We start from the raw sequence: 287025 nt of genomic DNA on the forward strand, positions 1-287025 counted from the left end.
CTGCTGGGATCAGGGAAGAGGTTACTGGGAAGTGGCATGCCGGACTGAGAAGAGTCTTTGGGTGAGATAGGGAGATAGGGGAGAGAATATTCAGCGTAGGCAGGATTAGAGCTGTGCAGAGTCTTAATCTAGGCAGCCCTTTCTCCACACGTTTATCTGTCCTGGTGCAGCCCCCGCGTGCTGCAGTGCTGGTATAACCTGGCCATAAAACTGGATTAACTGGCCCGCGAGGATCATGGCTGAACTGAAGAGGAGCACGACAATATGCCTTTGTTTACATGTTCGCTCCTGTGAGTGCAACACAGATCTTCAGGAGACAAAGTGCTTAATTGCTGGTTTAGGGTGTCAGCAAATGAATGTGCATGAGTAGGACTGGTGTTAGGGGAAGGCTTTTGCTCTTTCACAGTGCAGTCCATTTCTGCTAGTGTTTTCTGCAATAACAAGAGGTTATTTTATAGGATGGCAAGAAAAAAAAATCCCATTACCAGAGGACCTTATTTTTAAATAAAAATGACAAAATTACCTTTCTGATTCCCCCCTTGGAGATACACCCTGCTGTCTCCCTCATTCAGCCTTCCCTTTTTGGCTCTCTCCTACCAATGGAAAAAAAAAAAATCTAGTGGCTGTTTCTGATACGACTCCTAATTTCTTCAGCAACAGCATGCAAGAACAGATCCCCGACAGTTCCTCTTACTCCACGATGTTTTGCACCCCAGAAGAAAATCCGGCTTGGACTCTGACCCATCTGAGTTAATGACTCTTGGAAAACGTTAAGACCGAGTCCTTAATGAATGCCATTCTACACCAGCCTCCCTTTCTTCTTTTTCTGGAAGTACATTACAAAGCTCAGGGATAACGTGTATTTACGTAATATTAAAATGTGAGTAAGTTTTATTTTTACTCTGCCAAATCTGTCAGGAATTAACAAAGTTTTGCCGCCCTGGCTAATTGTTTGTCCTAATTTGGAAGCTTTGAATCTAAAGTTAATTTTATTTGTTGGTCCCTCTGGTCTCATATTTACTCCCCTTTAACGAGGGAGGCATGAAACCTGACTCCCCTTCCAGGACAATTTGATGCGGGAAGTGTAAGAGGATAAAGTATTTGAGAAAAGCACCCCAGGAGCATTGGGCTGCCCAGAACGAGGGAATGTTGGGGTGGGGTTTTTTGAACAGAGGAGAATCGCTACTGTGCGATCGCCCTTTTCTGGAGGAAAACCAGACCCTCGCTCAGGCGCCCTCCTCCACGGGAACCACAGGTTCTGCGATTCCATTTTCCCTGGATGCAATTCCTCTTTATTCCTCAGTCCTGCCCTGGCTCGGGCGGTACCTGGGTGCAGGTGCAGCCCAGACGGGTATTTATTTCCACACCACCACTCTCAGACACAGCGGCCGTTCACCGGGAGGCTCCTGACAGGCACCTGTCCCCCATGGATTATCCCAAGCTTTACCCCCCAAAAATCCCCTACCTGTCCACTACTGATTACCTCAGTTTACCTCAAAATCTTCCTTCTCTCCTCTATAGATTACCTCAGATTTTACCTCCAAAATATGAATTTTGTCCCTGATAATTACCTAGATGACCCAGCAGGAAAACCCAATGGCTACATTTACCTTACCCCCAAACTGTTCATTCTGGCCCTAAAGATTCAATCAGATTTTTCCTGCAAAATACTTCTTCTTCCTTACAGATGACCTCAAGTTTTCCCCTCAGATTTTTCCCTGTCACTAGTGATTACCTCATTTTCACCTCAATATGTCCATTTACTCCACTAGAGATCATCTCAAGTTTTAGCCCCACAATTTTCCCTTCCCATCCACTACTGACAAACAGCTTTGGTTTTACCTCAATATTTCACTTCCTTCCCCTACAGATTAACTCACATTTTACCCACCAAATTTCCTCTTCCTGTCCACTCCTGGCTACCTCAATTTTACCTCAAAATGTTCATTCTCTCCCCTCGAGTTTTATCCCCAAAACCTTTCCTTCCTGCCCACTACAGATAAGCTTGTTTTTATCCCAACATGTCCATTCTCTCCCTCCCACCGCATTTTTCCCCCAAAACGTTCAATTGGCCCCCTGTAAATTACCTAGATTTTACAACCATAAAAAAAAACTAATGACCACCGGGAGGACCTTTTTTTTTGGGGGGGTCGGACCGCCCCGTGCCCTGAGGGGGCGCGCGGGGGGCGCCTCAGTGCGCACGCGCCTCCCCCCATCGCCCGCCGGCGGCCTGAGGGGGGGGAGCGCGACGGTCCGGCCGCGCTGCGCATGCGCGGCGCCGCTCCGCGCCCTCGCCGGGAAAGCGGCCGAGGAGAAGGGAGGGGAGGGGGGAGCGCAGAGCCCGAGGCGCATGCGCGGAGCGGCGGCGGCGACGCGGGTAGGGAGGGAGGAGAGAGGGAGGGGAAGGGGAGGGGGGAGGGTTTATCGCGCGGCCGATTTTTGGTTAAAATATTCAAAATGGCGGACGGAGGAGCAGCGAGTCAAGATGAGAGTTCGGCGGCGGCGGTGGCGGCGGCGGCAGGTAATCATTACTGCGTTTTACATATTCATATTCATACTCGCGCGCGCGGGGCGCCCCCCCCCCCCCGCCCGCCCGGGGGGACACACACGCCGGGAGGGAGGGGGGAGGCAGCCCCACACCCAAAAGCGTTCGGGGGTGGCTTGGCCGCCACCCGGCCCGCACGCCCACAATAAACCCGCTTTACATATTCATGGAGTGGGGGGGGGGGGGGCTGGGGCCTGGGGAGGCAGATAGACTCGGTTTCCTTAACACTCCCCTCGTTGCCCCCCTTCCCCGCAGCACACCCTCCCCCCACCCCCCCAAGCCGGGGTTTATTTCCCCAGAGCCTGGGCCTTGCAGCGTGGGGTGGGTGGGTGCGGGGAGGGGGGCAGGAGCAGAGCGTGGTTCGGCTTTTTCATTTAAAGCTCCCCCCCTCCCCTCGCAAGGGGCGGGTTCGGCGGGGGGTGACTGCGGGGTGCACGGGCAGAACCCCCCCGAGCCTTTCTCCGGCACCCCCCGAGGGCTGGGCTTGCCCCCCACCCCCGAGGGCCGGGTCCGCTCGCCCCGAGGGCCGGATCTGCCCCGGCGGTGTTTGCCCCGCTCCCCCTTTGCCCCAGGGCACGGCCGTGCCGGTCCTGTCCCTCTCCCCCGCGCTCTCCCTCTCTTCCCTCTCTCTCCTTCTCATTTGAATAATGTCTAATTCGGGGAGGTTTATATTATTGAAATGGCCGCCCGGCTTTCCCCGCCTCTCATGTTTAGTAATTCAGACCTTTAATAACAGCCACTCAGAGCCCAACGCCGTGTTTATATTTTACATTCGCCCCATGTGCTTTTGTGGTTCAATATGATTCTTCTTTCTCGCTCTCTGGCTTTTTTTTTTTAAATTTTCTTGGCAAACCCACAGGGCCCCGAGATCAAACCCAGGCTGTGTGAGGAGAGGAGGGGGAGAGCCAGGCCCCGGCTCCTCTGGCAAGCGCCTAGGCCTCACTCTGCTGCTTGATTTATTTACTAATAACCAAAATGACCCCCCCATCTCCACTCCACCCCTGCCAGCAAAAACAAAACCCTCCTGGGGCTTGAGCAGCATCAGATCTGCTCATAGATTCTCAAACACTCATGTCTTTTAAATAAGGAGCTTATTTTTAATTTATAGCAACTCAAGACTGTAAAGCTGTTCCTTTCATATATGCTTTTCAGAGGCTTGGGCATTTTTGGTCCCTTTGTCCTTGATTCTTTTCCTTAAAGGAGAGTTGCTTCTAATTTACGTTTCCTGGCACTGAGAGGGCTATAGAAGACACACTCAAAATCTAAACAGCTTTCCTTCTCCCTCTGAACACAAACAGAATTGAATACATTGAAGATAATCTTATTCACCTTCTTTTTGCTTAATGTGGATGAGGTCTAACAGTGCACTGTGTCAGATGCTTTTGTCACTGCTTGTATCTTTGACTGTTCTGGGTTGAGGTTTTTTTTTTTTTTCCCTCTCTTTCATTTAGATTTTGCTTTCAAGACAGAAGATACCACTAGGCAGTACAGGGTCTAGAAAGGAAGATAAGTTCTCTGTGATTGTGTCATAAGAACGCCAAGTGAAAATTGAAATTAATCCTCTTAAATTGTCTAGAATAATTCAGTTTTAAACCAGATATTAGTCTACTTAGAAATAAAACAAATGGGCTACTTGATTAGAGGGTGGCAGTAATTTAAAATAGAAAATATTTATGCAGGGATGGGTTTCGAATAAAACTGTGTAGGTTTTCATTAGTGACCATTGTTTTCACCCTGTGGAGAAAAAGGACCAAACAGCAGGGTACTTCAGAGTAGCAGTGCCAGATTAGCATGTAAACATCTTTGAAACACTACTAGGAAGAGTGTTCACGTGCAAGTGCAGATGGCGTATTTCGTACTTTGGTTCTAAATTTAATTTGTCACAAAATACTGCACTGCAGCTAATGAAAAGCATTTTGATTTAAAAAATAACGACTCAGATTATTTATCCTTTTTTCTTCACCCTCGGCAAAGACAGGCCTTGAATACAAGAGGAAAAAAAAAAGCTGTAGAAGCTGTAATGAGACTGTTCAGGTGACTGACTGTTTCACAGACCAACAGCACAAGGCTGGCTGGACAAAAAGCAGTAATATGATTTCATGCCTTAAATAGCATATGTTTTTGCACTCGCTTCACAAGATGTGGTCAAGCCGATGATGTCATTGGCCAGAGGACAAGGTGCAGTTAATTTGATTTATTGACCTGGGGTGAGGTGTAGCACTGAAACCTTCTCATAGGGAAACCATTTATCTGAGGACAATTTCCTTTATAGCAGCAATTTAACCACTGCTGAGACTGTAGATATTTTATCCAGCATGATAAAAATGTACATTGCATCTTGCAAGCAAAATTTCTTTGTCACTGGCGTTTTAGTAATTTTTATAGAATGGCGTACTGGACAGTGGCCTTGTGCAGTCTTATGGGTGAGCTGCGGTTTGTAATGCTGAATTCAGATATTTACATGCCAAAGTATAGATGTGTTTCTCTCAAACACAAGAGCTGCCTGTGTTGCAGCTTAAAATTTTACTGGAATGTGCTGGGGATAGAAATGTGTCTTCACCAGTGAAGCCCGTAGGTAACATGTTAGCATAATGCACCTTTTCCCAAACCTTGGCATCACCTTCACTTGTCAGAAGGTGCCCTGACTGCTGTGTGGGCATTACTGCTCAGTCCTGAGCATTTGTCTGAGTCTCAGACTTCTGTGTTAGTTTGTCACAGGCAGGTGTCAGATTTTAAGCTGCTCCTTGGACCATCTTTGCGTGTGTTTGGTCAGAGAATAAAAGAAACTTTTTTTTCTCTAATGTCTACCTGGCTGTTAAGAGAATGTAGGGTTGTGCTACTGTTACAGTGCTTCCTATTTTTTATCCGGAGAATATACTCTCTTTTGGCTGTCTTTTCTGCTTTTAATGTATTAGAGACAGAAGGAAGTGTCCTGCGAAATAGTTCCACTGCCTGATTACATCTACTCAGTTATTAAGGTGATGCTGCATTTTTTATCTTACCTTTTTTTTTTTCTTCTCTTTTTCAAAACTGACCAAGACTTAACTGTCTGACAGCTGGTTGGAAAACAGGCCAAGCTGTGCCAGTAGCCATGCTGCTGCATGTGAAGCAGACTTGGGAAGGTGTGTGTCAGGATGGTTTTAAAACGGGAGAAACTAGATCTTTCCTCTTGCTTCCCAGAAGGAAGGGGGGAAAATCTAAGCTTCCCACCTTGTTATTTAAATAGGAAAAAAAAAATCTCAGATTTGCTGTCACTATCAATTTCTCCAAGACTAGCCTGCAGCCGTAATTCAAGCAGTAGATGTTAATAGTGGCTCCCTGATGCTGGATGTGGATGTGAATACCTTGTGCATGCTTGTCTTGGAGGTGCCTCGTTTGACGGGATCGGTGAGGTTGCTTTCACCTTGGTCTGTCTGTTAAGCCCAAGGAAGTACCAGCATACTCTGTGTTGGGAGTCCCTTGTGTGTGAAGAACTGCTCTTCCTACTTTGGCTTGATCATAATAATTTATTGCCCAGAAAAATGAGGTTTGGAATACCATTGTCACTGAAATAGTAGTTGTCAGATTTCAAGTGGTAAATTCCACATTTAGAGTAGCACACTTCTGCTGTTTTCTTTATACCTAGATGTGTGAGTTCTGGAGTAAATGTTTTTCCCATGCCCTCCATGATGTTTTTGTTGGGTTGATCTGTCATCCTGTTTCTTGCTGTTAAATAGGGTGCAAGTCTCTCTTAGGCAGGTTTCTTTGCTCTACTGGTTTGGTGCCAAATTAGCAGTAGTTTTTTGTAGCACGCACTGAGTTTTCATTTGCTTTCCTTAAATTTTGACTCCTGTGGAGTTCAAGATTTCAAAACGGGTTGTAGCATCATCTTCTATTCCTGTTAAACTCTTGTTGCCCTCAGGACAATAATCTTGATATTTCTACTTTATACAGCTGACAATTAGGCAGCCCCTGCTCCTTGCACTTACAGCTTTATTATTTTTATCTTGAGAGAATCAGTGACAGTCCTGGCAAATGACTGTCTTTTTTGACATACGTATTTTGAGTCTTGGTGACAAAGCTGTTGTCAAAAGAAGGTGTTGAACAAAATTAAGTATGACTTGAGCGTCCCAAATGTGATGTGCTTGGCTGTGCTTAAGCTGGAATGTGAATGAAAGACTATCTTGTGTTGCTGGATAGACTTACAGTGCTGGCTGTTCACTGCTGCAGAGATTTGCTTCTGTGTTAACAAATCCCCCCCTTTTCCAAATGTGCTTCATTGTTATACAGAGCAAGTTAAGTGTGGGAATTGTTGGGCTAAGTGTAGGAGATAAATTTAAGGGAAGATACTGGTCTCAGGGTGTATTAAATAATTGCTGGCATTTCGCATGAAATGGGTTTACAATAGAAATCTGAAGGAAAAAGAATCTGTAGATGTATTTTCATTTCTGTAGCTCTTTGCATTAAATTTCTTGAATTGTGTGAATAGGCCCTCATGCTGCTTCATGTGCACTTATTTTTCTCTATAGAAAAGGAAATAATTACTTAAGATCTCAGTATTATTCCTTTCCCTAGTTTCTTACTTCACGACTATCTAGGAGATACCTACGTTTGTTAACTGTATTATATATGTGATCTTCATAGTGCATTAGAAAGTCTTTGCAAAAGGAGTTTTTTATGGACTGCTCCTGACTAATTGAATTCGTTTAGGGTTAATAACACAGTTGAGTGATGAAGTGTTGGCTTGGTGTAGAGGATTTACTGGGTTCCAATCCTGAGTTTGTCACCAATTTTGCTTGCTTTGCTGTTCTGGGCTAAATCTGTGCAATGGGAATTGTAGGGCACATTTTCACAGGGGTGTTGCTGGGAGAGAAATTAGCTAATGTTTCCTAGTGTCTCTGAGAGTAAGAGAGCTCTGTTTCTTCTGCTTTTACATGCAATCATCCAGGCTGGTGCCCAGGTCGAACTTTGCCGAGGATGTTTCAGTGCTGGCACTGTTGGCACACTCCTGTCAGCGATGGAGGCCTCCCGTTGTACAGGCACAGATTACTGTCAGTTCTAACTATGGTGTGATGCAGATCTGCTCCAGGGTATGCGGTTCAGTGACAGCTTAAATCAGCCCCAGCCTGTCCTCATCTCCCTGTGTGTTCCTGCCTCCTTCCCTGCACTGGTGCAGATGCTTGCTGGATTCCTTTGCTGAGCTAGTTCAGGGAATTAAATTGGCAGAAAACAAGCCTCGCCAAAAATAATGAATAGGTTTTTTGATGGTTTAGCTCTTTGAACTGGCTTACAGTGAGATTAGACAAATAGCAGTACCAATCAAGGAAGGGAACAAGAAGCACACGTGTTGACCCAAGTCTTCTCATAATTTCATTCTCTCTGATGGCTTTCCTGTTGGCACAAATGGGCACTCATGCTCTCAGCCATGTGATCCTACCATTTACTTGGCACCTGTCCTAGGACCTAACTGCATTCCAGGATGCTCCAAGTTAACTTGCTAACCTGGTGGAAAACTAGCTCCAGATCATTTTACCTCTTTGGTTTGTGAAATTGCCTCCAGAAAGACCTTCAAGTGCAAGGGGGTAGGAAGAGCCATTGAGTGGAAGTGGAGGAAAGGAAAAGAAAGAAGGGAAAGGAAGCTTCCTCCTTTCAAAAGCAGCAGTATTCTGGTTAGCTTCGTTATATAGCTTTACTTTTAGATGGCTACAAACCACTGTGAAACCACAGTTGATTGAGTTGATGAGCTGCACTTGATTTAAAATGGTACTGGCCAAAGGGAAGCAGTGGGAATGTACAGCTGTGGGCACCGTACTAGACCTTCTCTTTTAGCAGTAGGCTGTATATAGATCATGGAAGACAGAGATGGAACTGCACCTAAGTAGAATAGGAGCTTGGAAACCAATAGATGCTGAAAATTTGGTGTGGTTTGTGCTGTCATAGGTATGATTGCATTAATGGTAGCAAGGGCAGAAACTCCAGTAAAAATAGTGGATGAGACTGTTAAGTAGTTCCCATTATTTTAGTGCTGCTTATAGTGAGACACATCTCTGGAAAGGACTGTGGCTTTAAAGGACATATTGACAAAAGTACTTGGGAAATTACAGACACCATTACTTCTGCTAAATTTTGGTCTGACATCCTTGTAAAGCAACCTTAAAAAAGCTCCCACCAAACCCAAGCATAAGTGCTTCAGCCATTTAATATGATCACTCCGAGGCAGATTTATCTTTTCTATAAATTGTAATATTGTGACAAGAAACCTTTTGCTCATCATTGCTTTTATTTTTTTCTTCCCAGAAATCTGATTTGGCTGTATAGAGATGAAGTAGCATATATAGCATGTTTGACACTGTATGACAGGGCATGAAGCTTTGGAAAAGGAAGATATGAACATCTGAGTTCTAAAATAGTAAATACAGTTGAAGACTTAAAAATAAGTGTAGAAAAACCTGTTGAATCAGGCTGGAGGTGTAGCTTGCTTCTTTTTCCTCCTTTTCGTTGAGGGCTGCTAGGAAGTCACCATCTTTTTTGCAGTGAGCTCCTTCGCTGTTTGTTCTCTTTGTCCTTTCGATGATTCAGTTTTATTTGAAAAATACCACGTGACTTAGTAATTTGTGCCTGACCATACCAGTGTGAAGTTGTGGCTTTATACTACTTGGCTGCAGCAGAGGGAGAGGAGTGTACAGTGAATACAGGTAGAAATGATTCACATTTGAATCACTCGTTTCTACATTATTAGTTAATACAGTCTTCTGAATGGGAAATGAGATTCAAGTTTCTTTCAGGAATTCTGTTGGCAAAGATTTGTTTCTAAGTATTCATAATTTTGTTTTTTACCTGCTGATCTTTAGTAGGTTATTGCTTTTATTTGAATTTTCAAATGTAAGTTTAAATAGACACTTGAATTTTTCTAAGGCTGCAGAGAGATGGATGTGCCAGTAAATGCTGCCTCCCCTTCCTACCAGCTCCTCTGGGAGCATTTCCCACCCCATCTTCCGATGCATGTACACACACCTGCATGCACATATGCTTTGGAAAAAGCAACAGAAAGCTTGGGCTGGGGACAGCTTCTTCTAGCCCTGATCGGAGTAGTAGAAGACCTTACTGTTTCTGATTGTTGGTGTTGCTTGTTCCTCTGCACCTGTTAGTAGGTATTTCCATTTGGGTGCTTTTCATTCCATTTCAGTTAAAATCAGCTGAGTTATTAAAGGCTGTGATTTGAATTGCCTAAAGTAGCCCAGATCATTCAGATTGAAACCTATGAGGGATGCTTGGAGTTGCTTTGTCATCACACCTGAGGGTACAGATCATGTTGCCCTTAATCCAATTGAAGAGTGGGCTGCTGCCCAAAAGAAGAGGGAACATAAGCATGGTAAGTATTTGGCCATGACTGTGGACAGCTGTCCCTTTTGATAGAGACTCTGTAAAACTCTGTCCTGGCTTCTTGCAGAAGTGTGTTGGGATTGTACGCAGAGATGGGAGGTAGGAGTGCAGAGGGAACAGTATCTTTCCACTTGTAACATTTGTTTCTGAATGAAGGTATCTGTTGGCAGTGTTGGAAATGTGTGGCCCTTTTAAGGTATTACTGACTTTGCAATGATACTTTCCTGTTTTTAATGAATTTATGTTGATCTGAACTACACAATTTAAATTGTTTTATTTCCAGTATCCCAAGTGAAGCATGCAACTTAAAAGTAATTTCCCTTAAATGGATTTTATAATAAGAACATCTTTACCTGATGTTCCATTTCAGTCCCGTTACAGATATTTTAGCCAGCTTATGGCAGCAAAGGTAGCTAAACTTGGGAGTTCAGAAGTATCTTTTGGAACAATGGAGAACTTCTTCCTATTTAGTCTGAGGTTTAGTAGTTTCTGACTTCAAATCAGTCACACATCCCAACTTGAATCTCTTCATCACTAACCTTAATTCAGTTCCTGGTTTCCTGCCGGGATGGCTTTGCTTTGGTTGGATGGGTGTGCCAAGGTAAGGAAGAGAAGACATCAGCTGCCAGGCTCCACTGCTACCTGTGAACCCTGGGCTACTGCTGCCCTAGGCAAGCATGGCCCAGTAGCCGTGGTTGTAAGACAGGCTTCTAGTAAAAGTTCTCATGTGAGAACACATCAGGTGGAAGAATGTAAACTAGAAACCTGATTGTTTTCTTGATTAGTTTTACTCAGTTTTGCAGAAGGTGATTCTCCTAAAGTTGCATAAATTTTTCATGTATCTGTTCACCCTTTTTCTTTTTTCAGCTTGTGCAGGGAGTTACAAAGAAGGGCTAAGCATGTTGTTCTTCACCTCTGTCTCAGTCATGTGCTGGCCTGCAACTTGGCATTTGGGAGTGTAATCAAAGGAGCTATCCCTGTGTTTGTCCTGTTTTTATAGTCTTTCATAGTTGCCTGTTGTCAGAGGAGAGTCAGGTAGATAGATCTCTGGTCAGAGCCAGGATGGTGATTTTAGTTCTCTTCCAAGCAAAAAGAAAATACCTTCCCATTTATTTCCCAGTGCATCCTAAGTTTTGTACCTGACTTCTTTCCTAAAATTTTCAGGAGCACCGGAAAAGAGTTTAAGCAAGATGATGTTCCCTGTCTGCTCTGCACATTTTCAGCTCTGGGGAACAAGTGTGAGGTTGCTCCAAGGGCTTTCCTAATAATTTTTGATTCCCTACCAGGGAGTTGGAGAACTGGCAGCTCCTTTTGCTCTCAAAGTTTGTGCATATAAGAGGGCGTGTGTTAAAAATTCAGTGCCTCTGTTACTACTTCATGTAAGAAAGAGATCCACGACTGAGCAGATCCTTAAGACAAGTTGAGGGTCTTGAGTATGAGAATTATCCTACAGACAGGGACTGCAGAAATCTGTAGATCTTGATTTTTTTTTATTTCCAGACTATTCCTTTACTCATTACACTGGGAGATAGTGACATTGTAAAGAATATCTCCTGTCAGTTCTAAGAAATTAAAATGCTGTGTTTTATCATTTTGTTATTCAATTTGTTTTGGAACCCAGTTGCATCTTACATGGTTCAGTTCAGTGGTGCATAAGGGACTGGTTCTAAATATACTAAGGTGTGAATAAAGGCCCGTGCCTCAAAACTTGCTGAGATCATGCTTCAGCCATGCCTGGTTAGAAAAAAAATACTTCATTAATATCATTCTCAGCACAGTTAAAATTGAAAATGAATCTAGGCACATGTTGTAACCCATTTTAATGGTATCTATATGAAACATAACTGTTTCTAAACTACCAGCTAAATTAAGTGTATATAGCATTGTATTTAAGTGCTTTTACGCTCAAGTTTCCTGTAATTGTGGATGATGGAGTCCCAACAGTGGAAAGAATTTGCTATATGGAAGTTTGAATAAAGGAGTTATAATAGTTGTTTGGCATCTTAAATCCCCTAGCCTTTCTCAACTTGATTTGCCAGGGGAGAGAGGAGGGTCAGGTGGTGTTTCTTTGTGTTATGCTGTCTCTAGTTAGGTTTGCAAGTGGTTTGGGCTTCTTTACAGATCATAGGAGAACTTTTAATTGTTTAGTTATTCTGTAATAATAGTGATACATGATAATAGTGACACAAGAAAAAATACCATGTGCAGAGGTGGGCCAGCACCTACATCTTTGCATTCCCCTATCTAATATTAACATAAATAGAGTTAGACTTAACAGAAGGACTGTTGGGGAAGACCTAATTTTACAAGTTCATTTCAAAGTCATACAAAAAGCTTTGTGAAGTCTTGATAATCCATAATTTTCTGTGTGCACTCAGAGAAGACACGTTAGTTGCTTAAGGGATCAATTAATCTGTCAATCTTTCAATCAGCAAAATCAGCTGCAGACACGGTGGGGTTTTATATTACTTATTAAGTAGTGATTTCATATTGTGTAAGATCTGGAAATGCAGTGTGTACTAATGAGGAAGGGAATGTCATTGCCATTTGTCATGTGTTTATATCACAGATAGGTTTGTGAGTTGTATAATACGGACACTTAAGTTTATATTCAGTTGCAGAGAAGAGGGTTCTGCATTTGTGATGTACCTTGCTTGAGGTTTTATCAACTTCCTTAGTTTTCTGCATTTGTGGCCGTTGTTTTAACTGAATTTGTTGTATTAAGATGTATGGTTGGAATCACAGTTGTATTCACCGAAGGCAGCATCTGTTCCGAAGACTTTTAAAAATCTATGAAAGACTGTTCATTTCTGTGGGAGGGAGTACATTGGCACATTCCATGATTTCCTTAGAATGTGTTGTCAACTCTAATTTTCCCAAGTACACTTCATATTGTGGAACATGAGTTAAACTTGGGATTTGTTGTGGTGTCATCATTCAAGCAGTAGTCATCATTCTTGGTGGTGTGAGGTAATATTAAGAGAACACTGAGGACAGAGGCATATGGGATACAGCTGTCTACTAATCCTCAGTATCTGAAACTCCTGATTTTATTTGTATTCTCATTGTCCAGTGCTCATTTGTTGAGACAGTCCTTATAAAGAGGCTGGAGAGAGCAGGTTGCTGCAGTAATTCTGGCCTTTCTTTTTGGGGTAATCAGTGTGCTTGGTACCAGTAAAGAAACTGTCCTACAAAGGCTCCAAGCCGGTGTGGAAATGCGCTGTTCATTGGTAACTAGGGCAGTTTTGTTTTCTTAGAAGCTGAGAAAACCCCCATCAGTGTGTACTGAAACTGTTTAGACACACTAATTGCATGTACTTATGTGTAAGTGTTCTTTGGCCTGGTGATAATTTATAGATTGCTCTTTAAGAACCATTGAGGTAGCAAATGAGTACACTTTACTATATAGTGTGGTCTATTTGTTAAAATTTGTTTTGAAACAGTTTCTTTTGGGCTAATCAACCGTAAGGTTGAACTGTGAAACACTATCTGCAGTTACTGACCTGCAGCTCTTGACTTTTGTATTCAGCATTAATTTGAAGAAGTTAATTTTCAGATGTGCTTTCCTTCTTGTGCCTTTTTAATACTGATTTATTCCTACAGATATTTCAGCTTGCAACATCAAATGGAGCACTTGCACATTTTATATGTAAGTGCTACTCAAAAACATAATTGTGACCCGATAAATTGGCAACCGCTTCTTTTTAGTTTTTGGAGCTTTTATATTTGCGAATGAGGAGGAGCTGGAAATAGCAGATCTGCCTCATGTGAAACAGGACTGCTCAGAAGAAAAGGGTTGAGGTTTTTTATTTACAAGGAAGCTGTTGTGGGAGCCCTGCAGATTTGAAGCTCTGTGTTTAGTCAGTGCGTGAAAAACTGCGACTGGGGTTTGAAGGCGCTGCTGGTGCACTCCTTAAACAAAGGGAACCATGGGCTCCAAAGGTGGAATATGTTCTTTATCAGTTAGTTCTGCTGCTGTGTGACAGTTCCAGTTTGACTATCTCTGGCTTTTTGAAATAATAAATGGAAAATGTTTACTGGAGGATTTTTGATTCTTTTTTTCCCTCTGTTTTTATGTCTAAAAAGAGTTGTGCTGTATACGACTACAGTCATATGCATAGGAGAGGAAAACACAAGAAGAACCAGTGCTCTAGAAAAATTGAGGAACACTGGAAGAAAACCATGGTTTTTTCAATTAGACTCTTTTTATCATGTATATCAGACCTCTTTATATGTGCCACTGTATTAAAAAAGTCTCACACCAGGTGAACAAAACAAGAGGTATAGAAAAAGCAGTCGGCTTGCAGTAATATCTTATTTCCTGTGTTGTTGACTGGATTTTTGTTCAAATAAGAACATTTATTTTTGTGGCAGCACGGGTACTCCTTGATTCTGCAGTGAAGGCAGTATTCTGTGCTTGATACTAGCTAGTTGCCATGGCAACAATTATGATGTCATGAATTCAGTACAGTGACTTCACTGCAGTGTTTTTTATCTCTATTCTCAGTTTTCTTCAGATCTTTCTAGCAAACCAAAAAGCACCTACATGTCATAGTGGGACTTGTTTATAATGTGATTCAGCCCAAAAAGTTTGCTGATAGGCAGGAAGAGGAAGAGGAGAATTTTTTAATCATTCCAATGTGGTTTTCGTGTCAGAGAAATGTATTTTTAAAACTGAAAACGTGAGAGTAGCAGTGTTCTGTTATGTCTCTTCTACCAGAATTACTTGTTCAATCCTGGCCTGCCTTTTTTATTCCTGTATTCTATAGAAACAGGTGAAATGTTTTCTTAGTCTCTTTTCATGGGTTTGTTGACCAGCAAATTGTAGCTGGAAACTTCCTGCCCATCAGCTTTTGGAAATGGTCAGCTGCTTTCAGCCTTCTGAGCACTTCCATTTATCACCAGGTTGTGTACCTCCATTTCACAGGTAGCAGAACTAGCTGTTGAGCAGGTATTCTGTCCTCTATTGCTTTCTGATAGTCAAAGAGAAGTATTTAGCATTTTTTCCTATTTCTGAAAATGATACAATTTCCAAATTTAGCTCCACTAAAAATGCCAGTAAAAACACTGAGTTTGACTGGCCTGCATTTCTTTTGTTGACATAACTGTGTGTCTGTTTAGAGCTGGCTTATTGGCTTAACTCAAAGGTTGCCTGAGACTTTTGGGCCATCTGACTTTACATTATCAGTGAATAATGCATAGTGTGTTAAAGTGGTATGCCAGGTATTTTTTGTATGGGTTGTTTTCCCCCCTTGGTATGTAAAAAGTTCTTCACCTTTGGCTTAGTTTGACAAAGATAGTTTCTTCCTATAGATGAGGCCTCACTATGTTGTAAGTGTCCTGGAAAGCCTTTCTTGTAACTGGAGAAAATGTGGGATGTGCTGATTTCTTCCCATGGCTTCTTGCTGTAGCGCTAATTTGCATTAAATTATATTGAGCATAAACGTGTTAAGCCAAGGTTAGAATCAAATGGCCTTTTCACATTTTTCTTCCTCTGAAGAAAGATGAGGATTTGAAAAGCACCCAATAGGAAGGATTCTTCCACTGGGAGGGTGACATGGACAATGTATAAGGGAGATGAAAAGCATAATGAGAAAAACAAAGTTACAGCTGTTTTTCTGTAGAAGAAGAGAAATAGTACCTTGTGTAGCCTGTCATTTGTGATAAACATATCATGGGAGTTGAGTTGTGACATGCTGCAGCTGCAGTTAAGAATATGTGATTGAGATGTTTTTGTTAACGAGCTACTGACAGAGCAAACTGCAAAGTAGTGTCACAGGTACTGTTGTTCTCACGCCTCGATGCAGAGGTCTTGTACTTGAAGATTTGCTGGTTTTTGTTGCTAACAGCTGTGCTTAGTAGCTTTTCTTTAATCAGCATAAATGTGCTGGTGATGGGGTATCTTGTGTTAAAGTCTCTAAATGCTTTTTAAAAAGTATTATCTTGTTATAATATCTGTGAGCATGGAGGGGTTTGTTTACATAGAGAATGTGCCATGATTTGATTTGTTGAAGTTTTTTGTCTTTTGACTCCTTAGTCTAACCCTTTCTCATTTAGGTATTGGAGTTTTTTTCGGTTGTTTCTTTCTGTTAATTTCTTTTCTTAACATGTATGTTTTCAAGATGTGATTGGACATGAAACTAGAGAATCTTTTCTAGGCTTTCCTTCCCACAAAAGGTTGGACCAGGTGATTTCTTGACGTTCCTTCCAAGCTGGGCTAGTCTAGGATTGTAGGATTGAACTGCTGGAAGGAAGAACATCTTTCTTTATGGCAAACTGACATAACTATGTGCGAAAACATCTCTAACTCAAAACTAACTTTTTAGTCATGAGATGGAGATGAGATCATTCAGTTGTCAGCAGCATTTGCATGAATGAATGTTGCATTTAGAAATAGTATTATGGCAGTTAATACCAGACTGAGTATATATGGAATTTAAAGCTCTGGACTGTTGGCAATAGCAGTTTCTCTGAAGGGAAGTGTGAGGGCAAGGGAAGTGTGAAACTTTTTGGAGTACTTGGGAAAAGTGATCACATCTACAGTGCTTCACTATGTGAAAATGAAAGGAAACTTGGAATGGAAAAAGCAAAACCAAGGTTTACTGCATGAATTCCCTGTTCTGTTTTGTGAATGGATGGGCACATGGCCTGTCCATTCTAGGTGGAGCAGAAGGGAGCCCACTGCATTTTCTCAAACTCAGCATTTGAGAGACTGGGATGATGATGTGATGGGGAATGACAACAAGAAAACATCCACCCCACCATTATCTTTTAGAATTATTAAATGTAACAATGTAAACTTACAGTGCTCTCTTTTATTCCACTCCAAATGCTTCTATGAGAACCAGTTATATTCTTGCCCACTGGGACTCAGAAAATAAATAAGCAAATTGGAACTGCCTCAGTTAGTGCTCTGCTTCTACTTAAACATACAACATAAACCCGGTGTAAAGCATTGGCTCCAATTTCACATCACAGGCTTTTACATGTTCTGTTTATACAGGGATGCTGAAACCGACCTTTTCAGTTATTACCAGTACTGCTAGTGCATGGAAAAATGGCAATGTTTCTGAAAGTATGGGAAAGTATTTGTCTTGCATTTCAGGATACAGTGACAGATAGTGACTTGCGTTTGTGTTTAATCAGTCTCTAACATTTTTAGTTCGGCACTTTTTTGGTTGCAGCTTTGACGACCTTTCCTCCAGGTCAGTGAGGAGGAAAGCTTTCCTCGGTTTCAAGAGGGTTTCAGTGAAAAGCGTTAAAATGCTTGGATGGATCATCTTCTTCATAGCCAATAGCCAAATTCAGTTCAGAGTTGGAGTGTGAAAGATTAATCAGCTGAAGAAGGTGCAGACTTGAAGGGCTGCTTGCTGCTGTAAATAAGTTAGGGGGCTGGAAGTGCCAGAAAGGTCTTGCAGGGGCAGTACCTGGTGAAAAGCTGAGCTTCTAAACTTTCTCCTGCTCAGGGGTCCCTTGTGACCTATTCAGCTGTCCATGGATTCATCTGTCATCTTTCTGGATATCAGGTGACCTAACCCACCAATTCTTTGCTGCTTGCAGTCTCCTGGGGAAGGCTGTGAACAGCATCACAGGTAGATGTGTCCTGTCTTCTAACGAAAACTCTGTCCTCTTTAGAGTATGGGTTTTTATTGAGTTCATAAATTGCTGCATCTCTTTCAAAGACTTATGTAGAACATTCTACATATCACCTTCAAAGCTGGTTTGAAATTTATTGTTTTGAAAGCATTTGGGATAATCTTCATCAGTACAGGGGGCTGGTCTTTGCAAGCATTTGTTAAAATCATTATAGGTGAGCTTTGAATTAAAAATTCATGTTAATTGGGAGTGACGTGGAAACCTCCATGACAAATTTGTAAATGGAGATGGGTGCTTCCCCCCACAGCCAGGTCTGTGACTGGGAGTGCAGTGGGATGGGGTTGAGACATGGTTATCTTGGCCTCAGCAGGCTGCCTGGTTCCCTTTTGCTGCAGCTCTGATTCAGATTACCCAGCAGTCCCCGTGCTTTGCTATGATCAAACGATACAGCCCTCATGGAAAAATGTGCTACTCAAAGCTCTGTGTGGCTCCTGTAGCCAACTTGATCTATACAATGGGAAATAGGAAAGCCTTCTTTATCTGATTAAACAGCCGACTTTGGCATGAAATCTCCTTTTTAAAATCAACTTGCTGGAAGTGCTATGACAATAAAAATGCCCTTTTTTTTCCCTCTTGTTGTGAAAGCAAAAAAATTGACTGACGCTTCCTCATTTTATGTATTATTGCCAGAGCGTTCCCTGACATTCTTTGAGTTTAATCATCAGATGTGATACCCTGGTTGTACTTAAGCACAAAACTTTTCAGTGCTCTATTAACTGCCAGTATCTGTGCTACATGAGGGTTTCTTCACAGTGACCTCAACTATTGTTTCTTCTTGCTTGCTATATTGGTGTTAGATGGATCAATAATAAAATTAATTATGTCTCAACAGTAATCATTAAATTAGAGACATCAATTCAAATGTAAATGGTGTCAGGATGAACACGTTTTGAGTCCTGAATGTCTCTTTAAAACAAATGTAAATGTTGGGAGATAACTTTTAACACACGAATTACATTTTAGATGTAAAATATATACATAGTTAACAAGAAAAAGTTTCATAAAGTGGACTGTTTATGTAAGAAAAAAAGGGACAAGTTAGTTGTGTATCTTGTTTTTTTAGAGAGCTCCATCAATGTGTGTATCTAATTTGAACCTACTGAGTCTTGCCTGCTGAAGCTCCCTCTTGCTATCAATGTAGCTGATGATTCAGATGCTCAAGTTGATCTTTAGTTCCAAATAGGCATGAAACAGTGCTCCTTGTGTATCCAGATCACCTGCATAATAAGTATTCATGAACTTTCAAAGATTAGCCTGGTTCTGGTCTGGTTTCTAGTTTTGGTTCCTCCAGATAATTTTCATTACTGGGGACTCAGGAAAGGTGATATTGTTTAGACACTTTTCTTTTTAATGTCTCGCTTAAGATTCTCTCCTTGCTTACCAAATACACACCTTCTTACTTTTCTGCAGTGGTAAAGATGTGGGGGAAAGGGAGAGGAAATACAAAGGCAGAGAAATAAGCCTTTGGAAATGGTTTGGAGGAAGATATAAGAGGAAGAGAACAGCTCTGTAGGAAAAGAATACTCTGCATATTCTTTATAAATAATGCATCATGTGGGTGAGCTTCATGTCTGCATCTGTGGTGTAGCAAATAGAGATGCTTGCCTGGTTGTAAATGCCAAGTGTTGTTGGAGTAAATGAGAGAAAAGTCGCAAACTGTGAAGGAGAAGTCTTAGGATCAGTGAACTTTTTCTTTTGTTATTCAGTTATCTATTAGTACCTGCAATTAAAAAAGAGCGATTGGAGTAAGAGCAGTGCTCAAGTCATGCAACCTCAAGATTTTAAGCAGAGATTGGCATTTTATCTGGCTCCCGAGATTTGTGGAGTTTGCATTGGCTTCTGCTTCTCAGATAGCATTAATTCGGTAGGGGAAAAAAAAGATGTTTACAATAAACACAGCCTTTCATATAGTGTTTGTGAGCACTAGCATTAATTCTAGGCACAATTAATTATAGGATAAGGATAATAAACAAAGTTAATGATAAATAAGGTTGGTATCTAGTCAGGCTGGAGAAGAATTTCATTGAGATGTTATCTTGATAGAAGCAGTTGTCCACAGCTCTTACCACATAGAGGGCAGCATTCTTTGGGCTCTGAGGGGATCACAAGGCTCCATGTGGGATTTCTAGGGATGATTTCAGTTTTGAGAACATGTAAAGCATATGTGGGACATACCTCTTCCAAGCTGAAGGAATTTACCATCATGTTTTACTAAACACACATACATTATAATAGTTTTGTTCTTTGACCCAGAATTAAATTAAAATCTAGAGACTATACAACTCAACTGGTTGTGCTCTGTTGGTGGGTTTGTATTTTAATTTGGGCAGTGTCTACAATGGGAAGAAGACATACAGACTTCTTAGGAAGAACATGGATGTTTGATATTTCCTGTTCCAGAACCTTTGCTTGAGAAGCTGCATTGGATTTATTTCCCTTTTAGATTTATAAAAGCTATCCTGAACACTCAGCTGTTTAAATACTGGTGTGATGTGCCACTGCAGAGGCGTTTTACTTTCATATTGCTTTCATTCAATAAGATGCGCATTTTTTCTGTATAAATGAACTCATATTCAGTAGTGCAATTGATGAATTCTCCTCCTCTTTTTTTCCTGCTGTAACACTGGCAAACAGTTCAGTTCATCCAGGTGGCAGTGCTTTTAGTTGTGTGATCAGAATTTTCTAATGAGGGGAGGAAACAGTAAGAGCTGGTTTGAAATCACTTTTCAAGGTCCAAAAAGAAAAAAGAAAGCAAAGCCATCTTAAAATTAACAGCTGGAGTATTATTCTTTATGGCCTTTCAGAAGGGAAAGAATAGAGGTTGGGTTTTTTTTTGGCTCATATAAGTGCAACCTTACACAGTTTTCCTCTCATTTTTCTCTCATGTTCACCCCTCATCTTTATCCTAGAAATGTAATTCCTCTTCTGATGTCTTTCCTCTGAGGTTTGTCCTCTGTGACGCAGACTTAGTTCAGTTGACACAATCTCTGATTCTGTTCAGTTCTCCTCTTTTTTTCCCCATCATGTCTCACGTTATTTTTGGTCAATTAATTTTAATGACCTTTTTAGAGAAATTCTTTCTTTTATTTCAGGGTGTTTTTTTTTCTGAAGCCCAAGTAAATTGAAAGCAAAAATAAAGCCATTCCAAGCGGTTTCAGGGTGCTTAGGACAGAGTAGTGTCTGCACAAGGGCGCTCCACCCCATCTTGTAAATAAGAAACTTGAGCGAGACACATATTTCTAGGCTCCAGTTTCTGTTTTCTCTTGACAATGGAGATGGGATTAACCACATTTAAATAATATTTTGAATATTTGGGGGTGGACTCCTTTTTTTTTTTTCTTTTTTTTTTTTTCTGTGAAGATGTTTTTACAAGGAGAGTCAATAAATGGTTTTTTCCTATCCCCAAACCCTCAAGACAGAAATGGGGGAAGTCCTTCACCATTCAGGCTTGCCAGATCATAGGTGAAATACTGTGCTACCTGTTTCTGGCTTCTGACCTTGCTCAGTGGTCATTAGAGCTTTTTGCCCCTTGATGCAGGATATTTGTATCCTGTTTGGAATGACATCCTAGGCTTTACTGGGGTCCACTTGGCCAACACTGGAATATAACGTTTCTGCTAGGCAGCTCTTGATTTTTGTGCAGTTGAGTGGTTGAGGCAGATGATGTCTTTCATTTAACTAGTTTCTTCTTCCTACAGCCAGTGGTTTTGATGACTTTGAGCAGCAGCACTGATGAGTATTTTACCTATAACTGAGTAAGAATTGAGTGGGAATTGGGACAGGAAGGTGCATAACAATCGGGTGTGATTTCTAGACACATGCAGGAGTTCTGCAGACACAGGTTGGTCAGATGAGGATATTTGGTACTGTTATGGACTCAAGGGTAGGAGGAAAAGTGTTATTCAGGCTGCTTTGTAGCATTGATGCTTCCAGTGAGTAGAAACAAATGTTTGGCATACAAACTCCTATGACTCTTTGATTTCAAAAGATAGTCCAAGTTTACAGTAATAAAAGCCTATTTTGTATTTATAGTGTTCTAGGAAGGAAGTTTTTTTTGCCCTTAGAAAGTCTCTGTAGGACTAGAGAGTCTGTAAACGCATTACAAGTTGTGTCTGTAAACTGTGCATAGTGCAAAGCTGCAGTTGAGTGCCAGAACTTGCATTTGTAGTAGAAACAGATTTTCATAGGCCTTTGCTGCAAAATGGCATGTTCTGATATTTAAAACTGTTGCTTTGAAGTGCCTTCCCTGGGTTTTCAGAGGATGGCAGTTGGATCACTTTTCAATTGAGCAGCAATTTGAAGGCACCCTCTTCTTGAAGTCTTGAATGAGAAGCTAATGCTGCAAGAATGTGCTCTGCTTGTTAGGGTAGTCTTATCAGTAGGCTGGGCTTTAATTCAAGGTAAAAGTGAATGGACAAATACTCAGGAATCATATGACACTTCCAGGCTTTCTTCCTGAGAAGCCAGCTCTTGGTGCCTGCTATTCTGTCTCAAGGCTACCATAATCCATGTTCTTCACATTCAGAGAAGAAATGAGGACTCTTCCTGAACTTCTCTCTCATTTGGTGGAGTTTTAGCTGTTTCATGGAAAGACTGCTTGCTCTTAAACAACAGATATCTTACTAATTGTGCTGTTTAAAAACTGAGGGGAAATGATATGGCAGGGTGAAGACTGGTCCTTTTATAAAGAAGCAAGAGTTTCAATTACTTTGTTTCATTTTAGAATAAGGATCTTGTCATCATAAAATCTAGCATTAGCTTTGGCTTCCTTCAGCACCATGCTATGAATATGTCTAATCCTGCAGAAATGTGGAGTACACACTTGATCTTCATGTAAGAGGAGAAAGTATTTCTAGCTATAGTAGCTCTAATTAATTTAATGACATCGTGCCAGTAACAGAGGGTCTAGGAATGCTATTATAATTCAGTCATATAATTCATGCTATTATAATTCAGTCATAGTTAAGAACTCATTTTTGCATGTAGATCTTGGGGCACAGCATGTCCATTCATCAGGATTCTGGTAAAACTTGAAGATCTGTAAGGATGAAAGAGTAAGAGCTGGTAGAGGGATGAAGAGGGATATTTAGAAATTCCTTTGTTGCGTGTACAGCAGTTCTAGCCAGGAAAATTGGCTGGATGTTACCTTCTTCAAACAAGATATTTGGTGTGCTTGTGGAAATATGTTGTAAAGTTTAGCTTTTAAAAGGGACATAATAAACCAAAGGTCTCAGCATTGTCTTTCTGCATTTCAAGTCAGAGACTTCCAGGTCTCAGCTTTGATCTTGGAGCCAGCAGTGAGAGGCACTGCCTATTGCAGGATCATTGCAACTCTTGGCACCATCACCAAATTTTAATTTTATTGTTGGTTAGGGATTCTTTTGTCTCAACTGCAATTCCTTGAGGGGTGTTGTTTCATAAGTATTAACAGATCTTCCCAGTTTCCCTTGAACGTAATTCTGCCCTGAGGTGTTGCTGTTTCTTCCCTACATTAAGGTCGTGTGCATTTACTTTTAACATATTCAGCTCAAGATATTTCATATCCATAATGTACTTCCTATTTAAGGTTTTGGATGTTGTGAGATTGAAAACGGGGCTACCTAGGAAATAATGCTGTTAACTGAGGAGCAAAGAAATCAGATACAGAATATGTAGTAAAATAAAGGGTTTGCAGTATTGTTTTGGCAATGAACTTGTGTCTTGATGGAGAAACTTGGAGGTACTAGGTTCCATAACACAGCAAAACAAAATGAAATACAATCCTTAAAGTAGGGGTTGATTGCCAAGTCAAATATTAGGATGCTGCTTTTCAATATGCTACTGTGGGTGAATTCAGACAACTGAGACTGGGACTTCAGAGATTTTTACTGGTTTATACTGCCTCCAAATGGTGTCTTAAGCAAGTTTCCTTGCTTACATGTTCCTCAGTTTCTCAAGTTACAGTGTTTTTGATTTGCTTCTGTTTCTTTCAAGTTAAAAAGACCCAAACAAACAACAAAAAAAGCCAAACAAGTAGAAACCAAGTAAAAAGCACCCCCAAACCAAAATCCTAAATAACTTTCCTTGTTGGGTGCCTGAGATTTTAACATTTGGGATGTATTTTGTGACACTTGGGTAAAAGATGCATTCCCTTCTTCCCACTTTCATTTAAGTATTGCTGGAGTAAATAATCCCTAATGTTATTCCACTGATAAAAGATACTTCAGACTAGATAGGGTGCCACAGACAAGATGTTTTTTACTTTTCCTGCCCAAGAAATGGGAAGTGGCATGATTGCAATTTTCAGATTCAGGTTCTTTTTCTTTGAAATCCTGTCTGCTTTATGTTATTCGATATTCAGTTTGTTGTTTTCACAGAGTGTTATTCAAGCTACAACCCTTTGCAGCAGTTGGATTATTTTGCACTGTCTGTTCAGCTTTTAGTCTTCTGATTGCTGTCAAATATCTGCATTGTGTTATTTGGTTAGTTTTGGGATAAGTCTCTTGGATGTTTTGGAGCTCGCTTACTTAAAAAAATCATAGATGTAGTAATCTAGCACTGATCAAAAATTTTTATTTGCATTTTCAAAAATAAGAATTTGTAAGAATAGAAAAGTATGGTTTCCAAGGAAGCTTTGGCTCTGTTACATCAGATTCTGAAAAGGAAAAGCCATACAGATAGAAAAGCAATTGTAGCAGCCTTTCTGATTGAATTAGTAGTGAATGCTCTTCTAAAAGCAGCCTTCATTATTAACCCAAGTCAGTTACTAATACATGGGGACAGCTGAGTGAGGAGTCACCAACAGTGCACTGAAGAAGGTAATTGTAAGAAGGACTTAAGGAATGCTCTTCCTCACTGGCATGGCATGAGCTACTGCTGTGGTGAAGCAGTACCTGTGATATCTTAACCAGCTGCTGTTAAAATGAAGGCGATGTCAAGTATTTGCTGTTGGCATTTCAGTATGGTAAACGAAGGTTGAATAAATTGAGAGGAAATGAGCCAATCTTTGCTCAAGACTCCTGAGTGTGTGGTGCACAAAGCCTTGTCTTGAGGGAAGTTTTTTCCTCTACTCTGGTTTCCTTTATGAGTCTCCCAGCTTCTCCAAAAGAAGCATGATGGGTGGTTTTAGTTACCATGGAAGTTGTGTTGTGCCAAGGCAAGAGGAAGAACTCTTCTGGCAGAGTAATTTTAGTCAAGATACAAGGGAGATAATGTTCTTTTGGTGCAAAACATAGACTGTGGTGTTGTCAAGACGTAGTAAATCAGCACAGAGTTGTTAGAGCACCATTTAACTTAGCTGAAGCCTTTGAATTACACTGAAGCCATAGGTCTCAGAGCTACTGCTTTTATAAGCTTCATTTGACTGTGATAACGATGTGGTTACTTGGTTTTACCAGGTAAACCAGATTTGGGAAGCTTGCGATACCAAAATCGGCCAGGAAATAAACTAACACAATCTGAAATATTAGAAAGCAGGCATTCTTTATTATGGTCACATCCAGAGGATATCTCCTCTAATCAGATGTGTATGATGAGGATTTCCAACAGGGTATTTATTCCATCCTGATCAAACACTCATCACAACGTATTTCCTCACTAATACATAAACATTGTTTTCTCCTAGCACTAATTTCCATGCATCTGCCTCCATGGGAAGTCCTTTTATGGTCCTGGAGGATTGTCTAAAAGGGTCTGTGGTGATTGTACTCACTGAGTTCTTCAATATTAAAGGTGACCTTTCCTTGAACTTCTTTGGGCGTGTGCTGTTGCTTCTTGTTACAAAACTTGCCGAAACCGCCACTATATTCCTCATTATCTGTTTACCCACTGGTTCCAGCTATGTTTATCATCCTGTGTGCATACTTTTGCCTTCTTTTATGTTTTTTTTTTTCTACTTGGTCTTTAAGATCTATCTAGCAACCTCAGGGGGACTGAAAATGTCTGTTCTCTGTGTTATTTATCACTTGCACAAACTCGTTCTCAGAGCATGAGACGACTTCACAAGTTGTACTCTGTATGGACCAAACCTTACTTATTTGGGAGACAAGCTCTATCCATTGCTGTGTATGTGTAGGCAGGAGTGTGTCCATCTCCATCATTCAAACAATAGCTTCTCTTTTCCCAGCAGCCACAGCTGCTGTTGAGAGAAGGATGCTGAGGCCAAATAAAAGGACATGCTTACAGCTCTCACAAATCTGAGGATGTGTGGCAGTCTTGGCTTAGGGAAAAATCATGCAGCAATTCCACAGTGTTTTCCTACTTCCTTGGTGTCAGGAACAAGTCTGTCTCAGGGTAAGAGACAGACAAGAAAAGCTAAGCTGCCTGGACAGTGTTTCCTTCTTTAAGAAACATTCTTGCAACAGTGGGAATAGCTTTTGAGCACTTGCTCCACCATACTGGCTTTATGTTGACTTTTGAACTAAAATAACTAAACTGGTTTAATATTGCTGCAGAACCTTATGATCATTCAGGACTTGCTAACTCACAGTGTCAGGGACAGAATTTGTTATGTTAAAGGGTCTTGCACCAACCAAATGGAGGGGTTTCTATTTTGGAATTTGATGACAATGTTGCCTTTTTTTCCTCTTGATACTCTTTTTTACTTGCTATGCTCCTGTGATCACGTTGGATTTAAATTCTGAATAAAACTCTAGTGCAGTTTCATGTTAGTTTATCTGATATCTGGCCCTCAATGAAGCTGATCCCCTTTCCTCTTTGACTCTTAGTTTTTATACCTTCCCACCCTGAATGCTTCATTTTGTAATTGAAAATAGAGCTATAGCTGTTTAATTTGTTAATTAAGTGAAAATCTGTCCCTCATTTCAGCGTTGATTTTTCACTGTATCAGGTGGGGGAACCAATTCTCATGGTGCCACATAGTAACTGCCGGACGAGGGAAGCAGTGGGAGCATTTGCTCTTTGGGATAATCTTGGCCCTTCACTTTAGTGCAGCCAACTCACACCCTGGCTTACCTGTTTTGGGGAACTGGGCAAGCACCAGTGTGATGCCCAGCTCTGTGCAGTGTGTTCTTTTGTAATACTGACAGGAGAGTGGATTGCTGCTGCACAGAAAGGATCTCATGTTTCCATACCCTTCCAGCATTCCTGTTATTTGTATTGCCACACACCCATCGCCAGGCTTCTGCTAGGCAAATTCCTGCTGCCACTGGGAGGCAAGTGCAGTGCTGAGGTCAAGTGTGCAGAGACCAAGGGAGGATGGAAAGTCAGGAACTCTGTGTAATAACCCATTTGTGCTTCAGTTTAGAATGGTGCTGTTTCTGGCCTGCATGAGGTTCTCTTTAAAGAAGCAATCTGATACAAGTAAAGTCTCTTTGCAACAAAGAAATGCTTTTGCCTGATTGCTTTGAGTTCTGGTTTGATTTTGTAGTCATGCTTTTTCTACAGACACCTATAGGAAATGAGGATGTGGTTTGACTGGGGAGGAATGCCAGAAAATAAAAAGAGGATGAGAATGTGGAGGGATGATGATTGTTATTGTTATTAATCAGTTTATTTTTGCTTCTTGCTGTGGGTCTAGTATAGCCCTGAAATCTGATGTGTCTTAAAGTAAAATAAAAAAGTGAGAGCAATTACCTGGTTTTGGTAGCATGGCAACATTTTTGGAGAGATTCTCTGAAGTATTCCCAGTGGATATGCACAATTAAGGGAAGTAAGTAGTCTGGGATAGAATATATAATCTACATAGTGACTTCTAGAATAGAAAGCCTCTAAGTAGACAGGTGATTACTGTGTGCATCACAGGAGAAGGAGGACTGTATGAAAGCTGTTTATGCAATATACATATTCCCTGTCTGAAAGCTAAGTGAGCTTATGCCTGGGAGCTACAATAACAAAACAAACAGATGAGATTTCTTTTTAACTTTAAAATAATACAACTGCTGCCTCCAGTCAGTGTGAGGATGAATGACTTCTCTTTTGTGATCTGTATGCTGGATTAATGCAGTATATTTTATTTGGGTTGCTTTCTGAACTGTTTCTTGATGACTGGCTCAAGTGTGGTATATGCCTATAATCTGCTTGTTACACCAAATATTAAGGGATAGCTGCACTCTGGAAGCCTTTTCTTAAGAAGCTGTGCTTAACATGTTGTTCTCCTGTGTACACGTGAAAAAATTATTCAAGACTTGTCTACTGAAGGAGTGGTGACTCTTATGTCACTCAGTACCATCATGATAAGTGTTGCTTGCCAAGTATTTGGTATTTTCTTTCCATGTACTTGAAATCTTCTGCAGCCTAAATCTTGTTTTTCAGTCTTTTGGTTGAGAATTATCAGAAGACAGTTCTTGGAACTATTAGATTTCAGCCGGAGGAAAAGTTTTGTACAAATCAAATTTCTTTTTACAGGAAACAATTAATTTTCTAGTTTAGAAAATTAGCAGTGTTGTGTGTTTCCAGTTCCCTGATTAACTTTCTAATTTTAGTTGTTTTGGAGCAATTTGTCAAAAAGGCAGACGTACTTTTTCTGTAAGTTCCATGAAACTGAGCTGGGGCAGGAGGGGGATCTTAGGAATGCTAAGAGAAGACAGTGAAATGGACTCGTGTTACAGGCATGGAAGAGTTAACACCAATAAATCTGTCTTTAAAAATGTCCCAAAGATAAGCTGTGGTCAAATGTAATATATGAAAATCTAGCATTCGAGCCAGCGTTCTCAGAATGAGATGTTGAGGTGGTCAAAGCTCTGGATTTTGGCAAAATAAAAGTAATTTTAACATGTTTCTGTGGGGTTTAAAAAAAAATATATGAGAATTCTCCTTAGCTGCAGTAAGCCTCTGTAGTTATTCATGTGTTTGCTTCACCAGCTGTAGGAGCTTAGGTGCTGTCCAGTATCATCAGGGACTTGTGTCTTCATTTCTTTTCAGGTAGGTATTCCAAGAGACGACAGTAGAATCTTCAAATGCAACTATTTTATGCAAAGTTATGTTAGTGGTTGTCTCAAGTATTTTATGTTTCTACAATTAGTACCTCAGAAATACTCCAGTGCTGTCTGCTTCATACGGCTGTAACACTGTCAGTATTCAAAGTGCTTTATAAGTTTAATTAATCTCAAAGACACTTCTGTACACAAAACAGATGGAGGGTTTTTTTTAGTCATTTTAATTGCTCTGTAAGTTTTCTACTTCCATCTTTTTTTGCTTCTGTTCAGTATCTATAACGTGAAATACATTCAGTCTGTTTTGTAAAACTGACATAATAGGTGCAGGTTCTGTAGTCCTTTCTAGTGGAATTCCCCCAATTTATTATTACTAAAAACCCAAACAAAACCCGCATAATTACTTCAGAAACACAGTTCTTAATCATGCTAAACAAGCCCTTGAAAGAGGAAGGGTTTTGCCAATTGTATTTCACAGTGTTTCCCAGGCTACCTTACAGGTGGTGTAACAGAATATAAATATGCTGCCAACGTGAGACAGAAACCTTCCTTAAAAACACAACAACTGAAATCTGCTGTGTCAGTGGCAATCTGCTGGAGATGTATTTGTCTGTCAATTTCTGACCTTGCATTTTTTGGTAGAATTTTCACAGTCTAACTGTGCATTGGACTTTTAAAGGAAATTAACCTCGTGCAGGCTAATGAAGATTCATACCCTTAAACTGTGTGTACTTTATATCCCTGTTTGGAAAAGAAAGAGAAATTAAGTTACAGAATTAATTTAAAACTTTTGATTTTAGGTACTGTTTTTGTTAAATGAAGAAAAGATCTGTCATCAGAATAGTCAAGAGAGCATTATCAAGTAGCAAAGTTAGATTATTTAATGTTCCTTTCTGCACTCTGGAAATAGTGTGCTCTAGGTAGATGCTTATGGTTGTCAGAAGATGTAAATCAGGATGGAGATGGGTTAATTGTTGATAAGGGACAACTTAAGATCATTATGCATTAAAAATCTATTATTGAATTAAGTTAAAACTATTAATTATTAATAATTTATCATGGTATCGACACAAATCTGTACATTTTCCAATCTCCTGCTTTATTACAAATACTATTGGCAAACATTTTCAGCATATACATCATGGCTAAAAACCCACAAAGGAATATATAAATTATGTGTAAGTAGTTGGTGCACAGTATGAAGGGGAGGAAGTGGTCTGGAGGACAAAAAAATGCTTGAGAGAAGCGCAGTCTGCAGTTATGAATTATTTCATATAAATATTGCCTATGGCATGGATATTTAAAGGGGGCGAAAAGCCGAATATATTACACGGAGCTCATATCAGCCGCTGTGGGCGAGCTCTGGGAGCGATTCCGAGAGGAGGGACGCAACTTGGGAGCCTCAGATAGAGCCGAATGTTTTGTCTTCAGCTTCCCAGCTGCTCAGGGCTCGCTCCCGGTGAAGAAGGAGAAGCGTGTGCTGCCGGCGTGCGGAGCCGCCCCGGGGCCGCGGGCTCGGCTCGGGCGCAGCCCCGCAGATGGCGCTGGCCCCGGCGCCGCTCTCCCGGCCCGGCCGGGCAGCGATCGCTGTGCCGGGAATTCTGATGGGCTCCGTGCACAACGCGTGCCTTTCAGGTGACTGCTGGCAACCAGATGTTTTTGATAAGATTTTGATAAATGTATTGGGATCCATTGAGAATAAGATTTAACATGAAAATAAATAAAAAGCACCCGTGGGAGTAATTCTATTTTATTTATATTCCTTAGCTCGGATAGATTTATTTTTTAAAATTTTTGTTCTCATTCCTTTCTTCTAGCCTTCTTATTAAGAGCGTTGGACAATTTATCCCCACGATGAAATTATATGAAATGTTTTTTGCCCTTTTTTTTTTTTGAATCTAAAACCTTCAGCAATGCATACAGCACAACTGAATTTTCAAAAGAAAACTCTTTGAAGTCCTTTTTTCTTTTTTCTTTCTTTGTGTCTCTGTCTCCCCCTTTCTCCATCTCTCCCCCCTCCTCCTCTCTGTCTGTCAAGTTCAAGAGCAGCTCAGATGCCATGAATTAAGTGAAGCACAAAAGGGGAAAAGGAGACCCTTTTGAAGAACAAAGGCCTCCCATTAGGCTGCCGTGTTCTTTCTCTGACCAAAATTGCTCCCTACATGGTTTTTATTGCTGTCCACATGCTTGGCACATAAGGTAAATACAGTAGGACCCTCGTTACCTCACACTCTCTCTTCCTCTTCCCCCTTCAATAAATGTTTTGTCTCTTTGATGTCCCTAGTAATTCTTATACTGATTGTTCCCACCCTCATAAAAGCCCCAGGGGTAGTCATGGTGGTGGATAGCATTAGATACTGTGTAAATGCTTCCAGAAAAGAAGACAAACTGCAGCCAAAGAATTTATTTCAGGTGGAAGAGAATGGGAAGGAAATACAGATGTTTTCTTTTCAACATGTTGCCTCTTTGCCCCAGCTACGCTTGTGTTTCCCAGGGAAGTTCATAATTTCTTCCTGTGTGTTTCACACAAGGAAACAAACAAGGAAATAAGGGCCAAGTCAGAATTATGAGAAAATTCATGTCACAAGAATTTAAAGTGACAGGAAACTTCTCTTAAGCCTTCTTGATTATTTATTCTTCTTTGGTTTGGACAGCTCTCTGTTTCAGAGCTCTAGTGAAAAGTACCTGCTAAGGTTCAGACTGTGTGAGATTTCAAAATGTGAACTGTGCAGTGTATGCCTTTTAAAAATAAATCAGTCAGGCCCTTCCTACTGAAGAGAAATTTTAAAATAGCACTGAAATGTATGCATGCATATAAAAAACTGGAACCAGTTTAAAATGCTATCTTAAACCTAAAATTGCAATGGAACTTTTTAGTACTTGAATGACAAAATTTGCTAATGGTTTCAAAGACATCTTTAGGTGAGTTAATTTTTATGGCAGAATCCTGAAAGGTGAGAATAATTGATGTGAGAGCATAATTCATGCTGAAGTTGTCTGGAAATCGTAAAATATACAAGTATTTATTGGAATTTGAAATGATGTTCTTCCCAAATAAATTGCATTTAGAGATATTTATTTTGTTATTTGTACTTGTTTTCATCTTCTGGTTCTGCATTTTTGGTGACATGAAGTAGTTTCATTAGGTTGTGTAACACAGTTTAATATGTAATGATTAACAGAACATGTAACTGCTTTTATTTTTGGCACTGCTTCTTACTGCTACCACCTCATCTCCTGGAGTGTATGCTTTTATGAGCATCTGCTGTTATGAACATAGTAATTCCAGAGAAAATGTCAACAAGGCTACTTAAAGAAATAACAATGACTCTTATCAGTCTATTTTGTAGATTACAAGGCAAGGAAAATCCACCTTGAAATCTGACTTTTCATGGCAAGTTTATTTTTAAGCTTCTTTTTTTTTCCCCCCATGTTGCATAATAAATTTTAAATAAATTATTGGTTGTAATCAGTTGAATATTTCCTCACTCTGTGAGGTTTTACATACACATCTCTGCAAAGGAATTAAATTTGCTTCCCCATCCTCTTGTAATTGGCCTACTTAGCTTCCTGCTGTGTGTGTGGGGCGGGGGAGGTGATGCTGGCACTTACTGAACTTTCAGTATGTAATTGGCATATTCTTACCCATATTTTATGCAAGGATGGGTCGTCTAAAGTGGCATCTGCACCTTCAGGTGTTCTGGTAGAACACCCCATAGGTAGCAGTGGTGCATCTGCTCGTGGTGGATGTGGGTGCTGTGATTAATGGCAGTGGCTACAGCTGCCTGAGTATGGAAGATGAACCTTTGTTCTACCTTCCCCCTCCCTCTTGCCATGCCCCATTTGTCATGTAGCCTCTCCTGTTGTCGTTTAACCTATGTCCCCTTGCTCCGTGGAGCTGTACCTGCACTCATCTTCCCCAGCCTCACAAATCTGTGCCAGACCCTGCCTTCCCCTCTGTCTGCGGGCATGGTTCTGTTCACAGGTCAAGCAGATGCAGAACCAGGCTGTGCCAGGGTGCTCGTGGCTGGAAGTTGAGCCAAGGGAGAGGAGGCACAGCTGCTGCAGCCACAGTTTAGCCACAGCAGTGACTGGTTTGTGTTACCTACCCTCCAAGAGCACTGGGATGCTTTTGTGGGGAGCTGGGACAAGTCTGGGAGCCACTGGATTCAAAGGCTTCATGTTGGGCAGAGTAAGAGGAGGACTTTGTGAGGGAGGTGGGGCTGTGTTGCACAGAATCACAGAATTAATGAGGTTGGAAAAACCTTTGAGATCCTTGAGTCCCACCTATGGCCTAACCACCCCCATGGCACTGAATGCCACATCCAGTCTTTTCTTAAGTACCTCCAGGGATGGTGACTCCAACAGCCCACTCCAATGCCCTGTCCCTCTTTCTGTCAGGAACACCTTCATTGTGTCCAGCCTAAAACTCCCCCTGGTGCAGCTCAAGGCTGTGTCTGTCCCTTAGTCTGGTTGCTGGTTTTCTGGGAGAAGAGAGCAATGTCATGCAATTAAGTAACATGATTTTAATACTACTTGGAATTTCTATGAGGATGAATAAGAGCTGAAATATAAATCAACTTTACCCACACAATAAAAAGTGAGTGTCAGCTTTGTGTATTCCTTTCAGCAGTAGTAAAATGATTTTCCCAGGCATGTCTTGTAGGTACCTTTTATTGAATTCCATCAGATTATTGTTCCTCATACTTTTTCTTTAAGAATATGTAATATTCACCTGAAAGAGAACATTGGGAATTTTCAATTGTATGTCTGCAGAAAACAGACTCACAGTCTGAATTTTGAGCTTCACTTGACAATTTCTGTATAAAGACCAGTGACATAGTAGACCTAAAATTTTGGTGGCTTCCATTGAAGACTTGTTGAAATAAGTAATGAAAGAATGTTTTAGCAAGAGGCTTAGTTTTAATTATTCAAAACTGTTCCTTCCTTACATAGGAACTGCAAATTTGTGAGAATAGTACCTAGTGCCTTGGAAACACTGCACAATGAAAAACACTTAGATTGCTACTCTTGAAATAAGCTGAACATTTTAAAGAAATGAGGATGTCTTCAGAATGATTTTATTTCTTTGGCACTGATGCTGCTGGAATTTTCTCAGGTTTGTCTTAATTTTGAACTCCTAGACGTTGAGGAAAGGCTTAGCAGAGCTCTGAAATGTAAGGTTGGTTATTGTAATCATTGAATAGTCATATTCACAGTGTAAATCCAGGATAAGAGGTTCAGTACATCATCTGTTTATTCCCCAAGGACTAATATTTCTTACTAGATTCTTAGTAGAGCCTTGAAGCTGTGTAACTACTCTCATCTTCATCACACAAAATGTAAAATCTCTTGAGGTAAATAAAATTTTCTGCTCTTATATTCTTTCATTTGCAGACAACAGTAAGCAAGACTCCTTGTACTTCAGGTTGTAGTATGCCTTCTGAGTTCTCTGCCACTGGCACATGCTCTTTTTTTACTAGCTTGCTTTAGGTTATAATACAGAGATTATTCTTTTTATGTTTTTGTTGCTTGCTTCTTGTATTTAGCATTTTTTTCAGGCAGCAACATAAAATGGAAACTTGTGCAAAAAAGATTGTGTTGTATGTTGAATTTTGAACAGTGAGTAAAACTTTGAAAATGTATTACCCTTCCTCTGCAGTAGGAGATTTTGCATACTGACACTTGATGTTTTCTTTTCTAGGGGCTAAACAAAATGTTGAATGAATCAGAAATTGGTTGAATGGCAAAATCCATTCAACCACATTCAGTAAAGAGTTTTCTCTGTTGGGTGAATTTCTCAGGCTGTAGTGGTTTAGGAAATGATGACCTGTTTTACCATGATGGTATGGCCTACGCTGACTGGCCATTAGAGGAGAGGAGACAGGAATTTACATGAGAGTGACCTTATGGTAACCACTTGCTCTGAAGGACATCTAAATTATTCTGAAGGCTAATCTAAATTATTCTGAATGATTTTGTACAGCTGCAAGCACACAGCACACGCCACTGACACACAGTAACTCATGCTGCTGGAGACCTGGCCTTTGTTCTTTTTGTATATAATTTTTGGATAAGGAGTGTGTTGCGTTGATTTTTGGATGTGTGTGTAGCATTCAAGTTGGGGAAGATCCATTCTCAGGTGAAGATTTTAGATCTGGAGGACTTCATAAAATGTAGCCCTGCAATGTCACCTAGAGAGATGTGAGGGATCTACGCTTACCTGTTCTCCATGGTTTAGATTTAGGGACCACTCCCCTGATTTTTTTCTGAGATACCTACAAACTTATATGAGCATATATTGTAATATAGTGTAGAAACAACTGTGAGTATTCTTGGTGAGGTCTAGAGAGTTGTGTAAATGGCTTTTTCACTTCAGAGCTATTGTATGAAATTTGCCTTCTAGGATTAAGCACTCTGATCCCAGATTCAGTTTCTGGGCAGAGTACCCACATTGGAGGAGAGCAGCCCTGCAGTACTCAATTTTACGTTAAAGTCTCATGGATATCTTCCATATCCATACTTGGAGAGCTTAATTAACAGAACTAATTACTGTTCCAGATAGATCTACATGTCCCAGTGCAAATTAACATGGATTTTAAGGAAGTAGAAGGGAAATGAAGCTGTCATGTGTGTGGCTGCTTATCAGCTCTTGAGTCTGTTTTAGGAGTGCACGCTGAAGGCTCGTGTGATCCTTGGCAGCTGAAAAGTGGTGTCCATGGTTGTGCTTGGCGTTAGAAGAAGCACAGAAGCCCTTTCTGAGGCCAGTCTGCTTTTCCTTTTGCTTGCCTCGTAGCCAGAGTGCGGCTTTGCTTTGTCTTCCTCAGGAAAATTGCTGCTGCTGTTGGCTGTGCGGGTTTGTTCTGCGGACACAGGCTGGGAGTCTCCGGAGGAGAGAGACTCGCAGTTGTAATCTCTCCTTGCCTTGCCTCTGGTCAGGCAGCCGATTGTTTTTCTGGTTTGGTTCCTCCGGGTGGCATCTGTCTTCAGGAAAAATTTCCTTACAGCCAAGTGTGGGCTGCTGAACTGTGGCTGTCTCAGCGCCACTGTTTCTGACTGCTACGCTGAATTAATTACGTGAGCAGTTATGGTGTAGGTGCTGGAAATATTTGTGGCTGTTCAGAATGGAAGAGCTGCTCTTAAATTGATTTCTTTGTCATCCTCTGGAGTCTTTTTTGGGTTTGTTTTTTTTTTTTACTTTACTCCTTTAAAAAAAATCCTTAAAGATAATATTTCATATGTATAAAAGTTGGGTTTGTGCCACTTACAGTGCCTTTCCTATCCTGTGATTTTATTTTCAATATTTTAAGTGGTTCATATGCCTACACAGCATTTCATTCCCATCTCTTAAGCTTTATCTTATTGTAACTTTCTAGATGTAAATGCTTGTTTAATACTAATCAACTGTTTCTTTGTTGTTCACTGTATTATAATTTAACTGTGTGTTATTGACACAGTATTACTTGAAGGTTTCTCTTAAATGCCTGTTTTAAAGATCTGGAAAACAGTGTTCTTTTAAAGATTGGGTTAAAATTACTTGTACAGAATTAAAAATATGTGAACAGTGTGGCTGTACACAGCCAGATGTTGCAAGATCAGCATGAACCTGACAAAGCCTAGAAGGGATTCTGCTCCTGCTAGGTAAAGACTTGAACAAATACGTGGGACCTGCAGTGTTCCCCCAAAGGCCAAAAGAAATGAATTCTCTCGAATCAGAATGTGATTTGTCTGGAAAAGTTTGCTCCACTGAGAACACCTTCTCAGCATCTCCTGGGACTTGAGCCATAAAGGTCTTGGGTTCAAAGCAAGCTGGAGTTTGCACAAGGCAAGTGTAGAGAAATAATTAATCTAGTGAAGGCTGGGGTACTCAGTTCTCCTTTGTTTCATGGAGAGAATGTGGCTGTGCTTTTGCTGTATGAGTTATTCAGTTGTTTTCTGTTGCATTTCTGTTCATTAAGAAGGGGAGAGCTTTAAATGTTCACTTTTTTTTTCATGTTTAATTTTTAAGAAATCAAGGGCTTTTTGGCTGGCATAGTGATTTATGCCATTCATAGCTGTAAAACTGAAGTTCTTTGTAATACAAGAATCAAGCTCGTGTAATGGCAAACGATTTTCCAAGTACAAACCAAATGTGTATTATACAGTGTTTGTGTTGCTTTGGTACCAGTCAGCTGTGAGGTGCCTCTGCTGCTGAACAGCTTTACTGGTCTGAGTAAAGTTAATAGGACTTGCAGGTAGCAGAACCTCTTTAGGTGTTACACGAGAAAGCAGCACCACGTTCATGTTCTTGTTTTTCTTCCTAGGGAAGCCACGACTAAAGACACAAGTTGAAAGTATGGAAATGGCAAAATGCTATTAAAATAACAAAAATGTTTTTTAACATTTATCAGTGCGTAAAATATGCAGCACAATGTCTGCTCTCGGAGATAACAACTGTATTTTTGTGGTGAAAATGGAACACAATTGAACACAATTGTTCAGCAGATACTTAAAGCATTATGGGACAGCTTTGCCTACTCTACACCTGCTATAAATTTATGTAAACTGTACCAAAATCTGGATTTTAAGAAAATATGTGTGCTGAAGTTTCCAGTATTGTTTTTTCAGATGTTTTGAGCTTATGTGCGTAGAAGTTCCAAATGCCAGTGCTGCTTTAAAGTTAAAATAAATCTATTGCATTTCAGCATGTGCTATTTTAAAAGAGTGTAGTTCCAAATAAAGGGAGGGAACTCCCTTATTCTATTTCAGTGTTCCTTGAGGAGGAACCTGTAAAAAATGCTGCTTGTGTGAATTTTCTCCTCTTCATGGGCGAGCTGGGGAAGTAGAGACGAGCAGCAGTTGGAACTTGAAAATGGATATTTCCGTATAACTAATAAAATTACTCTTCAGGTCACCAGGGCTGCAGAGTCAGCTGTTGTGTCCAGTGGATTTTGATTAAATTGGAGCGCAACATTTTCTTTTCCCCTTTGTGTGAATCTGGCTCTTTGAGGCATGCCCTCCTAGAGCATGTACTGTTTCAGTCCTTATTTCAAGCATTTCCACTCTTTGTACCTGCTTTGAGCCCTAGGATTTTTTGCCTTATACCTTGACCTTGGTGTACCGTGCATTTGTGAAGCTAATAAGGTGGATTTAAGAGAATAGCCTGTCCCTCAAGTTAAGGGTGAGAGGCTAGGAAATAAACACAGCGTGCTACAGAATGGAAGAGAACAGAAAGAGATATTTAAGAGGAGATTAAACACACCTTTACATACTTTCTGGGTGGCAGGGAAAAAGATGAGGTACTGACAAAAGGCCATATTTTCTTTGTTTGGTAATATACTTTTGTTGTTTGTTAACCTATTTACAAGCTCTAAATTAGATTTTTATACAAAAAGTCTCTAAGCTTTATTAAACCTCGAAAGGTGGCAGGAGTTTTTGGGTAGGGGGATGTTTAACCCTGTTTTCCAAAAAACATGGAGATTATTAGGTTGAGCTGAATGTTAATTCCATTTCTTGTCATTTTTTTACATCCACTGTCCAGTTGGTTACATTTTTCAGTGGCGTGGAAGTCTCAGGGAGACTGCTTTCTTAGAGATTCCCCAGTAAATGGGCAGGTACAGGAAACTGCTACCATTCACATGAAAGGAAAGAATTCATTAAGAATATGTGTCCATCAATTCTTGGAAAATTAATGCAGAGAAGTGCTCTTTATAAACATGCTTATTGCAGAAGTTCAGTAAATCAGAGAAATCTATCTTTAATCTATCATATATATATATATATATAAATAAAATAACCTTAAGGTAGAACAAGTCTTTTGTATGGTGAACTGTACAGTTACTTTTAATCTCTGTCAATTTTTGACTCTGTTTGTGGGACACTGTACAAATGATTGTACTGGTGAAACTGAGGGTGTAGGGTAGGGCTGGAACAGGGCAGACACAGGATTGGGTTCAGAGGACATGATTGCCAAAAGAAGTGCTTGCCAAAAAGGTAGATTCGCTGCCACGTCAATTCTTGTTCTGAGGTAACACAGATTTTTAGCTTTTCTGGAAATGAGTGTGCAGAACAGCTTTTTGTAGCTTGATTCTGTGGTGTGCCTACCAAGAGGGCCAAACTCTTGCTTTAATAATCTGGTTAAAAAATTTCCAAAATACCACAATTGCAAGATGCAAACAATTCAGGAAAGAACCTTTAGTAGTTTTGATGCCCAGTGAATTACATTGCCACTATCTGTATTCTAATAACATTTATATCTTGTGTTGCTTGGAAAGGAAAGAAAGCTTTGGCTAACTTCTAACTGAGATATGAAAACAGTATCAATTCACTATGTTTTCTTGGAAGTTTCTGTTCTGAGAAAGCAGGTAGTGTCTAAATGGATTGAGATACTAAAGAAAACTAAAATTGAGCAGTGCTCTGCCAGCTTTTTTTTCTGTGAATTTTCTCCATTAGACTATTACACATATCACATACTAGTTCAGTCCAAAATAAATTTGTTTATGGTATGGTCGGCTCTGTCTTGTTCTTCATTAGCAGGGCAAGTATTAGAAGCACCTGGAAAAAATGGAGGGTTTATGGGTATCTTTTCACTCTCTGTTGCTGGTAAGACAGTTGATAGAATTCAGCCTTGGTATTTTTCAGTCACAGCAGTCTATCAACTAATTTTTAACATGCTTAACTGTGAACTGTTGAACAAAATCTAATTCTCAGCGATGAGTACTGCATTGGATGTCTTGAGTCACTGTTGACTCAAAGCATGTCCTGATTCTGAGGCTACAGTTTCAGTAGGTTTCTCTTGACCTTGCCTGATGCATTGCATTTTGTACATTGCTTTGTATTTGAAGGAAGCTGAGAACATAAAGGTGCAAATGTAGGCAGTGTAAGACTTTAGGGTGGTCACAGTTGAATGCTTTATTTAAGGGGAAAGCTAATATGTTACACTCACTAATGTACTGGAGAAGAGCAGTAATGATGACGACTTGAGTGAGTCCTCTATGTGTATATCTGATTACAACTCTTTTTAGGTGCTTTACAGTATAAAAATACATCTCTCTCTGAAACAGAAATGTCTATATTAAGTTGTGGTTCCAAGCTTGGCTAAGCCAATTTAACAGCTCTCTGAAGCTGAAATGGGACTGCCCTTGCTCCTTACCTTCAGCTTCGTTATCATGTATTTACTCTTCTTCCTTTGGAAAGTCTTCTACTGTTCTAACCAGTTACATACCCTTCTGGAGGGGTGTAGTGACAAAGCCAGCACAGTGTAGCCAAAAATGGTGGGAAATCCAAGTGTGGAGTGTGGCCTTCTTCCAGCAGTGCTAAGCCATCACATCGCTGTACCCTGGCTCTTCATGCTGAAGCTGTGGCAAACCTTTTTAAGTTTCCTGCCACTGGAAGGACAGGGCAGTTCTCTTTGCTTTCCCACTCCTTCATGATTCAGCCTCTGTCCTTGTATCTGTTTTCAGTCTTTGGTTACCACGCATAGCTAATTTAACTTGAAAGGAAACAAATTTTCCGTTAGTTTTTTATGAAGTTAGTTTTCTTCTGGACTGCCAACTAAAATTGTCTCCCCCTCTGGTTAGGTGAGCACCTAAGGGAGGGCAGTGTGGGGGAAGAGGGAGAGCCAACTTGTGACTGGGGGATAAAAAGAAAATGAAGCTTTTCTTTTTCAGTGCTGGACAGTCATAAGATTGACTTTGTTATAAAATCTAAAAGTATTGTGAGGCTGTGGTTTAAACAGTTCAAACCAAACTAGATTGATTCTGCTTGGTCCTACCCTCAATGGCATTTGCTCTCTGCTGGGCTTGTCTGATTTTGCAGGCATCCAGGCTGGGAGCTGAGCTGCCAGAACTGTTTTTCAGGAGGGTTAATTTTCTGATGCCCAGTTCTGTGGGCTAATCATGCCAGCCATGGGGTGAGTTGAATGCTGGTGTGACCCCATGGGAGGGGTGGCCAGGGGAAAAGGGGATTGCCCTACAACTTTGTCAACTTTGGTTGTTTTCACTGTCACATTAATAAAATGTTTCAACTACTTCTATATCTACCTGTGTAGACGTTTTGTAGATGGGATAATTGACATACATGATGCAAACAAGAGGGAGATGTTATGTGAGTAAGACAATGTTTCTGCAGTCCTGAGGAAGACTGAGTTACAGTGAGAATAATCAGGGGTTTGTGAAAAATATGAATCAACAAAGGAGATAAAGGAGGCTCTGATGGATAGAAGGTACTTGACTGGGGCTTCTGAGAGTCAATATGAGACGTTCTTGGTATGTTCCTGGCAATCATGTTCCCATGGTGATAGGAAAGCACTCAGTTATCTGTGTCTTGTTCTGGACTTGTATTGGACAGATGGAAATCAAAATACAGATCTTATACTTTTGCATAATTAACATTTGCATCTCACTGCTGTGAGATGTAACGGAGGCCAAAAGATTAACAGGATCAGGAAAGAAAAGGGATTATTCATTTACAGTACATTATGCTAGGTTAAATGAAGGCTTTGTAAAGCCTTTGTAAAGAATTGAAAAACCATTATACAACAGGGAACAAATAAAGTGCTAACCAAAGGGGATTAGGAAGAAACTTCTCTGGTAAGTGGGCTATTCCATGGGTGTCCACTGTGAGGTTTCTTGTACCTCATATTAATCATATATCAGGCAAGTTTTAGGTTCAGCAGTTCATCTCTTTGCAACAATTCTTATGACCACTTAAACAGATGCTGTCTGTTGATTTGAATAGAAATGTGTAGTTGGAAGCAAATGCGTAGGGAAGCAAAGTTTAAATTTAGTTGTGCACGAGATGTCTTTCCAGGAGAGAGAGCCTCTGGAGAAAGGCCAGGGTCTGCCACCAACAAAGTGTAATCAGAAACCTGACAAAGAAATGGCAAGGGTGATTATTTGCAGTGGGGGTGTGTGGTGAAATTTCTAAGTGAGGAGCATGTTGGACATCAAATTGGTGCTGGGGAGGTTTAAAAATTCGGCTAAAATATTGGGCACATGATTGAGAACTGAAGGTATGTCTGATTTCAAGTATGATAATTAAAAAAAAAAGTTAAAAATAAGGTGATCTCAAACCAAATAAGATGATCTCAGCAGCAATAAAAAGGGTCTTTATAGTGTGATACATATGTTTCTGTAATTAGCAGGACAAAACCCCTAATAAATTAATCATTAATTTGATTGTTAATTTAATAGGCAAACTAATGATTCATTGCACACATAGGGTAGATTAGTTGTCAGCTGAAGTAATACTGTAGGATTTGGAACTTCCATAGTGAAGTAAAATATGAAAGAGGAATTATGAGGAATACTGTTTGAAGAGACTTCCTGATGTTGTAGTTTGCCTGTTGACTCTTGCAGCCAAACAATCTCTGAGAGAACAGCTTATGGTGAATGGACAAGTACTGATGGCTGGTATTTAAACACAAAAATGAGGGAAATGAAAGAATAAACTCAAATGACTTATTTAAAATTGTACCTCTGCTACTGGGTATCTACTATCCATCAGCAAAAGCTGCTTGACAGATGGGTAGCTGTCCATACTCTGCTATTGAAGAATAATCATAATAAATACCTTAAACAGCTTCCCTGCTCCTGATGGAGCCGAAATGGAGGTCTGGTCTTCAATGTTTTTCTGCTGGTTTAGGAGGATTCCAGCTCCAGCTTTGTCACTTTGCTCTCTGTACTCTCCTTCTGAAATAGCAGTCTGTTTTTTTCTCTCCACAGTGGTCATGTCCTGGTTAGCAAATAAGGAGGAGAGGCAGTGGCATGGCTTGGGAAGCACTGTCTGATGTAGTCATGTGCAATTACCTTTCTCAAGCTAATGAAATACAAGTACCCAAGGAATTGCTTGGAATACCCTGGTCTATTTTTCCTGATGGTGTTTAGCAAGCTGATAAAGCTCAAGTAATACCAGTGAATGCCTTTATTTCAAAATTTGCATACAACACTTGCTGTGATTGCACGATGGTGGATGAATGTCTCTGCAGGTAGAGAGAGCCAAAGTGAGCCACCACAGCAGCACCTCTCCCTCCCCCTTCTCCCCATTTATCAACTTCTGCACTACTTAGACACCTCTATGGCCTGATAAAGTAGTGCCAAAAAGCCACACCAAGCCCCCAAAATAGAGGAAATAATGGAATTTCCACTTCCCTCTTCGGTGAGAGACAGTTGTTAGGCTGACTGACCAGCCTATGGAGTTGTAGTCCTTGGACACTTTCTGAAATGTGCAGAAGGGTGAGGACCTCTGTTCTTACACAGATCACCACCTGCTCACCTGCTTTTGAGTGGCTTTGAGTGTTTCGTAAAAATGGGGAGAAAATGCCATTCTCAAAGTTAAGTGGGAGTGGGGAGGAAGAGGAATGCTGGAGAGACTGTAAGAGTTGGTTTTCTAAAATCTGTGAGACAAGGCAGCTTGCATTTAGTAGTTTAGACTGACTGGGAAAAAACCTCTCTAATTTGTTGATTTTGTGTGTTTGTTGATGTTGGTAAATCTTAAGTCACTAAGGAAGCTGCAGAGAGGGTGGAAAAATGAGTGAGTCAATAATGTCAAAAAATGGGGCAGTTTTATTTTAAAAGCTGGAGGTCAGTTGCACTCGCTTGAGTAACTAGATAATTTTATTTGCTGATAGACAATTTTTGGTCAATAAAAATAATCTAATGTCAATTCATACAATTTTCTGGGGTAGGAGAGAAAGTCTTTTCAGATGAATTTGCTGTAAGCCTTTTCAGTTCTTGTTAAGATTAAAGCTCTGTTTTGTAATTGTATTGATAAAATGCACTCTTTTATAATGTATCTGATTTAGAATGGCTTACTTCATTGATTACCAAATTAAAGTGATACAAAATCAATAGTAACACATACTAAAAGGATTAAGGACAGGACAACTGAAAAATTTCAATACAGTTGTTAATGGAAAGTCAAAATCTACTGGCTGTGTCTTTTTTTTCAACAAGCGCTTTCCGTATCTGCCAGTGATCAGGAAGAAGTATGGAAGCTTTAGTTGTGAAGTTTTCATTGGATGCAAATATTGGTGGAGTTGCTGCTATCAGATCCATTACCCCAAAGAGGTCTAAGTCACCAGTTTTTTTTCTGGGAACTTACCCATGTATTTTAATTCAGCTGAATAGAGTGTCTGCTAAACACCTAGCAAAAAAAGATGTAGGTTTCACTTTTGGTAGAGGAGCTTGTGCTCTGAAACACATGCGCTCTAAAAATGAGTTGAATCGTGATGAATTAGAGTCAGGAAATGGCTTTTGGAGTGAGGCAATACCTATGATAACACAACACTTGAGTTACAAATATGGTTGAGTCTGACCTTATGGTGCTGCTAGGAAATTTGTAACATCAGGAGAGTTGCTAACAAAGCCAGAGATGTGATGGATTCAGAATGTGAAAAGCCTGTCAAACTGAATTTAAAATTCAGAATTTTTGGTTACACCAAGTTTGACCTAGTGAACAGTGACTTGCTCACTGAGTGTAAGGGGTCTTATGGTTAAGGGAGCCTCTTTAACCAGCCCAAGGTGCACAGTAAGATCCAGTTACTGGAAACTGATGCTGGTGATTTCAGTACTAGGGCATACCTTATAAAAAATGAAGTGCCAGTTAACAGCTGAAGCTAAGAAAATGGTTTATAGCTCTGTCTATTAGAGTGTGTTAATGAGACTGTTCTTAATCCCATCCATCACCTGCAAGTTGAGGCTGAAGTTACACAGGAGGTGCTCGATGGCCTCCTTTATTACAGAAATGTTGTGTTTGTCTCCAGATCTCATCAGAAGGCAAAACGTTCACTCTTCCCTATTACCTTCTCCCTTCCTCTCCATCCCGTATTTAAGCTGTTCATAAGCAAGTACCATGGAGAGTTGGTCAAATGACATTTGAATTGCATATGGGCAATTTCAGTGCAAGTTTTTCCTCAGAATGCAGCAAATATCATGAAAGAAACCACAACAGAGATAAGAGCTGTAGAGGACAGAATCAATATGTACTTAAATCTTCTATATTTTTGAGATGTATAAAACTTGCCTCTTTGTTGGTGTAAGGGCTACATATGAGTGAGAGCAGAGAGCACGTGTGTGTGTGTGCTTGGGTAAATTTGCATTTAGAGTGTCTCCTCCTTAACACCTGACATTAAATATTTATTTGTTATACCAGTATTAGATGGTATTACTACTAATTCTTTCAAAATTGCATGTTCACTTTCAGTGTAAAATCTCTCAATTTTTTAGCCTCTCAGGTTCCAGACTCTGCCAGTTGTATGCCCCTTTTATTTCTTCCTGTAGAATGTGCAAATTTACTGGTTTGAAATACAGACTGAGTGCCTTCAGTTTTTAAGTCTTTGGCTTTTATTAATATGCAGTGGACTGTCAATGTTAATATGGTGTGGTTCTTAAAGTGCAAATTATGCCAGGTGTATAGGGGAATACTATTTTTTTCTTCCTTCTAATGAATTGTGATTTTTTCTTTTTCCCCCAACTGAGTGGGCTTACAGCCATCATTTTTAACACTAAATGGCATGTTTCTCTTGCTCAGTGGTTGTGCTCTGCTAAAGCTTTGTGTGTTTCTCTGGTCATTTTAATGCCACCAGCTCAGCTGTTTCTTTGAAGTGCTGCTGATTAGAAAAAGAAAAGAAGTCTGGAAGGCAGAAAAGGTAGAGAAGAAAACTGAAAGTACTTAAGCAAATGAGCAGCTTTCAAGTTAGTGATGGATTCAAGTTAGTTCCCACAGGTGGAATAATGGGAAGAGCTCACATTTGTATGGTGTCTTGTATATGTTATGGGGGAATGAAATTTATAGCTAATGTCCAGTATGCACATTGAACTGCTCCTGTTTGTTTTTATCTCCCCTTTCCTAAAATGTACATTCTCATGTGGGACAAGTGGCATAATGGTGGTGGCCTCTTGTGAAGTTACAGGCTGAATGCTCCTGGGTAGGCTTGCCATGCCCTCCTTGAAGAATAGGGATCACTGAGAGATGGTTATGCCAGGTACAAGGACAGACATTTTGTAAGGTCAGCACAAACAGGAGTGACTGATACTGAGGCTGTTTCTTACCAACCTCCTGCTCTTTTGAGGGCTGATAAGCATCATGTTATTTTTACTTAACCAGATTTCCAAAGGAAAGAGAGGTTTGTGTTATGTCTTTCTGACTTTTCCTTTCCACTCTCCCTCAAAAGCAGTTGTCCAATTTTAACCAAATTGAACAGATGTTTCAATGATACTAAGTTCCTGTTGAACAAGAGATAAGGTCTGAGTTTATGTGCCTGAGTTAATATAGGGACTCCTAATGCTAATATAATACTCCTAATGTATGAGATCTTTTATGTTACAATTTTTCATGGAAATAGCTGCTGTATTGTCATGCTCAACAAGTAGTCAAAAAGCCAATCAAATGCTAGGACTTAACAAGATAAGATCAGAGTGCAAAGCAATATAAGAAAAAATAGCATTGTGCCACAATCCATTAGTGCTTCTTTCTCTTAGATGCTAGACTGTGCAGCTCTCCTCCTTAGACATTAAAAAAATATGTAGAAAAACAGCATTAAGAATTCTTTTATGTAATCCATTCACATTTAATGGACAACTGTGTAGACTGTTACCATCCTGGAAGACAGAGCTAAGGGGGGATATGGCAGAAGTCAGTGAAGTGTCATGGAGGGGGAATAGAAGCTTACAGTTCATGGACTCTTACTGTGCAAGAAGTAGGGGACATTAGAATGGTGCTACAGAAGAAGACAGATTCAAAGCAAAATAGAAAAGGGTGTTGTTTATTGTATGCCTAGACTGTAGGACTCCTTGCTGCAGGCTGATTCCTCAAAGTTCGCAGGGCTTCAATGGGATGTTAGTGCAGATTCATGGCAGAGAAAAATCTGTTGAGGTTACTTCATGTTTAGCAACATCCTCTGCCCCAAAAAGTCTTTGATTTGTAATTGGGAGTGGGAAAGGATGAGCAGTGTCTTAGGTACCAGCTGTGTTCCTGCTTCCCAAGAGCCATAGGATATTAGCAGGGATACTTGGGCCCATCCTTTCCCCTAAGCCTTGTTCTTACCTGAAACCTCAGTCTGAGGAAAGGAGAGATTTCTTCTTTGTGGCTGTGCCAAAGGAAAAGCAGGGAAAGCCTGGTCCTTATCTGTATGGCTTTTCTGGTGGGTTGACCATCCAGTACATACGTGTGTGGCCAGTCAGTCCTCCCCTGGTTCCAAACCAGCCCCAGTGCCTTCTCCCTGGTTGTTTAGCCAGCTGGTATGGATTTGGTGAGAAATGGTATGGAAATGGTTTGGAAACAGTGAGAAGGCTGGGGTGAAGAGCTGCAGGCTAAAGTAGAGAGCTGTGTGTGCAGGATGCAGAAAGGCATGGAATTAATAGAAGGAGGGATCTGTGTTTGTAGGTAAGGAACAAAGGGCAGGTTTTGTATGGAATCAACAGCTGTTTGTCAGTCACAGTAACTCTGGACTCTTTCTGTATCAGCTTTCGAAGTCTCAGTGTAAGAGTACAGTAAAATTTGAAATATTACAAAGCACTTGTCAGAGAGGTACTGTCTTGTGGAAGTGTTATAAGTTATAACTTGTCCAGAAGGATTTGAGTTTCTGACTTTTCTCTTCCAGCTATGTTTTTTCTTGATGGCAAGGTACAGAATGACAGGCATTTTCCAAGTGCTGTAGTGTTTCTTAAACTTCAGTTCCTTGCAGCAGAAAAGAGAAACCATTTCCTTCACAGGCATCACCTCTTCTAAATAACAAATACTCACTTTACATGCTGAGCAATTGCTGGACTAGGAACATATCCAGAGGTTTATTTTCCTGTGTTAATCAAGGAAAAATGGATGTGCTTTTTAGTAGATGTTTCCTTTACAAGATGCAGTAATTGGTGTTTCACTTGCTGAGTGTTTAAACTCTGTAGCCAATATGAAGCAGATACAACCTCTTTCCTGTGGCCAGCTGTGCAAGTTGCTATGGGAACTCGGTGGGGACTATCTGCAGATTACTGCTCTGGGGACCACACCTGGCTTATTTGCATTCAATTTAACTTGGGGAAAATTCAAAAGAAGAAAAGAGGAGTGTAGACTCGCTGGTAGGCAGGAAAAAAAGGGCTTGTCATTTTGAGACTGTGACATTGGATGGAAAAGATGCTCGTATTCACGCTTCTTGCAGGCTCATGCAGGGCTCTGAATTTTGTAGCCTTTTTACATGCATTTCACCAGTGTTGTGAGGCTTGTTGGAAATGGAATGTAACAGAGGATTTTTTTTTTTTTTAATTGCCTCTGACTTCGTTAAATCCCATAGAATTTGCTAACTTTCTCTGCATTTTTAATGAGTAATCTCTCTGTGATGGTGAGGGATTGTGAAAGCAATGTGGAATACAGGTCCTTCTTTTAAAATGGCATGTTAGATCAACTCAGTGCAGTATTAAAATGTCAGTGCAATATTGAGTGTTGCTGGAGAGCTTAGCTTGAGGGGTTTTTTCTGAATACTGAATTGCTCTTCTTTCAGTGGTGACTGACTTCCTAAGAAGGCTGAGGAGTGATTTTCATTCAAGTCAGCAGCAGTGGTCAGTTGGCAGCTCTTGGGCTGTTCGTGGCTGGATTTTTGGGGATGATGGTATCCTGGCACTTAGGGGCTTTACTTTTTTTCTTGCTTGTTCATTCTCACTGCAGCAACTTGCCTTTTGATCAAGACTGGACAAAAGTGATGAAAACAGCACTGTATGCTAACTTGCTCTTTATGTTATTTCTTCCACTGGGTTGGCACTGTTGTGGTACCTTTCTGCAGGAAAACAACATGTAAACTGTTTTCAGAGGAGTAGGATTAGAAGCTTTGAAAAATCTGAGAACACTACCCTATTTTAAAAAACCCTAATATAAACCTGTTACATATATGTTTATAATATAATATACATGTTCTATATAAAATGTAAAATATGCGTAAGTAAAAAAGTATGTATGTGTTTATATATAATATATATATGTGTGTGTGTATATATATATATATTTAAAAATTCTGAGGGTTATTGTGTGGTTGCTTGTAAACAGCTTCAGTTCTGATCTGTTGTTAATGTCACCAGAGCTGTGGTGTCCCTTGAGAATTCCAGTTTTCAGCCTGGCTTGATGCTCTAGATCAGCCTACAGGGGTTTTATACAGAGGTCTCAGACATTTATGAGGTGTACTTGTTTAATTTCTGTAGATTGGTCTACTATCTTAGGGTTATTAGTAGTTATTTTTAAATTCTTATGTGAGCAGTTCCTTGAATTTGGGGTTTAGTGCTCTAAGCTGGGTCTGTGCTAAACTACTTATTTGTATAATTGTATTTGTTACTCTGCTGCTGCTTCTGTCAGTCAACAACTCATTTTCTTTACTTTCAAAACCTTGCAATTCTAATGCCTTCTTCAATGCATCTGATGAAAATAAGTAATTCTGTAGTTAAATTTTGTGGTGTAGGAATCACATTTCCATTTTTGAGCATGGAAATGGCCTGTGTGAGACCAGAAATCAGAATATTCTCCAGAGTGGCACTGGTGGGGTATGTGCATATGTGAATGTACTTGATGAAAGTTGTCAGCATTAGTGCTGAGAGTCAGTGTCCCAAAGAGGAAATAAACAGTTGTTGTGGGATTTTGATTTCTAATTTCTTCTGTTTGTCACACATTTTGCGTGACAGAATTCGTAGGATGGGTGTATAACACAGGAGTGGACTGGAGCTGTAGACAGTGAAAGTTTTAAGGCAATATTCCTGCTGGAACTATCTCTCCCATTTGTTTGTTTCTGTGTCCTTGCTGCCTTTGTGTTTCACCAGGGTAAACATTTCTCCCTCTTGGATTAAAAACCAGATTTGGGTTGGTATTTCTCTTTGCAGTTGGAGCGGTTTTAAGGCAGACCAGCTCTCTTGTGTAGCAGTGTAGGAGGCAGCAGGGCAGCAATGCTGCTTTTTGCTGCCTCAACATTGATGGCCCATGGTTGTGGTACTGACAGGGCCCTAAATTAAGTGTCCTGGTTTTAATTTTTGATTTCTCTGTGGAAAAAAAAAGAAATATGCATATGTGAGACTTGTGTTTTTTTGAGGAATTGGAAACTAAGAATTTGAGTATTCTAAGCATCACATTTGAAAATTTTTGGCTAGGCCTTTTGACCTAATTTTTTCAACTGTCTTCTTTTATTCTGTAATTTTTAAGTAGATCGTGATTTTTCTTTTCTTTTGAGAGGATTCTGCACCTGTCAAGCTAATAGTTCCAATCAAAATAAGTTACAAAAAGCGAGGCAGTGTACAAAAGTTTACCTCTTCTCTGATTTGCTGAAGAAATAAAAAAGGCATTCCTGTCTTCAGTGGTGCGTCCATGGGCCTGCAAATCCAATGTGCATGTCTTCCCAGAAAATCCTCTGCAAACACAGCCACAGGTGTCAGTCATGCTGCCCTTCATTGTTTCTAGTAAAACCCTTCTTGTGGTTATTTCTTGGAAAAGCTGATCTATACCTTTGCTGCTTTAGCATAGCACAGGTGCTAAAATGGGCAAAACCAGGCTTGTGAACATCTCGTGGAAAAGCTCACGTATGTCGTACTTTATCCCGTGGTTGTCACTTTCTGCTGTTCCTAAATTATTGTAAATTAAAGACCCAGATGCCCAAGCACTCTGTATTTTTTTTTTCCTGGCTGATAGCAAATACAGTCTTATGTTAGCTCTGAACAGGCAAAATGATAGATTCTTGGATATGTGTGCTGATGGATGGAATCAGTGTCTGCAGTGTGAATAACTGCTTCTTTCTTCAGATCTTGCATCTGGCAATTTTTTGTTCAATTTGTAACATACAAAGCAGCTTGTCTGGAATTTGGCCTTTTCCTCTTTTGAGATCAAATAATTTAAGCTTCAGAAAGAAGCATTCTCATGACATGTCTTGTGGTTCCTACAGGTGTTAATAGTGTCTGGATCAGTGTGCTGAGGGCATTAAAGCAATATCCTTCCTTGGATTTGAGATAGTTATTAAGGAAGAGAGAGCAAAAGCAGTTCCTGCAAAGCGTGGGCACAACAGCCGTGCAACTTCAATTCACAGGATGAACTGCAGAGATTTTGCATGTGCTTTTTGCTATTAATTTGTTTGTCAAACACTCTAATTAGCTAACTAGAGCTAAATACTATCAGGACTGTTGATATTGATGAATCCAGTTGGCTCCAGCAGGACTCATTGTAAGCTTAAACCATGGCTTTGATTTATGTATTTTGAGAGTGACCTGTAGTGTAGTTAATGACAAGTGGTGTGGAGGCTCTGGGATTTGAGCAGTGCTGTGTGGTTAAGTCATACACTGAATTAGTCTCTTCTTTGTAGAGCCCCTGTTCATCAAGCTAGACTAGTTATTGCTACTTTGGCAAAGTGGAGAACAGGGAAACAGCGTGTTGGCATGAGGCATTATGTTTTGATTTACAGGTGAGTTTGAAAATAATGTTTTTAAGCTTTGAGGCCCTGTCCCTGTTATGTGAGTGGACACAGGGAGGCAAAATTAATGCTTTTTGGAATGCACATATCGTGATGCTTCCAGGCTGTAATAATTCATACAGCTGCTAAATAAATATTTCTGTTCAATATTTGAGCTTGGCATAAATACTCTTCTGTGTCAAGGCAAGTCAGTTGTGTTGTGATTTGCGTATTAGATAATATTTATTTTTCTGAAATATTTGATATTTTTAGTGTATATTGCAATAACAATTTGAAACTACCTTCATTGCTTGGTGTTTTGGCAGTATGAACTGCATTTACCTTTCCCATTCAAACGTGTGCATGATTTCAGTAGAATAGTGAGGAAGACACGTTCCCATAAATGTCATTTGTGGGAACAAATGACCCCACCTTAGGTCCAGGAGGTACATGGGGATTGGCTGGTGTTCCCTGCCAGGGCAAATTTGGGGTCACCCCATTCCTCATGGGGCTGGTGCCTGATGGTGCTCCAGGTTCTCCAGCTGCCCCAAGATGCAGCATCCAAAAAAGCTTACAAGCTTTTAATGAGGTTGGTTTTGGGTTTTGTCTGAGGGAGGGGGGAAGCTGGGGAGGGGGGGGAAGTAATATGGCCTCTTTTTTTTTCAGTACTGCTATAACATAGACATGCACCCTTAAGTCCCTTTTTTCCTAATTCTGATAAATGTTGAAGTTTGGCTGATCTTGTTCTCCAGCCCTCCCTTGTGTTTTGTTCATGTAACTTCACATCAGTCTTCTTTTCAGACTTTATTTTGTCCTGCAGTCCTTTTTTGAAAAGCAGTGTAAGGCATGCAAATCCTGTAATAAAATACAAGAGGTGTTAACTAATAGATAAAATACATCTACCCAAGCTGCTTAATACTTGTCAGTGTGAAGTGGTTTGGACTTTACAAATCAATAATTTTAAAGGAGAATGAGACCCACATAAGTGGACAAAAAAATTCAAACCAGGTGTTTCCCATACAATAGTCACATTTTAAGAAATTTTTGTGTGTGCTTTTAAAAAAATCCTGCTTAAGTTTGCATATTGCTTTTCATATATAAGTTTACTAGAACAATGGATAGGTAGTGGTATTGCACCATACCTGAAGTGTGGTGGAATCAGCATGATTTGTTAATTTTCTATACTAACTTCAAGTTAAATTGGAAGGAGGTGAATGCCCTGAAGACAACAAAATGTGCTAATGTGCAACAGCTCTATGGCAGGCGGAACATGGTAGTTAAACACAAATTGGTTTTCAAAGGTGTGACACTTCAGGTTGGTTTTTGAATTAAGTTCCTGGAATCAGTGCTTGTGATTTATGTAAATAAACAAAAAACCACTAAAAACAACACAAAAGAAAAAGTCTCAAGCCATTATGAAATGGTCCATAAAAACATAATGAGTGGAACAGGAGAGCTTAATTCAGGACATGTACAGACCTGATGTTTACTGCTCTTCAAAATATTCCATAATTTCTAAGTAAATGCTATGACAATAACATTTACTTAGATAACAGGCGTTGACTGCACTGAATTTGTATCCTTTGCTGTTGAAGGATGGAAGAAAAACTTTAATGTAAATATAATATGGATGCTTTCTTATGTTCCATGGCTTGTAGGCAGTGAGGGTAGGGCAGAGTGTTCAGATGATACACCTGAGTGGCAGAACTAGCTGTGAGTTTCAAATAAGGTTGTTTGCTTGTGGACATTTTAATTCTGTATTTTTTGAATGAGGGTATTTATTTTATTTCTCTCATTGTATCACTGTCCCCCTTTTTTCTTCCCTCCTTGTGTGGTGGTATTGTAAATTTGTCATCAACACAGTTTTCTTCCTATAAAAAAAAGACTTAATCCATGGTAGTTGCTACCTTCTGTGGACAAAAATAAGTTGCATAAAAAACCAAAGCCACAAACAAACCCTTTTATATTAATGTATCAGGTGCTTACAAGTATCCGCTGTCCTGCACTGATAAGATAAATTAGCATTCTTGCTTAGCTCTCCACATGCTTAATTTCCTTCAAAAATGTACACAAAGGAATTTTGAAAGGCGTTTTATGTGGTTGAAAGTTTTAAAGGATAGTTATGATTTGAGTTTGTGAGAAGTAAAATTAGATGTAGACTAAAATTCCAATTCATAGCAATTGCCTAATGGCTGGTAAGTCTAAACTAGGCCAATTTTATTTGACTTTTCCACACAACTGCTCTTTTTGGCTTACAGAGCAAACTTACCAATTTTCAGATAAAATCAATTTTCTTAGCCACAGTCAAAGGTGGTGGCTAAAATTAGAGTTAGCTTGCAGCCCTAGCTATGAACAGACTGCTGTCTGTCCATAATTACTCTAAGAGGATTGTGCCAACTTTAATAACAGTTTATTTTGTTGAAGTATGTGATTTTTACAATTTTTTAAATAACACATAGAAGTTCTGTTTGTTGAAATTTTTGTTGGGTTTCGTTGGGTTGTGGGATGGAGACTTGGAAATGTCTTGAGTTACAATGTAGTACCTTCAAGGTAAAATGTCCTAAGCATTGATACACTAATGAAATCAGCATGCTGATGTTGCAGTTAATACTGTATTTCCTTTCCCTGCATTTTGTACTCCATTTGTATGTATTCCTTTGCACTCCACTCCAAGTACACTGTTTAAAAGGGAAGTAATGAGTTGGCTTATTGGGTAATCTCATCAGAAAGTGAGCCCTGAAGTTTGCAAAGGTCATGCTTGTCACTGAGCTGGATAGGAGTAGAAATTTCTTAGCTGTCATGGAGGGCATGTAGTAAATGACATTTTAGTAATATATGGAAACACATCCATATAAAAAAACCCAAGAGTTTCATAGTCTACTGGTAAAAATGATATTCCCTTTCCAAAAACAGAGTTATTAAGGAATCAGGTATTGTCATTATAACTGAATAAAGTAAGTGGCATACTTGTGGGGCAGACTGCAAAAGAAAGACATTAATTTAAAGTGGTATGGTGTGGAAAATACATAGAAAGTGACAAAAAGAAGTGAATGAGATAGAGTCTCCTGAAATGTTATCTGCAGGTTCCAAAGTGTCTGGCTGAAGAAAATCCGCCTATGTCATAGCTGGCTCTGTGTTAGTTCCTTTGGTTTTAAGGAAGAGTTTGAATAGGATTATGGGGGGAAAATCATTAATGTAAAAACTGTAGACTTGGCTGAAGAGGAGAGAGATACAGATATTTTTGAGATATCCGTAGTTTCATGGGATGTGGCGAGCTTTTTACTTGTCACAAGGTGCAGCATTTTCTCTTCTGAGAGGTGCCTTTGGATAAAAAATGAAACTGTGAGCAAAGCTCAGAGTGCTGTTTTGCTTAAACATGAGTACCAGAGGTATATCCTTAGTTCAGGGTGCTAAGTAACTTTTAATAAGTAGCCATAAAGCAAAGAATGGGCAGTGTTGTGGCAGAACCTAAAGAGAACATTAAACTCATGTATTCCACCTCTTGTTTTGGAGCAGAGTGATAGGCACCATTCCTCCCCAGACATTTTCTTTCTCTACTAGAGCAGAGATTAAAAGACCATCAATGGTATATTTAAACAAACAAACACGAAGAAACCAGAGCAAAACAAAAAGTGGATGCCCCATCCCTGGAAGTGTTCATGACAGGCTGGATGGGTCTTTGAGCAACCTGGTCTAGTGAAAGGCGTCCCTGCCCAGGGCGAGGGGCTGGAGCTGCCTGATCATTAAGGTCCCTTCCAACCCAAACCATTCTATGATTCTATGAACTTAGATAAATGTAAGATAATGAAATTGTCAAAGAATGAAGTGGTCACTGAAAGAACCATCTGGTTTGGGTTTTTTGTGGTGTTTGGTTTTGGTTGGCTGGTTGGTTTGGGGTAGGGCTTTTGTTTATTTGTCTTCTTTTTTTTTTGGCCAGTTGTTAATTTGACAGGTCAACACAACAATAATTTTTTACTTCAGTTAGGCTGTTAGTGGATGTTACAGCTCCAGCGAAGGTTTGTGTGGGGGTTGGTGTTTGTGAGGCAGATCAGCCATGGCCACACGCATGCCCGATTCCAACGGTCACTTCCTGCGCCCTCGGGGCTGCACCTGTGTTCCACCAGCCCAGCACCCCTGCTTTGAGGAGAGCACTGCTGTCCTGCTCTGCTGCTGCCTCCGCTCAGCCACTTGCTTTGTCAAGTGCCTGGTTTGTTACACCATTGGTGTCCAGGCTCTTCTGATAAAGCAAACGGATTATCTCCCAGCGCACTCCAAAAGTATGAATGCAGGAGTGAAGTTTGCTGAAGGTCTGTGAACCGTGAATGTGTGCCTCAGAGGTCTCAGTGGGACATGTGAGTGAGTAGAAAACCAGGTTGGAAACAAGGTATTAGGAAAACCTATTCAGCACATGCAGTTGTCTCCCTGTAGTAGGGAGCACCTTCTCCCTCTCTTCTTGCAATCTTTTTCAAGTGTAGATCACTCATGTTAAATATATAGCTGGGAACATCTTGTGTTAAGTAGAGATATGAACCTGAACAGAAGAAGAGGTCAAGCGTGGAAATAAATTCCAGTCAGTACTGGATGATTGAGAAGTCCCTTTTCTCTCACTCCCTCTTGTTTGTAGAGGTGGTGCTTGAATTCTCTTGAGAAATGAGGAGAAGAAAAGTACAGCTACAATATTTTTAAAGGAAAAAAGAGAAAAACTACTTACTCTTTAAATTCACATTAGCACCTGGAAGTGAGTGGCTCAACCCTGTAATCTTCTGCATATTCATACCACCTTTTCCTTATCAGAAGATGGAGTAATAAATTTTGTGATGGCCGCATCATGCTTGAACTTTTATATAAATGTTCTTGCTGTTTAGGACATGAGTTTTTGAGTGGCAAACAAGCTATTTGCAATGGTTTAATAGAGCCTCATAGATAGTCCACTTACTTCTGTGGACCACTTTTGGAAAAGAAGATTGATTTCTCCATAGACCAAAGCCTCTCCTCAGTTCTGCAGTGCTCCAGTGTACTTTGTGGTCACAGCAGCAAGCGCGTTCTGGTTATCACTGAGTGGTTCAAAGATGCAACGTGGGTGTGACGTGCCCCTTTCAAAAACCATAGCTCTGCAAATAAGCTTTCTTTAGCCATATTGTGTACATGCTTGAAGGGATTAGTAATAGATTTTTGGTTTTTTTCTTGGAAGACACTGGAAAGCAAAAGACTAAATCTATTTTGATTTCACTCGGGATAGATTAATGGGTGTCAAATGTTACACAATACTTGACATATCCACTGCTGTTAAGTTGGCCGTGGCAAAGGGATTACCCGATAATGAATCACCAAGCTCTTTAGCCTTTTAAAGGGAATCGTGCCACTTCCTTGCCCTGGCAGGACTCTCTTCCCTGCCTGGGACCTTGCTGAGACAGTGCGTGTTCGTGTGTGGAAAACTCCACGCAGATGTGCAAGCACCAGCTTGACAGCTTTGTGTTCAGCTTCTACCTTGCTAATTGTTTTCGTGGGATTATTTGGATTGTGTGGAAAGCTTTTTCCAAATCCCCTTTATTACTGATGTTATTGTTGCCAGCAGGAATAAGATTAAAGGTGCTTAAGTCTGTAGAGTTGTTTCTAATTTGTACGTGTCATTTCAGTGGCATTTGAACAGAACTCTGTCTCTTCCCCTCCCTGATCCCCTGTGGTACTGTGCTTGAGTCAGGGCTGAGAAGCCAAGCTATTGGAAGAAAATTCATTTTGTTCCCTAATTATTATGCTGGCACTCGGGAGATAATTTTTCCCTTCATGCACTGCCAATTAATATGCAAATGAGCTGATAAATATTTATACCGTGATTTAAATTATGCAGGGAGCGCTTTCAGTGTACTCTGCAAATGAATTGTTCATGGACTTCAAAGTGCTGGCTGCTGTGCTAACGAGAGGAGATTTGCATAAGGCCCTAATCAGGCGCATACTGATTAAGCTTCATTATGGAAACTGCCAGCTGCAATCTTTGTTTCTATTTTATTACAAAAAGGGGAACTTTTCACGCTTCAGTCGCCTTGACAATGTCAGACACAGCTAGTAGGAGAGACTAAAACTCCACACAGCAACTGAAGTTTCCCTGTTCAGTTGAAGATTGCTATGGTGTAACTGAAGTTGTATTTCTCCCCCCACCTCCCTACTCCCTTTCATGTTCAGTCAGAGCAGTAGTGTAGATTTGATAGAAATTGCCATTCTCCCGTTCCTTGGACTATCTGAACCTGTAGAGGATACCACAGCAATGCTGGACTGCAGCGACTACGTTCTAGGTGGGTACCAGCTCAGCTCTTTCTTATGGACACCGAGGCTGGGAGATTGACTATGCATAGTGGCTTAATCACATATGCAGAAGGTATTTGTGGGGCTGAAGCTCACCAGTGAATCGGCAGCAAATAGCTGCCTGCTAGATGGATAGCTCGATCTGTACCAGGGAAATACATGCTTTGGTTTGTTTGTTTGTTTGTTTGTTTGTTTGTTTTCCCTCTTTTCCCTCGCTCCTCTGCACAGACTTGGGTGATTTTAATACAGACCTTTTGCTTTTAGGATTTCAGTCTGAGAAGCATTTGCCTTCTAACACTGGGCTTGACTTGCATATCTCTGTGTTATGCATTTTAAAGCATTAAAATGAATGACAGGGAGCCTGGGTGTTGAAGGAATTTAGGAACTGTATTGAGCCATTCCACAACAGCATGTATGTTATGTCTGTGTATTTTTAATATAGCAAGGTTCTTCGTGTGTAATAGAAAATAAGGGGGAGTGCACAGTGGTTGCCATTGATACCGTTGCAAGCTGTGCTTAAGGTTACTGGGATAATATATTTCCTGCGCTGAGATTCCATCAGGACTGCAGAACAGACATGCCGTAATTCCTTCTTCGTGTCTCTTTAAGTTATTTATAGTAATGGATCGTCTCAATTTTACAATAGGCTTTATTTATTTTCAAGGCTTTTCCCTGCAAAGCTCAATGTATATATATATTAATTTTTTTATTATTATTTTCATTCTATCATATAAGTTCATGTAAGAACTTATATCTCTAAGTAAAAGAATATTTTTTTGAATGGTGAATTTTAAAGCAGATGTTTGAATGTGTTTGTTTCTGAATGTGATGTGGTTTTTAAAAATTAATTTCTAAATAATTCTTGACATGCTTTCACTCACATTAAACTTCTTTTTTCCCATGCACATAAATGAATAATTTTTGCTGGTGCAAATGGAGTATCAGGCAATTCCACTTTAATGGGTGAAAGGAAACAGTTAATGGTATATACCATGTTAAGATTTTCCTTGCTTTGCCAGCTGTATGCAGTCTTTGTAACGCTTCAGGTTGGTCCGGTGTCCACTGCTTCTTTCTGCTGAATGCCTTTGGAAATGTTCCTGGGGGTGTGTGAAAGGCTGGCACAGCACTGCCTGGCGACACCTCAGCCCTGCTAGCAGAGTAGCAGCATGGAATGTATTCACTCCTGAGAGTTTGATTTCAATCATGCACCTGCTGCTTTCGATCCTTCCTTCTGGGGAGTTTGTTTTTAGATAATGTTGGCAGAACTTGTAGCCCAGGGCCTTTATTTAAAACCCAAGGAAGATCTAAAGGAAGAAAAAAAGGTGAAGGCATTAAGGCTTGGGGTTTTTTTAGCCCACTTCATTTGTTTATTCTTTTAAGTTTGAAGCAGAAATTGCACGAGCACGTATAAACCAAGCAGCCTTTTTATTCAACATAGAATGAATCGGTAGGTTGAGTATCCCGCGGATACGAGCCTGTTTTGCTGGTAGCAGTTTTGTGCTTCAGATGGATGTCATACCATTTGCAATGGAAATAGCTGCATTGTTCTTGATGCTTTACATGCAGAAGGCCCACAGATTGAACAAGAAATAGTCAGCTGGTGAAATAATGGATGCTATCCTTCGCTTGAACCTGAGCACTACCAGAAAGATGTTTCTTCTTCTAACTTGCTGCTTTTTTCAATGGCAATGTTAGAGGTCTTTGTTAAGGATGGATCTTGACAATAAATATTCTTCATTTAGACAGGCTTTTGGTAGTTAAGTAAACTTTGTATATGTCTAGTACTAAAAAAACTATTCTAGAAGAATGTATTTTGCAGCGTAGCCTGACAGAAAAACGTGTCCTGGCTTGCTTTTTGGAAAGAGGTCTGTACAGTTATAACTTTGTGTGACTGAGCCAACTTGCTCATTGTGAGGAAGGCTTCTTGTGTGAGCTTCCTCATAGGATGGAACAGTGACTGCCCTGCTTGAGTTCTGTGCACAGGACAGCTGTGTCCCCCTTCTGGGTTTAGTTTGCTTTGCTTTATTCTATCATGAGTAGCCTGCACCTTGGTTCTAATACTTCAATTCCTGTAACAAACTAGCAACAGGAGGCCCTCTGTTGTTTTTCTAGGATGAATTTTCTGAAGTGGTTCAGCAAATGAATTCCATGTTTCTGAGAGACAACTTTCTCAGCCTGTGCTCTTCCCATTCGTGGTCAGTTGTATCTTGAGTTCAAGCTATTCTTCTGCCTTGGGCTTAAAAATTACATCCTATGTCCAGTAGCCTCATGAGTTAGCCCGGTTTCCACAGCCAAATGTATTTGACTTTTAAGACTCTTTGCTCTTTTTCCTGTTGGATAAAGACTCTTCGTATTTGTGTCCAAAGCAAAGGACTGCCATTCAGTGTTCTCTAAAGTGAAATTTCAGTAGCCATTTGTGTGTAAAGGAATGAAGTAATGCTGCTTATCAAATGCATGTTGCCTATAATCACTCTAAACAAATGTGCTGTTGTCACAACAATAAACTCGATTTAAGACAGATGCAATGTCTAGATAGAAACATGGATCTCTCAGCAGAGAGGGCCAAATCAAGAGCAGACATATCTGTATAGTCAGTGGAACCCATGTTCTGTTTCTAGAGTGTGAATCATGCTATCCAAATGTGGAAAATGACAAAATAAGGAGCCTGGAAGCAATAGGTTCTATACCTGCAACCTTAGCACAACTCTTGTTTTTCAAGACTCTGAATTTGTAGCTTGAATGTGCTAAGCAGAGGTTGTGAAAAACGGGGCAAACTTGCTGAAGTGTGGGCCAACAGCACTCTGCTGCAAAGTTTCTCCTCATCCCTTCCCCCTTTCAAAAAGCAGTTTAACACATCTGCCTTTATACTAAGGGTAACACTGGTAGTCCAGATCTCTTTTACACGTGACTGAACATTTGAAAGACTTAAGAATAGGCATAGGAACTTTGTGAGGAGAGTTGAGGCTCTGGAGAGGTTATATTAGCTTGTCAGGGGAAGTTTTGTGGTTGTTACAGTCCTCTGGATTTTCAAGGCTCTATTGGGTTCGACTGCCACAGTTGTTCATGTGGAAAATTATATTAGTTTAAAAAATATTGATCACAGAATCATAGAATGATGTGGTTTGGGAGGGACCTTAAAGATTATCCAGTTTCAACCCTCCAACCCCCCTGCCATGGACAGGGATGCCTTGCTCTAGATCAGGTTGCTCAGAACCCCATCCAAACTGGCCTTAAAAACTTTCAGGATGGGGCATCCACCACATCTCTGGGCAACCTGTTCCAGTGTCTCACCACCTTCACAGTAAGAATTTATTCCTAATATCCAGTCCAATCTTGCTCTCTTGCAGTTTAAAGCCATTCTCCCCTGTCACTACATGCCCTTCTAAAAATTTCCTCTCCAGCTCTCTTGCAGGCTTCTTAAGGTACTGGGAGGCTGCTGTAAAGCCTTCATGGAGTCTTCTCCAGGCTCTACAACCCCAACTCTCTCAGCCTTTCCCCATGGCTGAGGTGCTGCAGCCTTCTGATCATCTTGGCCTCTGAACTCACTCCAACAGGTCCCTGTCTTTCCTGTGCACTGGTAGTAGCAGGTGATGGCACATGGCAATAGTCCATCTTCTCATTTCCAGCTTTCATGGACTGCCAGGCAGTCTGGAGATTCTTGGAACTGTCTGGGGGAAAGATGCAGCACAGTTAATGCTGCTCCTGTATTCTTCTTCAGCCTGTTGGTATTTTGGAAATCACTGCTTTGATGAAAGTACATGACATGAGGTAACCTTTTAAGCACCTAGCGAGAGAATATCCTGGAGTAAAGGGTTCATTTTAAGCTCATTGAACTTGCTTTTAGCTCATTATGGGAATGGAAGAGTGTGCTCAAGGATTTGCTTACACTTCATTTTATGAGCTGTTCTGTCTTGAGATTCTTTTTGTAATTTTGGTTTGTGATAATGTGGCACACTGGGGTCGGTGGCAAGGAATGAGGAGGTAATAAGCTGGAAAGCTGATGCTGTACACAGAACATCTGTATAGATTCCTATATAAGGAAGCTATATTCTCTGTCTGCCATCTGGAGAGGCCCTCTGCATTGCACTGTATTCAGCTGACAGGCTTTGAAACCAGGAACAGACTTTTCAATACATTCATCCAGAGGGAGAAAGAAGAGGAATTATTTTATATTTGTATGGTTTGCCTGAATATATAGGAAATATAAAATAACTTAATGTCACTGACATTCCAGTGAAATAGAAATGCAGTATTAGGAAAATGACATCCATTTAATTATAATGACGGAATTTCCTTTCTTTTGTTGGGGTGGGGCAGGGGGAACAAGCACAAGAATGATGTAGGCCATGATGGTCAGACTTAATGTTTTTGAATCTTGGTGTAATCATTGTTCCTTCTTCCCCCCCTCCTTTTTTTTTCCTTCTATGACTTTCATTGTATTGAAAATTAAGTCCCTACCTATCACTGCCCTCCAGCATGCTGTCTTTTATTCCCTTAATACCATGTTTTCACATATGGGAATAATGTCATAGAAAATTTTGAAATAATATTTATCTGGAAGAGTCAGTATTGTGTTTTGGTTTTGGTTGTTCTTTTTTTTTTGTGTTATAAATCTAAATTAGGGTAAAGTACATAGCAAATTTCTGCTCTTGTGTACTTCCCTTGAACAAAAAGGTATGAACAGATTTGGGGATTTTTTGCTGTATTGTTTTATCTTTCTTTCTGTTTTAACGCAGACTCAAGAATGAACAATCCGTCAGAAACCAGTAAACCATCGATGGAGAGTGGGGACGGGAACACAGGTAGGAAATGATCAATTAGTGCAGATATATTCTGGTGTAATTGAATATAATTATAATAATTGGATATTAAATGCAAAATTCTTTACCTATTTAGTAGGATTTTAAAAACCCTAAACAAAACCAAACAAATAAAAAGCTACACCCTTTGATTTTAGAGACCTGGGAATACTTTTGTCATTAACCCTAGTCCATACAGGACATTATTCATACCTACTTTATTGGAGCACCATCCACACTTTTTATATAAGATTTCCCTTCCCCTCCTTTTCTATCTGTAATGTTCCTGATCCTACTGAAGCTCTGGTGGCACTAGCTCTCCATAAATAGTCTCATTTTTTCCTGGCAGAGCATACCTTTGGCACTTCTAACTTCATAATTTATTTTTGGGTTGAAGTATTCCCTGGCAGATGTGGGCCACTGCCTGATCCTGTTTCTGTTTTAGATTTCATTCACGCTGTCACAACAGTTCTCAAGAACAAGTCAAATGGAGAAAATTTTTAAAAATTTTAGCCAGCTTTTCTGTAATTTCTTAGTGTGTTAGAACAGAACTTTGAAATTTGGTGGGGAAGAACAGATTTTGTGTCAGGGCCAATCTGCCTTTTGGCGCACTCTTAAGATGTGGCCGAATTCTAAGCCATTGAAGAAGCTTATTGAGCCACTATAACTTAATCGTGCTATCTTCATGCTTTAATTCCTTTCTGGAGGTAATATAATGCTCATTCTGAAAGCAAGAGAAATGACAGTTCTGAATGGGAAGTAAGTAGTTTAACCTAGCTTAGAATCTTTTCTCAGCTCAGAATAGCATTTGGGAAGAGAAAATTCTGATGTGAGGGAACTTTTTGCTTTGAGAGAAGTCTGGTTACCTTGTATGAGGAAAACAAATTTTCTTCTTCATGGTTTGATAATAAGAGTTTTATTTTAAACTCTGGAGTTGTGATGAAGTTAACACTATTTAATTTTCTTTTCCTGAGAGGTTGGATTTTTTCTGCCAATATATGTGTTCAGTGAAAAGGAATTCTGCCTGCTTATTAATGTGTGTTTTGTTGCTGGCATCTCAGGTTTTATAATTGCCATTGTATTTTAATGGGAGAGGTATCAATTCTTTTTATGCATGGAAGTGTTTTATTATGTATTTAAGAGTTTAAGATTATATAAAACATTATTTCAAAAACATATGGGCCGTAAATATTTCATGATCATAAACAGCATCAAGGGAACAATGGTTTTAGATATCCCTGTGGACTCCTTGTGGCTGGAGGATGTGTGTAAACTTCTGAGAAAATTCAGATTTCCTCCCCTGTGTGACCACAGTTCCCTGCATGTGCATTCCCAACACACTTCTCCCAGTGCAACTTTAGCAGTTGCACCTCAATTGAGCTGGTAAGGAGGAGGATTTGTTTTATTCAAAGGTAATCAGTCAATTATTACAGGATCATTGCATCCGCTTCAGCAGAACTCGGCTCTCTTAGGCAAATATTTCATCATTGTATAGGTGGGGGTCATGACATAAAATGGATGGATTGTAAAGCTGCATGTAGGTACTTTCATGTTAAAAAGGGATACAATGACTGTATTTTTTATAATATACAACTTTAACATTGTATATTTTTATATTTTTATATATTATATTTTATAGTGTATAACTCTAACATGATATATAACTCTGACATTAAAGTTACTTATTATATAAGTTTGACTCTGACTGGTGTTTAAAACTTCTGTAATTTTGCTTCTTTAGTTTAAATGCTTCCAGTCTTTCCTTCCAGTTTTGTATCCTGATTTTTAAATTATATGAACTAAAGTAATCTAGAATTTTTGAGGACTCTCTGTTCTGCAGTCATTGCTTTGTTTTAAAACGTAGTGCTCCTAAACCCCTGGAGATAGTGATTGATGGCATTTGTGATGTTCTTTGGGAACTCAAGCATCAGTTGTATTAGTCAACTTGGCAGATGTTAGGCTCTGAAAGGAATACTCAAAGAATGTAATTTTAGGCTTCTGATCGGGGTACTTAGATTATGGTTCTGGGCTCAGTGCATACTTGAGTGAAAAGAAGCCAGCTTTCAGCTCAGATGCAGAGGAACTGGAAGTGCCATTGATTTTCTGTCAGTGCCTGTGCTCCCCAGATAATGCCTGATGATGATTTTTATAAACACACAGAGTTCTTATTTTTGTAACTTTCTCTAACTGTCTGCTTTCCAGTGACATTTGTAAATCACTTGAGTCTGCTGTGTAAACACTAATAGTCTGTCTTTTAAGCTTCAGTGGATGCTTGTTTGGGTCATTCCTGTTTTAAACTGTAGTGAGATAATGCAACTTGAAAATATTAAGAGAAATTACTGGGGAGCATGAATTTACATGTTCATGGTGTTCTCAGGAAAAAAAACAACAGTTGCCACTGGTTAAAGATGACAACACCAGTAGTTCTCTGAGCTATGAACTAAGTTTCATGGAAGTTAAGAAACTTGGGTTTTTATTTTGAGCTCTGACTATTTAAGAAACATTGTAAAGTCTCCTAATTATATTGGTCACAATATAGTGCCTGAAATATGTTATGACTTTAAATTTTTTGTGCTAACTGGACTTCCCTTTTAAGCATCTGAAAAACCAACCCATATTTCACACCAATTAGAAACAACAACCAAAACATATGAGTACAGGAGCTGTTGGATGGATGTTTTCTTAAGAACATGTATTGACCAACTGGCCATCAGTATTGCACAGTTAGAGAAATCTTTTCCAGGCTTCAGTTGTGGACAGACAGTCTACATAGTATCTGCTGGAGAAAGGAGAAGTAAGAAAAACATCTTACCTTACAATAAATGGACAGCCCTTTTGATCTCCTTTTTATAGGCAGCGTAAAATTTTCCAAAACATCTCAACCTTTTTGTTTGTTGAATGCATCTTCTCTTGTAAGAGCTGTGTGAATGCAGAACTGTAAAAGCCAAGGTTATAATGACTATGGAAACTGTACTATTATGACATTTGTTGACACAACAGCAAAATAATAATTATTGTAAGTGTAGTATTTGGAGGGATTCTAAGGATACTTGTTTGCATTGCTTCATTTCCAAAGATTGATTTTCCGGTTTCCATAAGAAGGAAGTCTATAGGAGAGAGACCATGAACTATTCGTCAACTGCTAAAATCAGGCGATTATCAATGCTGAACATGGTATTAGGAAATGTGGATAGGGAAACAATTTCTGAGTGTTGAGGGTATCTCTCTGTCTTTCAGCAGAGGTGGGGAGAGAGAGGTGACCTGGGAAAATATGGTGGTGGTGCTGGGAGATGTCTCCCAGAGCACAGTGTAGATACCCACTCCAGCTGGTTTTGAAGTCATCCTTCTCCTTGCCTGCCTTCCCTTCCTGAGTTCTTTCTTGCATCTTACTCCACATCTCCACTGATCTGGAGCTCCTCACTCCTCTTCCTTTCTAATGCAGTTTACAAACTCAGGTTGAAGTCTGATGATTATAATCTGGAATTTTGAGAGTAAGTTGTTCTCCTGACTGCAGGTGCAATGTTACCTTGCTTGCTCTGCTATGTCATGCCTTTACCCTCTGCAGGTACAATTCCAAAATGCCATAAAATAATCCATGTTCAGTATCTACTGTTCTGTTCCATTCCCTGGAGTATCACTGTTATTAGTCTTCATCCAAACCAACTCTGTGAAGTAGCTGAGCACATGGCTGAATTTAAACATGCTGTTGGACCTTGAATGTAAGGGTGAAATTCCATCCCTTAGCGGGCTGGGGGTGGAGCATCCAGACCAAAACAAACTCTACTGGTGAACTACCAGAAGGGGCAGGACAGGGAGCTGTCCAAGATGGAGCTGGAACCAAGAAGAAAGGAGAGACGGGACATGGAGAGTTCCCACTCTTTTTGGGCTGTTTTTGGTGTTGGTGAGTTCTAGCAGTTATGGAAGTTGGGATGAAGATGGAAAATGCATTAATACCCGGGACTGTTAAAATCATGATACATGTGATTGTATCTGCCATGTCTCTTAATCATCACAGGGTTTGTATTTAACTCTTACTTTGAGCAAAAGTGGCATTCTAGTCCTTTTGTGTTCTTACAGTGTGCTGACCTGCTTCTGACAGCACCATTTTCCAGATCCTGATCAGATTTCTTAGATTCCATGGGAGTGGTGCCACATCCTACTGAGCACCTTAAAAGCAAGGTCTCTCATATGCTGGACTCAATTCATTTTCCTTGCTCTTTTGCAAAAGACATGGGCATCCTGCTATAAATGCAAGCAGCCAGGGTAGCATTCCTTCCAAAATTAAGGCTGTATCCAGAGGGGAAGAGACATTGTGCCTCCAAATGCCAAAGAGAGTTTAAGATGCAAGTAGTAGAACAGAGAGTGAACAGGAGTGATGTGGATTTTTTCGCCCTGAGTTTGGTTTTGGGAGGCCTGGGGAGAGGGAGCTGATGTCTTTCAAGACTGAATTTAAAGAAAATGTTGTTTACTCTCAGTGCCTAAGTTGTTTGTTGGGAGCCATGAGGATTTTTAGCAAAGTTTTGGAGCTTGCTTTGTTCTAAACTATCACCTAGGAGGCTTTTTTCAGATTTCCATTTTAAGAGTCAGCAGAACTGCTAACTGGAACATTTCTTCTGCACACTTACACAGCAGTACTCTTTTAACATGGTATCATGATTTTTGAGGCACTTTTTGGAAGATAGTTAAGTGAAACAGCTTCACCTATTTACCTAAGGTGAGGCCTGCAGCTGGTTCTCTCAGAAACAGATAATTTTTTAACCCCCACAAGTTTCCTATTGGAATGAGGAGTATTTGCCCTCCAGTAGGTTTTCTTATCTGTATTTTTTTCACTCCCTGACCATTGAAAAGTAATTCAAAACCTTTGATTAAATGAGGAGGTGGTAGGTTGTTTCCTGTGACTTATGGTAGCAATTTGTCAGGAATTACTTTTATATATTTAGCCAACTACTTTTTCATTCCCTTTGTACTTCTGCATGGAGAGAATTCTGAAGTCTACTGGAAGGAATGAAGATAGATGGGATTCTTCTGGTTCTTTCCAGCAGACCTTCTTATATACCATTCTTTGGAGAAAGGCAACCAAGTTGCATTCCTTCAGGAGCAATTCAGACCAGTGAGAGTCCCTATATTCACTTTGAATTGGGATTTTAGACTAATTAAGCTAAATAATTTGATGCATTTTGAAATTGGAATATTTTTAACACATCTCTGGATCTTTGGCTGCGTGTATGTCTCTTAAGTTTGTAAACCTTGGCCCAAAGCATTGAATTGAAAACTTGGGAGTCAACCAAATCTTCCCACCACAGAACCCCCACCAAAGATGCATCAAAGGGCCACCTTAAGTATACTTTACATGAATGGTAGAAAGTTTGATACAGGGTCAGTGTTTAATTGAACAATGGCCCAGTCTTTGGAATTATGACCTGTGTAAGCTGTTTGCAGGTCAAAGTAGCAGTGTGAGGTATTGGACAGTCTATTTTACTAATCACAGTTTATGCCTGCTTGCTTTTGCAGGTGTTTCCAAGGAATAGGAAGCACCTGTTGTTGTCCAACAACTGTGACTCTTGCTCAGTAGATAATGTAGGTTTTTATGGCAAAGAATGTAGATGATGGAAGGAATTTTGAAGTAGGAGCACACCTGCCTGTGGGCACTGAACAAAATCTGATTGTCATGATGAATAAACATGCAAGTCTAAAGCTGGTTTAGCTTCATTTCAGTCACGCAATTTCAAAGATTGCATCATCTGTTCTAGAAATTCCCTTCGGCCTAACACACTTGGAGTTGCCCTTCCTGTGAGTAGTAACCAAAAAAAAACCAAAAACCAACACAAAACCAAAAAAAAAAAAAAAAAAAAAACAACAAAACCCAAAAAAACACCACTTGTTTTCATTTTTTTCTTCTCATACCCAAATTATTTTGTGATGACTGGGAGATTTTCACATCTTCCGAGCAGTTTAGGAAAAGATTGCAAAAATTTAGGAGAATAACCAGGTTTTACTTACGTGAGAGTAAGTGAAGAAGTAGAAGCAAGCCAAGGCAGTTATCTAATGAGAGCTCTGAACAAACTTTAACAGAAATGTAGAGTCATTTATGGAAAGAGTAAAGCTGTGGCCCATAACTGCTGTATACAGATGGGACTTCTGTTTTCATCAAGTGTTATTTTACCTGTCTTTTAGGAAAGGTGGCTTTTATATGAACCTTGCTGTTGGGACTTTCTGAACTTGAAGTTAGTCTTCAGCTATTGGATTGAGGGTGCATGGAGAGTGGAAACACAGTTTAATCATAGCAGCAAGCACCCATTTGATTCTCAAACTGTGTAGAGAGTGATGGGATAGTAGTGTACATAGAAACACAGGTCACAGAATTGTTTAGGTTGGAGAAGACTTTTAAGATCATCAAGCCCAACTGTTAATGCTGCCAAGTCCCCCTTTAAACCATGTCCCTAAGTGACACATCTGCACATCTTTTAAATATCTTCAGGGTACACAAATAGATGATGGAAGTTAAAGAAAATATGAAGTTGGTTTTGTTCAGCTGACAAATGCTGTATTACTGAAGCCTCGGCTCTGCTTCCCACCCCACTTTCACTAAAAAAAGCAATTCTTGTTACTCTCAGTGTGTTTTTTTACAATATAATGTTGAGAGAATAGCAGGAAAGTTGGAGTGTTAATTCTTATTCCACTTACTAAAAGTAGTAATTAAGAGTTTTCAATGTCTCTCTTTCTCCAGGCACGCAAACAAACGGCCTGGACTTTCAAAAGCAGCCTGTGCCTGTCGGAGGAGCAATCTCTACAGCCCAGGCCCAGGCCTTCCTTGGGCACCTTCATCAGGTAAGAGAAGAGACATTTGAACAGAGGAGACTCAGCTGCCCTGGTGTGTTCCATGTTCTCTCTTTCTGTGAACGATGGCGAGTCATTTATTGGAACATAAATCTGGGTACACTACCTGGTTAATGAGTGTGGATGGCAAAAAGTCCTGATTGTGGCATTCCCTTCATTGCATTAGGCTGCAGAACATGTCAAGATAGGGTGAGACCTCTTTGGGAGAACTACAAATCACATTTTTGGGGACTTGAGAATGCCTAAATGTTGTGGTATGGTTTTGAGTAGGTTTTTTGTTTGTTTGCTTTGTTGTTGTTGTTTTAACCTTAATAGAGATACCATGTTGAAAGGCAAGAAAAAATTTAAATTTTTTAGGAAAAGATTGTATTGGCCCAATGGCTCCCAAGGTTCCAAAACTGTCACTTGTCTAGTTAAAAACACTCTTACACATTAACTAGAAAGAAAATTGATTGTACTTACTAAGCATATATGGCTTGTGAGGTTTTATTTTTTTATAAAAAAGTTATTTCAGTGACCTGTTTGTCAGGTGATATTCAGACTTCTAATACTATCCCTCTGTTCTGCTGCTGCTGTGTTTAGGGAATCAAAGCTGAACTTCAGATGCAGGCTGAAGCAAAATGGGGCATCCCTAGGTGAAGAGAAGTATAAGGGGCATTTTTTTGTAGTTTTTTTATCTGTTCGCACTTGATGTATGAAAACAAATGTCCTAATTTCTTTCCCTTCCTCTGCACCAAGTTAAACTTTAAAATACTGTACCTAATTGGATGACCTTGAATGTTTGAGGTCTGAGGTTGCACAGTTATTGTGGTATAATTGAAGTACTGAAGCTTTTATGCCCTCTTTTAAGAGCTCTGAACTGCCGTTTTATTGTATGGAACATTCCACACGTCTTGTCACATAATTGCAATTTTCCTAGCAGATTGGTTTATATAGGACTAAGGGAGTGCCACTGTTTGAATTTGCTGAACCAATAGGCTGTTGTAGACTGCCTTTATGTGGAGAGAAGCTGACTAGGTTTTATGGCTTGCCAGTGTGTGTTTAACATGAGACAGATACAGCTGTTCTGCAGAATTCTGTGTGTTTGTTTTAGTCCTCATTTTGTTCCATAGATTGACCCAGGACAGTAATTGGGTTTTGCACAGTGCTTTATCCTTCTTTGGAAATTTATTTATTTAAACAGTTGTCAAGATCTTTATAACTTCATGTTTGATAAAGTGTGATTCATTTCTTGAAACTGGTTCAAAGGAAAATCTCAGGTATTCTTTTATTCACCTGCAGGTGTGTGGGAATCTATTGTCAAACTGTCCTCTGCTAGTGAGGCTGCTGTTAGTGGGGTGTTATTCAACCTTAACACGCAGTGCTTTGCTCTAGACTAATGCAAAATACTGGGCTGTAGGCAGCATTCAGCATTTCTAATTTGGAAATGTTGGCTGTGTGGTGAAAGGCATGCCTAAATGGCATTCACAGAGATTTTCAGGAATGTGCTGGCTTTACCTGAGCATCATTATGTATTTGTAGTCTTTTATGTGTGTTTGTGCAATTTTAAAGTATTATTTTGAGTATATCGTTTGGATGTCGGGGTGGTGTTATTTAGGCTATTCTCTGCTGTTAATCCGTGGTAAAAGCACAGATTCCATCGACTGTGTCAAACTGTATTTTGCTCTGATGAGGAGGGGCTTTTCTGGGAGTGTTTGCTTTGATGTAGATCATGCTTAGTATGTCTAGTACCTTCATCTAAAGCAGTAGGAAATATTTCCAAGGTGACTCTTCCAAGGTTGCCTGTTCAAAATATTCAGTTATTAATTTCATGTACTGCAGTTTTTCCTGTGCCTGAAAATATGTGGACTTTTCTATGTGGGGACCATATAGAGGGTCCTCCATGTAGAGGCAAGAGTGCTACGTTTTGCTTTGCTTTATTGTATCCTTACGTGTCATCTGATTTTCAAATGAGCAGTGGTTTTCAAACATGTCCAGAGATGAAATTCTCTACAGGCTGTTACTCTGACCTTTGAAATAGTTGGTAATTAATTACAGAGCATTCCTTCTTTATAACTAGGGGTGCTGGTAGAAACAAGGAGAGACTGATTCAAATAGGTTTCAGGAAATGTAAAGAGAGCATTTTTTCTACAGAGGGAACTCCCCATTAGAGATACAAAAGCACCCCAAAAATCTCACTTTCTGAATCATCCATTGTTCCTTGCTGCTCACCCACAAGACCACCTTTGGGCCTGTTAATTACAAACATCGAATTCAGGTTTTAAGTATAGCTGAATCAATACAGCCTTTGTAAAGTGTCTTCGGTGCTCTGTGTTGAAATCTTCTTTTCAGTGGCTGAGGGCTGCAAATACTTGAATGGGTTAATTTAAGAGAGTGGTTGTGCTCTGGGTTCTGTACTGTGTATGTGCTTGCTCATATCAGAAAGCTGGTGAGTGCAGTGTTGGGGTAAGACCCATTCTGAAATGGGAGTAGGATGACTATGAGTAGAGCTTAATTCCCTCCCCTGGAACCTGGATTTTTCCAGCAGGAATTGGACTAGTTGGCCTGTCCACCCCAATATGCTCTGTTTCAACTCCATCCATGGTGATATCCACATCCTTAGGCAGAGGTGTCTTCAGTAGGAGGTAGATAAACAACATCGTGAAAGGTCTTGCACATCTGTTTCAGCCTGGGGTACAACCCCTGTTCCACCGATTCAGGTGTTAGAGGAGCATGCTCTGTTCTTGGGGGAGTTTTTTTGGAATGTGGGTCGGGAGATTGTTCTTTTTACATTTTTAGTTTTCTGTGGATTCTACATTATTTCATTTCCATTTTTGCACTGTTGTAGGTCCAGCTCGCTGGAACAAGTTTACAGGCTGCTGCTCAGTCCTTAAATGTACAGGTAAAGACAGTTACCTTCTGCTGCTCATCCTTCTCTCATCCCAAACAGCATCAGTAGAGATAGTTCTTAACCTATGATACCTTACTTAGTTGTTTCAGTCTGACTGGTTTTGCAAGTGATAGGTTTGAAGGAATAACACTTTTACAACTGTAAAGAAGGTTCAGGATTTGTAAGCATTAAGGCTCTGGAGTTGTTTAAAACATGGAGTGACCATAACTTAATGCTGAATTTTAGTCAGGTGTGGTATCATGCAAACCTTAAAACTCCAGGAATATTTAATGTTCTTCTGTTTATTAACTTGCTTTAAACACGTAGTGAGTATTACTTTGCAATTTGTCCTTACTTCTGGTAACTGAATATAGGCATATAATGTAGCATTAACTATATAATGTGGCTAGTTCAGACTGCTTGTGTAAATAACACACAGTGATTTCAAAGTCAGAGTAATTGTTGTTTAATAATGTACGTGAGACAGCAAAGCTTTCAAACTTTCCTATGATGCTGAACACTTCAGTTTATCTGTTAGCATTCTGCTTCCTCTCTGTACTATATTAAGGGGCAAGGGATGCAGTTTTATTGAAAACTGGTTTCAGTATTGCATGTTATTAAAGAATGTAGGTAGTGCATTACATGAAATGCAATAGAATGTGGACCCACTTATACATAATAACAATTTGGAAAGAAGAGGAGGTATAGTGACCTTCCTTTCTGAGAGGAAGGAGGCAGAAAATTGCCTTGGTTGCCATGGTAAACTTCCATCCCTGAGAGAGATGTTGGCAAACAGGCTGTATCTCCAGTGCAGAATGTTTACAGTCCTGTGCTGTAATTATCGCTCAATGACTGGCAGAATTAATCAGAGCCTTTATGTTAATTAGCCTGCTCTGCAGTCCCCAAAACAGGTGGTGGAAAATATGCAAATCTATGCAGAATTGTAATGTTCTGCATAACCAGTTTTAATTATCATAAAACTCTCTCCCCCTCTTCATGCACTTGCATTTCCTCCCTCATGTCTTCACAATTTCTTCTTTTTAAAAAAATAAACAACCAAACCACAAGAATAAATCAAAATAAACTTGAATCTTCTAGAATAAAGCAGTATTCAATTAAATAAATGCATTGAGTATTTAAAAGCACTGTATATATTATATATCTTGCTGTAGGTATGGAAACCTGTGAGGATTTTTCAAAAAGGTTCTGTATAAGCCAACAGTTTGATGACTTAGAGGTACAGGATGGAGATAGAGAAAATGGAAACACAATCTCCTTTCCCTCGTTCCATTGTTCAGGATTTTACACAATGAATAATTTTAACAACCTTCTCTTTCTTCATGGTGAAAGGTAGCGTCAGCTTCAGTTGCATGGTGTAAAATGAAGTGAGACCTGAAAATAATGTCAGAGAGTTACAGGAGACCAGAGAGTCTCTTTGTTTTGTTTAAGCTGCATTACCTACAGACGTGTTTCAGCAATCATAGCTGAGATGGTGGGCACACAGAGCCATTGCTTAAACACACTCTTAAAATAAACCCAAGGGCTTTTCGTATGCAGATGAAAGATTTTTATTGTGCAGTGTTGAGATAGCAGCGTCATACATTAACATCTGTTTTACACTATAAAGAGTTGTATTTTTTTTTGACTAGTCTAAATCTAATGAAGAATCTGGGGACTCTCAGCAGCCAAGCCAGCCTTCCCAGCAGCCTTCAGTGCAGGCGGCCATACCCCAGACCCAGCTCATGCTGGCCGGAGGACAGATCACCGGGGTAAGAGTTACCCAGGGATGCTGCAGTCCCACACAGGTATCATTGAAAGACACAACAACTTCCTTAATGTAGGAGAAATGTCAATGGGAGGGGCAACAGAAAATATTTTGCTAGAAAAATAAGCAGGCTGTAATATTTGGGGTTTGTCGCTAAGTATTTGCTTCTGAACATCAGCAACAAAGAATTCTTTCTCTCTGTTCTTAGTGTCCCTTTTGACCCTGCAATGAAATTAAAACCTGTTGTTTTACAACAGTTTGTCATAAAGAGAAATTTTTTTTCAAGATTAAAATGAGGCATGGGAGAACAAGACTGAATCTTATAGCTGTGTGAAGAACAAAAATTATGGGAATTGTTAATTTTTCCTCTTCTCAAACACATTTCTTTTTAAGTAACTCTATTAGTACTTTCCTTAAGCCTGTTGAACTCTTTTGTTTTAACCTACTGATTTTGAGGGGTTTTTAATTGCAATGCTTTGGGAGTATATATGGGATCATTGTTGTTTTAGACTTTCTGGTGTTTCTGAATTGTTGTAAAGGCTTTCAGTCATTTCAAAAAAGAGCAAGTTTTGTGAATGGGCTGGTTAAAGAATTTGCTTCCACTAATCAGCTTTGCAGTATGAGAGTTTGTGTGTTAATAAGCTTAGGGTATTTGCTCCAACAATATATTTATGATTTGAAGTGTTAGGTTAGATCATCCCTACACTTGCATGAAATGACTTCTTAATCTCAGGCTCAATTGCTAGATCTTCTCCTGTGTTACTATGTAAATAAACATCCTATTTAGTTTTCAGTTAAGCACTGAAAGTTTTAAAAGTGAGACTGTTTCAATGTGTTCTTAAAACCTGGCAAATTTTATTTTTTGCATTCTCAGAAAATACTGGTTTGTTTTAATTCATTATTGTCTGCTGTAGTGAAACATTCAAAACTCCAGGCCTATGCAGATATGGGTTGCAGTAAATGTGGGCATCAAGATTCATTTACATGTAAAGGAGAGACTGCTGCCACCTGTTCCACAGAGATAATGCGTGCTTGGGAAAGGGAAGGGATGTAAAGTTGCCAACTCTATTCTATTTAAAAAAAAAAAAAAAGGCAGATGGGGAGACTTGGAGAGAAACAAATGGAGCTCATGTTCTTTACTTATATCTTAGGGCATAATGGAAATGATGGAATATGGCAGGGATTCATGCTAATGTGAAGCAGCTGGGGCGTTATCAGTTTGTTCAGTAGCCATAGCCAGCATTCCTGCTTCACATTCATCTGGCTAATCACTTGCTGTTCTGCTGGGTGTAAATTTCCTTTCAAATCCTGGCAATACTGATTCTTTTCTTTTGCTTGCTACTTAATTGCTTTTTCCCTGAAACTCCTGGTAGAGTTGTGAGGAAGACTTAGGAGCAGAGTTAGGTTCTGTAGGTTCCAATAGGTGCAAATGTTGGTGGTGGTGCAGTTTGGTTTGTGTCAGGCCTGTGGTAGGTTGGTTCCCATGCTGCATCGAGTAGCCAGCTGTCCTTCCTTAAGGCCAGAGCCCTTGGCCAGTTAATGGAATAGCCCTAGGACTGCCTGGTTAACATAACTAGTACTGAGCTATATAATGACTTTGTAGCTGAAGTGGCTCTTCCCATTATTAATGGCTGTGTTTTCTAATTGTTTATAGCTCACGTTGACGCCAGCCCAGCAACAGTTATTGCTCCAACAGGCGCAGGCCCAGTTGCTGGCGGCTGCAGTGCAGCACTCAGCCAGTCAGCAGCACAGCGCTGCTGGTGCCACCATCTCGGCCTCTGCTGCGACGCCGATGACGCAGATCCCTCTATCTCAGCCAATACAGATTGCACAGGTGAGCCTTGAGGCTTGAGAGGGTGGAAAACAAAAGAGGTTTTGACTGATTGCGCCATTCGAATAAAATTTGTTGTTCCTCGCTCAGTGAGTTGCTAGAGTCCTCGAGTATTGTTAGTCTGTCCTCGCGCATCGTTGGATGATGAGGTTGAAGTTTGATAGTCTTAGCGAGGAATGTGTACCAGCTGCTCCTCAGTTCCACTGGGCTTCTGAGTTTGTACCAGAATCTGAGTAGACGCTGTGTTTTCTGAATTTTCCTCCTTGTAGTTAGTGTGAGAAAGGAGAAAAAAGGGTATAGAAAGATGCCCACAGAAGTTGCACTTGTTGAGACCTGCATGGATGGGAAGTGATGCCTGTGTATCAAAAAGGATGCTTGTCAGACCCAGATGGTGCTGGTTAGAAGCAAAATGATAGAGCTGAAGAATGGCAGTTTGACTTGACGTGTTTGTGTGCTATTTTGGCTTGGTTTTTAATGCTGAAGGTTCCATGACAAAGAATGGGCACTCCTGTGTGCCTGGAGAGAAACTTGGAGAATGAGTCGGTGTTGGAATCTGTCCAGTCTCATGGTCTGGTACTAAAGACTTGTCAGTTCTGAAGAACTGCTCGCTGTGGGTGTTCTGCTTACTAGAAGCAGTAAGGAACCTCCTGGGTCTTCCAGGACTGACTTGATTCAGTGTGGAGATTGCAGTGGCACTAACTCCATGCTTAGTGTATGTAGTGTGGAAAATCCTTAGACCTGTGGACAAATAATCATATGTGCAGCTTAGACATCTTGAGTACTATGAGTAGGTGATTGTCTTGCTCATGCTGAGGTCCATCTTCCCATAGATTAAAGCTCTTTGTACATAATAACAGTTTTCTTAGTCTAGCTGTGCAAAGCGTGTGTGGTATATAATCTTGAAAGTTGCTGCTTCATAGACTGACCACATTCTTTAAAACTGATGCTTTCTGTTCAGGCTAGTTTCTCTTGCATTCAACCGGGATGAAGTGTCCAAGAAGTGAACATAAGGTCTGATTAAGGACAAGAATGGAAATGTTGCAATTGTCTGTGAAGTCCAGTGGTGAAATGTTCAGTGCTTTACTGTGCTGGTCCACTAGCTGAGTAACAACAGCCTGGCCATGCTATTAGGTTTTCATTAGCTGAAGTGACAAACTTTTGTGGTGCTGGTCTAGAAGTTCTGACCTCTCTGGCTGTCCTTAGAGAGGCCAGAGTGGTGCCATCCTGTTTTTTAAAGGCGAGTGCTGATGTTGTGTTAATGACATTCCTCCCACTGAAGCTCTTGTTACACTGTGAGAAGTCACATCACCAAATAACACCTTTTTTAGCAAAGGATTCCACTTCAGTGGCATGATGTAGAGATGACTGAAGGATGTAGCATTCAAAGAAACTTGTAGTTCTCAAGATCATATCTCAATTTTGTTTAAACTGTCTGTAGGCAATAATACAGACAGATTTCAAGAAGAGAATGGGCAATGTCCTAGTCGAGGAAGTTGTTGGTTATAGCTTCTGACATCTTTCCATGCACCTGTCACGGAGTTCCCATTTGATGGGATGTGAGTCTTTTAACATATATGTAAGCAATCCACAGGTGTGCCTCTCCTTTTCCAGGTGTGCAGCTTGAGATAGCAAAGTCTGCTTCACTGAACTGTGGTGGCCTAAAATTTCCTATTAACAAAATCTGTACCTTGAACTGTCTGGCCTTAGGTTTGTCAAACAGGCCACCAAAGCAGTGGATAGCAGTGGTGATGCATTTGAGATGTTTCTAATCCTGCTCTCCCACCTCAGTGCAAAGCTCTGATAATGTGTGAAGCATTTACAATTATTAGTTTTGTACTGGCTTAGAAAATTTAGAAAATCTTCAGAGAAGTGTTTGAGAGGAGTTGAAAATATCAGGCATGTGCTGTCAAATAAGAGTTTCTGAAGGCAGCATTGTCTGACTTGTGCATAGAGGCTCTGTGAAAAATTGCATGTAATCTCGTAGTTGCCACATGAAGAACAAATTAAAGTTGTACTTGTTTTCTGACGTTTCTAATTACTTAAATGTTTGACTTTACAATTAATGTCTTTTAGGATAGGTTATTTTGATACATAAATGAGCTTGGTTGAATCTTGTTAACTGCTCCTTATGATGAAAGTGCAGGGCATAAATTGTGCAGGTGTTGGATATAATTTGAGGTACTTATGGAAAGCATCTACCATCTAGGTTCATAGGTAGATAGCACCATGCTTTTTGATCCATCTTGGCAAGGATTTGTAAGCAGTGCTCAGCTTTGTTTGTGTTGCTATTGTAAATATATAGCTGATTATACAAATAGCTGAGTGTTTGTTTTAATTGATGGTTTTTGAATAATTGATTAACTGGCAGGTCTCTGCAGCAGGGGGATTACCATATTTATTTTAATTAACTAATTGCAAAAGCATGACTTCTTTAATGTGCACTGCAGTTCATGTAAGGTATCTGCTGCAGCAGCCTGGTGAGGAGCTCGTGCTGCTCTGGAATGACACTAAACAGTTGTGTGTCAACTTTTGGGGTTTTTTATAAACTTCCTGGTTTTCAGGATCTATGCTCTGTATTTATATGATGTAAATCTCAAAATGAGTCAGATGCTTAAGTTTGTGCTGAAGCTGTAATTGGAAATAATGGCATTGAATTTAGAAATTTAGATGATTTTTTTTTAAACGAAAAATCTTCCTCACAGCAAGACATTGCACTTGACAGATTATTCGGCTGAGGTAGGATTTGGATTGTTTTGATCTTTCTAAATTGCTAGGCAGCACCAGAAGACATGCATGTCTCCCTGAAAGTCTTTCCATCTCTTTCCATGTGCTTGTGCTAGCATACAGATTTTAACACTGAGGAAAAAAGATCAGTATAGGAAAGCAGTGTCAGGTTTGTTTGTGTGTTCGCTATTGGGAGATTTATTGTAATGGCATAATTAACTAAATAAAAAAACTTTCCCAAGGTGGAAATAAAGTTGGATTTCAAATGCATTTGAGGGGCTGGTAGGGCTATTTAGAAGTGATTAGCCTTGGAGGTATAATTTTCATTTTGCGTTGCAGAATTATATTTCTGTATTTAAACAAGACTTAGCCAACATACCATTTACCAAGGCAGATGCACAGAATAAGATTGCTTATATCAGTTCTCCCTGAGGCCTCAATTTAAAAACAGTTTTCTCATATTAAAGTGTAAGAGCCTGATGATAAGAGCTGTCATGTCTTGGCTGGGTAGCCAGTGTTATGAATACTGTAGTCTTAAACAAAAAGCTCTCCTCCTTTGATCTTACAGATACACTGCCACTGTTTCTTTGTATTCTTTCTTGCGTGTAACTCCATCTCCTGTGGGGTGCTTCAAATCATCTGAGATCTCCTTGGTCATCTGGGGTGATTTAATTTGTTTGCTTTTGATTGGGAGAGGTCCTTAACCTATCTGTTTTTCCATTGATACTTTTTTCTTCCACAGAGTCTTCCCAACTCTTCCTTTTGTGTTTATGGGGTTTTTTTTCCTCTTATCTACCTGTATTTTCACCCTGCAGCCTCTCTTTATTTCCTTTTCTTCTGCCCAGTGTTCACAACCTGAGTCAGCTTGCCCAGCTCTTTCCATTTCTGTTTTCAACTCTGCATCCAGTCCTCACATCCATTCCAGTATGAGCCCCCTCTGAGCTGGAGGGTCAGCACAATCTGCGGAGGCAAGCAGCTGAGCAATGAAAATCAGTGAATAAAAGAGTGGAGGTCCGTGTTGTGTTGAGCTCAAGACAAAAGAGGTTTTGGTAGCAGTTCTGACCAATGTGATGTTGGGATATGAAGTCATAAGAAACACGGAGTTGCAGGATAGAGCTGGAGTAGTTATTGCTCTCTTTCAAGAAGGAAATTTGCCTTGATTTCATAGGAATAGTTGCATTATTTCTGCAATTTTCTAAAAGCAAACAGTACTATTGACTTTAAAACCACTTTTTTGCTCATGGGCACTTTTTCAAATTTTACCATTGTCTTATAAAATGGAAGTTTCCATTTCTTGAAGAGCATTGCTTGATCAATCCATCTGGTGTCTGTCTACCATATTATTACACTGCATGCTTTTGACTTAACAGGGCTAAGTAGCCCAAGTGATTGATGACCAGTGTCTGTGTAATGCAGGTTAAGTAGTCGTTGTCTTATAAAGCCTGTCTATAGTCTCATAAATCAGTGGACTCCCTGTTTTTTCCCCTCCCTAATCTTCCTTTCTGACATTCCCTACCCCTCATCTCCAGGAGGGGATCGTTTCAAGTTACAGTTTTAACAGCTTTAAAAAAAATATATTGTCACAGATAACAGCATTGTGTAAGAAAGAAGTTCTTGTCAGTCTGTCTTGACTTCCCATCTCCAAATCCACTGCTGGCAGTGAATGGCCTTTCCCATCCTCTGGCTGAGCAGGTTCTGGGAGTGCTCAGTAACCTGCATCAGCCCAAGGAGCAGCTTAGGGAGCAGCTCTTTGTTCCTCTGGTTCGCCTGAACTCAGGTGTGTTTGGGGCTATGGAAAGATGAGCAGCTCCGAGCAGCCGCACGGGCACTGCTGCAGCTGAACACGGTTTCTCTGCAAACAAGGACCCGAAGGACTTCCCTGAAACAGAGCTTTCGGGGAGTCTTCTTGTCTTCTTGCTTTGGTTTGTGTAATGGGAGGTTGCAAGTGTGGGAAGTATTTCATTCAGGCTTTTTTTCCACCTCTTTGGTGAGTATTTTGAAATAGATTCTTCCTGGAAGGATGGAAAAATCCAATAAGTGTGTTTAGATAGTTTTCATGGATTACCACTGTTATGTTCGTTGACTTCACAGTGTGTTTTTTAAATTTCAGTTGCTCTTGTTATTGTGTTGTTTGGAGATGAAAAGAAAAGGTTATTTAGGGGGAACGATTTTTAAGCAGTTCTCTATGTTTTCTCCAGCTAAATGCCAAGTTGAAGCATTTTTCTTGAAAACTCAGTTTCTCGGAGATTAACATTTTACATTGAGACCTGTCATTTAATTATAGAAAATTAATAGTCCTGAATGGTTGAAATACATAAAAGTAGGGTTCTTTAATAATGCAGTGTTTTGGATTATTCCTTTTAACCTTTCATTATAGTCATATCTATTAAGCTTATTGTAATTTGTTTCAGAACAAATGAAATATATTTACTAATTGAGTTAGCTACTTTCTGAAATTTGAACCGAGCAACCAGAGTGCAAACAAGGAATCTAATATTTTGCTCTCCTGTTGTTGATTCAAATGATAATTGCAGACTGTTGTTACAAAAAAAAAAAAAAAAAAAAAAAAAAAAAAAAAAAAAAATTTTTTTTTAAAAATTTTTTTTTAAGAACAGCTAATATGCTTGATTTGTAGCAGAGTTCCATCCTCAAAAAATAACTTTGAGAGATCTTTGTGCTGATAAGTTTAATGTATTTGAAAACTCCTGAATTTGTGAGGGAAGGGAGATTGATTTGTTTGGTTGGTTTTTTTGTTTTTAAAGCAGAGCAGTTCTGGATATACTTTGCGGGTTATTTAGTAAATAATTTTGGTTTTATGAATGAAACTGAAATTCAAATTGCCATTTCGAAGGATATTCAGTAGCAGGAGTTCCGCTGTGTTTGACATCTACTTATTCTCTAAATGTTAGAGTGTAGCTGGCTGATAGGAAATCTTATATTGGGAATTATTGCTGAATTACATGTCTAACACACAGCTCTTTCTTTTCTTTTTTCTTTTTCCTTTTTCTTTTTACTTTTTTTTCTTTTTTTTTTTTTTTTTTTTTTTTTTTTTTTGGGTTTTTTTGTCTTCTTTTTTTTTTTTTCCCCCTTCCCATTTCCTTAAGGATTTGCAGCACTTGCAGCAGCTTCAGCAGCAGAATCTCAACCTGCAACAGTTTGTGTTGGTGCATCCAACAACCAACTTGCAGCCAGCACAGTTCATCATCTCACAAACGCCGCAGGGGCAGCAGGGTAAGTGCTCCTTGCCACAAAACCAAACCATACATGACAATTTTAGGGGAGAAAGTGAAACTCAGGTTGTTCATACCAATGCCCAGATTTCTCCCAGGCAGTGGCTCCCAGCTAGCTTTTTCCCCCCTAGGTTTATATCCTGAGTATGAGACAGGGTGGTGTGGAATATCCCTTTGGCCAGTTTGGGTCAGCTGTCATGGCTTTTTCCCCCCCAGCTTCTTGTCTTTCCCAGCCTGCTTGCTGGTGGGATGTGTGAGAAGCTGAAAATTCCTCCTTGACTCTAAATACTGCTTGACAATAACTAGAACATCAGTGTGTTATCAACATTGTTCTCATCCAAAATCCTCATCGCAGCACTGTACCAGTGATTAAGAAGAAAATTAACTCCATCTCAGTCAAAGGCAGGACAGACTGGAAAAAGATTACAAAATCAAAAGCCCTTGTGGGAGTCTGGAAAAGTACTTAAGCCTAAAGAGGGTACAACGAATTTTGTCATAAACTGAACTAATAATTAACACCTTGGGAAAAGAGCTAGAATGGTGGATTTGTGTAACAGCTCTTATAATAATATTTTGGCGATGCACTGGGTGTGACTTACATGCCAAAGATAGGCAAGGCAGTGATAGGTGGTGCTGTGTCAGAGCAGTTAAGTTGTGCACAGTAGCTTTGTTCTGAGGACTGATGTGTTCAGGCTGCAATGCATCACCGTGCTGATTGCACCCCATTTGTTGATGCCCACGGAAAACTGCATTTAGCCATGGCTTCTTATGCTGATATACTCCAATGGCCTTTTTTCCCCCCTTTCTCTTCTACATGAACTCTACTCAGTTGTTCAGGTCTGGTAATCCAAAGATTCTTGCTCAGAAGGCAAATCCTGTTATGCTTGAATAGTCCTGCAGAGCCTGGCTGTCCTGTAAAGCAGCTCTTTGCACCTCATTTTTTCTGTTCCTTTCAATTTTTTCATGCATCATTCCTTCTTACATACTATGACTTGGATAGAACTGGCTTTCCATTACGCTGAAGGGCTCTTACTGTCTGAATGCTCTCACATTTGAATACAGGGTTCTCCAAAATTACCTTCCTTTTAATAGGACTTGATTTAGGAGAGATTTTATACCAGCACTGGAAGAAAATGGCTGAAAGGCTATTCATGAAAGTATTTAGTGATGTACTGCTTTCTTAAAATGAAGCAGAACTTGTAAACTTAACATACTGTACTAGAAGAAATCAAACCACTAAAATTTAGTTCAAGAATTCTTCAAAATAGGTGCTTGGGTTTTTGGTTTCTTTTTTTTTTTATAAGTTTTTTTAAGAAAACAGCAAGCACAAAAGCATTATTTTGAAAAACTCCTTGGTATTGATGTCTGCCTACATTTTTCAGCTAAATTCTGCTGGTTTTATAAAATACCTTTGAAGATGCTTTACAAAAAGGAAAACTAAGAGAAGCACATTGTATTCATCCCCCAAAATGAGTTGTTTACATTATAGAAGGGAAGGCTTTCTTGTTTGCTTAAAATCTTCTGAAGTAGAATAAGTACTAGATGAGATTTTCATAGTATCTTTTCCAGAGGCTATCCCTGAAAAATCATTTCTTCACTACAGTTTAAGACCTGCATATTGCTGTCATCAGTGACGCAGTGTAGGTAGAGACATCATGTTTTACTGGTAATGTGCAGCCTGGACAACTGAATAGCTCAAAAATGTAGGAAGATTTATATGCTGAATTCTGACCATAGGCCATTAGTGTGTGACAACCTTCCAAACTGAAATGCTTGAATAGATCTCATTTTCTTTATGAGCACTCAATGATAAAGCAACATGTATGTCATAATACCCCTTATATCGCTTTTTGATATGGTTTTTTTGCAGTGTTTCATGGTTATTGTTAGAAGATCTCAAACAGTACATTATTATTTATGAGAAAGATTGAAAAAGTGTGTATTTTTATTTTGTTATTTGCTGTTGCACCTGACTTTTCCATGTTGTTCATGTCCTATTGCTCCATTAGTCAACTTCATAAAATAAATATTCTAAAGAAACTAGCATAGAGTTTTCTTCAAAACCAATGGCTTTTTTTTTATGCTTCATTGGTACTGCATGGAGCTTTATATATGTACACATTTAATAATGAACATAAAAATTTGGATTTGTGTATAGATTATGTATTCTGGAAGAAATTTCTTGCTTTACAGACTACGCTACATTTTTGTGTATGCCATGTAGTCATGTAAATGAGAAACACTGTTTTTAAAGGAGAAGAGCTTTTGAGAGAAATAAGTGAAGAATAGTGTATCTAAACAAAGGTGTAGAAGATGTAAACATTTGGTGAAGAAAAATGTTTTACTTGAAGAGGCAAAGGGATACAGAGAAATAGAGTCATCAGCAATTGTATTTAGATTCTTGAAGGGGTTGAACATTATGAGCCAAGATCTAACTCTAACTCCTAAATTTTTTTTTGAAAAAATTTAGGAAATTGAATACCTAAAATATTAATCAGTAATCAGGATGTTATTCTACTATCTTTCTTCAACACACACATTATAGCTCCCAGCAGCAGATAGGAAATTTTCCCTATAAATCCACTGCCGTATGTCTAATGTAGTCACCTTCCTTTTCCACATGATTTCTGGCTATTTAGGGGCTTATATGAAAAAAATTTTTAAGTTCCCATTTTTCATGGCTGATAATTGATAACATCATAACTGAAAGAATTGTTTCAAGCCTCAGCAGATATAAAGAAGATTGAATGGAAATAGAAATTTGGAACATTTTCTTATTCAGCGCAACTGCTGTTCATATTATTGTTAAAGTCACCAGGAGGAATGTAGCACCTTGTAATCCCTTTATATCTCTTGTATCTGTCCTTGTATCTAATAGAGCTGTCTCTAAAATAATCAATTTAACATCCCTTATTACAATTAGAGCTGCTTCTTAAAAATATTACCCTCATCAGGTGACTGTTCACCTTTTTACTCATGAGATGTTGCTAATACAGATAAGTATCAGTAAAAATCTGAACGGAGGGGGAAATGGTGCTGTGTTTAATATAAATTAGTGTTGCAAACAGGAGTTGTTGAGATCTAGGCAAAGACTGTATCACAGTGAGTGATACAAAGAAAATATCCAGAAAGGAAAATGTGGAAGACAAGCTACTAATTAACTATAAACATTGAAACTGGATCTACCTAGTCTCAAGTTATTGCTATTTATTATTAAAGACTGCCTTTATGATTTTTTTTTTAATTATAAAGTTGCCTGGGCCAAATCCTATCCTGTTTTCTTCTTTCATACCTGTTATACAGACTTTGAGGCCTCACTCATGTGGAAGTCCTTGTAATGGCTTTGTCTTGCAAGCTAACTTCCAGTGAGAGAATGAACAGCTTTGGCAGAGATAAAGCAGTCAAGTTCTTACATAAAAAACTTCACTCTTTTGGGAGATCAGTTTGGGATGAATTATGCATTATGCTTCTGGGCCAACTTTTTAAAAATTATGCTGAAAAAGTCTGTGCTTGAATGTTTGTTTTATCTTTTGTTTAATTTTAGATAGAACTGAACACCAGATCAGTCCTAAGGGACTCTTGGCTGGCAGGAAGAGTTTTTGGCTTGGACCATTATTCATGCTACTCTTAGACATTACAGGAAAAATCCTGAATGACAATAGATCTATTTACTATAACTATTAAAAAAATACTCTAAACTATCATACTTCAGCATAGATCCTTATCTGCCTCCATGCAGTCATTCTTTTAGAGTGCCACATAGGTGATTTGTGGGCCATATTTAATGCAGTAATACCACTAGACTCTTAAAACCCAGGGCAGAGGGTTAGGAATATGACCTCTGTATAGTATACAAGTACAATGGCAGCTTTTTATAGGTTCAAAAAAATCATGTGGGTTGGAAGAGACCTCTAGAGACCAGGTAGAATTGTTCAAAGCAGGTCCAATTACAGCAGCTATTCAGCACCTCAGCCAGTTAAATTGAACATATCCAAGAATGGAGTTTCTGCAACATTCTCAAGTACCTGCCCCATTAGTTGACTGCTATCATGTTAAAAAATAAAAATTGTTTTCCTATATCTAGTTGGAGTTTTCCATGTTCTGATAGCCATTGAATCTCATTACAGTGTACCCTCGAGCAGAGTCCATTTCTGTCGTTGAAGAAAGTGGTAGGATCTCACCTTCTCATCAGGCTAAAGCAAACAGCTCACTTGCCTGTTCCATCCTGTTAGCCACCCTGGTGGGCATTGGGTGTACAAAATCCAGGATGGCCTTGTGCCTTGTACTGGGAAGCCCAAGGCTGACAGCAGGACTCCAGCTGTGGTGTCACAGATGCCACGTGAAGGGGAAGAAGCACAAGCCTTGACCTGCTGGCTGCACTCCTGTGGGTACAGCCCAGGATGTGGCTGGCTGTCTCGAAAGGGCACACTGCCAGTTCATGTTCATCAGATTGTCCTCCAGGAAGCCCAGGACTTTTCCTGTGGGACTGCATTCCAGCCAGCCAAGGCCCACCCTGTATTGCTGCACAGGGTTATTCCAGCCCCCATGCAGAACATTGTATTTTCCTGCATTGATGTTCCTGAGGTTTAGTTTATCCAGCTAGTCTAGACGCTGGCTTCTGGCCTGTTGACCACTTTCCCATCTTTGGTATTATCCACAGACCTGCTGAGAATATATTTTATCCCATCAGCCTACTTGGTAATAAAGATATTAAGCAGTATGGGTTGCAGTATGAGTCTTTAAGGAAACAGCAGTGTTTGAAATTCCAGGATCTCAGTGGGTACCTAAAGGATGTGTTTACTTAGAAAAGGCAGTGCTATGCACTCTGTAAGTTCAGTCACTGAAGTTACTTTGGACCTCAGTGATTTCTTCTCAGAAAAGTAATGAAGGAGAAGCTTAAACTGGTTCAAGTCATGTCTTAAAAGAGCACAACTGCAACTGCCCACCCATGAGAGCCAAGGAGTGCCCACAGTGTGTGCATGGCAACTGCCTGGAAAGGCTGTGATCGGGAGGAGAGACACATTTCCAGAATGGTCCAACTGCTTTCCCCATCCCCTTCAGTCAGCTGCAGGTTGAATTGACTTGTTCTGTCTCCAGTTTCTGCCTGTGACACCTTGTGTCAGCACCTCTTACGTAGGATAAAAACAGAGTAGATTAAATTTGTTCAGATTATTTTATACTGATAATTCCATTATAATTGCTTCAGACCGTGTGAGTGAGAATAAAATGAGGAAGAGTGTAGTCATCTTGTGCTCTTTAGCAAAATTGTTAATGCCAGAAAAACATCCTCTGGGATTTCTCTGGGGACAGAAAGTCACAAAAGGCCAGTCCTAATTACTCTGATTGCAGTCATAAGACAAGTCAGTAACTTGTAATCGATGGTGTTACCAGTGGACTAGAACTCAAATGTCATCACTGTTGGCTGCCTGGTTTTCATTTGTTTGTTTACAGCCACTGTGTAGTGACAGTATGATGGGTTTGCCCCTTTCTCTTTCAAACTGTCACTTTAAAATTCACTATCACTGAATTAAGGTAAAAAACTCTGCACTTAGAGGTGACTGTTTACTAATTAATATTTAGATTTGGGCAGCTAAAATCATCTTTCAAGTGAACAAATATTTGCATTGTAAAAAGCAGTGTGTAGCTGTAGTAGGTGGCTGTCTTGGAAGTTCCTTGAGCAGCTCTGTTCTCTCACTGTGGCTTTTCACAAACACAGCTGGAACATGTTGATTATGTGGTGCAAAACAAACTTACATCGTTGTCTGTGGTGTGCTATTATGTTAGATAAACAGCTGTCTGTATTCTGTAGGTCCTGAGCATCTTGATAGCAGCAGGATTGTTTAAGATACATATTCAGCTCTTCGTTAAACGAAAATCAAGTATTGCTGTCAGATGATAATTCTTCTATGCTCGTGTATCCCTTACTGAGGATACATTTTCTCCTTCTTAACCATAGTAATCCCTCTTTCCATGTCTTTTATGGCCTTAACCTTGCATAAAACATCCAGTTCCTCAGTCAGTATTTATCAAGTCCTAAATTCTGTTTCCCCTGCCTTTATTCTGCTAAGAGGCAGATCAGGCAGCTGATGATGTTGAATTTAAGTGGTACATAGTTGATGGTGGCATAGCAGACCATCCATCTGTTGTTCCCCCCGGGTTTTAGGGGCTAGGTATATTGAAGTGTAAGTTTAATTAGTTGGGTTCTTAATTATTATAGTGGAAATTGATAGTTGTAGCCAGGAGGTACCTCAAAAATAACAGTTAACATTTTTCACAGTAAAATTGAGGGATTTGACTAACTGTAGGTATATTTTTGTCAAGATTCTGTCCCTTAAAAATAGATAAGTTTTTGCATTAGAAATGAAAAAAATATTGGTAGTTTCTGGTTAAAATATTTAGATGCAGACATGTATCTCAGTTTCCTCAGAGATTTAATAAACTGTACAAATAGTGGACTGTAAGGGAATTTATTTGTAGATTGACAGCATACATACTGGTTCTATCAGTTGCAACTGTTCTTTGATGTTGTCACCTTTTCTTAGGGTTATCCAGTGTAATGTTTATTCTATTTGTTAAAATGGAGTAGTGTTCAGTATCTTACCTAAACTTTAATTCCAATTACTCTTCCAAAAGATTCCTACTTTATTTGACCCAGGAGGGAGGTATCTAGGCTTGTTGTGTCTTCTGATGTGGTCTGCTTAAGTCTGCCAGAAAGCTTCCTTCTTGTTAGGCAGCTGGCATAGGGTGGTTTGGAGAGGAAGGAGAGTGATCAAGAAGCCAAATTTGTAGTTTTGATTAGCATTCAGTTGTTGAATTTGATCTCATTAATGCTCAGTATTTGATTTGGCTGCACAACTCTTGGTCAGCTCTTGGTTACCAGAAGAGGTTTATCCAAACTCTGAATGCTGAAAGGGGCACTAAATGATTCCTGCACATGGAAGTGGGATGACCTAGATCATTACCAACTCTTTCTGCAGAGGACACTTACACACATTCTCCCTCTTTCCCTTCCGTCACCACTTACACTTCAGGGAGATGCAAGGGGATTTTGGGCTGAAAACTCTGAACTCTGAACATATCTATGCAAGGATGAAACAGAAGCTCACATCTCAATTTTTTTTAACTTTCCGTCATTTGGCAAGAGGCATTTTACCTCGTTTCATGTTTTAGTGTTTTTGAATGACGAACCAAACACACTTTTCTCTCTCCAGGTCTCCTGCAAGCGCAGAATCTCTTAACGCAACTACCTCAGCAAAGCCAAGCCAACCTCCTGCAGTCTCAGCCAAGCATCACCCTTGCCTCGCAGGTCAGGCTTTTCCCTACACTTCATGACTTGCTTTGAGGGGATTTACACTATGGCAAGTGAATGGACCCTTTGCATTAGTTACTTGAATAGATGTTGTAGTTATAATAATGAATTTGTCTTTCTAGATAGTTCAGGTTTGTAGCTCCCACCCCAGTGTGCCTCTTTTCAGGCTTTAATGTTCTAAAGTGGATTTTTAGCTGTAAATTTTCATGATTGGTACCTTGAGTTAATAGCACTAGAGCAATGTTTGATTTTCTGTAAGGTTTTCTTGAAAATTCAGAGGAGCAAGGTGTGAGCTCCCTCAAAAGCTCCAAAAGGGGTTCACTGACAAGCCTCTTTCTGAAGATTGCAGTGGTAATCTATCTTTATTTTAGTGTAGTTATTTTGCAATCACTGCCAAGTCATTGCCAGTCTTACCAGTCAGCATCTGTGAAACGGAAGATATTGTTAGAAATGAAATATTCTGGTAGATATATATTAAAATATTCGAGCTCTGTGATTAAGTTTTCAGACTATAAGAAAAGCAATTTTTTAAGGTTGCATGTGCCTGCAAATTTAGTTGTGCTTGGCTCTGGGTTTTACTGTGCAGTTTAGTTTCATAGCTCCATGCTGTTTCTCAAATACCATGTAATATCACACAGTATCTTCCTGCCACCTCGGTTACACACAGGAATTTTCTAGTCTGCAATAAGGTGGCTGAGTCTATCAGAGTCTTAGAAAACTACATTTTCTATTATACCACTTCTAGTATTTTTCATGCACCATGTGGAAAATGGAATTTGTCTCACCTCTAGTTCATACCTCAGCTAGCAGCATGATTCCACACTAAAGATTATTCTTGGATTTAAAAAAAAAATTAAAAGCACTAAGATAATAAATTATGTAAAGTGGGTGAAATAATTGAAGATATATTGCATTAATTACCCGCTATGATTAATGTAAATGAAAAAATATTAAAAACCTTTAAGTGTGACACATGTATCTGCAATCCTAGATAGATCATATATGATTACATTATTTCTCAAGTAATGGAATTATAGATCTTGACCTCCCTCTACCATCTGCTGTGCACTGCAAAACACTGCACTAACCCAGGAGGAAAACAATGTAAGGAGTTATGTAAAGACTGAGCTATATGTAGGCCAGTTCTTTTAGAAGAGCCTTTTCTGAACCTTTGCATAGACTTTGCATAATACACTAGTGTTGCCTGGACTTGAGGCTGTTCTTGTTTGCCCTGAAGGAATCCAGAGTTTCAGAACTGGGTGTAGGACACAGGGGCATGAAATCACCTTTACTGAAGAGCCCCAGCTAAAGTGACTAGAATTTAACAGGATAGATGATTTGTCTCTGCATCTCAGCTGATCATGGCATGTGAGGAGGTAGAGCTATGCAATCACAACATTTCCAGTGTTCTTGTTGCACATAAAGCCTGACCTGGGTAATACCAGATCTAAATATATTTTGTTCACCTGTGAACATTGTCCAAGATGCTAATTTTTTTCAGATATTTATTGTAGTTGCATCGTAAAATGCTTTAGTATGCCAATGTTCAGGAATAGTGAACCTTTCACGGACTTCCTAGAAAAGTATCCTTTATGTAGAAGAAAAGTGTGACCTGAATGAATAATTTTCTGCAGATTCCCTTTGCTTAATTTCTTGTGTCACCAGTATGTCCATTTCAGTGTTGCAACTGTTGACGGAAGGGTTAGAGGTAAATCTAGTCTTTTCTTCCTGAACAGTTGAGTCAGTCACAAGAGATGGCATTGGAGGAAATTTGACATGTTTGCTGCATCTGTACATGCTCACTCTTCCAGGATTAAATAGGGGAGTTGAATCTTTTGGGATGCTGACAATCTGCCACCTCACAAGACCAGTAGATTAAATTTTAATTTTTTTTCAAAAGGGATGAATACCAAGGTGTCTATAGGTGATAGAAGTGTGTTCAGTCTTTCTTTGAGCAGCTTCTGCAGCAATTAAAAGTTGTTGGTTACCATTGAACATCTCTTACTTGTCTTTAACTGGTTACGACAGAACGTTAAAAGCCTGTCATACTATTGTAGTTGTCTGGATTGTGTTTGCTTGTTCTGGAGAGGAATGTTAATAAATGGAGGAACTTCCAGATTTCAGGACACGTCCAATCCACTGACCTCTCTCACAAGAACATCACATAGCTTTTAGGAATTTAATTTCTGTTGATTATCCTCTTAAGTCTGATTTTCATCCTTTCCTTGCTGTCTCAATAGCCAGCAACCCCAACACGCACAATAGCAGCGACCCCCATTCAGCCACTTCCACAGAGCCAGTCAACACCAAAGCGAATCGACACTCCCAGCTTGGAGGAGCCCAGTGACCTTGAGGAGCTTGAGCAGTTTGCCAAGACTTTCAAACAAAGACGGATCAAACTTGGATTCACTCAGGTGAGACTGCGTACCTTAGTGCCTGCCAGTGTGGAACCTGAGGTCTCATCTTTCAAGTCTGGGGGGAGACTACAATTCCATCATTCCCTAGGAGAACCTGCTTAAATAGGGTTATGCTCTGGCCTTTATGTGGGGGATTTCTAAGAAATAACAGAACAAGCCATACATCCATCTTACTTCCCTGTTGGTTTTAAAGCATAGCCATTTTCCCAGCAGGGGAAAACGTGCATTTACCAGCTCCAGATGTCATTGCATGTGCACTATTCATTCCATGGGATGTGACATGAATGGGACAAAGCACTTTAAAGCTGCCTTTAGAAGTACAAAGTTCCAAAAATCATACAGTACAATTAACTGCTCTGTGTGTTTAAAAAGTGTATCACATCTGTGCAGTTGCTTTGGATGTCAAAGGGTTTTTATCTCTCAAGCGTATTTTCCTATTAAACATCAATGATTTCTGTATTTAATGCTTTTGCTAAGGTTCCTAAACAAAACCTGAAAGGACTGTCACCTTTGAAGTTTTCTCCTTACAAGGGTGAACTGGAGTTGTGGTTTGTTTTGGTTTGTTTAAAAGCTCAGAAATACCCGTAGAGCAGAAGAAAACTAATCTTGAACATAGTGAAGGTGGTTGAATGAAGACCACAATTAAAAGTACAAAGTGCATTTATATGTTCCATTATTCTTTTGAAAGGAACTTGGTTCCAAGAGTCCCTTCTTATTAAAATCAAAATTATTTTTTCCCCCTGCAAAATTAAAATATCTCCCCAGATAAACAATTCGTTTTGGCTGGAATCTGTGGTTAAGCATAAGCATGATTTTACTAGAAGAAAGAGCATGCAAAAATCAAAGTATTTAAAAGTCTGAGCTCAAAGCAGTCAGTCCAACATATGTGATGGAATAGAATAAGTAAATCTTCTCTAGCTGAAAGTATGTGCTGAAGTCAGATTTATTTTTCTGGCAAAGTCCTAAATTGAAAAATCAAAGCTCATAATGAGAGTTTCTGGCAGCATCTTAATTATAAGTCAAGAACAGAATGTTCTTAGTCAAATGAAGTGCATTTTGCTGGCATGTGTGTCTCCTTCCCTCCCTTCTTTCCACTAGAGGGAAGCACAGAAATACAAGTGATGGACACACACAAAAGCTCGAATAGAGCAGCACAGAATAGGATAAAATACAATAGCTTCCCTATAGCCTGACAGAGGAGGTTCTTGTAGATCTCTCATTATTATGTTTAATCTGCCCTGCTGTGAGATGATTATAAAAGCTCAACTAGACTTTTTAAGCTGTGTGTTAACCTTTCTTTATTGACCTGGTTATGAATTTTCATGGTGAGGAAAAATGAACACAACTGCTCAGGCTTGCATTTCAGTATTTGCTTTTCAGATTAAAAAAGGGGAATCTTGAGAATGTGATAAAATTGCATTCGGTCATTCCTATCCTACTCTGAGTTTGTATGTGTGTAATTAGGCTGTTCTAATAACTTTAACCTAATTGCATAATTGGATGATAATTAGAGACCCTGATTACTTTGGTTTCGTATGGTTGGATAAATAGACTCCCGTTCAGAGGATAAAAGAAATTTATTTCCAGCAGTACTGTAAGCTTTTTCAGACTCACCCCACCCCTGCCTTTCAAAAATAATTGTAAGATTTAGTTTGCATTGCAAACTAATCACTTACTACATTCTGTCATGTGAACAATAAAACAGGTTTTGAATTTCAGCAGTTCTGCTTCTTCTCCCACCCTGAAATGTGGGTGATGCATTTAAATCTCTTTGTTTGTTTTCCTTAAAAATACCTCCATATTTGACACACAGGCACACAATGAGCAAACTGCACCTTAGCATCATTGCAGGCCTGGGACTAATTGCTCAGTACAGATTCAAGAGACATGAGTGAACATTTTAGACAATGTTATTTTTATTCTGTGAAAGGAATTGCCTCTGCTAGACCATCTGAGCTTCTTAACAGACCAGTACACACAACAATGGTGTACCTTATAATCAGTTGCAGTTCATTACCAGAGCTTCAGTCAACCTACAGAGTAGATCAGATGTGTATACAGTGCCTTCATACTCTGTTCCATCCTATCTGTGGGCCATCCCAAAATATAAAATTCTCATCCCAGTATGTAAATTCCTTTGCCTACAGCTGAAATGCTGCCACCTTTTGGCATTGACAAAGAAATGGTTGACTATTCATTTTAAATCAGATGGCAAATGTTTGTAAGAACAACATAAATCCAGAATTAAATTTAGTTGGGGGACTGGAGCAAATTTCATAACTCTTTCCTGCCAAGACATAAATCAACTTATCTCTAAAATGGTTTACATAGCCAGGTTTTCTTCTTCATAAACCCAGAAGAGCATCCACGCTACTCCTCTTGGAATGATTTATGAGTTTAAAAATGCACAGAATCCTGGCATATGAGTAGAGGCATAAATGTGAGTTCCCACGTGTTTCCTCTGATTGAAGGGCACACAAACCAATTGTTCTGGTCCTCTTCTAGGAAGGAAATTGTTTTCTTTGCTCAGCCTGCACAATTTACTAAGCTTCCCAAAAGCTGTTTTCTTCCTGGCTTGTGTGTGGCCACTCTGCATGCTGTCAGTGTACTCATACCCAGCTGTGGTTGTGGAGCTGACCTCAGAGAAGAGCGAGCTTTATGCCCAGTCCAACTAACCCATTTGCAATTAAACTCCACTAACTGTGCTCCAGCTTTTCAGCCTCTTCTTCCACACTTCTCATACTTCGTTTTGTGCTTAAAAAAATAAAAATCTAAATAAAGCTGCTTTAGATCGAATAGTATACTTGAAATATAAGTGCTTTTTTATTTTTTTTTTCAAAAGGCAGGACCCTCCAGCTTTAAAGCAAAGCATGAAAATATTATGGTGTTTTTAATGGCCACAATCAAGAATGGATTGATTTTTTTTTTTAAACACTACTTTCCAAGTGTGTACTTACATAGCTATATAATATATACATAAATATTAGGATAAGCAGAATGTCTGCTAGCAGAATAGCTAGCTAAAACTGAGTTTAAAAAGCAATAACAGATGTAAAGAGATGATAATCTGCCTGTAAATCTCCTGGATTGCTTTCTGGCAGATGGGTAATGATAGTCAAGACTGCAGTTAATCATTACTTGAAATGGTTCAACTTCTTGTCTGCTTTAAAATTTGTATCTATTGGGGAGAAATTTGGTTTGAACCTCAGAAGATACTAGCAGTTCAGATAAGAATATTTCTGCATCTATTTAAATGTGATGTATGGTTGCAGACATCTTGTCCTGAGTATTTTCTACAAATTTGGGAAAGTGAATTCATTGCATTTCTGCTTATTTGAACTTTCAGTGTGAAATAGGCATAAAAACTTAAATCTGCTCCCAAAGAGAGCTTGGCATTTACTTATTTTAAAAAACTAAGAAAAAATTACGAGTTAACATTCAGTGGAATGTGCTGCTCAGTGATAATGCTAAGAAGACAAAGCATCAGGGATTTCCTGGAAAGAGTTGCAAGGTTAAACTGACTGAGGTTTGACATTTCTTTATGATTATTGCTCTAGCATGAATCTTGGTAGCGCTGAGGAAGCCTCTGTGAAACTGAAATCCCACGCAGCAGTGGAGTCACTAAGAGAACACCAGAATGTGACAGGATTCCTTGCTTTGGAAGTGCCTATGTCAGTGAATCCCTTTTTTCTCTTTCTTTGTCCAGGGTGATGTTGGGCTCGCTATGGGCAAACTCTATGGAAATGACTTCAGCCAAACTACCATCTCTCGCTTTGAAGCCTTGAACCTCAGCTTTAAGAACATGTGCAAGTTAAAGCCACTTCTGGAAAAGTGGCTCAATGATGCAGGTGAATGAGTCTGTGTATTTCACCAGCCTACCAAAATCAGTAGGATTCTGAAAAGCTGCTTCGTTTGTGCCCTTATGGTTTTATGAAGCTACCAGCCTTTGTAGCTGCCCATGGGACAAATGAAGGTGTAGAAATAAGGGTCCGTAGTTCTCTTTCCTTGTGCCTATATGCATCCAAAATAGTTCCAGTATGAATTTTCAGAAATGTGTTCTCTAGACAGCTGAACCATTGCATGGGATGAGGTACAATATGTGTCATGGTTTTCCTCCTTCGTGTATGTTAATGCATATAACGTCTAATCCTCTTCTAGCTTTCTTTTTCAGATGTGTATTAGAGAGAGGGTTGCATGATTTGTTGTTTCAGTAGGCAGAGCTTATTGCATCCATTTCCTTCCATACCCTGTGTGCATTCTTTTTATCTCTCTCTAAAGGTTCAGATAAATAATATTTTTTCCCTGTAGGAAGAGTTCTTTGTGGATTAGGTTTTGCTTTTTCCCTCCCATATTAATTTTTTTTCTGGGATACAAGTTATTCACTATGCCAATGTTGGTAGTGTTCTTTTTTTTTTATTCTCCACCAGCTAAAGGATCTTGTGTGGTGGTGCTAGGTGTTAGGAGAGAAAGTGTTCGAGAGTGCTGTCAGCCAGTTTTTTCTTCCAAGTATGCAATTGTACATAGTATAAAGCTGATGGATATGTTAAACAGATGGCAGGGATGGTGTGTGCCTTCCTATTTTTATCCTATTTTAAAATGGAGAGAGCTTTATGCTGGCACCTACAGCATTCTCTGAAATTTCGAAAGTAATTTCATGCAGTGTTGAAAATTTGTCCTGCATTGAGAAAAGGAAGTGTCATTCTGTTGTGCTGGCAGGAGTTATCATTAGGTGTTGTAGGTCTGTGATAGAAAACATAAATACCTCCACACTGAATGCTCAAGTCCACAGGACAGCGGTCCCCAAACCTTCCAGCAACATTGGATGGATCCAATGCTGCAAGGAGTGTCGTAGGGGCTTTCTTTCCTGCTAGCCTGAAGAAAGACTTGTCTCTGTAAAGTTGAGTGAATGGTGTCATGGTTCTTCACACCCTGCAAGCCATTGTCTTTGGCTCTGACTCAGTTCCATGAAAATCTTTGGAAGAAAGATTCAGGCGACTTCAGAAGCTTCTGTTTTAGGTAAAGTAGGCAGGAGAAGCATACTGATGGTTCCAGAATTTATTGCCGTGGAACTCAGCTGGTTCTCAGTGGAGTTTTCAGACCGAGGAAGGGTTTCCACATATTTACAGGTGCCTTTACTATTAAAAAAAATCTAGAAAATACTTGCCCATTTGAGTCTACCAGAATAATGGTGGGGATTGTGAACTTTGTCACCTGCTTATCACCCACAAACCCCAGGGCAATGAAGGAACTCCAGCCACAATTAATGATTTTGTTTAAATTCCCAAAATTGCCATTTGGTTAGATTGCTCTTCCTGCTGCAAAATGGGGTTAAATGTTCTCTCTTTGCTCCTCTGTGAAGCCAGAAAGACAGGATTAGGGGTTAAGAGCCCTGGTGAAGTTAAGAAGGGGCAGCTGCTTGCTGTGTGGAGTGGTTGGTAGCCCTGAGTAGCTGCTAAGATGTCCAGAGAGAACAGACTCAGCACTGTGGAGCCGGTGAACTTCTCTTCCTCAAGTGTTTTGTAGAGTGGGTAAAAGAAATTTCAGGCTGCTCAGATTTTTTTCATAACTGCCTGTGACTTTCAGCTATGGCTCATGGATATCAAGTACTCCTTTTTCCTTTAAACTGGAGCTTGCAGTGAGTCAGTGGGGAGCAGACTGAGATATGGGAGACAAGCTCTGTATAGGTCCTAAAAAAGGGATACTGTGGTAGCATACAGGAGCAGAGGACATCCCCTGGGCTTATTTGTAGCTTTTTTGTTTTAGGTATATGTTGTATTTTGTAAATACAGTGATTAATGCATGTGATCGTCATAAACCTCTATATATTTGGAATAGATACAGAGCAGGTCTTAACGTACCTTGCACAGGTGAAGAACACATGCATTAGACTGCACTGCATTCAGATGAAATCTCCTGATTTGTATTACTTTCTTCTTTTTCAGAAAACCTCTCATCTGATTCAACTCTCTCCAGCCCAAGTGCCCTGAATTCTCCAGGGCAAGGGATCGAAGGCTTGAACCGTAGGAGGAAGAAACGCACCAGCATAGAGACCAACATACGTGTGGCCTTAGAGAAGAGTTTCCTGGAGGTCAGTGCTCCTGGTGCTGTGCTCAGCCTATGAAAAAATGGAGAAACTTCACTTAACAATTTTATTTGTTAGAGTGAACCCATTACTGTGCTATTTAGGAAAGTGCTAGTACTAAACAAGGGGAATACAAAAGCCATGCCAAGAAACGTGCATCAACATCTGTTTCACTTTAAAAACAAGCACAAACCCCCTCAGAAAAACTCACTGGCTCTTGCAGTTCACTGACTTTGTGATTTTGCATTCCAGTATACTCAGACATGGGTTTAAACACTTCCCTTCATGAGGATGGATAAATGAGGCAATAGTCTAAGCATACATAATTTGAGGTTTTTAGATGGAGGGCAGAAGCATCTACTGTGGTTTGTCGCTATGGTACCACTGACCAGATTCTGGATCTAAATCACCAATTCAGATTTCTGCCTACTGGAGAAGAAACTATGTTGCAAAACTCCAGGAGGTAATTTCAGAGCTTTTCAAATACTATTTTCTTTTGTCAGAACCAAAAGCCTACCTCGGATGAGATCGCCATGATAGCTGACCAGCTAAACATGGAGAAGGAGGTGATCCGCGTTTGGTTCTGTAACCGGCGCCAGAAGGAGAAAAGGATCAACCCACCCAGCAGTGGTGGAACCAGCAGCTCGCCCATCAAAGCAATTTTCCCTTGTCCAACCTCACTGGTAAGGGTCAAGAACTGTGTTGACAAAGATCACTGGTGGAGGTAGTTCTGCTGTGCTCACTGTGGAGGCGTTACACGTGCTGCACCTTCTTTGTACAGCAGACTTGTTCTCACATATTTGTGTTTTACTGACATTTTGAGTGTTCCACCTGGATACTGTCTAAGAGAGATAATGCTTACAAATCAGGCACTAGTCAGGCCTTCAGTGAGAGTGTTTTATTTAGTCAGCTCATGAACAAATATTCTGACTACCAAATTTGCACTTGGGGTTGTTGCATTGAACTTACTTCAGATAATGCCTCCAGTTTATATCTGGACTTTCCTTCTTTTACCCAATTTTTTAAAAAATAAAATAATAGTATTTTTTTAAGTGCTTAATAGCTCTCCCTGCCACCTCTTATTTTAGTAGCTCTGGTCAGTAAATGAGCAGCAGTAAAATGTGTAATGCCCTGGAACGGGTTGCCCAGAGAGACTGTGGAGTCTCCCTCACTGGAGATACTCAAGAACCATCTGGACTCAATTCTGTGCCATGTGCTCTAAGAGTGACCCTGCAGGGAGGTTGGACACAAGGACCCACTGTGGTCCCTTCCGCTCTTACCCATCCTTTGATTCTGTATCATTTGGAGACTTAGGTCACACAAATCCAATGATACCATTGTTGTTTCTTCTAGTCAGAAATTATTTATATAATAAATAACAAAGTCATGGAACAGAAGAACAGTTCAGCTAATACTCATTTCCCACACTTGTATTTACCTCAGGTAAACACAAACTTCATGAAAATAAGAGTAACAAAACACATGCATCAAGGTTCCTTCAGCACCTTTGCTACCAATGTCCGTGGAGGTCTGTTTTCATAAATAGAAACAGTAGCTATTAGATTTCATAGTAGCTATGCTAATAGGAATGTGGTGGAATTTATGTAGCCTGTAGCTGTCCTTTTGTAGTATTTATTCCACCCTCATCACCGTAGTAGCTAATATCTTCCAGTACTTCATTAAACCATTAATTTTGGTGATGTGTTATTCTCTCCCCTCATGCTTGTCTCAGGGTGTGTGCATGCAACCAACCTTTTGTTTCAGGGGAAGGACTGTTTAATGTACTTAGTCTTTTTTATTATTGTTGTTTTGGTTTGGGTTTTCTTTTTTTTTTTTTTTTTTTCCCAGTTGCAAAGCAAGGTTGCATGCCTTGCTACCAAAGCAGAATGTAGTGAGATTTATGATAGTATGTTTTAGTAACTGTGCAAGTTCCCTCAGACTGAAACTTAAAGGAGCTTTCCTAGGGAAATTTTCCTGTTGCTATAATCTGCCATTGTATATAAGAAATTGAGGTGTTAACCACAGTCTCCCTTTCATCAGTGAAGTTTCACTAGTGTTTTCACTCATTCTAAGCTTCTCTTAACACTGTGCTGCTACTCAAATGGATGTTCCAACCCTGCTGCCACCAGCCTTCACTGACTGTGTGCTTTGTTGATTCCTTGTGTCAGCTCTGGAGATTGTGCTCATAGGATGCTTGGGCTTACTTTAGTATTTTGACTGCAAATTAGCCATGTGAGGAGCAATGATGAATTTTCAGTATGGTTAGATAACCTGTGTGACTTGCAGCCTGGCTGCACGAGGGCGGGGGCTCTGCAGCAGCATTGGAGGGGAAGGCTCCTTTTGGGGGCAGCCTGCTTTGCATTGGCTGGAGTCACTCACTGTAACCACGGGGGTGAGCTGTATTAATTCCAGGTCATTCTCTGCCCTGAAATAGGGATGGTGACCTTGGCCTTAACTGTTTGCTGGACAGATGACAGATGTGGTGGCTGGGCTGCATTAGTGGGAGGTGTACTGTGCATCCAGCTCCTCTTAATTTCATATGCTGTTTGAGATGGGCAGAAAGCTTTCAGATCTGTCCCAGTTGCCCCAGTCTTGTTTAAAATGCATGCAGCATTTGACTCCCTCTAAGAGGCAGGAGAGATATTTCTCTGATAATAGATTTAAGGTAAGAGAGTGGAAAGGAGGAATGTTTAGCCTATATCCTTGCCTATGTTCTCTTGGGCAATTCTAAAGGATTCATTTCTCTCATTGATGTATAACAGTCTTCAAATATTACTGTTGGACACCATTTCTTGTCCATAAAAAGTCCTTTCCTTATATTTCATTTTTCCTCATAAGCTAGTTTCTCCAGCCTTAAATCTTTGGTGTTTATCTGAAATGTCTTCAGTTTATTTTAGCTTTCTTGTAATAAACCATCCACAATTGAAAACTCCATTTGTATGTTTTAAAATTCAGAGATCCTTCCTCTGGCACAAGGAAGCTTATCAAAGGAAAGTTTATAGTTTATTTGAATAAAAGTGAAATGTTATTCTGCTTCTCCATATAAACACATTACTCTAAATACCTTTGTTAATGCTGGGGCATTTACATAATTTTATCAGAAAGAGATGTGGAGCTGAAAAGATGTTTGAACAAGAAAAAGAAAAGTAGAAATAATATATTTTGTAACTCTTTCTGTAAGAGTGTCTCTATTAAAACAAGGTGCTGTCTTTGTGGGGTGGCAGAGAGGGCTAACTTGCAGTCTTGGGAATTATGGATAGGGGTGTATCTGCTTTCAAATACTGAATTATTAGGAATAAAGATATTGCTGGTAATTAGAGAAGATGCTATGGATGTTTCATTGAGTGATAAAGTAACCAAATTACAAAAAAAAAAATTAGTTTATATGCAGTGTTTTTGCTGATAATTTCCTCAGCTGAGGGTGGAAAGAAAGAAATCCAGGTCTAGTGTGTAACTCTGAGCTGAGCAGTTTTATTCGGTTTTGACCTCCAGGTGGCAACCACGCCAAGCCTTGTGACTAGCAGTGCAGCTACAACCCTGACTGTCAACCCCGTGCTCCCTCTGGCCAGTCCTGCTGTCACCAGTCTGTCAGTCACAGGTAAGGGCTGATCTCTGCTGCCACCACATCAACCCCTACCGTTTGTCCCTTTTGAATTCTTAAGAGAGTCATTCACTATTGGTCACTGGTATCCCAGGACATTCTTGTCATCGTTCCTTGTTGCTGCACTAAGAAGCTTCAGTTTTTGTGATCACTGAGTTGACTTTTCCAGGAATAAAATCACAGGTGGTGCCGAAACAAAATATACTGTATTTTATTGCTGGCTTCTGGAGCTCCTCAGCCCCACATTGGGAAGTGTCATTTCATTTTTTCATTTGAACTCTTGGTGCTTTTTGGTACTACAGAAATGTGTGCTTGTACCCCTTTCAGCTGGACATGCAGTTGGGATCAGGTGGGCAGGAGTTTCTGTTGTCTGGCATCCGTGTTTTGTACTGATCTGACCAGACCCATTCTTCCAGGCACAACAGAAACCACCTCCAACAACACGGCAACAGTGATTTCAACAGCACCTCCAGCTTCTTCAGCAGTGACATCACCCTCCCCGAGCCCTTCCCCTTCTGCCTCAGCCTCCACTTCAGAGGCCTCCAGTGCCAGTGAGACCAGCACAACACAGACAACCTCCACTCCCTTGTCCTCCCCTCTCGGGACCAGCCAGGTGATGGTAACGGCATCAGGGTTGCAAACGGCGGCAGCGGCCGCGTTACAAGGAGCTGCACAGTTGCCTGCAAATGCAAGTCTTGCTGCCATGGCTGCTGCAGCAGGGCTAAACCCAGGCTTGATGGCATCCTCGCAGTTTGCAGCTGGGTAAGGATCAATTTTGCACACCCTTTTAGGTGAGGTGACAGAAGAGTGAAGGAAAATTTTTGGGATAAATTGCTTTTATGTATCGCTGTCATTTGTCTGAGATTCTGAAGGTTTACTCATAGATGGCAATGGACCATTCCCATCACAGTACACGAATACTGTGCTCATTTTAAAGGTGAAAAAGCTGTGTTGCGGTGATGTTGTTGTGTGATAAATCATTCATCCCACTGCAGAGCTTGACTTAAAAACTGCAACTTACCACTGAACCACAGAATCTGTCCTATTAATTGTAAAATGGAGAGATAGCCTAGACCCACTTCACACCTCTGTATTCATTTCTCCATCATGAGCAAGAAGTTCTCAAAGATGCAAAATCATGTATTGTTGAAGTTATAGTTTAAGAAGTTTTGCTCAGACAGATGTTTCTTTAATTCCTCTTGATTTACATATTTCTTATCTGCCTTTGGGACAGGATGATAGTTCTCTAACAATTAACAGTTTTTCCAAAATACTTTACGAGAATATTTTACACCAACAGTCAATGCAAGTCATGTATTTACAGTGCTTGTACTTTGGGCATGTCATGAAACCCTCATGGAGTTAAAAGTAAAATAACCCATAAATAGCCCTTGATCTCTGGTCTTTCCTCCCTCCTTGCCCTTCCCCCTTTTTTTAAAAATATGATGGTGTGCCTTAAAACAGTGACAACCTTTTCTTAAAAGTAACACTCTTTCTTTTCCACTTCTTCCATGATCTTGCTGCAGAGGTGCCTTACTCAGTCTCAATCCAGGGACATTAGGTGGTGCTCTCAGCCCGGCCCTGATGAGCAACAGTACACTGGCAACTATTCAAGGTCAGTAGTGTTCCTTTTAATGCATCTCCGTCACACAACTTCAGTTTATGAGCTCTGATTTTGTCTACCAGAGAGCACTGGCTCCTCAGCACTAAGCATAAATTGTGTAGGAGTAAAGGCTTAAAAAAATTAAATGTGCAAATACATTTTGTGGGTCACAGAGATAAGAGCAGGTGCAACTTCAGATAGGGAATCAGAGCCGTATATGATTTAAAGGAGGCATTTAAGATACTGAATATAATCTGGAATTTGTTTTGTTGTCCTTGCCTCATTGGCCTGTATCTTTAGCAGGTTAGAGATTTGCTTTTTATAGCACTTCTATAGTCTGCTTGAGCAGACTTGCACCATTCTGAGGTCTCTAGGAAGGGCAGTTCTGAGCAAATCTTGGTCCTGAATTCATCTTCATGTGTATTAGAAAAGATCCTGCAACAAACATCCTACCTCCTAAAATCCTTATGTAGAACTTGAAATACATAAATCCACATTCGGAAGAGTAGGTATTTATTTGTTTTGGAAGTAGCACAAAGCCATAAGTTACCACTGGCTTCAGCAAGACTTGTTCTGGGTTCATAGTTTGCCACCTGTAAAAACTGGGTGGTACAAGTATCTAAAGAGCTAGGTAAAACCTGTGAGTTCAAATATCCTCTAAACTAGCTGAACAAATCTTGTTCCTAGGTTGCAAGAAAGAACCATTTCATAAAGTGTCACAGATAAATTTAGGAGATCATAATCTAAGGCAGACTGAACGCTGTAGACCCGTGAGAGTAAGTTGTAACAGTGGTTGGTTATGTGTCAACATTTAAAATGTTACGCTCAAGGTTACGTGACCTTCTCCATCTTGTGATAGCTGTCATTTCACATGAACCCTCATCTCAGCCCTTCCCAGTGCAAGTTGCCTGGATGCACAGGCTCTCTGTGGCAGAAAACATAGAGCAGTATTGTGCTAAAAGAGCTGAAGAAAGGCACAGTGGAATTAGTTTAACAGCAAATGAAAGATGTGTTTTAGTGTCTGCAAGATCTTGTCTGATGGTTATTTGGAAAAAACCCAAGCAAGCGATTTAGAGGGCACACATATCAGAGAAAGGCAAATGCAGAGACCCCTTGCTTTTAGGCACATTTTGCATTGTTGCTTACTGCTAATGTTATCTCCTCCCTGCTCAACTTTCCATATTTTTAGCTCTTGCATCCGGTGGCTCTCTTCCAATAACATCACTGGATGCAACTGGAAACTTGGTGTTTGCCAATGCTGGAGGTACCCCTAACATCGTCACTGCCCCTCTGTTCCTGAACCCTCAGAACCTTTCTCTGCTCACCAGCAACCCAGTTAGCTTGGTCTCTGCAGCTGCAGCCTCCGCAGGGGCCTCTGGACCAGTCGCCAGCCTTCACGCCACCTCCACCTCAGCCGAGTCCATCCAGAACTCTCTCCTCACAGTGGCCTCTGCCAGCGGGGCCACGTCCACCACCACTACTGCCTCCAAGGCACAGTGAGCCGGGCTGGGCTCTGCTCCAGCAGCCTGGGTCACTGTGCGCTGGGATCGGCTGCCAGCCCGGTCGATGAACTGAAAATGCCGTGGGCATCCTCTCGCCGTGTTGCTGGGGACAAGAGAGAGAGAGAGAAAGAGAGAGAGAGAGAGAGAGAAGGAAAAAATATTTAAAAAAACGAAACAAAAAAAAATCCAAAAAAAAAAAAGGAGAAAAAAAAAAAACAAAAGCAAAACAGGAAGGATTTAAAGCTGGGACAGACATTTGCCTAATTTTATAATAAACACTGTCTTTTCAGGATCGCTTCATGGATCGGAGAACTTTCTAACCAAAAATGTAAAAAAAAAAAAAAAACCACAAAAAAACTAAAAACCGCAAAAACACAAAAAAAGTGAAAGGACTACTTATCATTTCCAGCAGTCACAATGACAAGTTAAGGTGGGTTATCAGTTCAAACATAGGAAGGGGATTTCTTGGTTTTTTTGGTCTAAATATCTTTCTTTTTTAATTATCATTTTATAGGTCTGTTGTACAGGCCATTATGTCATACAAGGTGTTTATAATCGTATCAATCATGTTGGGGGTTCCTTTCTTAACTGGTACAATTTAGGCAGGCCTGTATTACTGGTGTATCTCTATTATTATTATTATGATTATTATTATTATTATTTTTATATATATAGTTTGGACGCGTTTGTCTTTTGCTCCTGGATTATTTTCAGCGAGCTCCCACACCATGGGGGGAGGGTGGGGGGGTGGAGAGGAAGAATGGAGCACAAATAGACTTTCTATCCTAATCTTCTGGAAATGTTCTGAACAGTTTCCTCATCCTTGAATTTGTCTAATGCCTACTTGTAGGGGTCAGAAGAATTTACGTTCATCATTTGTGCAGGAAGCTCAGTGCAGCAGCAGAGATCATTGTGTGCAAACTTCCAGGCTGGTCTCTGCTTTGTAAGCAGAGGTAGGAATTTGCTCCAAACTGCCATTCTTCTCCTCTCAAATATTTAGACAAAACAGCCAAAGTCTGCTCTTAGCTTTGTGTGCTTGGTTCCTTTTACTTCACAGAGAGCAGGATGTGACCTCCCGAGTGTGGATTGTGTGACAATACTGATGGCTCTTCTGTTCCAGTGATTTCATTTTGCTGTGCAAAAGCACACACAAATATTTAAAAAACATCATGACCCAGGCTAATTGGCAGCATGTAAAGCAGCATCTAGAGTCCTAGATACCCTCTAGGTGAGTTGGTACCGGATCAGAAGGTCACATTCTCCCCATTCATAGCAATATTCCTTTTCTGATGCTTCCAACACTATTTAGAAGAGCTTCCTAGTAAAAAAAAAAAGTGCTTCTGGCTGCAAAAGACAGAAGCCAGGACTATGGGAACAGAAGGTGCCATTGTTAATGCCAACACAGCAGAGCCACTCTGGGGCTTTGCACACGCCGGGCTGATGGCGCGTGGTCTCTGCGCTGCGGGGCCGCTCGCAGCGGGAGCGCGGCAATCGGCCTCTGGCCTGGCACTGCAACTCACTTTTTAAGGTTGATTCTGATCTGTGGAGCAAAGGATATTTTTGTGGATGAGGAAGGAGTAACGAACTGTACAGAAGTTAGACCCGTATATTCTTAAATATACAATCCAGTATCTGAACCAAAAAAGAAAAAAGATTTTTAAAGAGAGAAGACTGGATCACTGCAATGCAGTTCACGTTAAACTTTCCATTCCTGATGGATTTAAAGGTTTCTGCCATGTGTAAAAAACTAAATTACTTTTAGCTAGTGAGGGTATTAGAAGAGTCCCTTTCCCACCCACCCCTTTTTCTTTTGTCACCAGAGTGTCCTAAAATAATGAGCTGATGCAGCTATGTTCGTTTTGTTGGTGATTCAGGGGGATCCTGGAGCTTCTCATCCAAGATCCAGAAGGCAGCAGCTTTAAACTCTACACATGCTTTGGTTTGTGGCCTGAGCATGTGGGAGTTGTGTTTGCACTCAAGTGGCAGAACCCCTTATCTCTCCCCCCACCACCATGGTTTTGCTCTGTTCATCTCTAACTCTCCACCTTCCTGTTTTACTGATATTTAAACCAATTACCCCTAAAACTTCAAAACTAGTGAACTGCAAGCAGGGAAACTAACAAATGTCCGTCCACCGTTTCTTATGTGTTTTTGATTTTTTTATGTTTTATTTTTTTAAAACTAAGCTTGAACCAAAGTCAATTTCTAGCAAGCTGCTGTACTAATGGACTAGTTTGTGTAAGTGCAGTTCAGATGCAGAGAGGCGATAGATGCTACTGACAATTTCTTTTTCATTTGTCTTTTGTTTTTATTAATTTTATATAAAAGTTGCTGCTTGTTTTTAATCTTTTTTTTTTTTTTTGGTTGGTAATTTGTGTTATCCTTGGGGCAGACTCTTAACTTGATTTTAATTTGTTTTCTTTTATTTGATGTGTAAATAGAATGGCAATGTCAGAGGATTGTTAATCCAAGAGGTCTCACCTTTATCCCCCCAGTATGGATGAATCTCTGTATTTTTGATATGTCTCTAGGTCTTCAGGCTGTGCAGGAGACTTTTAGGGCTATGAATAATACTGCAAAAATGGCAGTGGCCCACAGTAAAAGCTTCAGAGCAGCAACAGGTACAGCTGGGTGAGCTTCAGGGAGGTAGGGAAAAAGTAGAAGAGAAGATGCTGGTACCCACTGTGCTGGTCTGGAGGCCACAGCACGGTCTGTAGTTTCTACCAAAGGAATGCAAGTCCTTGGACTTGTTTTGGGTGAAGTAAGAGGATGGGGAAAACCGCAGCTGTAGCGTTTGTTCCTGACTCTGAAAGTCCCTGCTTACTTTCACGCCTGTGCAAAAGTACAATTTATCAGGAAGCTTTTTTTGGTAGGGGAGGGACCACTGGGCTCGTCTCTGGTGGATCCCCTCCTCCCCAAGGGTTTTGTGGTGGGGTGGGGGGCGTGGTCCTTGCAGATATCTAGGAAACACAAAGAAAGGTGGGCCTTAAATCAGTGGAAAATCCTCTCTCCACAGTTCCAGGAGACTGTGCCATTAGCTGTCTGAATGAGTTTTCATGTCCCATTCTTGCTGGTTTGTGGTTGGGAGAGGGTCTTGTTGAGTACATATCTGGAACACTAATGCAGCTTGGATGGTTTATTTATTATAAAAATCTGCTTTTTTTCCTGACTACCTTTGCATTGGTCACATGGCTTTGGTGTGAGCACCTTATACCCCTTTCTTTACCCTCCTCTTCTCTACCCCATCACCCTGTCTGGGGCCCAGATTCCAGGGAATTTCTTAGCGAGTTTTTTTCTGAGAGAAACTGGAAACTCAGCGTAGCCACATATCCAAAAAAGCTTGTTTTTTTTTTTTTCTTTTGCAGAAACTGACATAATACTCAAACAGCACATATCCCATAGCATCCATTGCCAGTGTGCTCTGATTCATTGTCCCCTAAAACATCCCTGTGAGTGACTGACTGACTGTTGTTCCTGGAGCCTACCTTTCGTCCCTATCAGTGTTTTTCCTCGTGGATGCTGGCTACCTCCAGTGTTTAGGTGAAAGACAGAAATCAGACTGGCAGTGGGTGTACATCTGCCAAGTTAGAGTGCATGTACTCCTTCAGAGAATGAAAACAATATGAGATCATGTACCAGAATTTAGCAGAAGTTTCTTTTTTAAATCATCGTCATGCTGGCAGCAGAAATTGATGCATCTGGAAAGAAACAATAACAATTGTGTACAGACCCAGTAAATATGATCACAGGAAGTTTGGTGGTGTGTTAGAAAAGGATAATAGCATCTCTTTTTCAGACTTCCATGTCTCTGTATTTAAAAGTAGCCACATATCCAAAAAAGCTTGGTTTTTTTTTTTTTTTTTTTGCAGAAACTGACATAATACTCAAACAGCACATATCCCATAGCATCCATTGCCAGTGTGCTCTGATTCATTGTCCCCTAAAACATCCCTGTGAGTGACTGACTGACTGTTGTTCCTGGAGCCTACCTTTCGTCCCTATCAGTGTTTTTCCTCGTGGATGCTGGCTACCTCCAGTGTTTAGGTGAAAGACAGAAATCAGACTGGCAGTGGGTGTACATCTGCCAAGTTAGAGTGCATGTACTCCTTCAGAGAATGAAAACAATATGAGATCATGTACCAGAATTTAGCAGAAGTTTCTTTTTTAAATCATCGTCATGCTGGCAGCAGAAATTGATGCATCTGGAAAGAAACAATAACAATTGTGTACAGACCCAGTAAATATGATCACAGGAAGTTTGGTGGTGTGTTAGAAAAGGATAATAGCATCTCTTTTTCAGACTTCCATGTCTCTGTATTTAAAGGTGAGAGGGTTGCTTTTCATAGTTGCAAGCATGTCACAGTACCTAGGCAAGAAAAGATAAGGTGAAAAGCTCTCCCTGCAGACAGGGGTAGTTCAAAAAGCAAGAGATTTCCAGGAACACAAACACAGATATGCCCGGAAGGTCAAAAACAATTTAGAGAATGGCTTCAGGAGTTGGTCTTGTACCTTGGTGATGACATTTTTTTCTGATCTTAAGAAAAACATGCTTTGCTTTAGCACACTTTGGCTTTAGCACACTTGGTCTCCTTAGAACCCACTCTCCACAGTCACCATGGAAGGATTCACAAACAGCCCAAAGAAAGTACACACAGGTGTGGCTGCTTACAATTGTTGCATCTGCTTAGATTTCCTACAGAGCATTTATTTTGTTTCTTGTGTTGCTCTACAACACCTGTTAGTTGAAGTACGTTTTTATCAATCACTGTGAGGTGTGGATGTGACATCTCTTAGAAGTGTGACCTAATGTTCAAATGCCACCTCTGTAAGCCTCACACGGGGTGCTTTGACACATTTCTGCAGTAGAGTTAGTGAAGGACACAGGAGAGTTAATTCCTTAACTCTGTGCACATTCCTGCAAAGCAGCGTTCCTTAAAATGGGAATTCCCTCTTTTTTTGTTGTTGTTGCAAATGGAGCAGCACAACCATTACAGCTGGAGCCATACCACAGATACTAAACCAAAGCAACATCTAATTTACCTTAAATATTAAGTCGTATTTTCTTAGCTAAAGAAATATATAAAGATACAAAATTATCTTAAAGAGGCAGGTAGCTTCTCATGGTCATTAGAGTGTTTTAGGACAGATAAAATAATGCATGGTCCAAACTTTCAATGATTCTTGGTTTTAAACTGGAAGTTGAAAATGTAGATGTTTTTATTGCCACATTAACTTTACAGAGAGTCACTATTCCCTATTCCTGTTCTGCCTGAAATGCTTAAATGCTGTTTCTCCACACCCTGTACCCCAGCAGGGCCTGTCTGTCCCTGTTGGATGTTGCCTAGGGTGGAGTATTACCAAAGGAATAAGCTGGCCTGCTGCTCCCCACTGCATTTATGGTTGTCAGTTCTCACACAGCCAACTCAAATCCCTTTCTATTTTTGCAACCAGGACATCTGCCCTCTCCCTCCCAAACTACTATAGCAATATGGAATTCAAGATACCTACCTTGCACATGTCTTGCCCTTCTCACTCATTAAATCTCTTGTTGCTGCTTGTGAGTTTCTCTCTTCTTTCCAGAGGGGAGTCCCCTAAAATACATTGAAGATATTTGACAGGGAAGATTTTGTCAAGAGGTTGTTGGCTCACAATTCACAGTTTCTTAAGATGCTCATATCTTTGTCTCCACGATGTGAGTGGTACCTGGTTCCCTCTGTGCCAGTGCAAGCAGTTTCAGTGCTTTTGGAACGATGAAAAGCAATTCCTCTATTTGCATATCTTCACACATGGACACAGTAATGCACGGAAAAAACCTTGATTTTTTTCAGCTTATCTGTCTGCATTTGATCTGTCTGCCACTTCTCCCAGGATACTCCTAGTGGGGACATGCTCTGAATTTTTACCCCTGTTGGGATGCTGTTAGGAGGGTGTTAGTGAGATTGCACTGAAATTACAAATAGTTTAACTGTGGGAGAAGAGGCATCTTTTACTCACGTAGGCAAATAAGGTCAGCATGTAGAACGTATCAGGTACTTCTTTTCTGACCAAATTCCTGAACATGGAGCAGCTACTGAGCTTTGTCTTGGGGCTGCTTTTAGGTCCATCAGTGATGCCCTGCTAAGAACCGTCCATAACTGGAATAATCTGGGCCCCCTTTCTCCCTTCCTGTCTCTGTCCCTCTGCCTCTTTCCCTCCTTGCTCCTTCCCCGTCTTCCCTCAGCGAAAGGTAGCACCATACAGCTCTGAGAACAATACTTGTGGGTAGCAGCTGGCTTCTGGCACCTTCATAAAATACCTCAGCATAGCTTAGCATTGTCGCAGAACTGGTTTTAAACTGAAAAAATCAGAAGAGAAAAGCAAACTTTATAAATAGTGGAGATAATTCTAGCTGTAGAGTTTAGTTGAACTGATGGTTTATTATGATTGATAAACATGATTATGCTGTATGTATTTGAGATCCTGTTTATAGGTTACAACTTTATAGGGTCGGGTGGGGGTGGGTGGATGTTGGGGGCAGAGAAGGGGGTTTGACTGTGTTAGAAGGAAAATGTTTGCTCATAAATTTTTTTCCTTGTATCTGTCTTGCCAAAGGAAACATTTTGTCGCTCCTGGGTTTGGGATTGTTGTTTGGTTGGTTTATCTGTGGTCTAATCTGCAGCACAGCACGTGGTGGCATGCAGGTTACTGATGGGGTTGCTGTTCAGGGTCCTTTCGAGTGTGCGCACACTTCCCTCCCTCTTGGCCTTTCCTTGCCCCTCGCTGGGATCTGAAGATGAGGCAACAAATATCGAGGAGGCTCGAGGGAGAGATGGCTGTACTGGGCTAGGATCGACCTCGGGGCTGTAAATCCGTTTCAGTTGAGTTGAGTTGCTCCAGAGCTGAACTGGGTCCGCTGTGTTTAACTCCAGGGAGGGACAAGAATGGTTGTCGCATCTTAATCTATCTGGGAGAGCAAAAGTGAAACAGGTTCCTTTTATCCCCCTTGTCTTGTTACTGAATGTAGGGCTTGTAGTGCTTGATAATAGGTGGAAAACTTTTTAAACACTTCCTTTTCTAATAGCAATGCTAATCCTGTCTAGACCAAAAACTATGAAAGAAAAAACCAAACAGAGAGGTGAAAGCTAACCTACTCCTAACACCTGGCTGGTCTGCCTGAAAGGGTTGAAATACTGTGAGACGGCTGTGGGAGAGGAGCTTTGAGGTGTTGTTGGCGAGGGACCAGGTCGTTCTCCTGGCCGATGTCTCGGTGTTGCGGTGGCAGTAGCAGAGGAGCGAGTGGTTCTTGCCTTGGGGGGTGTTGCAGCCAGCTCCGTGTGGGCTCCAAGGCTCCCTGCCCGTTTCCCCCGAGGCTGCTGGAGCGGGGGAAGAGGGCAGGGTGTGCGTGGGTGGGTGTGTGTGCGAGTGCGTGTGAGCGCCAGCCGGCGCCGGCTGCGTGCGGGAGCGAGAGCTGGGTTTCTAAAGGAGCTCGACTCCACTGGGGAGGCAGAATTCCCAGTGGCCTCGTAGGGAACCAAAGGCACTGATAAGATGTCAGCTCTGCTGTTCTCAGAGCGGGTAAGAGGAAAAGCTGGGTGGGGGTTTTTTGAGCTTTGGGTCAGTGTCCCTTCCTCTAAGGACCTCATCTCTTGCGGGTACTCCCACCTTTTCTGCATGGAGTTGCATCGGCTCTGTGAAGACAAACGGTGTCTGGGGTTTGCCCAGTGCTGCAGGTCTTAGGCTGATGTTGGGATACAGTCAGGGAAAACTGTTTCTTTCCTTCAGATGTGGAAGCAGTGTAGTCCAAGGTCAGAGTCTGTTCAGCAGCTTCTGCAGATGGTCTTTCTCTTAAGGGAGGGACCTTGAAGACTCCTTTCTTTGCTCCCCAAAGTAGCCTTGTACATGTTCATGTGTCGTGCTATTGGGCTGAGCTGTTTTATCAGTGAACTTGGTGAGCTCTTGTGAAGAAAGGGAGGGAGGAAGGGGGAGAGCGGGTTGTCCAGCTACTCTTCCTCCGGACACCAATCGGGTTGCAGAACTTCACTGAAAGCTTTACTAATAGAATTGTTGTTCTGACATTATGTAAAAGTGGTATTAATATTGTGTGACTTTTCAAAGAGCTAGTTAGATTTATAGATAGGTAATAGGGATATTGAAGAAATGACTTCTCAAAGAAAAGAGCACTTGGAACAAAAGAAGTGGAAAACAAGGTGTGCTTTATGGAAAACAAATCTGAGGAAGGAAATGAAACAGCTTGTGGGAGGCGAGGGAAGATGATACCTTTGGCGTTCCTTAGTGCTGCTGAGGCTCAGCCCCAGAACTGGAACATACCCCCTCTGCCTTATTTCATCTCTCTACCAAACAGGACATTGTCTAGTAGCTCATACCAAAATGCTGATCTGTCTTAAAAAACTGTGTCGGTCTGCTGGGGAATATTCTCCGGCAGAGCTTTACATAATACCGTAAGATACTTAATTTATCACGTTAGCTTCCCCTTCCCTCCCAAAATTGTCTTATCTGTTGTAGGCCCCACTTCAGGATTCACACTGCCTTTGGGGAATTCTGTGGCAGCAGCTACAGAGGCCCTTTTCCCTGAATGTCCTAACTTCGTGTGCGTTCCAAGCCGGCACGTTGCGGTGCTATAAAACCCTGCAATTATTTAACAGTAGGAATCCTAAGCCCTTAGGGAATGGCATGCCAAGGGGCAACTCGTGGAGATCGCACAACCCCCTTGAGAAACGATTTGGGAACAAGAGCACCCGTGACAGTGTCCTGAGAACAAGGCAGTTGAGACAAAACCTTTAGTTCTTCCCCCATTCACTCTCCACGTGTCGGCCTCTGTGACCCTGGTGCTCCCTGCGCCTGAGCGAGTCCGAGGGGAAAACGCAAAGAGAAAGACTTGGAGCTCAGGGCCGCTGGCCGCGAGTTCCCGGGAAGCCGGGCTGCGCCTCCCCGCAGCGCGGGGAAGGGAAGGCAGCGCTGCGGGGCCGCTCGGGGAGGGCTGGAGCAGCACCGGCCCCGTGCGCCCAGGGCCCGGGCAGGAGCTCCTTCGTCCCCGCCAGTGCCGTTGTTCCATTTCCTTCCTCTGTGGTAGTATCTAAGGCTAGGTGTGAGTAGGTGTGGGGTGTTTATCCGCCACAGGTACAGGAGCTGTCGTATACCTCATTTCTAACTCGTAACTGAGTAACTTGCTTTAACTTTCTCCAAACCCCACAGAGTTGCCAAGTCTGCCCTCCCTCCTTTGATTAACACTGAACTCTGGCCTATAGCACCCCGTGACCTGCAACCTGGGGAGTGACCCCCTAACGCCTCTGAATGTCGCTGCTTAAAAGCTACTGCAAAGTGAGGGCAAATTGCAATCTTATCTTATTTCCTTTGGTTACAAGGGGTCCTCTTGATTAGTCTGTGAATATCCACCCCCTCCCCTCCACTCTCCATGGAAAAGGTCCACCCACGCTGCCTTTTCCCATCCCAGAGCCACGCTGAGCTCCAGGGCCTGGAGGCACTCTCAGCCCAGTGCTGCATACATGCTACTCACTTTTAACATGACCAAAAAAACAAAAAAAACAAAAAAAAAAAGGAAAAAAAATAGAAATCTCCAAATACTTAATTTTCTTCTTTATTATTTGACAATCCTGTATCCCTTCCCCACTCCCCAACTGGCCAGAAGCTGCATCCTTAACCCGGTCCATCTTTATTTGAATGTAGTTCCCCTACCCCCATGGGAAAGAGAAGCTTTGTCAGGTCACGGTGGCTGCTATAAGTCGGGAGGGGGCGGTTTCTTTGTTTTGTTTTGTTCTTTTAAAATTTCCAGCCAAAACCAAAGATTTCCTAATGATTGTATAAACTCAAAACAAACAAACAAACCAAAGACAAAGGGCGTCTTCAGCACCAAGCCCACCTGTGAGGCCGGGGCTGGCCGGGCCGGGGTCGCTGCCGGCCTGGGGGCCAGCCCGGGGCTCCAGAACTCCCCGGGCAGCAACTCCCGGCCCAGGGTGAAATCTGGGGCACAGGCGCTGGGAAGGGAGCCGGGGCTTCGCAGGTGGGTTGAGGAGCTGAAGACTTGGGTGCAGGATTGGCTGCTCTGCTGGGTGCTTTAACCCTCTGGGGGCTGGGTGATGTTGATTAATACACGCTGAGGTGCACTTCTGAGCTTCCCCCCCCTTCACTGCTTGGAAGAGGCTGTCCTGTTGTGAGAAATCCCTGAAAGAAGAAGAAGCAGCTTTTCATTTCTCCTCTAGTTCCTTTTTTCTAGATTTCTTTTATTTTTGCAGCACCACTGTGCAACTATGCATTGTATTTCTCAACCTTTTATGCTAGGTAGATGCCTGTGACTTTTTAACTTTTGGGGGGGGATTGCAAATGGAGGAACTTTTTACATGGATCTTTTTAATCTCAGTTGATTGGGGGGTGTTTGGTTCTAGGGTCAGACAAGCTCTATCCCAAAGCAAAATCCAAATGTTAATATTATTAGCCTGATGCAGATACCAAAGATAATTTCTTTCCTGCAGAACCTTAGACTTGTGTATTAAGTACGATTACCCAGCACTTGCATTAGTCTAACCTCAGTAATTCCAAAGCTTAGATGTATATTTTGGTATATTTCTGGGATATTAAAAAATTGTCGTTTAAATTCTTGTTTGTTTCAGTGTAATGCTCTTAAAGTCATAGCATGGAGAATACTGAACTTGTCCTATTCTTAGTAGTTTGAAATAATAGTATTTTTGTATGTTTTGGGTGTGTCTATGTATGTATTAACATAACGGTTTTCACTGCCTAGGTGTTCATAAATAATAATAAAAGAAAAACCAACTACAAAGGGTTTTTAAACTGTACATAATATTCCGTGAGGAATTTCCACCAGATCGCCAATTTGGATTGCATTTTCACTGATGGCCGCTCCCAACTGGGATTCTTTCTTTCTTTTTAAAGAGACAGCATGTTCTTTTGTTTTCCCCACTGACCTGAGGTTCTTTCTCAGTGCAAAGGGGGTTTCACTGTTTTTAAGGGGTGGGCCAAAGAGGAAGTAGCTTAAATTTTGTTTGTAAAAAAGTATTTAACGTGTTAGTTTGAAAACTACCCCTTTGTATGAAGAATTGGGAGTGGAAAACCAAGCCCTTTCTTCTAAATCAGATCATAATTTTCAAAGAAATGAGGATTTGTGAATGTCTGTAGTGTCTGGGCAGTCCCTTTTTGCTTTTTTTCTAAATAAGACAAGTTTTTGGTCCTAATGGTTTCACTGCTCTGTGCAACTGCCTGCTTACACTGGCTGGGAGGTTTTTTTTCTCTTGGCCTTCCTCATACACTGCATTTATACACTTGAGGTCAGCAGAACACTTGAAATCAAGGGCCATTATGGGAGTACCCTACCCAAACGCAACCCAAGCTTTTCTTGAGACTGAAATGTGAGAGTCCCACACATTTCAAAACCTTGCTGATCACACTAAGGGTGAGGAGGAAGGCGAAATGCTGTCTCTTTAAAGATGCCCTTTATTATTATTATATTATTATTATTATTATTTTCCCAGTGGTTGCCTACAGATAGCTGTAGGCATTGAGAGATTGTGTAGATTACAGTAAATCAGAATGAAAAGGTAGATTTTGTGTAGATGCATTTGTCTGCTGTAATTTTTTATATATATTAAACTTACTGTAATTGTACAGTTCATTTCTGTTGTAAACATCATTAAACCATTTTCCAAGTGTTTTAACATGTATGCACTTGTTTGTAGTTTTTAAATGTGTCAGGGGAAGCCGATTCCCCTTCCCCTGTGCATCAAAGTGGGCCAGAAGATTGATCTGTGGTGCCCTTTGTCTTGTCAGACTGGAGGAGAGCCCGGGTTTTATGCACTCTGCTTGAAGCTTTTGTTCTAATTCTGTATTTATCAGCTCCTCTCCCAAAAGCAGAAACAGCTTCAGTCGCTTCCTGAAGACAAAGAGGAGACCCAGCTCAACCCCATGGTGAGTGGCCCCAAAACCAGTGCTGGATGCTTTTTGACATCAAGGTATCCATTGACACATAAAGAGCATAAAGGTGATTTCCCCCCCAAAAACTTAATTCCTATTGTTTGGTGGTTGGTATTCACGCTGCCAAAGCTTCTGACTTCTGCGTCTTGCAGATACAGTTATGGTGATTTAAAAAGAGAAAGCTGTTTTCAGCACTCTTTGTTCTTGCAAAAGTGTGCTGAAAATCGAGTGTTTTGCAGCATAACTTTACTGTAATTTTCAGCTCAGCTGTCTCAGTTATCACCCAGTTCTCTCAATTTTTCTTGTCACTGCAGAGAACAGTAAAGGATCTAGGAAATTTTTTTTTTGCGAGAAGCATTCATTACCATGTCTCAGTTTACTTTTTTTTTTGCTTTAATTTATTGCAAATATTCTTTAAAAGCTACAAGCACCTACTGCAGGTACAGTTTTACTGCTTAAAGAAGTAAAACTGCCTTGGAACTTGCATAGCACCCATTTCAGCAAGGTTTTCTGCTGCTGACCCACCCAGTCCCTGGAAAGAAGACATGACCTCATTTGGCCAGCAGAGCAGCAGCTCTTGTTCCCACAGCCTTGCTTTAGCTCTGCTTCTTCTGTGAGGACTGGTGAGACGGCTTGGTCAGCTCCTGAGTCGAGGTGAAACACCCCTGATGTTGCTGGGCTGGATTTGTCCTTGCTGAATTCCTCCAGGCTTCCCTGTGCAGCCTTGTGAGGCACGGGCAAAACTGAGGCTGCAGCAGCAGGACGTGTGTCCCTTTGATTCCTGGCTTTGGGGCATTTTCCCATCAGCCCATCCCAGCTGCTGGGACGTGTGTAGGAGCTCCTGCTGGAATCCTGTCCTCCTCAGCTTCCCTGGGAGATGGTGCTGCTGGGTGCAGGCTGGTTCAGATGGGCTGGATGCCTCAGGTAAGGAGCTCGTGCCATTCCCACTGCTGCTCCCTACACACACATGGGGCTGTGGCACTATTTTATTAATTCATCAAAAACACATGACATTATTGAACTGGTGCCTCCTTGGAGTGATACCTGCACCTTTTAGAGGCAGCCTCATGAGAGACTGGGTTGGAAACTGCATTTATGTTGGGTTTTGTACAGTTTGTTGTCTGGAAGTGATCATAGGGGAACCCATCTCCTTGTTTTCTTTGTTTTTCTGCCTTCAGAGAAGTCTCTCACTCAGCTTACCTGGCTCATATTTATGGATGAGTGGCAGTGCCATTGCTTGATCTTTTTTTGGATATTGGTGCTCATTTTCTTCCTACTGGAAAGTTGGCATTCAGCCTCTCTGCTTCACTACTGTAACATCATGTCACTCTTTATAATTAAAGAAAAAAGTTGCCCTCCACTGAAGCAGATTTTTAAAGGCAAATTTAAAGCAAAAAGGGTGAAATACTCTTAAGATAAATACTACAGGAAGTAATACAGTAAATCTTTGCAAATTGTTTAAATGCAATGCAGCCATAATTCCATGTCTTAATACTCTGGAAGACAAGGAAGACCTATGGAAATAGCTGTGTTTGTTAGAAGGCATTGTCTGGTACCCACAACACAAACCTGACCCAAAAAAAAAAAATCAGCCTAATACCCACTATAATTGGAAACAACTTTACAGATATGTACATTCTAACAGCAGAAGCAGTTACATAATTCAGGAGGAGAGAAGGAAAAGGCCAGGTCCAGATTCTGTGCACCAACCCTAGGCGGTTCTTGCACACACAAAACACACAGTGCTTGTGTTGGATGGAAAAGGCTTTCCCCCTCTCCTCCCCAAAGCAGGTGGGCATCTCTCACTCCTGCCCATCCCCTCTGAGGCTCCCACTTAGCGGGGGGGCAAAGGCTGCATTTGGAGAGCATCATAAGTGTCCTTGGTTGCTGCACTGAGCCCCTGAAAAAGAGAAAACCAGAAAAACAGGTGAGGGATGAGCGTGAGTGCTTACTTCTTCCCGGCTGACTGGCAGCAGCAGGATGGCAGGGGCTCAGTCAGGAGTGTAAGTCTGATTTTTTTCCCCCTACAGAGATTTTTACTCTTGAATGACTTTATAGTCTTTGTGTGGTGCAAATAGCTATTACTTACCTGAAGGCAAGGTACATCCTGAATAATGGTTATGAAGACACGACTACAGCAAATCATCCTAACTGCTCCTGGAGATCTTTGGAGCATTTTATTTGTGTGTTATTAAGAGCTAACTGATGCTAGAACGAGCATCGATAATGAAATGAACAGACATCAAATCATGAACTTTGTTCTCTGGCCTTCTCCTCTTCGATTTGGAAGGGAAATCAGGTGCATCAGAAAGCATCCCCTGACAGCCCTTCCAGTGATGCCCAGTCCTTTCCCTGGCAGCCTGCTCGGGTGAGGCAGCTGTGCCCTGTGTTGTGGATCCCAGAGCAGGGGTAGCTGGGGCTTCCAAGAGCGAGGAGTTAGTGTGACACCTGGTGCCTGCTTGGGAAACTTCCTTTCACTTCTCTGTGCCTCCCCGACAGTGCCGTTGGATATCCCACCGCAGGTGAGGGGAGCAGCTGTGGGAGGTGGTGCCTACCTGGTAGAGACCTTCATTGCCTTTGCCTCGCCGCCTCTGCTGCTTTGGGAAAATAAAACAAGCATAGACTGATTAATGGGTGCTTTCCCGATTATGCAAAAAGAAGAAGCCCCTGAGTTCCCCCATGCTGTGCTGAGGGTGCACAGGATGCACCAGCTGTGCATGGCCTGGACTCTGCTCTGCACAGGAAAGCACCTGGTAAGTCTGGACCAGCCCAGACAGGCTGCAAGGGCTGCTCAGGAGAAAATAGAGGGGATAGGAAATAAAAACAAATCGGTTACATTTGCTGACATATTTTCCTGTCATACTGTTAGAATGTTGCTATTTCTTTGATTCACTGTATGTATAGAGATTTGGCAGCATTTCTGTAGACACTGGTTATTTAGTATTAGATTGTATCACAAATGTGTCAAGGAGTAGTGCTTGTTACAGTTAAAGTTGCAGCAAGCTATTAAATGATCATATATTTGGCATGGGACAAGGGCTTTGGTGTTCTTGTCCCTCCACAAACAGAAACATTCAAAAAACACAGTGAAACTTCATAGCCCCATAGCTCATAGACGCAGCTTGACTCCTCTGGCAGAGGAGCATTAGAATAAAAAAGGGGAAGAGATTAAATGTTGGTATTGCTTCAGCATTTCTCAACACTAAACTTTGTTTTGAAATGCCCCTTTTTGTGTGTCAGGAGGAACTAAAAGGTTTTATATATATATATATATATATATATAATGACACTTTGACATAAAATAGAACCTGTGTAGGTCAGAGCAATTTTTCATTTTGCCATAAACAAGTGTCCCCAGATGGTTTGTTTCTGACACAAGCCCTCCTCCCCCAGCAGTTTGTGCACAGAGCTAAAAACTCTCCCTCTGCTGTAGCTGGGGATGTGACTGATGTGTGCCTGCTTAAACATTTGAAGGAGGACATTTTCCCTGTTCCTTGTCTAAAGGCAGGCACAAGGAGAGGCTGGCACTTGCTCTCCTGATCCTGGAACACCAGCCAGTCTCAGCAGCCCGTGGAGGGGAAACCATAAACCGGCAGCTCCAAACTGCTCTGGAGAAACATGCCCCAAAATCTTCCAATGCTGCTGGACCATTGCAGCACTTGGCACCAGACCTTCCTTCAGCTGTTCTCACCCATCTCACGCCCTCAGCCCCCCCAGCCAGGGCAGCTGTCAGGGGTTTTCTGGCCAAAAGCTGAAATATTTTCTGTTGCCATGTTTTCACCAGGCAGGAAAGTAAGACTCACCTCTCCCTTCATTCCAATCTCACTGTATGCCTCACCCATCTTGTCCTTCTGCAGTGACTGCAGGCAGAGAGGGGGAAAGAGTCAGTGACAACAGAAAAACCAAGGCAGCCCCTGGGTAGCCACATTTAAAACCAGCTGAACTGAGTGTCTCATTCAATAGCAGTAAAGGTCTTGGAAACAAGCTCATTCCTCAAGCACCAAAGACCAAGTTAAGACATGAGAATTAATGTTCCTGTATCTGTGCTTTGGAACACCGACCACCACATTTAGCCAGAGTCAAATCAACTCTATCGAGAGGTTCCCAAGCAGCCCCTCTTGGATGCACTGGTGTTTGGCCTTTGCCAGAGAGCAGGCACAGGGGCTGGGGTCCATGCACAGGAAATACTGCAGCAGCAATGGGATCAAGGTTGGTTAGTCACTAGCATTAGGCATTTGCAGGTATCTTGATCCAAGTTCTTTTCCACATGTCCCCAGTGTTTTGCTCCTGTCACTCAGAAGTGAGCAGAAATTTTCAAGCAAAAACAGACGGTCTGGGGGGGAGAGGAAGGAAAGGGAAGTCTTGAAAAGCAGCTGTTGAGTTTTGAACCAGAGCTGAAATTGGGTCACAGGGGGGAAAGTCTTGTATGGAACAGAATCTCCTGTTCCCAACCATCCCTCCCTCTCTGCTCCCTCCAGAGTGCTCTACTCACAGTGTAGACAGTGTCCTGAGGGTTCTTTCTCCTCTGCTGTAAAACAGAAGAAAAAAGTTGCCCATACATTGCACTGCCAGCATCCCCCAGCACCTTGTATGTGCTTATGCATTTGCTCCATGGCACAGCTGTGGCTCTATGGACTTTCCCTGCCCATTCCAGTCCATCCTGCCTCCACCCCTAAGGCTCTGTTCAGACAGCTTTTTCTGGGCAAAATTAATTTCACTGTGGCAATTGGTAAAACTTAGGTTTTTTCTGCTCCCCCCCTACAGCTGTCACCTGCTGATGCAGGAGGTTTTCCCTCCCTTTTCCTTTGAAAGGGATGGGCTGTGCAGCAGAAAGAGTTGTTTTGGCTGCTGCTCTGCTTTGTGGGCGCTTGTTTGATGGCATCAGACACAGCGAGCTCTGTGAAACACCCACGGCTGCCGGGCCTCCTCCGCATCCGCCCCGGGCCCGGGTGTCACTTCCCAGCCCCGCGAGGGGACAGAGATCAAAGGGGAGGGGGAGCTTCGCTCCTGCCCCCAGCGCCGCCCGGGTTACGACACAAATCGCGTCGTTCCCTCCCCAGGAAGGCGCTGGGGTGGCTGCCTGTGTGAGCAGCGCCGTGACACGGCGTGGGAGGCACCAGATCAAAGGACAGAGGTGCACATGTGCGTGGAGGTTACCTGGTGTCTCCCGCCCAGCTCGGGGTCTGCTCCTCGCTTTCCTCCCAGCACATCGTAATCGTCTCTGTGCGAGCGGGAGAGTTTCTGGAACGGGAGAGCAAAAGCACCGGGTGGACACCGTGATAATGAGATAATAATAGATCTTAACTCAGAAAAGAAGGGGATGCCAGCTCAGCTCACAAGGACTATCACTGAACTAGAAATTCTTTATACTCCCTAATGCAACTGTCAACAACTGTGTCTACATTTAAGCCATGGAAATGACACAAAACTGCAAGCTGTTGCATCAAGAACCTTTCCTAAGTGGAAATGAGTTGAAAACTAGAGAGCACGAGGGGGAGGGACTCTCACTTTCCTGCTTTCTCTCCCACTGGACAGCAAAGATCCATGAGCTTAATTTTTCTTGCAGAGCTGCTCATCTAAATTTGCATCAAGGAGCTACAGAAATTTTATGCCCAACACAATTCTTAGCTGGAAAAGGTTACCTTGGACAAGGGCAAAGGAGAGATTTCAGGTCAAACTAACACAGCTGACAGAGTGACAGTACTTGAAAAGTGATGGGCTACACTTAAACTGCAAAGAAATTGCATTAGTGTTCAGACATTACAGAGTTAAACAGAACTCTTCACAGGATGTGGCTATGGTCAAAAGCGTGAGAAAAAAAAATTAAAAGACAGCTAGACATAGCAAAAATAGCTAGAGTTTAATGCTGCCATGAGTGGGCAATTCAGTGAGGAGGCTCAGACAGGATCTTGTCTTTGTCCTCTTTCACTGCCTAAAGATGCTGCCCATGGTCAGGGCACAGGACAAGGCACTTCTCTGGTATCATCTGGTACAAGAGGGCTTGCTGTGGGGCAACTGGAAAGCTTGGGAATGGAGGCACAGGGGCTGTGGTTGCTGAGGCTCCACACACTTGGGAGTGGAAGAGCTGCAGGTGCAGTCAGCTCCACAGCATTCCTTGGCATTTGCCCTTTGCCCAGCCCACATCAAGCAGCAGCAGCAACAGGGGCAGTGGCTGCACACACCCCCAGAGCTCTCACAGGCCTGTTTGTTCCATGGGGCAACACAACAAACAGCCTGGGCTCCTGCCAACCTGGAACTCAGTGGGCCAAATCAGGAACCAACAGCCCAAAGAGCTCTCCAGCATCTGGCCAGGGTGGTGACACCAGAAGCTGTCCCTGCGAGGTTTTACCTTTCCTCCTTACAGCTGTCATGCTGCTCACATCTACAGCCCACTCATTAGCGGCTCATCCAAAGCTTTTCTGAGCAGCAGCCAGTTCACTGTCTCTGTGCCCCAAAAGGTCTGTCTGGATGGTGGATCAGAGAACAAAGACCAGCAGTTACTCACGTTGTACACATCATCCTGGCCTGCTCGCAGCTGTGGTTCAGAGGCTTGGCTGAGCTGGAAGAGAGACCATTCCATGAGCAGAGACACAGTGGCTCCCCTCAGTCCTCCCATTCCCTCTCTCCTACCAGTTACTCTTATCAGAAACAGGGCAACCTGTAGCCATGATATTTTATGAAACTTTCTCGTCCCGGGAGCCCCCGTCGGACCGACCACAGCAACCCACAAACTGTGTGGCTGCAGGCAATGCAAACCCCTGCTGCAGCAGCACTTTTATCCACACAGCAGCCTGTCCTCAGCAGCCAAGTCACTTTATTTCACATAACACCAGCTCACAAACATTTGAGTTTGTTCCCTACACACCTGCCCTCCTCTGATTTTGTCTCTCCATTCTCTTCCTGTCATAATCCTGTGCCTCCCTGGGACTTTGGTCCTGCAGCTGCTTGCAGAGTTATTGGGCTTCCTGCAGGGAATCCTGCATCCCTCAGGAGCAGCACATGGCTTGCAGGGCGCCACCCCAATAAGTTGATGTGAGTGGCAGTTAACAAAGAGGTAAAGGATTATCCCTTCTGTAGCTGCTCTTTGGCTCAGCTGCTCACAATTCTTACAAGAAATCAATTGCTAAGCCAAAATTTCAGGTAAAGAGGGCAGTTTTGGATCAATGAGAGCAGCTGCTTTGTGTTGTAGTGTTTAAACAGGAACCCTGTCAAACTATATTCTGTATTGATTTACTCTTTTTGAGTTATTATCCCATTCAATTCTTTATTAAAAGTAACCTTCTAGCTCAGTTTATATTTAGGCATAGAATCATGTTTGTAGCAAATACACAAGTCCTCTCCTGTGGATGTTTGGGTTGTTGTATCATCACACTCATAGTATCAAAGATGTCTGAATTGAGACATTTTAATACATCCTTCACAAGCTTACCATTTTCCCTGTATTTTCTGTGTATCCCCTCCTCTCTTTCCAATGATAAATCAGGAGAAAAAAAATCCACATTACTCTTGACCAGTCACTTCCCATCTACAAAATCCAGAATCTCTGATGTATCCATAAGTGTAACATCAAAACACTCTCATATACTCTCATATACTCTCATATACTCATTCCCCTCTCCATTATTTGGAAAGAACTGCTTTAGGTTGCTCAAGTGGACACCATAAACAGAGGGGGAAAAAGAAAAATGAGAGAGAGAAAGAAAGCAAAAGAACAGAAAGGTCTCATTCTAAGAGATGGTTCCCCTCCACTCCCACTTTCCAGCCCAGCTCAGCTACCTTACACCACCAAATCCAAATGCTTCTGTGTTGGGTTGGACTGACCTTTGCCTTCACAAAAAGGGCTGTCATGATCACTGCATAAATGAAGAGGAATCCATCCAGCACATAGCAGAGCCTGGGATCTGTGAGGCCAAGAACTGATGCAGCATCTGCACAAAAAGATCAGATACATCAGCAAACAAAGTCGTTTTTGTCACTGGGTGCTTGGCAGCATAAATGGGGCAGTGCTGCATAGCACTCCATGGAAAAATAATAGCCAGTGTGAGGGCAACACTGCCCCTTGGCAAAGGAGATGGAATTCTGAATATGAGAATTGTAGGATTAATCTGGTCAGAAAGGACCATGGCAAGTTCAGTCCTCTCTCTAAACAGGTTCAGTTAAACCAGACTGTCCAGGGCTCAGCCAGCTGAGAGAATCTCCATGGACAGAAACGTTTGCAAACTCCCCTAACCAACACAGGATGTTTATTTTCTGGGAAAACACAGCAGCAGCTCCTGCAGGGATTCATGACTGGGCCTGGTTAAGGCTTCCTTCATCAAGTGAGAGTGAGAAAACCCATTGTTTGGACAAAATTTTAGGGGAGGGCTTAATTCTGCCTTAAATGTAAAGAAAGATTGACACCATCACATTCAATGCTCTAAGAGTAACTTGAACCCATTGCCCCTCATGTTTTCCACGTGACTCCTAAAAAAGGAGTCTCCATTTTTCAGCCACCATTTAAACATTTATACACTGACCACATCCAGCAGGACTCCTTAAGATTGTTGGGTTTCAGCAGATAAACCTGATAAAACTGCCTCTGTATCAGTTAATAATGAGGTAGAAAGTTCACAAAATACAGCTAAAAAAATCAAAGGCTAAGTAACTGTTGATCCAATATTCAGCTCCAGGTCCATCCCCCAAGGAAAAGCTGTATTGTACAGTTATATATAAAACCAACCAAACAAATGCCTTAAAATTAATCTGAATTGTGCTTTGTGCAGATTTGGAGGGAGTTCAAAAGAGAAAGACAAAAATTATCAATAACCTGAAAAGCCCTTTGATGAAGATAAACAATCACTGTTCCCACTGACAGCCTCACACACCCAGAAAAAATACCACAGAGTAGATTTGTTTGTTTGTCTGAACTAGGAGCTTGCATTCATTTTTTTTTCCCTAAATCATGCATTTAGAAACAAATCCATTAAAATAAATTGAGATCTTAGATGGTTTTCCTTCTTTCCTCTCTTTTTCTGTCATTTAAAAAATACGGTTCAAGCACTTTATGAAAAATACCCTTCACCACATTTCCTCAGGACTATAAAATTTCATATATATGGGGTAAACAGAGACAGAGAGATTACATTATTTACCCAACATTGTATATAAAACCAACAAACAAGCTGAGATTACCTTCCCAGAGATTTTCTTCTAAACAGTTCACGGGACAATATTTTACACCAGCCTGGAGGCACCTGAGATGCTGCTGAAGGCAGCATTTTTGGGTACTCTTTGGGTGTCCTGGCCTGAATCCCCTCTTTGTGTACCAAAGCCAGGAGCATTCTTACAATCATCTCAAGTCCAGTATTTCTCCAGCACGAATAAAATCCCCAGAGCAGGAGGAGATGAAGCAGGAGACACAGAGGACTGTGGAGGAGATGTCAAGAGCGCAGGGGATTTTGCTGTGGCCCTGTGCCAGCCGTTGTCAAGCTTGGCTGACTCTGCAGAGCCAACCAAGTGCCCACGTGGTGCTTGTGTGGGGCAGCCCGGCCTCCAGCATCCCAGATAATGGATTAAACTGGTCAGTGAGGGAAGGCCTGCTGCTCTGGCTGTGATTGTTCCTGGAAAAACATGTTTTGAGGCTATGACAAAGTCCAATGTTTAGGAAAAGACCCAATAAAATGAATAGAATTATTAGGGTGGGGAAAGACCTCCAATATCATCAAGTTGAACCTTCAGCCAAATGGCACCATGCCCACTAAACCATATTGTGAAGTGTCACATCTATTGGTTTTTTGAACACTTCCAGGGATGGTGACTCCACCATTTCCCTGGGGAACCTGTTTCAATGCTTAACCACTCTTTCAGTGCAGAACATTTTCCTCATCCTTTCCAACCTTCAAGCTGGTGCAGCCTGAAGCTACTTCCCCTTGTCTTATCTGTTCATGTTATTTCCTTCCTTAATACATTTGATTTCTGTATTCTTAAACAAAGCAAAATGTACAAAGCATGTTCTAAATAATAACATTTGAAACAGGTTTCTGGATTAGAAAGAGAGAAAAAGACAGAAGGTACAAAGCCTGTTGAAAGAAAGGTCAAAGAGATAGGAAGCACAAGGAACAAGTGGCAGTTGAAACAGTTACCATCCGTTCAGGTGAACAGGACCAGTTGGGTTTTTAAATCGCCAGAGGAGGGGTTACTGCCTCTTCAAAACAGAAGGGCAGTCCCTTAGGCACCACCAAAATGCACTTTCTGTCCCTCATCAGCCATGGTCTGGGAGTGAGGCCAAGGTCACAGGAGATGAGCTGATGGTGGGAGCTGGGCAGAGCAATCACACTCAGCTGCCTCACATGGAGCAAACACAAACGGTAAACAAATAGCAAAGCACAAATAGCAAATATTTCACGGCTGATTCCTACTCTGCTAACCTCACAGGTTACCCAGTGCCTACTGGGATTTGCACAGTGCCTTTCCAGTATTCACATACCAGAACTGAGAGGAGTCATTCACTGAGCAGAGCACTGCTCAGGTTTCCAGCCCTCCTCAATTCCAATTGCCTACATGTGGAGCTCTGTCAGCAGCTGTGCTTCTGCTCCTGAGAAGTTTCTTCTCAGCACCTCCTCCTTCCAAAGCCTGGACTTTTGTTTCCCCCTTTTCTCTGCTCCCACCCAGCAATGCAGCTCTGCTCTCCTCTGTGCCTGGGCACTCTCCTGCTGCTGCAGGTCCCTGCACTCCCACATCTGGACACGAGGCTGGCATCTCCCCAAAGCAGCTCTGCCAGCACCTCTGCCAACAACCCCCTGTGGCCTTTTACTTTCTGAAGCATGGGTGAAGAATAAAAGAAAAAGAAAAAGTAAAAAAAAAAGCAATTCAGAACTGCTGTGGGCAAGCAAGTGAGAAAAAGCCAGTGGTGAGAGGCCAAGAGCCGCCCCAGGAGCCGAGGCAGAGGAAGCCTGGGCCGGCGAGAGAGGCTGCGCTGCGGGCGCCCGCCTCGAGAGCCCTGCGCGGTTTCACAGTTTCAGGCCCAGCACCAGCTCTCCTGCACAGGGCAGCAAGCTCAGCTTCAGCCACCTGCCCACACTGCCTGCTGCTCCAGCCCTGGAGGGACACAGGGAGTCCCAGAACCACATCCAGACACAGCCACTGTTCCAAAACATGAGGGAGGGATGCTGTGCCCCAAAGCTGGCAGGGGTCCAGTCCAGCGGGCTGGCCCAATGCAGCCAGTACCAATGGGGACCAGCTGAACTGAATCACTGGAACATGGCCTGGGCCCTTGAAACATGCCAGAACATTTCTTTTTAATGGGATTTTCCTATCCAATGTTTTTAGTGTGCATCTGGATTGGGTTAGACCATGATTCCTGATAATAGTTTGAGAAATACAGACCATAAAAGCTGAATTACTTGTAAATCCAGATCACATCTGTCTACCATAAATTTTTTTCTCTCCCATGGGCCTTATTAAGTCATTCATTTAAGGGTTTTACTTTTAGGGGTTATCAAAATTCAGTAACGCAGCTATAAATGAAGCGTATTATCTTCCTGGAAACCGAGTTTCTCAGTGAAGCCCATGAAAACCAATCTCAGCACAAGAGATTTATTGATGCAACTGTGGTTACATACAAAGGTGTTTAAAGGCAGATCCTGCAGGGCCTTCCCCCAACAGCCCAGAGCTCCTTGCTGGGCAGCTTTTCTCAGACACCACCATCTTCCGCCGGCAGTGATCCCTGTGACTCTGGATGCTGCTGGGTGTGATGGGTCTTGCCTCACTGCTGCTGTCTGAGAGCAAAATTCTGACCCCAAGAGAGCTCCCTGGGCTCAGGGCAGAACGAGGAGAGAGATGAGTACCCTGCACGGTGCTTCACTTCAAGTGTACACAGGCCTGCAGCTGAAAGGACAGCCCAGACTAAATACCTACAAGTTAGCCAGCTAGAATTATTACAGATAATCCTGTTCATAAAGGATGTATCTGTCATGGGGTTTGTTTATATTTGTGTACTTCTATGAGTTTTAGTCATGGATAGAAACAACAAACAAACCTGTGACCCTCCAGGGCTGAAGAAGCAGAGGCCATTCTCCTTCACTTGTAGAAGGCAGAGGCTCCATTAATTTGTCATCAATATTCCATCACATATTTGTGAAACACAGCATGGCCCAAAGTAGAGCTGTGCCCTTGAAGTTCAGCATTAGAGTTCATTGTTGTTGTTGGAGGAAACTGCTGATACGATCAGGATTCAGGTTACAAGACAAAATGTTGGGCAGCCCAAATAATTACATTTCAAAAGGAAAGTATTTAAGGCCATTAGCTTCCAATTTTTTACACTAATGAATGTTAGCCCTGTGGAAAGTCAAGGTAAAGGGCTTTAGGATTCTTGTAAGCCTTTTGTACTCCTTTTAGGATCCCTTTCAGGGAGGCACTAACACAAAGTTCAAAGAATTCGGGTTTTCCTCTGATTTAGTTGGAAGAAATAGAGTCAAAAGAAGGAAAATATTATAATATCACAAAGGGTTAAATATTGGTGTTCCTGCCCATGGCAGGGGGTTTAGAACGAAATGATCCTTTAGGTCCTTTCCAACCCAAATTTTTCTGTGATTCTACAATTTTCTAGCACATCATGGAATAAATACTCTCATAAAAAAGTCCAGGGTACTGTAACAGAAGCAAGCCAAGTAGATCTCCAGCTGCTGTTTGATATGTGGGAAGAAGAAACGTATCTAGCTCTTCAGTCTGAAGGTGGAGAAGATTAACTTTGAATATATAATTAAATAAGGCAGCCTTTCACCCTCCAAATCCTTCCAGACCTCGTCAGAAACAGAAAGGAGGGGAGTGCCTTGCTCATCTCTGGAAGGGGACTCCTTGCTTCATCAAAACAGTCAGTCATTCTCAGAAAAAGCAACTGCTTTCACTTCTCAGTTTAGCAAGGACTTGGCGCAAAGGCCTTTCCTGAAGCAAGCCTGGTGTTGCCTCCTGGAGACAGCAAACCATGCATGGGGCGACTGCAGACATGGATATCCACCAAGCTGGGCTGACAGCTGCAAGCTGTGCAGCTCTTTCAGCTTTTGTAAGGGGTTTAGATTAGGCACAAGTGCTTTTACTAGACCCATCTTCATCAGGGACAGCAAAAGTTTAATCCAGTTAATGCAAAAGGTGCTCCCCGCTGTAAATTTTCTAGTTTCTAATTCAATCTGGTGTTAAGTGTACAAAGAGGCAAGAATAATTATTCAAATGCTTCTAGGTCACTTAGCCTTTCCCTTGCCCTACCAACCCTGTCCCACAGCAGTAACTCACCCCAGACTGATTTACTATCAGGTGGCCTTTTCATTCCAGCTCCTACAACCCCGTGCACATGATGGAGGACCACATAAAAGAATCGAGCCTCCTTGTCTCCCTGGGAATCCCAAAGAGACTTCACAGCTGCGAGGCTGAAGGAAGAGGCACTGAGTCAGGCACAAGATGCTGCTGATCACAATCAGATGTGTTTCTCTGCTCCGTGAGCATTTCTCAGAGTGGCAGACAATTCCCTAAGTATTTTAAATTAGCATTTTTAAGTTAGACTTTACAGCTAGCTCATGGCTCCAGTAATCAACTCTACTGGTAACAAGAAGAACAATTCCCAACCAGGAGATTTTTAAGGCATTCCCACTCCCTTTTATCTTAATTTCAAACTTCCAAAGTCATTAGCCAAGGTGGACTGTTCCACCTGGTGGGAAATGGTGGGAACTGAATGCAGAGATGCACAGGGCCAGCAAGAGCCTCACCAGGGCTGGTGTGTCAGCCCGAGCTTGATTGCAACTGCCTTGATTTGCTGCCAGCAGAGCAGTAAAAAATCCCTCACAAGAGCACAAGCTAAGGGTGGAGGTGCTGGAGGGAGAACTGCAGCTACAAGGAGCCATTTACAGAGAGCAGACAGCCCATGAGCAATTCCTTCCCCTGCAGCCAACATGCACCAAAGCTGGGACAGAGACAGGAGCCATCCCTGATGTATGGTCAAAGCCATGCCTGGACACTCATCACTGCTAATCCTTCTGGAATCTAATGAGGGTTTGGGTTTTTTTTTTCATTTTTCTGGGATCAATTTCCACCTGAACTCACCAACAGCACCAGATCTAACCAGTGCCAAAAGAGCCAGAGTAGGGAAGGACACCAAACCCCCAGTAATGAAACCATTGACTTTTTTAGGTTAAGTTCATAGCAACACTTTCCAAAACCCAGGTAGCTGTCACTCAAGTCTTTCAAAACATTTCTCATACAATGTTCTTCAGCAGATAAGTGACTGAATCTCAGGGAAGGTAGACGTACAAGGTGGGAAAATGATGGGACGGCTGCAAGATTTACTTTAGCAGGACAGCTAGGACCAGACTGTTTTAAGGCTAGCAAAGCCTCAAGGTGTTTTCATTGCAACATCCACTTGCAATGAGGCTTCTGAGGGTGAAGAAATTCCTCGTGAAGCTTGGTGTCAAGGAGGGAAATAGTTAAATCATCTGCAGATGCAGTGGGCAGGAAGGAGGTTACACCAACGGCTGGGGCTCTAAACCCTGCAGTAGCTGCACACACCGGAGGGAGAGGTTTCAGAGCAGTGCCCTGCCACTGACCCACTTAGTGGAGAGAGGTGTGCCATGCCCTGCCCCTACCAGAGGATGCACAGGCAAAAAAAACTCTCCTGGGCAACAGCAAGTTATGTACAGAGTAGAGAGAAAGGCCAGTTAGGGATTTGGGTTAATATTAATTCCCTGCATATATTTCTTGCAGCATTGCTCAACAAAACTTAGCAATAATAATATTAAGACCACTGGGAATATTCCACTCTGAAAGGAGCACATGAAGCGTTTCACAGGCCTTGTAAAAAAAGAGCCAGTGGATGAGCTCTCACAAAATGGAAATAGCACAACAAACTTTGCCTGGGTCCTCCACGGACTCCTTCAGCAAAGGGGTTCAGAACAAACCCTAACTCCTTGAAATCACACATTCCACTTGAAAAAAAAAAAAAAAAAAAGGTGCTTCTTCCACCTCTTCTTTTTTGGGAGCATTCACATTCCCATACCATGTAGCAATTACGCAGCTAAAATTTTATGGCAGAGCAAAGCGCTGCTGAAGAGAAAGGGCTTTGTCACGGATCTGCAGGTGGGGCAGGGATTTACTTATCCCTGTTAATATCTCACTGCTGAGGCTGTGCTCCTCTGTCAGGTGACAAAACTGTGCCTGGTACATCTCCACTGCCGCGTTTTGTTAAGAGCTACCTGAGGGACTACACCCAAATTTAGAAAACCTTATCTCAATATTATTTCCCTGCATATATTTCTTGCAGCATTGCTCAACAAAACTTAGCAATAATAATATTAAGACCACTGGGAATATTCCACTCTGAAAGGAGCACATGAAGCGTTTCACAGGCCTTGTAAAAAAAGAGCCAGTGGATGAGCTCTCACAAAATGGAAATAGCACAACAAACTTTGCCTGGGTCCTCCATGGACTCCTTCAGCAAAGGGGTTCAGAACAAACCCTAACTCCTTGAAATCACACATTCCACTTGAAAAAAAAAAAAAAAAAAAGGAATTGCTTCTTCCACCTCTAAAATGCCCTTCTTCTTTTGTGGGAGCATTCACATTCCCATACCATGTAGCAATTACGCAGCTAAAATTTTATGGCAGAGCAAAGCGCTGCTGAAGAGAAAGGGCTTTGTCACGGATCTGCAGGTGGGGCAGGGATTTACTTATCCCTGTTAATATCTCACTGCTGAGGCTGTGCTCCTCTGTCAGGTGACAAAACTGTGCCTGGTACATCTCCACTGCCGCGTTTTGTTAAGAGCTACCTGAGGGACTACACCCAAATTTAGAAAACCTTATCTCAGATGGCATTACAGGATAAGGGGAAAGCAAACTGCTGTATTTTGAAACACACCATCTCACACATAGGTAGGAAACAGCAAGAATGAAGAGCTTATATATAAATTTTGACTGGAATAAAGACTGTTAGAAAGCAATAGTTCTGGTGTGGAGTGGGAGAAATAGGAGGAAAGAATTTCCTTATCATTAATGACTTTATGTAACACTTTTATTTCACCAACTATAAGACAAAACTAATACATTAACTGTCAAAAATACTGAAGTGCTCTTAAAAGCTCAGGCACTGGAAGCTGGTACCTTCCTAATTGCTTCTCTATGGAAACAGACTTGTAGGAAAAAAATCCAAAAACCCAAGGAAGAGGACCCCAATCTCTCATCACAAAGAAAATTTCCTGTTTATTTATACCATGAATTCAAACTGTTCTATGGCAGTATTTGGAACTGAGATGGAGTAATTATGATTTAACCATTGCATGCAGCTAATATTAAAATTTGTGATGTTAATTCCAATAATTACTTGACAATACATTGAAAATCTGGAAAGGTGAGCTGCCATGAGTAATTTAAATTCATTTCATCCACAGCACTAAATTTACCCTATTGGTTTTTCTTCAAGATTTTTGTTAAAATATTTTCCAGAAATTTAGCAAAGAGAAATCCTATTCTGTTGCTTGTGACTAGATTTAGTTAGTTTTGTTTTCCTGGAGGAGCAGGACAACTGTTTCAGAGGATTTAGATAGGTTTTATTCTTTCCATCTTAACATAGACAAGCAGCTCTCTGCCACTTACCAGATATATTTTACAGAACAATTCTGCTCATACTTTCAAGTTTCAGAGCACCTATCTAAAGCAGCCACTTGAGATGGAATATTATGTTGTCTCTGATTTTTCTCACTCCAACTAATTTTGTAAGTGTAGAATCATGCACTTGTACTGCCACTGCATTCATCTAATTGCTTGTCAGCCTCATAAAACCTGTTCCTTTTAAGATCTTTAATGCTGCCTCTAAAATGGATGAAAATTTTGAAATTATGTTTACTTTAAACAGGCCCTCTCTCCCACAAAAAGCCAGATTGGGAAGCCTCTGGGATATGGAGAGAGATAAAAAGGCTGTGTGGAAACTGTACTTGTTTGCTTTCTGTGTGCAGCTGAGATGGATTTAGAATGCAAAGGAAATTTATATGAGCTCCATTTTTCATAGCACTGGGAGCTTAGGTCAGCTTTATTGAAAGCACAGTTTGGGAAAGTGCAGTCACAGAACTGCTGGATGGAGTGAAAAATTGCCAAGTGATCAAATGCCCACAGAAAATAAATTTTCTCCTAAAAGGATCCTTAGTGCTTAATTTACTTTTTGTACTCTGCAAGAAAAATCTTTCTTCTACTTCTATCCATTACAAGTTTTTCTTGCCACAGAACCCTTTATTGTGTATCGTACTGTCTAAAATACCTAACAAAAAAATGGGTAGCCAGAAAATGCATGGGCTTGTACAGGACAAAACACTCTCCTCCCTTAATACAAATGCCTTTCTGAGATTAGTTGTGATGAATCCATAGTTCATTCATGTCTGGACTTGGTGTGTATTCCTAATAGGACAGAGAGAAAGAGGGAAGGTACCAGGGACCCTGTTCAAATGCTTTGCCTCGTCTGTGCCGCCGGGAGTTTCTGGCATGTGCAAGCCTGGAATTAATCCCATTAAGCAAAGTGTTATCCCACAGAATTAGCCATTAGATGTGCAGTAATTATTTCAATCTATCCCCTGAAATCCATTTGGAGAAGCTGCCCTGTTCTTACAGACAAAAAAAGTGAAGCTGTGGATGCCGATAGCACTCACGAGGATCGTGCTGGGGTTTATCACATCCAAAGGGAGGAAGAAACTCAAGTGACTGTAAAATGCCCTGGTTTTCTTCCTAATAAAGAGCAGATTTCAAAATGGGTGGATTCATTCCCCACACCGTTGATTTCAAATTAGCAAAGGCCATTTAATTCAATGAGAACAGGTTTAGCAACAGAGCAGACACACGTACTCCTTCAAAGATGCACAAGAAACAGGGAGTGTGCATCTATAATTGAAAGATAAATGCCAATGTACTTTCTAACACACTACATTTCATTACACAAAAAAATATTTACTCAGTCTAACAAATTTAAGCTTGTTGAGTACGACCCCACACAATTTTTTTCTGGAAAATAAACTTTTTGATTACTCTCTAAATTCACTGTATTCTACCCTGCACAATTTGTAACCTGACAATTTGTTCTTCTGCAATTCATTTTCACATGACTACACATTTGAAGTCAGAAAAAAACAAAAACATTGCCTCTGAACCCTTTAATTTAAAAAGTACTATTTTTCTAGAAATATATCCCAAAGCTGTATTTCTATTTAATCAACAAAAATTATCAGTGGCTTACTCCAAGTCCATTGCAAGAACTACATTATAAATAGCAGCATAAGACTGTCACTCAATTCCTGCATCTGAAGAGTACATAATAATTTTGCATAGGATTTTATAAGTATTTCTTCACTTTTTACACTGCCACCATTATGATAGTGTTAGAAATGGGACAAGGAAAAGAGAAGAAATTTCTTTTATTGTTGTAAACTACATCTGAAAACCACGTAGTGTTTGGATCACTTACTACAAGGCAAAAGAGCAGGAAGGACTGGATGGTTCAGCTCATTGCACAGCACCAAATATAGATATTTAACTTTCAAAACATTTCTGCATTTCTACTGAAAAAGAGCACAGCACATGCACAAAATACAAAGTCTGTGCATATAAAGTAAAAGAAGTCTGGCTTTGTAACCTGCTCTACCGAATACTGTTTAGGATGTACAATTGGTTCACCAAAAATTATGGAAAAATAAAATCACTATGTATTTCTTCTGCCAGCCAATTTTCTGCTCGGACAGGACAAAAAAAAAAGTAATTTCCTAACAGATTCCATGCACCTGAAATTTATTGAACACAACAGCATCCACTGTCACATAGTGGGTTTTTATCTAAATTAAATTATACAGAGACATAGATAGAGCTACAGAGTAAACATTATCTTAATTAATTCATTTCATTAAGATACATTTAATTTCATATGCTGGGAAAAAAACAATGAAACCTAAACAGCGAAATCATAAGGAAATCTACATATTAGACAATATTATTTTACCAAACTAGTGCCACAAGCCCCCTGAAGACAAATTTCCCTGCTAGCAAGCCCCATCCTCCTCCAGTGTCCCACTGTTAAATATCTCACTCTTGTAAGTTTATGATCAGAAAAAAGTTCCTAAAAGAGAAAAAGTCTGACCAGCTGGGACAGAGAAAATCTGTTCAGTTATTTTATTACCATGCTAACAGCTGGTGATCCAAACACTACGGTTCTCAGATGTAGTTTACAACAATAAAAGCAATTTCTTCTCTTTTCCCTGTCCCATTTCTAACACTATCATGATGTTGGCAGCATAAAAAGTGAAAAAATATTTACAAAATCCTATGCAAAATTATTATGTACTCTTTAGAAGCAGCAATTGAGTGACAGTTTTATGCTATTTATAACCTAGGTAAAGCTAAATGAAGTATAACACTGAACATACTGCTTCCCTTAAAATTCTCAGCTGACTACGACACAGAAATACCCTCCTGGTGGGCTGTTCAGAGATTAGTATTTCTGGAGCTTTTAAGAGATTAAATTCTGCAGCTGATTGTGCTGTCTGAAGAATAACCAGATATCAGATACTGAGCATAGTTAGAAGTCATGCACAATCAATTTGTAATTCAAGACACAACTGTATAATTAAGATTTTTCAAAAAATCGTATTTCAAAATTAGTTGTACTTTCCGTTTTTTGGGAAGTGCCAGTAAGCCATGTTTTAAAAACAAAATAAACTCTGCCTTTTGAATTTCTTAGCAGAACACTGCAAATGGAGTGAAGAGGGTACATTTGTCTGTTTGCATACAGTCTTGCTTCCAATCAGAAATATCTTCTTTCTGCAAACTCAGAAAGATCATCTCTAACTGGCAGATGGACAGCTTAAATTTTACCACCCAGAAAGTTACCCAGCAGTGCTGAAATCAATAATAAAAACTCTAAATAATGTTATTGACACATGTGGATCAACTTGTGAACTCTTGACTCCCTGGCTGACCACTGATTTCCACAGAAATGTTTTGTGCTTATTCTGTTGTGGTGGAGTGTGATGGCAGCAGCATTTTCATGGAAATAATTCATAGTCATTTTGCTCAATGAGTACTCACTTTACAACTGAAGAAGCAAAATTTATATCCTTATCTTCAGTCAAGGTTTGTATTTTATTTTTATTACAGAGCAGAAGTGTAAAAGTGAAAAAGTCGGTTCCACATGCTGCTTGCAATATTACAGAGAATTTGGCATTCATCTCTCAGTTGTTTTTGTCCAAGTTCCTCAAACTACAAATGCACCACTAGGTCATAAGAGAATCCAGCAGTTTCTGCAAAACTATGCCTGACTTTATTTTAAAATATTCTTTTTAACCTTATTAGGTCATGTAGGAATCAAAATCTATAGCACAAACATGGAGATGACCATAAGGTGTTGAATTCAAATGATCCCACTCAAACAACTGCTGCACAAACTTCCCAAGTACTTGCCAAAAGGCCAAGAAAGTGCACTTTTATGCAGACAATTAATGGTGGGAAATGACAGAAAACAAAGTGATGTCATCAAATTCTTTTCTATAGTTACCAGAGTGTTCCATCCTGTCCTATTTGTAAAATCACTCTGTGCTGTAAAAAGTTAGACAAAATAGGACTTAGAGCACGAAAAAGTACTTGCAGTGTAATGGTGTTCTCAATGCTTGTCAGGAAAGTTCAGGGAGGAACAGAAAACCTGGAGCCATGACATCAGCCAAGGACACTTTTATGTTTGCTGCCCCCCTGGGCATTGCACACCAGACGCTCTCCAGGCTGGTTTTAATAATAGCTTTATAGCCACAGTTAAGCAGAGAATGACTGCTTTATTATCCTTCACAGACAGATAAATCACATTTCTTACACCTACCCAACTGGCTCACCTCTGTGTTACAGTTTTCCATCCTGAGCACTAATTGTCCTTTGATCAGGTTTTGTTAATGAAGCTCTCCTCTTTGGACAGACCATACCACAGATACCATATGACTTACCTTTGCCTTTCTTTTACATTCTGGATGTGCTGTAGTTTGGTCAGAAAAGATCAGGTCTGTGTTTCAGCGTGGACCATACAAATCAGGGCTTGATGCCACGCTCTCAGAAAAACAAATGCATTCTCTTGCTCCAACACCTTGCTGCTGCATCCTGGTGCAGCCCCAGAAAATCCCCCATCATTTACCACAGAGCAGCTGCACAAAACCAGCCAGGCCATTTCAAGAACTGCTCAGGAGCTGTTTGCCCAGCAGCTCACCTGTGATTTTTCTGGTTTATTCTGGCCTGTCAAGGGGCAGGATATGGGCTCAGTGGAGGAGGAAGCCTTCTCCCTGTATGCTCCCCTCCAAGCTGGCTCTGGGCCCCCTTGCCACAAAACAAGGTGGCTTCTTCTGTCAGAAATCTCCATCCTTTTTGTCTCTTCAGTCAAGTTAATATCACTAATCATGTCTACTTTTTCCTTCAACCTTTCTGATTTCTGGGAGACCCTTAAGTATTTTGAAGATCTGGCTACGAAGCTGATTATGAAATGGCTCGAACACTTCACACAGATTTGCTCCCCTGCTGACACTCTTGGGGGCTGTGCTTGCCTGCCTGACAGCAACCACAAGATCCATGCCCACGGAGTCCCTTTCACTTATAAACTGTGGCAACAAAGCCAAGCTCCTGGCTCCTCACTCATGCACACCCTGGCCCCCTCAAACATCAAAGCGCGACGTGACGCTTCCCTCCGACAGATACGGATCTACCCCCACACACCGCCCCGGCAAAAACACATCTGAGACTCTCCTCAGCTCAGACAGCCAACGCCAGGTGTGTCTGGGAAAGCACTTGCTCAGAGCAGCTGAAAACTCCTCCAAATGAGATAGAAATTGTTACCTCAAAATAAAGTAAGAGTAGGAGCAGGCTTTGTCATTTCAGCTCTCTTCAGCCTCTGTTTTTTTTTTGCAGCAGGAATAAAAAAACTCCAACCAAATGAACAAAAAAAGGACAGCACCATAAGTCTGGGTCACAGGTATAGTTTTCCCAAACTTGGGACCTTAAGAGGGCTGAGCAAGCAAACAATCCTCTGATAAACACAGGAGCAGCCAGGCAGGTGACCCCACGGATGCAAGAAGCAGCAGCAACCCCATGGATCAGTGTCCTGGTTCTGCTCCGTGTCAGACCCTGCAGAAACACCGCACAGGCTTTCAGCCACCAAAGAGGTGTCACAGCAACCCCGCTACGCAGCACGAGCAGGGACTGCTTTTCCTTTGAAGTACCTGGCTCCAAAGAAAGCCCTTTTGACACCCTCCAGGCAATATGGGTATGACACCATCTTACACAGCAACACCTTTTTTTTTTTTTTTTTTTAAATTAAAGGGTGGTGAAAAAGGCTGTTTGTTTGTTTTCAAAACATGACTCACTTTGCAGGATTTACTGTGTTCATCCATGAAATGGGACATGCCTGCAGAGCTCAGCAAGAGAGGACCCAATGCCTCAACACAGACTGTCCTGTACCTCTGCTGCCTGAGCTGGAATATTTGGCTCTCAGCATATTCTGGGAGCTTGGAGAAAAAAGAAAAAGACATCACTAAATGATCTTGTGTTGTAGTACCAGATTAAGGCTGCAACAGGGCAGTGTGAGTCCAAATGCTGCCAGATAGCCAGACAGGCTAAGGCAGAAAGGGAAGGTGACAAGTTGTTTTTCCTTCTTCTTCCATATTTTTTAAAAAGGCAAAATACCTTTTTTTTTTTGTTTTTTTCAGAAGACAGCTTTGACTCTGGATTCAAAATTGCCAGACAAAAAACCAAATTCACATCCATATGGAATAACCAGTGATACACAAACCCTCCTCTTTTATCAGAGGGACCATGAATTGCAGCATGAATTTTCTGAATATTTCTCGCCAACTCCCACTCCTTCATAATGAGCAACTGGAAAGTTTCAATCTGAATAATTGACTTTATAGATTTAGGGAAAAACAAGTCAATTTACTATGACAAAGAGCAAAAAAAAGCCCTGTTTGTGCTCTCTGGAATATACTGTATTGGCTCCTGTGAGCAAGCAACAAAACAGTGTCATTCAGAAGTTTAAACCTACGTTTTATGATGTTAGGCTATATCTTTCTCATAAGAAATACAAATTCTAGGTAATCACAAAATACAGTGCTGCTCAGAGGTGTGGTATTTTAGAATTTCTGATATTAGCTGCTGCCAGAGATGCAAAAGCATCGAAATATCTGTATTTGAAGGTTTTCCTCTTATTCAAGAATATTTTGCCCCTTCATTCCAAATACATGCTGGAGTTGGAATAATCAAAATAAAAATCTATACTGAACTTTTGATAAACATCTTCAATTTGACAACGCTGGTATTGCCTTTGCCCCATTATTTTGCATTTATGTAGCCTCAGAGCATTCTCCTCCTGAAGTGGCTATTGCTAAGCCAGTGACAGATACACTGAAAGAAATACAGAGGTATAACAGGATTCCCTTCCTGCCACCTTCCAGAGCTGCAGGACTTGGCTAAATCAGTGATGCTCTTCAGTTTAAGTGAGCACCTCAAATTTTTGGGTTCACCCGTTGCCATTTTCTCTCACTTAGGTGCAACGTGCTCACTGTCTTTCCCTTCCATGTAAGCGTAGGTGCAATACCATAGACCAAGGGTGTATGTGCATTTATTCATGGATACACCACATAACCCTCACACATATTTTTATATGTGTGCCTGTATCTACATGCACTCACCCAAGCCATTTCTTCTGTCAGTGGAAAAGAAGAGTAAGCAGCTTCAAATGGATTCATAAAAACAGACAATAACATATTTTCCACTCGAGCGGAGAGGAACTACAGATTCATTTATAATTTTACTCCTCTATTTAAAGGAAGAGACCTAAACAATACAGACAAAACAGTGGAAAATTAAAGCATTTCATCTGTTCAGCATTTTCTGTCCTGTTCTTGCTAGTGGTAAACAGCCCTACCAGTGGGCAAGCCCTGCTTCAGCTCGGGAAGCATCCCTGAACACACTTGTATAGCCAGGGAACAGCTGATTCCCCAGGCACACAGCAAGGATACATCTTACAAAGAGGGACAGGCCTGTTCTCCCCGGACAAAATCTGTTTTTCTGGATGAGAGTGTGATGTTTTCCTGCATACAGTCTGGGCTTTGCCAGCACTCATGAGGTGCCAACTCAACTACATCAGGGACAATGCTGAAGCTTAAAACAACATGCACTTGTTAGCACTCACGTCCACATGCTGGCTCTGCCTAAGTCACTATTATTTCAACAATCTATTATCTGGGTCATCTGTTACCACAGGCAATCAAAAATCACTACATTCATTCACAAGTCATATCCCAAGTTCATGACAAAAGACCTGCATCCTCTGTTTTCTTTCTAAGCAGGTTCTTTGCCAAACACACTTCCACATTTTTCTATCATTGAGAAGTTAAAAAAAGGGTACATTTATTTTTTGAAGAAAAATCCGTAAAGACCTGGTCAACCACGTGAATCCCAGCAGTCAAGGTTTGAAGAAAAAATATCACTTTTTTGAGACGGGAGAAATTAATGACAGGTCAGAGATGTGGTCTTTGGAGGATAAAAAAATTCAGGGTAATAAATGAACACAGCACAAGGTATCTTGGGTTATTGAGGAGTTTGTGTGGTGCTTTACAGTGTGTCCTTAACTGAATGGACAAAAGAGCCATGAAATCAGATGGTTGCTTCTTTCTCTGTTTATTTACAGAGAAAATAGTTGTTCCTAGCTACTGGGTACTTGTCAAAACCCAGCCACCAGTCACAGAAGCTAAATAGGTAATCAGTAAGCTGAAAGCAAAGTCTGTGCCAGAGCATGCTGCATCTCTCCTTCAAAATACTGCACTAGGAGAGCCTAAAAGACAGCAGAGCCACAAATATCAAAAGTGACAGGGCACCAGAAAGCAAGATGATAAAGTACACAAACTACATTAAGTAGAGCCTGTTAATGTTTGTAATAAAAAGGACTAAATTGTTAACAGAAATAGAATGGACTTCAAAATAATAGTACTTTTAAAAAATTAACACATTATTTCTTGCTTGCTTTTGACCATAAAGTCTTCAATTGTGAGCACATATTATGTTGTGTTTGGTATTTAGACCACGTTACAAGAACATTTTTCTTTGCAAAAGTAAGAACACATTAAATTTCATGCTTGACGTGTTCATTTGTGCTAAAGGAGAAGTAACTGCCCAGGGCCCAGATTACATCCACCTCAAAGCAGCAAACCAAAGCTTTAACTTAAACTGCTAGGTTAATTGCCTGCTTGAACATCCTTTTCAACCTTGAGATGAACCTGACAACTCACCCAAAAAAGCTGAAAAGCTCCATTTATTTTTGTCCCAGTGTAGAAATTGGTATGGGTGCTCTAAGACACACCAGTGATGGAAATTCATGTCTTCTGGTGCCCCAGACTGTTAGCTGAGTTTACAAAAAGTTAAAAGTTCAAGTTACATATATTAATTTTTATGTTTATTACTTTTTATGCTAAAAAGTTCAAGTTACGTTTATCAATTTGCTATAAATAAAAATGGTGTTTTCATTGCAAACACTCCTGTTGGTTTTCTTCTAAAGAAACAAGACCTTGTGGCACAAAAGAGTGGAAAAAATTCAGTTTTAATACTTCATGCTGCTGACTTGCATCCATCATAATATTAAAAAAAGAAGGAACGCTCTGACTTTGCCGAAAGGCCCATAATGGAACACAACAGCTCAGAGCATCTCTTTGAAGGAGACTGCAATTTGCAAGCATTTTCTTTCTGAAAAATTCAAGCTTTGAATTTTTGGGGCTGTTTTTCTAAAATATCAAAGGAAATATAAAACCATGTACATTTTCATGTGATATTTCATTTTTAATTCTCATGAAGTCTCATTTTTAAATATCAAACAATATGTCTTTTCTAAATTAAAGAATATTCTGGTTGTTATAAGAAAACTCTTTAAAAAACCCACAATTAAACAGATAAAAGGTTTCCACTTGACTCTGGAAAAGAGTTTTTAAGTCTCTCTGGTTTGGGATGTAAGTTCTGGTATGATTTAGTAACATGTCTTTGCCAAGCTGGTATTGAAAGGTTGTAATTTATCTATTTAATTTACTACAATTGTACAAGAAACCTTGTAGCACCCTGAATTTTAATTTAGCCTACACCGTTTCAGATGGAGAAAATCCAACAACTGAATGGCAAAAACCCCATTTATTTAAAACACTCCCTTTTTTAGCACCCCAGGATCTCCTCTGGGATATTTCCCACCTTCATCTCTATTGCACAGACCCATATCCCCAGCCTGCAATCCAGAGGCCGGGTGGCACAGGCCCCCCAGAGCACAATTTGACCCGGCAGGTTCAGCACGAAGTCAGCAGTGAGCTGTGTGTGGCTCAGCTCTGCCTGGCAAGCCCCAGCCCAGCTGCTTGCTCTGTTTACGATAAAAGGCGACCCCACGGGAGGCAGCCTCGCCCACGGAAACACCCCAGTTCACAGCAGTCATCTCTTTCTCACTCTCCGTGGGGTTTTCTGCTGCTTGGTTTCAGTCCCCACAGTGCCAGGATGATTTTCCAGCTGTGCCCCCAGAGTCACAGCTGGGGGATGCTCTGGCTCTTGGTGGAGTTTACAGAACCTTCTCGCACCCAAGTCCAACTCCTTGCCATCTCCTACACCCATTCCCACTGCAGAAACCTTTCCAGTTCATCTCCACATCTGCAAATTTCAGACTGATGCACACAAGGTGCAGTGAGGTCAAAAATTTGAGACAGAGCACTGAGAAGCATTCAGCAACTCCCAAAGCTACAAACACAGCAAGGACAGTCACAGAAGGACAGAGAAAAATGTGTAGAGGCAGGCAAGCACATGACTACTGAAAAGGTAATAGCAAATTTAGATAGGATGTGGTAGAAACAGCAGAGGCACTGAACTGCCAACCCTACATGCTTTTTAAAGAAAAAAAAAGCCATAGTTCTATAAATAATTCGTTTGCATTCAAAAGTAAATTAAAACAAAAGCACAGGGTACTTGAGAAAAATATGACACATTGGCAGTTCTGTAACAGACAGAACTGATCAAATGTTTCATGGGACTGTTTAGTTATGCAGCAACGCAGGGATTAATGCCCATTTTGGATACTTTCAAAAAAGCCAAGCCACCAGCTTTCATCTACCACCGTCCTTCCAAGAGCTACATTTCCCTGCAAACTTATGGTTTCAGCACTGACTAAAAATACAGGGAAAAAAAAGTTGGATTAGACTAAGATTCTCATGCTGCTCCTTCCAAATTTCACAGTACACTGAAGAAATGGGATCCAATGTTCATATATTAATGACAATTGAGTATTTGATATTTGATACAGAGTTTCTTTTGATAGGCACTGAAACACATTGAAGGTAAATGTGTGTGTGATACACCCACTAAAATCACTAGGGGAAACACTGAGCAGGGCACAGAAATCCAGGTTAAACTGGCAACAGGCTTGAAGTAGGGGAAACACTACAACACATTTCTCTGTTTCTGTTTTAAAGAGGAAACAGTGATCTCTTGTTTACTGAGGCAGAAGGCAGCACAGCAGCAAACATGAGATCTCTGCCATATCTGAATTACACTGATCTGATGCCTCGTTATTGAGTAAAGCTAAGGAGACAAAGCACTGCAATACTTGCATTCAATTTTTTTAAAAGTTTAAAAATTATGTAATTCACACAGCAGTCAGTGAATTCTATCATTAAAGCTGGTTCAAACTTTGGCTGAACTTCAGATACCAACTTACATCTAATTTTTCCTTGTACTTCTGACAGGAGGGAAGGGAACTCATGAGCTAAGCAGTTTACCACTTTTTGGTTAACTCTAAAGACAATCTGCAGGGAAATAAAATGGTCATATTCTGGAATTTTTAAAACAAAAATGAATGGCACACATTGGATGAGTTATTGTATGTCTATCACATGTCCATGAAATTCTGTCTAATATTGCGGACTGCTTCTGTTTTAAGAGGTGTTCCTAGCCTGTGTTGTCTAAGTTTTATTCACATACCCCTACATTTTTCTGCCATTGTTATTAAACATGATATTAAATAGTAATATCCATACCAGTTATTACAGCTCCTCATTAATCATCTCTTCAGACCCAAATTTTCACCTGTGCATCATACTGACACTTCTTGGTGAGCTTCACTGTGCCTTTTACAGGACCAATATTCCATCAGGTACCATACCTCCCTCCTCTCTGTTCTGTGTAGCACCAGGAAAAATTATTCAGATACATCCATCATCCATTCCTTTGTGGAGATAATTAATAACAATTTACTGAGTAATCATTTTAGTTATCCTCGTAATCTTTGATGAAGCTACTTTGCATGTTATCTTTCTTTCCATATTCCTCTCTTGTGTATTTCCCAAAGAATTTATCCTGAAACATTTCAGCCCACTAATGTGCAGCATGAACAGATTTGTAACTGATCCCTGCTCTTCCTGTTCCTGGGGAATCAGCAGCACACTTGCTGGTTTTGTGTCACACACAGAATTGACCCTGTAATGGTTCAATCCAAATTTTACCAACCAGTGAGGGAACTGTAAGGATAACTTATGTGCAAACAATGAATAACTGAAATATCTGAGGACACAAAGTGTTAAAAGGTAGGAAAACAAACTCTGGTGTGGACAGTTCAGATGGACAACATCTGAACATACTTATTCAAACCTATGTACTCACCTGCAAGGAAGGTAGTGCTATCACAGCTTCATGCTGTGTGAGATTCAACCCTACAACCCTCACAAGATGAATCCAGAGCTCTCTCTGGGGTTCTGTGCTCGGCCTCATCTGTGTAAGCAAAACTTTAGGAAGGTCATCTCTACCTTTGCTTTAGGGGTCACCATCAAAGCAGCATTTGAATCGCATCTTGCCTCTGAATCACAGCTTGGCTTCCCAGGATAATTTCTGACATGAAAAGGGTGATATAAAGGTAAGTTAGTCGGCCATCATCCCTACAATTCTCCCCTTAACCCTATGCTTTGCTGCTTACCCTCTGATGCTTCCCCTTTTGTTCTCACCTTGGCTGTCTCTGCAAGAAGCCTAACCCTGACAGAACATTTGCCTCGTTCTCTCCTCCTCTCCTTTTAATCTAACCCTTTCTCCCCGCTCCACATGCATCCCACAGCTCCAATTTTAAATCACCCAGTAAAAAATTCCAACCAAACTCAAACCGTGTGCAGCCACAGAATCCCAGGTAACAACAGAGGGCCTGGCTCTGTGCAAGTGCTGAGGTCCCACTTATCCATCCCAAATGGAAGGTCTAGGTCCATGTCCCTCAATGTGTCAGGCCAAAAGATTCTCCTGCTCTGCCTTATAAACCTGAACAAATCAGGTACTTGACTAAAATTTAGGAAGTTCCTAAAAACTATCCCAGTCTACTTTTGCAGCATTTTGGCCAGCAGAGAGAAATTCTGCTGCAGGTCAGATGACTGATGTTGCTTTTCTGTATGAAAAAACCTCCTTATTTTAATGGCACAATAATAAAATCTTGCCCCAGAGCCCAACTTTGAGACACAAGCTGTATGTTCTCTTGGAAAGACTCAGCATTATTAGAATACACTTATTTTTAGCATGCAGCACATTGAGGTATTTTATATATCAATGCTGTATTAAAAATAACAAAATAGATCTAACACATAATTATATATATTTATCTTAAATGTTTATCTATAGTGGGTTGATTAAACCAGGAGGATATAAGAAAACAGGCTGTAATAGATTGTACTGGTTTAAAACCTGAGTTACTGAAATTGCTTAGGATATTTGGGTCATTTAAAGTTATCCAGTAGCAATGAATAGTTGTAGTATTGCCAGAATTTAGGTAGTTTAAGTTATAAAAAAAATACACGTGCACTATTCCCAGTACTTGAACATACTCTGAAAATTAAATCAAATTTTTAATGCACCTGTAAATGTTATCATATAAAAAAAAATCTATCATAGAATATTTACTCAAAATAACTCAAACACAGATATTTTCTTTCCAGTGTTCGGGACAAAAATAAATCTAAATCTAATTATTCTATTTTCCCTCAGCTATTCAGGGAGTAGCTGTCTCCCAGGAGTCCAGCTTGGCTTTTTACAAATAACAGCACAGTACATAATGAAAAATTTAAAAAATACTCTTTATTTCCACTTAGCTATAGTTAGTGGTAGGCAAAGCCTGCCAGTGTCAGACTCCAAGCAGTATTGCCACTTCTGAGAGATAAGGCACTGAACAGTATTGCCCTAACACTACAGAACCAAGATGAAGAAAAATAAGTTTATCATTCAGAGACATATGATGACAAAAACAAAATGTATTTGGTGTTCTACTGTTGCAGTGTGAAATAGGTTACACTAGCTGAGTCCACATCATCTCTTCTTATGTATTTGCTTTTTTTAACCAAAAACCTGGAATAAGAATTTGTAACAAATCTTGTTAAATATTTTCCAATTAAAACATCAAGAACTATTAACAAAAAAAAAAATTAAAAAAAAAAAAAAAAAAAAAAAACCAAAAAACCCCAGCAACACTAAAAAGCAGTTTCATGTGAGAGAAGGATACAAAAGGAATACAGAAAACCAAAGTCTCCAGACAAGTCCAAAATTAGGGTGTACAGGAAGCAGAAGGAGATGAGAACTGTTGTATAATTTCATTTAAACAAACCCTTAATTTGACAAAACACATTATCCCTGTGAACTGCAGCCTACTAATTCGTGTCCCCATTTGTTTTCTCTTTCAGCTGAGTCTGCAGCTCCCAGAATAAAGCTGTCACTTGAGCCAGCAGGTGCCTCCATCCCCGCCTCCGACCTACAACAGTTATGACACGAGATGAAGAAAAACAGCCACCCCTGGCAGCCGGGCTGGCACGTAATGAACAGTTTAACCCTGGATAAACCTAATGACAAGTGTGGGTGGCTTTGATTGAAATGACAAGGCAGTTTGTCACCCATTGCTCTGTCACAGAGATCAGCAGTGCTAGCTGAGTTTTCTGCTGAGTTGAGGGGAAAGCAGCCCGGCACTTGCGCATTTCAGAAGCAGAGCGCAAAAACATTGAAAACAAAAGGAGTCACGGTCTCAGTGTTGAAGCAGCTTTCTGACCCTAAACAAGTCAGCAGTGGAAGAGATGCAGCCTCTAAGATGCTCTTGTGAGAAATCAGCACTGTCTGCGGAGACTGATGGAAAATTTTGAACAAAAAACCCAAACCAAACCCACAAAGCTCTCTTAGTTTAAATTACCCAGAGGCTTTTGACAGAGGTACTCAGCCATCCAGTTGACCTCCACGTGAAACTCCCAACAGCAACCTCCTTTGCTGTAAGGGTTGTATTTCTCATTGATGAATGTTCAGTGCCCATAAAACGATAACAGCAAGAGCCGATTGCCATTGTAAATCATTAAATAGTCTTGAGGCCCAGCCATCAATCATTGCAGTTTTAGATGATACTGTTTATGGTGTTACACATGCACCTGCTTAAATACAGCAGCTGTCCTCAAAAGACTGCACATGCCTCAGCCCTGCAAAGACTTGTGTTTCTGGTTAACCCTAGCTTCAATTAGTGCATTAATTAATACACTATGAGGTGCAACAGAACCAGAACCCAAGTGAACAAGTAACAAAGGGGTAGAGGCACAGAAACAGGCAATGGCCATTTGACATTCATGTGGCGGATGAGAGACAGTCCTGGATCCAAAAGGACCACAAATGGGAAAGGCATGTGCCAGCATCAAGTGACAACCAGCGCTGTGAGAGGCACCGTGGTTTTCCTGTACAAGAGGAAAATGAATATCACAACCTCAGACCCCGTGACATTATTGAACTTATTCTCTGTATTAATTTGAAGACGGTAGCCTTACCATGCTTTCGTTTTCTACACCCACACGTGGCTTTCCTGAAAGCCCCTCTGATTCTGGCCCTCAGCTTAAGGCAAGCCCAAAGGGGAAGAATTCAAAACATTTTCAGCCTCTGTATCTGAAGAAAATTTATGATGGCTCCTCTGCCACCTACTCTCCCCATTCCTTTTCAACACCTTGGAAAACCCCTGCTGTTTTAAATTTAGAAGGCTTTCCAGTTACAGATGCCAGCGTTTTGAGGCAGTCAAATGCTCATCATCCTGCTGCTCTGCTAAGATCAGTAGCAGCCCACCTGAGGGTTGGCTACCCAGCAGTAATCCTAGGACAGACATCTGGGTTGATGCAGACACACAATCCAGTCTCACAGCAATCCCCTGAGAACGCAAGGTTTTATTCCTGCTTTCCATGTATATTTTGCTTGGAAACAAAGTACTTCTCTATTTACATGTTGCTAGAAATAAGAAACAAATCAAGAAGGTTGATGGATGCACTTTTTCCACTGAAGCCTCTAATTTAATGCAGCAGTTGCAGTATTGCCTTTTCAAGAGAAAAATAGACTCATAGCAAGATTTCCCTCCTGGCCATAACACTCTTCTGTCAGTTCACTACAGAACAACACATCCATGGCAGTTTTCTGGAGGTTATTTTCATCTTCATCCCCTTCAAATGTCAGCCGTTGATGTCCAGCTCCTCCAAGGTAAAGCCAGCTTCACTGTTTCCATCCAACAGATGGTTGCTTAAGCTAAATCCTGATGCCTTGTGGTTTTCAGCACATCTTTAGCATTGCCAGTACAAGGATAGTGTCATAGAGAGTACCATTTTAGCAACCACACTCAAAATATCAGGTAAGTCTTTTCCAGTGCCCTTTCTATCTTAACCTAAATCCTCACTGATGTATCTCATTTACTCCTTATCTTGTTTGCACATAACAACTTATGTTCTTTCGGACTCTACTATTTAATAAAATTTCAGCATTCCCAGCATCCTGTTACGAGTCACGAAATGGATTTTAATAATATTCTGTATCATACTGCTATGTCTGGGCTTTTCCATGCTGGATATGACACTTAGACATATCTAAGTGCTGTCAATCAGGTTGGCTTTGGTTGATGATTTAAAAATTTCTTTCAATTTGGTGGCTGTAAAGGTATGCAGAGTATCTTACAACTCACCTACTACATGCTTCAGCAATGCATTTATCTTCCATTCCTTTTCATTCTTGCTGCAACAGCTTCTGTGGAGATACTTTTCTTATCTTAATATGAGTTTCTACTTATATAGCAGTTTTTGTGCAAATCAGCAACATGAAACAACTTCCCCTTGCTTTAGCTGAAAGCTCATGAGCGAAGCTCCTGAGATATACTTTTACATAAAAAGTTTCTTTCCTGCTCTGTCTGGTTTTCCATTCTATTAGTTCATCATGAATTCAAGCATGGGAAGATTAAATATGGTTATTTAATGGATAAAGCAATTGGGAGTTCTGTTGCTGACTTTGACAGAGACTTTCTGAAAAACAATTAACCATTTTGCACTTTGATTTACCCCACTAGAATAGAAATTACAAGACCATACTACTTGAGGAGAAGAAGGTGAGGACCTATTATGGGTTATGAAGTATTTCCAATTCCTAAGGAATCCTTAGATTAATGAAAGCAATGAGATGAGTAGCAAGTGCTGATTCATTAAAAGATTAAAAATAGTCTTCAGTGCAGGAGGATAAGGTACTCATCAGATAATTGCTCAGACATGCTGGGAACATCATTTATTCTGCAGCGTTGATGGTGCCAAGCCACATTCCCAAATCACGTTACAGCCCAGCCTAAACCAAAGGCTATCACATAATTCAGGGATGAGGTAAAGACACAAATCACAGTCCTGTCTGCCTTGCAAAACCAAAATGTGTTAGACTCACTAATGTCAACTATCAAGAAGTTAATTTTAGCATAGCTTGACTAATTTGCACCATGGCTTCTCTCTGTCTGCTTTCACAAGAGTCCATTTGTGACAAGGCTTTTAAAAGATGTTCTATTCATACTGCAACACTGATACCTGCTGAGGAGCTGAAAAGAGCCACAAGTCTGGTGTAGCCAACCTAGACTGCCTTCAGCACTCACAAAGCTACTTTTTGATGCACAGTGCTGGGCACGGAGGTGACATCTCACATACTGAACAGGGCACTGAGGCCTCTGTCCTTCCATGAGCCCGCACACCCCACCCACCAGTGGCTCTCTTGGAGAAGAAGGAACATGACCACAACAATGACCTACACCTTGGGATAAACAGCATGAGCAGGCCTCTCAGACCAAAAAAGACATAGCAATGTATGTATCTGATAGCAGAGCATCACCCCTACTCTTCCCTGATGAGAGGGTGCAGACACTTAGACTTGTTTGCTCCTTGCTCTCCAGAATGTCTCACTCTCATACACACAGCCACCTAGATGCATGGTTTAATGGTTTGCTCTCTTGACTTATTTCTCCCCTAAGAGAACAAGCCATCAACACCTTTCTGGAGCTGACAGAACTGCCATGGCTATGATCAGCTCTCTAGGTATCTCCTGTCATGAACTCAGACATTTGATTGAAGAAGAATCTAAATAAAACATTATGTTATTTCTTAAATTTCGAGTTCAACAGGCAAGCTGTCTGTATTTAATGGTAACTGCACAGGCAGTTACTACCACGCCAGAAGCTTCAGACCTGTTGTTCAGAAAACTGGGGCTTGATGTAAATTTTAGAACTTGCATGTCACAGAACTGCATTATGTTTATACCTGTAAGCTGGCTAAGAAGGTCATCAGCAACAAAAATTCAGGAATTAAACATATTCATATCCATCATTGTTTGAATAACCCAAGCAAGAAGGCTGCTGAAAAGCCCTTTCTTTAAACTTAGTTGCAACAACCATCGCTCTTCCCGCACTGCTGACAGTTCAGAGACCCTCTATATGAAAGGTTTACACAGGGGGGAAAAAAAACAACTTGTGTCTCACAATTTCATTAAAAGGATCTGTACTACTCCTTTCTCCACTCACAGTTTTAAATTCTCTTGAAGCAGCAGGAGTTTTAACCAAATCTTTCTTGCAGCAGGGAGGTTATACATCTCTCAAATACTATCAAAGGTGTTACTCCTGTCATTCAACAAATTCAGTATTTTAAAGACAGGAAATTTGCCAGCCCTAAAGTTCCAATAATGTAATTCTAAAAGATGACAGGCACACACACAGAGACTTTTTTTCTTATACAGGAACTGTGTGTAGGAGAACATCCAGGGATATACATGTAGTATGGTCAGAGAAAGACAAACAGAATGAAAGTTAAAAATATATTAATGAATTCACATTTCTGGATTTCCCAACTTCTGTTTGCATTTTTCAAACCATTTACTATTACAGAAATTATAATAAATCTCAGATGGTGGGGAGGTAAATAACTAGGAAGACATACCCACATTTTATTACAAAACACAAAATCCAGGTAGTAAAAGGGGAAGAAGTAGGAGAAAAACAAAGGAGCTTCCAGCAGCAATAGCCCTTACTGCCTTTGAAACAGTAATGCTAAGCTTAAAAAAAAGAAATATTCCATTATTCCTGGCACCTGCTGAGAAAACACTATTCCTTCCACCTTGGACTGCATGTATCTAATAGTAGAACTTCACTCACAGAAAACTGCTGTTTATCTGATAAAAGATGAAAGGTGATCAATAGATTTTGTAATTTTAACATGTCTGTAGGCTGCCGTACACAAACGCTAAAGATCATCTTTGATCCTCATGCAATCTACCATTTAAAAGTGGTTTTGATAACAGACATGGAACGCATTTTCATGCTGATACACCAAAGAGGACATGTGAACTTAGCCATTAAATTAACATAAATATGTCTGTAATGGGATTGATCTAACATTGCTCCTCTTATGCACCTCTCAAATGCATAAATCACAAAAAAATAGGACTAAGGAAGGACTCCCTGGCAAACTTTGGCTCCTACAGCCAACTTGAAAAAGTCCATTCCATAAACTCAGCCCACAGTTCCCAAGTAAGGATTTGAGATCTTACCCCCTTTGCCCTATGCCAAAGCTATTTTGATAGTGTGAATCCTTCTTCTAGCCCTCCTGAAGTAATTCATCAGTTTATAGGCTTTTTTTTAATAACACATATTCTCATTTTCATTTAATCTTCTCTTCCCCAGTGTATTTTAGGCAGCAGTCATCCCCTGCATGAATACTCAAGTGGATGTTCTTTTACATGCTACATACAGATGCTGAAGAAGCAATGTTTTGACTCATTATATGTAAACTCCATTCAAAGTGCCACTTGGCTAAAGGGCTCTGTCACCAAATATTTCACACTTTTCCTTCCCACCTCAAAACACCAAGACTGAAAGGCTTGGGGAAAAGAAAAAAAAACCCCTGAAGTAGCTTTCAGTCGAACTCACGCCTGCCTGGTTCACACTCATGACACAGAAAATAGGGAAATGCCAGGTGCGGAGCGTTTTCCCAGCCCCGTTACAGGTATTAGCCTGGATAAGCCAAAGCAGGCAGAACAAGAGCACTGCTGAAATACAGCTCCCCTCAGGCGACTTCACTCCTCAGCAGCCCCAGACCAGCGAGTTCAAGACCAAGTTGCTCTGTTTGGTGCCTGAGGCAACAGAGCTCTCCACACTCTGAGCAAATAAACTGCGGCCAGTCCCCAAAGGAGGGCCTTGCCTTGATGCCTGGTTAATAGTTAATGCACAGGGCAAATCCTCGGCAGCCAGGGGCTCCCTGGGAGGAAAGCAGCATGCAGGGGGAGGCAGGCAGACAGCTGAGAGCCGAGCTTCAACATCCGCTGCAAGAGCAGCAAGAACTACTCCCATCCAAAGTATCACATTTTAATTAGCCTAAATGAGATATTTAGACATTACAATCATCAGGTCCTAGCACAGATACTCCTGTAGGAGTAAGCAGTAGGTAGTTAGAATAATTGGTTTTGTACTTTTGTGATCCCAGAAAGGTTGTCTCTAAACAACACTTGGTTGCCAACCAGGCTAAACACAAACACCATCACGCTAAGAGCTGTGACAGGTGCATGTGTTGTGTGGAGAGCAATAAATGTTCTTCAGCTCTCAAGCGCATTTCCTAAAGAGCTCCAGCTTCTTTGTATCTGTGAAATAACACACAGACATTTTTTCCTCTCTATCCCCACTTCAGGAAGACTAACAGCACGCCCATAACTAATCTTTACTTTCTTAATCTTTACTTTTTACTCTCATCAGTTCAATTGAGTTTTGAATTACAGAGGATTTTTAAAGAGTGGGAAGGGAAAAAGTTGTTTCCCAAGGCAACTAAACGATATCCTTGTAAGAAGTACATGTCACTATTTAAATTTCCTATATATAATTTTCTCATTTAATTTCCTGTATATATAGCACATTGCTCTGGAGGATCCAAAGGATGTTTGATAGATCTCAGCTTTCAAAACACCATCATGAAATAGGCAAACAAACCTCTGTGTTGGTTAATCAAATTCTAAAGTACCATATAGTCTTCAGGACCACATGTGTTAACACTAAGTGTTCTTTGTGTATTGTCAACCAGATAAGTAATGCACAGTTAACAAAAAAAGCCAAACTGTGGCCCATTTTGATTGAGCTGGAATTTATTGATCCAGTTCCAGTTTATTGGAAAGCCTACACACATTCCAGTGGATTTCTAAAGGTTGCAGAGTAAATCATCAACCACAACTGAAAGTACAAAACCTGCAATTCCATTTTTCTATTTTCTTGCTTTATCTAAAAACCAGCACTGTTTCATTAAGGGGAGAAAGACCATTGGGGATGATTGTAATTGCCAGAATTATCTACAAATCCTTCAAAAAAAGATTCCAAAGTTCAAACTGCCCAGTTTAAAAATGTTACATTTCATTCATATCGATTTTTCTTAGTATCTTAATAGCTATCTTCCTAATCAGATGGATTAAAAAGCACCAGAAGATACTTTCAAAATAATCAGAACCGCAACAAAAGAAGATAATGAGGAGTTAAAGATGAAAACCTCAAAACAAAACTGCTTTAGGAATTTTACCTTTTTTAACTGCAGATCTCATTAAAACTGCTTTGTATAATCATTTATACATGCAAATTGAGAAATAAATGCTAGATAATATAACTACTTATAAGCACTCATTTCCTTGTTCATAAGATACCTTCTAACTGTGTATGAGGCTGGACACTATCCTGTTTTTATTATAGCGTGACCCTAAAGCTTCAATAGAGGTGAAGACACCCCTGAAGCCAAAGGCACAATATGAGAAACTTTCTCCTTTCCAAGTGGTTGGCATATACTGCAGTATTTATAGAGGTGGTAGCAGCTCACAAAAACATCACTAAATTGGTTTCCAGCTATCTGATAACAGCTCCTTTCCTTCAGCACAGATCTTTGTGTGCTGCAAAAGTCTGGCTGAGCAGCTGGGTAGATGCCCAAGCAGTTTGTCTGAAGTAAAACTCCTGCTAACACCATTGGGCAGCTGCCTAAGCAAGATAGCCAAATTAGTTTTAAATTAGCTATGCTTAAATAAGTGGCACTTAGTAAAACACTGACACGAACTAATTAGGAGGGGAAAGTTTGACAGAAATTAATTACCATCCCCACATTACAGTCACAGCACATCTAGAGGTGATACTGCTTGCCAGATCCTTTTAAATACCTGAAGCCCTCCAGATAATCCTTCTGTTCAGGAAAGGTCAGCACATGTGCTGGGCTTTCTCAGACTGCCTCTGCTGATCAAATTTTGTGTTGCTGAATCCCTCAGATCCCTGCATATCTTTAAGATTTGCTAGCCACCTTCTAAATCTTTCAGTCCTGTATCATTTCATGTGGTTTCAGCAGTGGCAGAACCATCCATACATAATCATATATTATAATTCCTCATAATAATGATATTTTTATATACTCAGGCATGAGGGAACAGCCCCACCTCTGTGCACCATTTTACAGAGTCTCTCACACAGAAACCTGCTCAGTGATCCTGGCTGTGCTGGAATAGAGACGCCACTAAAGAGAGCACAACAATTTTTGCCAGGGTGGAAGGGGAAACTCTTACAGACACATACCCCATTAATTGACTGCAAAGAATTAAACTGATTCTGTAAAATTCTACAGCTGAGGTTGAGATTTTTTTAGTAGGTTTGTCAAGTTCATCAGGAGCAAATTCTGATGACCAATTAACTAAGGAATTTTTCTGGACTCCGTTAGAATTTCTCACCAAAATCAGCAAGAGTCTCTCAAATGGCTTAGCATTGGGAGCCCCATTCAAGCTCCTGCTCCAAATAATTCAGAATAAAGACCTGAATCTGCATTTCCCTCTTCTCAATGCAGAACACAAATTGCTCACTGACTTTTTGGTGTCTCACAGAAATATTTTGGAAGGGTTCTGATTAACCTAATGGAAAATAGAGGGGGAGGGGGGATATGTTAAGGTATTTTGAAGTTTTGCAGAAATTGCTTCCCTTTAAGCCGTCCTTTAAACCTGATATTTGTTCTACTATGATCATTATGTCTAACAAATAAACATTTGGTTCAGGATGTAAAAGGAAGAGCAAGAGAGAAAGGGGGCAAACTTGTTAGCTACTTCTTTGCAGCTGAGAAAGATAAAATCAGAGAAAAACACTTTGGAAAAGATGTTACCACAAGATAGGGCTGAAGGTTCATATCTGTAACTTCTTTAAGAGAGTTATAAAAAGAAGAAAAAAATTGTCTCTAGCCTGAAAATAAGCAGTGCTGCTTTTCCATCAGGAGAGACATAGCTAAGAGCAGCAACAAATGCATTGTAGTGCAGCTGGGGATTGAGTCAAGTAGTGAAATAACATCTGAGTTATTAGGAAAAACGAGATTACTTTAGTTGCATGAATAGGAGAAGGAAAATAATACTTCTCCCTAGTTCACATTAATACTAGAGACATCTGAAATTTAACAGACAATTTAAAACAAGAAAAATTAAAGCTGCTTCTTCTAGAAAGAAGTAATTTTGTGAGAGAATTTTGGGGTTTTAAAATGTTTGAGTCACGGAAAAACACTTGGAGATGTGATCAGAATGGATAACATTTTGGAAATTAAAAAAAAAGTCAACTAATGACCCCAGTTGGCACAACATTGAATATGTCATTATGTTTTAGGTAAACCACTTTGGAAAAACAAAAACAAAACTCTTGAAGATTCTTAGTTCTTTCCAAACTTTTGGGAGCAGATCATAATTCTGAAGTTACAAACATTCTTCATCAGCACTTTAGATCACATCAAGAGAGCCTCAAAAACATTACTCTCTCTTGCAAACTTGCTGTATTAAAAAAAAAAAAACAACAAAACAAAACAAAAAAAACCAAAAAAAATACCAAACCCAAAAACAACGGACAATGTTGTGCTATTTCCAATAAAATGAGGAATAATTTTCTGGAGAAAAAAAATACGGCTTGTCAGCAAACTGTACTGAGCCTGATGCAGAAAACAGGGGCCATCTGCCAAAATTTGGGATGGTTTGGGCTTTCAGATGAAGGCATTTTATGGCTCATCAGCAGTGAATGGCCACCCATCTGTGCCTGACTCAGATGGAGCAGGGTGCAGCTCTGTGCCACGGGAATCTGCACTCCCTGCACCACTCTGCTCATCTAGAACATGGGGTGTGGGTAGGCAAAGCTTCCACCACCTCCCTGCCCCAATGAAAATGAGTCCTACTGAAAGCATAATTAAAAATAAATTTGTCCAAGAGATTTTAGAGATTTTTTTCTTTCCTTTTTAGATGTGTATTCTGAGAGGGTAAATTCTAGAAAGCCTTTCTGGCATATATTAGAAGCTCATTTTTTGAAGTACTGAAATGGTGTTTGACCTTCTGCTTGAAATCCACATGGGTTAACCTTGTTTATCTTCTCTGGCTTGCTGGCTATAGTTATGCTCATAACACATGAATGCTCAGCTTTACATTTAAAAGATCAGTAGTTTCAAGAAGCTAAAAATTAGGCAGCAAGTGATGGGGTGTAGTGATTCCCCTTCCCTTCTCTGAAAGGTTTTCTCATTTGTTTTCACTAATTCTCTTTGAGATTACCACCTGCAAATATTTCGTTTTTCTACATCACTCATCAGAGAAACTCCTCAAAAAAATTTAGGCAGAGAATTTACATGTCCTGAAAGAGACTGAAAGAACCAGAAGCCCCTTAGTAATGAAGATGTGACTGATAAATAAGCAGGAAAAAATCCTTCCCTACTGTAAGCCTCCAGTTAATTATCACATGGGTTACTTTGGATATTTGTATCTCTTCAAATTCATACAGACTATTAAGTGCTGAACCAATATTAATAGCAAGAAGTTTTTTCATTTCTGAGAAATATTAAAATTAAAAGTCGTAACAAAAAAATCAAAAAAGTACACTTGCATTACTTCATACAGCACTGCCTCCCTATACTTTTCTTGAAAATATTTTTATTACAAATTTCCTTAAGAGTTTCTAGCCTATAATGACTTAGACTTTCAGAATGAGTTCCCCTCTGGACACTAACTCAGGTATTTTACCTCTAGGCAACAAATCATAAAATAACATAAAACAACAAATGAATCCTGAACATTAGCAGCAAGCTGTTAGAAAGAAATACATAGAATTTAAACAGCATTCTTCCAAAACTATTCAAAGATACTAATTTGCTACATGGATGACATTTTTTGAACAGAGCAACCATTCTTGTAGTAATTCACAAGAATTATTTGTTTGCTTCTTAGAAACTGTCTTTAGGTAGAGATTTTTTTCCTAGATACCAACAATATAGTATTCATCTCTGTCTGTATCCCATCATCCTTCCCTTAGAGGATGATTATTAATCCAACTTGTAAGACTTATTCTATTTTTGCCATCTCCAGAAATGCACCTGCACGCGTGCACAAAGTGCTGCTGAAATTACTTTACTTACATTAAAGCCCAAAGTGATGACATTGTGCAAATCTGCATCATGGAGAGAAAAAGGTCCATGAGAGAGAGAGGGAGAGGACTCCAAACTCCAGTAACACTTTCTTTCCTGGAGCTGGCTTCACATGGCTGGATGGAAAACTACATAAATGGCAAAAACACAGAGTGGATAAAACCAGAAATAATTTCTGCTCCCAAAGACTTGATGTGGGGTTCCCTGACTGAAGCTTGTTGATATACAACTGAAGAAATGACCAAATGTTGCAGCAATTTTATTTTACGTCTCAATATAATACGATACGCACCACAATTTTTCTTTGCAAAGGTTTAAAATTCTGCTGTATTAATTGTGAGCTGCAAGATCCCAGCTCCCAGGGAATCCAATTTTCTTTTTTTTTAAGCAGCAATTTAAATTTTTCAGCTATTTCTGGGTGACAAAATGAGCATTTGATACCTAGGCATGCACAATATCCACCATTAGGAAGTTGAGTTTGCTGAGAGTATTTAAAAAGTGACATTGTCAGACTATACCAAACTCTTGCTTCAGACTGATCTGCTCAGAAGTAAAATACTGGATGTTCAATTTTCGTTTGAGCTGAATTTATATATGAACTAATTCAAAATAAATGTTTTGAAAACAAAGTACCTCATTAGTTTGAGTCCTGCTCCAAAATCCACACGCTCACACAACAAGCCTCGATTTGCTCCCACCCATCCAGTGGTCAGCACCTGGAGATTTTTCTGTTCTGTTTCCCCCAAGCCTCAGTTTGCTTTGTGAGGAGATGCACACCACGGGGAATGGGAATGAATTTACAACACACGCTGATGCGTTAAATATCTGGGAAGCGTTTTTATAAATATTTGGCTCTGTTTATTTCGCGTTTGGCTGTCACGCAGAAGACAGCAACACTCTAAGTGAAATGAATGCAAAACACCCATGCTCTTCTCTGGAAGAAATTCACTATGCAATTTGGATGAACAACCAGGAAAAGGGATTTTTAGATAGATTAGTCATTATTCAATGGCCAGCATACACTTACTTGAAGTAAAACACCACCCAAATTAGTATTCCCTCATTAATTTCCTGGGTATTGCACCTTATCCTATTAGAAAAGTGTTTCAGACCATTACTCTGATTTAAATAATAAAATCTATTAACACATTTTTATTATACAAACTTGGAGGGGTATTAGGAAAGCTTCTCTAAGTGTTCTCTGGATCAAAACATTTCATGTGCTTTTCTTTTTGACGAGGAAACTATTTTTAGTGTTTGCAGCCATGAGCATTGCAGCATGTTATCACTGCCCCAAAAAATAGCAATTGCCTTAAAAAAAAAAAAAAAAAAAAGACAATTCTATAGCTAGTTTTCTCTTTTATTTTTTCTGGAGCCATGCAGACTTGCATTTCAATGTTAACTTGCAAGCCAGAAAACGTTACCAGGAAACTAGAAAAGTTTATTTGTGGTGAAAGTTAAGATTTTCACCTAAGACAGCAGCTTGAATTGTAGATAAATCATATACTGTGAGATTTCCTAAGAAAACCAAACAAAACAAAATAGCCCACAGGTATTGACAACTGGCCACCCTCTAGCCTTATTCAGTGTGTTCTGCTGCTGTTTATTCTATCATTTGTTGAAAATTTTCCAGTTTTTTCCCCTGTCAGCTTCTATTGAATTCTAATTCGGTATACATTTCACCTCCGCGTTATCTGAGTTTTCAGAGAGTTGTGCTATCACTATGGATTCTCCTTCACTTAAAAAAAGACAACAAACAGAAAAGAATGGTTTGCTACTCAGAAAGAGTCAGGATAAAAGGTGGAGTTTTCACTACAGATAGATCTCACAAAAGAAACAGGCCAGATAGCACAAGCATTTCATCAGGCTCCACAAGCACATGTTTAACATACTGCCATATACCAAAAGCACAGAATGAGGGACAACTCCAGAGCGGCTGTTCTTGTAAGACTTAACAGATATATAACAAAGGATTGAGAACAAAATACACAATGGGCTTCCAAAGGCTGATGGTTTATTCCTAGGGAACTTGTAGGACGTTAAATATTTCCAATCTACATGGCTCAAAAATTGAGGTGGCTTCTATGACTTAAGCAGAACTTGCACACACCAGTGCTTGTGACCTCTGAGGCTGAGAAACTAGTTGGTTTCTACTTCTATTTTTCATAGTTATATTGGCAAAGGACTGAAAAAAGTCTAACTTCCACAAAGATGGATGCACCCACTGTTTGGGGTTGAACACAAGCATTTTGCTGTTTTCCAAGGCTTGTGCGTTTGGGTGAATGGATCGAAGAACTGCAAACCAAGATTTTCATTTGCCTGCACATTTTATCTGTTATAGTTGAAGTTATAAATCAAAGGACAGAGTGGGGATAAATGTTTTCATTGCTTTTCTGAAAAAAAAAAACCTGCTTTGGACTGTCATACTTTAAAAGTTAAAAATATTATATACTTAAAGGACCAGAGCTTAAGTTAATTAAGAAAAACAATTCAGTCCCAGTCTCAAAATATTACCTTCGATAACATCACAAATCAGAAAAATCTGCAAAATTTCATCTTCTCACAGACTCTAGAATAGCATAAATTGTTCTCTTAACACCACAAAAAATCAGCTGTGAAACTTAAATTTATCTGTTGACCAAAGACAGCAGAAGAGTGAAAAGTCAACAACATGCTTACGAGTTTAACACGCACATGGAGAAAGTAAATACCTTTAGCAGAATACACATTTTAAGTATTTTTAAGAACTTGCATCTTCCATTCATGCCACCTAAAAATATCCTCTATTTTTTGCCAGAATAGCTGATGCATCATAAATGTCTACATACAATATAGACACTCAGATGATTAGTTGGAAAAGGGGAGGAGGAGTCGATGGTTGTCTGCAATTGTGCAAAAAAAAAGTATTTTTTCTTTATTTTTGAAAGGGAATTTGGTTAGAATTTGGAAATAGTTAGAAAATAACCCATATTTCCTAATGGAAGGAAATGCAAGGGAAAAAAAATAAAATTTTCTTCTCACGGTAGTCACCATTCAAAGTCTGTGTGAACAACAGAAAATGGTTGTCAAAAACATTCCTCATATGAGCGTTCATTTACACATCAAATTCTTGTCCCCTTAAGCTGCTAGTGAATCTCCTTTTTTAACTCCACTTCGGCTTTTTATCCACGTGGTCTTACTTAAGAAGGACACACAGAGGAAAAATATAAAGATATTTTGCAGATAGTCTTCTGTATTTTGTATATTCTTCCCATCTAGTGCACATAAAAAACCAAAAGGAATGTGATCATTAATTTGTTACTTCACTGATTAGGAATTCTGCTTGGAAGGGTTAAGCTAGAAAGCACTTACTCTGTAACAAGCATTATAGAATTGAACACAGCACTGCAAGGGCTCAACAAATGTCCCTTTACAAAGAAAGGCTACATTGCCTACGTTTTGTTCCATGCTGCCAGTTCATAGGGTTTTTTTCATGAATTATTAATGAATCATTGTGAACAGGCAGGAGAAATAAAAGAAATAAAACATGTAAAATTAAACCTCTAAATTTTTTCCCCCTAGGTGTAACAAGAACGCAGCTCGGAGAACTTGACAGCGCATAAGGACACGGGGATGGTATCAAAAATATCTGAATATACTTGCAAACAACTCCTGGTTTACAAATCTTGTCATTTGCAGAGCAGCTAAATCATCTGATGAGAGGAAAGAAAAGAATTAATGCTAAAACCTATTACCTGAACTGACTAAAAAAAAGGCTGATGGCATCATGGCAACCCAATGGGCCAGAGATAGAGATATGCAGAGCAGAAAAACAGTGTGGAAATGAGTGTGCAAATAACATCTGCTAAGACCAACACTGCTGTAGTTTCCACAGAGTTAGCTAAAAACAGGGCACTGTCCAGTTCCATTTAGCAGACAATTCTGAGAAAAGTGGCTCTGTAAAGATGCGTAGAACAGGGGAGGGCTGTTCTTAAATTCTTGCATATACATTTATATATATGCATGTGGCATGTGTTTGTATAAATCAAATCATCATCTCGTCAGCCTTAAAAAAAATAGGGGGGCAACTCTACAGTATTGCTCACAGGACTATTTTATTGCTATCAAAACCTGTCATACTTCAGAACAAAAGCCGTGTCAACTGTATGAAGGCTTTTGCCACTTTAGTTGTGGTATTCAGGTACAAGCCTTCTAATATTCTTGTCTCAACAAACAACATGACTAACAAAGTCATCTGCTCAGAATTAAAAGTATTACTTTTCATGGACTTTTTAACAGAGGGGTTATAGGAGGACCTCAGCTAGATTTCCAGATGTACTCTTCTGTGCCTTTGAAGAGGGAAAATAAAGAAAATTAAACCTGTACATATATAAATGTGTATTTGAAAATGTGAGACGCCTTCCTTCTGTAATTGCTCAAAGGCCAAATTTGAGCATTCTGAAATTTGCGGTCTGGTGTCAATAAATTCCAAGTCTGCATCACAATTCATGGCCCATCTCTATAATTACTTTAAAACATTTTTTTCCTCATGCCTGACATATTTACTTCAGAACTCAAAGATCACAAAGAAAAGCTTTGCAAGTTCCTCAGTGCTAATCTTGGTAGCATATTTCAGCTGCCCTTTTAAAGAATAAGCACAAACACTTTATAGTGAAGTGGAATTAACTCACTGTGAGGAGGTATGCAGCTTACTGAACCTGTACTGAATCTGTCTGAGCTTGTTTCATGAAAAAATTAAAAGTTCATTTCCCTAGAAGTCCTTCTAGAAGTGAACTCTGAGAAAGCTTGAAAACACTCCAGGCAACAAAATCTTTCTGCTCGCAGCTCTGAGCTGAAAAACCCAACTGCTTGGTCTCATCGTTGAACTAAATTCATGACAGATCTTACATTTTCGGTTTTGTCTATTCTGTATCCATAAATTGGCAACAATCCCACAAGTTTTGATTGATATTTCTTCTATTTTACCTGCACTCTGGCTAAATGCTGTTATACTTCAAATTATTACAGGTATCCACTCAAAAATACGTCCCCTGAAACCCACAGGCAGTCACCTCCAAATCAGGGACAACAGTATCCAGTTCAAAACTTGAACCATTTACTCTTTGTGAATGTGAATACCCCAAGAGCTTTGCACCAGAGATCTCTGCAAGCTGCATCACATATTTTTCAATGTTTTCTGCTGAAAATGCACAAATAGGAGCCTGAACTACAGACATCGTGTGACAGGTTAAAAGGGAGGAAATGTAAAAAGATGGTTTTGCAGATGGATTTTGACCTAAAGTAACATCCATACTTTTGCAGCTTTACATGCATCCGTGGATAGAGAGCAAGGCACAAAATATGAGAAGTATACTAAAGTACAGGAACATTTTTGGGTATCAGAAAGGGACAGAGGCCCCAGCGTTTGCAGGGAGGACAAACACAAAACATTGGCCTGCCACAGAGCATAAAACCTCCTTCAAAATCCTCCTGAAAGAAAAACCTCACAAATCACCAGGACTGGTTCCACAGCATTAGAAAGCAGCCGCAAAACTCTCCTCTCATCCCCCGAAAACTTTCCAACAAAAATGTCTGTGGCAGTCACCCAAGCTCTTGAGGAGGCTGGGTTTAAGTACAGCCAGGATATACATGGAGGGGAGGAAATCTTCCAGAGGATTTGGCTCTAATGCATGCTCAAACGTGGCCTATGGCACATTCAGACCTTGCCTGAGGCCTTTTCCAGATGTAAATTTTGTTGCCCTTTTGATCTACTATGTTCCTAAAAAGTAAGTTCCTCCTTCTCAAACTTAACGTGACTTTGGAAGATCTGTACACACCAAAGCTGCTCTGCTCGGTGCCCAGGCCTGGGCACCACACAAATAAATAACACAAAGGAAGAAACGGCTTCATTTTGTGCTGGGTCTGGTGGAGAGGAGCAGAAGGCAGGGACGTGAGGGGAAGGGCTCTGTCTTTTTGTCACCACCTGTGCCCCATTTCCCGCCTGCCGGCTCTGCTGTGGGCCACAAACCCGGAGCCCAACGCCATGAGAAGCCTCTCCCATGCAGCTTACTTAAAGTGACAACTTTTCCATCACTGCCTCAAAGCTCCCCTTTGGAATCGCAGGGAAAGCAGCCCAGGTGAGGCCTCCGAGCTTTGTTTAGTTACTGTTCAGCTGTGGCGTCACTCCAGCAGGAGAAGGGCCCCTCATCCCATCCTTCCAGAGGGGCTCTTTATTCCAGGCCAGTTCAACACAGCAGGTCCCTCTCCTCCTTCACAGGGAGCAGACATGGCTGAAGTGCTTACACAGACACGCTCTGCCACCAAAATGGTGGTGAATCCACCACAGAAACGCCGCACCCTTTCCTCAAAAGAGCTTTACGGGAACCCCTCACAAACCCAAAGCCCGCCTTTACCTGTGGCTGGGAGCTGGGCCTGCAGGCTGGCAAGGATGGCGATCCTCCTCCACTTCATCTTGCCGGGCCAGACAGTCCTGGGGATGGGAGAGAAGAAGGAGAAGAAGAAGAAGAAGAGGCTCCTCCACGGGCTGTGCTGGTGTGTGGCCGCCACAGGAAGAGGCTCGTCTCCTATGAGGGCTTTCGGAGTCCACCTGCCGGCTTCCTCTGCCTTCACAGGCTCTGAGTGAGGGCTGGGGTTTGCCTTCTTGGTATTGATGTTTGGGGTTTCCTTTGTTATTCATCCTTTTCCTCTCGGCAAGATGGTTTTCAGTGAGTTGGGTTTTTTTTTCCACTTTGTCTGATGGTTCCTAGATCATCCCCACTCGGCGGCTGCTGGTCTCTGTTTCTGGTATCAAATTTGACCTGACTTCAAAAAGGGGTTTATGCAGCTATTCCCAGTGTGCAGCACAGAGCATAAATAGAATATAAAACTGTAAGTTATAGTCACTTTTGAACAATATAGCTGTCTAAACTCATAATGATATAAATCTCATTTCTTACTCCTGCTTTGTAAGAAATCTCACATTATCGTGCTCTTTTTGGAAGCAGGCAAATAAAAATTTTCACTTTTTGTTTAATAAAAGAAAGTTCATATTAGACAACTGTGAACTAGAAAAGCTTGAAAATGTAGCTTAAATAAACCTAAAGGCTTAAAGCTCAGCCTCACTCCCATCAAAATTCATCTGGCTCAACAGATCACTGAATGTTTAATGTTTACAACAATAATACTAATAATGCACTTGAGGATCAGAGCTCAGGCTGGAAGTACAAGCATCTCAATGCAATTTTTTTTTTCTCCTGTCTCTAATTATTAGAAAAGAAACAGAAATGCGCATCCCCAGGAGGTTCAGAAACAGGTGACAAAAATTTCCCTAAAGTATGGCGGGATGAGAGCTCCTGTGCACACAAAAAGTAAGGCTTTTGAAGGCAAAGTAAATTGAAGTTCTTGGAAGAAATTCTTCACCTTGCTGTCTGGAGTAATAAAGGCTAATACATGATAAAAACTGTCTTTTCCTTTAATTGAATAATTCTATATTGTGCCAGTCAATACCAAAAGTACTAGACACTAGTAGTAGTCTAGCACCAGGTGTAATAGTGCAGCATACCTTCAGTGATATCCAGGCAGTGCTGCTGAGTCTCTGCTCTCTCCCAGCCCTGGGGAGGGTTTTCTTTGTGGCTCTTTACCCCAAAAGCTCCAAGAAAAGGCTGGAGATGGGCTCTGACACCACCAGGCAGAAAGCAGAGCACAGCCCAGGAGAGCTGCCATGCACTGAGCCTGAACGAGGTGTCATTAGCCCCAGAAATGGCTGTGCTCAGCTACATGTTCTATATTCCAGTGCAAGCTGGATAAAGCCCTTTCTGTCCACATCTCTGTGTGACAGAAGATTGGCTGAAACAAGGAATTAGTGAGCAGAAAAAAGACCCCTGCTCTCACTGCTGGCTGCCTCAATCTCACTGATGCCTTATCCAAAAGCTGAAATATCATCCTAGTTATTGATATTTTTGGGTAACGGTGTTTCCAGAGAAGCAGATGGCACTGCTCATCACTATTCCACTGACCTCTGTCTCCTCCTGTTATTGATCATAGCTTCTCCCTCCGGCAGAAAGCCAGCAAATTATCACTTTGAATAAAGAGCTGAGGCCAAAGGTAAGGAAAAGAAATGAAGAGCTGTGTAAGAAAGAGAGATTAATAGCAACAGTAGGCACACTGGGAGAGCAGCAGTTGGGCCAGTGTGTTTTGATGTCTAGATAGGGAAAGGTCAGAGAAATTGAGTATATGGACTTCACTTGGAAGAGTGGGTAGAGTCGGAAAAAGGCTTTGCATGACAGTGCCCCTAGAAATTCCCACCTCCCCATCCCTCAGCTTTTGAACTAAGGCAAGCTTATCATTATCCAAATATAATCAAAGTATACAGAAGAGCACTCATGCTTGTATTCTGGATTATTCTCACAACAAGCGTGGTGTGGGAGAGATGCAAATCACATGCAGACAAGCAGTAGAGGAAAAGGTAAAGAGGAAGTGGTGTCCTCTCTAGGAAAAAGTTTTTCAGTGTTCATAAGGCTTGCAATTCTACCATGAGGAATGATTTGCTTAGAGTGTCACCTTCTTTTCAGCCTTTCTAGTCTTTGCATCTCCAGGAGCTACACAGCACTGTAAAAACTTCAGCACCTCCTGCCCACATCGTGCATTGGCCAATGTTGCAAGTGCACTTTTACCAACAGTTTAAACCATACTGATGTTTCGGTTTACTCACTTCAGTCAGATTGTAAGGACTTTGTTAACCCTGGACTAGAAATGAATGCCAACCCTCGTTCAGCTGAACCAGCAGCAATTTTTCTCAATACAGACAAGGCCACAGCGGAAATATAAAACCCTTCCTGCTGTGTTAAGAAAAGCTCTCAGCTAAACTTGACTCTTCATCTAAACATATGGGTGGAGGGAAGTACATTTTCAAGAATTACCTGCACTGGGAAGACTGCAATATTTGATCTGTGGTTCCTGAAACAGAATGGGTCAGGGAACTGAAGTGGTCCCCAAGTACAACTCAGTGTGTTTAATGCTGGTTAAGGTGCAGCTCATTATCCGTAAGGATAAGGTCTTTCATAAAGTAGTCAAGGCATACATTCAACTGGTTCTGTGCATCCATATGCCATCCTTTCTCTGGACACAAAAAATCCTGGAACAGCTCTAATGCAAGGGGCTGATTCATTCCCAGAAGCATTCCCTTTTCACGCTTACTGGTTATGCTTTGACTGTACTATAAAAAAAAAAAAAAGCAGCAGGGTTTGCAGTTTTACAGGAAATAAATGAAAACTAAAAAAAAAAAAAACAAACCCACACCACAGTCAAGCTGAGGATTAAAAAAATATATATAACTACACACTGCCCTCTGGCTCCTGTATTGCTACCACAGAGATATGCCTGTAATCATCACTGCAGACTGCTGGGATTGAGAACAGGTCGGTTATCAGGAGCTCTCCTAAGCCTATTTGATACAGTTAACACTTGCAGGCAAAATTAATTCCTACATCACCTGATGGAGGAGCTGGCCGACTTCAGAGATGTGAGAATCCAGACAGACTGCAGAGCCTTGCCCCTGGTCCAGCAGGGAGTGATGCTTGCAGTGCCATAATTAACTCAACAAGTATTAAAAACGTTTCTGAGATGTTCACACAAAGATAATGGGTGGTAAAAAAACCAACAATTTTCACTGGTGAGCAAGCTGTAGCTTCCAGCCAGGCATGCCACTCAGACTAAGACACTGAAAAGAAATGGTCTGCTGTTTATAGTGTATAAGCCCACAATTTTTATTGATAAAATGTTAGAGACTGACAGTCCTACACTGCTTCACTGCATCTCAATGCACTGTAGTGCCTTACAGTGCAGCTTCGATTTGCTATAATTGGGTTCAACTGTGCTAATCCCCTTGGAATGCAGCAATTAATACTTATTTAGTGGTAATGGCTGCATTCCAAAAGGATTAGTCCCTGCCCTGCACTTTTGCCAGCAAATGGAGAGCTGGAAAGAAGACAGTGTCTAACCACAGGTCTTGCTTTGCAGCTCCTAACAGGGAAGGAGAAGGAGTTGCTCTTGCTACAACTGCTCCCCTTTGTGTATGAAAATACTGCTTTTCCAAGGAAAACCCACCTGACTGCCACTACTCGTTGCAGCTGCATCGAGCAAATAGAAACCCTGACACGTGCAACAAGAAAAAAAAAACCCAACCGAACATAAAAAGGGACACCTGTGCAGGACCACAAAGACAAATACGGCCAGGAAGGCATGTTTCCTATGGGAGATTATAAAACAGGCCCTGATGCAATGCAAAAACATATTTCTATTCATTATTTCAGGGATTTTTGTGACTGGCAGTTTCCTTTTTCCTGCTACGGTCTTAAAATCTTCAGTGCAACAGGGTTTGTGGAAACCTATAAAGGAGTTGTTAGTTGAAAGTTAAAATGCACCCTCTTTGAATGCTCAATTTTGAGACTACTGAATCTGTAATATCCAATTTTTCCCTCCCCAGTGACACCTTTATGATCTGCTCTGGATTTTGTTGTTCTTAATGCACTCAAGAGACCACTGCTTATGTCATATTTTAAGGAGGAGGAACAGTGCTTCTTTTCTTTTCAGTTACTCAAGCTACTCTCTCTGGCATCATCAACAACCCTGTTAATTGCAGGTGAATTTCCCCAATTACATTGCAGTATATGTAGAAAAATTCTGTGACTTTTTCACTACCCACATGCTCAAAATGCTGTTTTTAATTGTAGAACACCTTCAGTATTTTCTTGCATGGCTGTACAGAAGATGACTTATCAGGTTATGCCTTTTATAAATATAAAAATACTGTGAGGGTTTTTAAGGTCTGTGGCAAGTATCTACTTCTCCTTTATTCTACTCCCCTCTTTACCCCTAACACACATCTCTTCTGCATGTTTGAAATGCTTGCCCGAGGAAAAACTTAATTAACTGAAATTCATTTAAGCATTTAAAACAAATAAAAAATCCAATTCATGCTTGATTAGGCAACCATTTTTTGGCTAAAAGACAACAGGAAATTAGTGTGCAATATTTCTATAGTCATACAATGCAGGGTTTGTGCAACTATTTCTTTCTTATCTCTAAACAATTGCCACCTTTCAATCTAGAAAGTTACCTGTTAACATTGGAAGATGTTTAACAGGTTCCATTGGCATAAAAACATTGCAGAAAAACAAATTATCTTCAATGTTTTCACATAAATATACATGCTTAGATATGCAATTACATCCTATTTCTTGACACTCTCTCTGTCTCCCTTTGCACACACACACATCCATGTTTGGTTTTGTCAAATTACTCTGTGCTTGTAGCAATCACAGATTTATCAAAAAAGCCTTAAAATTAATTACTCACAGATTAAAAACAAGTAATCTTATTCTTCAAACAAAGCATTCCTGTCATCTAAGGGTATCAAGATGAGTTACAAATATTTTATATGAGTGCTGCAAACTGGTATTTATATTTTTATAGGTAAGGGGAAGGGAAAAGTAATCACGCAAATAAATTTTCAATCTGAGTCAGTGACAGCAGCAAAAATAACATGAAGTGGTTCTAGACCAGTGTGGATACACTGGCAATACTACCAAGTCAAGGGAGAGACTCTCCTCTTTCTACAAGACCCACAGCAGCTGTTGGGCCCACCAGCAGAAATGTGGCATTTCTTTTGTTTAAACTGGAGAAATTCTATGCAAAACTAAGCCAAGCAGCTGCAGGAATCAGAAGCAAATAGTAATGGGGATTTTTTGAGGCTTTTAAATGTAGGATATTAAGAGCCAGAGGAAGAAAATAACTCAGAGTCATCATTACAGCAATCGGGTTCTTTGATTAAAGCCTACCATCCCCTAAACAAAACAGAATTGCACCCTTTCTGGTACTAACTGCATACCTGGTCACACTCAACCAGAATACTCCAGCTCTACAATCAGCACAACTAATGAAACTCAAATTTTCAAAACATTACTTTTGTACCTTTAATATACATGAACTGGGGCTGGTTTCCTCTCCCCAGCTCACAGTTGTCATGACATTTATAGGAGCTTGCTAGCTTTGAGGTCAGATTTCCCATTTCAAATCTGAATCCAACAAAGTAAAAACAAATCTGACAAAGGCAAATACCCAGAAATGTTACCTAAGCTTTTTTTTTTTCATCAGAAAACCAAGCTGTGAAGAACATTAACCCCTACACCCCGAATTAATACAGCCTAATCTTTTTACACAGCAATTCAACTTAGAAACTCTGAGGAAGCCTCTAAACACAAAAACTAAGTCAAAAAGCCCTGAGAAAAATTGCAAGAGGCTTGCATAAGAAACTCAAGGGCTGAGCTCCCTAGCAGAGAAAATACAATTATTAGAGAGAACCAAGGATGCTCCACCCAAGCAGAGGAGCTGGCAAGGAGGGCAGGGCAGTGGTCTCAACCCCAAAATAAGCAGTCCCACACCAGTACCTGGTGAAGAGCAGATGTTGGTGACAGCAACCAGGGTCAACCACACTCCAGTCAGGTTTAAGGCCAACACAGTGGGATTGAACAAGCAAAAAGAGCCTGATCTCTAACACAGCCCTCGTGGAAAAAGGAGCTTCAGGCTTTTCCCAGCTCTGCCTCATCACCCAAACACCTGCACATCATCAGGGCAGCCCAAGCCACTGGAGAACAGCCTGGGGGCACTTGAAGAACCCAAGATTAATTAGCTGTTGGAAATTACAAATAAGAGTCAAGGGGTTTAATTCAGCTCACAATAAGCCTAAGCAGAAGCATGGTCACACTAAGGTACCCCCTCTCTCTGGATTTGACAGAAATAAACATTGTTGAGTCTGGAGCTGGCTGCTCCCAGTCGATGTTCCGAGGCATTTCTATACCTGTCTCCATTTCCTTTACTAGAGTTACTTAATTTAAAAACCTTTAAATCATTTTCATGGATATTACTTCTGAGCTCTCTGTAGCACAAAATGATTACAAAACACAAAAAAAATGATGAATGCTCCTTTTTTTTTCTTTTTGCAGCCAGCAGGCTGCTGTGTTTATGGAGGGAAGAATTCATAATGTAAAGCACTGTAGAAAAAGAATTTGTTCATATTATGCCCCCGTCGTTTGCTTTTCCAGCATCTTTGAGTTATGATGAATTCAATAACCACTTTTAAGTATTAAACATTTAACACTCCAGCCGAATGTAAGTCTGTGGCACCCTCTTGTGTTCAACAACAATATATCACTTTATTGGATTTTATCTCGATTCAATGCTTTTGCTCAGGAAAAACCTTTGGCAAACAAATTAATCCATTAAGTTACAAGTAACACTTTTTGTGTTAGTCTGATACTCTGATCGAGCTACCTCTATTCTATTGTGAAGATCACAGGCACCATATTAAACAGCTAAGAAATTAATTCCAGAGAGAACTGAATAAAGGATTAATAATTTATAATATATATACCTGATATATTTAAGATACTGAGCACAAGTCCTCCATTTAAAACACAAGAAACAAATCGAAAATCAAGCAGTAGAAACACAAACATGTCAATAAGCAAGATCAATAGAAGGAAGAACATGTAGTAGGAAGTAGAACTTGACAGGTGGTGATTACCCTTATTAGATTCCCAGCTAAACAACATCCTGTGGCTTAGTGAGGTGCCTGCAGATATCCTGTGTCAGATTCCCGTGAGTGCAGGTGCCTCCCAGCTGGGAAGGCTGACTACACTGCTGTTGAGAATATGCTCAGGTACTTCAAGCATGCCCTGGCAGAGGATACACACAGAAATCAAAACACTGATTCATTTCTTACAGCTGTACCAACTGATTATACTCAGCCTCTTCTGTTCTAAGCCACAGAGTTCTATTACTCCTGGGTGTCAGGAAAAAAAGAAACATGCTCACAAACGAATTCCTGAATGAGCTGAACAGAACGAAGGTGAGCACAGGGAAAAGAGGTGAGGAAAAATAGGACAAGCTGATGATTTTCTTGGGTTGGTGACATAAACATTTACACGCCTATTACTGAGGGAGAAGATTGATAACCTGAACTGCTTTACATTCCACTACTTCATAGTACTAAAACACACCAAAAAGTATTCAGTGAGATGCACAGATACAGCTCCAGAGCTCTTCTCTAATTGACCCTCAAATCCAGGTCTGTACGTGTAGCTTAACCAGTCTGCTGTTCATCATTTTCCCAAAGAAACATCTGGCTGGGGTCCTCCGAAAGTTCAAAGGTGAAGAGATTTGGATGATCTACAGTTGGTGCAGCAGCATTATAAAACTGTTTTAAGATCTCTACTGTTACCAAAAAAAGGCCCTTCTACTTCCAAAGAGGAAATACTGGGGAACTGATAGTAAAAGGAGAAGAAAACCAGAAACAAAGGCAGCCTTATTCTACACCAAACCCTCAAGTGAAAGCAGTACTTTTCAAAGTGGTGTACCGGTTTTGGCTGGGATGGAGATTTGGGGTTTGTGGTTGGGGTTTTTTTGCCTTAGCTTGCTTGGGGCTTAAAACAGCCTTGATAACACACCAATGTTTTATTGTTTATGCAATGTCAAGACCTTTCCTGCTTCTCACCCTGGCCTACCAGCCATGGAATCTGGGGGTGCAGAAGCAGCTGGTGGAAGAAGGAGGTTGGGGATGTGTGGAATGATGCCATTTGTCTTTGGAGTTTTTCATTTCATGGCATTAGATGCAGGAAAGCAAGTGAAGCACAAAGACATGGATTTAATCCAAGGAGGGGAAGGCAGGTGTAAGTAGGGACATTTCCTCATTAATTCTAGCAAGAATGAAAGATATCAGAGAAACAGTAAAACAAGAACACTGAAAAGAAAGTGCTTATATGAAAGAGAACAGGAGGGAGAGAATAATTCTTGGACATGCAATAAATAATGCTTGACACCACTCATCAAAAAAATATTTTAATTTTAACAAAAGCCCAGCATCATCAGTCTCACACATCAGAAGTTACAGGGTTACGTGTAATGCGTTCAGGTGTCCTCACAGAAAGTATGGAGTCCATGACAGAGATTGAGTTGAGTTTTCACAACTGTCGTACCTTATATAATTTTTTTTTCAATTTCACATTAAATATCAGTGTTACCTATTCAATAGAAATGGTTTCTATATTCTAAGTTTTTTTTAATCCTAAATTAGTCTTAAAATAGTAGAACAGAACAGTAGAACAGTACCAAGTGGCTTTCTTCCCCTTATGAAGAAAGAACTCTTAATAAGTTACATAAAAAATACTTTCACAAATCATCCCAGTATCTGAGAAAAGGAGTGATATAACAACAACATTAAGATATAGGGATCTTACATGACAAATCCCACTGTTCTATATATCAACCTCCTCTAAGGAGTCTAAATTCTTTACTCTAGGTCAACTAGGTAATATTTGCTCACTGTAAAATCAACTTGTTTCTTCATAAATACTTTTTAGTGCTGGTGAACTCAGCACACATCAGATTGGAGAGGATGTTAAAAAAGGGGTTTTTTGTGGTTGGGTGTAAATTACTTTAACACAGAATTAATTAAGCACACCTTTCATTAATTTTCATTCTCTAGAAATCACGAATCATTTGTGTCAAACTGTATTGCTTCTTTTCCACTTCTGGGTTACTAATCCAAAATTGCTCTTGAAGGCTTCCAGACCCCAAAATCTGCTCAGTTCTGCTGTTGAGGGGAACAAAAGCTGAAGAATTGCCATTTGATCAGACTAACAAAGCTGAGTGTTTCAGAATCTCAATCAGAAAACATTTATCCTTCACAACACTCTCACTGAATTGACAAGACAGAATTTATCTACTCTTCTTGAGTCAGATATTTTAGGTACTACTGGTCTGCTTCTATTACAGAGTCAGGGCACATAATCAGCCGAGGAATTACCAAGAACTCATCCTGAGGTATAGGTACAGCTGGCATGAACACAACTGTATTCTACAGCACATTCAATAAAACAGAAAAATGGCTCAAAAAAGTGAGTTTATCAGCGTGCAGAGAAAATTCTTAACAGGATTTGGGAACTCAGCATGTCATTTGCTACTGTAATACAGGCAATGCTTTCCATTCCATCAGCTGAGCCATCCTGTAGAACTTCACCATAAAATTCTAAACTAAACTGGTATTAAAAATAAAATAATATTGGAAAGTGCTCAGAAACATTATTTAACTAAGGCACTTTAGAGCTGGACTAATTTTTTAGATTCCAGTAAACACATTTCTGAATGCACACTGTCAGACACCCTTCCAAATTCACATCCAGTGAATAAAATTTAGTTATTGCTTATGCACAAAGGTTTTTCATTGTGACATGATTCAAGTTAGTGAGAAGTTAAGTCTGCTTCATAAGGGTAATACATGCTCATTAACAATGCAAGGTGTTTGATTTATGATATTATTAACTCAGCTCTACACTACATAGAAAAAATAAATCTTTCATGAAAACAGGCAAAGTCATTCATTTTCATATCAGCATCACCAAGGATCTTCTTCCACCTACAAGGAGTAAGAATAAGAGTGAAATGAATGCATAATTCATGCTGACTGTGCTAAAATATATCTGAAAGTTTTGAAGACTTGGTTTTATGTAGACAATAGAAGACAATTCCTCTACGCTTCAAAATCATAAGGACAGATTCAACAGCAATTTTCTTTCTTTGCTGCAATCCCATTAATACAGCTTCAGAAATGCTGAAGAGTCTCACTACTATTAATTATTAGACCAAAACATCATCTGTCTTGCAATGAATTCAAACAGAAGACAGTGACAGTGCCAATTCTACAGGAGGCACTCCTCCTTGTTAACAACAAGAAGTGTACAGATGTGAAATATAATGAGAGTTAGCCATGAAAAACTTCAGTACTTACTAAGGCTTGACACTGTAGTACTCTTCTGGTGTCACAATTTTCAATCCACCAAAGTAATCCAGGACCCAAATATTGGTGATGTTGAATTTGGCAAAGAACCAATTATGATCCTTGGGCCAACTTTCCATTTCAGGGTGGCGACTGAATAATGCTTTTTTGGCTAAGTCTGCTTCTGAATCATTCACCTAAACAAAAAACAGGAAAACATTACAATAAGATAGTCATGTAAAGATGAGTTTTAGCTAAAAAACCACTGCTGACTGCAGTGTGGTTTTTCTAGTCCAGCCATGTCTTGTCCCAAGGGGCTCATTACTGTGGCTGAGGCTGCTCATCTTCAGTGTGGTGTGCAACTGCGTGAGGCAGACAACACTTACAAAGCAGTGGATTTCAACATTAAATCAAAATGCTGCTTTTAGAGAGAGCAAGAGAGTATTTCATCAACATAAGGGTAAATCTTCAAACAAACCACAAAACAGAAGTATGGATGCTAGGTGAATTATTATAAAAGTGATGTCTAAGGCGTAATTTCACCTCCTCTGCACCTGCTCATTCAAACTGACAGAAACAGATACAACTGTGCTGAGACATTTGCAAACACACAAACACGAGGGTACAACACAATCTACAGAGAAGGGTAGCTGAAAAGTGTGATGGCACTTAATATACAATGTGCAGATATTTAAAGGGTGAAATCAACAGTTTAGAGCTCTGGGTATAGGATAAGAAAAACCACCTAAATAAAATCAACTCCATCATTAATGAGAAACTCAAGAAAGCAACTACAAGACTGCTGAGTGCAATGTGCAAATATCAGAGCTGTGAAAACACCAAATACGAATTGAGACACGTAACAAAGAGTAGTGATGACTAGTTCTCATCCTCAATCATTACCCCAATAATAGGATTAGGATCTTCAATTAATAACACATGCAGTTCTCAATTCCTCCTACAAGACACCAAAGTACTGGAGCACAAAAGAACACTGCCCTGGCAGCAAGGCCACCAGATCACACAAGGCACACTTTTTGGCTGTAATACCTGCAACTTTGTAGCTCAGGTTAGTATTTATTTCAGCAGAGTTTCAGAAGCAGGCATGTCACACTGCTTGAACCAAAGAATTTAACTGAGCAAGAGAGATGGGAATGAAATATGAAGGTTTTTCCAAAATAATGGCCTCAGACTTCTTAGTTTCAGAACACATTGACAGGAATGAGGGAGATCTGCATTACTGTCTCCCCAAATTCCTTGCTAGAGGCATGTCAACAGAGCTCCTGCAAAATTCAAGGGTTAACTTTTTTTTCCTCACACAAACTACGAGCAGGCCTTTGGGTATCACAGCACAGAACACCTCAGCATATGCTTCTGCACAGAATTTCTCACCTTTCTTCTCTCCCTCCACTAAACAAATCTGTATTTGATGCACACAACCTTGCCCAGTGTCAGCTTTCAGCTCCTTACCTTTACAATGCTCCCAACGAAGATGATGTGGGCACAGAGGGGGTTCTGGGGATCATATCTGTGCTTCCTGCAGTAAGGAGTCTGTGCCAAAGACACAGTCAAGGAGGCGTTTGAATTGACCTGAAATGCAAGAAGTAAGAGAAGAGGTTTAGGCTTACCTTTCTTATGTGAAAAAAAATGTCATACCCACCACATTTTCAGCTCTTGGTACTTTATTCAGCTCAGTAATACTGGCAAAAAGAGCTGTCATCACCTTTTCCTAACTACATCTGAAAGGCTCCTTGGGTGAGCTCTGAATCTGAAATAAAGCCCAGTTCAGAGGTGTGCTGAAACTTGTTAACATAAAATGCAAACATCACAGAATAAAACTCTTTAAAACTCTGAATTCAGCCCGCCTATTTCACATGCAAATGATGATATATTACAATTTACAGACACAAAGGACAGTACAGACAACAAGGACATACAGTGAACATCATCAGGTAAATTCTGGTGGAAGGGAAAAGTCTTACTGAGAAGGCAACCAACTCAGCTTCACAACTGTTGCTAAAATTACTTAAAACAAAAACAAACATCTCTTCAAAACAGCCTCCCAGCTCTCCCAAACACCTCTTTTGGCATTTAAAGTGAATTTTAGAAGTAAGATTTAAAAAAAAAAAAAAATCTAAATATTTAAGTGAAACACCTAACTTGAAGAATTCAAGAACCCATATCTGATTGTTTTTCTAAAAACTAATTTGGTGACCATGGCTTGAAAAGCACTGGTGCCAAACAGGATTGCAGAATGCCACGTCCTAGGGGTCATTATCTCCCAGTAAGGGAAGTTCCCCTGCTTTGAGAAGTTTCATTAGAAGGACTGATGTCCAAGAGAAACCCTCCACAGTCACTTGGACACTTCGGAGAGCACCGGTGACCTCATGAAACAGAAGCAAGCACTTGAGAGATAGGAAGTTGCTTAACTCCCAAAAAGCTGACTCACGATTATTTGGCACCTTCTCCCCTGCCTGTGACTATCACGTGCCAAGAGTTTCTGCCCTGAAGCAGCAAAATAAGGACCTGTGAGGTGCCTTCTGAAGGAAATATTCATTACCAGTTTATACCGTGGGTTTTGCGTTATTTGAAAGCAAACAGCTGTATCTGGATGGAAAGAAAGGTATCAGGCAAAATAAATTAGACTCTCTACAGCACTCAGACGTATAATTAAACTATTTTAAGGTAACAAACTAAAGTCTGACAGGGAACAAACAAAAAATGAGAAAACAGTCTGAAATATTACCATTATTTTGTGTTGACTAGCTAATACTTTAAGTTACTAAAACAAACAAAATAAAGGAGGCATACAACCACTATTTCATTAAGTTTTGAGCAAACTGCTCGCCACAAAAGCTCTGGTACATGGCAAATTACACACTCAGATTCTCAGCATGACAACACTGCCTTTCCAGGTGTGCTTCCCTTTACGGTAAGCACCAGAGATTTAATAACTATTCCTTCAGCAGGCTCTGGAAGAATTCTCTTTGCTTAGGTCTTACACTGACAAGTTCCAGTCCTTTTGACTGTTTTGTGTGTGAAATTTTCAAATGTTCAAATATTCTGTGGCACCTCATTTCTTTGCTCAGTGCTTCTGGAAGCTGCAGACACCTCCTCTGCCTGGTGCTGCCCTTTCTGTCTCAAGACCACGATCAGCAGGAACTTCTCCTGGCTGTCACTACAGACAGCACTGCTCAAGGGCTAATTGTCCCCAGGGCTGTCAAACGGGGCGACATCCATGGAACAGCCATAAACCAAAACACAGATGAGGAAGAATTTTTCGCTGAGGGTGGCAGGGCACTGGACCAGCTGCCCACGGAGGTGCCGGAGTCTCCCTCTCCGCAGAGCCCTACCTGGACACCTTCCTGTGTCACCTTCCCGAGGTGACCCTGCCGTGGCACGGGGTTGGGCTGCAGGATCTCCAGAGCAATCCCGTGGCCCTGCGAAGCAGCGCTGTCACGCTGCGCTGCGATCACCCCTTGGTGCCCTGAGTACCCCGCGCGCTTCTCCGGCTGTCCTCCGCAGGGCCGCTCCGCACCCGCCGCGTCGCCGCCCTCCCGCGGCCCCGCTCACCTCCAGGTCCTGCACGGAGATCTCCATGTCGGTCAGGTACAGGTAGGGGACGCCGCTGCCGCCGCAGGGCCCGGGCGGGCCGTCGCTGAGGGAGAAGATGTTGGCGAAGGGGCGGCCGCGCAGCCCCTCCTGCGCCGACAGCGTGGCCAGCGCGCCCCAGTCGCAGCTGTGCAGGACGTAGCGCGCCATGCGCGCCGCCTCCTCCGGCGGCGGGATGGCCGCCACGGCCGCCAGCAGCAACCCCGATGCGGCGCACAGGAGCAGCAGCCGCGCCATCGCGGAGGACACGGACATCGCGCCCCACACAGCCGCGGACCGCGACATCCCGCCCCGCACGGCGCCGGCCACCGACTGCCGGGCCCGCCCGTAGCGCCCGCCCACCCGCCGCGAGGGGCGGAGCCTCGCTCTGCCTCACCAATAGAAGCAGCGCTGCCCTCCCCTCCGAGCCAATGAGCGACAACCTCGGGAGGGACGAGCCACCACCCCCGCTGTCAGCCAATAGGCTTGCGAGGCTGGCGGTCCTCAGCCAATGAGAGCCGCTTGAGGCGGGTCAATGAGCGCAGACGTTGTAAACAACCCCGAGAGCGCGGCGCGGAGGGGGCGGAGTCACCGGCAGCCCGGCAGCCAATGGGAGCCGTGCTGTGCGTCACCGAATGGGTGGAAAAGACCCCAAAATCGCCGGGTCCAGGCTGTGACCCAGCGAGTGGCCCGGGCCGCGGCACCGAGTGGCACAGCCAGCCTTTCCCTGAACACCTCCGGGGACTATGACCCCAACACCTCCCCGGGCAGCCCATCCCAGTATCTAACCACCCTTTCCGTGAAGAAATTCCTCTGAAGGCCCAGCCTGAACCTCCCCGGCTCAGCTTGAGGCCGTGTCCTCCCATCCTGTCACTCGTTCCCGGGAGCAGAGGCCGAACCCCACCTGGCCATACCCTCCTTTCAGGCGGCTGCAGAGCAGTGAGTTCCCCTGAGCCTCCTTCTCTCCAGACCGAACACCCCCCGCTCCCTCAGCCGCTTCTCACAACACTCGCCTCCAGACCCTGCCCTTGACTCGCTCCAGCCCCTCAAGGCCTTTTCCGAAGTGAGAGGCCCGGAGCTGGACACAGCACTGGAGGTGCGGCCGAGTACACAGGGACAATCCCTGCCCTGCTCCTGCTGGCCACGCTATTCCTGCTCCAGGCCAGCATGCCACTGTTGGCCTGCTCGGACCTCGTCCCACAGAATTCCCGGACAATCCCGTTTCCCTGAGGCGCCAGCGCGGGAAGAAGGGAAGGCGGTGGCAGCGCCGCCGCTGGCCTGCGGGGGGCGCCGGCGGGACGCGGCTCCCGGAGATGTCCCGGGATGTCCCCGCCGAGTCCCGCGGGTGTCCTGGAGATGTCCCGGGATGTCCCGGAGATGTCCCGCGGGTGTCCTGGAGATGTTCCGCGGGTGTCACGGAGATGTCCCGCGGGTGTCCTGGAGATGTCCCGGCGGCTCCCGCCTGTGCCGAGCCAGTCTTCCCCCTCCGGCACCCCCGTCCCGTTCTGCGGGCTCAGAGTGACGCGCTGCCCGGCAGCAGCCGGCCCCTGGCACCGGCCCTGCTTTGTGCGCCTGGGGAAGTCTGTCACATCCTGGAAGTGTCCAAAACCCGCGTGGATGTGGCACTTGAGGACGTGCTTCGATGGTGAGCACGGCGTGCTGGGTTAACAGGTGGACTCGGCCATCCTGAAGTTCTTTCCCAGCCAGAATGATTCGGTTCTGCAATCCAAGGGGTGGCACCATCGGCCCCGCTATCCCTGTCCACTGCTGAATCAGTCTCAATGGCTGGTTCTGTGCCACCACAGGTGTTTGAGGCCCAGCCTTCCCTTGGGAAAACCTTATCCTTTAATCACAGCACCAGTGACTATCTGTTTTGGGCCACAAAGCCCACAGAATGATTTGCCACTAGGCAGAGCTCTGGTGTTACCTCTTGCACACTGCAGGGTGTATGGCAGAGCCCTTGCCTTTGCAAGGCTTGGTTTTGTTAGTTGAACACCATTCCACCTTCCACTGAAGGCTCTTCCAAGCATTCCTTACCCAAATAAACACTTAGCTTATTTTATTCATCACTTTGTGCTCAGTAACCTTATAAAGATTTGTACGAAGAGATGCTTTAAACTGGGTATTACTTGATTCAAGTGGTCCTAAAAAATGGTTGGTTTTCATGTTTCCACCTGGATCCAAGTATGTCCACACTATGTAAAGAGCAATGTAGCACTAAGAAAGCCAAATTAACTTGCCCTGTGACCACCAGGTGCCCCACAGCACCCACAGCTTATGGCAGGCCAGATGGATCATCCTGTTGGGCTGAACTCAGCAAAGAAAACACACCACCCATCCATTCCCTGCTATTTATCTGCTGTTCTGTACAAGCAGAACAAAATAATTTTGCCTCCAGTATTCTCCTTGCCTGCAAAGCATGGTTAGAGATCCCTGCCTCCTCTCCAGGTCACATGGAGCCTTCTGCTGCTGCCTTCTCCTGGAGATGCTCAGGAGAAACTGAAATTTTCATAGAGAAAAGGAAAAAAAAGGATGCTCTAAACCCCTGATGTGCAGCCCCTGGGCTCTCTCACTTCCTCAGTTAGATCTCAGAGAAAGGAGAAGGATTCTCTCTGTTGTGCTGCAATATTGTCTAGGGGCTCTCAGCATCCTTGCATAACAGGGTCAAGAAAGTATTGGTAGGCACTACTAGTTCTCCTTTCCAAATCATGTGCTTCACTGCATTTAAAAGCCAGTAAATAGACAGTAACATCTCACCATAAATGGAGCCAAGTTTACTTCCTCCAAGGTCGAGTTCACGGAATGATCACAATTTCAGTGTGTTTTATATGTGATGGGCTTCAGGCTGTGTCCCTGGAGAAGATGTATTTTAGCCAGAAAGTGGGCAAGGTTTCCATCCTGGCATTGTGTCATTTTGTCATCCTGGCTTGTGTCCTGTTTTGTCTGCCCTCTTCAGAGCTGGTTTTCCCTGAGCCAGCTCTCTCTGCAGCCAGCCTGGTTGCTGCATGGGCTGGGCACGCTTTCTCCTCAGACACAGCCTGGCTGTGCTCTGCTCCAGGCTTCCTGTCTAGGTCATGCAGTCTGTCCGTGAACAGAAACCTTTCTGTGTCCAGATAACACTCGGGGGCTGTGTGTGCAGCGCTTGATTCCTGAGCCAGGCCCGCTCCCCGCATCCAAATGACAGCCAGGGTGATTCAAGTCACTTGCCGGGGTGATTAAAGTCACTTGCCGCTGCCTGTGACAGAAGAGACTGACCTGTGAGTCAGCTCTGGCAAAAGCTGAAGTGCTCAGTGCTTTGAAGTGCCAATGCTTGCTGCCACATGAGACCAACCATGCAAATTGTTTCTAAAAATATTGGTTAGATTCTCTCCTGAGGAGGTATCAGCCCTGCTGCTGCTACAAGTGGCACACAGCACAGACCTTTGCTGAGCAGAGAGGTGTTGCATGCTTGTGCATAAGACATTTATTTGTTCTCACCCTCAAACTTCCTGAATTACCTCAGTTGGGGATTTAGCTTCTGACTCTTTGGTGTATTTTTTAGAAGATAGGCAAAGTTATTACAGCGCTGGCCTGGTGTTCAGCCAAAAGTCCTTTTATTTTTTTAACACTGCACACAGTCAGTGGCAAGGCAAGCTTCCTCTGGGTGCAACCTGTTAGGGACCAGAAATATTGTTCCATTTTTAGTCAGAAAATCCTGTTCAGTCAGAGCTTGGGCTGCATGCTGAGGAAGCTGCTGGCGAGGGCCACTGCTTGAGATGCTGCTTTCTAGGACACTGAGAGATGGGCAGTAGGACTGGCCTGAGAACTGTTCTGACTGGTTCTGTTTGATTTATATTAAACCTGGTGTACTAAAACTAGTAACTATAGAGGAATTGCTCAGTCTGGAAGCAAGCTGTCAGTGGCTCATGCTGATAATATTTGTTCCATCACTATGTGAGTACAATGGGATGCAGCCGTGCCTCTTAACACCCCAGCTCAGTGTGTTCTCTGAAGTCAAGCAGATCAGGAGAAAGAAGAGCTCTCCAAAAACTTTCAGGTGCTGCAAGACATGACACCCTTTATCTGAACTCCACCCACCAGCCCCTGTGGGACCAGGGTGATCCACCTCACTGTGATCTCATTATTTCAAGGTGAAATGCTTCCTGTGCCACACAGCATTTTTAACCTTTACTCTGCTTAGGGACAGGCTTTTGCCCAGAACCTGGCAATTAGGAAGCCCTAATTAAGAAGCCGGGTTAGTCTGAACCACGATGTCACTGCTCAGGTGCCAGCTGACAGTCAGGAGCACGTGAAATTATTCAGTTTTTAAGTTAGCCTCTACACCTACTTTTTTATGTGGTCACCACGAAAAACACACAAACTCACATTCAAGTTCAGCTCAGTGAGAGCCACTTCAGAGCCACGTCCTTCCATTTAAGTCCCTTTGGTTAAGGGGACTTTCCCACTGACATCAGTTCCCAGGGGTGCAGAGAGCCTGGCACGCCGGTCCGTGCGTCCGTGTGTCCGTGTGTCCGTGTGGGTGTTGGCACGTGTGTGTTTGTGTGTCTATGCTCTCGGAAGCGCTGCAGCTGCAGGACCCGAGCACCAAAATGTCACTGGTACGAAGCGTTCCAGCTGAGTTCATTTCCTGCTGATAAGTCCCTGAAGAAGAGGGTGAGGCTCGGCGTCCACGGCGCTGCTTTAGTGCTGAGGGCCACGGGCAGACAGCTCGAGGCACACTTAGCAAAGGGTGGGTTCAAAAAGAGAGTTTCCCACAGAAAAACGCTGCTCACGTTCGCTTCCTGTCGGACTGCCAAGTGTCAGACCTGGTGTGTAAAGCCAAGACAAAACAGGATGTTGGCTTTTTGAGTTGATTAATTTTTGAAATGCAAATGTTGTTTCTTCAGTGGTTACCTTATCCCCCTCCCCTTTTTTTTTTACTTTTTCAGTTGAGAATTGAGTTGCTTGAGTGGGAACAGAAAGGGTTGAGACCCCATTTTCAGGAGGTCAAAAGCCCAATATAGTAACAGCTGCTGGTTAGTGGTGTGAATTCCAGGAAAGGATGTGGGTAACAGCAGCCAAGGCCAGGCAGAGAGGTGGACAGAACGACCTCAGATACTGGCACTGACAGGTGAGCTGTACTAAAACCCTCAACAAATGTCTTGACAAAGCACAGAATTGCAATCTGCCTTGCAGGAGCCCACAGCTCCCTCCACCCTTTGCCCTCCCACCACCCTGACAAACATACCTTCCCAGATTTGGCAGCTAGGCAGACACACCCAAATGAGATAACTGCACGGACACAAATGCCAGAGACAAAGTTTCAGATGCCCTCCAAAGCACTTTTAACTAACTGGTTTTTGAATAAAGCATAGCAATGGCTCTGCTCTCCTTTTTGTTGCTCCCTCTGAGCACCCTGCAGAGGCTCCATTCTCCATCCTTCATAGCCAAAATGCAAGAAGCCAGCAAATGTTGCCCATGGTGTTTCCAAGCATGGCAGAACCCCTTATGCCAACTGTTTTGAAGGAATGCCAGGATGAAGGAGTTCCTTGCGCCTCTCCCCCACGTGCTGCCTGTGGCAGGAGTGACAGTCATTTCTTCTGAAGCAAACTCGCTGTGTTGGCCTCACATGTCTTGAAGAGAATCAGACAGGAAGCTGCAAAATCCAGGGGCCCACAACTGCAGCATTTTCTCAGTCAAATGAAATTTCCCTCCAGAGCCTGTTTGAATGGCATTAGTGGTGACTATATTTTTTTTCCCTGCAGAGCAGAACAGATGTGGAACTTTTTTTTGGATATAAGAACAAGTTAGTCTCATAGACACTGCTACATCCCAGGTTTGTAAGCAGGGATATACAGAAGGATGCAGAGTCATACTCAAAGATACCTCCAAATACTTGCAAATGCACATAATGTGAAAAACCCAGTTTCTCCCTTAATAAGGTTTGTTTCAAAGTTCTTGCAGCTAAAGCATGTGGGTTGTTTGTTAAGATTTTCTAGTGTTTTTCAGTCCAGAAACAAGAGAGAGGAGAACAAATCCAGACCTCATGTCTTCTTGTCTGGAGAAAAACAGACACCATATTTCTGTGCAGTCGCCCCTTCCTCCTTCAGGAAGGAAGATTTCACATGGAAAAGTGTCAAAAGTATGGACAAAATGATGAAAGTGCTCTGAGTACTGTGTACCATGCCCAGAGCAATGGCATTTGGGAATCCAACAGGCAGAAAAGATTTGCTTTGTGGCAAGATACTTGGAGGCAGAAATAAATGGAGTGAAGAATTGTGGTGGGGCAGCTGCAACGGCTTTTGCTTTACTAATATGGGTGAAGTGATACTGCCTCTCCCTAGCAGTTTCCTTTTCTGTACACCTAAGCAAATGGTTTCCTCTGCACAGCAGAACCCCTGAAAGCAGAAAGAAAATACTGAAACAGCCCCTGAGGAGCAGGAAACAGTCATGGGAGGTGTGACTTTGACGGTGTGTACATGGCAGATATCTTGAAAACAACACTTGCAACCCATGTCCAGTGAAATCCCTGAGCTTGAAATCCTCCTCCTTCTGTCCCCACAGCAGGCAAAGCATGGGCAGTAGAAGAATCCTGCCCTCCTTGCCTCAACCCTACTTCTCAGTTCAGTTTCTATTCCTTCTCCTAATGCACCATTGTCAGGACTTGAAGAAATCAGTAGGATTTCCAAACAAGTGGTAGTTTCATTTTCATATTTATTTGAGATTTTATTTTCTTATATCTACACTTGCAGCATCTTCTGGTTGCTTACAGCAGAGGGGTTTCATCTAATCCATCTAATCCAGTGTTTCAACAGCAGAAGATTAATTAAGTCCTCTTGCCCAATCTCCAGATTGCAGAAACTCAGCCTATCATTCTTTTGGCTAAGGACAAAGTGACTGCTGTATATTGAATGTGGGAGATAAATGGATGACAATTTAAATCTGCAAATTCCACAGGAGTCCTGCAGCGTGCGGGACAGCAACAGTTAACAGCACTGGAAGAACCATTATCAGTAACAGGGAGCTGCGGTATCGTGATGCTCACATTTAAATCCACGCATCACATTTAAATCCACGCTGGAGCGTTTTCAGCCACGGCCAGCAGGGACTTGTGAAACACTGCAAAGGAGAAGTATGCATCCCTTCTAGAAAACATGCTTTAACTCTCTTCTGCCCCCAAGGTATCGTGCCAAAATGACGATATGACATTGTGTCACTTTGCAGCTGCACTCAAAGCGAGGAAGCCAGCAGCAGACAAAGGGAGCGTTTCCAAATTCCTCTGCACCACCCTGCTCTCGAGAGGTGGGGACTGAAATTCTTTGAGAAGGAGCATATGCAAACAGTTGCTTGAAGAGATGTCCGGTTTACAACACTGTGATCAGCGTGGAAAGGGAAACTGCAGCAAAAACAGTCCGCAGCCTTGTTTTCCCCCATCCGAATTTTTCTACCACCCTGGAAGCTTCTCACTTCGGTGCACAAGTCTGTCCATCCCTGCGAAGGGAGAGGAGAACAACCCGCACCTTCCGACCTGGTGGTGTGGGACACAAATTCAAGGTGGAAAGAGCCGGTCCTGCTTTACAGCTGGACAGTGACAGCCTTGCATGGGGACCCTCTGCTAGTGCCCACAATTAAGCCCTGACTTCCCTCTTCGGGATCACCCAGTGGATATTTGTCCTTCCTCGGAGGACAACGCCTTAAATTCTGCTCAAGCCCAATAATCACCCTCGCTCTCCTCCTATTCTGCCTTTCTTAAGACAGTTCGTTGCTGAGTGAAATTACCGAAAAGAAGGAAGAGAGAGGAAAGCTGCAGTTAGAAGGAAAGGGATTCTCTCCCCGCACGCAAACAGGCAGGAGACCCTGGGAGAGGGAAGCGTGGACAGCGGAGAGATCGAAGCAGAGATACCAGGGCAGGAACTGCAAGCATTGGAGAGAAATAGAGAAATAGAGACTAAACGGAACCCGGGGAGGGGAATAAAGATAAGGTGATAGAAAATAGGAAGGGGGAAGAGAGAAAAACGGGAGAGGAAATGCACATGCGGTGTCCCCAAGTTTGGGCGCGGAGGCAGAGCTTGTTGCTTGTTGTCTCACGAGCCCGGCGCTCCGGGAAGGACAGTATCTGTTTAGATTTGTGTCTAAATTTAAACCCTGATTGCCTTGCCTCCCCCTCCTCTCCCCTCCCTCCCTCCCTTCCTCTCCCACCCGCCCTTCTTCCTTGTTCGTAGTGCAGGGCCACTCGCCGGGCTCTGTCAGTCCGGGCTGAGCAGCAGCTGGGATCTCCCGGCCCTCCGCGGCGGCACGGCTCAGCTTTTCCCGCAGATAACAGGGAAAGGGGTGGGGAAGAGAGATTGCCCCGAGGACACCTCTCTCTTGCAGGACATGGAGGTAAAGAAAACTTTTTTGTTTCCACTAGCTTGTGACTGGCTCCGCGATCTGCTCTAGCTCCACCTTGCAAAGGGATTTCTCACTGAAGGCAGCTTCAAAATATCTTTTTGCTGGGGTTCAGATTAAGGTCTCTTTTCCTCCCACCCCGACTCCTGTAGTGCACCTCAGACTCTTTGGCAGGTTTTAGTCCGGATTTGGAAAGCAGGGGGATGGTTTAGGAAGAAATTACCTCTGTGACAGGGGAATGAGGAAGAACTTCCATTTACTTATTGGACTCCGAGGTGTGATTGGAGTGTTAGATTTTGAAAGGCATCATTCTCAAAGGAGGTTTTAAGGAGTCATTAAGAATGGGGACATAAAGAGAACAAACCTTCCAACTCCTTGGGCTTGGTTCCTTCCAACCCGTGCAGCAGCAGTTGTGATTCACACCCTCGGCTGTGTCACCCTCACCTGTCCCACGTGGATTGGGAAGTCTCATTTTCCTTATCAATAGAGATTTTGGGTCAGGGAAGGGGAGCTGAGAACCTGTGCTCGAGTGAGGTAGATGAGTAGCACACCCCCAGAGGGTTTTCTGTTCCTTTTTCTCCACGCACCCTGTGCTCCAGGAGAGTTGGATCTCATGTCTCAGGGTGGGCACACGGCTGCTGGACAGGAGTGTGGCTTCCCTGGGGTTTATGTTCTCCTGTGTACCACCCTCTTGGGCAAGACAGCTCACCTCCCTCTGCCTCCCCTCCCATTCATTCAGAATGGGAATGGTGCTGCTTGCTTTGGTCACGTCAGGCTGCATTTGTGAGCTTTTCAAACATTTTTTAAAGTGGCAAGGGAAAAGGAATATTTATTTTTAGGAGGGGCACAGGAAATAGAAAGGTGATTACAACATTGGCAAAACCTCAAATTATGAAAGAGGACATTTGGTATTTCTCTCTGCTAAACAGAGACCTTACTAAACACTTTATATTATCTTCCCAGATAAGCCTTTTTTCTGCATGGATGCAGCCCCAGTAGCAGGGGACATGCAACAGAGCCAGGGAACAGTGTGCTTCAAGCACCACTTCAATTTTTCTTTGAAGAATTCCAGTGCATAACTCAGCTGGGCAATTGTGATAACACCCAGATGCTAACATCACCATCCTTGTTATCTGTGCTGACCTGCCCCACAGGCAAGGGTTAAAGATTTGGCCTGTTCAGGTGTGTTTGTTACAAAAAATGCCCTCAGCCTAATTATCTAAATAGATTTTGGGGTGGAGAAAGATCAAGCAGTGGTGAAACCAGCTCAGCACAGACTACTAACGTGACATGACAAATATTTGGCTTTAAAAGGGTTTTCAGAGCCTAGTTCATTCACTGTTAACACTTGTTTTATTCTTTTTCACTGTAGTATCCTGTAATGTTTCAGAGGGGAGGGGGAATTGAGCTCCTAATTTGTTATAATTTAGGGCTGAAACAGCTATTTTGGCACGTTGAGGACATTCTCCCTCACCCCCTCTCCTCTCCACACACAGAAGACTGTGCCCCTCAGGTATTTTCTGTTGTCTCTGTGGAGTAGAAAGGAACACACCTGCCATTTCCTTTTTGGAGACACATGTGACACATGTGGGAGGTCTGGTGTCCAGGAAGCTTCTCTGAAGTATCTGACCTAAGAGCTCCCTCCTCTTGATTCTCTCCCTTTACCTCCATTTCCCACCTTTTCCTCGTGTTACCCGTTTTTGGGTTTTTTTTGGTCACCTGTAGATTGCTGAATGCATTCTTACTTTTAAAACATCTCATTTTCCAAGATATTTTATAAGTAGTGCGCTTGGTCCTGCCCCAAGCCTCCAAAAAGGTGTTTAATGTCCCAAAGGTAAGAAGATATTAGACTAAAATTGAGCCAAGAGCAAGAGCTTGATTTCTCACCAGCTGATTCTCTTCTCTGTTTCTCCCTGAAGGCTTTTCACAGGCAGGACACAGAGGCTCACCACAGACCTTTTGCTTTAAAACCAGATTTAATGATCCTGTGCAGCAGGAACGTCCTGTCATTTCCCTGTTTGCTCCATCAGTGGCAGGCAGAGCTGCTCCCAGCTTTCCTGCTGGCATAACTGGCAAGCTCTTTGCTCTAATGGGACACATGAGGATTACCAGCATTTGGAGGAAAAGGGCAGAGGGCTGACCTAGCCAGCTGATTTCCATCACGTCCCTGGCAGGAAGACCCTAGTTTTGAAAAACCCACAGAAGTGAGATAGTTGAGATCTCTTTCTTAACGGGGTTAGTTTCAGTTGCTGCTGCTTAGGGACTAGTACCTATGGTCTTAGCCATCCTGCTGTCAGGAATGTGCCACATTGAAACTATTTAAGATCCTAAAGAGGGAGAAAAAGGCAGCAAAACCCTGCCCTTGCAGTTCACGTAATTTTGTGACTCTTCAGTGTTTTGTTTTGTTGTTTAGGGGTTTTTTTGGTCCATCTTCTTGATGCAAAATAGATTGGGCAATCAGTTTTCTTTCCAGTGTTGTGGCAGATGAAAAGAAATCATGAAGATTATACCACAGATTGTTAACATGAGTTCATATCAAAAATGTGTAAAACTGCACTGGGGAAAGCTAAGCCACTTGTAAAGAAAAGCAGCCATGAAACACTGTTTGCACTCATGGTACAGAAAGCATTAGACATTTTTGTGTTGGTTTATTAGTTTACATCTTCAGATTTGGCCCAAGCTGTCTAATTCCCATGGCTTGTGGGTTCCCAAACCTTGCTGCAGATGTTGTGAGTTAAGGCATCCACTGAAAGTGCTTGTGGCTTTCTGCAGCCCATATTCCACAGCAGTCATGGCATTCCTCTTCCCAGCCTCTCTGTAGGGGCTTGGGAGCATAGAGACACTTGAACTTTACTTGCACAGAGAAGGGAAACAATCCAAGACTGAATTTCCCTTGAGTGGCTCCCTATAGTGTAATGAGCTCCCTAAGCTGCAGGGGTGCAGAGGTGCAGCAGCCAGGTGTATTTTGGAAAGGCTCCCCCCTTCTTTGTGCCTGCCAACAGATGTAATTTAATTCTGTGACATCTCCATTGCCATGTCTCTTTTCTGCAATTACTCCTGCTAGATCTCCATTTTTCCTGTTGGTGCACTGACTCAGCAGAGGGAAAACTTTTCCAGGGCTGAGAGCAGTTCTCTGCTCATTTCACCCTTCTGGGCAACCTCCTGGGCAGCACTCACCCTGTCCTTAGGAAAACTGCACTGAGGAGACGTCACCCAAGGGAACCAGTTGCTGGGGATGCAGGAATGGGTACTGTGCAGACGAGGGGGCTGAGATCTGTGACCATCCTGGTCCTCAGAGCAGCAGGACAGGAGGTGAGCTGGGCTGAGAGAGGTCTCTGCCCACCCTTGCAGCTGCGGAGCCGAGATCACGAACAGGCATTACGCCATGGTTAGCTCTGCCAGGAAGCAATATCCCTTTCTCAGGAAGCTCTGATGATTTGCTTTCATTCTAAAAGTTAAAGTGTTCTTTTTCCCTTCTTCTTTTTTTTTTCTTTTTGCTTAATAGACCAGTTCAACCTCAAATACACTTGTTTTCAGTGTTTCTTCTGAAACCCATCAAAATGACACATTCGCACAGTGCGTCTGTGAAAATAAAGGGAAGAGTATTTAAATATACTGGGAGAGGTACTATATGACCCCATTTTACCCCTCAGGTCTGGGCAGACCTGCTTGACAGTAAATAGCATGTCTGCAGCAGAGTGCTGGAAAGGATCTGGTCTGCCAGACTTCCACATCCCTGTGGAAGTGATCGAAGGACAGGAAACAGCAAAACCAAACCCCACAGGCTGTCCTGCAGCCCTTTCTTCCACCTAGCAGAAACCCCAGAATAAATGGAATTAAGGCTTTTCCTGTGTCACCAGAGAGACAGAATTCTTCTGAACCTCTCCTCACTCCCCAGTTTGGTTGTCTGAGTTTCCCAAGCCATGGTGACAGCATTTTGGAAACGCCTTCTGTCCTGTGCTCCACAGTGTAATTGGCAGGATGCTTTGCAGTCGGGCAGCATGTCATGCATACCTTCTCATACATTCCCAGGAGCTGCTTATCTGAAGAGCAGGGGAAAACATCAGCACTGCTTTATCAATAGATGCTGCTTGGAAACTTACTGGCTTTTATCATGGAAATGAACCAGCCCACACAAACTGGGGTTGGTTTTCCATTCTGTTTCCACTTCGGTCTGTTAAGTGAGGTGTTTTAGAGAGGCAGACGCTCCTTCTCCTAAAACAACAACTCCACAGCCTGAATTTGGGACCTGAGCTGACAGCTGAACCCAGCAGCAAGGAAACCTCCTTGGTGGACCTTGTCTTGGTGCTTTGCAGACTGGGATGTGCCTTTAGCAGTTTGCAGGGCAGCAGGCATAGGATGAATGTGGTCTAGGGATGGCAGAGCTGTTGTGTAAGGAGAAGTTGTTATTACACACTCACCACAGAGTTGCTTCACGCCTGGTTGTGACAGAGGCACAGGGCACTTCATTCCTACAGAGTCTCACCTAGGCATGGATTTTAGTCACACTTCATGCAGGTCACAATGTATCCAGCTATGCAGTCTCCAGCCAGAAATGCTTTTACATCAAATCTGAGTTGTATCTTTATATCTTACCACCAGTATCTGGGTCCTGGTAATGTACTGTAAGGATAAGCCTTATCTACCCCATTAGTGCCACTTTTCTGAAAGACAGGAAAAGCAGCTGCACCAAATTCTTGTCAGATTGAAGCACATCACTTGCTGGAGGTGTTTCTGGAAGCCTTCTGCAAACAAAGACCCACACCTCACTTCCCAGATTTACAGCGTATTTACATGCATTGCTCAAAGAGCTCAAACCCTATATGTAGCAGTTTGCCCTAAGTTCCCACACCTATAGAACACATAGCAGAGTTGCAAGCTGGTTTTTTTTTTTTGCATATGCAAATACACCTTTTACTCTTTCTAACAAAATGCACACAGGGTTTTGGTCAGTGTGGATGACTGGTGGCTAATCTGCAAAGGATATTGGTTTACCACTGCCAGCTTCAACAAAGCTCCTGTTCATCCCAGGCTTCTCAAATGCACAGAGAATTAACGTGTGGGGTTTGGAAAGCCTGGATATCTAAAGGGTGTAGACTGGTGACTTCTTGTGCACAGAAAGGCACAAAAATGCAAAGGAGAGGGAATTCTGGCTCGGAAGATTGGAGTTTAACAAGTCAGTGTGGTTTTGCAGGGAGACTGAGGACAGTACTGTAAAACTGTTAGCACAGAGGAAACAGAATTTGTTAGTGCATGGGAAAAAGCAGTATGCCTGGGAATAATGGGATCCAATTAAAGGAAAGATTTATATCTCACCAAATAGCAGGAAAGGTTTCTAACAGTGAGGTCTGGCATGGTTTGGAGTAGCGTAGTGGAAACCAAATGTAGTAGAAAATCTTTTTCCCATGAATGATTCAAAAATAGACTGGACTGAGTGGTGGAAAGATAAGAAGCAATCTTCAGTTGTATTCAGGTTAGTGGTACTGACAGGGCCACCAGAGGGGCAGCACCATGCTGCTTCTGCAGCTCTTCCACGTGTGGGCTGCTAGGAGAAACCAGTGGCTATTCAGCATCAGGCCCAAGAAGTGTTTATGATTCCTCCCTGCTGCAGTGCATTGTTCAAGCCCAGCAAACTTCTGCCTGTGGGAAGCTCAGGTCAAAATAAATTGGCATCACATCTGCAAGAGTCTGGGAATGGTAATTTTATTGCCTGTGTAAAACATAAAATCAATTTTATTTTTATTCTTTCTTCCTGTTTTTAGAATGGGTTTCTTTACCCTTTTAAACTGCATACTACTACAGCAGTCATGGCTTACTCAAGTCAATCATCTTGAAATACTTTCTGCTGAGTGCCATGTTCCTCCTGATGTAAGTTCAGACGAAACATGCCCTGTTTTCATAGACACACACTGGAGCTGCTGTGCCAGGCTTCCCAGGAATTTCACCCCTTGGGCCTTGCAGTGAGGGCATGTTTAACTTGTGAAATGTGCACAGTCTAATTTGGTTTCCCACTGAGTCTTTACGAGGTGCGTGGAGTTGTCAACACTGTCCCTCCATGAGAACCCAGGGTTTCCATTCCCAGTTTGAAGGTGTTCATTCCCAGTTAGAGGCAGAGGGGCTCTCTCTGCAAACAAACATGGTCCTCCAGACAGCAGGTGCCTGTGAAGAGGACAGAGTGGAAGAAAAAGGATGGATTCCTGAATACACTGGTTACTCCTACAAAAATAAAACAGTCTTAGCACTGTTTTTCATCTCCCAGCTCCATGCAAAGTTGCCTTTTCCACTCACATCAGGACTTCATTCTCATGTTATACATCATCCTGTCACAGGCAGCTAAGGTACTGAAAAATCACTGGGTTGTTCCAGTGATTCCAGAGATCAAAAGTTGAATTTAATTTTTCTTCTCAACACCTGTGAATTCAGGGCCTTGCTGGCCAGAGCTTCCCAGTGCTGATTCACTCACTGAGCAAGGGTTGTGCAGGCACTGAGCCCATGCTTCAGGACACCTTGTTCTGGTGGCCCAGCTTGAACCTGGGGAAACTGTGCCTGAGGTTGAAGGAACTTTAGTTCCTCTTCTTGCCAGAGAGAAAGAACATGTAAACGAGGTCCAATCAGCCAGCAGGTAAAAGAAATAGAGCACTGAGGTAGGGGTAGAGTGTTTCAAAGCTCTTATGAGCACTGGGTTTCCCCGTTAAAGCATTTTGGGAGAATTTTATGAGCAGTTTTACTCAGAGACAGAGATCATTATCTTCTTCACATCACCAAAAAATAATCTATGTCAAAGGCCAAGCTGCAGCTCAGGAGCTGCTTGTGTGCATTTTCCTTAGGGTATATAGATGAGTTGTTTACCTGTGGAAAAGACTAACATTTCCAATGCATCATTACGGCCAATCCAGACTGGGCTGAAAACTCGGGCATTTTCAAACATAACAGCAAATTACTGCTGCCTGGGTACATTTTCCCAGTGTTTGGCCCAGTTTTCAGGAGTCTTACAGGCTGGAGACTCTGGATGAAGCCAAAGGGTGGGAAAGCAGCTTTGCAGACCCAGGTCCTCAGTGCCACTGAGCCCTCCAAGTTCAACTAACAATACATCTCTGCGGGTACAGCTCAGCATTCACACCTCAAGCTGGCTGCCAGCAGAGTGCTTGCTATCACGTTCCTCCACTCTATATCTGTGTACCTTTTTAGACTAAATTCCTGGCTTAGATAAATATGAACCTCCTTCTCTGACCTGCCTGTATCCAGTGGAGACCTAATTTAATAGCAATGTGTTACAAAGATAGCACGGTCCTAACTGATGAGTCTGGAAGTCTCTGTAGTTGGGAGCTCTGTGTAGGCTCATTTACCCTTCTGATTTTCTGTTCCCAGCCTGATAAATTAAGAGGAGTTTGAATCCCTGTGCTGCTCCAACTAGGCTGTCTCTAACTGAGCTTAAATGGGAGGTACCACAGTCTACTTACCACATTTATCAGAAGTATTTCCAACTGTCCCTGCATCTTGCATTCTCTCTGCACTTTCTTTGACAGTTCAGTGACTTCAGTTTCTAATTTAACCTTCTGAATAGCTTCAGATTAGATAATTTTTGCCTTTTGTATATGTACTTGCTTAAAGTTCATCCTCTTTAACCACTCATTAGGCCAAGAGCAATCCCTTCCTCATCCCACCTGAGGCATCTTGAGTCTGAGCCTCCTCATGTTGAAATTCATCTTTTTTTTTCAGGCTCTGCTAAAAGCAGGGCTTTTTTCCTGACCCCCTGTGAGGCAACAAAGGGAGAAGATCCATTGGGTTGAGACCTTTTCTGCTGCCAGGGGCTGTTCCATTGGCTCAGCCCATTTCTTACAGAGCAGCTGCCCAAGAGTCTGCAGGTGAGAGCAGGGTGTAGCCTCCCATCGTCTGAAGCTACAGCAAGTCACTTAAAGGAGCTGAGATGGCATAAAATAATGATTTATTTCAAGGCACAATACGCTAAACATGGTTTATGCCCTTTCTTTCCTCACTGAAGTAATACACATGGAAGTCCAGCCTTCCTGGCCATCTCTCCGCTCTGTGGCTTAGTCTAGAATTCATTGCTCATGTGAGAGCAGAGCACTTGCCCTACAGACCGCACTATTTCCTGTCCCCTGTGGGCAGCCTGGGAGGTTTTGCTGGTTGTTCCTCCATTAGCTCACCCCTTACTCTCCTAGAGCAGCAAGAGCTCCCCAGAAGAAGGCCTGGAAGTACACACAGAGAGGCACCAATTAATTTGGGGGAACTTGACAAGCTGTGTACAGTTCCCAGACCATTAAGAAAAACAGATGTCTGGAAGGGAAACACTGGGAAGCTGAGAAGGATCCTGAGGGAAGCCCTGGCCAGGAGCAGAGCTCTGTACAAGCAGCTGGTGGGAGCAGCTCACCAGGACAGCAGCTACATCTTACAGTGGCCACCACTGCTCTTCATCAGAGCTGCCACCACACCCCTCCAGCCACGGAGCCTTTGGAAGCCTCTAGGACACATCCCAGGGGCTGCCTGGACAAGCTGCTGAAGACACACGGGAAGCAAAGCTCTCCAGGCCAGCCAGAGCAGCATCTTGCTAACAGCTGTTGTCAGCTGTGGATCAGGACATCAGCCTCGCCCTGCCAGGGTACAGATCAGCCCCTGGCTCCGACGGAGCAGTTCCACATTGGGAGTGTCTGTGGATTCTTAAAACAGCACAACCTCACCAACTTATTTATTCAATGGATAATTTCTGAGAAATAACCCATTTCCCTCCTGTCCCTTCAAGCATATTATCTGCAGTTTAGATATCTGCTATAGCTCATGTCTGTTGTATCACCAAGCTTTCAGACAATATTTATTGCTGGAGGGCTCCCATCAGATGGAGAGGAGGAGTTAATGACAGGACTTTATATCCATATCCTGCCTGACATACCAGAAAATCCAGATGTCTTCCTCAACTGTGCTGAAAATTGTGTAGGTGTTCAGCTAATTTAATTTTGGAGAAATGAAGAGTAGTGCTGCTTGAAGGAGAGTGGGGATCTTCAATTACTTAAGAAAGTGGTGCATTAGCTCTCAGATGACACTGAAGTCCTGCTGCCAAGTTAATCACAGAATCATCTAGATTGGAAAAGGCCTGTAAGATCATCAAGTCCAACCATTAACCCAGCCCTGCCAAGCCCACCACTAAAACAAACCCCTGAGTGCTACATATACATGTCCTTAGGGATGGTGGCTCCATCACTTCCCTGGGAACCTGTTCCAGTGCTTGAACAACCCTTTCAGTGAAGAAATTTTTCCTAACATCCTATCTAAACCTCTCCTGGAGGCTATTTCCTCTTGTTAAATTCCCACTGGCCTCCTTCATTGTGGCCTTCTCTTTAAGCGAGGAGCTGGGGGTTGTATTTGACAGGGCATTCCAGACTTTATTTTCAGCATCCCAATCTGAATTTTCATAACCTCAAATAATAGGAATGCTCAGTGTATCTGCTGCAAGGTTCTGGCTTACTGATAGCACTGCCATTTAAGCAGCACAAACCATTTCCCCCAAGAGACTTAGAGATATGGCAAACTTGATGGACAATTGCTTCAAATGTGTCCCTGGTGTTCACTTGGAGAAAGGGAAGAGCTCTGCAACATCAACACCATTCTTTTAAGGCTAAATGAGAAAAAAAAACCAAAAAAACAAAAAAAACAAAAAAACCACCTTTTTAAAGAAACTGTTTATTCCAGATAAATACAGCCAGTATTTTAAAAACAAACGTATTAACTCGAAGGAAATAGCAAGACACTGAGTTTCCAGGACTTCATAAAGTGAAGAGAGGTATTAGTCTAGTCTCCTAGTGTAGTCAGACTTAGTAGTTGTAGAGATCTGTGTTCAGCTATTTGTTTTTTATGTCTCAGTGCTTAAGGTTACTGATGGCTGAGCTCCAGTTTGCAGTGGTAGAGCTGTAGTCAGATGGTTTGCAATGCATTTCCACCTACAGAAGCCACACGGTAAACTACCAGCTTTTCAATTGTTCGTTACTTCTTTTTCATTTCTTGAAGCTGGATCATCTTAAATACCTCAGCCCCTGAACAGAGACAACAGTGCACCCCAGAGAGTCAAAGGGAGAGCCCTGTGTGGTGTGTCTGGGCTCAAAACCCAGTATGGGAGCATTTCTGAAGCTGTGCTGCTTCAGGTGGCAGGAGAGCCCCCCTTGCACGGAGCCTCTCCAGGGAAAGGCTGTGTGGGCACAGCCTCTCAGCTTTTCCCTCTTTTTCCACTTGTGTGGCTGGGTATGACCACATCCAGCCACATATCAACTTGATCCACGATCCTTTTCCTGCTGCCTGGAATTATTTCCACGTTGGCTGCTGGGCCTGTCTGCGAGCAGCTGTGCCGGGCTTGCTTTGAGGCAATTGCAGACGCAGGGCGCTTCTGCAGGAAAGGCGGAGGCCGTTTCTCCTTGAATTCATTGGGCTCCTTAATGAAGCTTGTATGTTTTCCCTGCTCTCTTGGACACCCTGTCACCTTGTCTGTAGGCAGCTGGCCCGGCTGGAAATGTAGATTTTTGCCTCTCCACTTAGCCCTCCTTATTTTTCCTTGTCACTGTCCGCAGGCAAATGTTGTTATGTATCTTAAAAACCAAATAATCCTGATGATCGTGATCTCTTTATACTGTGTGTATATCCCACAGCCTCTCCCCCTCAGGTCTCACTGGTACTTAACAGCCTTTTATTTCACCTTCCTACCTCCCATCCCACCCTCCTGTCTTCTCCCTTGTCCTTGTCCTTTCTTGAGTACCTTTTGTGCCTTTCCTCTTGAGCTTTCTGGCTTCTGGGACCAAATCTCATTTTAGCGGTTGGACTAAAATTCTTTCCTGGATTTTTGAGGGGAATTATTGTGTCGTAGATCAACTGCAGGACTAATGCAGAATGGAAAGGCTGCAATCCACATCTTGCAGTCACTCCCTGACCCTGTAGGTTCCTCCAGTCCACTGGGCACCTGCCTGCTCTGTATTAAAATGTAACCAGTGCCTGGGATGCTGCTTCTGCACAAGCCTGGATTTGCCCTGCTTGACCTGTCCTTGGGTCCCTATTACATTCCCCCTGTCCCACGTCCTCATCTCTTCCCTGTGGCATTCACATTCTCTGGAAAAATCCCATCGCCCAGGATTATTCTCCTGGGAAGCTGAGAAGCCTCAGAGAAAAAGGAAAGCAATAATTATCTCATTTGCTTCTCCTCTGTTTTGCTCCTTTAAAATGTAGTTGGAAATTGTTTACCAACAAGTGATTGTTTCATTGAGTTTCTAGTGTGAATTATTTTGTCCCATTGGCCAATCAGTGCCAAACTGCGTCGGGACTCTAAAAGCAGTCACGAGTTTGCATTATTATCTTTTTAACATTCTGTAAGTATCCTTTCTGTATTCTTTAATATAGTTTAGTTTAGTATTCTTTAATGTAATATAGTATCATAAAATAATAAATTAACCTTCTGAGAACATGGAGTCAGATTCATCATTCCTTCCTGCCACAAGGGTCCCCACAAGGACAATACTTCCCAGCACTCCTTTTCCCATTAGAATACTCTGAGCATGGCAAACAGGATCAGGCATCTCACAAAAAGCACTTATGGCAGGAAAGGAAACAGCGACACCCATGTTTTGCTGGAAGTTTCTGTGGTCACCTCAATCACGGATTCCCAAACCACCAGGAACACACACAAAATAATTTATTTAAATTATTGATTTTAACTGGTTTGCCATCCCCTGCACAGAGAGTCGTGGCTGAACAGCCAGATGCCTTTTCCTGCTCAGGGCACAGCAGAGCCAGGAGCTGCCTGTGTCTCTGTAGGGTACAGGCTGAGGTTTCACACACGCTGCCCCTGCTCAGGCACCCTGCCCGCCAGGGACCAGGTGCTGCAGTTCACTGCCTCTTTTGGTAATGGTGGTGCTGGATCAAACCACTCTTGGCAGCCTTTGCCAGAAGCAATAAGACACTTGCTCAGGAAGCCTGGGCTCTGTTCTGCTCTCTGAGAGTGTGGGCTTCAAACTCTTTGGTCTGCCCAGCATGGGATGGGGTTTAATCCAGGGTTTAGGGCAAGCACCTGCTGGCCTGCTTGTTTAAGCCAACATGTAGCTAAGAATTCAAGGTTTGCTGGGGCAGAGGAGACCTCACACTCCTGCCTGGTCACCTGAGTGCTCTGAAACCCTGGCTTGCCTCAGGACCAGTTCTGGGGAGTACGCAGCAGTAGCTATACAGGCATTAAAGTGATTAAAGTGCACCAGCCCATGCATTGCCCTCTCAGCAGATGCTCCTGACAGTGATTTGAGGTAATGCTGCTGAGATTAATCAGCCCATGCAGTGTTGGGAACATGCAGGCACCAGGCAATTGCCAAATATTCTCATTACCAAAAGGGAGACTCAAGATTTGTGCCTTTCACAGGGACTCCTGCTGCCTTTGCTAATCTCTCCAGACAGAGCTTGGCAAGCACAGGCCAGGCACTCCTGAGAGCTATGTACCATGGCACAAAGGAAAGAACAACTTGCTTAAAATAATGATTATCTCATTTTGTTTTCATTGTAGTCCCTCTCTGAAACAGCAGGTAGATAGTTTATTCACCACATCGAATTTCCCGATGTCTACAGATGTTTCCTATAATTCTGTTTGTGAAGGACACAGCTCCTCTCCTGCTTGTTCTGGCACTGGCTGCTCTCCTCTGCCTGTCTCCTCCTGCCTGGCACTGCCTGGCTCTGCTGACACCACAGCATCTCACTCCAGCCACCACCCAGCACACTTGGGCTATTGGTACATCATAGGTGCAAATAGACCTGGGTGCCTCAAACCCCTAAAGGATGGAAAACCATCAGGAGTTTCCCCTCTACTTTTAGTAGGCAAGGCTGGGAGTACATGGATCGTTTATTTACAGTGTAGTGGGTGAGTTCAACACAGTAGTTTTCAAATTCAACCTCTGTGGTTTTCAAGTGAGGCATTTGAGAGATTTTCTTGTAGTCTTCTGGATGAAAGCTGCTGAGCTGGAATATCCTCAGGTTATCCTTTGGGCAGTGCTTGACCCGAGTGCCAAGATGGCAGCACTTCACAAGGGAGCTCTCAGAATGAGAAAATCACGACCAGATCACTGCAAGTCTTGAAAAGAATGTTGCCCTAAAGCAAACTCTTTCCAAACTCAGGGAAGTGTTAGATATTTTTACATATTTTATGTAAAGCGGGATTTGTCTGCCCTTTCTCTTAAAAACAAACAATCCCTTGTAGCCTATATTCCTCATACTATTCTGCTCTGGATTATAGTCGGAGCTCCTTCCTTGTTATCACCCTCATCATAGCTGTGCAGTAGCCTTGCAGTTGAGGCCAGGCACACACTCCTCCTATATTCACTTCTCTGTGGTGGGATAAGGCTGACCTGGGTGCCACTCTGAGAAGGAATGTCGTACTTCTGTGTTGTTCTTGTGGCTGACTTATTCAACAGACTCTAAGAGAAAGGCCAGCAGTGATTTACCCTCAGGCAAGAAGCTTGCTCTCCACTGAAAATGTTTCAAAAAGAAGGAGTTCAAGAGAAGACCTGATGTGTTTTCCTGCCATTTCCATTTCAGGAGTTTTAGCTGAATCTTTGTTAGGGCTGCTGTGAGAGGTCCTGTTTACAGAGGGAACTGAGGAGAGCTGCTGGGGATCTCTGGGTTCTAACAACACTGACTGCCTTGAAGGCAGCATGTGTGAGCAGGACTCCTTACCTCCTCCTGACTGCCTTCAAAACTTCCATGTCCAATATTTCTGTACTTTGTTGACATTTCTCAATTAATGAGCACTCCCTTGTCTCAAGGAAACCGCAACCTACAGCTATGTAGAGATATGTACAGAAGAGATGTGTGGCTGGGTCAGAGGAATCTAAAACCCATCTTTGGGGCCAGGAGCTCAGACTGGTCCCAAACATAAACTGAGGTCCTGTTGTCTTCGCAGAGTATTCAGAAATCTGGAGCCCACACTCCAGCAGTCACAATATAATTCACAGATCGCTTTCCCCAAAGCTGCAAGAATTAATCTGTTGCGTGTGACATCAACCAGATGTGGAGGCTTCCTCTGCCCTGACTGAGGCTTCACAATGTAGATTAAGCTTTATCTTGGACATGCATTGGTTCTACACAGTTGTGCACACTGTCACATGAGACATTAACTCCTTTTGTTGCAAGTCAAACTCAAAACCTGTTTGCACAACCTTCAAAATGCCAGTCCTGGGAAACAGCAGCCAAGCATTCTGCAGAGCGTGCTGAGGTCATCATTATACTCCTCAAAAAACCCTTACCCTCCTTCATAACCAGATTTTATGGCCAGATATCAGCCCCAGAATTCTTCTTGTGTCTTTGAAGTGGAAGCCTTACTTTCTTTGCTCAGCTTTCAATTACGTTTCACTCCTGCATTCTAGCAGTGAGGGGCCCATGGCACACTGAGACCAGTTATTCCTTTTTGCTCAGCCATCTGGTGGCAGCTTGGGGCAAAAGGATGAGGACCCTGCATGCTGCCATTCATAAAGTTCACAAAATTCTCAGTGGGATTGTGAAATGGAGGTGTTCAGCATCTGGTAAAGGCTGATCAAAGAAAATATTGCAGAAAGATAGGAAACTTTTTTTTATTTTTTTGGTAGTTTTTAGGATACATTTGAAAGACCTGCAAGATATTCCTGTCTTGTCCTCTCCTGGAAAGTAACTGTGGTAATGCTCTAAATGCTCACAAAGTTCTCAGGGCTAGCCTAGCCCCTAGAGGAAGGTGCAGAGGTGGCTCACAGAGTAGCTTTAGCTCTGGTGGAGCACAGCACAGTAAATATCACCCCTGCTGTACAGCAAATGGTAGGAAAGGCAGGTAGGAGCCTTGGCCTTGCTTCCCAAGGTGCTACAGGCTACACAGACACAGTGATGGACAGGACTGGCTAGGAGGTATCACTGAGCCACAGCTGCAGCCACTTCCAGCTGGGGCTTCTGCCAATAATTAAAATTTACTACAATGAGACAAGGAGCAGCTTCCTTGCCAGATAAGACGCCAAATGAGTAAATAAATCACACAAATCCCTCCTGAAACAGAGAGCTGGAAGGCCTCCAGTGAGAATGATTTGTGAAGAAGAGTAAACAGAGAGATGCAAAGAAGGATGCTTTGCTGGGCTGAAGAGGGGTCAGAGTAGCAAGAAGAGTTTTGTTTATCCAGGGCTCACATCTTGGGATGTGTTGCTGCTTGAGCCAGGGGCCCAGCGTGGTGCTGAGCTCCAGTCGGAACAAGCATCATGAGATTTCCTTCTAGGGATGTGGAGCATGGGCCAAGGCCAGTGTGAGCCCACCTACTTCCTGGGCAATCTGTGTTCAGCCTGTGTTTGTGCTTTTGTGGGGCTCAGGGAGAACAGGCAGGCTCAGCTCGTGGGTAGCAGCATCCCCTGCTTTGTGCTGCCTGATTCCTCATGCTGTGATTCAGGTGTTTTCCCACCTTCTTGTCTTTCAGTTTGCTCTTCTGGGGGAGTTTGTGTTTTGAACATTCCCTGCTTACTTGCCCCTCCCTTCCCAGTGCAAACAATGTTCCCCTTTCAGTATGATCCCGATGCCACTGATGTACTTGCATGGGTACAGATAAACAAATCAGTTCAGGTTATGTTGGCAGGAGGGTGCAAGCTGGGATTCATCTAAATGTCAGAGACAGAGAAGTGACTTTGAATGAAACTACAAATTACAGAGCTTTTTCCATTCAGTAGCAAGGGTCCAATCTGAATTAAAAAAATACTCTTGAGCTTTTTTAGTTGATTAAAGAGGAGTTCCTTATGAGCTGCCCATCTAATCTTACATGGGTCCAATCCTAATTTTAAAAATACTCTTGATCTTTTTTAGTTGATTTAAAGAGGAGTTCCTTATGAGCTGCCCATCTAATCTTATCTGCACTTAAAAAATGCGAGAGCCAAAATAACTGAGATGCATTTGTGGTGCATTTTCCAGAGCATAAGTTCATGTCCTCTGCAGATAAACAGGAAGTGTACCTTAGATTGTGCCCTTTGTGACTACTCAGTGACCTTTTGCCTCCACCTGGCCTCTGTGGCTGAGTAAAAGATGGGTCAGGGAGAAGGGATTGGCTCTTGCCGATGGAAATCGTCACCCCAAATTGGAGCTGTACTGTCATCACTTCTCCATTGCTTGGTCTGAGACGTGCAGGACATCTCCAGTCCATCAAACCCCAGCTCTGCAGGGGAACCTTTTTGGGGAGGAGACATCACCTCAGTGCAGGAGTAGGAGACATTCACCCTCTCCAACCCCTGGGGAGCCCTGAAAGGAGCCGCATTCCCTGATGCAGCTCACAGTGTCATTCCCAAAATGCAGCTGTCTGTGTCAGAATCAGGTACTTGTGAGCTTGAGAACAGCTCCTTTCAGCCAAGCCCATTGCAAATGAGTTCAGTTAGGCAGAAAAGCAGCACCTCGATCAGATTAGGGCTGTGTTTTGCCCTGCAAGCTGGCAGAGTTAGCTGGGTTTGGTATAAGCTTTCCTGTGCAGACAAGGGCTGTGGCTGGCTGGCTCCTCGAATCCTGCAGCTATCTCACTGAAAAACGAGAAGGGTCAGTCCTGGGAGGGCTTTGTGCAGAATGCTTTGCCTTGGGAGAGCTGAGCCAGGCAGGGAAGCGAGGGTCTGCAAGAGGCTCTGTTCCCTCCTGAAATCCAGCCTTGGTCAGGATTGATGCTTTAATCCCAGTGAAACCACAGCCCTGCTTCCCAGTTGCTGGCCTCCAGGCAGAGTGTGATAATGTGGTTTATTTTGACTTAAGGAGTTTCCTCCCCACAGATGCATCCCCCATCCCTTCCTTAGCTGAGCAGGTCCTGCAGGTGTAGAGCTGGGCCTCTGCCATGCAGCAAAGAGAGCCTGCTTACACCTTGTGGCTGCTGATATTTGAGGCAGAGCTGCTGGGGATGGCTGACACGGTATTTATGGGTGTTTTGTGGGTGCTTAATGGCAGCTCCTTACCAGTGATGTGCTCCCTGTGGTGGCTCACAGGTCTGGACTGGGCTTGGCTGCACCTCAGGTGGGTGGCAACAAACTGCAGGGTGAAATGCCAGTGCCACAGACCAGCCCAGCCTCTACAGCAGGCATGCAGAAATATGATTTTTCTGTCTTATCAGAACAGGAGGACACACAGGGGTGTAATTTCCTCAGGCTCTGGCTGGAGCAGTTAAAGGGAAGCCCTCTCCTCTGTGCTTCAGGCTGCCCCTGCCACCCCTCCATCCCTTTCCACTAGAGCAGGGCAGGCACGTGGTGGGCCATGCTGAAATGATCCGGGTTAAAAATAGCCGTGTAAAGAGTTAAGGGGTGTATTTTAAGCCCAGATCATTTCAGTGATCCAGTTTACAGCACAGCCCCACAAACTCACACAGGTGCAGGGGAGGGGGGAAGGGGGAAAGGAAAGGTCAGGGGAGAAGGAGTTGTTGGAAACATAAGCTGTCTGAAACCCTGAGCTTATGAAACTGTGCCCCAAAAACACTGGCACCCTCTTGTTTTCCTCTAGCATACTGACAACTCCCTTCTCATGGTGCAGCACTGGGTGCTGAATATCACCCCTTCTGGATCTGTCATCAAGACACTCGCCCTGAGCCTTGGATGCCTTATTGGATCTGCCTCTGAGACATTGTATTTAAAATTATTTTTGCCTTATTTGCAGTTGCTGAGGTAGATTGTGTGTGCAGCAATGAAAAGATCCCTATGAGAGTCACAGAGGAGCTTTGCAGAGCTTGTGTGAGCACAGGATCTGGCATGATGGGTTGGTGTGAGAGCAGGCTGCAGGGAATCATTCCTGTGAAGCTTTTTTGAAAAGAGGACATTTTCAAAACATGAGATCAGGGACTGGCCTCAAAACCATGTCTGGATGCAGCTGCATGAGAACTGGGCTGATAGTTGCACAGGACCAGCACCAAAAATTGTGTGACCATCACTGGTTTCATAGCTGCTGAATACTCCAGCCTTGCAAGGTGCTGAGGAGGCTCCTCAGATAAAAGGTGACCCATCTGGCCAAAATGTCCTACCTGCAAAAGCAGATGAGTCAGAGAATTTGTAGGGGAGGGAAGGAGATTAGGGAAATATAGATCTCTGCTGTTACTCCGCTGGTATTTAGCCAGAACTCTGCACTGTATGGCAGCCAGTAGAGCTTTCCTCTTTTCAGCAGTCAAGCCAGGTACATGATGGGACATTTCTGTGGGGATCTAATGGAGCAGGGCATTTCTGTGGGGATCCAGGGGACCCAGGCAGCCTGTGAGAGGAGCAGGATCTGTGCCAAAAAGCAGCGGCCTCCTTTCACACAATCTGCAGAGTCAGGGGTTGGTGGGCAGTTCTGCCCTCACAACAGAGGCAAGGACTCTGATGCATAAGGAAGGAGAGGTTTTGGGGGGCTCAAACTGACACATTTGTACTTCAGACACAGATAAAGGCAGAACTTTCTTCCCCAGTGCTGCTAACAGGGACAAGGCTCAGTTTTAAAAATAGATGAAGAAACATGGTTTTGAAAACTGTTTTCAAATTTACTCAATTTTATAAACTTATTTGGAAGAGAAAAGTGAAACAAATCCCTTACAGAGAACTTGGTAGTTGCAACTTCCTTTTTTTGCAGACAGTGCCATGCTTACATTGATGGTACAATTAAATTCCTATTTACCGCTCTATCTGGCATTTTTTAGAACATACAATGCTTAGACATTTATTTTTATGGCACAGTAAAAGATCCCAGAGTATCAGTCACCAAATTACTGATGGACTAAGACTTTAACCTTAGCTCAGTGGTTTTAGGCCATGCAGGCTGACCCTGCTTTTCTTCTGAAAAGAATCAGCAGTTGGCTGCAAAAAGCACAAAAATCATGTCTTGAGTTATTTCACCATTCTAGAAAAAAAAAAAAAGAAAAGAGAGAAAAAAGTGAGAGTTAATGAACAGAGCTACTTCTCATAACCATTTAAAAAAGTAGTGGTGGGTTATTTCACCAAGGTGGGCAGCATGACCAGGGATGGGAAAGATTGCATAATTAATATTGTGGGGCAGGAAGGAGCCAGAACGGGGCTCTGGGGTGAGAGAAGCAGATGTCTTAGCCTTAGGTGTGGAAGAGGCTGAGGGCTAGTACCCGCTCTGGGTTGAAAGTGATAAAATCAGGCTTCCCACCTTCCTCACAGTGGTGGGAAGGAGGAGAGGGAGACTGCCAGTCCAGCTCCTGGAAGTCAGAGGAATGATGTTCTCCTTGCAGTGCAAGGAAGGGAACTTTTTTCACCCAAATACAACACCTTCCCTTGACCAGAAGATACAGAGCCTGGCACATCACCTGGGGCAGAAAAAAAAGTCGTGTAAAAAAATCTGGATACAGCACAGCAGTGTAACTGCCAGAAGGGATCTGAGTGAGGATCCTTTCCTGTTCTTTATTTTCCGTAATGGGAGAGTCTGCAGCTGGCAGTTTCTGGAGGACACAGCCCCGTGGGCTACTGGTGCTAATCTTAGAATGGCATGTTCAGTGCTTCCTGCGCCCGGCCCCGCGCCCCGCGCCCGCAGGAGCCGCCGGCACAAGACACCCATGGAACCGTGCTGGCCTCCCAGCCCTGATCAAAGAAAGGCAGCTGTGTTTTCAGACTGAAGGGAAAAGAAAAGGAAAGAAAGGAAAAATTCACCCCGAAAACAAGAGGTCACAGAGGCCAAGAGGAAGTTCAGTGTCTTTTCTGGGAAAAAGCAAAGGGCTGTGAAAGAAGCTCTTGGTGAAAAATGGATTATGAGGGAGGCAGCCTTTCTGCCACAGGCAGAACACTTGCAGCTGCTCAGTTTCAACTGAGTCCTTACTTCAGGTGTCCATTCTGCCATGCCCAAGTATCCTGGGAGCTGGTATGATGAGCCAAGCCTCCCAGTCCATCCTGTATTCTCCAGGTTCATTCTTTGCTCCTTCTTCTTTCCAGCCTCCTCTCCCTTCACAGCAGGGAGACACAGCCTGCATCTTGGAACTGATGTCCTTCCCCACTTAGCCCAGCCATCATTTTTCATGTGCAGCAGGTTGCCCTGCTGATCTGCTTACCTCACTCTTTCTTCCATTCCATTATCTGCCACTTTCCCTGCCTGTAATTACTCCAGTGAAAGGTGAAAAGATGAGGGGAAGGTGCGTGAAGGTCACTGGGATGAGACAGCTTGATATGACTTCCTTGGATTCAGGAAAGCTATTCCAAAGTGTATGGGAAATTTAACAGGGAGTGGCAGACACCTACAGGGGCTTGTGGGCCTGGGAAAAAGACGATAACATTTATTGGGAGTATTTATTTGCAGCTCTCTGAGAAAGGGAAAGGCTTTTCTCCATGATGCAAACAAAAACTGAGAAACAGAAAGGGCACTGAGGGCTGAGAAGTGTGGTGCTGGTCATGGGCTCATGGTGGTGGTACAGGGAGCTGTGAGCTGTGAGGTTTGTAGCCTGCTTTCTTGTTCTGAGCACTCCACCTCTAACAGAATCAGGATTGTTATTCCTGGTTGGAATAACAATTGTTGGTTAGTTATTCTCAGTTCCTCTGGTTTGGTTTCCCCGGCATCAGATACTAGAGATGAAGAACAAAGGTTTCCTTTAACAGCTTTGATTTCAAGGCTTTCTATTCACACTGCTCAGTAGACACATAGCAAAGAAAACAAGGTGAGTGTGGGATGACACCAGGGCAGCGTGGTGTGGGAAGAGCTGCATCATCCAGACTCCAGCACAAGCCTTCTGCTTCTCAGCCTGCTGTCGACCCAGGGGAGGGAAAGCTTCTCTCAGCTATGGCATTTCCTCCTTCCCCCCCACCCGCCTCAGTATTTCACTGAGAAAAAAGCAGAACAGCAATGGACACATCTCCAAGCAGATGTTGGCTTGCTGTGAGGACTGGGAATGGCTTCTCACAGCAGAACCACTGGAAAAGCAAGGCTGATGGTGACCAGGGCAGTAACAAGGGTATGTCACTGAGGATATGTATGGGAATGTACATTACTGCCTGCTCCATCTGCTCACTGCAAGGATAAAAGGAGCAGGCACTTGGCCTGAGACACCTGGTTTGCTTCCATTGAAAAGTACTGAGTGTAGGCTCTTCAGCTGGAGCTGAAAGGCTCTGCATGAATTACTGATTTTCTGGGATATTTGAAAATGCTGCTAAATCCTGTCTTCCAAAACCTCTTGCTCTCAGTCTGGCTGATTGATGCCAGATGTGAGAAACTCTGCTTCAAGTCCTTGCTTACTCTTGAACTTTGTAACACATACACAGGCTTGCTTTTCCCAACCTTCACTCACAACTTCTTGTTCCTGGTTTGTCAGAACAGGCCAGCAGAGACCAACTCAGAGGTGGACAAGTCAGCATCACCCTCAGTGGCTCAGCTAGCAGGGAAGTTCAAAGAGCAAGCAGCCAATATCCCTGGAAAAGAGGTAAGGTGCTCCGCAGCCACCAGTATGGAAATCAAATGGGAAGTGAATCACTTGTCTCTTCCTGCTGGAACAGATCAGTGATCTGAGCATGAATCCACCTTGATTTTGGATCTGCACAAAGGATTCATCTCCTCATGCAGTGCAAGCTGTGGCTGTATCTTCCATGCATTGCTGATTGGGGGATGAGTGTTTCGCTAGAGCCATGTCTGGGGAGAGACACTGATCACGACATTGCAGAGCTTGGTAAGGGGCACAGATTTACCCAACAGCAGCAGACAGCAGTGCAAGCATGTCCTATTTGGGCTGCCTTTTGTGGGCAGACAGCAGCAGTGAATAATGAGATAGCCAACACTGATGGGAAAAGAGACAAACAACAGATGATGCAGTGTAGCAGCCAGTGGCATCAGCACCTCGTTCACAAAAGGAAGTTTCCTCCAGGTTATTACTCTGTGTAGGTCTGAGAGAAAGCTGCCTCTTTGCTCACCTTCACTGCCTCTTCCCAATGATATTTCAGTCTCTGTGCCTATCTCTATCATGCTGAACTCTATTTTAATGACATCCTACTATGCCAAGCATTGCCTCACACGCTGACTTCCTCCAGCTAAGCAAAACACTAGAACACCTCTCAGGAAGAAAGGAAAGTCAGGGTTATTTTATGAAAGGAGGACATTTTCAGAGAGCCTCCTATATCATTATGCCTTTTTCTTTCAGAAGCATAAATGTTTGCTGGTGGCCCTTTTCAGGCACCTTTTGAAACTGAGCTGCTCCCTTCTGCCACTCAGCTCCGGATCCCAGCCTGGCCTAAGGGTATCCTCCCTGTCACCCCTCCTGTCTTTGGCTGGATGCCGTGGTGACCTCTGCCCTGCAGGGCTGGCATGCCATCATCCATCAGAGGTTAGCACTCCCAGGATGGGAATAGCCAGTCTTTTCCCAAGCACTTTTTTTTCCCTCCAGTCGCCAGCACGCTGCTCCGTCCATCCCATTACAGTAATTTCTTCTTTTGAAGGTATGGGATTTAATTGCACTAAGTCCCTCACCCTTCAGAAGGCAGAAAGTTCCCAGACCCCTCCTGTGTTATCTACAGACCTCTGCTGCTCCCAAGCCAGGGCAGCGTGGAGGGGCCTCACAGTGCAGAGAAACTCATTTTCTCCAGAGACAGAGGAGGACAAAGTTTCCTGTCTTTTCTCTCCAAGCCATCTGTCACTTCCCCACCAGCTTTCTCAAGCTGGCTTCAGATTAATGACCCAAGGGACTGGTCTTTAACCCTTGCTTGGCCCATGCCAGCAGAGGGGAATCCTGTCAACCAGGGAACCTCTGGCACATCCACTGTGGCACAGCGCAGCATTTCATGGTTGCAGAATGGTGAGGTTTCCACAAGACACGTTATTACTTCCTGACATGACACAAGAATGAGTGCAGGGCTGCCCTGAGCTGCTCAGAGATGCAGCAGTGCCATGGCTGGGTGCAGCACCTCCAGAATTCAAGTGACATCAGGTCCAAAGGTCCTCCAAGACAGCCAACTGTAGAGAGGGCAAAGATGCCATAATCCAACTTTTCACATGTCAGCCTGTGAGAAGGTAACAAAATTATGCAAATACTTTATTGTGGATACTATCCAGGATTCCAGATATTAGCCAGTTATTTTGGATTATTTTTTTTAACACCTGAAAAGTGTGTTAATAGCTTGGTAGGAGACTACATAAAAACCTGGCATAAAAATAGAGACAGCTTGGCTGCAAGATCAGAGCAATAGTTATGTGCTATGCATCCCTTCCTTCCTAGGGAGCTCTCTCTTAGTTCTGAGAGTCCAAGGACATTCAGAAGGAATCAGTGTCCCTGCCATTAAGTTACCTTGTTCCTTCTCCTCTGGAGAATTTGTTTCTCCAGAGGAGAATTTAAAGTCAAATTTAAGGTTGCAGCTGGGGCCTTGTCCCTGTGCACTGCTTTATGTCATTCAAGATAAATGAATGGGGCTGAAATTCTGAAAAAGTCAGAATTCTCCTTTTTGCCCCAAAAATATATCAGACATAAAGTAGGAAATCTTGAACCAGTTAGGCAGCTGAGACTCATTGAAAGGAAATCCTGGTAATGACAGGAAAGAGAACAGTAAAAGCCTCTCCAGTGTGAAGGGGTTTCCAGGAGGATGCTTTGCAGGCAAAATTTCTGGGAAGGCTGTTCCACACTCCACAGCTTAGAAGAGTGCCTGTTGCACAAAGGAAAAGATACAAACTACTCTTCCAACGCTAGGACCGGGCTCTCGATGCCACAAGCTCAGCCATGTGCTGATACCATCTTTTGCTGCCTTTGGATGACTCATCTGGGCAGGCTGAGCCCTGCCTCATGGGCAGGTCACTCACACAGCATGCCCTTCGGTGCTTGAATTTCACTTCCTTTTTAAGAAACCTGATTTCCCTGCTGCTGAGTTGGTTGTTTTCTTCTCTTAGGTACCACCACATAAGCCAACTCGGAGGAAACCACCCTGCTCCCTTCCCTTGTATTCCCACAAAACTGAGACAAGTGACAGTGATGAGCAAGTGAGTATCAATTGAACAGGGGGACAAGGTCTTTCCTCTCTGCAGCCTGTTCTCTCCAGAGACACGAGTTTGGAGGTGGCAGAGAGGTCAGGCTGTGCAGTCAAAGCCATCAATCAGGCAGCAGCAAGCCTGCCCCTGCTCTCACACATGGGCTGACCCAGAGCCAGCTCCATGCTGTTCCCTGCTCCTGCAGCATGGATGCACAGCCCATTTCCACTGCTTTTGTTTTCACCCTTGGCACACTGATGGATCCATCCAGTTACCACTGTTGAGGAACCGCTGGTATTTATTAGATTTGAACAGGGAGCACCCATGCTGTGTGTTGAGCCTAATGGGGAACTTCTGTTCATGAGATTTTTCCATCTTTAGAAAAAGGGAATAATTAATCCAGAGTGAAGAGAGGGCTTGTTGGCAATACCCACTGAATATTTATTTAGGACCCTTGAATGAGCAGCTCCCAGTAAGCTGGCTGCTTAAAAATGAAATTTTACACTCAGGCCCTCTTTGTCACTTTTGTCCTTTGGTATTTCAGGGTATGAGGTTTACCCACCAAATTTCACATTCTCACCTGCCCTTAACAAGTAGGTAGTTCTTTGTCCTCCTTATCTGTGAGCTACAGGCTCTTGCTGCCTCCATGCCAAAGGAACATTAAGTTTTAAAATGTTAGATTCCTTCATTTTCTGAAAAAAGCAATATGCCCCTTCTCAAAGCAATGCTCTCTCTTTCTCAAACTGCTTCCAGCCTTTTCATAGCTCTACCTTTCCTGCCATTTAGGCCCTTCCTGCTTATACTAATTGGATATCCTTTAACTTGGTTACTCAAGTGGTGGCAGAAAGTCTTTCCCGTTACAGAAAGTTCACAATATTTGCCAACATTAAGGCTTTAAGAGGTAGAATTTTAATCTGCCTGGTCCTGAAATAATACCAGGAGAAACTGTGCCACAGGCTCAATACCTTAGTGAAGGTGATGTAGGAGGAGAGCCATCACACATCACCTAACTCAGACACTTCAGACAGCAAGCAGCCCTTTTTGCCCAGAGCAGGGGTACATGTATCTAGCCCTAGGATGGCTAGATAACAAAAGGAGAACTGGTCAGGAATGAAGAAAAAGAAACTTTTGTGTTGGAACACTATATGAAGCTCTATATGCTGCTGCCCTACAAGCAGTTTCTGCTTATCTCTTTCAAGTTTTCTGCCTTTATTGTATTTCCTCTTTTTCACTTACTACATTGTGACATTCTCCTGTTTCATTTCATTTTGCAGAAGCGGTCGCCAAATGCTTGCCCCATTCCCAAGGTCAAGGTGAAAAGTTCACCCATGATTGAAAAGCTGCAGGTAGGTCCTGGCAGAACCCACATGGCTTCCCCAGCAAATTAAAACTGATTGGCATTGTCACAGCTACTTCCCTTGCAGAGCAGCCAGAGGGGAAGGGGATGCAGGAGCCAGGGGTGGCAGCCAGGTAAACAGGGCCTCACTGGGGAGGAACCAGCCCCACAAAGAGGAAGGCAGAGCAGGTCTGGTAATGGTAATGGGCACCTGAAGCAGCCCAGGGAACCCCAGGTGTGTCCATAGGGATGTCAGTGCACGGATCAGGATCATTTGGATCTGTGGAGTACATGGCTGGGAATGGGCACGGGCACGGCAGCAGCGCTGCTTGAGCAGGGGCAGAGCCTCAGTTTAAGGGCAGCTCTCCAGAGAAAGTGGGGGAAGCCCTGGCTGAGACTTCCTCCAGCTCTTTCCTCACAGCAGTGCCACTCACTTGTGTCCCCTGCTCTCCACTGGGGAGCTGGCCTCGAGCACAGGCAGTGACAATCCTGGCAGTGTGCTCCAGGCTCTGGCTGTCCCGTGTGTGTGCCTGGAAGCTCTGCACTGCACTTCCCTCATCTGGATTGCCGCAGCTACGCACAACCCACCCAGCACTTCCTGCCCTTTTTATGCCTCTGTGGTGCCTGATCGGCGCTGCTGAGGGCAGCTCAGCACTCGATGGCCTGAAGACAGAGTGCCCTGCCCCTGCCAGCCGCCTGTCCTGGCAGCACGTGTCACTCCAGAGCCTCCTGGCCACCCTGACACAACCTGAGCCTATTCATAGCACTGTCCCTCCTGAGGCACCCAAGGACATTTGCCTAGGGGAGCTTCCCAGTGAGAGGCCAGCAAGAAGTGTTTTGCCGCAGTTAATCGCAGGCTCGCTGCTTTCCATGGTCTTCTCACAGCTGCACGGGTCATTCTGCAAGATCAGGCTGGAAAATGCAAGCTCCAGTCGGGCACAAGCGGGAGGGTTTAAATCTTGAACCATTGCTGGCTGCTTGTTCAGATTTTCTGCCAGCTCAGCCACTGCAGACTGTGGTGTATTGGCTGGGTCACTGGAAAATCCCAAAAGGCCTCGGGATGACAAAAGAACATGTTCTGAGTTCCAGCTGCCGGGGAAAGACAAATGTCCAGTCATAACTTCTCTGCCCAGACTTGTTTGTTGACAGTGTCACCAGGAGGAACCCACAGCCAGGAGGTCTGTGGCTTGTGACAGCTGAGATGTGGCAGGGCAGGGGTTCCCCTGTGTGGCTGTGCTGTGTAGCACACGCTGCTGTCCCGCATGCCCCTGATGGGCGTTTTTCATTGCAGGCCAATCTGGCTTTTGCTCCAGCTGCTCTGCTGCCGGGAGTGTCTCCCAAAAGCCCTGGGATGAAAGTCCTGGTTTCTCCGTTCAGCACGCCTCCTTCAACGCCCACCAGCCCAGGGAGTCAGTCCCAGCCCAGCGAGACGCCGGTCAGCTTTGATCAGCCCCCAGAAAGCACTCAGCTGCAGTTCTACAACAAGGTAGGGTGTGTGTGCTAGGATTTCTCCATTCCACAAGGCTTGCTTATTGCTTGGGGATGGAGAGGAAGAGGAGGCTGAGCCCTCAGTCCTGCTGTAAGAGTGTGCATTTGTGGCCAAGAGGGAAGATTTGTGCACCAGGTTCCAAACAGCCTGTCCGTGTAGCTGTGTGGAGTGTCCTCTCTGCATTCCCGGCCCAGTGTGTGGAGGAAGGGATGGAGGGACGGGACCCGGCCACCTCAGCTCGGCAGAACGGGGTGGCTGGTGCCAGGGGTGCTGTGAGCAGTGGTGCCACACGCCAGCAAATGTCTGAGGTGGCTGAGGCTCAGTTTGGGGAGCCACACAGAGCACGGCAGTTTCTCAGGTGTCACCAGAGCGCTCAGCACTTAAGTGAGGAGCTACAACCTGCATTCACCATCACCAGCTGGAGTACAGACTCCTTCCTCAACCTGCCAAGAGCAGAACAGGCTGGTACACCCAGGGGCATTTTCCTCTGTTGTGCTTTCCTGCTTTCCATGGCCGCTCTCTTGACTGCTTCAATGTCTGCTTCTCCTGCCCCCCAGGTGCGGACGCGGGGATCGATAAAGCGCCGGCCTCCCTCCCGCAGGTTCCGAAGATCTCTGTCCGAGTACGGAGACGGGGAAGATCTAGGGGTCAGCTTGTCCTCTCCAGAAAATGGTGCCAGGGAAGATGAGGTCTTTGGGCCCAACGGCAAGACAGAGGAGGTGGAAACAGGGAGCAAAGAGCAAAAGAAACGGGCAGGGTCTGATGAGAAGCCAGTGTCAAGGACGGGATCCAGCAGATCGGAGGATGAAGAAAAAGGGAGCAAAGAGCAGAAGAAACAGGCAGAGTCTGATGAGAAGCCCCCGTCAAGGAGAGGATCCATTAGATCAGAAGATGGGGAAAAAGGGGAAAAACAGGCAGAGGAAATTACTCCCTGCAAGAATAACACAGGGAATACAAAGGAGGAGGAAGTGTGTCATGATGGCCCAGGAGAACAGAACTCTCCTCAGCCTCCCTCTGGAAACAATGAGATGTGTGACAGTCCCCAGGGAGAAGAGCAGCAAAGCACTGCCTGTGAACAAGGAAAGGGAGACAAGGAGAAGGAGGAAGCTGAAGCTGAAGCAAAGGAGAGCAGTGAGAGCACAGACACACAGAGAACATCAGACACTGAAGAAACAGCACTGGCACCTGAACCACTGCAGGATGCAGTGGGATTAGGGACTGCCAGTGAGCCCTCAGTCACGCAGGACCAGGGCACAGCGTAGCTGTGACACACAGGTAAGATGGGCCAGCGTGATGGTGGCTCCTGAGGCACCTGAGGGTTTTGCTGTTAGCAAAAAAGGCAACTGTGACAGAACACAACAACGATTTTGCTGCTCCCCATATGTCAAAAGCCTCAGATCTCAGGCCTGCAGAGACTGTGAGGCAGGGTACTCAAAACAACCAGCCCTCCTGGGTGGTGTTACAGAGAGGATGGAAAAGAGGCAAAGCTGATTGTGCATTCAGTATAATGGAGAGGCTCTGCTCACTGGGCACCCTCCTGAATTGCTGTTTTGAAAGCAATCTGAAAGTTCTTGCAGTAAAACACACATTTCCCCAGCAGTAACCATGTATACACTATATCAGTATGACTCCTTACATAGAAATATTTATATGTGTGCACATGTATGTATACATGTGTACATATATATATATATATATATTCCCTATGTGTTTAGCTTCTTAGCTTTGCCAGCAAACCCAGGGCACACCAGTGTCATGATCAGCTCTGAAAGCATGAAAGCCTGGGCCTTTGCCACTGAAATAAAAGAGGATTTCCACTGGCTGAAGCAGGCCTTGCTCCATGCACCTTCTTGTGTGTTCTGTAACCACTGATGACATAGCCACAGATGCCTGAGGATGTGTCTTGTCCCACCTCAACCACCTCCTCTTCAAATGCTTCCTTGGTTTGGCAGGGAGCAGCTGAAGGAAGGATTCCCGTGTTCTGGCTGCAGCTCACCTTTGCCTCCTAGCACAGAAACCACCAAAATACCCCCAGGACTTCCCAGCACTGTCTTTGCTTAGACCCATGATTATTTTTCATTATTTCCTTACTTATTTTCCCCTCTCAAAAGGACACACCCACTCAGGGCAGAGGAGACTTAACATGTGGATAGGAGCCATCTAACGCAATCGAGGTGGAAGCCACAGGAAAACCTTCAGTGGCAGGAGTGGAGCAGAATGCAGAAATCTCTGAGGTCCAGACTCAGCACAGAGCTGAGTGGCCGCTCGCTGGCTCTCTGCTTTGCACCATCATATTTTGGGACAGCTGGAACAGGAGACTGTTTGCAATCTCTTCAGGGTTTCAAAACTCAGGTGTTGGCTGGTGTTCCTTGGTGATATTTGGGGACTGAGAGACCTGATACTTGATGTCCTGGAGCCAACAGCCACCACCACTCATGGTCCTTCTGCTTCTTCATCCTGCTCCAAAATGTGTTTTTCTTTTCCCCTGCATTGGTCTTAGATGAAGTTCATCAGTTACATACGTACATACATACATACATACATGTATGGTGCCTTTTTGGTAGCTTCTTTTAAAGGACTTCAGGTTCTAAAACTTCAGTAAATAATGTTTTCACAATAGGAAACAGTTATGTTTTCTCCATTTGTGCTGTATGGCAATGTGAACCTTGAACACGGGGAAAACTCCTAGAACATTGATCATATAAATATATAAACATAAAATATAAAAATAAAATGCCTTTGAAGTGGGGCTGATCTGTGAAACAGCCACCTGTGGTAGGCTGATAGGTCCTGTGTGCTTCAGCTTTGGGGTGCTTTTAGTGTGGTGGAAAATGACAACAGCAGATTGTATGCCAAGAAAAGATGGGCTGAGTAGGTCAATAGGGCAGGTTCTCTTATCTGGCTCTGGGCTCCAGTCCAGATTTAGAAGGGCTGCTTGTCCATCAGTCTTTCTCACTTCCAAACCCTACCCAGCCTGTTTTGAAACTTCTGGTGTGTGGCCACCAAGAGCCACTCATTACAGAAAGCATCCCAGCTTCCTGGAAACAGCCAATTAATTTTGTGCAGGTCGAAGAAGAAGTCTTAGCTGGCTGAATTTCCAGTGGCATTGCCTGGCTGAATTGGCAAAGCTCAGGCAGCCAGTCCCTCCAAAGTACTTATGCCCTGTACTAGATGTGCATTCACTCTTGGGCTAGTGAAAGCCATGGGCTAGCAGTCACTACGATTTAAATCTGGAGGATATTTGGGGGAAGGTGGGTGTCAGACCCTCACTTGACCAGTTTCCTGACAGCAGTGCCTGAAGCTGTGTTGGCCACACGGAACAAAATGTCCATGCTGTGACGTGGACTGAGGTCACACTTGCTGGGAGCCAGCAGCGCCTGCCCTCCTGAATCATCACGGGCTTGTTGGCAGACACGACCTCCGCACCCTTTTGAGCCATGCTGCGGGGCATTGTTGCCTTTGAATCCATTTTAATCTGCTTGCTGTAGTTTGTATTCCAGGGCAGCTGCAGTCGCTGGCTGCCCCCTGTTTCTTCTCTCAGCAGTGTCCCATCTGGATGTGAGTGGCTGTGCCTTACTGTACATACAGATATATGTGTGCCTGTGTATGTGTGTCCCGAGCACGGGAATGGAAATCCGAGGGAGAAACAGAACAAATAAATGGTGGAATAAAACCAAAGCAAAACAAAAATCTCTGTGTTTTGTTTCCTCCTGGAGAAATAAAGAAGCCTGAGGAAGAATGGACAGAACTGGCGGCAGCAGGCAGAAAAAGGGGTGAGATTTCCACTGGCATTAGGACTTCAAAATTTAAATTTAATAAGAGAGAGCAACTACCGAGGAACAGGGAGGAACAGGACTTTTTGAAAAAAGTCTGGGATGCAGAAGCGTGGAAACACGAGGATGTCAGGAAGCATTCGCGGGACAGAACACATCAGGGACAAGCGGGATTCAAACCAGGAGGGTGCTGTGGGCTCAGAACCCCCAGGCGATGCCTGTGGCTCCCGTGGGCGCTTGTCCTGCCCGTGGATCGGCCCCGGGCGGGTCCGGGCGCACCCGGGACACGCGGGGACCCGGTGCGACCCCTCCGCACCGCCAGGGGGCGCACCGCACGGCGCGGCCCGGGACGAACCAAACCCGCTGGGGGCGGGGGGGGAGGTAGGTGGCGTTGGATTGTCCCATTCCTCCGCCTCCCCGTCCCTTGGGAACGAGCTCGCCCGGCTTCCAGCGCCCCCGCGCGCGTGGAGCGGGAGTGGGAATGGGAGTGGAACTGAGGATGGGAAGGCTGGGTTGTTCCTGCGCCCCTCGGATGAGCGCGGGAGCGGGGTCTGCGCGGGGGAAAGCAGCGGAGCGCCGCGCGGGCCGCTCCCCCCGCCCCGCGGACACGCGGAGCCGTCGCTAACGAGCGGAGCCGTAGGGTCTGGAGAAGGGCGATGCCAGGGATTACCCTGGGAAAGGAGACGGAGGGGGCGAGCCGGGAGAAATGGCCGCAGCCCCCGGAGCTCGGGAGAGCAGCGATGCGATCCGGAGCGCTGGGCAAAGCCGCTGGCGGCGTCGGCAAGGACAGACCCACACGGGTACTGACGCAGGAGGCCTGGGCGGGAGGAGGCGGGACGGCACTGAAGTGCTGAGCTGGGAAAGCACCAACAGAGCGGCTCGTTGGTCTAGGGGTATGATTCTCGCTTCGGGTGCGAGAGGTCCCGGGTTCAAATCCCGGACGAGCCCGCCGGGAAGGGGATGCGCAAGCCCCCTTCCTACGTTTTGCTGCCGCGGGGCTCTCCTGCGCTTTTGCGCCTCAGGCCCGCCCACAGCGGGACCGGGGGCGCGGGGCCGCCGCTCGAGCCGGTACGGTGTGCCGAGGCCGAGCCGCTCGAAGGACGAGGAGCGGCCCCGCAGCCCTGTCTCGGTGAGGAGGAAGGCGGGGGTCTGCCTGGAAAAATGGGAGTAGCGACGCCCGGTGCCAGACGAAGAGGAGCGGCCGGTCTTTGGGCCGGTGAGTTCTTAAAGCTTTTCTGTGCTAAAAAGGAACCAGTGGGTCTCGTTGTCCGTCCCCTCCGTGATTCTTCGCTGTGTGTAGGAGCCGCCGCTAATGCCGAGAAAGAAGAAAATGGAAAAAGCAAAAGTTGGGCTCGTCCGGGATTTGAACCCGGGACCTCTCGCACCCTAAGCGAGAATCATACCCCTAGACCAACGAGCCGCCATGAAGAGTTATTTCTCTCTCCTACAGAGGAACGCTGCGGTGGCGCCGCCCGGGACAGCTCCGGCCCGTCCCGGTTCCCGCGGTGCTCCCGGTTCCTGAGGGGGCACCAGCGCTTCCCTGTGGCTGCCGGCGCTCCCCGGGCTCCTGACGGCACCGTGGCAGCCCTGTCTCCCTGTGGGCGCGAAAGCTGCTCGTACGCGGCGAGCCATCGACCGGGGCAGCCAGGCCGCAAACCCCAGAGCGGTGAGGAGAAATTCGTGGCTCATTTCCATAAATGAACATAAATGTTCATTTCCATTTCGAACTGTACCACAGCCGAGTAAAGGTAATGTTACTTTCCTAAGTTACAGATGATGATTTTGTGCAGACCTGCTTAAACAGAGAGTCTTGGAACGCTGATGTTGGTCAGGTTGGAGGTCACTGTTACCTTGGCTTTTGTCTCTCTACAGTAACAACCTCTAAATTTTGCCTATAGTCCAATATATTCCAAGAAGTTGGGGGAAAGGTAGGAGGAAGAGACAGGAAGACAAATTGCTTCCATTTTATGTGCTCTCTAATGTATCAAGGTTATCGAGAAAGGTTATCATGACTGAAATTGTTCCTTAGCATCCATTCAGCACTGGAATAGCTCATCATTCCTGTCCTTTTCCATCCTAAGTTTCCCTGAGAACACTTATCCTTGCATAGTGGGTGATCCAAGACATTCTTCTCAATGACATGATGAAAAAGCCAAGTTAAAGAAGACAAGACTGAGAGGGGTTCTTGTCAATATTTATAAATACCTCAAAGTGGGTGGCAAGAGGATGGTGCCAGGCTCTTTTCAGTGGTGCCCAGTGCCAGGATGAGGAGCAGTGGCCACAAACTAAATCAAAAAAGTTCCACTCAAGATGAGGTAGAACTTCTTTGTGCTAACGGGCCAGAGCACTGGAACAGCTGCCCAGGGAGGTGATGGATTCTCCCTCTCTGGAGACATTTAAACCCCACCTGGACAGTTCCTTGTGTAATCTGCTCAAGGTGACCCTGCCTTGGCAGAGGGGTTGGGCTGGGTGATCTCCAGAGGTCCCTTCCAGCCTCAGCAACACTGACTCTGTGAGAAATAGTTCCCAAACTCTTCAAAGCCTGTGTGCAATTACTGTGCTGCTGCCAGCTCTTGAGTTTTGAAAAAAACCCTGAGTTTCTATTTAACCAAAGTAAACATGAATTATCTGCTAGTCACAGTTTCTCCCAGCTTGCAGAAGAAAAAAATATTGCTGTAAGGGACACACAATGCTTTCTTGTGCAAATAGAGCCTGTTTTTTTCCTTTTTCTCTCATGTTCTTTTATTACTAATTCAAAATGAGTGTGTTGGGTGGGATATTTTTTGCAAGAGTGCATATCCTTGCACACTAAACAGTGTATACTGTACAATGCCTCTAGGATGTGCATGCAGGCTAAAGAGAAAACAATCAAAGCCACTAAAAATGTAAAATCAGTCTAAATATATTTTCTTCTCCTCCTAAAAGTTAATACTACCTTTTTTTTTTAACACCAAAATCGTGCAAGCTACTAGAAACCTATCCAAAACAAAGGATAATAAGGATAACAAAGGTCTGAATTTCTAATGTACACAGCAAGAAGGAAGAAGATGCAATATATGTTCCTTGGGACAAATTAAGTTGTCCCAACATCCTGTTTCCTCTCTGGAAGTAGCAGAAGAGAATAATTTGATCATATCTATCTGGATAAAGAATTTTCTGCTTTAAGTAGGCCAGATATTGTCCCAGGTGTTCTCTGTACTGAACATCTGTGTTACTACACAACAAACAGGGAAGTCAGGGCTGTTCCTGTGGCAGTGTGATCTCAGCTCTGTCAGAGAGGGGACGGTGCAGGTAAGGGCTGTGTGTGGCCAAATCAGGTTTGCTACACAAAAAGAGAACGTGTGAGCTCTGTGAAGGACAGTCAATTTGAGAATAAGAAAAATGCAATTTAAAAAAAATTAGGTTTATTATCTTGCAAAATTACCCAGAAGGGTGAAGCTTGGCCTCTTCAGAGGACTGAACAATTTTAAACTGTGCAGTACTGAAGGACCTGGAGGTGAACAGTGAGCTCTGAGTACTGAGGTGCTTCCATGCTGGTAAGAGCACTCCCAGCCACCCAGGAGAGCTGTAAGGTTGGGCAGAGCTTCCTGGAAAGGAAGAGCTCCGAGGGAGTATTTGAGGAAAAAGGGCTTGGAATGAAAGTCTTATCACTGCCTATCAGTTTCTGCTCCATTTGGAAAGCAGGGCTATTGATGAATTGGCTAAAGACCGACCCACAAGGGAAGTCAAATGAGGTGCCAACCAAACAAGGTGATATTTCCCTGTAATACAAAGAGTTGCCTGTGTTGTTGATATTTATTCCCAAGAGGTGCCCTGGATTTCTGCTAGCCTGGGTTTCTAGAGAACATGTACAACAGTTAGATGAGGAACGTGCTCCAGAGCTTCCCCTTAGGGTATAAATAATGGATGCTCAAGCTGTTACATTTTAAATCCCATGAGAATTTTAAGGTGGTGTCTGGCATCACAGCTGGAAAGAAAATAATCTGCCTGTGTTTTTGCAGGCTTGCTTTGTCACAGCCCTCCTCAGCATGGCACACGGTGGCCTTTCCTTCCTGTGGCCTGTGTCACCTGCAGATGTGATGAGGTGTCCAGAAAGTGGCAGAAAAACTGGTGGCACAGGGATCTGGGCGAGGACCAGCATCCGTGGAGCACTGGGCATGAGCAGAGCACCCCCCAGGCTTCTGGAGGCTCAGGGATGCAGTGAGCAATAGCCTTGAGATATGACTCAGCTTGTGCAACTTCTTTAAAATGCATGGCTGGGAAAACACGGCACAACAAAGGGGTTCTCAGAAGCAAGGAGGAAGAGGGAAGGATGAAAGCTTGGTCTCAGGGGGCGTGTAGCAGCTGGGAGTCCAGTCAGCAAGCCGAGGGAAATTCCAAGCAGGTATTTTCAGGCGAAAGGCAAAGGTGGTTGTGCGATTGGTGCAGCAGGAGAGCTTCTGGAGGAGCTTGTGCTTACAGGCAGAGCACGCCGAAACAGGCTGAATTAACAGGGAACAACAGGCAGGATTGCTGGGGAGGCAGGAGGAACCAGCACTGTCTGTGCTCGGAGCTTGCAGCAGCACTCTCCCGCTTCCCTTGGGACAGACCGGCGCCGTAAGGTGCACCCGGGGGAGCTCGAGGCTGGCAGAGGGCTTGGGGCGCTCAGTGAGCACCGGGATCTGCTCCTGCTCTCACTTCCCTGCTGGAAACTGGGCCGAGAGATGCACAGCTGGAGACTTCATAGCTGAGAGCGCTGGGACACCACACCACAGTGATCAGACAAACTGCTGTGCTCCTTACAAGCCACTGTCACCCCACAGCTCCTGGGTGATCTCGGCTATGGGAAGCACAGCTCCACTGGAGTGACTGTCAGTTTTGTGGCTCTCAGTGATTGTCCAGACAGGTTCAGTGCCAGCTGGAATGGTTGGTACCGTGCCTCCAAAGGCACTTGGATAAGATTCCCGCACTGCAGGGTAACTGTTGGACAGCAGCAGAGCTCGAGGCAGCCCCGTGAGGAGTGGCTGAGGGAGCTGGGGATGTTCAGCCTGGAGAAAAGGAGGCTCAGGGATGAGTTTATTACCATCTACAACCATCTGAAAGGAACCAGGTGGGATTTGGCCTCTTCTCCCAGGGAACCAGCCACAAGACAAGGAGGGCATGGCCTCAAGCTGCACCAGGGCAGGTTCAGGCTGGACATTCGGGGGAATTTCTTCACAGAAAGGTTGATGAGACATTGGGATGGGCCACCCAGGGAGGTGCTGGAGAGGTGCTTAAGGAAAGGTGGGACGTGGCAGTCAGTGCCGTGGTCTAGTTGACGTGGTGGCGTTGGGTCATAGGCTGTGCTCGATGATCTCACAGGTGTTTTCCAGCGTCACTGGCCCGGCGATTCCGTGATTCAGCGTTCCCGTGCCCCCCGGGATGCACCGGCCGGGAGCGGCCCCGCAGCGCCCGCGCCCTCCGCAGCACCGCCGGCCGGCCGCCGGGGGGCGCTAGCGACGCGCTCGGCTGAGGGGCGGGACAGCGCGTTCCCTACGTCCATAGGTCACCTGGACTTGACTGATGGCTCCCTTGCCCAATCATTTTGGAGCAGCGGGGCAGGGCGCGGGCGGGGCGAGCGGGGCGCGGGGGGTGTGTGTGATTGACAGCAGAAGCAGCCAATGGGCCGGCGGCGGGCGGAGGCAGCGCGGGGCGGCCCTGCGCGGCGTGGCTGCTGATCGCCGCCGCCGCCCTCTCCGTCGGTGAGTCAGGGACCGAGGGAGGGCCGGCCGCCGGTTCGCCCTTTAACGCCGCTCCCGGGGCTGAGGGCGGTTCCGCGGGCAGGGCACGCTCGCTTCCCACCCGGTTCGGAGCCGGGTTGGCGGCGGCCGAGGACCCCCGGCCTCGCCGGGGAAGGGTCGGTGTGCCCGGGACAAAGCCCCCGGGAGCCGGCGTGGGCAGGGCAGGGGTGCCGCGGTGCCAGGGCAGTGATGCGCGGCGGCTGGTTGCACAGAATCCATTAGCTTGGAAAAGATCCCCGAGACCATCGAGCCCAGGCTGGGACCGAGCCCCGCCGTGGGTTCCTCGCTCCGGGGACGCGGGTGGCGTTTGTTGGGAGAGCCACGGGGTGACCGAGGAGTGGGGACGCTGGGGTTGTGGTAAATGACTTGGTTCGGTCAGTGGTGAAGTATTTGGGTGGAGGGGAATTGTGTCAGTCAGATGATGCACTTATGACTCGCATAGGTGGAGAGTAAGTGCAGAATCGCTGAACGGGTCGGGTTGGAAGGGACCACAGTGGGGTCACCTGGTCCAGCCTCCCTGCTCGGGCAGGGTCGTCTCAGAGCACATGGCACAGGATTGCGTCCAGATGGTTCTGGAATATTTCCAGTGAGGAGTACGAGGCTATGGAGCGGTAGGAATGGCAAGAGTGATGCTGAACTCCACCGTGGCTTATGTTCTCAGGGGCTTCCATGCACCACTTGGACTCGACGAGTTACACACATTTCCCACGCCAGCTCACTGTGTGTAGATGCTGGGCATGGACAGTGAGGGAATATCCAGTATTATACACCCCAGGTATCCAGTGATGGATGTTTTGGGTTGGCAGTACTTGCTTAACTTTGTGAAGTAGCTCAGTAGGAGACATTAAGAAACCTGATGCCTCCTCAGTTCACGTGTCCGGGAAACTGTGTAAAACTGTAAGTCTGGGAAGAGCTTTATTAAGAAACTGCTGAGTGGTAAGGAACTTAAAATTTATTTCATATAATTTTAGAATGGTTTGGGTTGGAACAAGTCTTAAAGATGATCTTGTTCCAATCTCCCTGCCATGGGCAGGGATATAGTCTACTAGACCAGATTGCTCAGAGCCCCATCCATCCTGACCTTGAACATTCCCAAGGGTGGAGCATCCACAAGTTCCCTGGTGAACCTGTTCCAGTGCTTCCCTACCCTCACAGCGAAGAACTTCTTCCTAATATCTAATTCCTATTATTATTCCTCTTCCTAAATCTGTTCCCGAAGGGCATTGTTTGCATTTGTTTAAGATGAGTGCGTTTTGCAATAAAGAAGTAGAGATTGCTAAGGCAATTCCTGTGTGTCTTCAGAGACAGACTTAGTATTTAGGATTAAGTAGGTAGATGTGAAATATGCATCTATTACGGTAAAACTGAGATCTTTGGAAATACATATGGAGGCAAGAGAAGAAGGAAGAATATTTCCCCTGACCACAACAAAAGGTACAGCTACAGTAATGCTGTGGGTGGGTGGGAGTAGTAGATCATTGTAGAAGGTCTGAATTTATTCCCATGTTGGCTTCTTCTCTCCTTGCACATCCTTACTCCTCCTGTCTGCTGTGAAAAGCAAGGTTTAGGTCTTTACATGGGAATAAGTGATCAGAGTGCAGGCTCTTCACCTCTTTTGCATACCCAAAGGAGTTTGGGAGGAAAAGATGACCTTTCCCTGAGTTTGGGTTGCTCAGGCATCCTGGGTAATCATGCTGTGCATTTCTTCTTGCCTGTGTCATTCAGGTTCCTGATGTTTTTTCAAGGGTCCTCTTCCCATTCCCTTTCCTCGTGCTGGATTTTCCCCTCATGAGAGGTTTGGAAATCAAAACCTGCCTTTTTTGGCGAGGGCAGGAGCGGTGTTTGCAGAGGGCTGTGCTGCTCCCTGGCTCAGGTGCGGTGTGTGGCTGGGTGATGTGCTGCACGCGTGGCTGCCGTGCCTCGTGTCTGCTCTTCTGCCTCTCCATGTGCTCCGTGGCAGGTCTGCTCCTGTGGCCAACAACCTGCAGTGAGACAGAAATATTGCTTAGGGTGCTGCGCTGTGCAGGCCCCATTAAACAGCACAGCCTGCTCTGCCAAGCCCGGTTGCTTCACAGCTAAGCACGGATAACACAGTTCTAGGCTTATTTTCATATGTGCCCCTGCATGTGTGGGTTAGGAGTTCATCTTGTTTCTTTATGCTCAGTCATCTGAAAACCCCATTGCTTCGTTTACTTGTGAGAGTGAAGGATCATTGTCAAATGTGCTGTCTGTGATTCTGGGGACATTTTGTAGCATAAGTCGTTAATCTAGGTATAATCTCTTCTGTGCATGAGTGAGCCTGGAGCAACCAGCCAAGAGTATCAAGAAAATGGAGTATTTTGCAATTGTGCATTTGAAAGCCATGTAATTATGACTTAAAGTGGTATGCTACCTGTATTTGACATGAGGTTGGTGCCTGATTACTTCTGGTAGTCTCAAAAAATGTCTAGCTGTTACTGAAAAGAATAATTATGGTATTTTTTATTACTCTTCTTGATACCAACAAAGCTTGATCATTTTTGAAATTAATTTTCTCCTACTACCCCTTTTCTACACACTCATGCAAGTGCACGTGGGCACATACACATGGGTCAGTAACAAGCAGAGTATTGAGATGTTAAATAGCTCAAGTGCCTGTTACTGCTTTGAGCTCACCAGCCCGTTTCAGTTGCTGCTTGAAATGTTTCCTGAAAATAACAGTGTGAGAAAGGGTTGCAATGCTCACTTCGTGCCTGTGCCAGGTTTAGTCAGAATTCCTGTAGTCACCCCCGTCAGAAGCTGTTAGTCCTTTTAAGCTCAGCCCACTGATGCTGCAGGTGGGAAAACTGCCTTGCCTGCGCTGCTCAGTGGATTCTGCAAAGGCAAAAGCTGGATTGGATAAACTTTCAGCTCACCTTGCTTGCAGCAGCAGCAAAAAGTTCTTGAATATGTGGAAAAGTCTGTACCTTAATGTTTTGGTGATAAAATGAGGTAAAATGGACAGATGCTTCTTGGCCCCAGCCATCCAAGTCTCAGTCTCTGACAATTACTTGTGTAACTAATAGCATGCATAGCTGTGTTGCTTGTTATCTGAATTAAAATTAATTGTATTAAACAGCAATTCCACTGCCTGTCTGTGGACCCATCTTGTCCTGACTAGTGCTGGGTATCCTGTCCCCTACAGAGTTGAGATGGAAGACCAAAAAAATTAAAAAAAAAATAAAACCTGGTATTGTCCTGTGCTGTTTGTCTTGAAAGATTTTAGTCTGAGTAGTTTCTAAAAACTTACTGTTTTTCTGGAGAAGTGCCATATAGAACATCATCAGGTCATCTATCCAAAGCTTATTATTAGCACCTGGAGTAGGAATTCTCCAAGTGTGGTGTGATGTGATGTGGTTTGGTCATGTATGGCATACATTGCCCTTTCCACTGCCTGCCTGTAATTAACAAAATGAACAGCCTGGTATGCAAGAAAATACATTTTTTTAACTATTGAATGCTAACTCAGGATATCCTGGGAATACATCAGAAAGCTAGGAGCTCTGTGTGTGAAAACATTAACATCCTTATGGCATATATGCTTTTGTCTTTTTTGTTTTGTTGTGTGTGGTTTGTTTGTCTGTATTATTTTAGTGGTCTGGGTTAGTGGCACCCCACAAGAAGTGATTAGCACAATGGAGAGGATATGAATATCTTGTGTAAGAGAAGGCTGTGCCAGGAGAGGACAAGAAGTTTAAAATTGGCTTTCTTGCCAGCAAAGAGACTTGGGGAACTCTAAATGCAGTGATTCACTGTTATCTCTAACAGCAGTCATGTGAAAAAGCAAGTGTTTACTCAGATTGGTGTTTAGCAGTAAGCAGTACCCATAGCACAGAAGATGTGGCAATGCATCCCAAGGCAGGGTTAACATCAGTATTTTTTGCTGAGCAGGTTGAAAGAAAGTTTTTCCTCACAGTCTCTTTTATCTTTAAAAGGTTATTCTGTTGCTTGTCATGAATAAGTTTTTGGTTTTTTGTTTTTTTTTTTAATTGAAAATGATTTTATCAAGTAAATGTATTGGTACTAATCTGGGACAGAATTAATTTAACATAACAATGTTTTGCACTGGTTGCTTGTTTTGCATTGGCTTACACACCCCAAGGCCTTTTTTGTTTGTCATCCCTCCCTGACAGCAGATGGGCTGGGGGTGCATGAGGAGTTGGGAGGGCACCACAGAAGTCATGGTCAGCAATGAAAGCCGGGAAAAGAAGGAGGAAGGGGGCTGTTCGGAATTACTGCATTTGCCTTCCAAGTCACTGTTATGCCTGACAGAGCCCTTCTTTCCTGGAGATGGTGAACACCTGCCTGCTGATGGAAGCCGTGGATGATGGCTTGTGCTTTCCCTGTTAAACTGTTTTAATCTCAACCCTTGAGGTTTTTTTCACTTTTAAACTTCCATTTCTCTCCCCAGTCGCACTGGGGGTGCGAGCAAGGGGCTGTGCAGGTTGAGCTGCCTGCTGGGGTTAGCCCACAGTCCTTTTATATTCCTTTTGGCTGCTGTGCCTTTCAGCTCCTGCATTTTTATGTATCTGTTGAGCTGGCACTTTCCACTCAGTGCTGCTGCTAGGGTTTGGCTTAAAGTGCATAAAGAAAACTGGAAAGCTGTGGTTGTTCCTGTGAAGTCTCTTTCCTCCAGTCCTGCAGAAAAAGATGCTTTGTGGTACATCTGCTGATGCTTTGCACACATGGTGTTAAGGGGCACAAAGGGAACTTGCCTGGAAACGCTGGTTATACCCTACCTTCAGTGTTTCAAAGCAGATTGAGATTCTGATCCTTAAGGGAGGGTCTGACTCTGGGCAGTGTAGCAGTTGTCAGTGGTTGGTGGCACTTTCAGTTCATGACATGGAGGTAAACCAGGGCAGGTCATCTCCAGGTGGGTGAAATGGCCATTGCTGGAGGCGTTTACAGTTGGCTGCAAGCCACCTGTTATTCAGTAACTTGTTTTTGTAATGTGTGCAGTGAAAGGGCTCCCACTTGGTAATAAATTCCATAAAGCTGTACGTGCAGCAGGAGTTTTGAAATCTGACTGGTTTCTATGTCTTGAGGTGTTCAGATCAAGGTCTGGCAGGATCTTGCTTGATGGAAGGTGCTGCTCCAGTCCAAGGGATGGCTCTAGAAATCACCACACGTGTAAACTGGGAAAGTGATGTAGTGTGCTAAAAGGAAGGCCATAAATTTTTCACAAAAGAAGTGTTCCTGAGAAAAAAACAGCTGAATAGGTTCCTACTTAGTGCTTCCTAACCCTCCTCAGTTGTACAAAACAGTATACAGTGGACTGGGCTAGGGTGTTGGTCTGGTTTGAAAGAAAACAATGGTGAAAGGGCTGTTTTGAACACAAATTAATTCCTGATCAGATTCATCTTGTTCTGAGTGTGCATGTGAGCTATTTAAATTGGCACCACCACTGACAAATTCTTGTGGAACAATGCTTTGAAATATTTAGCATGGGCTTTTCCTTTTGGTTTTGTGGTTGTGCTGCTGCAGGTTATAGCTGGTTACGAGTTTGCTCAGCAATTCAGTTAGCAAGTAAGTGTGAGATTGCTGCAAGCTTGGTGCCAGAGCTGGCTGCAGGTGTTCAGCAGTCCATGGATCAGTAAGGAATCTGGTCTTCCAAGGGCTTTGGATTGGCTTGAACTGCTGAAGTAAGCCGCTAGTCGCACCAGAACAGATTGGCTGCATGAATACCCTGTCAGCTGAGGAGGGTGATCACTTCAATGATGTAATTTCATTTATCTTCTTGCTCAGTTAAATGGTAGGATTTTATTTAACAGGTTTTAATTGAGTCTCTCTGTATACAGGAAAAAAAATCCTGTGCTCACCTTTCAGGCTGGTGGAAATACCAATACTTGGCAAGAGATGGACATGATTCTGGTTCAGGAATGATGACAGGTGGGAGTGAGTGTTCATGGAATGCTACTGATACCTTGGATGGTTCAAAGTGCAGCTTTTGCAGATGTTTCTTGGTGTGTATAGACTGAGTTGGTTGCAGCTTTGTGGATTGACTACTGTAGAAGGGTCAGGAAAAGGGCAGCTTCCTTTGTTTGATGTGTAGGCTTTGCACAGTATGTCCTCATGAAATCTGTGTATCCAGATCCTAAATTCTACTGCCTAGTTTGTTTTGGAAATTGGTAGTTCCCATGCTGCTAATGATGGGTTTTGTCAAAAAGATGCTGCATGCCATCAACAGTTGGCAACATGACTGATATTTTTAACATAGTTTCACTTGAGATAGTATTAATAACCAATAAAATAAAAAAGCCTGGAGGGAAGATTTTGTTCCAGCCAACAATATGTCAGTCTCTACTGTCCACTCCATGGATTTGGGTTTTGCTGTTGTTTAGTTGTGGTTTTTAGTCTACAACTTCTGATCCTTAATACTCTCATTTCCTTAGTAGTTGTGACAGTTTTAGTGGATTGCTGTAGCAATTTTAGGAAATGCTTGTGATGGTGGGATGCTTTTTTTATTCTCTCTGCCATGTGTTGAGATGTTTACCCAGCTTCTCTCAGATCTTTAATTAAGTAAGCTTCATTCCCTATTTGTGAGGAAAAATCTGGTGTATTTCAAGGAGACTTTTCTGTCTTTTCTGTCTTTCTGTAATCTGTGTTCCCATTTTCTGGCATCTTTCCTTGTGCCCAGAAAATAATGTGCTATGTTTGTTAGTGACTCTGCTGATATTGCAAAATTAGAGGTGGAGCAGCTGCCATCAACTGTTCCAGTTACTCTTTGCACTTTGAACAGCTTTACTTAACTTGCCCCCTTTGGGTTCTTCCACTCTTTTGGTTGGGCTTTGTCAACAAGAACTGTTTACTTGGATTTGAGCACTTGTAAACTTACTTGGGCATGGAAGGAAAACCACTTCAGGGCTGTTGAGCAGGAAAATGTGATGTGTGGTTTGGAAAGTACCTGAGCTGCTGGTCGGTGTCCCAGCCTGCAGCATAGGCAGTGAAGTGCTGCTTTGTGATCCCCAGGGAGAAGTACTAGAAGTAACTAGAAGTTACTTGCCTCAAGACTAAGTATCTGCCCAAACCTGACATATGACTGATGCTGTAATAGGAGCATGAAGCTGTGCAGCTACGCTGCTTGTTTGTAGTTCTGAGCACCTTTACAAGCATCTCTGTTTTATGAGATGAGAGAGTAATACAGCAGTGAAATTATTTCCTCAGGACTGAACAAGAAATCTGTTGCCTGTCTGGCAAGGGAGCTCAGGCATTTTTTGCTGTTTCTCATGCTTGTTCTTAATTTCTGGTTAAAGCATGGGCTTTGAAAGTAAATCTCAGCATAGTTCTTTTTGCTGCTCCTTGGCAGAACAATGAGCAGCTCTGTGTCATATGGAGGAGAACACGCCAAAAGCTGACCCTGAGGTGCGGGAGGAGAAGGAAGTACCAAAGTTTGGTGACTCTGGAGACTTGTCTTTTAAGTCCTGTCAGAGTAGGTGCATGGTGGTATGGAGGGCTGAGATACATGGATGTTATTGTCTGCTTTGACAGCTTAGCCACAGCCTACTCAAGACTTCTCAGTGAAACTGCTTTCCTTTCACTTGGAGAGTGACAAGATGCTATTTTTTCCCTCATTGTCGAGTCAGGCAGAGCTTAGCTGAATGTGCAAAGAGGCCAGGAGAAATAGAATGTTGTGTTAGCAGATGCTTGTCTCTGCTTGGGGGATGAAGGTTTCCAGCAGCATGGTGACAGGAGGTGGTAGGTGTTCATGGGCTGGGTGTCACAGCTGTGCTTTCTCATTCCTGGAGCTGCAGGGTGCTGCAGGACCGGCTGTGTTACTGCAGGCAGGAAGCTCTCTTTCCTACAGCAGCCTGGCTTACGTGACAGGATTGGCAACCTGGAGAGATGCTGTGGCAGCAGCTAAAAGCTGTTCTGGTGAATTGGCATTTGGGAGTGAAATTTAACTCTTTTGTCCTCCTTCGAGGCAATGGAATTTAGATTTTGCTGCTTTGAAACGTAGATGTCAGGACTGGTTGGTGTGATTCTTGTCTAGTCATGGTTTCTGTAGCTGGTGTTGCTTTGTGTCCTGTGTAAATGTGTAGAGTGCAGACATCAGGGTCATGGTGCCAGGGGGGCTGCAAGGACAGTCTCCATGAGGAGGGGTTGGACACATGTGGCTTCTTAATACCTGTGTGTTGTTGTCCTTTTGAAGTACACCATGGTTTGCTCCTGGGTGGAACTGCTGGCGTGGGTTCTACTTCTCTGTTAAGGCAAAATGATGCGAAGGAACTCTTTGTGTGGAAATTCTATCCAGCATCTGGGTGCTTTAACAGATCCTGTGCAGCTTCACAGGAACAATTTTGGCATGTCTACTGTCTATTGAGGCAGGAAAGCTAAGGTTTCTCCACCAGGTGTTTTATCCACAGTGAAGAAATGGTCTGTGGGGCCCTAAGTGCCTGTGGTTGCAGCTGGGGAACTGTAACTTTGTTCTGGCTTTCTGGGATGTTTTGTAGGGGTCTGGTTCCTGTTGTTTCATGCTGGTTGTACAGGGCAACTGCTTTGTGGGAGAAAGGACTAAATGCCATGCAACCCTAGTTGAGATTGCTGTCAACAGGAGATGTTTCACAAGACACTCGACATTGAGTAAGAGTATTTGTTAATGAAGGCACCGATTCTCAAGTGTATATTGTTTTTGTGACTTTAGACCCTTAGTCATTAGAAAAAACCACATCCTCCTTTCTGGTGAAACTTCTGGGCTGCTGAGGACACCAGAGAGAAGATAATGATACACTGAATTTTCTGTCATTTTGTCAAAACCTTGCATCCATAAGCAACTTCATTTATAAATTGTATATGTGGCTGTACTACCAGGTGTCTTTAAGATCAGCAAAGCATGTTGCTTGTATTAATTAATAAACTGGTGATTAGCCATTTCAAGAAGAGGGGAGTAACACTTCCTGGAGTAGGATGGGAATGGTAGCAGCCATAAGCATCCAGTATTTAGCAGTGTGAGGAAAGTTTCCATGTGGGCTGTGTTTGTGCTGGTGGAAATAAGATGGCTGTGATTAGTGTTAGCTGTTTGTGTTCTGGGTTTGTTAGGTCTCCTAGTGATCAAATTGAGTTGAATCCAGGGGAATTGAGTTATTTTGGTGTGTTAATAGTCTTAATTAACAGAACATTTTCATTGGATCCAAGATCGCAGTAGAAACAGTGGTCTGCAAAGAAATTTTAATTATCTATGTGTGTGTTAGTGTAAAACTCCAGTGCACAGAAGAATTTCTTGGTGATATGCTACCAAACCAAATGGTCAACCATATTTCTACATTAAAAATGTAGAATAACAACAATTTTTGCCCAAAATATTAAAAAAAAAAAAATCATTATGAGGCCAGTGTAAGCAACCAGGGGGTACAAGTAAAAGCAGGAAAAGATGACTTCAGTTTTAAAAGGTGTTGATCTCCAAGCACTGGCAGCTTAGGCACTGTTGGATTCATACAGATGCAGTTACCACATGCTTTGGAGGGCTCAGAGGAAGTGAAAGTATTTTGCAGGTTTTGAGCAGATCCTCCCAAGCCTGAGTGAGACAGCATTTAGGAGGAGGTGCTACAATTTGATTTGCTAAGTTTTGGATGAGACCAATACTATAATGTGGTTGGGGACAAGAGTCTCTTCATACTGGAAGAGGGATGGGTGCTTGGTGTCATTTCCACCTCAGGGAAGGAAGCAGTGATCTTGCATATGTGATGTCCACCTCTTCTTGGTGTCACCCTTGGAGCATCTTGGTTACCAGGAACTGCAGTCATTACTGGTCTGTTACTGTCTCTTGGGGCACTCCAGACAGAGAGTATTTTGGACCTGATTAGCATCAGAGATCTGATAATCATGATGCCTTGGCAAGAACAGACAGAGCTTTGAAGGCTGAATCAAGACTGTCTGACAGGAAGGAAGATTGAATCAACTTCTGCAAGCAAGAGATGTTGTAAAATGTATAAGTATATGTGATGATCAACCCAATCCTGTAGTAAAACATTACTAGCCTCCCTAGAATAGTATATAAGCATATGTAGTCTGTGGTTGTGTTTGAGGGTCCCAGGACGAGGGAAGAGATGAGAATCTTGACTCCATGTTTCAGAAGGTTGATTTATTATATTATGATATTATATTATATTAAAATGCTATACTAAAACTGTACTAAAAAGAACAGAGAGAAAGAACCCATCAGAAGGCTGGAAAGGAAAGGAATGATAATAAAAACTTGTGACTGCTCACAGCCTCAACACAGGTGGCTGTCATTGGTTATCACGTAAAAACAATTTCACATGCTGAGTAAACAATTCTCCAAATCACATTCCAAAACAACAAAACATGGAGAAGCTGAAGCTTCCCATCTTCTTAGGAGAAAAGATCCTGGCAAAAGGATTTTTCTTAAAATATGTCTGTGACATTAGTCCACAGTAAATTTGGATTTTGATCACCAGTCAGTCTTCCCCGTCTCTCATCATCACCGGTAACTTTCCATCTGTCCAGAGCAAAAATGATATCACAATAATGAAGGCCAAGGTACAAACTGGCGGTTTTAGTCCAGTTTCAGCTGAACAGGTGACTGGAAACTTTGAAAGACTCTGCCTTGACCTGGCAAGAGTTCACAGTCAGAGGTGCTGCACAGGTCTTGAGTTGGAGAGACACGTGGTGGGTCCATGGTGATAAAAGCAGTGGTGGAGGGCTCTGAGCTCTGCTTTAGTCTCATTTAGTGTGAGCTGACAACTTAGCATTGACAAAGATGTCGGACTGAGGCTGTTCTTTGAACATAAGGAGACAGATCCTGAGCAGAGACGCAGATCTGAGCAGTCAGTGCAGTGATGGGAGCTTGAACTTGTTTTGCAGATGAGATCTCTGAGGCAAAGTACCAAGGAAAGAGAGACCTGAGAATAGAGAGCATTGAGGAAGAATGAAGATCTGTGATGGAAAAATAAGAAAAGATTAGTAAGTAAGGTTAGTAAGTTAGTAAGAATGAGTGTCTTATCCTATTTCAAGAGTAGGAGGATTGTCTGGAAAGGAAGATGTAGATGGAGAGTTTTAATTGCATTGTGGGGGTTGAAAATGCAGCTGGAGAAAGTTATTGTAGTTGGAGTGAAACTGCTTGAACAACACTAGAGATTTAAAAGAAATGGCTGAAGAGGCACAAGTGGGGTTTTTTTCAAATTATTTTGGTAATAAGTGAGAAAATAATTTTTCTGCTGAAAAGAATAAAAGCAGCTGAAGGCTAGATGAGATGTACAGAAGGAAATACTGGAGCTACAGATGGTTGGACAGGGTAATGGGATCAAGGAGGATGCATGGGAGAAGAGCAAATGTTTATTTTTGCCCTGTGTACCTTGCTGACCTTCCCTTCCTAAAGCACTCTTTTCTCTCAGACAGTTTCCTGTGATCATCTTTTCCTTTTGAGAGGAACTAAGGCTGAATAAGCTTGAGGAATAGAGCAGTGTGTAAGTGTGACTGAAATATGACTCAAAATTCAACTTTCTCCAACTGGAATATTTAAGTAGGTGTAGGAGCTGGAAGGTGGATGTAATCCTGGTAAATGTGGAAAGAGGAGGAAAAGAGCTAGAGCTGGAGATGATCCATGTGGATTTTATTATGATAGAGGAGCCAAAGAGCTCAAGGTAGTGAGAACAGCCATCATACCAGTAAAAGTATGGGATTAGAGGGTTGAGGGTGAACAACTGACAAATCTTGTGGTCTCTTTACCAAATAGTCAGGTTATGATTTAAGGAGCTTGTGTCTCATGTTGTAATGCAACAGAAGCAGGAAAAATATTTTTGAAGCCGTGAAAGAGGCAGAGGGGAGAAAATCAGCAAAGAACATTAAATTGAGCCAGCAATAGGACAGATGAAAATTAAACTTGATAACTTGATAGAAATATCCATACAGGATTACATAGTTCCTTCCTTCCTAGACTAGGGAAGAAGTAGGGATAAGTCCTTTTTTTTATTTTTTGCTTCACTACAGTTCTAGTGAGAACAGTGACTTCTTTAGATTAGGCAGATCTGTGCTACCCACTGCCTGTGTGTGGCAAGGAGTTCTCTGTACCATGTACAAGCAGACAATGTCTGTGCAGACTCTTTTCTTCCTACACGAATACTGAGGGCATCTTGCTTATTTTATGCTTGAAAGGGAGGTTTGTTCTGTGGTTTGGACTTACTACAATGGATTTTATTTTATTTTATTTTTCTTTTCTACACCATTAGCTGGAAAAAATACATAAAGCACAGCAGCTCTCAGTTCATTTATTTGATTGCTAGAAGTCTTTGTATGTTCCAAATAAATATTTGGTAGTTGTTTTACAAAAGAATATTTTTTGGCCTGTAGTCAGTATGTACAAGAGAAAGGAAGCTCTGATAGAACCTCATGATGAAAATTCACCATCCCTACTCCCCACCCCCCTTGGGGTGCTTTTTCTCCTGGAAGTGAGAGCAGTGATGACAGGAGAATCTGAGGTATCAAGAGATAACATAATGGGACAGAGGAGTTAGTGAATTTTGGAAGTGAACAGTGTGGACTCTGAACAGCAGAATTAATGAATGGTGGTTTCTTCTGGTTTTGGTTATTGCAATTACTGTGATGTGCTCCTCCCACCCCTGCTTGCATGCCCATTCTGTCAGATGTTTGCTGTCCAACTTCTGAAGGCTGCAGAGCTGGTTGCTCTCACTGACTAAAAACTTAAACCTCATGATTTAAGGACTAAGGTAGGTGAGTATCAGTGATGATGAGAGACAGGGGGACTGTCGTGATCAGAATCCGAATTTATTGTGGACTACATGTGCTTATATGCTATCTAGGAAGGCTAGTAATGTTTTACTACAATGATTAGGTTGATCATCAACATAAACAAACTTACACATTTTGCAACATCTCCTGCTTGCAGAAGTTGATTGAATTTTCCTGTCAGCCAGTCTTGATTCAATCTTCTCCGTAGTCTTCAAAGCTCTGTTTGTTCTTGCCAAGGCATCCTGATTATCAAATCTTTTATGCTAATCAGTCCAAAGTGCAACAGGTGGATTTTTCTTTTCTTTCTTTGTATCTAAACAGTCTTTGACTTGCATCTGTTTGGTCTGCCTACTTTGAGCTACTTTATTCAAAGCTGAGAAACAGATCAGTTGAGGTACTGATAGAGCAGGAAGGTCATTTCTCCTGTTCTAACACAGGAGAAATGTTAAGGTACTGGAGCCCAGAAACATAGAATCCTGTGAACAGAAGTAGATTGCTGTTACCATCTCCATGCTGAAAGTCATGGTTTAATAAAAATCAAAACTTATACTTGAGGTACCAGGAACACACGTTACATGTGCACCCACCCACACTGACTTGACAAGACTTTTGCTTTCACGTGGATGTGACATGAACCCTGACAGACATTCTCTTGTGATGTCACAAGATCGTGCTTTGTTTTTCTACATAAATCTGAATGAATGCAGAGATGTAGCTGCTTAAATCTGGATAGGGATAGTGCATTGGCAGTTTAGAAGGTGCCAGATAAAGAATATCTTCAACACGTTTTCCAAATCCTGATGAATGTTGCTCTTTAGGAAAACTACCAGTACAAGCACAACATCAACATTGATTACTTTTAATGTGGGGGGTGGTAATGGTCTGCTTACTGTTTTTACTGTGCATAAGGTAGAAAAAATTAAACTACTCTCATGCTTCTAAACTGTAACAGAGTGATTATTGGTGAGGCCTTGCACATACAGACCTTGGAGTATGGCAGAGAGCAGGAGTAGAAGGCATAGCTGGGAGTGAGAGAAGTTTGCTCCTCAGCTTTCTGGAGGTGAGCCTTTGTTTTACCTACAGCTAGAAAATCTGGGGATATGAAACAAAATATGGCCAGAGAGGAAACTGAGTAATAGCTGGGCCAGGCTGTTAGTTCCTCCAATGAGGCTTAATTATTACAATGCCTGCTGTCAGCTGGTACCAAAAAGTATTAAACTCATCCTTTGCACCATAGAATTGACTTCCACAAAATGTTGTAGAGGAAACATCTGTGAGTGGAAAGCATCCTGTCACAGATAATACAAGGAAGGAGAAGTGAATATTCTTGGCCCGCTCTATACTTGTTTGATTACAGGTATAATGCAATGTCTGTGCAATCACCCGATGCAGAAGTTATTGATGCTTCTTCTCTTCTGCCCTTCTAGGCACTGTGATGTGAACTTCCTCATTCTCAAAGCAGCACTGATGTGTCTTGTTCTCCTCCTTTCTTCTCTTTGCCTTTCCCATGCAGCCCAAGTATCAGCAGTAGAGGTCAACACCCCGGAGGAGATGTTTGTGGAGAACGGGACGGACGCAAAGCTCCCATGCACATTCACATCCGTAGAAGTGATCAGCAGTGCAGCATCTGTCTCCTGGAGCTTTCAACCAGAGGGAGCAGCCACTCGTATCTCAGTAAGCAATGGCTGGAGGGGAACACACCTGGGAGGGGAGGCTGGCATAGTTGAGCTGTGGTCTTCTAGCTGGTTCTAAGGAGCAAGTAGATATGGATTGGACCCTCAGTCATGTGCCTTATCTCCATCACTGTGATTTTAGGGGGCTTTTTTAGTGTTGTATGAAAATATCGCAGTCTGCTAGATTTCTGCCAAGACTGGAGGGGGCAGTGACCACAGAATACACTAGTTAGTCTGTTAGTCTTAAAAGAGGGATGTTGGCATGGAAGCTGTATGTATGAAGTAGATGAGCATCTTGGAATCTTGTAAATCCTCTATCCTTTTTCATTTGACTGAATATAGCAGTCACAGAACTTGAATTATCACTGTAATTGCAGTGTTACATTGTGTATTGTGCATGTTGTTTATTTTGCTTGTGTACTGTATAGTCTCTGTTTGAAAGGGTTTAAAGTAAGACCAGTCTCCCTGGTTTCAGAACAGAATTGAATAGCTCAAATTAGTAAGCAGTTACATCCTCGTATTATAGTTACTTGACAAATGAAAAATCAGGCTAGCAAGGAACTTAGGCAAATAATAGTTGTCATTGCTCAGTTCCTGTATGTTGGGCCCAAGGGGGGCTCTGATCCTTTGGATGTAAGTCTTCAAAGAAATGGCTTTGGTAGATTGATAGCTGTCTTCTTCCTCTTCTTCCTCAGACACTTCTGCTTCTTTCTTGTTCCTTGTACTGAGTGAGAATTTAGAGGAAGCAGAGCAAGGAACCTTTGAAGATGTGGGGACAGCAGGTTGCTCAGCCTGTTTGTGTTTGTCTCCTTCCCTCTGCTGCAGACATGAGCTCATTTAAACTCTAGGAGCTCTTCAATGCTCAGGGCAGAGATGGTCAAAACCAGTGTGTGAGCATCTTGCTCAGTATGTCGATCTCTGAAGAACAAGCTTCTGAATTCTCAGTGAAATAAATATTTCGTTTTGAGGAGGGAGCTCTTCCCACTGGGAATCCAAAGCAGGAGTTGGGGAGAAGTTAGGGAAGTAGGGCGTATTTCCTGCCAGTGCTGAACAGGATGGGTGAAGAGAAGCCATCTGTTGGTGTGTTTTCCGCTCCCCATATATCCTGTTTTGCCATTCCCTTTCTGCATGACTGTTCAGTTGTAAGAATACAGACAGCTTCAGCACATAACATTGTTTTTGGAGTTGAAGTCAGTTCAGGTGTTCCACCTGGATGTAGCTATCAGCACAACTGAAAGAAAAGCAAATTTTCTTTCAGCAGCAGGGACCCAGCGTAATTTGGTGTTAATTCCCTGTTTCTTTTGAGGGTCTGGGGAAGGTGTAGAGGGGATATTTGTTTACGACTCCAGATCATGTCATTGCATGGCTTGGTGGGTGTGAATTTGAAAGACCAGTCTCATGACCAGTTTATGTCTGAGCTAAGCCCATGCTTCGCTTGCCAAGGATGGTCCTGTGTCCCTTTAAAATCACACTGGCAACCTTGTGGCCATGTGGTGAAGCTGACTCGACTGGGAGCTTCCCCTGCTTGTCCCCTTCGCTCACCACACGTACCAAAAAAGTCTCATCTCACTCCACCATAGGCAAGGGATGGCTTGAGTCATTTAGCTTGTGTTTCAGGACGTATTTTACTTTGTGATTTCTCCTCCCCCAGCTGAGGGCATCTAGAGAGCTGAGGAATCTGCCTCTGGCCTTCTAGACTTCAGTGGGATGACTTCCCCTGTGCACACGGGTGTGGTAATGCAGTGCTGATGTGTTAAAGGTTACAATCCATCTGGAAAAACTGCAGACTGATTCAGAGTCCCTCCAAAATGTTGACAGCTGGCTGTGTGCTTGCCAGCTTTCTACCACATGAAATACTTCATTGAATTTACGTTAATCTGTAGACAACAAATGAGATTGACTGCAGCAGGACAGATGGCCATGATGTGCACATACCTGATCTGGGCAAGATTTGTGCTGCCAAGTGATAAGTCCTGATATTCAGAGTGCGGGTCTGATAGAGAGGGTGTTGAAATAGCAAACCTGAGATCAAGGGCAGGAAGAGGGATAGGAGGTGACTTGAATGGAAATATGACTGACTGTCTTGTAGGCAGTCTGTTCTGTGGCAGAGCCACTGCTTTGTAAATAAGGCAGGAGGAAGAGGAAGCTGGAATATTGTCCTAAATTTCTTTCATTGGTCTCTGGAGACTGAACTGAAGGGAATTCAGGTTGATTCCTGATTAGATTTATCTTGCTATCCTGCGGGATATCCAATTAAGAAAGAATGTGCTCTTGGACTTCTCCTGCAGCCTTGATGCCTCTCTTAGGGTATCCCATCTGTTTGAAAGCAGAGTTGTCCTATAGAAGTCTATGCACTTCTGCTGTCAATTCCAATTTTGGGCAGGTACAGTTAGAAAATACTCAGTTCCTCCTTAGTCTGTACTAAGGTATTCTTCAAAGATTTTTGGTTGTGCATGGGGAATGCAGAGCCAATGTGCAGCTTAGTCACTTAAAAAGTGGGAAACAGTTATATTTAGTTACCTGAAGGTTTCTGGAAAACAGCTAGATATACTCTAAATTGGTCATGGGATTTTCTGAGGGGGTGGAAGGAAGGGAGAGTATTGCATGTTAATTTAGCTGTGCTTTAGTTGCAAGTAACACACAGTAAAAGCAGTAAAGCAAAACACAAGATGGGAAACTTGGTATCCTTTTTCTGTTAGGATGCAGGCGGCTTCCTGTGCCTCAAAGACAGATGGCTGTGTTCCAGGGCTGTTTTGTCCTTTGATTATCACCAGGTTACCAGGTTTTCTCTTTTCCCCACCTCCTTGTCTGCAAAACTCTGTCCCCTGCAAAACAGAAAAAAGCTCCAGCCAATCCAACCACAAAACAAATCAAAACCAACAGAAAACTGAAACTTGCAGTCTCTTGGTTGAGATATAAGCATGGTTATGTTATCAAGAGGCAACAAGGCAGACTGAAGTGGTGAGGCAGGAGGAGAAAAACCTCAGCTACTGGCTGTTTGTAACACAGCTGGCTCTGGGACAGTGCTGTAAAAGTGGGAGAAGCACAGTGGCTCCGTAGTTGCTAATTGGATTGTTCTTATATCCTCTTTTCCTTGGCTGCAGTTTTTCTATTACTCTAATGGGAAGTCATACCCTGGAAAAGACATACCATTTAAAGACAGGATCACCTGGGCTGGAGATCTTAACAAGAAAGATGCTTCTATCATGATATCAAACATGCAGTTCCGGGACAACGGCACGTACATTTGTGATGTCAAGAACCCACCTGACATTGTTGTCAAACCAGGAGAAATCCGAGTTAGAGTTGTGGAGAAAGGTATTCATTCACCCTCTATGATTTTTTTTCTTCTCACTTATTTTTTTTTCCCCCTCCATTCCTTGTCTAAATCACTTTTATTGGGGGTGGGGGAGTGGCCTGGAGGGAACAACTGGTTTTTAATTCTCTTCTTCTAGGTCCTAATAATGGAACCAGTATCTGTTAGATGTTTAAAAAGTGTATGTCATGCCCTTTTCCTCTATACCCACTAATTCCTGTGGTTTAAACAATTATTAGGAAAAGCTGATGGAAGGCTTAATGAAAACACATCTCATTTTGAAGTCCTGTGAATATATCATGCATTATGGTGCATCAATGGTTAGGGTGACTTATGAAGTCTGGTGAACAAGGAGAAAAAGTAGCAGACTCTTCTTTCTGAAACGCTTCTGGTGTATTTAATGGAATACAAAACTATAAATCTGGTCCAAACATACAGAAGGTGAAATGCTACTGTGTTCCATGCAAAGGTGTTTGTGTTCAATGTGCATTCAGTCTCTTTTACTCAGGTGTTCTTAAAGAATCCATGGTGGCTCTTACAAACTCCAAACTGGCCACTTGCCAGTTGTCACATGAGGCTTCTGATTAGCATTTGGTAACATTTGTTACAGTTGAAGAGCACTAAGATTCTGTTTGTCAGTTTGGCTCTTTATTTGCCTTTATCATCCAAAACATTTGATTGTTCTACCTCAGCTGGAGGTCAGCCATAACGTCGTGCTTTTCCTACAATGAAATGATTGTTACAGTAATTACATTTTCAAACTTATGATTTAGGAAGGACAGGAATAAATGTTGAATTCATAAATGGCAGTGCTGATGCAGCTATTCCATTAGTTTTAATATGTTAGGGAAGATACCTATCTGTGTGTCCTAATTGGAATGATTCTGCTGCTAGAGCAGGTGTGTACCCCTGCTCAGGAGGTCATTCCATGTTCTTATGTAGGCAAGGTCTCTATCTAATTTTTCTCTTCATGGAACAGTTTGGGTTGAGCAGGACCTCTGGAGGTCCAACTGTCACTTAATACTTTCTGTTTCTTGGAAGTTTGAGGCCTGTATAAAGTAGGATCTGTTTATTTTCTCACAATGATAGTCACTATGAGGAAGCAGTAAAGCAGCTTTGGCACAGTCAGGCTGTCTTGGAAAAGCCTTTTCATATTTTAGCCCAGGTTAAGCAACTAAAGACTGACCTCAGTACACTAATTCAGCTGGTATTTTTCAACAGACTTGCATGTTGGCTTCCCCATAGGTGGGGCACCTGGAAGAGAATCTGATTCTGAATGGAGCCCTGTATTTGAAACACTTGTCACCATTGGAGAAAATGCTGCAACAGTTCTCTTCACATTTTTAGGAAGACTGTGAAAATGGATTTTCAAGCTCTTGTAATGTGTTGCAACTCATCCTGAGCTGAGCTGGAGCATTTTTTTTTTCAATTGGAATAAATGAATGATGACACTGGTGCATATTGTTTTCTTACTATGTATACATCTAATGGTTCTTAATCTGGTTTTATAAACTGTTCAAAGCCACATTCATTGTTTGCACATTTAAATGGTCTGATAGATGACAGGTTAGCTTTAGGTTTTGGATTAAACATTTAAAAAGTTCCATGGTGGCCTAATTTTTAAAAATTGCCAAACTAGCTGAGCTGATTTTCACACAGTACCTACGAACAGCTCTATCAAGTGTGTTGGAACAATTCTACTGGCAGGGATGAAAAGCAAGACTGTTTTTTTCAATAGACTATCTGAATCTGGAAAGGCCTACCATTTAAAGACTAAACAACAGAAATTCATAGGAATTCCAAGTTCTTACATTAGGCTGATCCTGCTTGTAACAAGAAGCTGCTTAATACTGTGTTCAAGACAGCTTGTGTTACCTGGAGGTGGTTGATCTTTGATCTGACCATACATGGGGGAAAAAATAGAATGGCATGAAAATCTTTACACTTAGGAGCAATGGAAACTTCACTTTCCTGCCTGTTTCATAAAACTGATACTGACATGCTCTCAGTGAAATAGAAATTGCTCTGAATTTCAGTAATAATCAGCAAAAAGTGTTCTCTGAATGGCTGGATTTTTGTTTTGTGTTGAGCTGTTAACTTAAATATTGGCTTTCAGAGCTGGTGTTTGGTTATGTAGCTGGGAATGTCTTTCATAGTGAAGTCATTGGCTGCTCTGGAAGTGCTTATGAGGAATTTGTAACTGTGAAATGCTGGAAAATATAGGGACCATTTTCTGAAAAGTGATAAAGCCAGACTCTTAGTTTCACATGCAGACAATTAGCATTTTTTTATACAGTTTTAAAAATGTTTGCTAACAGGATCTAACTGCTGTCCATCACTCAGATTCAACCAACCAAAGAAACCTTCATGAGTCAAAGAAGAGACAAAATGATCAGAGTTCTAGTAGCATTCTTTCAGCAGATACTCTGCACTATGGTTTTGGATTGTCACTTGCTTCCTTGCTCTGATAAAATGTGTGTATTTTCTGGTGCACAAGGCAGCAACAGGTCTGCTATCAGAAATGCCTATCTCTTTTGATGTTTTCGCAGACAGTTATTCTTGCACTTTTGGAAAGGTAAAAAAGCACAGAAACTAGGAGCTCTTATATGCCTCAAAATAAATTCCTTCATTTTTGCACAGGCCTCAAATCCAATCATATCTTACATATCTGAATATTACCACTTGTAGGACTCTCTTCCTTAATAGCAGATGGATCCCTGGGCTGCTGAAAAGTTCTGGAAAGAATGTCTTCCTTTAAGTTGTGGTGCTCATATCTTCATTTTTAATTTATTACTAAGACTCTGAATTCCCATATCTGTTAACTGGTCCACGACACTGGAGAGCCAGGAAAGCTGCTGCTGTGATGTTTGGCTGAATGTTATGGTCAGTGAAACAGCCAGAAGTCAGGTAACCCTTCTGCTGAAAGTCACTGAATTCCAAAGGAACAGGACTAAATGTAAGCCCTGTTTTCTCAGTATGATGCCTCTGCTTCAGAGTGCTGCTGGTCTGTTATCCCTGCTGGAACAAATCCAGCAAAGGGCAACAAAGATGGTTAATGGACTATGCCACCTTTTGTATGAGGAGGAATGGAGGCAGCTGGGATTGTCTGGCCTCCTTCAGAAGAGAAGGAGGGGTGATCTAGCCTGCAAAAGAGAAGAAAGACCAGAGAATCCTCTCACCAGGTATTCATGTACATTGCTAGCACCTAAAGAAGACTGAGCCAGGCTCTTCAGTGGTGACTACTGTCAGGACAAGAGACAATCTGCCTAAGTTGAAACACAGGAAATTGTCTGCACTTAAACCCCCACATTTTTACTGTGGTGGAACACTGGACTAGTGTATTGGTTTGGCACTGCCTGCTTTTGTATAGCAGGGAACCACGAAGATCTCTCCTGTGAGAAGCTGCTGGCCAAAACTGGGCCAATGACAGAGGCTGGTAATGCCTCTGTGATGACATATTTAAGAAGAAAGCCAAAACAAGGTTACGGGGGTTTTTGCTCCTAGACAGAGAAGAGGAGGAGGCGAGAATATGTGAGGGAAAACAACATGGTGACAGCAAGGTCAGTGGAGAAAAGGAGGGGAAGGGTGTGCTCCAGATGCCAGAGCCAAGATTCCTGTGCAGGCTGTGGTGAGGCAGCTGTGCCCCTGCATCCCATGGAGATCCACAGGGGATGCAGAGAGGTGCCCATGCCAAAGTGGGTGGATGCCTGGAGGGAGCTGTGATCCAGTGGAAGACCCAGTGTAGAGAAGAGCCCCTGCTCCCAGGCTGGAGCAGCCTGTCCTTGGAGGACTGCACCCTGTGGAAAGAGAGACCCACGTCACAGCAGTTTTGGGAGGAGACTCTGCCTGAGAGGGAATTCACACTGCAGCAGGTGTGGTTTGGCTGCTGCTCGTGGGAGTGAAGCCATTCTGGAGAAGTTCATGAAGAGCTGTCTCCCATGGGAGGGACCCCACAGCCTCACAGGAAAAGGACTCCTCTCCCAGAGCAGTGGAAGAAAATCTTGGTGACAAACTGACCAAAACCCCCATGTCCTGTCTCCCTGTACTGTCAGTGGGAAGGAGGGAGGGGCTGGGGAGGAGAAGGTGTTTTAAGGGCTTCTTTTACTTCTCATTATCCTCCTCTCATTCTGTTAGTAATACATTTCACTTTGCAGCTGAAGTTGAGCCTGTTTTGCCCTTGAAATGCTTCTCCAAGTCCTTATCTCACTCATGAAACCTCTGTGAACTTTTTTTTCCTTTTCCCTCCTTTGCCCAGCTGTGGCAGGGGAGGGTGAGTGTGTGACTCTTGTGGGTGCCTGGTGCCTGGTGCCACTGTCAAACCATGACAGCTAGGTTGCCTGAAGAGTCTCCCATCCTTGGAGATAGTCAAATCCAAAGTGGACAGAGTATTGAGCAAACTGTGCTACTTGGCCCTGCTTAGTTTGAGCAGGGGGTTTGGACTAGACAATCTCAAGACATCCCTCCCACCTCAACAATTCTGTCATGATCAGATGGAGGTGTCTGAGACAGATTTTTCTATATAGGTGTAGGTTTTACCTGTTGTTTTTTTTGCTGATTCACTTGTATTTGGTATAAGTAGCTAGAGCAGCATGAAGTCTTGTAAGAAACCCTCTGGCCCGAGGTGTTCCTTGTGTTAACCATGATGTGGGGGGAAGGAATGGACTTTGCTTCTCATTTGTAATGGTAGTCTGTGTATTCTTTGACTTGTAGGTATTTTATACTCATTCTCTGATTGGCTTTTGTTTCTGGCTGCTCTTTTTTGGCCTACTCTCCCCCAAAATAATATTAGGGAAAACGTGAGTAAAGCAATACTGTGTTCTTCTACGTGTTTTCCTGGTATTGTACAATGATCCTGAATTAAGAAGGGAAAAAAATGAGTCTATAAAAATGTACAGGGCTGTATTTTGAGACACCAGAGTCATGTATAAATACTGCTAAGAGTGATCCTGGGTAGGAGCTCTGCTGTGTGCTGCATGCTCCCTGGAGAACACTCAGCATTCAGCACTCCTAGTGGGTTAGCAATGTGCTGTGTCCAAATCTGCTTTCAAGCGTGCCTGCCTTTTTCTGTTGACCTCGCTGGGAATTGCCAGATGGCTGTAACCTGTTATTTTTCTTTCCCCTTCAGATACAATATGAGACAGGGTTGTCCTCATTGTCACTTGTATTCCCTGACATGTAAAAAATTTTGGTTCAACATGAACTCTCTCCTGAAGGACGGTGACACTAAGAACACTCCTGGTGTGTGCTCTGTTCATGTTACTCTGCTGGCTGGCTGCCGCCACTGCCACTTAGGCTGCATGCTGTAATTTCTGGGTATTACATTAGTGCCTCCTGCTCTGAACGAATCCAGGCTCGGGGGCATTTGTGGTTTGCACTTGTGTTGAGCAGGGAATGCAGAAGAGTTGAATGTTTTCTCCCTTCTCTCCGCAGACAGCCTGCCTGCGTTCCCCATTGCCACCGTGGCAGGGATAGCCATCGGTACGGTTACAGGTCTCTCATCGCTCATCTCTATTGTCGTGTGTCTTGTCATCAGAAAGAACAACTCTAAAAAACGATACTCTGGGTAAGAGATCTCCCTCCTCACCCGTGGCTGATGTGAGGAACAGCAGCAGGATCAGAGGGAGGGCTTAAAGGGGGGGTAGGAGTTGTTTCAGCCAAGCCTTGGCAATCCCAGCTAGAGATAGGTATGGTCATGTGGAACTGTGATCATCTGCCTTTGGTGGTTACCTCTGTACTGGGCTTGAAGAGACCTACTGACCATGAGTTGCACCTGAGAATCACTAGGTGTTGAAGTTGATCCCCGGACACAAGGATACATGCCCTCAGAGCATTTAATCCAAGACACTCTAGCTCTGGTCTGTTCCCCTTCCCTCCAGCTCTCTTTTCCTTACCACCTCCAAAGGAAAAGCACTACACATGTGCTTTTAAGGAATGCTGTGTGTTGAGATTAGGACTGGATTTTTCTGTTACCAATGTCTGCCTCCTAAGCCTGGACCAAAATACTTGTGAAATATTTGCCAAAAGCCCCTTCATCACCACACTTGAAAGTAAGGAAGGAGTAGCCACTCTGCGTCCATTCTCATTCACTGTTTTTTTTTAACTGTTACCATCCCTGCAGGGTTTTTAGTGTTAGGAGGATAACTCCAAAGTGAAGCACAGTTCTTTGAGTAGGCATATGAAAAAGTAACAAGAACTGACAAAGGCAGATGAGAGTTCTGTGGTGATGGAACTTGCTGCTGGTGGAGGAGGTGCTTCCTTTTTTCTCCTGTCTAATTAGCTGGTAATTTGCTTCTCTAAGAAAGAATGAAAATTATGTATGTAGTCTTAGAAACAACCCCAAAACATACAAGTTTCTTCTGTTCTTTGCCCAACAAATATTCCTGCTTATTGCAGGTTCTTTGGGTTGCCTGTGGGATAAAAGAAAATTACTCCAAAAATAAGCTTGTGGGGATTTCCAAATTAAACTTTGCCCTGTCCTTTTCCCAGTTGGAGAGCTTAGACAAAGTGAGTTGGCTATTGCCCAATGGTAAGGCTAAATACAGCAAGGGTGGCTGTGTGTGCTCAGAATTGTGTGGAAAGCCTGGTTTTCCCTTTCTGCATGTGTCCTTCCCCTAAGAACTGAAAAGAACCCTGCAGTGTCATGCACCAGCAGTGTGCCTGAGGTGGCCTGCTTGCCCTGCTTCCCACTGACCTGCTCTCCAATGTCTTCCTGCTGGAGGACACATTTATTGGTGCTGAGCCTGGAGCAGTAGTTCATGCACTGTGATTTCTTGTAGCAGATTAAACTACTCTCTTGGGAAAGTAATCTCTGAGGTTTAAATCCTGCTTTCACTGACCATGCCAGCTCTGCATGATGTGTAGAAAGAAACCAAGTGTGCTGTGACCCCCTCCAAACTTACGGACTGTCTTCTACATGATGCTAACCCAGTGTGTGGTGGTGGAGAGAAGCACTTACTCCTAGATAACCATTCTGCCTTGAACCGAGGTGGGCTGGGGCCCTGCGTGGCATCTGGAACCCCTGCATGGCCACAGTTTCCATTCATGCTCTGACTTCAGTGTTTTTTTGTTTTGTTTTTTTTTTTTTTTTCTTTCTGCCCTGGTGTGCTGGGATCGGATCCTGCTTACCTTCCTCTCCTTACAGAGATCCTGATATAGACGCCAGATTGGGAATGTAACAGGGCTGGGTCTTCTCTTCCAGTCCCACTAGACACCATGGTAACTAATCAAGTTGGTGGTTGCTGTTAATACCTGTGTGTGTGTACACATTTCCTCTTCCTTTGCTGACTAACCAGCTAGCTCTCTACTAACATCACTGTAATTTGTGCTGGAGTCTGTTGGCAAAGGGATGATGCATTTCACGGGGTGCTTGGGTTTCATTGTCTCGTGTGTGACTGGGGTGGAGTTGTTGTTTATCCCAGATGATGTCCCTCCATCTCTTCCAACAGTGAACTTGTCAGTGCATTGACTAAAGCACAGGAAATTCAGAGCTCTTTCTGTGTCAAAATAAAAGTAAATTCCCTGTAAGTGTTCCTCTGGCTCAGACAGCTTGGGTATTGGAGAACTTTCAGGGATCTAAGTACATTAGTTGCTTAAACCTGAATGCTAACATTTAGATAGTGTAGATCTGAGGCGTTTTGTGAATAAAGCAATTAATGATTACATAATTTTGGTAACAGAAGGGATGCATTGTTTTTAAGACATTCATGACCCTTTGCCATGATGGCTGGGGTAGTATTTTTATGCTAATTCTAACTGCTGCATGTATGAGGAGCTAAATCTGCTATGGTAAGACCTACCAAAGGGTAAAAAAATGCATGCCCTGTGAGGAGGTGGTCTGCTTAATGTCACTGTCCTTGTTTGTTTCTGTACTCAATTTATACACTCTCTACAAAGACTGAGGGAAAAGGATGCTCAGTGGTCAGAGCGTTGTAGCAGAGGGCACTCCTGTGACTGCTGCCAAGGAGGTGGCTACTTAACTCTCCTGGGTGCTTTGGTACAGGGAGGTAGACCTAGCACTGGGAGAGTCCCATCACTGCATTGCCCAGAAGTCACCAACTTTAAGGGCATTTGCTCTCTGGTATTCATTTTTCTATCACAGGCTTGTTTTCTTTTCAGTCCTGCTTTCAGCAGATGAAAAGAAGCAATCAGAGGGTGAAAACCAGCAGCCTTCTTTGAGGGGTGTTGGTTCTCACCACAAGACAGTTCTTTTGTTTGAAAACCAAGATTTGCCTGATTAGATATTCAAGTAGCTATATGAGGGCACATAGCATAAATGTCCTGTGTGACTTTTGAGGTAATTGCTCCACGGACTGGTGTCTGCTGGGAGAATTATTTTGGGCTCACAGCCTAACTATAAAAGCAAGGGAACTACTGTAGATTTGGGTAGGAAGTACCTTGCTTGTGTAGAGAGAGCTGGTGGCTTTTGCAAGTGTTGGCTCTAACTAGCACTGGTACAACACTTGCCTCAGTGGCTGGCATTTAGCTTCTAGTTAGAAGATAATTGCTGTTTACCACTGTTAACTGAGAAGAAAACACATGATTTTAGAGAGGCTGAATTGAATGGGAGTATCTAAGGACCAGGGGTTGTGGAGGAGCTGCTGGCCCATGTTAATAGCTGCTCCTTCCTGTTGCTTACCAAACTCAGAGGAAGGACAGAGAAATATCTCGGGAGAGATGGAGAATTTTATGTGCTTATTTCAGAGTCCATTATGTTCATTTTTTTACTTTGGCGTAACCTGCCACATTTCATCTTGCCATCATTCGTCTTTTGTTTTTGTTTCTTTTTTTTTTTTTTCCTTTTTGTTTTGTTTGTTTTGTTTTTCGTGTGCCTCTTGAACATTGTCGTGCAAACTCTGCTCTGCCACCTCGTCAGCTGCAGTACCTCTGAGAGCTTGATGTCTCCGGTTAAGCAAGCTCCGCAGAAGGCGCCCTCCGACACAGAGGGCCTGGTAAACAGCGTGCCCGCCAGATCACACCAGGTAAACTGCTCCTGCTGCTCCCCGAGGCAGGATTCCCCCCAGCCTGGGGCAGCTGCTGTGGAAAACATCCAGGCAGGGTGGGATTCGTGCATTAGGGGCTGTCTGCTGGTGAAAGCGCGTGCGCCGCACAAGGGGCCGCAGGAAGCTGGGACTGGTGAGCTCTGCTGTAGAAGGCTTGGTGCAGTTCAAGGAGCAGTGCCTTCATATTAGCTGAGGTGGAGTTTTACCCTTTTCATACTCAATTATAAAAAACCATGGTTGTGATCTTGTGCAGTAACATACAGAGGTGGTAGTGAAGTGCAAGGATGGGGAGTGGTCAGTGAGTATGTGTTTAACACAGACACAGTGAATGTGTGTCAGATATGGATCACCCCGTAAAGCTGCCTACTCTCTTCTGGGATGGTAATGGGGAGGAATTTGCCTGGCACTCTCATGCTCCATGGCACGTACTTCCTTCACAAGGGGAGGAGTTAGGTGCTGACCAGTTTGCAGATGATTTATGCTGCTCAGAGCTCTTCTGCTGAGCTTCCCATCTTTTGTGGGCTTGAAAGTGTCCGTCTTTGTGCTTACTGCAGCTGGCAAAGTTCTGCTGATTTGAAGGGAGAAAGTGGCTTTTATCCAGACTTAGCATTCCATGGGAGGGGACAGAGCATGAGTCAGGCAGGGATTATGTGCAATGGATCATTACCTGTTAGTAGTACAGAATTTCCTTATTTGGAAGCTGTTTCTTCCCTCTTGATGTGAGTATTCCAAGCAATTTTCCTGTGAAGATACAGGTCCTGAGAGAGTTTAAGTTCAAAATGGACTTTTTCTTAATTAGCCACCTTTTAGCAAGTGGCTGCAGTGTAGTGTGTACAAGTTAATACATGGTTTCTTAATTTCTCCTGACAAAACAGTGAAGATGTGTGTTAAAGTATTAATACTACAGGAAAAACCCAAATGAGCTGTCAGAGCTCGTACTCTGCTGGGCTTCTGGTTTGGTTTTGAAATGGATTTTGTTCTGGGCCATGCAGTATTTCCAAAGTTTCAGCACAGAGACCCACAAAGCTGCCTTCTGCCTTCAGAGATCAGTTATTCACAGAGGCTATGTATAATATAATCAGGATTTAAAAACAGTCATATTTTGACTGGAATAGGTCTTGTAGCAGCAGGCTGCCTATAAGGCCTGGATAAAACTTGTCTTTTCTAGATCATGGAGATTATCTTCTGGAATGGGTGAATGAGACAAACTGTTCCTACCATCCCCCCTTAAAAAAAAAAAAAAAAAAAAAAAAAAAAAAAAAAAAAAAAAACTAAAAGAAAAGATTTTTGCAAAACCAGCACAGTGAGATTTATGATACAGTAGCTGTTGGAGTCAACATCCATAGGTCAAAAACCCCAAAAGTATTATGTAATTATTGTCATGGCATGAAGGAGTGCTTGCAAGTGCCCTGAGAGCTACATGTGCTTGCATCTTGAAAGCGAAAATACTCCAATGTTTTGCAGTGAAAACTTGCGGTGTCCTCACCTTTCCATGTCCCCAGGGTTCTGAGTCTCAGTGTGCTGGAAGGAGCAGCAGAGTAAATCTAAACTTTGTGGTGTTAACTCAGAATCAGGGTGCTTTTGCCCTTCTGTAGTCACTTCAGTCTGTTTCTTCATTGACAGAGCTCTCCCTGCAGGTAAGTTCCTAAAGGAAAACACAAAGTGTGAGCACTGCTGACCTCAGCTGAAAAATACTGCAAATGGCTTTTGTTTAATTCAGTTTTAGTTTAGCTTTTAGATTTTTAATCTCTTTTGTCAGGCAAACAGTTTCTTTTTGTGGCAGACATTTGTAGCAGCAAGTAGTTCCTCTATCTCCTGTTGAGCATTTGTCCCATCTTTACAGAGCAACTAAACATATTTACTTTTCTTTAAAAAGATCCACAGTGAAATCAGGGTAGATCAGATTTTGAACAGAATATTTAAACAAGTGAAGAAGCTAAATTTCAGTTAATTACACTTACATTGTTAGCTTCTAGCCATTGTTTGGTTGTTTCTTTAAGGCTCCTATCAGCATGCAATTCAACGTATTTGAAATCTGTCATCACATTCAAATAAAACCTGGTGTTTCTTGGCAATCAAGAAATGAATTGTAGTATTCAAGCTTTTGAGGTGTTGTGCAGGTGAAAGGCAGATACTCATCCCTAGCAGTTCCCAGAGCTGTTGCAGGCTGTTTGCTGATTCAGGCACGCTCTTGCCTCTTGGAATGCCTGGCAGTTTTAGTCCAGTGGCTCCCACAGTCAGTGCTTTGGTCAAACAGCAGAGGCCTTCTTCCTTTTAGCTTTTTTACAAGGTGGGATGTGTAGGAAGTGAATGAATGCTTTGTACTTCGCTGGTGGAAAAGAACTGTGAATACAAACAAAACTGCCCCTGCAAGTTAGAAACAGTAACAGAGGTGGTCGCTCTTAAGAGTGGCATTTAAATGAATTAAATGAAGTTTATTCATTTTTTAATTTATGTATCAGTTCAAGAATCTGTGGTGGAGTATTTGTCTGCATCACATCTCAGCTGAACGTGCACTGAGACTGCACTTCCTTTATCTTTTGAGGGCAAGTTACTCAGGTGTGGACTTTGTTTTCTGGAGTTTGCATATCTGATTCTGTGAGTGTTCAGCTGCTTAAATCAGCTCTGCTTGTTTTCACTGTGCCCTCCTTCTCAGCAGGTTTGTTCTGTCCTGTCAGATTTGTCTGTGGTGGTTCTTGTCTGTGCCATCATTCTCTAGTGACTGCTGTTCCACCAGGACTGTTATTTGTGTGGGTAAGAAATGATTTACAGTGCAGGCAAGAACTACATGGATTTCTCACATGGATGTCCTTGTTTGGATCCCAGGACCCTGAGAAGGAGCAGTTCGTAATGCCAAGAATCTTGATTGAAATTTCAGATAACTTTCCCTGAGCCTGAATGTGTGGTAGTTGCAAAATCATTCAGAATCTGAGAAATTTGAAAATTCTGTAGACTCCTGTTGGACCGTGGTGGTCTAACATCGTAATTCCTTTTTCGTTTTTATTAATGATTCTGCTGACAAACCCTTAGCAGGTACACCTGCTGCTCTTTTCCCTTCAATTCTGAATGGAAAAATTGCAAGGCTTCAGGAAATGCTGGTTTTATATAGCAGTGCTGGTCTGTCTTCTGGTTCTGAAGAGTCAGGATGAGCTTTCTTGGGATTAGATGAAGTTCTGAATTGTTTAGAGAATTTTTAAAATGGCCCAGGTGACACTTATAGTCAGCTAGAGAATCAATTGCTGGCAAATCAAATAGATGAACGCTGTAATAAATCCCTGGTCCCTCCTTTTCTCTGTTTTGGCTATCTACCACTTTTTTTAGGTGACTGACAGTGAACACATTGAGACAGTGATAGCTGGGTTTGGATCAGCTGATCACAGCAGTTAGTCTCTCCACACCACTAACATGCTGCTTGCAGCACAGTGGCTATATTTAAACGGGCAAAAATCCAATACAGTGGTAACTGATACTGAGTGAACTCCACTGGTAGACAATTGACCCATCAGAATTACTTGAACAAAATTTGGAATGTCACAGTGAGTACTTTCTGCAGTTAGATTTATTATTTATATATATTTTTTAACTGATGATGCTCGCAAGCTGAATTTATCATACCCTTGACCTCTGGCCTCAGGCAGATGAGATTTCCAAAATTGCTTGCAATTAAGCTTCAGGGTTACTTGGCCTTGAAGTTTATATAGACACTGTGATCTTTTTGGAATTATTAATCTCAATACAGTGTTGGAGACCAGAACAACATGAAAGCAAGTAGCAGAGAAGTTTTTTTAAAAAGTGGCTATAATAAGATTTGAAATCCAGATTTTTCTAGGACATCAGTGTCCTTTTTTTTTTTCCATTTTCTCAGTATGTTTATATTCAGGGTTTTATACCTACTTGCAAGTTTTCACCCCTCAGTCAATCTTCTTCCTCTGTTCTTTATTACTTTGGAATTACTTTATCCAGAAGGAATAAAATGTGGATTTAAATTTCTTCTCAAAGAGAACAAGGTATTTATCAGGTGTGAGCTTTGTCACTGTACTGGGGGGAAAACAGCTGTGCAGGAAGGTATCTGTGGTCCTTCGAGGGCTTAATTTTCTGTACAGAAGGTCTGTTTTCATCTCTGGCTCATAATTGCTTTGGAAAATAGATGGAAAAATTTCTGTCAAGTCTATACAAATGTTTTCTAAATTCTTAAGATTCCAAAAGTACTAGCAAGAAGGGGGTAGAGGAGTGCCAGTGAAGGCTACGTCCTCCTGGGACATAAGGGACGCCAGAACAGTTAAATGGATGAAAGGTTTTGAAGGAAAAACTGCTGAAAAAGCTACAACCAAACTAAAAGCTCTCTCTTTGTAATTCCCCCCCACTCATCCCCAGATAAGACAGTCCCTTTGCCTCCTGCATGGGGTGTGTGGTGGCAGCCCTGTGCTTGTCTCAGTTCAGCGTGGGAGCTGCAGCTCTCTTGCCATCAAGGTCCCACCTGTCTTGCTGGCCTCTGCTCCATGGAGGTTGCAGTCCAGTCCTCAGTAGCTGCAGTTGGCTTTCCCTGGGCTATGTTTTAAAGGGTGTAGTGTTTAAGGAAGTGTTCACACGTTCAGCTGAAAGACAGGGCTGTGATGTCTTCCCCTGCACCCCAGCAAATGTCATGAAGGTGTGAGGCCATGCCTGCCCAAGGTGTCTGTGAGCTGCTGCTGCGGGGGCTGGCCCGGAGGTCAGGTAAGAATTCTGTATTGCTGCAACATTTTAGCATTTCTGGCTCACTGCTGTGTAAGTCTTGGCCCCATCACTGGCTTGGGCAGTGACTTGAGTCACAGGGTGGCTGCAGCTTCGTTATCCAAGTGGCACAGCCGTGCTGGGATTTACAGGACCTGAGTAGCAGTTTGGGAAGTACACTCTGCTGTTTACTGGTAACCTCTAGGACAGTTCCTCTTGAACAATATTAAATCTGGCATGCATCTGTCTAAGCCACGTGTCTTTGCTGCATAGCACACAAGAACTGCTGCTTTTCAGAGCAGGGGATCCTAGATTTTGCTTTCTGTGGCAGCAGGCAGGTTTGGAGGGAGGCACGGGTGCTGTTTGGCATGCTCCTGAGAGGAGAAAGGTGGCAGACTAGAGCTCACGTGCAGCTGAGGGTTCATTCCACTGCTTCCAAGTGCCGTTCGCAGTCATAAAAGCTCTGTGGTCTTGCTTTAGCTTTCATCTTGCTGCAGCCCCCATGGAAGTGAGGGGCAGCGTGGCCAGTTGTGAAAAATCCTGACCGTGCCTGTTTCTTTGTCCGCAGGGCCCAGTCATTTACGCGCAGTTAGATCACTCCGGGGGACAGCACAGCGACAAGATCAACAAGTCAGAGTCTGTGGTCTACGCCGACATTCGGAAGAACTGAGATCCTCAGCTATCCAAAGGACAACACACGTTCAGACTGGAATTGCTTGAGCAAGATTTGACCCAGAGAACTCACATGTGGCCTTTGATGCCTAGGCTAGGACCAATGCATGTGCATACAGAGGGAGAGATATATATGTATTGTGTGTAAATAGTCTATTTAATCGTACAGAAGTGAGACCAATGTTGCATGTTGAAATGCGGTAAGAATTTTGCTTATAAATTGCCAATATTCTTTCTTTTTTTTTTTATTTTATTTGTATCTTGTGTGACGAGAGAGAAAGTGAAAACTCGCATCACAATTTTAAAATATTTTTATCTTGATTATTAATGGAGAAACTGGAAGATGCCTGAAGATTCTAGATTGACCTGGAGATTTTTTTTCTTTGCTTATAGGGCCTAATTTCTTTTGTTGAGGCAACTATAAAGAAGACATTTTCTTTATATTCAGAATTCTTTATGTATACAGGGTATTTATCTTTCCTTGGTCAGATTATCAGTACAGGTTGCCTTCTCATGTAAACTGGACCCTCTCACTTGGTTTTGTAAGCCAAATTGTGACTCCTAGCTATCAGAAATGTATGTCTTAGCAGTGTGAGTGAAGGAAACCTTTAGACCTACCTGACCTGTGTAACATGGGTCACAAAACTGTTTACTTCTCGATGAGCCCAGCTATTCAAGCTGTCCTTTAAGGGACAGGGATAGTGTTGATCTAATGAATTTTGTGAAATGGTAGTTTACCTGTGAAAACGAAGGAGATAGTTAATTAAAGGCATAGGAAGCTGTAGCTGTAGGTGGTTACCTCAGACTCTGTTGAACCTTTCAGTGAAATATTTCTTCCTCAAAGCTGTCATTTCATGCAAGCATTAAAAAGGGCTCCAAGGGATCTGGAAGCTGTAGTACTCCCATACCTCTCTCCCATGGCTCCATTATGCCACTGTCACCTCCGTGGAGGTGCTTTATCTGTTCTCAAAAGCCTGTAGTGGAGGCTGAACAACTTCTGGAGGAAATCTAGAGCTCTTTGGGTTTTTTGATGTGTCTTTTTTTTTGTGTGACCAATATTTGCACAGAAGATGCAGTTTATTTCCTTCATCTCTGCAAGTCTGCTGCTTGAATGCAGTCATCCAGTGTCTTGTTTCTAGGTAAAACTCCTCCTAGATTATTAAGGATCTCTGCTGATGAGGATATCTTTTGCTGACCCATTGTATCCTGAAATCTGGTGCTCAAAACTAGAAGTGGCCTTCCAGCAGAGATCTTCTCAAAGTGGCATATAGAAGAAAGATTTCTGTTTTGTACATCCCAATGTGGTGGTTTTATTTTGGGTTGGGTTATTTTTGGCAGCAAATAATCTTCAGTTTAGTCTATGGTAACCCCTTTTCTCTGATTCTTACCCATTTCCTAGTTCAGTCTGTTTCAGAATCAGTCCCAGAATGGTTGAGGTTGGAGGGACCTCTGGAGATCATCCAGTCTTCCTCCAGCAGGGTCAGCCAGAGGAGGCTGCCCAGCCCTGTGCCCAGTTTTGAGCATCTCCACAGGTGGGACCTCTACAGCATCTCTGGGCAACCTGTTCCAAAAAACCTCAAGCCCACATTTGACTCTTAACACCAAGCACATGAAAAATAGTTACAGGCCCATGGCAGACCCTTTTACAACCACATTAGATAATGCTTTAATTATGACAGTGCAATTTTAATAACTATTTTGTGTATATTGGGGGTTTTTCCCCAAGAAAATTAGGTATGCCAACACTATATTCTTTCATCAGGATCAGACTTCTCTCGTTTCCTGACAACAGCTGCCTTTATTAGAAAACAACAGCTTTATTTTTGTATACATGCACTGGGTAGCTCTTAGGACATTGTCCTCACATTCAGAACCAGCTTCTTAAAACTGGGGCTCAGAAGGAAACCATGGATTAATTTATTCTGCCATATGTCAGTTGCTAATCCTGCAATATCTGAATTTGTGTAATTCTTCTTCCAAGTCTTGGCTGGTATCAAAAAAAGGACATGTTTCAGTTTTAAAGCATCAGTTTTCAGGTATTTGCCAAGCCTTGTAGGGAACTGAGACACCAAGCTGTGGCTAACTAATAACTCTGTAAATATTTTAACATTTTATTTTTTGGCAATAACACATACAAGATGAAAAATGGACAAATTTCTTCTTTACAGGAGACCTTTAAATATCTTCTTCTACTTCATGGATTAAGCAGGGTTTTTTTAGCAAGACTCCTACATGAAGGGCTTTGGTGATTGTACCCAGTGCTGGCAGCTGATGGAGTTGGGAGCTACTCAACCCAGAAACTCTCAGGGGTAGTTTGTCCACTCAAGCTTCCATCTGTTGATAAGATCCACTGCCTTGGTTGCTGCAGTGCTGATGTTGGTGACTGTAGTCAGGAAATTCTTTACTCAGAAGATGGTGAGGCCCTGGCACAGGTTGCCCAGAGAAGCTGTGGATGCCCCATCCCTGGAAGTGTTCAGGGTCCGGTTGGATGGGGCTCTGAGCAGCCTGGTCTGATGGAAGGTGTCCCTGCCCATGGCATGGGGTTGGAACCAGTTGATCTTTAAGGTCCTTCCCAACCCAGTCCAGTCTGTGATTCTGTGGTTCTATAGGATCTTCTCAAGTGCTGAATTCTGCACCTGGCAGCCAGGAGGGACATCCCTGTCCTGGGGAGCACCAGGCCCAGCATTGCCAGCCGGGCAAGGGCAGGGATTGTCCCACTCTGCTCTGGGCTGGGGCGGCCTCACCTCCAGTCCTGGGGCAGTTCTGGCTGCCACAATATAAAAAAGACATGGAGCCATTGGAGAGGGTCCAAAGGAGGCCACGAGGATGGTGAAGGGACTGGAGGGCCCCAGTGGCTGAGGTCACTTGGTCTGTTCAGCCTGGAGGAGACTGAGGGGAGACCTCGTTGTGCTCTTGAACACCCTTGTGACAGAAGAGAAGGAGCAGGCACCGCTCTCTTCGCTCTGACCAGTGACAGGACCCAAGGGAATGGCAGGAAGATTAATCAGGGGAGGTTTAGGTGGGATATCAGGAAAATGTTTTTCACCCAGGGCACTGAACAGGCTCCCCAGGGCAGTGGTCACAGCACCAGGCCTGACAGAGCTCAAGAAGTGTTTGGACACTGCTCTCAGGCACGTGGTGTGACTCCTGGGGCCAGGAGTTGGACTCGATGACCCTGATGGGTCCCTTCCAACCCAGTACAAATTATGATTAAGATCAGGAGGAATCCTGCTGCTGCTGCTTTCCTTATCAGGCTTTATTTCCCAACATTTATTTTACACTTAATAAAACACTAATGCTTTGGATGTGGTTGATGGAGAAACTTGATTTTGATCTGCCTGTGTTCATCCCTGCGCATCACCGTCTTGCTCCCCCAACATTTTTGAGTAAGAAGGAGAACTGTGGTGAATGTGGCGATCAGAAACTTGCTGCTATGAGAAGATGGGGCTGGCCTTGCCTCTGAAGTCTGCTACTAATGCTTCTTTTCCTGCTGGAATGTACTGGAGAATCTGAGCACAATTCTGATGTGGTGCTAACTTTAGGAAGCACACGAATCCGGTGCTAACTTTAGGACTGATCTGGTGCTAACTTTAGGGGACACACTGGTCTGGCTGATTTTAACTGACTTAAGGAGACGTCTCCTTGCAAAGCTTTGTCTAGCTACAAGTATGTTCATAATGCCTAGACTGAGGAGGCTCCCTGCAAGGCTTCTTGGGTCCTCTTTATGAAGGCAGAATGAACTAGGAAGTATTTTTAAAAAACACTAAACATCCTTTTAAAAAGAAACAAAAGTCTTCCCCCTGGAATGGCAGAAATCTGTCTGAATCCCACTCCAGTGCCAAGGCTGGTTTTTTGGGTTTGGTTTGTTTTTTGTTTTGTCATGGAAAAGTGAGCAATATAATTATTAAGTAATGTATTCATGCTGAAGTCAAAAAAACTTTAGCATTGTGAGACAACACTTGTGAACTTTCTGTTCCTCAGGTGATCTGAGATGGTTAATGATACGGTAACCTGTGCTGATGAAAGGGACTGATGCTGAGTTGGCTTACTTAGTAAAGTCTCAGGAGACAGAGGACTTCTCTTCCTTGATGGGTAGAGCAAGCAGAGATTTAAGTCAGACAAGATCATCATATCCTGATGTTCTGGTGACCAGAAGTTTAACTCTGATTGCTCTGCTGCTGCTGTTCTCTTCATTCTCTGATGCTGTTCCTTGCAGCAGGAAAAGAACAGCTTGGACTTTGAGGAACACAAAGGGTGTTGTCCTTGTCCTGTTGTAGCACTGCTGCCTGCTCTTTTTTAGGATCATCTATTTTCAAAACAAGGGCTGCGTGCCAGGCTTGCAGCAGCCCAGAGGAGGAGCAGGCACCTCTCTTGAGGCAGTAGCCAGTGACTAAAACAATAAAGGGGGGTCATTGCTCCTGGATGGTGGACCTGGGAGGGCCTGTGTGATGAAGGACTTGCAATAAATTCTCTCTTCTTCATCATGCAAACAAAACTGGGATCAGTCTAAAATCTTCCTTATTTTTGATTACCATAAATGAATTTCAAGAGGACTATGAATAAGGTATCAAGCTAAGTAAATTGGTAGTGTACTCAGTCCATCAGGTTTCCATGGCCCCTTTTGACTTCAGCAGTTGTTCTGTGAGGAAGATGCTCACCATGTTCACAAAATGTTAGCATTAAGAGCCTTTACAGTGGGGCAGAACTCTGCCTGCAACTCTTTGCCTGATGTGTCATTTATAACTGGAGACCTGGAGGGCTTTGTTTTCTCTCAAAGCTTTAGTGGTATTTCACTTTGTGACTAGAAGAGCTGTAATTAGGTTTTTAAACTTTTGAAAGCTGTGAGAATTGTCTAGGTAACCATCTGTCTTGTAACTGCAGTAAAGATGTGCATGCATCTTGAAAGCTGCACTGCCTTAGAGTGGATTCACTGAGGTCAGGTATGGTGTTTTTGATTTGTGACCAGAACACCTTCACTCCGTATTGGAATCTTGTCTTGGAATTCCACACTATTAGAGTATCTGCCAAGGACCTCAAATACAAAAAGTTCTTATTGCATCATAGGTGATGGAAATATTTCCTCAATAAAACTACCAAGAGAGAAGGTGGGTGGGACTTCTGGGCTATGGCCACACCTCTGCAGTGTAACATTTTTAAATGGGAGACTACAAAATCATATTAACAAGGCTCAGCAATTATTCTCTTCTTTAGGTTTCTCTTTCCCTTCTCTTCACTGCCCTAAAGCTAATAAGCCTTTTCATTTACAGGTATTTTTGCACTCTAAAATATAATTTCAATGCCTTTGGAGATCAGTGTGCTGTGCAATGTTTTCTGTCTCCCTGCCATGCCAACTGTTCTTATGTGGTAAATGTAATTGAAAACATAGACTGGGTACTTTTCTTTTATAAACCTCTGTCCTGGAGGTGTGCAAGACAACAAACACCTGTAAGACAGGTGTATAATCTGTGTGAGGGAGCTAGATATGCATTGCATGGCCTGATTACATGAAGAGCCAGTGTACCAACTGTTAGTGCTTTTGCTTTTACAGACTCATCTGGAAACAGTTATCTTGGATATTTTTTCTTGAATGGACTTTAATGTTTTCTATTGTAATCTTGTGAATATTTTAATACACTTTTTTTTTTTCCCATTACTGGTTTGCTGGATGAGTCTTACCTGGCTGGGGACTGGGAAGGGAGGGGGACTGGAATACACCACCTCTCTTCCTAGCAGTATTCTTCTTCAGTCACTGTGTCCACTTGGTGACCAACACAGCTGGAGAACTTGCCACTTGAGACCCTGGGACCAAGGACCAAGACATGCAAGTGGAATTGTGGCAGAACAGAGAACTGACTTCATGGTGGGACAGCCTTTGAAAAGGGGGAGCTGACAGACTCATCAGAACCTACCTTGCCTCAGTTATCTTTTCCCCTGCATGTGAATTCCTGAGTCTAAGTCTGGTGCTTCAACACCCCCATCTTCTGCCTGGAGTTGTGAAGGAAGCTAAAACACCAGTGGCACATTTGTTTTTTTCAGGACAGTGGTAGCTGGGGAACAAATGAAGACACAGCTGAAGCTGGAACAAATATCCTTATGCTACTGGGGAAGGAAGAGCATCAGGAAATTAAATGTAAATGCTACTGTTGGTTACTGAAATATGGCAAACCCCCACCCAGGTGGTTTTCTGACAGTGACAGGAAGATCACTTCAGTCTGAGGCTCTGCCTGTCACCAGTACTGTCACTCTCAGCACTGTTCAGTGGAGTCAGATAAGGTGAGGCTCAGCAATTCTTTTTAGGCAAAATCCAGCCAGTTTCTCTAAGGAGACAATACAAGACAAACAATTCTGCCTTCTTTTAAAAGGTTACCCTTTATTTGTGTGGAGATACTTGGTTATTTGCACTTAGAAAACATTTCGTCTCCTTTATTTTCCTCTTTTATTTTCCCAGAGAAAAAAAACATTAAAATTAGTGAAGTTAAGTCCCATGGGGATGGGTTTGTGCGTTGCTAGATTTGACCTGTTGGGTTAAGCATCTCTTTATTGCACCTGCTTTTGTGCTTTTAGCTCCTGATTATACCTATAGGAATAAAAAAGAAAGAGCACAGGCTAAGAATAGAATAGAACACCAGTTACAATAACAGTGTTTTCCTAGCAATCTGTTCACCAGAGGAGGTTTAAAATTACAATGGACTTGAGGGTGGAAACTTGGGATAGCATATCTTAATTCTTGTTGGAAGTTTTAAAGTAGCTAAGTTTGCTACATTCCTGGCCAGTACTGAAGCCAGAAAACTCCCAAAGTTTCCTTCAAGCAACAATTTTTTGAAATGCTTAAGAGCCCTCTGATCCAGCTGGAACTGACACAATTCAATGCTGCTCTAGCTATACTGAAAATATTTACAGCTTCACTCCGACTTAACTGTAAAACTAACAATGTAGCAAAAACATTCTGTAATGTTTCATGAATGGTTCAGTTCCTCTTGCCTGTTGCACTGACAGAGAGGCTGGCAGCATTTATAAATTCCTGGTTAATGCTTAGCTGTACTTGTACCCTTAGCAATGCATACCTCCATATTCGGAAAAGCTGGGAACCACCAGCACAGCCAACAAAGAAGTTCACAGCAAACAGACTCCAGTTTTTAGGGATAATCACCAGCGAATACCTTGACCAAATAAGGCCTGTTGAAAAAAAAAATGGAAAGTTTAAAGATATTTCAAATTAAATATTCAGATATTTCCTTAAGTTTGGAGGCAGATTCATGGGCCAGTTGAAGTGAACAAATCTCACAACTTCACGTTAGACAACTGCTTTGCTTACAGCTACCTTTTTCTCAGTGAAAAATGCCAGTGGGACATCTACAGGTATGTACTGCATTTTTCTGAAATAGCTACAGTAAGGTCAATCATAGTCTGAATATCTCAGATCCTCTGTAGTCTACAGCAGCCTAAACCTTAATTCTCCAGCAGCATTGCAGTGTAGTGATACTTTGCTGTATATCCAGCTTGCTGCACTACATTGGAGATTATGCAAAACTTGTGCAAAATGCACAGGACTGCATCAGATATCAAAATGAAGTCTGGAGAGCCCTTTTAGACAGGAAAAGCATTGGAAAAAGTGGTGCAGCACCTTCCCTGGAGGTGTTGATAAGAAATGTAGTTGTGTCACTTAGAGACGCATTTTAGTGGAGGACTTGGAAGTGCTGGGTTAATGGTTGGATTCTATGATCTTAAAAGTCTTTTCCAACCTAAATGATTCTAGGATTACAGAATATTGTTTCTGCCAGTGTGAGAATTCTTGGCAGACAGCAGTGCAGTAGTCCATGTGCCACTGCTTCAAATTTCTTATAGCACTTGGAAATTCTTTCCAGTTATGTTAGTGTAATTACCCTTCCATTCTTAAATCCCTTAAAGTCTGTTCTAAAAAAGTCACTGTATCCTGGACTGATTTCAAAAATACTTGATCTGAAGGAAAAGAGGTCACTTACTGCAATGAATGATATCATGGTAACTTAAGGGATGACACTCATGCCTAACTTGTAGCAACTTGTGCTGAACAATTCCAAACTAAGACAGGTGTAGAAAACTGTTACATAATTACAGAATGTTTACTGATTTAATAACAAGTAGAGGTCTGTCCTAGAATCAGCATCCAACAGCAATAGTGACAGCTAGCATGTTAAAATTAAAGCTTTCTGTGGAGGTGGATTAGTACTGATGGAAGATTCTGAGATGGTGCTGTGTGAAAACAGAAAGTGTGGCTTTACCTGTGGCCATGAGTACTGCAGACTGTGCTGTGCTGAGCTTTTCTGCTGGTCTGGCCATGTCAGCCAGTCCAGCACACACCAAGCCCTGCAAAGAGAAATTCAGTGAGCACCAGTCAGGGACTCCTGTAACAGATGAAGAGCTTTACAAGGGGAAGCTGCTTCACAGCTCAGTGCTTATCCTACTGCATTATGCAGGAGATGGGATGCATTCTGTGAGCAATTAGACTCTGGGAGATACCATCCATTTCCAGTCCTTTGTGGTAGGAAAAAGAACACAGTTCTAGCAGCTACAACTGCAATAAAATCCCAGGCACTGGCAGTTTTGTATTAATTCAAGAACAAGGTTAATTTGAACACAGCTGCTTAAGAAAGCAGCTGAAAAAAATCCACCCTTGTTTTCATGCAACAAGTAGAGGCTTATTTAAATAAGGGCCTTCTTTCCACAGGTCAGGCTAAGATACTGCTGGTATCTTCACCCCATAAAGTCTTCATTTAGCTTCATATGAGGGGGGTATTTTTCTTAAATATAATTTCAGTAATAGTAGAAAACATGCAGGCAAATTGAGGAATAGCTTGGCTGATCTACTTGACATTAGCAACAAACACTCTGCTTGCTTTGTTTGTTGTGTTATTGCCCTCTACTGGAAATACAATTTCATGTTCCTGTTACACCAGTTCACAAAAAACTCCAAACAAACCCCTAAGTAAGACAGTCCTAGCGCTTTCACCCAGGACTCCTTGGGCACAGAAGAGCTGCCTGTGTGCTCAGGCTCGGGAGGGTGTTTCCAGGGAGAACCTCTGAGGAAGGGGAAGGTTAACCATGGTTCCTGCAGCTCCAGTCCAGCCAACTGACAAAGAAACCCAGCTGTAGCTCAGAGCACAATGTTGCCTGTGGCCTATAAAACGCTGGGGTTCACGGCGCCAAAGTTACAAAGCAGCTGGCAATGGTAAGAGCGGGTTACATCCTTGTTATCAAACAAGATCAAACCCTTGTGGGTTTGGAGATCTCTAGTTTTATCTGTATCAATGCAACACCTCAGAAGAGCAATAGTGAATTAGGAGGTGGCATTTGCATCACCTGGGCACAAACACAGCCCAGGGCTGCAGCCAGTGGGAAGCAGAACCTCACAGGAGGCAGAGCACCACTGACAGCCACAATGGCAGCTGCCTTTGGCTTTTATGTCAAGACTACCTTGCACTCTGACATGCTTCAAGCTATGAGGCTTAGGTATTGGCTTCCATAAGATACTTCTCAAATTCCTCAATCTCAGAAGAAGCACACACTTTAGGAGCTTTGTGTCATGCCAGCTCATGCCTACCTTGAGCAACAGGTGGTGTTTCACAAGAGAAAGCCTTTGTGAAAACCAGTGAAAAGCACAATTCTTCCAGAAAGCATTTCCCCCACACTGTATCCCCTTCATTTTGTGCTGTTATTAAGGCTAATTTTGTTCCTCCCCATATATTAAGAATTAGAGCCTCTAATCTTTCTGCAGGCTCAAGTATCTGCTGGGAAACTCTTGCTTGCTCAGTGTGTTGCAGCAGATTGCCCTGGCACGACACGCAGACACCAGCTGGCATCTTGTACTTACCCACTTCATAATAGGTGCCCAGAAAAACACTGTTTTGGGACCTGAGGGAGGATGGGAGAAAAGAAGTTAAATCATGTAGTAAATGTGGCTGTTTTAATACCCACAGTAAGTTTAAAGTGGTTTATTTTGGTTGTGGTTTTTTTTTTTTTAATAATGAATTGTTTATATTAACATTTTCTACTGCTGTACAGGCTCTGCCACCTAATACTCATAATTCATCAACTCAGTGCATCAACCTTCAGTTGTGTAATCACTCCACACATTTCTGCAACAGCTGGATAGGATTTTGTATGTCCATGTTCAAGCAACTGAGAACACCAAAGCATGCAAAATGCATTTATAATTGAAAGAGTTAGGAAAAGGGGTAGGAATAGGGAAAACACCCCAAAAATTTACCAGTAGGTAAAGGAGGATTATGGGAAAGAGGATGAAATCTCAAGAAGGAAGGGAGAAAAATCCAATGGCATTGGACCTGGGGAAAAAACAGCTCTCTTATGAATACATATAATTTCCAGTGGTGCTAAAATAGCAGCTGGTTGGTTAAAACAAAGCCCTGCAAAGCCACACCTACAACTATGCCAGAAATTATTAATCTGGGACTTGTGCTCCAAGTCTTAAATAAGAGACCACAATCCAAAGTACCAACTTCTCCTGTGAGAAAGTCAGGACACTGTTCTAATTTTATCACAAAAAATTAATGTTTAGGTCACTGCTCGGCACTCTGATAAGATGCAGGATGAAGCCAAGTTTTCACTGTAATATATTACATAGGAGTAACCACCAGGACTTTGGTTGCCTGCTTTTTATGAGAGCTGTTTCTTCACTAATAATTCAGCCTTTAAAATACCTTGCACTAACTACTTGTACTTCCAGTTTTAACCACCCTTAAGTTTAAAACTACGACTTGGGAAACAAAAACTGGCTTGGCAGCCTTGCATAAAGCCCTTTTTAACCAACCCTGCGTGTGATCAAGTTTCAAACTGCATTTAATAACTACAAGTACATTACCTTTTGTCTAGTATTGTTGAATATTAGATAACAGCAGCTTAATGTTCATCCTCTAAAGTAACAAACTTCAGCTGCTGTTCTCTTAGGCACTTATTTGGTGTGTCAGAACCAGGCTGCAAATTCGGCTTGTTATAAATAAATCAGTCTTACAGAGTAGCTTTAATTACTAACATTTATCTTATTCTAAAACACAAATTCAGATTTGGAGTACTAGAGGATGTGGGGTGAGTATGAATTATTAACTTGACATTCCCTAAACAGCTAGTAGAGTTTTCAAAAAGACTGACATTAATTTTTATTAATAATAGAAAACTCAACCATTTCAAACTGCAGAACTAAGAAAAAGTTGGAGACAGGGAAGGTACCAAGCCAGGTCTGTAATTAGGTAAAAGTGTCAAACACCTCTCCTTGGAGGCACTCCAGCAAGCACCCAGCCTGGGTGAGTCCTTCCCAGCTCCTGACATCCAGAATTTTTCAAGGATGAATATGACAGCAGCACAAGAGAGCAGGGGGACACCAGAGGCTAATTTGGACATCACATGTGTAACCAGTTTATAGAATGTATGACTTCTATTAAATATGAGAAGCCTTTGTGCTGAAAACTTGAGTTTAGTCAGGCAAAGTGAACCAGAGAGGCCAAAGGGGAGGGAGCACAAGCTCAGCCCGTGCCTTCCCATGGCAGCCTGGGGAGCTGGTGTGCCAGGCCCTCCAGTGTCCTCCAGCAAGGCCAGCCAAAGAAACAGTTTTTAACAGGCACCAGTTATTTTGCTGGAAGCTTTCTTTATGCCAGAAAGTGCTTCATGCCTCACAAGTGATTTATAATTTCATGACAATGATGTTTATATTATTCCTGAATTAGATTAGAGATTTAGATGTCACTGGAGATAAAAGAAAGCCTCTCATTTTTAACCCACTTTTTTTTTTTTTCCCTGCAGTCAGAGTGACAGCTATTGCATAACTTTCTCACAGACACACCTTCAAGGCTAAAATAGAAGTTGCAGGGGTTCAGTTTCTATACTTGCTCGTGCTGTGACTTTTCTCACTTATACCATCAGTATGGATTATGACAGACACGTGTGTGTATATATAACACACAGAATCCCTAAAAATGGATTTATTGATTACAACATTATGGTGATGACCAAAAGCAGCCCACAGTCAGTTTTGTGCAGTGAAAAGCTCTGCAGAGAACTTCCAAAACCTTCTCCAAGCTCTGCTGAAGAAGGAACATGGATGTTCCCAGTACCTGCTGTGCCTTGCATCCACTAAGAACATCTGGAAGCTGCCACATTTCCCACCAATGGAATGTGTCTGTCAGTGTTGGACATACTGTCTCTTTATATATAAAAACAATACGTTAATGTTAAATGTATTGGTGTAGAGAACTGCACTTTTCACTCTTTGTGATTTCTTTAGAGCTACGATTTTCCTTCCAAGAAAGGGCCAGTGGAAGAGGATAGAGCAACTGACTGCAAACCAAAGTCCATTTTCACAGTGCGTATTCCTGGTAGGTGAAGAGTCAAGGATGCCTGTGACACCGACACAGTGGGGACAGAGCCTATGGGATGCCAGGATTTTATCGGGCGCTCCTTTTAACAGCCGACGCAATTTGTTTACAGGACAAACACCACGTAGATGGCACTGAACGAGATCATTTTACAGGAGGTTTCTCCCTAATAGCACAAACCCCCATGGAAAGATACACTGTAGGTCAGGTGAGGGGAGCGCATTCTCCACCCACAGCAGTCCTCCCGCGAACTCGCCAAGGGCGCGATTCCCTTTGCTGGAAGAGTGGGATTCAGCAGAAAGGAAATACAACCAAAGGCTGCCTGAGTTGCCCAGGGCACATTTCAGGATCAGAAACCCTGGCAGCGCCGTCCCCCATCCCTGGCAGTGTCCGAGGCCAGGCTGGATGGGGCTCTGAGTCGCCTGCTCCGGTGGAAGGTGTCCCTAGCCGTGGCAGCGGGTGGAACTGGATGATCTTTAATATCCCTTTATCCCAAACCATTCCACGATTTTCCCAGCACATCCTCTTGAAAGAAGCGGCTGCCGAGGCCTCCAGGCCCCTTTAGAGCCATGACATGCCCTGGGCCAGGCTCTGGCAGCCCACGCGATCCCTGGATCCGCGCCGCGGTACCGCGGAGTGGCAGCAGCGCATCCCTCCCGGGACCGCCCGCGCCGTGCCCGGTTATCCTCTTCCCCCTCCACAGACACTATCAATTCCCCGTAACGGAGCAGGACTGCGCTCCAGGGCCGCTTTCCCGCGCCACAACCCCCCTAACCGCGTTACCGCGGCCCCGATCCCGTCCGGAGCGCATCCCCCGCTCCGCCCTTCCCGCCGCTCCAACCGGGAGCCAAGGTGACCCCCGCCCCTTACCCGCTGGGTGGTTGTAGAAGGGCCGGAACCGCGGCGGCAGCATGAGCTCGATGCGGTCGAGCATGCGGTGGTAGGAGGCGCGGAGCCCCGCGACGGCGGCCGCCATGGCGAGCGAGGGGCGAGCGAGGGGCGAGCGGGCACGGAGCGGGGGCCGCGTTCCCTCCGCCCGTCCGTGCGTCCTTCCTCCGCCGGGCCCCGCCCCCCGGACCTGCCCACCCGGCAGCCCGCGCTCTGATTGGTCATCGCCGCAGGGGCGGGGGCGGGGCGGAGAGCTGCGCGCCGCGCTATTGGCTGAGCGCGTTGGCCCGGGCACCTGGGGAGAGCTGGCGCGCCCGCCGCCCTCGCAAGGGCACGGGCGCCCGGCTCAGAGATGGTCGCCTCCGCTTCGCTCTCCCCCCAAGATGGCGGCCGCGGGGGAACCCTGCGCTGCGAGTAATGCGCCCAAAGCCAAGATGTCCGTCTTGCGGCTTCACACCGCTTCACTGGACGGGGCGGGTTTCTTCCGAGCGCGCTGACGTCACCGTCCGCGCCCACGACGCGCCCTCCCCTCATCGGGACGGGGCGACGTCACCGGCTCGCGCGAGACGCCCATTAATCTCGGGCCCCCGCGCCCCCCTCCCGCCCGGTGGGCGTGGCCCTCCCCGCTGCCGGGGTGGGCGTGGCCGCGGGAGTGGTGGGCGTGGCCCGGACCCGCCGCCCCTCTGGCTCGCGGTCGGTGCCTCGGCGCGAGGCGGGCGCGGGGCGTGGTCATGCTGTGATAACAAGAGCTGATACTGAAAACAGGCAGGGAGAGCAGAGGACAGGCTTGAAAGGAGCGCCCCACCAAGCCGGGAGGGCGCCCGGAGCCCCTTCCAGGCGCCGCCGCTCCCCCGCTCGGCCGCGCTGTCCCGCGGCTCCGAAGTTGCCTGCGCCCCGTGTGGGGCGGCGACGACTCCTCCAAATCCACTCCCGGCCCCCCGCGCCCTCAGGGGCGGTGCGGGACACCCCGGCCCCGTCCCTCGGCGCTGCCGGGGCCCGCCAGGACCCCCCGGCCCCTCGGTGCGCGGCTCCGCTCGCCCGCCGCCCTTGCTTCCCGAAGGAACTGTTGCACGCCGAGATCCAGCCGGGAAGTTGGGCGGCGGCTCAAAATAGCTCCGGGGCCGGGCAGGGTCCGGATTTACCGGCGCTGAGCTGCCGGGGGCTGGGAACAAAGCACGTAGACGCCTCCGGGATCATGGCGCGGCCGCTGTCCCGGCGCCCCCGAGGTGTTCCCGGGGCTCTGGGGGAAGCCGAGCCGCTGGAACGCGCTCGGTGCGGGCCGATCCGCCCCCGCTTTGTGTCCCCGAGTGCTCCGCGGCCACCGCGGGGTCCCCGCGGCCGCCCCAGCCCCGGGCTGCCCTCGCCTCCGCGCCCGAGCCAGGTATTTCCACTTTCCAAGTTAAAGCCAGCGCCAGTTTTAGCTCCCGAGGCCGCGGGGAGGTTTCCGTGGCGTGGAGGAACTATCGATATTCTTTGTCATAGCGCAGGTTCTGTGAAAAACGTTGCCAAAAAAAAATATTTTGAAGCACCGGTATTTATTCACGTGTTTTCGGAGGTGTGGCGGTCCGTCCTAGTGGCACTGTGGATTTGGGGGGTGTCTCTCCGGGCTGGATGTCTTAGTGTGTCGGGAACGCGTTCTTTTGTGCTCGTGTGGCAAAACAATTCCTGCCTTGGAGTGGAAACCTCGAGTACTCGAGATGGAGCTTGATTTACAGCGTTGTAAAACGAGCGTCGATCCGTGCCTTCCAGGCTTTCCCGGCTGTGCTCGGTGGCGATGGCCTGTCGTTTGGTTTTTTCCTGGTGGAATTTAAGGTGGGATATCACATTACCGAGCCTAAGTCAGGAGTTTTCTGTCTGTAGTCCCTGAACGCTCAGTAATCCTCAAAAGGTTAATATAGGAAATCAAGGTTATTGCTGGTAGGTTTCTACAGAGAGGGGGGTGTGTGTGTGTGTGCAGTGCACAAGTTCCTTGAAAAGAAATTTTGAGTCCTAAAATAGGGAAAAAAAAAAAAAAAGATTGACAACTAACGATCTAGCTGCTTTTGGTTTTGGTTATGTCTCAAGCTGTGCTTGGCCAAGCCTTAGCTGAGGATTGTTCTAACTTTTAGTCATCAATCCTTCTGACTCGAATTTTTTTTTCTTTTTCACTGCTCCAGCTGGAGCAGAAAAGCTCAATGTTAAAATTAGGACTGTAGTGTGCAGATTCTGAAGAAGCACCTTTTTTTTTTTGATGAAGACCTTTGTAGGTTTTTTCTTCTGCTTTTACGTGGTTGTGTCTCTGAGAGTTGAAGTACTAAGATTTGAACAGCAGAAATCATCTTCCCAGACTTACCAAGATGTCTTTTCTGGATGCTGCTCCAATAAAACACACATAACTTCAGTTAAAAACAAAACTCTGGTGCCTTGGTTAAGGTCTCCTATTTACTGTTCTTCCTTTCACCTAAACCAAGTTCAGTTGTTCGAGAGCCTTGAAAAAATAGGACCTGGCAGAGCCTTCCCATGGAATTGATGCTGAGATCTGCACTGGTGGTGGCAAGACATGCCCAGTCCTTACTGACTCCTGCTTTTCACCATGGACTTGGTACAGGGTGCCCTTCTTTTGTGGAACCACTGCACTTTTACCCCAAGTGGCCTTTATGGCCTTAATAAACCCATTGATTTGACTGCTAGTCAGGTGTGGTTGTTCAAGTGCAGACTTCCCAGAGAAGAGGCCTGTTGTTGTGCCTTTTTGTGTGCAGGGCAGTGTAGGTGTGGGTCTTTTCTCTTTCAGACTCTTGTGTAGGAGCTTTGTTCTCTGGCCCGCTGGTCAAGACTGCAGTGGTCAGCTGGGTGCCACTGGTTGTTGGTCACTGCTGGTCTGATCTGCGTGGGAAGTAAGGCTTCTTCCTATTTATAATTTATTTTTTTTAGTAGCATTTCAACAGTCTGGCAGACAGAACAAGTGGAGGACAGGAATTTCATTGTAACTTAGGAGTAGTGGGAGATTCGAGGCATTGTCCATGTGCTTTTTTTTTTTTTTTTTTTTGGTTTGGGTAAATTTTTTTGCAAATTTATCTAAACAGTTATAGATTTAAGTACAAAATGAAGTAGTTTATATGTCTCTTCTTTGCTTGCTGTGCTTTTTCAGCCACCAAATCAAAGGAAAAGTATTATGGCAAGTCCATGACTAACAGTGCAGTTGGGAGGAAGACGTGCCTGTATGGATGGTACTTAATGAGCCCTTCACTGGGATGGTTGTGTTGTGCTACAGTGTAAAATATCAGAAATATCAACAGTCACCATGTTTTGAAGTAAGACATCTGAGAACTAATTGCTGTTTCCTATTTACTCAGTGTTTTAGTTTCATGTGAACTGGCAATCAAGTGGCACTCTATAAATAGCCTCTCTCAGCTTCTGAAAACAGCTGCTCCAGGAAGGATCTGTGTAATGTACCTTTCCATGGAGATAGCTCACCCCTGGAATTTATGGCCTTGCAAAAACTCTGTCTGATTTTGCAAGATCTCTAAAGAATTGCTCTGAAGCCCAGTCAGTTCTGGACAGAGTTCCAGAGAAACAGATCATGAAGATGGGGCCGTAGGTGCATCCCTGGGGTGTGTCCTTCAGGTGTTATCCTTCAGTGAGAGCTCCTGCTGTGATGAGAGAGGGAAGATGTGGGTCTCAGCAATGTATCTGTTAGCTACCTTTCCTTCAGCATTTGTAGGCTAATTAGTCCCAATTTCAGACAGTTTTTCTATTTGAGGTCTCCAGAGGAAGGCAGGACTGGGGGAGGCTGTCAGTAACTCTCTTTTCTTTAATCCAATTTAGGCATCCTCTTAGCCTGGTGCTGGTGGGAGGAGCCCTGCTGCTGGATCACAGATGGAAGCTGAGTTTCAGACTGCTTTCAGTGGCACCTGGCCATGCTTTTGCCCTGAAAAACATTGGGGCAAACTGTAGTATCCAAGTTCAATTCTGCCTTGAAGCTGGCAAGTGTAATTACTCAGGATACTTTCACAGGAATTTCCAAATCTTGCAATTTTGTATCATTGTGGCAATGCTTCATCCACCAGTGAACAAACCTGTTCTGGTGGCAGGTCAAGTGTTCTGGGCACAATAAAGGCCTCTGTGTGGATTAAATATAGCATATAACGATTTGGCTAGAGAAATGGCAGCATGGGTTCCTTGCAAGAAAGAGGGATCCATAATTCCTCTGAAGTATTTAATGTGATGACTTTATTTGCTTTTCTGTGAAGGGTCCTGCTGCTGAGAATGGCTCTGTTCAGACAGCAGGAAGAATGAAGACTTTTCCTTTTTATTTTTGTTTGTTTTGGGGGTTTAGTTTGAGTGTTTCTTTTTGCTGTTTGACATAGCAGATTATCCAGAGAAAGTCTCTCAGTTTAAAAGGAGAGGAACTGATGCTGTTGTATTCTAGCTCAGAGTGGTGGTTGGCAGCTCTGGTGCTTGATACAATGGAAGCAAACATCAAAATAATTAGCTCTCCCCAATCTCTGATATCTTCATGCAGATACTATTTTCTGAAATCTTTGTTCCTTCTTTTTCTTTTAAGCTTAGTAAGATTGTTTCATATCTTTAAAGAAAGTGAAAGCTCATGGGAAAGCACCACAATGCTATCTCTAAGATATATGCTAAGTTTTTATCATTCTGGTTTTTAAGATTTGGGGAAAGTTTGAAGCCTGTAAAAAACTCACTGTGAGGAAACCAGTAGTTAGGTTCATTGTGATCAAATTTTGTAAAGCTTCAGCCATTCTTATTAAAAGAGATCTGTGAATATTTGTATGTAGGGAGAACCTACTGAACTACTTAGGTTCCAATAGTTCTCCCTCTTTATAGGGATGAACCACAGTAACCCCAGAGCTAATTACAGTTTTGAAGTTAGTTGATTGCCCTGTTCATAAATAGGGCTGAAAAACAAGCAAGAATAGCTATTATAACTGATTAGTTTGGATATTGACTGCCTTCCATTCATGTCAGTTTATAAAACTAGTAGTGGCTGGTTGAATGAACATAGAATTGGATGTTGCTGTTGAACATTTGGTATTTCCTAAAACACATTGCCCAGAGTGTGAGAGTGCAATTAAAATACTTCCTTAAAATACTGTAAACTTTCATTCTCTCTTTTGCTTTTCTTGATCAAACAAACCAACCAAACCCAGCAGAATGGAAACTTGAATGCTGGGGAGAACAACCAAAAAGAAAGGCATTATTTTCCCCAGTTTTTGCTCCAGCTATATTTTAACATGTGGTATCTTGGTCTTTGAAAATAATGCGGAGTAAGAAGGGTCAGATAGCTTTAACATTATCAGCTTTGTAGCTGGTGCTCTTGCCAACTTGGAGATGGGCAGAGTATTTAATCAGCCTTTCTTCTTCAATTCTTTGCATTATACTTTTGGTGTTTAGTGGTTTTTTTTCTGGTACACTGTTATATTTCATGTCCTAAAGCTCTGGAATTAATTTTCTTTTTCACCATGAGTTAAAAACACTCATCTGTCACAGCTAAGCTCCAGATCTGGTAGAGGTGTTCTATGTTATTTTTTCTTCAAGTCTAACAGATTAACTGCTGCTTGAAAAAGAAGCATTATAAATGTACCTGATGGTGTGATTATGAGAGCACAGTTCTGTAGTGATGTATTCTATTAACATCAAATACTTTGTGAAACTTGACTAACTGAAGTGTTTAGAAAGATTTAAGTGAACTCCTCAGATTTTTTCGTTAGAAATGTTTTCTGAATAATAGAAATAGGCAGAGGCAGAATTGAAATTCACTGTGTAATGAATGAGTTGGAGGAAAACACATCTGTGGAACAGTTTCTACATGCTCAGTCTAATATTGGAAGGAGGCAGGAAGCATTAGGAAGGAGGAAATTTGGTGTAGTCATTGGATCTCCACTGGTTGTATAGAAAAGCTTAAGATGCTGAAGAACATTGCAGAAAAGGGATGTAACTTTTTAATTGAAAAATCCACAAGAGAGGACAGTGATCAGGTGTTGCCTTAAACTGGATATCTTTGAAGTTTTTTCCCCTTGTTAATAAAATCAAGGCTTAGTGACTACAGTCCTTAAAAAATTACAGGTGGGCTATTGAAAGAACAATGTGGCATTGAGACCTGTTGGTAACAAATTGAATTTGGAGGAGTTTAATAAAGAGACTGTGTCTGAAATGAATTCCCTGATACTATCTCATTTAAATTGGTACCAAGGAGCAGAAAGGCACTATATGTATGCCTAAAACAGCTTGTAGGAAAAGATATGAGGGGTGATCCTAGCATACAGGATTAATGATTTTTTTTCCTACTTCAAAGTAAATCAGCTCAGATAATAAAGACGCCCATTTTAAAGCCTTTAATGTTGGTAAAGGATAATAAAAGCACAGTGTAACACAATCATCTGGACAACAACAAATTAAAAAATGCTGGCTGGTAATAATTTAGTACATATCAGAAAACCAAAAAGAGATGTGAGCTGGGAGGAAGGATTAAGGTTAGATGAGTATTTCTGTGGCCTGAGTGCTGAATGCTTAGTTTTAATTTCAGTCTAATCAGCCTTCTGTTATCGTTGGGTTTATTTCAAGCATAGACAAACTGAACTATGGGAGTGGAGGACAGGAGCCACTTGGACCTGCAAGTGGTACAACCATGTAGTATTAATCTAGGTAAATTTGATAGCTTGTTTTGCTGTTATCTTAGAAATCTTTGCATGTAGTTGATATCATTGACCTTTTTTCAGTTACATCTTCCTGTGTGTTTTGTGGTTTATTTGTTATGGTTTGTTACTATTTCTTTCTCCACAATGTTGTCCCATTTTGCTTCCATTCAGTGATAATGTGTTGATGATCATTTTTGTGTATTTTCTTAAAAAAAAAAAAAAAAAGGAAAAATTACGTGCAGGGTCTGGGATTACTTGGTGCCTTCTGTCACTCTGTCCTGAAATAAGAGAATTATTTCCAATGGCTGTTTTTAGGATGCTGGGGATTCATAGTAGCACAGCTTCTGGTTTTTTTTATGTACAAACACCAGTTTGTGTAAAACTATAGACCCTTATGGATCACATTATTATGTTCTTTGGTGGGATTACTTTGCAGAAACCTGCTTTTTGGGTTTTGCTTTTTCTTTTTTCTTTTAAAAAAAATTATACTACTGCCTAGATCAGAACTTATCAATGAACCTACTTACTGAGTTTTGATATTCTAATTTTCTAAACCACCAACTGTTTTGCTGCTGTTGCATTTTGACATATTAATTAAAATGGAAGGTGGCTTTCTGGCATTATATTTGGCCAGAAAGAAATGATGAAAAATTGGTATAACTGTTTCAGACTGTTGATTTTCTGTCCTTCAGAAATTCAGGAGCCCTTTCTGGTTGCAGATTTGTCATAATTTCTTCAAATGGACAGAACTATGCAGATGTACTTTTTTATTTTAAGGGATTAACCTTATGTGTAATATCTGTGATTAACAGAACATTAATCATGTGTGTTGATGGCTGCCAGGTAGTAGGAGTGTGTGTAAGTGGGTTGTGGTTCCAAGGCTTTGCATGTATTATAATATTTGATATATACTCAGTCTTAGGATGCACATGTATTTGCTTTTATCCTTTGGAGCCTCAGTGTTCTTCTACAGACAGCTGGAGACTGCAAACATTTGTGTGCACTTCTAATATATTTTCATTTTTGATTGCAATATTTCATTGCAGTTACATTGTATGCTTTTAAAGACTGTACAGGAAATGTGTTTGCTTTGTAAATAACTGCCTGCCTTGATGCTGAGTGTTTCAGACAGCTTCGTAGTTAAGTTGTACCTTGATCTTCTAATAATGAGCTTTGGATACATGAAAGCTGTCTCTCGCTGCAAAAACAAGTTGTGTACAGCATGTACTGGATTTGTATTTCAGGATGAGGCAGTGATGTGAGAGATCCTTTAGATCTCTTTATTTTTTTAATTTTTTTCCCCCCGTAGCTTTCTTCCAGTTGGATTGCTTCCATTAAGTGCATTAGGGCAGGCCATTAAACCTGCCTGTGTTCAGTCACTTCCAAGATGTTGCACTGCAACTCTGTGAGTTCTTGTGACTTTGCATGTGATTCCTGATCTTCTATCCTTGAGTGTCCCCAGAATAGTCTAGTGGGATATAACTGATCATGTATCAAGAACCTGTTGACACTTGAGACCAGTCCTGTCCTGGCACTAAGGAAAAGGATCAGTTCAGGCACAAACTATGCCAGCCTTTGAACAAAGCTGGATTTTTCACTGGTTGAGTGCAAGTCTTGGCTTTTTTATGTCTTTGGAGCTTAGTGAGCTGCTGATTCAGATGTGTCCCAAGTGCTCTAGTGCATGTTGAATCATTAAATATTGAATGCGAATATTGTGAGATGGAATCTGAGTCACATCAGTGAATTTTAATAACCCCTTATTTTCCTCATCTTGTTCTTCAAGGATTTGCAGGCTTTCCTCTGGGAAGATGGAATGTGTCATTAATGCTGACTGCTCTCTAACTGATATCATGGGCAAGATGAGAATCTGTCCCTTTTCTTTCTTGTGAACATCATGTGTTCTGAACCATCAGTGTTTGTTCGACCCTTTTTGAACTACTGAAACTTCACCAAAATAAAAGCCTGTTAAAAATTAAAACCTGTTAAAACCCATCTCTGTATTTAGGTTGCATTGCTTTGTTACAGTTGTTGTAGTGTGCTCCTGTTATTTACCTTTCTAGGAAATGAGGAAAAAACCTGGTTCCTTTTAAATTTGGTTTTATTTTAAAAACACTGTTGTGTCCTGAGAACTCTCTTCAGTAAAAAGTCTTTGGAGTTAAACAGGTTGGTTTTTGTTACCTAGGATGAATACATATAGTTTAATGCAACAGGCAATGTTATTTTTAAAAGGTTTTTTTTTTCCCCATTTGTTTTTAAACAAAGGGGATTTAAAAGGGTTTGGTTTTTTTTTTTTTCCATTTGTTTTTAAATACCCAGTTATAATTTAACCTATGCCAGTACACTGTTAACAGTCATCTACCATCAAGACTCAGCTTTCTGCTTGAGCTCAACTTTTGATGTAATCTGTCTTTAATCCTGGGCAGTTTCCTGGTGTTTACATTTGTAATCTTACGGGGTTATGACCCATATCTGTTATGGTATCTATATATCTATTTCCTGAGTTCCCCCAAACAAACCCAGCAGTGTACAATTCCTATATTACCAGGATTAAATGGTATGTTAAATTAGTCAGGTGTGCAGAATGTTAAATGCCTTAATTCGGTTCCACGCTCTCCACGCTCTCAATTTCACTTGTGGGAAAGGCGGGCCCTGGGGTGTTTTTTTGCTAGAAGACATGTCTGTAGATATGCTAGTAAGCTTCTGTATAATCACTTCTTAATCTGTTTAAAGATGAGTATTGAGTTAGCTTAAACAACTTTAAATAGTAGGCTTTGATTTTGCCCGGAGCCTTTGTCTGGAATTGCTGGGGTTAGTCCTGCTGGCAGAGTGGGAGATGCAGAGCAGCCCCTGGCAGGCACTGGAAGGTGATGGCAGGACTGGTGACAGTGGGGGCACACAGCTCCTCAGCAGGAAAGAGGACATTCCTCTAGGAATACTCTCTTTAAAGCAGATTCAACTTTTTCTTTCCTTCTCCTAGCCATTCTACATGCTCCAGTGTTCATTTTGCTGGAGTGCTTGGAGGTGGGAGACACTGGTTCTGCTATGAGCAATTTTAACTTCTGCACTGGAATGGAGTAGCACTGCATTTCAGCTTCCTAGATACCATCTTTTCCTGCTGGGAGGTGGAGCTCCTAATGAACCTTGGGTGTCACAGTGGTCAGTAGTACCTGAGAACAGAAAGCAGAGTTCCTGATGTGTATTTCCCCAAGTGTTGTTAAGGATTGGCTGGGTTATTACATTGATGTCATTTTTAGAAGAAAGTTTTCAACATTGCTGCCCACATAGTTTCAGATGAAGGCTTTTAAAAGTCAAAGGAAAGCATTTCCAAAGACATATTGAAAACAACAGTAATACTGTTTACTCCAACTTGCAACAATCTGCATAATATTTATTTTTGCCTTCAGTTAATAGAAGCCTCCTTTGACATGTCTTTGGAGAAGAAAGCAGGGCACAAGTGTATTTTTCTTGATCTAGTAACTATTATTTTTGTGTTGGTATCTGTTTTAGAATTTCGAGGTGTTTCTTTGAGAATCCTATTTTAGTGCTGGTGGAGAAAACAGCAAAAGCTTTTGCGTGTAGTTAATCCTACATCCAGTCAATCACTTAAGCTATGCCAGGTAGTTTTCTGTTGAGAGGAGTAAGGTGGTATGTGTTATCTTTTACATAGACAGAGCTTCTCTTAGTTCTGTTGTTACAGTTTTGTCCTCTGTTCTATAGAAATGAGAAATATTTGTGGCATAATAGAAAAAATTCAAGTGCCTTTTGTCTCGGTGAATATTTGTATTTCATCATCAGACTACTTTAAAGGATTGAATAAATGTCAAAATTGCTGAAATCTGGCTTATTTTTCCTCCTGTCACAAAACCTCACTTGCTGTCTGAGGCAAGAACAATACAGAAGACTTAAATATGGGCAGTGCAAGGGGAAGTGCAAGGATATCTGTCAGAATGTGGTGTACTTGTGAATGAAATGCACTTAGCACCAGTCAGTACAGCACAGATAAAATGCCTTCTCTGAGAGAAAGGTACTTGTACTTTATCCCACATTTTTTGTCACTGAGAACGCCTTAAACACTTTGTATTAATGCAGCTGAATTTTATGAAATCCTTCAGGCATAAACCATGGTAAATATCAAACAGAAATAAATTACATTGGTTTAAAGCCCAAATGCTTGTGACATTAGCAGTTATGGAGCCCAGCGGAGGCTTATATTTGGGAGTGGATACTTTCAGTATCCAAAAGATGTTTCAAAGTTAATTACAGCCATTGGTACTAACCAAACACATATTATCCGTGATCTTACCTACAGTAACCTATTTTTGCAGATTCTGTAGAAGCAAACCTAAAGAGAATGGTTTTCCAAAATGCTTATTTATTACCCTGAAATGTATAACATTGCTGAACTATTTTTTTTCCCTCTGAAACTTGAGTAGATCTCTTTTTTGGATTTGTTTGTTTTTGTTTTGTTTGGGTTTTTGTTTGGTTTTTTGTTGTGATTCTTTTTGTTGTTAGTGGGTTTTTTGAGATCAGATTTTGTATTAATATACTCACCATGAGATATTATAGGCTTGCTGATTCATAATTTAGGGCATAGTGTCCTGTCTTTTGTAGTTTCTGTCTTGGTGTTATAATATCTGAAAGTTTTGTGTTTCTTAATACCTAAAGCTCATTACTTAAGCCTATTTCAGAATTTGAGTACAGGCTTGATTAGCACCCAGTTGTTTGATGCTGGCTGGTTAGTAGCAAAGCTCTGACATATAAAAATGGCAAAGAAGTCTCTTTGTAGACAATAAAAATATTTTGTGTTTTCTTTGTAGTGTTCATTCTTTCAGGCTTTGTGATGTATCATTATGAACAAAGAATAATTTGAGTTATCTGCTTTGAACTTAAACCATAATGAAATAGTTGATCATAGTCTCTTGAAAGGTATTCTTTTAAACATTTACAGAACTAAGAGTTATAATTTTTTGGCATTTTTGCAGTAGTGCAGAAGACTGAAGAAATATAACACAGAGCCTTGTTCAAAGGATTGGAGATCACACTCAAGCATTTGGTTTCTAGAAGTACTGCTGGTTCACTCTTTCCTTTGATAAATTGCTTGAGCCTATGTCACAATGACTGTAAAATAGGGCCAGTGTTGGCCTACATGGCTAACAAGGGATTTTTAAGGTAGTAATTTATCTTCAAGAATTTTAACTTACCTTGATGGAAGTTAATTCAGTGCTTATTATGTGTCATCCTGTTTGCTTTATGGTATATAGAGAATTCTGGTTGCTGGAAAAATTGTGTTTAGATGTGGATCAGAAGAGTTTAATGTAGTTAATCCAGCAAAATGAGCTATATACAAATGGGGTTACTTCAGAAATGCCTAAACTGTGCATTGGAAAACCAAGAGAAGTTTTGAAATGCACTGAGAGTGCAGGATAACATGTGCTCTGCATTGGGAACAGATGCTGGCTCCATTTCAGCTTTAAACTAGGGCATTCCAAATGTCACAGCGAGCCAGCGCTGAGGGACTTGGCCTTGCAAAGAGCCAGCTTGATATAAATGAGTGTTCATTTGATAAATGGGGTCTGTAACCGAATAAGGGTTGTCTTTTAACATCTTATACTATGTTGGTGCTGCTTTGGATCAAACTTTAGTTAAATTTCTGTGAAGCCCAAGTGTGCTTTAAAACTAAACCTTCAGCATGAAATGATCTGTACTTCTTCAAGGGGAACTTTTGGAGCCCAGTTTTAAATATATGAAGGTTTTGCATGCTTGAAGCATTTAACTTGTGTGCTGTCATCAGTTCTGAAACAACTTTGACTGAGTTACTTACAAAAGAAGGATATGTGTGTCTCTGCCAAAACAGGCACATAGAAAGCACCTGATCAGCAATTCTTAAACTGAGGATTGTGACCTAAATGGTGTCGTAAGGACTGTGAGTGGGGAGTACAAAGGATGCTGTTTTATTTTGGTATTGCTCCCTAAGTGAGATTAGAGCTCTGCCCAGACACCCAGGTTGGGTAATTCTCCAGGTGGGAGTTGCAAGGCAGCGTTTGGCTTGACCTTGTGCACAGTGGATGTTTTGAAGAAACAAAGTTACAAAGAAACAGCTGCAGCTTCTCATTCAACTGCTTTCTCATATTTAAATTTGTGTCATGAACCACTCAGGGTGGGGCTTCTTTCATGCACAGAATGGTCCCTAAGTATCCAGCTTCGAAAAAAAATTATTGATCACTGCACTGAGAGTTTCACTGTACCTTGAGGCTTCAGTAGTGCATAATGTTTGGTGAGAATAGGTGGATGGCTAAAAACTGAGAATATTATGGATCATTGTACTGAGAATAGCACTGAACCTTGAGGCTTCACTTGGTGCATAACTAGTGAGAATGGGTGGGTAGAGCATTAGCTTGACAGCTTTCCAAATTTCAGCTATGTAAACACAGGGAGGTCATCACAGCCATTTGAAATTTCACAGGGCTTATTTTTTTGTTTTGCTTTACCGTGTTCTTGTTAGTAAATTCACCTCTAGCAGTTTTGAACAAACCCTATGTGTCCAGTGAGATAATCTTGGTGATGACAGCTTGATCACTTGATCCATGTCCTAGGCCTTATTTGAATATAGGAAACAATATATTGAAGCACCTTCACAGAATTAAATTACTGCCTTTCTAGGGGTACTACACAGTTAAGGGGAAAAAGAAATAGTTTTTGTCTTGAGAGCCTTTTCTCAGTATTGGGGTGGGAAAAATCTAAACGTGACAGAGGTCTTGATGCTGATATTGTAAGAGGAAAGTAGTTTTGGGGTTTTGTTAAAATGTTGTAGCTGAAAGGGGAGCCAGAAGAGCTGCCTTTTATAGGAAGGTGGAAGGAACAGGCAGCCTTTGGATTAGGTGAATGGAAATTAAGGATTGTGAAGATTCTTGTCACTTGGGAGAGCAGAGCCCTTGATGTGGAGAATCTGACTGTTAGGAAGTCCAGCAATAAGAGCTGATATGCTGAAGAGTAAATACAAAACAAACTAAGAGGTGTTGCTTCTTAATTTTTTTCAATGTCATGAAAGTGGATCAGTGACAAAAATATTCAAGCGACAAATTCTAATACTTACTGCTGAGCATTTTTATCAAACCAAGTGAACCTGTGGGAGTCATTGCTGAAGTACAAGGAACACAGATTCACTCACTTTGCTCAGCTTTTAATGACAGTAAAAGCAGAGGCAGTATTTTCTTCAGATCAGTTTATTCATGTAGCTCAGGTTTTTATTTTAGAGTAAGAGCACCACTTAGGATCTGGTGGTTCTAGTTTTGAATGATCAGATAAACTACAAACAATCATTTCAGTCGTCTTACTGCATGTAGTACTTAAATAAGAGGGGGTTTAGAGGCAAAGCATTTTAACTTTCTCCCTTGCCCCCTTTTTCCTTTGGGGAATATAGAGACTATTTAAGTTGTAATTTTGTTTGCATTTAATTCCTTTCTTAAATATTTAGATAAAAAATTATCAAAGGATAAATAACTAAACACATATATAACAAATCATATATGCAATCCTAACAATTTTTAAAAATGTTTTAAATGGCCAAGTGTTGAGTATATGAGCACCTTATGCCTTCATCTCAGGTTTACTGAAACTTATATGGATACTGTGTTCTTATTAAGACCAAAAAATCCTAATCTAACAGCAACAAATTGCTCATATCTTATTTTGTCAACAGATTTCTATAAGGAAATAAAAATTGAAACTGAAAATGTGATTAGAACACAGTTACTGTTTCTTACTTACTGGTTTAAGTGATTTGGATTAAAACCAGAGCATACAGGAAGGAGAAAAATCTGTTGCTCTGTTTTTAAAAATTATTTTGAATTAACTTTGGTGTTTGTATGTGCAGAGGATTCTCAGCAAGCACCTGCCTGTTGCTCTGCAGACATCACCTCGTTCCACGTGTATTTTATGCACGTGGTGCAATGCCCAACAATCGTGCACTGCTATCAGATTTTTTTCTATGAAAGTGTGATGGGTCTGGCAAACACTGTATTTTTGTGTTGGTCTATGGAGTATACAATTCTTACTTAAATTGTCCTATTGGAGGTAGTGCATTACTGCTGTGTATTTTGCATTACAGGAGCACCCCAGAAGCAAATTTTAAAGTTTGTTATGCAAAGTGATACCCAAGCGTGCAGCAGGTGATATTTCACACCTCAGCATTCACATTTACTTACAAGCAATTGAAGAAATCAATTAACTTCAAAGTAGGAATCTTCATTGAAAACATATAAATCATTTGATTGGAGGGGGGAAAGTGGGTAAGAAGAAGTGGCAAAGAAAGCATAGTGACCTAGGTAGGTGTAAATTCCTGATAGAAGAATGCATACATTTTTGCTAGTACAGCATGGTGCCTAAGATGTCAGTATTTTAATTTTTCTCTAATTATGGTTATTCCTGGTTAACAGAAGTTGTAGCACCGGAGATGTCACAACTTCGGTGTTTATAAAATGGGACATGAGGGAAGTCTGGCTTTTATCTTTTTAAAGCTGGCTCAGGTGTGCTTTAAGTGTATAACCATTTCACCCACTAAGTACCTCCTCTTGAAACAGAGAAAATATTTTGCCAAAGTATGATCTTCATCCAATATGGTACTTAAGCTGTGTTATGAGCGATTTTTGCATTTTGGAGGTGGCTTCTAGTTCCAGCAAATCTGAGGTATCTAGGCAAGACCTTTTGATGGAGGGAAAGCTGTATGAGCATTGGATGAGGTGCAGGAGTTGGTGCTGCTGGAAGGATGTCCTGGCCTTGGAGGAGGGAGTGGGGCAGGGATGCTCAGTGCCTGCTTCCAGACAGGTGGTTGTGTGAGACCAGGTGTGGATATCAGGTGTTCTTTTGCAGGGCTAGAGAGTATGTGGGAGAAATAAAAAGCATTCAGAGGAAGCAAGTGGAGAGAGGAGAAACTACTTTTCTAAATATGTGATACACTGCCAGAGACAACACTGACATGGCTCTGCCTTGAGCTGAGCCAAAGGAAGCTCAGAAATGTAGGATTTTTCAGATGTGGATTCTCTTGCTGTTCTTTTCCTGATTCTAGGTTTTTAAGGTTAATTTTGAGTGAATTTCACAGTTACATATTTGGAAATTTGCAGCCTGGCATAGGCCTAGAGTCTGATGCTCTTACCTGGAGTTTTGTTCTGAGACATGTACTAACACAGAATTTAAAAAGGGTAATGGTCCTTGAGTTTAAGAGCTTCTGGGATTGAAGTTAAAAATATTAGGTTTACCAGTATTTTTCTTTTCTGAGAGTGCTTTCTGGGGAATATTAGGTTCAGTATAACCTGAAAGTTGGAGCCATGTGTTTAAACATGTAGTTCAGGAAAATACCACATCTTTGTCAATATGCTTCAGTTTTCCCTCTTCATGTGTTTAGTAGAGTAGTGTTTTGAGTGCAGTGGTAAAATCAGTTTGTACATAGGGTGTAAGGACATTAAAGTTCCTGGGGCTTTGTCTTCATATGTGTTTATAGATTTTACCTTTATCCTTCATCTCTTCACATGAATTTCACAGTTACCTATTTGGAAACAGTGCAGCCTGGCATAGGCCTACAGTCTGATGCTCTTACCTGGAATTTTGTTCTGAGACATGTACTAACACAGAATTTAAAAAGGGTAATGGTCCTTGAGTTTAAGAGCTTCTGGGATTGAAGTTAAAAATATTAGGTTTACCAGTATTTTTCTTTTCTGAGAGTGCTTTCTGGGGAATATTAGGTTCAGTATAACCTGAAAGTTGGAGCCATGTGTTTAAACATGTAGTTCAGGAAAATACCACATCTTTGTCAATATGCTTCAGTTTTCCCTCTTCATGTGTTTAGTAGAGTAGTGTTTTGAGTGCAGTGGTAAAATCAGTTTGTACATAGGGTGTAAGGACATTAAAGTTCCTGGGGCTTTGTCTTCATATGTGTTTATAGATTTTACCTTTATCCTTCATCTCTTCTTTTCACATAATTTTTATGAAATGGGATGTTACTGGTCTGAAGTGCTAATTTTCCAAATGCAAGGGTTGTACTGTTTGAACTATGTAATACTTGCTCCCTCTCAGCTAAGTGAAGTAAATAACCACAGGATTAATTTTTGTTTTCGTGCTATTAGAGGGAGCATCAGCCTGTGAACCTGTGAAATGTTTGTTTTGCTATTTCTGCACTCTTATTAAAGGTGGTGGAAGTTCCAGCAAATGTCTTGCTTGTCTTAGGATTTGTAAAATGAGAACCATATGAATTGTTTCAAGATTTAAATTTATATTCTGGTTTTTTACCGTTTAGGTTTTTACCTGTGAATGGTCATTAGCAGACTCTCAACCACTTCAGTATTTGAAAATAATGTAATTGGTATTTTTCGTCACAGGGAGAAGAGAATTTATCCAAAGATTAAAACTTGAAGCAACCTTGAATGTGCATGATGGATGTGTAAGTCACTTGTTGCTTTTTTATTTGTTAAAAATTGTTAAATTGTGATTTTGTCGCCATGGTAATAGTCCCTCAAATTAAGAAGGCAAATATCTTACATTTGTATATTAAAGCTGAGCAGGACCACTCTGCTTGTTGAGATCTACGTCTGAATTTCTTGCTGTTTGTTTTTCTTGAATATCTGACACTTTTACCTTTGAAGCAAAATAAAATCCCAATCCTGTGTCTTAATGTTGTGTCTACTGCTGATTGAATTAATCTTTCCTGCCATTTAAACACATTCCTACCTTTTCAGTTAGGACTCATCTTAAACCTTGAAATGAAGTATTTTTTGTTGCTGTTGTTATACTGTGTTGAATTAAAAATTTATTAGTGTTTTGAGTGATTTATTTTCTAATTTCAAAAAGCGAATCATTAAGTGCTACATGCTGACTTATAGGCAATGAAAACAAAAATAAACCTTCCTGAAAGGCTTATTTAAATATTAATAATAATTTTTGAAAGGGGTCCAAATATTTTAAAACATATCCTTTTAAATAAAGCCTTTACCTGAACTAGGTTCAGGACAAAGAGACTGCCTTGTTACCTTTGAGGATTAGAGCAGAAAATCATAGTTATTAAAGTATTTATTGTAGAAGATATCTGAAAAATGAAAGTATTCTATAAAAAATGAAAATGTATGTGCACCTTTCATACTTTAATGTGTATTTCTAAAACTGTACAAACATAATGATTATTTTAGCTTGAGTTGTTTGGATTTTTAATTAATTGAGGAGCAATATAATTTTTAACTAACAGTAGTAGTTTTAAGGAACAGGTGTTTTTGACATCCAGCCTTCTCAAGATCAGAAGTATGATTTTGATGTGCCTGTGTTTTTGTGAGCCTAGAGAGTCTGGGAAAGGCCAGGATTAGAATTGCTGTGTATAAAATGTGAGCTACTTTTCCTGTGCTGACTACAGTATAAGTTTAATGTTCTGGTACATGGTGTTGGTGTAATGAAACAAATATGTACATTTCTCTTGTTTTTTTCAAGAAATGTTACAAGAATGATGATGTAAGGTCTCTTCCAACCCAAACAATTCTGTGATTCTATGTGTATTTATTAATTTTTATATTCAAGATTGTAACAGTGATACTTTGCTTCCAAATTTCTTCTCTAAGTAATTTTTTATCTCCTCAAATATTTAAGATTAAATGTTTCAAGTTTCTTTTCCTAACATTGATTAGGGCTTTTTATTTATTTTTTTCTTTATTTCCTTGCAAAAAAAAAAGTAATTTTTTACTGTTAAAATAGAATACTGGAAAACAATATTTGTTCACTACTTGTTAAAAATTAAGTGACTGATCTTTACTTCGGTTATCTGCCTCTCTGTCATGTATTAGAAATGGCAGATTTGGTGTTGGCTGTTGATGTTGCTTTAATCTACCAGATGGATATTTATTTGAAAACTAATTTTGATTGATTGTGTTAGCTTTGAAAGTATGCTTTAACATATGGGCCTGATTGTTTCAGAGGGCGGAAAATGCTTTAATTGTAAACTTACAGCATTATTTGCAGGTGTTTAAAATACTACAGTATTAAAATACTACAGTTTGAAAAAATGTCTTTAGACGTTGAATTTGCTCAGAATTCTCCACCTTTAAGGAATGGGCTATTGGGAGTTCTTACCTCATTTACTGTGTGGTCTTTTGCAAGGCCACTTTTAAGGCTAACAACCACTCAGTATAATTTCTTACTATTTGTTTTTAAAAATTCTGTGACATACAAATCAATGGAATTACAATGCTTGTGCTGATTAAACTCCTTATTACCATCAATGGTAATTAAGCTTTTTTTTCTCTTCTTCCCGCAACTATTGACTCAATTGACTCAGCATGCATTTCAAATGTAGGGAATGAATGCCATATTGTCCTATTAAAAGGACTTTCTGGGTTTGGTTTTTGGGTGTTTGGGATTTTTTAAGGAAAGTTGGATGGCCGGGGTTTGGGGCTTTCTTTGGTTGCTGTTTGGTTGATTGATGTTTTTAAGAACTTTTTCATTGTTCTGTTGAATAAGTTGTGACTTATATTTTCTATATAAAGCGTGCTGTGTAATTGGACACGGTGGACAACTTACTTAAGGCAAGAAATTTTTTTACTAATTGAGGATAAAAGTAAAATCCAAGTTCCTACCTGT

General features: G+C 42.4%; 6 protein-coding genes and 2 non-coding genes across 22 annotated transcripts; 4 read left to right on the forward strand and 4 right to left on the reverse strand.

Moving 5' to 3' along the window:
* The first annotated feature begins 2410 nt into the window (after nt 1-2410).
* Nucleotides 2411-115673, forward strand: POU2F1 (POU class 2 homeobox 1). 12 transcript variants are annotated; one of them, XR_005956196.1, is made up of 17 exons: nt 2411-2521; nt 61846-61911; nt 68636-68736; nt 71573-71626; nt 73264-73419; nt 75034-75213; nt 81039-81165; nt 88376-88470; nt 90714-90887; nt 94597-94738; nt 96833-96978; nt 97476-97655; nt 100465-100570; nt 100990-101335; nt 102100-102188; nt 103969-104108; nt 115544-115673. XR_005956196.1 is itself a non-coding variant. In XM_041480186.1 (17 exons), the coding sequence occupies exons 3-17, from the start codon at nt 61854-61856 to the stop codon at nt 103674-103676; spliced, it is 2265 nt and encodes a 754-aa protein (XP_041336120.1). In that variant the 5' UTR covers nt 2475-2521; nt 7473-7614; nt 61846-61853; the 3' UTR covers nt 103677-103807. The 12 variants fall into 12 exon arrangements, 10 of the variants coding, with proteins under 10 accessions (XP_041336123.1, XP_041336115.1, XP_041336116.1 ...); XR_005956197.1 differs by having other exon boundaries at nt 115562-115595; XM_041480186.1 differs by lacking the exons at nt 103969-104108; nt 115544-115673 and adding exons at nt 7473-7614; nt 103366-103807 and having other exon boundaries at nt 2475-2521.
* Nucleotides 115674-117408: 1735 nt separating this feature from the next.
* On the reverse strand, nt 117409-164097 carry CD247 (CD247 molecule). Its single transcript, XM_041480192.1, has 8 exons — nt 163799-164097; nt 123443-123549; nt 122127-122180; nt 120779-120862; nt 120114-120149; nt 119425-119481; nt 118177-118215; nt 117409-117521 (listed from the first exon to the last, which is right to left on the reverse strand). Exons 1-8 carry the CDS (start codon nt 163854-163856, stop codon nt 117456-117458), a joined length of 501 nt encoding a protein of 166 aa, XP_041336126.1. The 5' UTR covers nt 163857-164097; the 3' UTR covers nt 117409-117455.
* An 8170-nt stretch (nt 164098-172267) lies between these two features.
* On the reverse strand, nt 172268-178158 carry CREG1 (cellular repressor of E1A stimulated genes 1). Of its 2 annotated transcripts, XM_041480307.1 has the most exons (4): nt 177790-178158; nt 175687-175806; nt 174229-174413; nt 172268-173856 (listed from the first exon to the last, which is right to left on the reverse strand). In XM_041480307.1, coding segments are annotated over exons 1-4 (630 nt in total). In that variant the 5' UTR covers nt 178114-178158; the 3' UTR covers nt 172268-173855. The 2 variants fall into 2 exon arrangements, with proteins under 2 accessions (XP_041336241.1, XP_041336242.1); XM_041480308.1 differs by lacking the exon at nt 172268-173856 and having other exon boundaries at nt 174228-174413.
* Nucleotides 178159-185993: 7835 nt separating this feature from the next.
* On the forward strand, nt 185994-216584 carry RCSD1 (RCSD domain containing 1). 3 transcript variants are annotated; one of them, XM_041480304.1, is made up of 7 exons: nt 185995-186168; nt 207446-207553; nt 209998-210087; nt 211350-211421; nt 212703-212897; nt 213458-214175; nt 215012-216584. In XM_041480304.1, the coding sequence occupies exons 1-6, from the start codon at nt 186163-186165 to the stop codon at nt 214160-214162; spliced, it is 1176 nt and encodes a 391-aa protein (XP_041336238.1). In that variant the 5' UTR covers nt 185995-186162; the 3' UTR covers nt 214163-214175; nt 215012-216584. The 3 variants fall into 3 exon arrangements, with proteins under 3 accessions (XP_041336240.1, XP_041336238.1, XP_041336237.1); XM_041480303.1 differs by having other exon boundaries at nt 213458-216584; XM_041480306.1 differs by lacking the exon at nt 209998-210087 and having other exon boundaries at nt 185994-186168; nt 213458-216584.
* Nucleotides 216585-217549: 965 nt separating this feature from the next.
* TRNAP-CGG lies at nt 217550-217621 on the forward strand. Its single transcript has one exon. It is a non-coding gene; the product is annotated as a tRNA-Pro (tRNA).
* A 400-nt stretch (nt 217622-218021) lies between these two features.
* Nucleotides 218022-218093, reverse strand: TRNAP-AGG. Its single transcript has one exon. It is a non-coding gene; the product is annotated as a tRNA-Pro (tRNA).
* An 18157-nt stretch (nt 218094-236250) lies between these two features.
* MPZL1 (myelin protein zero like 1) lies at nt 236251-260173 on the forward strand. Its single transcript, XM_041480200.1, has 5 exons — nt 236251-236829; nt 239933-240146; nt 245575-245707; nt 249017-249122; nt 254422-260173. The coding sequence occupies exons 1-5, from the start codon at nt 236518-236520 to the stop codon at nt 254521-254523; spliced, it is 867 nt and encodes a 288-aa protein (XP_041336134.1). The 5' UTR covers nt 236251-236517; the 3' UTR covers nt 254524-260173.
* A 702-nt stretch (nt 260174-260875) lies between these two features.
* On the reverse strand, nt 260876-267974 carry MPC2 (mitochondrial pyruvate carrier 2). Its single transcript, XM_041480201.1, has 5 exons — nt 267761-267974; nt 264376-264416; nt 262787-262871; nt 261590-261701; nt 260876-261102 (listed from the first exon to the last, which is right to left on the reverse strand). Exons 1-5 carry the CDS (start codon nt 267864-267866, stop codon nt 261063-261065), a joined length of 384 nt encoding a protein of 127 aa, XP_041336135.1. The 5' UTR covers nt 267867-267974; the 3' UTR covers nt 260876-261062.
* Nucleotides 267975-287025: the final 19051 nt, after the last annotated feature.

The sequence above is a fragment of the Pyrgilauda ruficollis genome, unplaced genomic scaffold, assembly GCF_017590135.1.
Source record: "Pyrgilauda ruficollis isolate IOZ18807 unplaced genomic scaffold, ASM1759013v1 scaffold50, whole genome shotgun sequence".
Lineage (NCBI taxonomy): Eukaryota > Metazoa > Chordata > Aves > Passeriformes > Passeridae > Pyrgilauda > Pyrgilauda ruficollis.

Coding starts and splice junctions, on each gene's coding strand:
- POU2F1 (XM_041480181.1), top strand. CDS start 2,458: ATGGCGGACGGAGGAGCAGCGAGTCAAGATGAGAGTTCGGCGGCGGCG. Junction 88,471..90,713: donor GCATCACCCTTGCCTCGCAG/GTCAGGCTTTTC, acceptor CTGTCTCAATAG/CCAGCAACCCCAACACGCAC. Junction 101,336..102,099: donor TCCTCGCAGTTTGCAGCTGG/GTAAGGATCAAT, acceptor ATCTTGCTGCAG/AGGTGCCTTACTCAGTCTCA.
- CD247 (XM_041480192.1), bottom strand. CDS start 163,856: ATGAAGTGGAGGAGGATCGCCATCCTTGCCAGCCTGCAGGCCCAGCTC. Junction 119,482..120,113: donor CTCAGGACACTGTCTACACT/GTGAGTAGAGCA, acceptor CTCTGCCTGCAG/TCACTGCAGAAGGACAAGAT. Junction 117,522..118,176: donor GCAATGAAGGTCTCTACCAG/GTAGGCACCACC, acceptor TCTCTTTTTCAG/GGGCTCAGTGCAGCAACCAA.
- CREG1 (XM_041480307.1), bottom strand. CDS start 178,113: ATGTCGCGGTCCGCGGCTGTGTGGGGCGCGATGTCCGTGTCCTCCGCG. Junction 175,807..177,789: donor TCTCCGTGCAGGACCTGGAG/GTGAGCGGGGCC, acceptor CTTGCATTTCAG/GTCAATTCAAACGCCTCCTT. Junction 174,414..175,686: donor TCGTTGGGAGCATTGTAAAG/GTAAGGAGCTGA, acceptor TTTTTTGTTTAG/GTGAATGATTCAGAAGCAGA.
- RCSD1 (XM_041480303.1), top strand. Junction 207,554..209,997: donor CCAATATCCCTGGAAAAGAG/GTAAGGTGCTCC, acceptor TTCTTCTCTTAG/GTACCACCACATAAGCCAAC. Junction 212,898..213,457: donor AGCTGCAGTTCTACAACAAG/GTAGGGTGTGTG, acceptor CCTGCCCCCCAG/GTGCGGACGCGGGGATCGAT.
- MPZL1 (XM_041480200.1), top strand. CDS start 236,518: ATGCAATGTCTGTGCAATCACCCGATGCAGAAGTTATTGATGCTTCTT. Junction 240,147..245,574: donor AGTTAGAGTTGTGGAGAAAG/GTATTCATTCAC, acceptor TTCTCTCCGCAG/ACAGCCTGCCTGCGTTCCCC. Junction 245,708..249,016: donor TCTAAAAAACGATACTCTGG/GTAAGAGATCTC, acceptor CCACCTCGTCAG/CTGCAGTACCTCTGAGAGCT.
- MPC2 (XM_041480201.1), bottom strand. CDS start 267,866: ATGGCGGCCGCCGTCGCGGGGCTCCGCGCCTCCTACCACCGCATGCTC. Junction 264,417..267,760: donor CTTCTACAACCACCCAGCGG/GTAAGGGGCGGG, acceptor ATCCTCCCTCAG/GTCCCAAAACAGTGTTTTTC. Junction 262,872..264,375: donor GGGCACCTATTATGAAGTGG/GTAAGTACAAGA, acceptor TTCTCTTTGCAG/GGCTTGGTGTGTGCTGGACT.